Source organism: Bufo gargarizans, chromosome 3, assembly GCF_014858855.1.
Source record: "Bufo gargarizans isolate SCDJY-AF-19 chromosome 3, ASM1485885v1, whole genome shotgun sequence".
Taxonomy (NCBI): domain Eukaryota; kingdom Metazoa; phylum Chordata; class Amphibia; order Anura; family Bufonidae; genus Bufo; species Bufo gargarizans.
Genome location: NC_058082.1, coordinates 514,150,776 through 514,439,133, shown reverse-complemented (window position 1 = coordinate 514,439,133; position 288,358 = coordinate 514,150,776).

Genomic DNA, 288,358 nt, shown 5'->3' with positions numbered 1-288,358 from the left:
CGCTTTTTTCAGGAAAATTGATGGGTGATTGTACACCTCATTTTGCTGTATGAGCCGAATTACGCAGTGGTGAAATATTTTATTTCAAAGCAAACTCCGCTGCTCTGTATCTCTTGTTAAAGGGGTTGTCCGGGTTCAGAGCTGAACCCGGACATACCGTTATTTTCACCCCGGCAGCCCCCCTGAGCCTAGCATCGGAGCATCTCATGCTCCAATACGCTCCAGTGCCCTGCGCTAGATCGCGCAGGGCACGGGCTCTTTTGTTTTCAATAACACACTGCCGGGCGGTAACTTCCGCCCAGCAGTGTGTTCGGTGACGTCACCGGCTCTGAGGGGCGGGCTTTAGCTCTGCCCTAGCCGTTTTACTGGCTAGGGCAGCGCTAAATCCCGCCCATCAGTGCCGGTGATGTCACCGGGGTTCCTGTCAGCCCCATGGAGAGCCCGGTACGTCACCGGAACTCCTAATGATGCCTTTGCCCTGCGCGATTTAGCGCAGGGCAAAGGAGAGCATCGGAGCATGAACTGCTCCGATGCTCATGTCAGGGGGGTGCTGGGGTGAAAATGGAGGGCTGTCCAGGTTCAGCTCTGAACCTGGACAACCCCTTTAAGTCAAGGTCTCCAACTATGCCCTGCTCGTGATTTACAGCAAATACATTATTATCATGTAGAGATCCAAGAATTATATTGGAGGCATGTAGTGTATGCAAGCCATGTGCGATCCCTCTCATCACTCTCACGCTGTTCTGCACCTGGTTTGCCTGGGCTAACTGAGTCACACAGGGGAGGAACTGCTCCGTGTCCTTCAGCAAGAAATCAAATCCTGGTTTTCTCTGCAACAACTCAAAATTGGAACCATGGTGACCGACAACGGGAAGAACATGGTGTCGGCGCTGCGTCAAGGAGGACTGAGCCATGCGCCCTGCATGGCACAAGTGTTCAGTCTGGTTGTTAAGCAGTTCCTGAAGTCTTCCACTCATCTGCAAGATATCCTAAAAATGGCCAGGAAACTTTGCATACACTTCTGCCACTCGTACACAACAAAGCACACCCTCCTTGAGCTGCAGCGGCAAAATGGCATCCCCAACATAGGCTGATATGCAATGTTTCCACCCGTTGGAATTTCAGTCTCCATATGTTGGACCGACTGTACGAACACAGAAAAGCCATCAACGATTTCTTGATGATCCTCCTGTGTAACTTCGATGTCAGCCTGTGGCAGCTCATGTGTGATACCTGCAGTTTGCTCAGGCCCTTTGAGAAGGCCACGTTATTTGTCAGTCGCCAGGACTATGGGATGAACAATGTCATTCCACTGCTTCATGTCCTGGAACAGATGATGGTAAATCTTGCTGGTCGGGACTGGAGACATGCCGCCTACATCTCACGGCCACATGAGCCCAGTGGGGGCGGAAGTGGAAGAGGACATTGGAGCACAAGCAGGGAAATGTGTGTAGCGAAATAGGTGGTTTTTCTACACGGGTGACAGGAGAGGAGGAGCAGGAACAGCCGGAGGAGCTACAGGGCTATGAGGAAGATGAGGCAGAGGACCCAGAGTCACTGTGGCAGTATGCAGTGGAGATAGAGGTAGGGAGTCCCTCTGAGTCACTTGCGCAAATGGCCCCCTGCATGCTCACTTGCCTGCGTAGTGACAGCCGAATTGTCACCATTTGACAGAGGGATGACTTCTGGCTCTCCACCTTGTTAGACCCTTGCTACCGGTCGAAAATGGGGGCCTTTTTTACACCCGCTGAGAGGGAGCAAAAACGTAACTACTATTGAAAAATCCTATGTAGTTAGTTGGCCGCTGCCTATCTGCGCCATCATCCATCCTCTGGCAGGTCTGACCGGTGGGGCTCTGTGCGATCACGTTAAACTGCCATGGCTGCTGGGGTGGCAGGAGCAGTACCAGCTCCATCAGCAGCAGCCTGAGTCTACAGTCACTGATGAGCAGCTTTCTTCACCCACCTAGTGAAGAAACTACTCACCAGCAGCTAGACATAGAGCAGAACCTGAATACGCAGGTGGTGGCATACTTTGAGTGCACCCTGCCAGCCATCATTGAAGATATGCTGGATTACTGGACAGCCAAACTGGATTTGGGCCGCAACTGGCCGAGTTTGCCCTGGAAAATCTGTCCTGCCCAGCCAGTAGTGTGGCATCAGATCGAGTATAAATGTGGAGAGACTGACTTTTGTTAAGATGAATCAGGTGTGGATCAGCCAGGATTTCCACCCACCAATGCCTGATGCATCAGACTAGATCATTCATGGTGCCACACAAACACTTTGACAAAAGAGACTTCTGGCTACCGGCCTCAACTACTATTCTGATGCTGCCACCCGCCTGATGCCACACATATGATGCCAAGTGCTCCTTATTTTACCCATCATCTTCAGCTGGTACTGGTATTGCCACCCACCTCCACACTATGTTACCTTGCCACTCTGTGGCCTCCTGATGCTGCTGCCATCTCCACACTATATCACTTTGCCACTCTGTGGTCTCTTCATGATGCTGCCACCTCCCCACTATGTCACCTTGCCACACTGTGGCCTCCTTATGCTGCCACCACCTCCACTCTCGGTGTTGAAATTCAGATGATCACAGCACTCATTTATCACTGGTTTTCACAGGGTGCTCGTCTAGATTGGTCCCCAACGCCACCTCTAGAACTATTTTGTCCTTATATATACAAATTGACAGCACTCCAGAGTTGAAGGTGAAGTAATTGACAGCACTCCAGAGTTGAAGGTGAAGTAATTGATGATTTTATTCAGCCGGACAATCTCAGGCTTGAGATTATGTCTGGCTGAATAAAATCATCAATTACTTCACCTTCAACTCTGGAGTGCTTTTAATTTGTATATACAGTCCTGATCAAAAGTTTAAGACCACTTGAAAAATGGCAATAAATCATATTTAGCATGGCTGAATCTTAACAAGGTTCCAAGTAGAGCTTTAACATGCAACAAGAAGAAATGGGAGTGAGACAAAGCAAAGTTTTGAGAATTCAATTTAATGAAAACAACGAATAAACAGGCTGTTTTTCAGCTGATCAAAAGTTTAGGACCACAAAAAAATCCTAAACTCCCCCAAAACAGATATCCACCTTCTAAACATGAACTGAGTAATGATTAGCTCCGCTGTTATTGTTTATCACTTCAAAAATTAGTTTCGGCATGCTTGATGCAAGCGTTTCCATGAGGTGAGTGGGAACATTTCTCCAAGTGGTGAAGACGGCCGCACGAAGGCCATCTACTGTCTGGAACTGTTGTCCATTTTTGTAAACTTCCCTTGCCATCCATCCCCAAAGGTTCTCAATTGGATTTAGATCAGGGGAACACGGATGGGCCAAAAGAGTGATGTTATTCTCCTGGAAGAAGTCCCTTCTGCGGGCATTGTGTACTGTAGCGTTGTCCTGTTGAAAAACCCAGTCGTTACCACACAGACGAGGGCCCTCAGTCATGAGGAATGCTCTCTGCAACATCTGGACATAGCCAGTGGATGTTTGACGCCCCTGCACTTCCTGAAGCTCCATTATTCCACTGAAGGAAAAAGCACACCAGACCATTATGGCGCCCCCTCCACTGTGGTGCGTAGAAAACATCTCAGGTGGGATCTGCTTGTCATGCCAGTAATGTTGGAAACCATCAGAATTATCAAGGTTAACTTTTTTCTCATCAGAGAATAAAACTTTCTTCGACCTTTGAATGGTGGTGCTCTCTTACAAACGAGCAGTTCTTTGGCGTTCAAGGAGACGAGGTCTTTGAAGACGTTTTTTGTTTTTGAAGCCCTTCAGTCTCAGATGTCATCTGATGGTTATGGGGCTGCAGTCAGCACCAGTAAGGGCCTTAATTTGGGTCAAGGATCGTCCAGTGTCTTGACGGACAGCCAATTGGATCCTCCAGATCAGTGCTGATGAAATTTTTTAGGGTCTTCCACTTTACCTTTTTGTTCTATAACCCTCAGGATCATTTAAGAAATTCCAAATGACTGTCTTACTGTGTCCCACCTCAGCAGCGATGGCGCGCTGTGAGAGACCCTGCTTATCCAGTTCAACAACCCGACCACGTTCCAAAAGGGAGAGTTTTTTTGCCTTTGCCATCACAACGTGTGACTACCTGACAGAAAATGACAATGAATCCACATCTTTGCACAGATTTGGCCTTTTAAAGGCATGTGGTCCTAAAATTTGGATCAGCTGAAAAACAGCCTTGTTTCAGTTTAATCGTTATTTTCAATTAATTGAATGCTCAAAAAATGTTTGTCACGGCTGAGGATGGGGAAGATCCTCAGTCGTGCGATGCCAGAAGATGTTAATGGCAGCTCGGCCAGGACGAGAGAATTAGGGAGCAGGTCACCTCCTAACACATCCCTAATCCGTCCCTAACTCCTAGCTGCATGGGCCGATCTTGAAGGGACACAGCACACATATCATACAGGTAACCAGGACATCCATAGTTGCAATAAACAGAAAAGAAAGGAAAACATCAGGTGAACATCAGTATGAAACCTAAACTTAAACTTGTTTATGACCACAAGGGTGGCCCCCACTGGCAGGTGATAAACACAGGAGGCTACTCCAGCTAGTCATGGCTAAAGTACCCCTCAGACTGGAGATAACACAGAGGCTTTATAGGCCCAAGTAGTCACACCCACACAGACACACCCAGTGATCACACACACAGAAGGGAATTAACCCTTCCAACACCAGGAAGTGTAGTGAGACCACATAAAGGTAAATACACACAAATACTCACTGCAGCTGTTACCGATGACAACGACATGTGTGGCAAACGTGTCCTGGGAGCCGGCCCAAAAGGCCGAGACACTGCCACCACATGTACAAACACCAAACGTTGCCACGGGCAGCTACAGTGAAGGGAAAATGTCACAGTGCACACCAAACATAAAACAGAGTGCACACCAGACATACAGAGTGCATACATACACACACACACCACTCAGGTGTAACCGCATGCACTTGACAGTAAGCTGCCTAGCACCAGCTCCGGCTGCTATACTGCCAAGTACAATCACATGTTGCCAGCGGCAACCACAAGTGAGGCAACAAATTAGCGGCCCTCACCTGTGGCTGAACAACAAGACCCAAACCGCAGGCAACAGCATGCGGACACAGGAGTCACGACCATGATCATGGCCGTGACAATGTTTTGTCTCACTCTCATTTCTTCTTGTTGCATGTTGAAGCTCTACTTGGAACCTTGTTAAGATCCAACAATGTAAAATATGATTTTTTTCAAGTGGTCTAAAACTTATGATCTGGACTGTATAAGGCCACCTCCACACTCTGTCATTGTGCCACTCTGTGGCCTCCTGATACTGCCGCCACCTCCAGACTCTGTCATTGGGACACTCTGTGGTCTCCTCATGCTGCTTCCACTTCACTACTATGTCATAGGGCCACTCTGTGGACTTCTCCTGCTGTTACCACCCTCTCCACTTAATGAGTGGGCCGCTATTTAGCCTTTTTGGCTTGGCTGACATCATCATTTATTTGATCCTTCTTCTGATCTGTGAGAAGGAGGGAAAAATAAGAAGCACAACGGATCCTGTCTGTGTTGCAGCTGTAAGGCCTGTATGGTCCCATCATAACTGGGTTATGATTTGGTAGCCAAAAGCAGGAGTGGGTACAAAACACAGATATGACATGCATGACATGCAAATATTCCATTCACGTTTCATCTCTGTTTTGGATCCACTCCTGTTTTTTTTACTTTAGCAATACTGATGGATTGCTGACCAAATGCTAACCGAGTGAAGGCGGATGTTCAACAGAGAGGATCTATTTTATGGGGGTTATTGTTCTGACGGATCAGAGGAATGGCAAAATAATCTGTGACATCAACACAAACGTACTGCTGATGCCCTCACTACTCTGTCAGGGGGCTCTACTTGTTTAAGCATTTAATAGAACAGGTTCTGTAGAAATCTATACAGAATCAGCTGACGACGGTGTAAAGGTATTGCGCTCTTTCACGCTACAGTAGGATCTTGGGCCTCTGCACGGTTCTTTATACCTGGCGCTAACATCGACCTGTAAGGCTGAGTTCATACTTGCGTTATTTAGTCAGTGTTGGCCCCGTGACTGCCACGATAAGTGAAGTGTGCAGTGATTCTAAGAACGACGCCTGTCATCTGCATGTCATACGAACTCACAGTATTATTTCACTGCCAAAGCAGACTCCCTATGCGTGTTACTGCAAGGCACAGTGTTCCTTATTACTATAAAAGCTCTCTGCAGCCAGGAAATAGCAATTTTTTAACTAAATTTGCCGCAAATATATTCGGATCGAACAAAATTTTTCCAAAAATTTTTAGCGAACCTGCAAAGCAAATTTTGGGAAAATTTGCTCATCTTAGTGGCTATGTTTGTGTTTGAATGCCCACAGCTTATTCTCATCCTGCAGATCTTGCACATGGCAATGGTTTTGTTTCCTGGCCCTGTGGAGAAAAACTGCTATATGAAAGATACCCGCACAGAGCTACCAGCAGCCGAGCATGTCCTAGGTTTGTCATGTTTGGAAACTGCAACCACAGTATCAGTGGCATCACCAATTCCAAAGTCGACCACAATAGAAGCAGATCTGGCCCTGGCAGTTTTAGTTTTTTTGACTGTACATCTCTGTACTGTACTGTCTCTGGTCTTTATTGCTGGAGAAAAAAACACAATGCAACAGCACTCTGCAAACCAAATAACATACAATAATGCCATAGTTGTAGAAAATATTCAGCTGCTAATGCTACACTTGTTTTATAAAATTGAGATTCTTGGCAAATACATTTTTTACAAAATTATTTGGGCCCATCTACCAAATGTCAAGGTGATCTCTGTATGACGGGAACCTAACACTAAATCCTACCTGTTATGTGCCGTAATGGCAGTCAGGGAGTCTGCCACACCTCTAGCTCTGTAAAACTGCAAAACAAAAAATAGGCTCTTTTTGCCTTGACGTTTGGCAGATGTGTACAAAATGCATTTGCCAAGAATCTCAATAAAAAAAAAAAAAAGCGTAGCATTAGCACCTGAATATTTTCTACAACTATGGCATTATTTTACGTTATTTGGTTTGCAGAGTGCTGTTGCATTGTGTTTTTTTCTTTATGTTTCTATCCATGAAAGCGTGCACCTGTTTGTGCTGACTGACCCCCTTTTTTTGCAGTTTTACTGAGCTGGAGGTGTGGCAGACGCCAGTTAGTCTTGCACCCCTGACTAGCCTGTCTGCCCCATGGACTGATTTTAGTTAGTTTAAGTATAAAGCTGAGGGGCAGTCTGATAACAGTGCACCTAAATCTATAGACCAAGATGGGTGAGCCACTTTTTTTGCAGTTTTACTGAGCTAGAGGTGTGGCAGACTCCCTGACTAGACTGTCTGCCCCATTGGCTGATTTTAATTAGTATAAGTATAAAGCTGTAGCCTGCTCTAACTGCATTCATTGCAAGCCTTCTGGCACCAGGAGAGATATAGAGAGGGCTCGGCATGCATGTTGGTACCTGAATCCCCTGGAAGTAATGAAGGCCATTATGGCACCAAATATGGTAAAAGGCAGAGTGGACCCAGCATGCATATGGAACCAACACTCCCTAAATTTTATGGCAGCCATTATGTCGCATAACAGGTAGTATTTAGTGTTAGGTTCCCGTCTTACAGAGATCGTCTTGACATTTGGCAGATGGGCCCAAATAATTTTGTAAAAAATGTATTTGCCAAGAATCTGAATTTTATAAAACAAGCGTAGCATTAGCACCTGAATATTTTCTACAACTATGGCATTATTGTATGTTATTTGGTTTGCAGACTGCTGTTGCATTTTTTTTCTTTATGTTTTTAGCCATGGCAGCGTGTACCTGTACATTGCGATGTGCTGACTGACCGCCTTTTTTGAGATTTTTATTGCTGCCACCACCACTCTCCTCCTCTAAGCTCACCTGCTTTCCATCACCCCAATCTGGTTCCCAGGTTCTGTCCAACGCACAATCATTATCATAATCGTCACCCTCCCTGCCACTTTTATCAGACAGAGATATGTCATTATGGGCACCTTGGCCTTCCTTTTAGACAACCTCTGTGACAAAAATATATACTGCTGCCTGGTGATGCACAAAAGTAGGCTTATTTGCACACCTATTAACTGTAGAAAATTTGCTATGGGTTTTTTGGGAAAAAAAATGCTAATTGACCACTCCTGCAACCAATATACAAAGCTGTTGATGCACCAAAATACGCTTATTGCTACACTTATAAACTGTACAAGCTTTTAAAAGAAGTTGGCAAAAAAAAGCCCTGCATCTGCAGCAAAATATACGCTGCTGGCTGGTGATGCGCTAAAATACTCCTATTACACACTTATTTGGGAAATTGTGTAATCTCTGCATCTGCAGGAATATATGCTTAGTGCACACACTTAACTATTGTAGTTTTGCAATAGGTTTTTGCCAATGAAAGAAACAAAAGGATGACTCCTGCACATAAAGAGTACTGTCTCTTTAACTTCTTAGTGACCAGCCCATTTTGGGCCTTTCTTAAATCGTCCCCTTTCAAGAGCTATAACTATGAAGCCGTGTAAGGTTTTTTGGCAGGACAAATTGTAGTTTTTAATGGCGCTATTTTGGGGTACACATAACTTACTTATTAACTTTTATTAACTCTTTCTGGGAGGAGGATAGGCACAAACAGCAATATTACCACTGAGTTTTTATATTATAAATTTTGCGGCACTCATCTTTCATTTTTCATCATTCATAAATAACATAATAGCTTTATTCCCTGGGTCGGTATGATTATAGGAATACCAAATACATACTGTATATAGGGTCAGTTAGGCGCCGGCCTCTACATAACCTTGGCCAGGGATGGGCAAACTGCGGCTCTCCAGCTGTTATAAAAATACAAATCGCATCATGCCCTGCTGTAGACTGGACATACTGGGAGTTGTAGTTTTACAACAGCAGCATCCACTGCCAGCCTAAATCTAAGCCAGCTCCCTTGCTGATGTAGATTTAGATCATCTTCTAAAACAGGCATAGAAAATGATAAATGAGACAGGTTGGCCGCCCCCTTCCCTGCCCTCATCGCTGTCCCTTTTTTAGACCTGGCGAGAGTGGGAAAAAGTCCCCTTTGCGACCAAATCTGTGACAGATATATGCCAAAAATCTAATAATAAAAGACCCCCATATTGTTTTTATGTTTTACTAATTTTGTGCAGTAAAAACGCAAGCTGTGTGTGGATCGATTTTTGCGAGACACTTTTTGATTGCTTTTTATTCCATTTTATTGCTGGCAAAGAAGCAAAAAGCAGCAATTCTTTATTTATTTTTAAAGGTATTCATTGTACGGGATAAATTACATGATAATTGCATGGTGTGGGTCGTTATGGACGTGGCTATACTAAATATTTTTGATTATTATTTTAAACTTTTTTTGTAACCATTTAATAGTCCCACAAAGAAACTATGATACTATTTCTGTAGTGCATAGTATTTTGATATCCTAGAATACTATAACAAATATAAGTCATGTATAGCATATATAATGTCAATCACATAAAATAAAGCAGATTCTTATCTCTCTCCATTTTGAATACAGTTCAAGCCAATACCAAATTAGATGTATGAAGTCATTCCACTCGTATGTAATAGTTAAAGGCGCTATCCGACCCCTTAAATGCCCGCCATATGCCTGGGTGACGCGGTTCTTGGCTTATGTTCTGTAATTCCCGGACTGAGGGGTACACACTGGCCAAACCAGTTTGAATTGTGGAAGGGTGCACTGGCAATATTCCATTTCACGGTGGCAAAGACTCTATCAGCTTTAAATGTGCACAGCACCTTGCAGACTGACACCAATGCACGGCCATGCACATTCTGGACCTTCTAACCTTCCTTTTGGAGAACTTTGGATAAAGCACCTTTTCCAGCTGTAGATATCTCAGAAATGATGGTTCTGTGGGACTCAGGCCTAGTGCTTAGGAGCAAACACATGTAGGTCCTCAATCTTCCTCCATTAGCATTAGACTCTCCATAGACACTGACTAGAGGCGGACCCAGGTCCATCTCCTAGCAACCTAAAGGGGCTGAGTCAGGTTGTTAACCCTGACATATCCATACAATACTATTGAGTAGGCAAATGCAAAAAATCGGAACATTTCAATTAACTAAATAACAGTATAACAATCAACACTGTTTTGGGGTTCTGCGCAAACCAACTGATTTTAAAGCACAAGCCCATAGCTAATGTCAGAAACAGTTGTAACATCTATGTTCTTACTTTGCCTATAATATTTGTGAGTGAATTAGACTTTGACCCTTTTTGCTTAAATTATTATGGGGGTTAGGTTGCAGAGACTTATCGCACTAAGTTTTTAGATGATCTTATATATATTCATAAAGAATGCTGAGCTGTTGTGGAGAAGTGCATCTGAGCATGATTGCAGCTATTTTCAATATGTGAAGTGTTTAGTCACATTGTCTCTCACTTGGATAGAGTATGTGTTTTTCAACAAGTACAACACTGTGCAGAGGTCTATTTAGAAAGTCCCCAAAACAGCCCTTTAAAGTGAAAGCTGGTGATGGTCGAGCATGCGCACTGCCTTTCCATTCATCTCTATAGGACTGCCAAAAGGAACCCGAGTGCATCATTTGACTATCTCTGGCAGACCCATAGACATGAATGGAGTAGCATTTGAGCATGCATGCTGCTACTCCATTTTTCTCTGCTGGACTGCCAGAGGAAACCTGAGCGCAGTGCTCAGCAATCCGACAATCCCACAATGCACTGCAATGTTTTTGTACTCACTGAGAAGAATTGTGAATTTTTGTGAAAAAAGAAGACAAGGGCGGCACTCACCGATACTTGCAGAAGTGGTTTCTTTATTCCATTTCGGTATAAGGTAGGGAGCAGACAACATATATGCGGGCATCAGCAGGATAAGGCTTAAGAATTGTGAATTTTCTTTGCATGTGAACTGAGAAGAAAACATCAATTGAAGATAAAGTATAGTCAAAGTTATGTTACATTCAATGTTGATTATAATTGAGATATATTGTTTATGATGTAAATCGTAAGTCTTTTGTTCTGTGAATGCAGACTTTAGACCACATTTTATTGTACTTAAATTTCAACAATCTGTTAAATCACCTCTGGGCAAACTTTAGCCCGTATGCTGACACCTCCACTTCCAGGTGTACCGACCTGCCAACTCTCCGATGCAATTTACGAGCACTGGCAATCAAATATAAGCAACAGGACATTAGTAAACTCATGTATTCCTAGTGGAATGCATGATTTGCTTGAACACACTGCCACATATGATTTACAATTATACTTACAAGGAATCGTATTGGTGGCACAGCAGCTTGAGAAGACAGAGCTATCTCGTCTAGTCAATCAGAGGGGAGGGGAGTGTATTGAGCAATGATGGGTCTAGCATTAGTGGTGCTCCAAGAGCTACGCCAGCCCCTCGGTGCTCCAACTGGCTAATTGGCATAAAAATAAAAGTACACATTTCTCAGTAGCCATTTAAGATACAAACAAAATAAATATATTGCTTTTCTCAGCATGGTCAACTGTACTAGGCAATATGCCTAGTTTAATAGGGTTATTCATGCTAGACGCTCTTTGAGGATTTTCAAATCACAGGAAAGTATGAATTTTATATTCATTATTTATTAGAATTTGTAGATTGCTGCTGCCATAGTGGTCATATGTGCCCCCCAAGTGGCATGTCAATATATCACATGCTGCTGGGGGACATGATATCACTGTGGTCACTAACTGGCTGCAGTAGCACATGTAATCACTAGTTATTCCGGAAGTTGACAAGCAGTGACTGGAGAGCAGCAAACACAGGGATGGACTGAAGGAGCAGGAACTGAGTGACAGGGTCTAGATAAATACGCTTCTCTCCACAGGTCTGGTGGGATGAAAAACGGGGTGAACAGCAAAAAGGAAAAGGTGGAAAACCCCTTTAAATCTCAGTATGTCATTGTTAAATTTCAATGTGGCATTGCTAGGTTAACATCCGGGCCTGGGCCCCCGATGTTTTGTCCCAGGCCCCGAATGTCCTGCCTGACAGATAGACAGAACTGTATTGTTGTCTTCAGGACGGCACTAAAATTGAATCTAATGCACTGGAAGAGCTGAAGGACCTGTGATGACATCACAGGTCATGTGATCAGTAAAACAGGCAGTGGTTTGAAGGACCTGCAATGATGTCACCATCATGTGACCAGTGCAGGAGAGGATGGCATGTGAAGAGCATTCTTGGGGGAAGAAGCTGTGGTGAGGTCTGCTACATGAGGAGAGATAAGTGAAGGGAGAGGCAGAGCAATGCTGGGAGTTGGGGTTATTTAACTGGAACTGTATATCACAGCTATGGGGAGGGATGATATTTACATGGAACTGACTGTGTGTAGGAGGTGGCTGGGGAGGGGTCATGTTATTTACATGGGATTGTATGTTGATGGTGGCTGTAGGAGGAAGTGATACTATTTACATGGGGCTGTATGTTTATGACGACTGTGGGAGGGAGTGATGTTATTTACATGGGACTGTATGTTGAAGGCAGTTGTGGGAAGGAGTGATGTTATTTACATGGGGGTGTATGTTGATGACGACTGTGGGAGGGAGTGATGTTATTTACATGTAACTGTATGTTGAAGGCAGTTGTGGGAGGGAGTAATGTTATTTGCATGGGACTGCATGTTGATGGTGACAGTGTGAGGGAATGTTATTTACATGGGACTGAATGGTACAGGGGTCTGAGGGGGTGATGTTTACATGGGATTGCATGTTGAAGGTGGCTGGTGGGGGGGTGATATTATTTACTTGGGACTGTATTTTGAAGGTGTCTGGGGAGGAGGTGATGTTATTTACGTGGGACTGTATTTTGGAGGGGGCTGTAGATAGAGAGGGATGTTATTTACATGGGACTGTATATTGGAGGGGGGCTGGAGAGATGGTGTGATGCTATTTACATGGAACTATATATTAGAGGGGCTGAAGTGAGGGGTTGATATTTACATGGGACTGTATATTGGAGGGGCTGAAGGGAGGGGAGTGATGTTATTTACATAGGACTGTATTTTGGAGAGGGCAGGAGAGATGGAGTGATGCTATTTACATGGGACTGTATGGTGGAGGGAGGAATATAACTACAGGGGGCACTTCAGGGTGAGCATTATAACAGTAAGGGGCAGTATAAATACTGGAGGCTCTATAGTTGGACTTATAGATCCACCTTATTTCTACTAAGAGTACTATGGGGAGTCTTATTACCACTGAGGGGTCTTTAGAGCGCTTTATTACCACTTGGGGAACAATAGGGGCCTTATTTCTACTGGGTCTCTGTGAGGGTATTATTAATACTGGAGGCTCTTCTACTAGTAGGGGCACTCTTGAGGAGCGTTATCACTGTTGGTGGCACTGTAGGGGGCAGTATTACTAGTAAGGGCATTCTAGAAGAGAATTACTATTGGTGGGACTATGAGGAGCACTATTACTATGGGTGGCACAAATTTTTCTTCAGGATTATTTGGGGGTATTGAGCAGCACAGCGAGCAGCAGAATAACATTGTGAGGGCTCCAAGTTGGGGGATGATGATAGAAATGTGAGGAAGCTAAGATGTCTGTCTATCACACTCTGCAGAGATGAGGCACGTCTGAAAGTTGTACGGACCAAATGGAGAAGATGATGACAGAGAACATCTACTATGAGGAGACGTCACCTGGGAGGCCCTGGATGTGAGAGGTACTGTATGTGCTTCTGTATAGCAAGTACAGCAAAATGTGGTGTGTGGGGGAGAGGGGGCGACTTAGAGAACTGGGCCAAATTCATTCGGGCTTGGGCTCCGGATCTTTTGAGACCCTAGCAATATCCCTTGTCCTAGCTACCACAGCATGCCGAACACTTCCCAGATTCTTATTCCATTTTTGACACTTGCCTTTCAGCACATCTTTAATTCAACCTATTATGGGACATGCCTTTTAGATTTTTACAACTAAATATAACTTTCTTTAGTTCTTTAAGTGAATGTTCACCTTTGCTTCCAGTTAGAGAATTGCATTCACAAGAATTTCCTAATATATGCCTGATGGTCTCTTTATTACTTGAAATGGGATCAATAGATGAGTGCGAAATTAAATCCAAAGGAACGGTCTTTTTGTCAAGAGTCAAGGGAATAATAGAAAATGGGCTGTCTCTGTGCCATTCAGTGCATTACGACAGCCTCCACTGACAGAATACAGGCTCAGTAAATCGCAGCCCATATAGCAGTCTATTGAAGGGTTGCGGAAAAGCAGTTATAGGAAACTCCATTTCCTCACATTTATTACCTGAATCCTTCTCTGCTTGTAATGGGGTGATTAGTTTAATAGGTGCATAGGTTTAATAGTACATTTTAGGAAATTGTGGTATACGCAAATCTCTAATATATCATCGGAAAATAAGAAAACTTACATTTTAAAATAGTTTCTCTATGTTTCTAAGCTAAGTACCCCCTACTCAAATAAGTTATACCAAAGTATCCCCAAAGCTATAGTCATACACTGCGCTCATGCTATTTGCTCCCTAAGATACATAAAGACCTAGTCTAATGTGTATGGCCACTTCAAGTTTAAGCCTGTATTATTGTTCTAAATGACATTCGTGTTTTTGTTGAATATTATTTACTATAAATTAGTGGATCAATTTTATTTATTATAAATTACCTTTATTTCAAAAGAAGATATTTAAAGGGGTATTACCACCTCAGTGATCATAGTTTAAGTTAATAAATATGTCCCATTGAGTATTTTGGTATATCTATCTTATTTAACATTTCCAAGCGTTCCCCCTAAAATGTGTTGCCTCCCACCTCATTGTATATGTTCGGCATCCCATGGATATGACCACCTCTTGGCTGCCGCATCCATGGGCCGCGCTTCCGCAGAAGAACTAGCTCCATTCAGTGCCCGGCCTGTCCATGTCATCACGAACGAGCACGGCGCAGGGTGGCCGCGCATGCGCTGATGTTTATTTCTTAGTGCCGCGGCTAAAACACGCACACTAAATAGAGGCTCAAAAGAATATATATCTGCACATGCGTGGCCGCCCGAAGACTAACGAAACTACAGAGGAGCGTGAGGACGTGCCGGAGAAGGATCGGAGGACTAGAAGCAAGTTTAAAAGAGGTGAGTATTATTTTTAAAATACTATATGCACCACCAAATCCACCAACGATATAACAATATATGATAATAAAGGAATCAACAGGAATTGAGGAACTCCATTATGGAATATAGGAACATAGGGGGAAGACAATTATGGAGTGGATAGAACAAAGGGTCCACATTTAGGGAATAGGAGGACATTGTACATTTGAGGGGCACATGGAAAAGCAGTCTGCAAGCTGCTGATATAATCCACATGAACTAGCATGCAAGAACTGAGTTCTCAGAGTGATGTCATAAGAAGGCGTGGCGGGCCTTCACTCAAAATAACTAAGCCTGTCCAGCCTTAGCAGCAGGAAACCAGGAAGTGAATGGCAGAGCTGGCTGCAGGTGAGGATGAAATAGCAAGATGGGAATACCCCTCTAACCTCTCACGGACACAGGGCGTACAGGTACGCCCTGATGTCCGAGTCCTTAAGGACATGTACGCCCTGTGTATCTCCAATCATCGCCGCGCGGCGGGCGGTGATCGGAACAGAGTGCCTGATGAAATCATTCAGCAGGCACTCTGTGACAATGCCGAGGGGGGTGCTGCTAGTCAATTCAGACCTGCGGTTTGCTGCATTTCCGGGTCATTCGGGTCTCCGGTGACCCGATAACCAGGAATAGGATGGTGATCGGTAGTGCGATAATACAGAAGATTGCAAACACATTCCAGTCATACCTGTGTGTACTTTGTGTGTTTATTCCATGTCTAGGAAAAGCACTTTTATTCTGCTCAAAAACGACTCCCAGGTGCCCATTGCCCAAAGCAAAGCCCGCCCAAAGCAAATCCGATCTGAATATCATTGCTTGTCTTCACCAAAATTGATAAAATTCCATTTTCTCTAGTGTGCTTGCATATACCAGTGGACAATTATTTTGTCCCAAAATTTTATTGCCTTAGATTATATCTTCAAATAAGCCTTATGTGTCTTCTACCGTCACATGGTAGAGAACATAGGTTGATCCCAGGAGGCGCAATATACTGCAAAGCACAAAATTTTATGTTATGTCAATTATGCATGCACATGGTAACCACAGGCCATAATCTTAGCTACTGCTAGATGAGACTGGTGTCACCCTCTATATAAAAGAGGCCAGAACATTGTGGGGAGAGTCTAAGAGTTGAACTAAATATAGTCCAGCCTAACATGGGCTAGGAGAAGAAAGCAAATGTATGTAGCTGACAGGCCAGCTCATCCTGGTTACCACCCAGGATAGAGCCAGAACATCTCCAGAAAGCAGACCAGATGCAAGAGGTGTAGAGAAAGACCTGTAGAGATAACCAATTAAAAAAAAGACTTTGTTGACTATACAGCACCCATATTCAGAAGAAGCCTCCAATGCATGAGCACACCAAACCACAGTTTGGCCAGCTGTGGAAAACCTCCTCATCTCAAGAAGGAAGGGTGGATTAGCAACCTGTTCAAAGAATGTTTCAGAAGTGTTTGCCTGCCGTTGAGGGGATGCCCATCTTGGTTGCATGTTCTTGCCTAAATTGAAGTATTAAAACTTACATCTATATGCTAATTCACAAGATTGCTTCAGCTTTACAGAGACACTTTTTGACCTATGATTACCTGTGCAGCTGTGACAACTGTAACATCTATGGAGATTGCATTCTGTGTAACATTAGCCAGTCCATTGGATGAAAGAACTGTCCTGAACTGTTTGCTGTTTGCATTTGAATTATTCAGTAAAGTACAGTTCAGCAGCACAATTGTCTCATTATTGCTTCTTGCACCGCATTATCATTGCATGGTGTTGGCATCATGACAGGGACCCTGCCTTGCACCATAAAACCATCAACACCATGGGCACCTTGACTGCCATCAGGCATTAGGAACTCAAGAACTGGAGTGTGCCAGAAGGGGAGAGTCAGTGTGCCCTTTCTGTCACGCATGAGCCCAGGGAGTTTTAGAACCATGAGTACAACCACTACTACATCCATCTGGCTACATCTGCACTCACATACACCCCTGCAGCATGCTGCAAAAGATGGGGAGAGGAGCCATTGACTCCAGTACCTTGCCGCAGAATTCAAGTGTTGGTCCCAGGAACATTGATGAGCCCAAAATGCCCTATTATAATCAGCTATTGTCATACACTAATTTTCCGCCCAATTGGAACACATTAAATTCAGGTAAAATTCGGACCTGAATTACATTTTTTACAATAGATTTTGAGAATCACACCAAAAACTATTTTCAATAAATTTGATGATTGGTATTGTCAACCCCTTACTGGCGGGCCAATTTTTGTTTGTTTTAATTTTTTCCTCCCTGCCTTCCAAGAGCCATCTGTCACATTAGGAAGGGAACTGTCACAGGTTAAGGGGAATGGAAAACACCAAATGCACACCACAACAAAAATCTAGGCCTCAAAAGCTAAGGAAGAGGGATGGTGACCTTCTAGTAATCCCTAGGCCTTTCCCTAACTCCTGCCAGTATGAGCAGATCCTGATGGTGAAAATACTCATACACCGGATACCTAAAGCCCTGCTAAAACTGACGAGCCCTAGGATAGGTAGCAGGGGATGAGACAGATGGTTCCTTCCAGAATGACGGAACCTGCGTCTCCCTGAGGCGTAGAAACAACACACACCAGATAATAAGAAACAGTGAAGGCAACAATTACTTAGCTTAGAGATGTATGGAGAAGCAGGAGATCCAATACAAACCAGCACTAGCAACTCCAAGCAGAAACTATCAACCGCATGGTCAGCAGTGTGAGGTGGATCTAAATAGACCCTCATCACTGATAACGAGCGGCACCTGACGAGAGGTGAGATCCTGCCAAACAACAACATACATAGAGGAATACAGAGAGACCTGTCAAATAGCCTCACATGCAGCAAGTCTATCCGATCTTATCACCTCTCTCACAGGAGGGACCGTGGCAGGAACAGTGCAATGCTAAATTCCAACCACAACACTGTCCCTACTCAGTGGGATGACAGCTCCCAACATGGTTAAGTGCAGCTCTGTCTGAGGCTTGGCTTAATAGGAACTTTACAATGGCAAGCCTGGGAACCTTAACAAGGCTCCTGCAGCCATAGTAACTGAGTGGCTGATGCAGTCTTGTCACAAGGGGAGGGCACTCGGTCCAAATGACCGCTCAGATGCCATGGATAAAACTGGGTAGCAGCTGTAACCTGATTTCTCAAAAAAGCTAAAAATCCCAATTATGTATACTATGGAATACAAAAATGTAAACGGTTGTTAGTGCTTAAAGCAGTATTTTGGTTGTTAGAAGTTATCCCCTATCCACAATTTTTTTTTATATGGGATCCTCATTCTCATGATGGGTGAGGTTCCCAGCCATAGGACACCTACCGATCTAATAGTTATCTCCTATTCTGTGGATAGAGAAGTTTTAACAACTGGAATACCCCTTTAAACAATTATGGTAAGAAACATAGTTCTACTGTATATTGAATCATTCTGCCTGAAGAGCTTACTATACAGTTATGATTCTTGTTCTAAGATGTCATACTAAACTCATTCAATTAATACTAATAGAGATGTCGCGAACATAAAATTTTCAGTTCACGAACAGCGAACGTGAATTTTCGCAAATGTTCGCGAACGGGCGAACCGGGCTAACCGCCATTGACTTCAATGGGCAGGCGAATTTTAAAACCCACAGGGACTATTTCTGGCCACAATAGTGATGGAAAAGTTGTTTCAAGGGGACTAACACCTGGACTGTGGCATGCCGGAGGGGGATCCATGGCAAAACTCCCATGGAAAATTACATAGTTGACGCAGAGTTGGATTTTAATCCATAAAGGGCATACATCACCTAACAATCCAAATTTTTTGGGGACAACGTGGTTTAAAACATCCAGTGTGTGTATACGATCAGGTATGATGTTGTATCGATTAGGTAGTGTAAGGGTTACGCCCGCTTCACAGACATTAACAGACCAAACTCCTCTTTTAATGCACCGCAAACCACCGCAAACAGTCCATTTGCCCAACCGCAAACTTCCCATTTGCACAAGGTTGGATACCAAGCTAGCCATGTCTCGTTGATGTCATTGAAGGTTTCTTCCTCCACACAGCCACGTACAACACCAAGGGTCCTGGAAAGGTGAATTGAATTGATTTTTCGAATGGGGAGATGGTTAAAAAAACGCTGGCTCCCTCCCCTTTGTTTGAATCCACGGTCACTGCGTCTGTGCCGTGCAATTTACTGTCCCACCCGATATGAGTGGTATTTTCTATAGTTCTCTCTTCTCATCAGTTTAATCCCTGTTACGTCCCCAATCTGGGGTCCATTTATTAAATAGATTTTTCGAACGGGGAGATGGTTAAAAAATTGCTGGCTCCCTCCCCTTTGTTTGAATCCACGCCACGGTCACTGCGTCTGCGCCGTGCAATTTACTGTCACACCCGATATGAGTGCTATTTTCTGTAGTACTATTCTCATCAGTTTAATCCCTGTTACGTCCCATATCAGGGTGGGATTGCCTTTTGTGAAAAAAATTTAGGCCGGGTATCTTCGACTGCCTTCACAGTGACAGACCAAACTCTGATACACCAAACTGAATTGATTTTAGGAACCGGGAGATGGAAAAAGCAGCTTGGTCGGTCCTCTTACTCCCAAGTTGGGGCACTGCGCGTGCACGGAGCAATGTGCTGTGACACCCTATATGAGTGGTGTCTTAACTAGTACTATTCCTATCAGTTTAATCCCTGTTACGTCCCCTATCCGGGGACGTGTGTCGAATTGATTAACCATTGTCGAATTAACGAACATTACGACATCCTGGAATAATTTAGTTCTGAGCTTTGTACTTGATTTGTATTGGAATTGTTGGGATTTTTTAATTGTCTGCATTATTTCTAATAAACTATTAAGAGACTTTATTATGATTTTTTTATTTTATGTATTAAAACCCACCCATACAACTTAAAAAAGATAAATAATTTTTTTTTAGTTTTTTCTATGAAAAAACATCCAGCCGTCCCGATCGCTTTTGGTCTGATCATAATGAAGCAACGGCCTTATCATCTGGGGTGTGGCAACATTGCCAGCACACTCATAGAGGTGATGATCGCTTCATTGTGATACGCAAGCCCCTTCACCACAACAAGGTAACGATCACGAAAGGGGAATTGACACTTGTATGTGCCTTTTTTTAGTTTTGTTTTTGCAGCCACAGTGCAGCACCAGAGGCCAGAAAAATTAGGCATGTACACATGCCTGAAAAACAATGTTATTGTTGCAGCCGCTGTTGTAGCAGCGGCCGGAAAAATTTATGTTTTCAAGGCAGAAAGGTGACTAAAACATTGCGGCTTGAACCCTAGTTGGTGGCGGAGAATTCACGAAAGTCATCCAATATGCAGACATTAAATACAGCAGCGTGGGGACCATTTTGAGGCCAAGGCATGTCATCAGGCCTTTTGTTAGTTAAACGTATCCCCTACTGTCAGTCCCTTCGGGATCCATGCCTCATTCATCTTAATGAAGGTGAGGTAATCAACACTTTTTTGACCGAGGCGACTTCTTTTGTCAGTGACAATGCCTCCTGCTGCACTGAAGGTCCTTTCTGACAGGACACTTGAAGCGGGGAAGGCCAGAAGTTCTATCGCAAACTGGGATAGCTCAGGCCACAGGTCAAGCCTGCACACCCAGTAGTCAAGGGGTTCATCGCTCCTCAGAGTGTCGATATTTGCAGTTAAGGCAAGGTAGTCTGCCACCTGTCGGTCGAGTCGTTCTCTAAGGCTACGATCCCGAAGGGCTGTGGCGATGTGTAGGACTGAAAAATGCTCTGCATGTCCTCCATCAACAACACATTTGTAAAGCGTCCTGTCCTTGCCGCCGTGGTCGTGGTAGGAGGAGGATTACTTTGACCTCTTCCCCAGTTAGATTCCCGTTGTGCTGTGACATCCCCCTTATAAGCTGTGTAAAGCATATTTTTTAGTTTGGTTGTGAACTGCTGCATCCTTTCTGACTTCCGGTAATTTGGTAACATTTCCGCCACTTTCTGCTTATACAGGGGTCTAGTACCGTGGCCACCCAGTACAGGTCATTCTCCTTCATCCTTTTTATACGAGGGTCCCTCAACAGACATGACAGCATGAAAGACCCCATTTGCACAAGGTTGGATGCCGAGCTACTCATTTCCCGTTCCTCCTCCTCACTGATGTCATTGACGGTCTGTTCTTCCCCCCAGCCACGTATAACACCATGGGTTCCAGATAGGTGACAACAACGAGCACCCTGGGATGCCTGCTGTGGTTGGTCTTCCTCCTTCTCAAAGCCACATTCCTCCTCTGACTCCTCTTCCTCATACTCCTCTTGCAGCGTTGCCGCAGGTCCGGCAAGCGATGATGACAAGGCTGTTTCTGGTGGTGATGGTGACCACAACTCTTCCTCTTCCCGCTCATTTACAGCCTGATCCAGCACTCTTCGCAGGGCACGCTCCAGGAAGAAAACAAATGGTATGAGGTCGCTGATGGTGCCTTCGGTGCGACTGACTAGGTTTGTCACCTCCTCAAAAGGACGCATGAGCCTACAGGCATTGCGCATGAGCGTCCAGTAACGTGGCAAAAAAATTCCCAGCTCCGCAGAGGCTGTCCTAGCACCCCGGTCATACAAATATTCGTTGACGGCTTTTTATTGTTGGAGCAGGCGGTCGAACATTAGGAGTGTTGAATTCCAACGTGTCGGGCTGTCGCAAATCAAGCGCCTCACTTGTTGTTTCGGCGCTGAATGTCTGCGAAGTGCGCCATGTCCGTGTAGGAACGCCTGAAATGGCCACACACCTTCCTGGCCTGCTTGAGGACGACCTGTAAGCCTGGGTACTTAGACACAAAGCGTTGTACGATGAGATTCAACACATGTGCCATGCACGGCACATGTGACAACTTGCCCAAATTCAATGCCGCCAACAAATTGCTTCCATTGTCACACACCACTTTGCCGATCTCCAGTTGGTGCGGGGTCAGCCACTGATCCACCTGTGCGTTCAGGGCGGACAGGAGTGCTGGTCCGGTGTGGCTCTTTGCTTTCAGGCAAGTCAACCCCAAGACAGCGTGACACTGTCGTATCTGGGATGTGGAATAGCCCCTGGGGAGCTGGGGGGGTTTAGTTGATGTGCAGCCAGATGCCGCAGCAGAAGAGGACTCAGCCGAGGAGGTTATGGAAGAGGATGGTGTAGGAGGAGTAGAGGAGGTGGCAGTAGGCCTGCCTGCAAGTCGTGGCGGTGTCACCAACTCCGCTGCAGAGCCACGCATTCCATGCTTGGCAGCCGTCAGCAGGTTGACCCAATGCGCAGTGTAGGTGATATACCTGCCCTGACCGTGCTTTGCAGACCAGGTATCAGTGGTCAGATGGACCCTTGCCCCAAAACTGTATGCCAGAGATGCCATGACTTCCTTTTCAATCACCGAGTAGAGGTTTGGGATTGCCTTATTAGAAAAAAAAAATTGTCCAGGTACCTTCCACTGTGGTGTCCCAATAGCGACAAATTTTTTGAAGGCCTCAGACTCCAGCTGGTATGGTAAAAGCTGGCGGGCTAAGAGTTCCGTCAAGCCAGCTGTCAGACGCCGGGCAAGGGGGTGACTCTGTGACATTGGCTTCTTACGCTCAAACATTTCCTTAACAGACACCTGACTGTGGGCAGATGAGATGGAACTGCTCAAGGTGAGACGCGGAGTGGCGGGTGGTTGAGAGGGGGCAAGGAGGACAGCAGTGGTTGACGTGGCTGAAGATGCTGGACCAGGAGGAGGATGGTGGCTTTGAGCTTGTGTGCTGCTTCTACTCGTCATCATGTGTTGATCCCATAGGCGTTTGTGATGTGCGATCATGTGCCTTCGCAAAGCAGTTGTACCTAGGTACAGGTTGCAAATGGCATCGCTGTTGTCAGAGGCAGACACAAAAAAAATGCCACACTGCTGAGCTTTGCAATGACGGCATTCTGGTGGTGGCAACAGCATGCGTTGATTGGCGTGCTGTCTGGCTGACCCCGGGTGCCGATACATGCTGTCTGACTGTGCCACTAGCTTCTTGCGATGACCTCCCCCTGCTTCCAACTCGTATCCTCCTTCTTTCTGTCTCCCCTTCTGAACTCTCCTCCTCTTATTCTTCTCTTCGAGCAGGCACCCACGTGGCATCCACGGACACATCGTCATCATCAACCGCTTCACTTGTATCTGACACCTCAGCAAAGGAAGCAGCAGCGGGTACAACATCATCATCATCATCATCACACTGTACGTCCATGTGTGTAATGCTGCCTGACTGAGACATATCCCTGTTATCTACATGCCCTGGCAATAATGGTTGCGCATCACTAATTTCATCCAACTGATGTGTAAATAACTCCTCTGAGGGATCAAGTGAAGCGGCTGTGGTGGTAGTGGTGGTGGTGGCGGCGGGTGGGAGAGTGGTGACCAAAGCTGAGCTGGAGGAGGATGGTGCGTCAAGGTTTTTAGCGGAAGCTGTTGAAGATTGGGTGTCCTGTGTAAGCCAGTCAACTATTTTCTCAGAATATTTTGGGTTCAGGGTACGTGGCCTCTGAACACTGGGCATTATTCCAGGGCCAGTGGAAATCACAGCACCACAAACATGACGGCCCCTGCGGTGTGGCCTGCCTCTGCCTGTCATTTTTTTATTAGATAAGTGTTACTATGCATGCAAGGTACTGTGCCACTCTATATAAGTGGTGGGCAGTGGGCACAGTACAGTCTGTGTGGGCCTGACTGACACACACAGGCTTGCAAATGTGATTAGATCACAGTTAAATTTAAAATAGCATTTTTTTTTCTGAAAGGTATTTGGGTGAATGACACCCTGTAACGGTATGAGTGCAGGTCTAGCCACTAGCCAGTGGACACAATACAGTATGTGTGGGGGCCTGACACACACGGGCTTGCTGATGTGATTAGATCACAGTTACATTTTAAATAGAATATTTTTTTGTGAAAGGTATTTGGGCGAATGACACCCTGTAACGGTATGAGTGCAGGCCGAACCAGCCACTAGCCAGTGGACACAATACAGTATGTGTGGGGGCCTGACACACATGGGCTTGCAAATGTGATTAGATCACAGTTAAATTTTAAATATAATTTTTTTCCTGAAAGTTATTTGGGCGAATGACACCCTGTAACGGTATGAGTGCAGGCCGAACCAGCCACTAGCCAGTGGACACAATACAGTATGTGTGGGCGCCTGACACACACGGGCTTGCTAATGTGATTAGATCACAGTTAAATTTTAAATAGAATTTTTTTTTCTGCAAGGTATTTGACTGAATGACACCCTGTAACGGTATGAGTGCAGGTCTAGCCAGCCACTAGCCAGTGGACACAATACAGTATGTGTGGGGGCCTGACACACACGAGCTTGCAAATGTGATTAGATCACAGAAAAATATTAAATATGTTATTTTTTTTATCTGCAAGGTATTTTCTGTCACACCCTGTGTGAATGGTGTGCACTGTGCACACAGTGCTGTCTATGACTGAGCCTGCAGTCTCTCACACACGGGCAGCAAGGCAACTGCAATATATATATATGAAAAAAAATAATAATGATGTACCAGCCCTGAAAAGGGCTTTTTGGGGTGCTGTCTGGATGCTGTCCTTACAGCAGATGAGTCTGTGGACACAGAACAATGCCTTAGCTAACGCTTTCCCTATTGAATCAGCAGCAGCAGCACTCTCCCTCCTCTCACTGTGAAAGCAGATTCCGAATGAATCTAAAATGGATGCTGTCCAGGAGGTGGGAGGGTCTGGGAGGGAGGGTCTGCTGCTGATTGGCTGGAATGTGTCTGCTGACTGTGAGGTAGAGGGTCAAAGTTTACTCAAATGATGCATATGTTCGCCCGCAGCGGCGAACGCGAACAAGCTATGTTCGCCGGGAACTATTCGCCGGCGAATAGTTCGGGACATCACTAAATACTAATACGTAACCTGTTATTGAATTAACATGACGATTGCATATATATGTTAATTAGAAACAATTTGCATAGAATTTTAATGTAGTGTTACTGCACTAATAAAAATTATATATCAAGAGGTAGTATTTTTCTATAAAATAATATGCCAGCCATATCATTATGTGACATTCTGCAGAATTAGTTTTGTGGAGGCCAAATAAAAATCTACCAGTTATTTTCTTATTTTGCCTATTGTTTTTCAGGCTTTTACTTCTTGCTATGAATTACAGTATACTTGGGTTTTAAGAAAAATGACACATAATAGGGAGGATATAGGCAGTAAAAATGCCTTACGTTCTGTAAAAGCTGGCACAAAATGTAATTAAAATAAAAAGCTGACATCTTATGTGACAGAACCTGAGTAGGCAGGCTACATTTATCACCTCCTGTTCTCTTGCTTTCCTTTTTCAAATAAGCAAGATTTATCTTAAACGCCCACTCACCTGGCTTGGCATCAGCAAGTACATACCAAAAATATAGGGATTGAGTATCATCTGGGGAAGAAATTCTATAACCTGGAGAATGCTCTGGGCTTATCTTTAATGCTGAGATACTGGAAGAGACCGATCTAACATTGACACGGGTCTTCTTTTAATTTGCTGAGAAACTGCTTGATAATTAAATATTAATACACAAAGCAGAAGAAAACGTTTGCAGTAATAGGAGCACTTTTCTTATCAATGCATTGTGCGGATCATGTTAATGTTCTGTGGAGGAAAATATTATAAAAGCTACATTAACAAAATTGTATGACTTCTTAGAAACAGAGTAAGGGCAGGTTCACATCACCGTTATGGATTTCATCTTTGTTTTCCGTTAACGGAAACAGAAAATAACGGAATCCATAAGACAGAAGTCAAAACGGAAGCCTTTAAGATGCATTCCGTTTTGATCCGTCATAATAGAAGTCTATGGGAATCATATCGGATCCGTCTGGTTCTCGTTATGCAAGACGGAAAACAAAGTCCTGTTGACAGAACTTTTTTTCCGTTCTGCATGACAGAAACCAGAGGGATCTGTTATGATTGCCAATAGATTTCTACTATGACGCAAAGCAAAACAGAATGCATTTTAAAGGCTTCCGTTTTGACTTCCGTCTTATGGATTTCGTTATTTTCCGTTATAAACACAGACGGAATCCATAGCGGTGATGTGAACCCACCCTAAACTATATACCCAAAGCATTTATTCATTTATATATGAAATTGCAATGTAATAAATTAATTCAAGGGGTTGTCCCAGCATGATAACCTTTGTTTTAACATATTCCTTAATAATGAGTGGATCCACAATAATCCATCCTTTAGAATGCCCCTCGATTATCTGTTATTGACACTGAAAGATGTTGGTCATCCCAGGTACGGTGTGTGTCCATTAGCTGTGATTTGGCAAATAGAGGAGCAGGGTATCATCCTGGGCTGGGATTGAAATTTAGCCATGGGAATATAAAACATACAGGCCTAATGGCATATTTGGCTGGACTTCACATTCAACACTACCAAACATGCAGGAATATGCAGCACTACAGACCTTTTATTGTATATCCAGTGATGTCTCATGTAGGAGTTTTCTTTCCTCATCTTCTTCATTGGGAGCAGACCGCTATGACAACATCTTTCGATCATGTCTCGTCTCTGCAAAGTTGCATACAGATATCTTCGATTTCTTAATTTTCTATCACCCCCTCCTGGTGCCCTAACAATGTTATCCTGCTGCCACCCCCAATACTACCCACACTGTGCTCCCTAATGCCCTCAAATACTATACTGAAGAAATAACAATACCACACACGGCTTTCCAAATTATTATGCAAACTAAATTTAACCCATAAAGGGACCCCCCCCCCCACACACATGCACGACGCTGGTGGACATGACCAGGACCAGCACCATAATGTACGGTGGGCTGATCAGGCGGGCACAGGAACTGCTGCATATGCCGGAATCAGTGAAAACACAGATGCCGGCATGTTAACCCCTTGTATGCCGCGGTCAAAGCAGACCGCGGCATGCAGAGGGTTCGCAGATGGTACGAGTGCCCTCCGCTTCCCCATCGGGTCCCTACGTTGCAGTGGCAGGGACCCAATGGCAGAGAAGGCAAGCCCGATACATTCCATAGGCTGAGTTTCACAGGCAGGCTGTCAGCATACAAGTGGACTGTCAATGCATTATAATACAGGATGCATTGCAATACTTTGCAGAGGGGATCAGACCCCAGAAGTTGAAGTTCCAGAGTGGGGAAAAAATAAAAAGTGAAAAAATTAAAGTAAAAAAAGTGTTTTATAAAATAAAATAAAAGTTTCAAGTAAAAAAAAACTGATGTATTGAGTATTGCTGCATCCATAACGACCATCTCTATATAAATATCACATGATCCACCCCCTCACCTGAACATAGTAGAAAAAAAAAAAAAAACTGTGCTAAAACAACCATTTTTTCCCCACCTTACACCGCAAAAAGTGCAACACTAAGTGATCAAAAAGGCAAAAGCCCCCTAAAATAGTACCAATCAAACCATCACCTCATCCCACAAAAAATGAACCCCTACATAAAACAATCGGGCAAAAAAAAAAAAAAAATATGGCTTTCAGAATATGGAGACACTTAAAGGGACACTGACAGGCCCAATAACCATAATTAGCTGTACATATCCATGCACAGGTCTTCTAATGTGCATTAAAAACATATAAGTATCCCCCCTGTCCACATTATGAATACAGTTAACTCACGTTTTATAACCTGAACTAATCGCTGTTCTTTCTGCCCAAGGGGCGGGGTTTCAGCTTCTCTTGCGCCCAGCCAGCATCAGCCCAACCGGCGTTTTTGAAGCGCCGCCCAGCTCATCAATATTCACTTAGCTGGGCGGCTTCTGCAGTCCCCGACCTTCCGAGATCCGGCGCATGCCCAATAGAAAGCTATGGGTGCCGGGCGCATGCGCAGAAGCTGAAAGCTATGGGGCCGACCATGGAGATCAAGTGGCCGGCCCCACTTGCAAGCGCGAACGAGCATGGCTCTGGGCGGCCGCGCATGCGCAGATCTATATTCCTTTGTGCCGCATCTGAAACAGAGCCGCGCATGCGCGGCTCCACTCTAAACGCAGCACAAATAATTATAAATCAGTGCATTGGCATCGACCACCCGAACAGTTCGGGAGAATAGTGTAGAATTAGCGGAGGAGGAGGGTTGTTGTCCGGGCTTTCAGAGTTCAGCAGCGCAGCCTGGATCTCCTCAGTGAATGGTGAGGAGATATACACAGAAGCGCAGCCGGCCTCCCCCTCTCCCTCAATTTCAGGATGGCCGAGTATAAATAAAATTCTTGTGGCGAAATCATTGGTGGGCAGTGCGCAATCCCCCCTCCCCCCCATTATTGGTGGCAGTTCGGATCGGAGTCCCAGCAGTGTAATGCGGGGGCTCCAATAGGTTACCATGGCATCCAGGATGCTACTGAAGTCCTGGCTGCCATGGTCAGTTACTCTGCAGCAATATACTTACATGCGCTGTGGCCGCCCAGCGCTCCTTCTTGTAACTCGTCACAGGTCTGCGCGGCGCATTGCTATAAGCATAAGCAATGCGCCGCACAGACCAGTGAGTTACAAGAAGAAGGAGCATCAGGCGGCCACAGCGCATGTAAGTATATGGAGGCACTTGAGGGGCTGATGGAGGCACTTGGGGGGATGATGGAGGCATATGGGGGCTGTTGGAGGCATATGGGGGCTGATGGAGGCATATGGGGCTGATGGAGGCACATAGGGGGTTATGGAGGCACATGGGGGCTTATCGAGGCACTTGAGGGGCTATCGGAGGAATATGGGGGCTGTTGAAAGCATATGGGGGCTGTTGGAGGCATATGGGGGGCTGATGGAGGCATATGGGGGGGCTGATGGAGGCATATGGGGGGGCTGATGGAGGCATATGGGGGGGCTGATGGATGTAGCAGAGCTGAATATGCTGATGTTCAGCCACAGTTCTAATGGGGAATGGAATAGACAAGTGTAGTAGGCTGTATATGTGGTGTGTCAGCATCAATGCCTGATGGAAGAATTTTACTTTGGCTTCATTTTGACCCGTTTTTGCTTATCCTCTTGTACTGTTGTTACCTCCTGGTTCTGACTCGGCTTGTTGACAATTCTATGTTTGTCTGTCTTGTTTGTCCCTCTGCCCTTACCAAGGCTAGGGAATGCGGTCCAGTTGCGCTCCGTTACTTAGGACGGAGAGTGCAAGTAGGCAGGGACAGGGGTGTGGGTGGAGTCAGTGGTGCACCATCCCCTCCCCCTCTATGTGACACAGGGCACCTTTTTTTTTTTTTTTTATATTTTATTAATTATAATACAAAAGATTCATATCCATATTACATTTATAATATTATAAAATCCATAAGTCCGTCGATTTCTAATTTGTAAGAGTAGTTGACAATAATTTCATGTAATTATCGATGATTGTAAAGGTAAAAAAAACAGGTGGAGATCTCACTTACTGGGGAAGAAGCGGGAATCGCCCAGCATCCACAACCTAATAAAGTGGACACCCAAAGCATCTCAATTAACATAGTATTATCTATAAGTAAAGGGCAGAGTTCAAGGGCCCCCAGCCCAGACGGCCACCAGGCAGCAAGCGCGAACCCCGCGCGCCCTCCCCTAAACACGGGCGAGCACAACCGTCAGGACCGACACTCAGGTGACCAATCAACTAATACTCACATACAGTACGGAGCGGGCAACATCGCAACATTTCGTAAAGCGAACAAGGGGGTCCAGCAGTCTTCTAGCGCAATAGTGGAAAAACTACTCGCCTATTTTACTGCCTCATCCCATATAGTTAAGATAGTAATGCCCTGCTTAACCGTGCCTCACCTATACAGTATTCAGATTTATATCTCTTAGCCGCGGGACTCAATCGAGTATCACTCGACAATCGCCGGCTTTTGAAGAGGATATAAACAAGAACACAGCCAAACGCCGTCTCTGTCCCTTTAAGAAAACACCTAATAACACCCATACCACACCTATGTCGTATCCCTGCAGTCAAGCCTCATGTCTGACAGGAAGAGCCGCGCCTTGGGTCACGCCCGATGCCCGGGCCCCCCGAAGCCCCGAGTCCCAGAGCCCCGCCCATATACCATACAACTTTATAAAATAAAAAAAGAAAATTCCATTGTTTGAGGCCGGGAGATCCCGCCATCCCCCAGCATTCCTGGAGATACTCCAATATTCAAGTATAGCTTCACATTCTTCAGGCAATTACAATTCATATAGAAACGCCCGGACTAATAGGATCTTACCCCCAAAAATTTTCATTAAATGTCTATAACAGTGTGATACTTTAATTCTCGTGACAACTTTCTTACAAATTAAGTCATGTAAAAATTCCGGAGTGTCTATGAAAAAAAGGTGACTATTCAAAGTGCTAAAAAGTGCTGACCTCAATTGAAAATATGCATACCAAGCCACCTCATCCAAATTTGCCCTTTGCCTTAACTCCGCAAGGGGCAAAATTTGACCGCCACTGACCACCTGATGTAAATACTGAACATTCTTGCTCCTCCAATACTGATAGCAACTTAAATCCTTTAGGTTCAGGAGCTTTGAATTATGCCACAGTGGATTACAGATTAGTGATGCCTTTACTCCACACCAGCTCCTTATAACAAGCCAGGTCTTTGTGACCATTCTGCAGAAAAGTGTGTATCCAGTCTGTGTGTTTGATAAATAATCAGACTCCAGAACCGAAAAAAAAGTCAGAGAGACCTGAGTCTTTCACCACTTTGCTGCAGAAATGGCTATTTCCCCAGTCATTAAAAAAACAGAGTTGGGAAGCCACAAAATAGCCCCTAAAATAGGGGAGGTTAAGACCTCCCCGATTATAGGGCATAGCAAAATAGAGTACCTTCAATCTCACGCTTCCTCCCCCACAATAGATCGTTTAACATCCGTTCTATTAATCTAAAATATTTGTCTGCGATCCATACCGGCGAATTGCGCAGGACATAAAGAACCTGGGGCAGCACTACCATTTTTATTAGGGAAACTCTGTCCGCTCTAGCAGGCAGAATTTTTTGCCATATCTTAATTTTAGCCCTCAACTTTGTCAACAGGGGGATCAAGTTGAGTTGTAGATATTCCTGAGGTTTGGCAGAAACTAAAATCCCCAGGTACTTTATTGAATTAGAGATTGTTAACTGGGGATCCCAATCACCTCGCACCTCGTCTATGGGGAGGAGAACCGTCTTCTCCCAGTTGATCTCCAGGCCAGACGGAGCAGAAAAAAGATCAACCAGGTCCATTATGCAGGGAAGAGTGGTTTCTGTTTGCTGGATAAAGACCAGGATGTCATCTGCATAGAGGGATACCCGATCCTGCTTCCCCAGTATGCCAAAACCAGCCACCTGCGGGTCCTGCCTTATACTAACTGCTAACGGTTCAATGTAGATATTAAATAAAAGGGGGGAAAGAGGACAGCCTTGGCGGGTGCCTCTTCCTAGGATAAAATTCTCTGTCATCATATCGTTGATCCTAATCCTGGCAATTGGAGAGTTGTATAATAACTGAACCATCGCTATAAACCTAGGGCCAAAGCCCATTTTTTTCATCACCTCCCAGAGAAAGATCCACTCCACCCTGTCGAAGGCTTTAGTAGCATCCAACGACAGGATGGAGCGGGTGCCGCACCCCGAGGACTGAATATTCATAAATAGCCTATGCAGATTATGATGGGTGCCCCTTTTTGGCATAAAGCCATTTTGATCTGGGTGGATGATGGTGGATATGACCCGCGAAAGCCTCCTAGCCAAAACTTTTGATAACAACTTAACATCAGTATTTAATAAGGAAATTGGTCTATAGGAGCTAATTTCTACCGTGTCTTTATCCTTTTTAGGAATTAAGACAATAAGGGCCTCCATCATAGAACATGGTAAGCCCCCTCCCTGTAATGCTTGAGTAAAGACCTCTAACAACTGAGGAAGAATCACCTCACCATACTTACGATAAACCTCGTATGGGAGGCCATCCGCCCCCGGCGACGAGCTCCCCGAGATAGACCCCAAAGCCTCTTGGAGCTCTGAGAGAGATAGCTCCCCTTCCAAGTATTCTACTTGAGCTTTGTTTAAAGTAGAAAGTGGAATCCTCTCCAAGAACCGCGTCGCCAGATCGGACGACAAACCAAAGGAGGAGCCATATATCTGAGTGAAGTATTGTAGAAAGGTGTTCCTAATTCCTTCTGGATCTGTTATAATTTCCCCCCTCTGTATTACGAATCGAAGCAATGGATTGATTTTTCTTATCTTGTTGTGTAATTATCCTGGCTAAAAGCTTACCAGGGCATCCAGACTCCGAAAAATATTTTAAACCCTTAAAGAATACTCTATGATTTGCTTTCTCTATTACATACTTCTCCAAAGAAAAGCTAGCCTTCTGCAACTCTTCCCTATTGTACTCAGAGGGTTGACTAATAAATCGCTCCGTTGTAAGTGCAACAGTCTTGGCCAGTTCCTCCTCTTTTTTCTTGAATGTTCTCTTTGCTGCAGCAATCTCACTTATAAAAACCCCCCTCAAATATGCTTTCAAAGCATCCCATACTATATTGATGTTAGCAGAGGGTAGATTCACCTCCCAAAAGGAGGATATCAGTAGTTTAATGGACTGAAGGTTATTCATAATAACAAGCCAATATGGATTCAACCTGAATCCTAGCCCCCTTCTGTCCTTGTTCTCCCTGATGCCAACCTCAACCAGTAGGGGTGAGTGGTCAGACACTGTTCTTACCCCGTATCGTATTTTCCGGATGTTGCTCAGATTGCTCTCATTGGTGAATGCTAGGTCAATCCTGGACATTGCTCTACCACCCCTACTAACACAAGAGTATACTCTCTTTCCTCCGCCAAGATGTTCCCATATGTCCACCACTCCAACCTCCAAACAGAACTGTGGCAACGGGGAGTTACAAAGATTCCTCCCCCGTTCTGCATCTAGTGAAAATCTATCTTTATTAGGGTCCATGACCGCATTAAAGTCCCCCATCAGAACTAGCCGACATTCTGGTCTCTTTTCGGAAAAAAGTATTAACTGAATCAGTGGGTACATTGAGAAAGGCGGGGGTATATAAAAAAAATGCGAGGATATAGCTGTACCCGTGCAGCTTACCATGCAAAAAGATAAATCTACCCTGGTCATCTATATGAGATTCTATAAGAATAAAGTCCACTAAATTATGAATCAAAACTGAAACACCCCTCGAGGAGCTACTAAAAGTGGAGTGGTAAGATTGGGAATACCATCCCATTGTCAGACGGGACACGGTTTCTTTAGTAAGGTGAGTTTCTACTATACAAATAATTGCTGGGAGATACCTTTTTAATGCATCCATAATAGCTTGCCTTTTTACCCTTTCCCCGAGCCCTCTAACATTCCAGGATACGATTCTAGTAGTCATCAATCACAAAAAAAACAAAAACAAACAAACCTGCAAGGTGGGTTCCCTCTCACCCTTCCCTCCTATCCCCCCTCTCTGTTGATCCGCAAAGTCAGCGAACCTCTAACCTCAAGCCATTCTCCCCCTCCCCCGCTCCATCCCCCCTCCAACGCTTCAATCATAGTAGTGCACAATTTCAAATACCCCTTTGCTCCATCCAATCTAACACTTGCTGTGGTGTTTCAAAAAAAAGAGAAGTCCCGTTGTGGATCACTCTTAGTTTCGCTGGATACTGTAGGTAATATTTAATCTCCTTGGACGCCAGGCGTTTCTTTATCTCTTTGAAATTTCTTCTTTTTTCCTGAGTCTGCCGAGCAAAGTCAGGAAAAAAGAGCAACCTAGTACCCTGATATTCAATGGGAGTACATTCTCTTGCTCTTTTCAGTATCATGTCTCTATCGACGGATGATAATAATTTCATTAAAATTGCACACGGCGGCCTCCCTGGGATAGGTTTCCCTCCAGGGATTCGATGGGCTCTTTCTATTTGAAACATAGAGGAAAAGTAGTCACTACCAAGGTTATGCAAGACCACATCTTTGAGTTGTTCCTCTAAATGTCGACCTTCCGCTCCCTCTGGGAAGCCGATTATGCGAACATTGTTTCGCCTTGACCTATTTTCAAAGTCCTCTAACTTATTTTGTAGTGCTTGATTTTCTGAAGCAAGAAACACAGTTTTAGATTTTAACATATTAATATCGGTTTGCAAAGAGTCCACTGTTTTTTCCACATTAACCACCGCCCGACCGCCTAACGCACCGATGCGTCCGGGAGGTGGTTGATTTACTCCTCCTGGACGCATCGGCGCGTCATCTCGCGATACCCGAGATTTCCTGTGAACGCGCGCACGCAGGCGCGCGCGCTCACAGGAACAGAAGGTAAGCAAGTGGATCTCCAGCCTGCCAGCGGCGATCGCTCGCTGGCAGGCTGGAGATGTGATTTTTTTTAACCCCTAAAGGTATATTAGACGCTGTTTTGATAACAGCGTCTAATATACCTGCTACCTGGTCCTCTGGTGGTCCCTTTTGTTTGGATCATCCACCAGAGGACACAGGTAGCTCAGTAAAGTCGCACCAAACACCACACTACACTACACCCCCCCCGTCACTTATTAACCCCTTATGAACCACTGATCACCCATGATCACCCCATATAAACTCCCTGATCCCCCCCCCTGTCATTGATCAGCCCCCTGTCATTGATCACCCCCCTGTAAGGCTCCATTCAGACGTCCGAATGATTTTTACGGATCCATGGATACATGGATCGGATCCGCAAAACACATGCGGACGTCTGAATGGAGCCTTACAGGGGGGTGATCAATGACAGGGGGGTGATCAATGACAGGGGGTGATCAGGGAGTGTATATGGGTGATCACCCGCCTGTCATTGATCACCCCCCTTGTAAGGCTCCATTCAGACGTCTGATTGATTTTTCCGGATCCATGGATACATGGATCGGATCCGCAAAACACATACGGACGTCTGAATGGAGCCTTACAAGGGGGGTGATCAATGACAGGGGGGTGATCAGGGAGTCTATATAGGTGATCACCCCCCTGTCATTGATCACCCCCCTGTAAGGCTCCATTCAGACATTTTTTTGGCCCAAGTTAGCGGAAATATATATATTTTTTTGTTTGTTTTTTCTTACAAAGTCTCATATTCCACTAACTTGTGTCAAAAAATAAAATCTCACATGAACTCACCATACCCCTCACGGAATCCAAATGCGTAAACATTTTTAGACATTTATATTCCAGACTTCTTCTCACGCTTTAGGGCCCCTAAAAAGCCAGGGCAGTATAAATACCCCACATGTGACCCTATTTCGGAAAGAAGACACCCCAAGGTATTCCGTGAGGGGCATATTGAGTCCATGAAAGATTGAAATTTTTGTCCTAAGTTAGCGGAAAGTGAGACTTTGTGAGAAAAAAAAAAAAAAACAATTTCCGCTAACTTATGCAAAAAAAAAAAATTCTATGAACTCGCTAGGCCCCTCATTGAATACCTTGGGGTGTCTTCTTTCCAAAGTGGGGTCACATGTGGGGTATTTATACTGCTCTGGCTTTTTAGGGGCCCGAAAGTGTGAGAAGAAGTCTGGGATCCAAATGTCTAAAAATGCCCTCCTAAAAGGAATTTGGGCACCTTTGCGCATCTAGGCTGCAAAAAAGTGTCACACATCTGGTATTGCCGTACTCAGGAGAAGTTGGGGAATGTGTTTTGGGGTGTCATTTTACATATACCCATGCTGGGTGAGATAAATATCTTGGTCAAATGCCAACTTTGTATAAAAAAAATGGGAAAAGTTGTCTTTTGCCAAGATATTTCTCTCACCCAGCATGGGTATATGTAAAATGACACCCCAAAACACATTCCCCAACTTCTCCTGAGTACGGCGATACCAGATGTGTCAAACCTTTTTGCTGCCAAGATGGGCAAAGGGGCCCACATTCCAAAGTGCACCCTTCAGATTTCGTAGGCCATTTTCTACACATTTTGATTGCAAAGTACTTCTCACACATTTGGGCCCCTAAATTGCCAGGGCAGTATAACTACGCCACAAGTGACCCCATTTTGGAAAGAAGACACCCCAAGGTATTCCGTGAGGGGCACGGCGAGTTCCTAGAATTTTTTATTTTTTGTCGCAAGTTAGTGGAATATGAGACTTTGTAAGAAAAAAAAATTAAAATAAAAATCATCATTTTCCGCTAACTTGTGACGAAAAATAAAAAGTTCTATGAACTCACTATGCCCATCAGCGAATACCTTAGGGTGTCTACTTTCCGAAATGGGGTCATTTGTGGGGTTTTTCTACTGTCTGGGCATTGTAGAACCTCAGGAAACATGACAGGTGCTCAGAAAGTCAGAGCTGCTTCAAAAAGCGGAAAATCACATTTTTGTACCATAGTTTGTAAACGCTATAACTTTTACCCAAACCAGTTTTTTTTTGCCCAAACATTTTTTTTTTATCAAAGGCATGTAGAACAATAAATTTAGCGAAAAATTTATATATGGATGTCGTTTTTTTTGCAAAATTTTACAGCTGAAAGTGAAAAATGTCATTTTTTTGCAAAAAAATCGTTAAATTTCGATTAATAACAAAAAAGTAAAAATGTCAGCAGCAATGAAATACCACCAAATGAAAGCTCTATTAGTGAGAAGAAAAGGAGGTAAAATTCATTTGGGTGGTAAGTTGCATGACCGAGCGATAAACGGTGAAAGTAGTGTAGTGCAGAAGTGTAAAAAGTGGCCTGGTCATGAAGGGGGTTTTAGCTAGCGGGGTTGAAGTGGTTAAGGACTCGATCGCGGATCTTTACCAGGTTCTCTCTAATTAGAGAAATGTCGCTCTGCACAGACCCCACTTGAGTAGACATCTCTTGCACTAAAGTGCCGCTGTTCTCCACGGCAGAGAGAATTTTATCCAAAACGGAGGGGTCGTATTCAGTTCGCATCTGTGCAGAGAGACCTTCCCCCCCTACCTTCTGATCTACCTCTGCTAAACCGTCCTCGGAAAGTTCATCAGTTTGGGGAGTTTTAATAGTTTTTTTCAGATTAGCAGAGAGTTTTGTTTTAGCTGAGTTCTTTTCATTTAAAAAGGGCGACTTCAAAAACGTATCAATTTTATTCTCTGGGGTCTTGGAACCCAACTTTGTTACAGAGGAGTCAATCGACCGTCGTTTTGGGGCCATTCTTTTTCCTTTTTTCTTCCCCGTCTCTCCTTTCCCCCTCTTTCTTTACCTTTTTTTATTTTAATTTATACTCTTCTTTATATCCCCCTTTGCTTCTTTCTCTTCTTCTCCTCTTCCTCCCTTTTTACTTTATTTTTATTTTTTTCCAGCCCTTTTCTCTCCTCTCTTTCCCCTCTATTCACCCCTCTATCCCTCCCTCTCCAACACCGCAGAGGGAAGGGGGGCAGCCAAATTCGCCTCTATACAACCTGAGAAACTTTAGCCGAATAGCAGTAACGTCACAATTAATTATTTTCTCACGTGGCCCAACGAAAGGGGGCGAGGGTCCTCGCTGATCTTCAGGATGGCAAAGGTCCGGATGGCAAGTAAAGCAGATGGTCCAGTGGCCGCTTCAGGAAAAGGAGACTGCAGGTGAACAGCTGAGCAGAGCAGAGCGACGGAGTCCGGGCACACGCCACACACCAGAGAGGAGAGGAACCACCCGAGGAGGGAGACAGAAGGTCCAGGCGAATCAGAACCCTGGAACAGAGAGGAGCACGCCAGCAGCAGGAACCATGAGCCAAGAGGAGGCGGAGGAAGCCACCAGCCAGCAGCCAGACCGGTTAGCAGATCACAGGAACCCCGACACTCCAGGGCAGCTGAAGAGAGTGGTTAGAGCACCACAGCGTTGCAGCATGCAGAGGCGGTAAGCGCTCAGTCAGCGCTCAGGATCTCAGGATCGGACGGAGCCGGGAGCATGGAGGGGGGAGGAGGCCAGCGGGGGAGAGCGGGGGAGGGCACTTTTAATGGGGAATTTACTTTTAGATTCTGCATTTCATCTGACAGTTTATTTTCCTCAGTGAATACAGTGGAGAATTTTTTTTTAATAGCTTTGCTTTCTCCTCATCGCTTTCTGCAACTCTCCCTTATCACTCTGTAGAGGGCCGACACCTTCAGATTTATACTTTTTACCAATTATATAATTGAAGAAAATTTTAGGGTTAGTTTTGCTCTCTTTGGCAATTAATCTCTCGGTCTCTAGTTTGCCTGCTTTTATTTGTCTTTTACATATTCTATTTTTTCAGTGCTTCCTCCCTTAACCTTTTATTCCCATAAGGTATGTACCTCTCACAATTAGATTTTAGGATGCTTTTAAAAATATCCAATTTTGTGGCTGTATTTTAATTTTTGAGGACTTTGTCCTAGTTAGTTAGGCCTATAGCCTCTTAGTTGGCTAAATTTAGCTTTTTTAAAGTTTGGTATTTTTGTTTCTCCCTGAAGAAACGCTCTTTTGAATGATAATTTGAAGGCTATTACTTTATGGTCACTATTTGACAGGTGTCCCCAAACCTGCATATCTGTTATTCTTTCAGGTCTATTGGTTAATACTAAGTCCAGTATGGCTGTTCCTCTATCGGGTCCTGAACCAGTTGGGAAAGGTAATTGTCTCTTGGTTATTGCCAAGAACCTGTTTCCTTTATGAGATATACAAGTTTCAGTTTCCCAGTCTATATTTGGGTAGTTGAAATCCCCCATAATAACCACCTCATTATGATTTGCCGCCTCGTCTATCTCTTTTAGTAGTAGATTTTCTGTGGAATCTGGTATATTAGGTGATTTATAATAAACTCCTATTAGCATTTTATTATTGTTTTTGCCTCCATGCATTTCTACCCACAGTGACTCCACATGTTCACGTCCCTCCTTATATTTTCTCAGACTGTGGGCTTTAGACAGGACTTTACATAAAGGCAGACCCCTCCTCCTCTCCGGTTTTGGTGATCCTTGCTGAACAGACTGTAACCCTGTACATTAACCGCCCAGTCATAGCTATCATTTAGCCATGTCTCAGTTATTCCCACTATGTCATAGTCCTCCTCACACATCACAAATTCCAGTTCCCCAGTTTTATTAGTCAGGCTTCTGGCATTAGTATACACGTGCATACATTTAAGAGGTTTATGTATATTTTTTACCCTACACCTTTCCTTCTGAACTGTTCTAGTCCCTCCATCCATTCTTTCCCAAGTCCCATTACCTTGCCCCCGGTCTCTATCTGCACTATCTTCCTATCCTATAATGTAATTAGTATATTACCCCCCCCCCCAGTCCCTAGTTTAAACACTCCTATAACCTTCTAGCCATCTTCTCTCCCAACACAGCGGCCCCTTCCCCATTGAGGTGCAGCCCATCCCTACGATAGAGCCTCTAACAAAGAGAGAAGTCTGCCCAGTTCTCCAGTTACCTAAACCCCTCCTTCCCTTCCTATACCAGTTCTTGAGCCATTTGTTAACCTCCCTAATCTCCTGCTGTCTTCCTTGTGTGGCTTGTGGTACTGGTAGCATTTTGGAAAATACTACCTTTGAGGTCCTTGACCTAAGCTTTTGACCTAAATCCCTAAAATCATTTTTAAGGACGCTCCACCTGCCTCTAACTTCATCATTGATTCCAATATGGACCATGACCGCTGGATTTTCTCCAGCCCCTCCCAGTAATCTGTCAACCCAATCCACGATGTGTCGAACTAGAGCGCCAGGAAGACAGCACACCGTTCGACGATCCCAGTCTTTGTGACAGATTGCCCTATCTGTACCCCTAATAATTGAGTCTCCCACTACAAGCACCTGTCTGGACTGCCCTGCTCTCCTGGCCCCCTGCTTACTGGAGCTGACATTCCCCTGACTGGCAGAGGAAGTGTCTGGCTATAGCAGTGCTCTCCCTGAACTGAGACCGCCCTTATCTGCCAACCTCACAAACTTGTTGGGGTATGTCAGATCAGGGCTAGCCTCCCTGCCACTCTTCCCTCCACCCCGCTTTCTAACTGTCACCCAGCTAGCTACTAGTGTTCGGCGAAAATATTTGAATAGCGAATATTAATCACGAATATCAGCACTTTGAGAATTCACGAATATTTTGAATATAGTGATATATTTGTAATTTTGAATATTCTAGATTTTCTTTCCATCAGTAACCTGCAATGTCTCTGTCATGGCTTAGCAACATCCCTAGCAACCCATAGGAAAGTTACCTACCCATTACTATACAAGAACCTCCCCAACAGCCCTTGTATGCTGTATTTTGCAGATCTGAGCGAGACAGCAGTGTTATTGCTCTCTGCTTTCCTGTGTCATTACATTAGATACATTAGTTAGTTAGTTAGCATATATATATATATATATATATATATATATATATATCCATAGAAAGATTCAGGCAGCACTCCCTTCAGTGCAAATATAATAGTGCAGGTGCCCGCGGTGGTCCCTCGATATGGGACAAATTCAGTAGAAAAGGAAAGTCCGCAGCACTCCTTTAAGTAAAAAAGTGAAATTTATTCACACTAGTCTGACATGTGTGAATAAATTTCACTTTTTTACTTAAAGGAGTGCTGCGGACTTTCCTTTTCTTATATATATATATATATATATATATATATATATATATATATATAATTCAGAGAGTTAGTGGGAGATAGTCAGTGTAGGTTAGATAGTGATATAGTGTAGCTGATAGGTTCTGCTGTCCAAACATACATGCTACATACATAGTGCTGTGATGTCACAAGTTCACAACAATACTTAGTTACCAATCACTAATAAGTAGTCAGACCTGTTAAAATGTGAAGTTGCACGTATTGCGCCAAATGATTCACATCATTAGTGCCGATTTTGCAATCGCAAATATATTGGAGCACTCTATCTGCATATAAAGCTATTGTAATGATCTGCTGTGCCAACCATTTTTTCCAGTCTCAATAAACTTCAAGCAGCTTGAAAAATGTAGCTATAGTGACCCATGCCTGTATTTTGCACGTATTATGCGAATATTACATAGCCGATTTTTTGCGATCAAGAAAAAAATCTCGAATTCTATATATAATATAATATATGACGAATATTCTACCAAATATTTGCGAAATGTCGCAAATTCGAATATTGCCCCTGCCACACATCTCTACTAGCTACCTCACTTTCCTGAGCCTTCTCGCTACCACCCTCTCCCACATCTACCCCATAGAGTGCTTGCTCAGTGAGCAGCAAACTCTTTTCCAAATTGTCAAAGCTTCTCAGTGTTGAAATTCGGCCAGTTAGTTACTAGATGTGTGATTCCAAATGGGCAATTTGCTCACATTTTGAACAAAGATATGCACCTTCAAACGACTGTTCCAGGACTGCATACATTAGACAAGATATGCACGGGACTGCGCTGTCAATAATGGAACTAAATGGGGATTATGCAAGAAAAGAGAAAAATACAATATAGTGCAATGATAAGAATCTAACTTACTGTAGTCACCTCCTAAAGTCCTTGAATCTCAAGTCACACACTTAATACAAACACACACTCAAACACGCAAATGCTCAAGAACTCACATGATTTGCTTGCTGATATAAATGCAGATCTCAAGCCAGCCTGCTTTTTTCCCTCTGGATTCAAAGGGGTAGATTAAATTTCAGAATTTCACTTTTTTGGCAGATTTTCCATTTTAATCCATTTTTTCCTGTAACAAAGCAAAGGTTAACAGCCAAAAAAACACAATATTTATTGCACTGATTCTGTCGTTTACAGAAACACCCCATATGTGGTCGTAAACTGCTGTACGGGCACACGGAATTGCGCAGAAGGAAAGAAACGCCATATTGTTTTTGGAAAGCAGATTTCACAGGGATAATTTTAAGCTGCCATATCACATTTGAAAACCCCTTGATGCACCCCTAGAGTAGAAACTCCCAAAAAGTGACCACATTTTAGAAACTACATCCCTCAAAGTATACAAAACTGATTTTACAAACTTTGTTAACCCTTTAGGTGTTCCACAAGAATTAATGGAAAATGGAGATGAAATTTCAGAATTTCACTTTTTTGGCCTACTTTCCATGTTAATCAATTTTTTCCAGTTACAAAGCGAGTGTTAACAGCCAAACAAAGCTCAATATTTATGGCCCTGATTCTGTAGTTTACAGAAACACCACACATGTGGTTGTAAACTGCTGTACGGGCACACGGCATTGCGCAGAAGGAAAGGAACGCCATATGGTTTTTGGAAGGCAAATTTTGCTGGACTGGTTTTTTGACACTGTGTCCCATTTGAAGACCCCTAGAGTAGAAACTCCCAAAAAATTGACCCCATTTTGTAAACTACAGGATAAGGTGACAGTTTTTTGGGTAATATTTTAGGGTACATTTGATTGTTGGTTGCTCTATATTACACTTTTTGTGAGGCAAGGTAACAAAAAATAGCTGTTTTGGCACCGTTTTAATTTTTTATTTACAACATTCATCTGACAGGTTAGATCATGTGGTATTTTTATAGAGCAGGTTGTTATGGACGCGACAATACCAAATATTACTATTTTTTGGGTTGTTTGTTTTAATTTTAAGTTTTTTTGGGCGACTGTCTTGTGTAGGGGGATTTTTTTCGGTATGAGATGACAGTTTGATTGGTACTATTTTAGGGTGCATATGACTTATTGATCGCTTGGTATTACACTTTTTGTGATGTAAGGTGACAAAAAATGTCTTTTTTTACTGTGTTCATCTGAGGGGATAGAGCATGTGATATTTTTATAAAGGAGGTTCTTATGGACGCGGCGATACCTAATATGTTGACTAATATACCTAATATATATTTTTTTATTTATGTAAGTTTTACACAATGATATAATAAAAAAAAAATGGGCGTTTGTCCTGTTTTTTAGCACAGTTTTTAATTTACATTTTTTGACAGTGTTCACCTGAGGGGTTAGTTCATGTGATATTTTTATAGAGCCGGTCATTACGGACGTCTGAGTGGTTAGGTCATGTGGTATTTTTGTAGAGCAGGTTTGGATGCGGCAATACCTAATATGTATACTTTTTTTTATTTATTTAAGTTTTAAACAATAATAGCATTTTTTAAACAAAATAAACAATGTTTTAGTGTCTCCATATTCTGAGAGCCATATTTTTTTTTATTTTTTGGGCGATTGTCTTAGGTAGGAGCTAATTTTTTGTGGGATGAAGTTTGAGTTAAATTTGTACTATTTTGGGGGGTATACGTCTTTTTCATCGCTTGGTGTTGCACTTTTAGTTATGTAAGGTGACAAAAAATTGTTTATTTAGCACAGTTTACAATTTTTTTGACGGTGTTCATCTGAGGGATTAGGTCGTGTGATATTTTAATATAGCCGGTGGATACGGATTTGGAGATACCTACTATGTCTACTTTTCTTTTTTTCCCTATTTTTTTACAATTTGTTTCCCTTTATTTTGGCAAAAGGATATTTTTATATTTTTTTTTTTACTTGAAACTTAATTGTTTTGGGGTAAAAATGTCTTGTTGTAACTTTTCTTTACACTTTATTTTTTGTCCCACTCTGGGACTTCAACTTTTGGGGGTCTGATCCCATTTACAATGCATCACAATACTCATGTACTGTGATGCATTGGCTGTATTTCACAGGCTAGATTTCACAGGCTCTCCCGGAAGGGAGGTGTAATGCAAGGCACCAACAAACAGACCAGTGATGAAAGCAAAAAGGTGTTTATTCACCAGAAACATAAACGTCCAGGACACTTGCTGGTAACAAGGAATAATAACAAAAAACCAGACAAGGAGATTCCAGGAATAGTCCCAACCAGTGCTGAATGATGCTGTGCACTTGGCAGTCGAGTCACTCCAGATCTTGGGTCCGCTGTAAGGACAAAGTTCCTGGCAGTCTTCAGTCACTAGGAGTTGTGACCTATACCTGGTTGAGGGAAAATAACAGTGGGCACTGATCACCCTGAGAGACCTCCTTTTAAATGCCTGCTGACCAATCCCAGGGTGCCAAGTGTCCACTACCATAGGTGAACAAATTGCCCTGCACCTGAGTACAAGGCCTAAGGCAATCACAAGTTGATTAACCCATGGCTGGCTCCCTAATCCACTTTGCTCTTGTGAGTCAGTATAATATGCGCCACTGGTCGACGAAGTGCATAAGAAGCGCGTACTCGCGACCGTGTATCCCTTTGCGAACCTGCCCTCGTGCGTACGCACGGACGCATGATTGACTCAGCGCGAGTATGCGAGCGCGTGGACCCAGATGCGGAAACGGAAGTCGCAGGAGACACCAGAGACAACCCTGTGAGTCCATGGAGCCTGGGGAATAGGCAGTTGGAGTAAAGTCCCAGAAGGGGCAGACCGAGACGGTTTACATCTGGCGCAAACAGTACATGCCTGGATATAGGCCTTAACATCCACGGACATGTTGGGCCACCACACGTGACGTTTAACAAGGGCAAGTGTTTTTTTAACACCCAAATGCCCGGCAGACTTTGAGTCATGAAGCTGTCGGATGACCTCCAATCGAAGGTTAATGGGTACGAACCATCGACCCTCGGGTTTGTCAGGTGGACTCTCTGCCTGTGAGGGCTCAAGAAGAGAGGACAAGTCCTCCATTACTTCTGCGGCCCCCAGGGCAGCAAGAAAACATTTAGTTGGGAGAATGGTTTCTGGCTCAGAGTCCAGGACGGAAGCAGCCTCAGGGAAGCAGCGGGACAGGGCATCTGCCTTCACGTTTTTGGAACCTGGTTTATAAGTGAGGCGGAAATTGAAGCGGGTGAAAAACAATGCCCACCTGGCTTGTCGGGAGTTGAGTCTTTTGGCACTCTCTAGATACTCCAAATTTTTGTGGTCAGTGTAAACCGTGATGGGATGTTCTGCACCCTCTAGCCAATGTCTCCACTCTTGAAAAGCCAATCTTACTCCCAGAAGCTCTCTATTGCCGATATCATAATTACACTCGGCTGGAGAGAGCTTCCGAGAGAAGAAGGCACAGGGATGTAACCTCTTGGGGTCCCCAGAATACTGTGAGAGAACTGCCCCTACACCGACCTCTGAGGCATCGACCTCGAGAACAAAAGGTCTGGAGGTGTCTGGATGAGTAAGAATTGGTGCCGTGCAAAAGGCCTGTTTCAGCGTCTCAAAGGCTCTGACTGCCTCTCTCGTCCACTTAGAAGGATTAGCTCCCTTCTTAGTGAGGTTGGTGAGAGGTACTACTATCGCAGAAAAATTCTTAATAAACTTGCGGTAGAAGTTGGCAAAGCCTAAGAAACGCTGCAACCCCTTAAGATCCTTAGGTTGAGGCCAATCCAAGACAGCAGAAAGTTTGGATGGGTCCATAGCCAATCCCTTTTCTGAGATAATGTACCCCAGGAAAGGCAACTCCTTCACCTCAAACAGACACTTCTCAAGTTTGGCATAGAGGCGGTTCTCCCTCAGCTTCTGGAAAACCTGACACACGTGTCTCCGATGAGAGACCAGATCCGAGGAGTAGATTAGTATGTCATCTAGATAGACAACAACACATCTATCCAAGAAATCTCTGAGAACATCGTTGATGAACTCCTGGAAGACCGCGGGAGCATTACAGAGACCGAAAGGCATCACGAGATACTCGTAATGCCCGTCTCTGGTATTAAATGCGGTCTTCCATTCGTCACCCTCTCTAATGCGAACTAAATTATAAGCACCCCTTAAATCGAGTTTGGTGAAGACTCGGGCCCCTGCCACCTGAGAAAACAGATCATCAATCAGAGGCAGTGGATACCGATTCTTCACCGTAATCCGATTAAGGGCACGATAATCGATGCAAGGTCTCAAGCCTCCATCCTTCTTCTCCACAAAGAAGAATCCAGCTCCAGCAGGGGAAGTGGATGGACGAATGAAATTCTTCTCAAGGTTCTCTTTAATATACTCCCGCTGAGCCTGAACCTCAGGCCCAGTGAGATTATAAAGATGCCCTCGTGGTGGCATGGTGCCTGGCAACAGGTCTATAGGACAATCATATGACCTGTGGGGAGGTAATACATCAGCCCCCTGAGGACTGAGCACATCTCGGAAATTATGATACTGCTGTGGTAAAGTACTTAATACTTCCATGGAGGCTAGTGACAGGTCGGGACGAATGCACTTAGTAAGGCATTCCGTACTCCACTGACAGATAAGACCCGAGCGCCAGTCCACTACTGGATTATGGAGCCTTAACCAAGGGAGACCCAAAATCACGGGAGTGGATGGCATGTCAAGGACAAAAAGGCTTAAGGTCTCCCGATGATCAGCCCCCACCGTTACCTGTATTCCCGGAGTCATCCACACTGCACGACCATCTTGAAGAGGGGAACCATCAATCGCGGTCACTGACATGGTGGTTTTCGGCTGGATCAACGGGATGCCAAGTCGACGAACCAAGGTTGAGTCCACAAAATTCCCAGCGGCCCCAGAATCGATTAGTGCTGACAACTCATGGACCTTGTCTTGCCACCGTAAGGATATGGATACCATCACCCGGCTTGGAGGAGGGATAATAGCACCTAGGGGGTTCTCCTCTATGCCCCCTAGGTTCATTCGTTTCCCGCCGGCAGGAGGGGACAGGTTTTAACGAGGTGTCCAGACTTCCCGCAAAATAGGCACAGGCCTTTCTGTTGGCGACGAGCTCGTTCTGCCTGTGTGAGATGGGAGGATCCAACCTCCATTGGCTCTTCGGCCGATTTTAGAGGCCCTGGATGTGGTCGAGAGGATGAAAACCGAGACGACCGTTCCACTCGCCTCTCACGGATTCGCCTGTCGGCATCGATTGCCTGAGAGATAGCCATTTCCAACGAGAAGGGGGTAGGCAAGGCCAAAAGAAGATCCCGGACCGCATCCGAAAGTCCCAAACGGAAGCGATGGCGTAGGGCTGCGTCGCCCCAGGTGGTGAAAGCTGCCCATCGCCTGAATTCTGCAGCGTATTCTTCAGCTGGGCGGCGGCCTTGTTGAATATGCTCAAGATTGGTCTCTGCGGTGCGAGTACGATCCGGGTCATCGTAAATCACAGCCATAGCCTCGAAGAAGGCATCCACTGACGAAAAAGCTGTATGGTCTTGAGGCAAGTTAAATGCCCAACGTTGGGGGTCTCCACGTAGCAGTGACATTACAATCCCAATTCTCTGCCTGAGAGTGCCAGAAGCCATCGGTCGTAACTGGAAATAAAGGAGACAGGAGTCCCTGAAGTTTAAGAACTCCTGTCGCTCTCCTGTGAAGGGGTCAGGCAGAGGTATCTTAGGTTCTGTTTGATGCCTTGCGATAGTGACGGGTAGTGCTGAGGTTCCCTGGATAAGCTGCTGAACCTCCTCCATCACAGTTGTCAGTTGCTCTTGGATTTGCGCTGCAGCGGCTGCTGGTATATTTGGGCGTCGTTGGAACAGCAGGTTAACGGCTCCCGTTAATTCATTCAGCTGCTGCTGGATCTTGTCCATGGCAACTGTTAGTTGGGCCCACTGTTCTGTAATGCAAGGCACCAACAAACAGACCAGTGATGAAAGCAAAAAGGTGTTTATTCACCAGAAACATAAACGTCCAGGACACTTGCTGGTAACAAGGAATAATAACAAAAAAACAGGCAAGGAGATTCCAGGAATAGTCCCAACCAGTGCTGAATGATGCTGTGCACTTGGCAGTCGAGTCACTCCAGATCTTGGGTCCGCTGTAAGGACAAAGTTCCTGGCAGTCTTCAGTCACTAGGAGTTGTGACCTATACCTGGTTGAGGGAAAATAACAGTGGGCACTGATCACCCTGAGAGACCTCCTTTTAAATGCCTGCTGACCAATCCCAGGGTGCCAAGTGTCCACTACCATAGGTGAACAAATTGCCCTGCACCTGAGTACAAGGCCTAAGGCAATCACAAGTTGATTAACCCATGGCTGGCTCCCTAATCCACTTTGCTCTTGTGAGTCAGTATAATATGCGCCACTGGTCGACGAAGTGCATAAGAAGCGTGTACTCGCGACCGCGTATCCCTTTGTGAACCTGCCCTCGTGCGTACGCACGGACGCATGATTGACTCAGCGCGAGTATGCGAGCGCGTGGACCCAGATGCGGAAACGGAAGTCGCAGGAGACACCGGAGACAACCCTGGCCGCGGTGTCTTGTCACTCGCCTGGCCACTCTGTCCCCGGGACTCCGACGGTCCTCCCCTCCAATGTCCACGCGAACGCATCTCCGCACTGGCTCGCAAAGGGGTCAGCGCTGGTGCATCAGAGACACGCATAACCTGTCCCGCAACTCCACAAGGACCCCTCTTGGTTCCCCTGGAGTGCAAAGCAGGTGAGGATCTTACAGGAGGGCTGGATTTCACAGGCTCTCCCGGAAGGCATCCACAATGCCTAAGGATAGCATTGGGCTGCCTTCCCTGCCATCGGGTGCCCGGCACAGCAGCGCGGGGACCCGATGGCCACCCCGCACATGTCTGAAGAGTGCACGTGCCGCAGTCAGCGCTGACTGTGGCCGTACAGGGGTTAATGCGCTGGCATCTGTGATTTCACTGATGCTGGCTCATGCAGCAGGGGCCCGGCTATCAGTGACTGCCGGACCCCTGCTGCTGATCAGGTGGGCCCAGCTTCTGCACCCGCCCGATCACCATGCAGTACATGTACGTCACTGGTCCTTAAGTCACGACCAGATATGACGTACATGTACTTCATGGGTCCTTAATGGGTTAGGGGTTAATATCATGGATGGTATCGTTTTTCAGGGCTCTTTGGAAAGCAATCTCAAACACCTGTGATAATTAATTTGCCAGGTGAGCCCAACTTAAGAAGAATGTTCCACATTATTAAGCAGGCCACAGTTTGTGAGCAATATGGGAAAGAAAAAGGATCTCTCTGCTGCTGAAAAGCGTCAAATAGTGCAATGCCTTGGACAATGTATGAAAACATTAGATATTTGATGAAAACTTAAGTGTGATCATTGTATTGTGAAGAGATGATTCAGGGGACTGACAGGTTTGTGCAGATAAAGACAAAATGAGGAAGGTTTCTGCCAGACAAATTCATCGGATTAGGAAAGCAGCTCCTAAAATGCTATTACAAAGCAGCAAACAGGTATTTGAAACTGCTGTGCCTCAGGAGTAGTGGATGGTTGTTGGATGGCCACCATGTCCCAAAAAGGCTGCAACATCAGCAAAGAGGTAGTGAGTCATGTTTTGGGCCCCTTTATGGTCTGAAGGTGTGAAAATGACTTTGGCAAAGTATATAGAGTTTTTGACTGACTATTTTATTCCATGGTACAAAAAGAATAACCATGCCTTCCATAGCAAATTAATCTTCATGCATGACAATGCACCATCTCATGCTGCAAAGAATACTGAGTCATTGGCTACTATGGACAAAAAAGAAGAGAAACTCCTGGTGTGGCCACCATCCTTCCCTAACCTCAACCCTATTGAGAACATTTGGAGTATCCTCATGCAAAATATCTATGCGGGTGGGAGGCGGTTCACATCAAAACAGCAGCTCCGGGAGGCTATTCTGACATCCTGCAAAGAAATTCAAGTAGAAACTCTCCAAAAACTCACAAGTTCAATGGATGCAAGAATTGTGAAACTGATATCAAAGGAGGGGTCCTATGTTAACATGTAACTTAGCCTGTTAAGATGTTTTTGATTGATATAACTTTTGCTGTTAGTAAATGTGACCCCTTAAAGCTGCAAATTCTACAAGTGACCATTTTCAGTTCTTTACAACCTATAAAATATTTTCAAACAGTGCATTTTGAGTTTTTTTAATTTGTAAAAATACTGTTATCTTTGAGAGGTTTGTTCAATAAAATTAGATTAATACTCTAATGGTTGAAGATTGGAAAATTATACTGATTGCCATTTGTATCCATCATTTAGTAAAATCTGAGAAAAATATAATTTGCATAATAATTTAGTGTACAGATAGTTCCCCCCCCCATACTACTAGTGCTCCCCAAAATCCCACCAAGTGAAATTCTCTCCCAGAGTGTCCTTGTTACTAATAGTGCCCTCTACAGTAATAATGCTCCCCAAGAATGCCCCAGTTGATAATAGAATGCTTGAAATTGTGCCCAATAATAATAATAATGCCCTCCCACAGTAACACCAATAGTAATAATGCCCCATAGTGCCCTTAGTAGTGATAAAGCTTCCCAAAGTGCTCATAGTAGTTAATAAGGCCCCCTAAAATGCCCCAGTAGTAATGAGGCCCCCTAAAGTTACCCAGTAGTAATGAGGCCACCTAAAATGCCCCATATAGTAATGACCTCTCAAAGTGTCCTTAGTAATAATAAGGTCCATTAAAGTGCCCCTAATGTGACCCCAGCAGTAATAAGGCCCCTAAATTAGGTCTCCTGTAGAGTCCCCAGTAGTAATAAGGCTCTTCTATAGTGCTTCCAGTAGGTATAATGCCCACTATAGTGCCCCAGTTGTTGTAATTTTCCCCATTGTAGTGCCCCCAGTAGTTACATTGACACCTTGTAGTAACTCCAGTAAAAAAAAGCGAAAGAAACTTGTGAAAGAAACCCCTGAAGAAGCCTTGGTGTCACACAGGGTAGTGAACAGTGCAGTCCTGGCAATGCTCCTTGACTTAAATAAGTCCAGGGGCCTAAACCTAGTGAAGTAAGAGTAATCAGACAGAAAGAGGTCAAAACTAGGGATGAGCGAACTCGAACTGTATAGTTCGGGTTCGTACCGAATTTTGGGGTGTCCGTGACACGGACCCGAACCCGGACATTTTCGTAAAAGTCCGGGTTCGGGTTCGGTGTTCGTCGCTTTCTTCGCGCTTTTGTGACGCTTTCTTGGCGCTTTTTGAAAGGCTGCAAAGCAGCCAATCAACAAGCGTCATACTACTTGCCCCAAGAGGCCATCACAGCCATGCCTACTATTGGCATGGCTGTGATTGGCCAGAGCACCATGTGACCCAGCCTCTATTTAAGCTGGAGTCACATAGCGCCGCCCGTCACTCTGCTCTGATTAGCGTAGGGAGAGGTTGCGGCTGCGACAGTAGGGCGAGATTAGGCAGATTAACTCCTCCAAAGGACTTGATTAACTGATCGATCTGCAGCTGTGGATCATTGAGCTGCTGATCCTCAATTGCTCACTGTTTTTAGGCTGCACAGACCGTTTGTCAGTCTCATTTTTCTGGGGTGATCGGCGGCCATTTTGTGTCTTGTGGTGCGCCAGCACAAGCTGCGACCAAGTGCATTTAACCCTCAATGGTGTGGTTGTTTTTTGGCTAAAGCCTACATCAGGGTGAAGCTGTCACACCAAGTGCATTTAACCAGCAATAGTCTGTTCATTTTTTGGCCATATACAAAATCAGGGGCAAGCTGCGCCTGTCACCAAGTGCATTTAACCCTCAATGGTGTGGTTGTTTTTTGGCTAAAGCCTACATCAGGGTGAAGCTGTCACACCAAGTGCATTTAACCAGCAATAGTCTGTTCATTTTTTGGCCATATACAAAATCAGGGGCAAGCTGCGCCTGTCACCAAGTGCATTTAACCCTCAATGGTGTGGTTGTTTTTTGGCTAAAGCCTACATCAGGGTGAAGCTGTCACACCAAGTGCATTTAACCAGCAATAGTCTGTTCATTTTTTGGCCATATACAAAATCAGGGGCAAGCTGCGCCTGTCACCAAGTGCATTTAACCCTCAATGGTGTGGTTGTTTTTTGGCTAAAGCCTACATCAGGGTGAAGCTGTCACACCAAGTGCATTTAACCAGCAATAGTCTGTTCATTTTTTGGCCATATCCCAGTCTAATTCTGTCACTAAATCCATACCGGTCACCCAGCGCCTAAATACTAGGCCTCAAATTTATATCCAGCTAAATCTGTCCCTAGTGCTGTAGCTGGGCGAGTTATTTAGTGTCCGTTCAAGCACATTTCTTGTTCTGGGTTGAAATACAATTCCCAATTTAGCAATTTCATAATTTAGTGGTTCCTGCTATATCAGAGCTATTTGAAATCTATCCCAAAAAGGGTATATAATATTGAAGGTGCACATTGGGTCATTCAGAATAACTTCACACACACCCGCTACTGTGTATTTCCAAGTCTAATTCTGTCACTAAACCCATACCTGTCACCCAGCGCCTAAATACTAGGCCTCAAATTTAAATCCCTCTAAATCTCTCGTTACCCACCGCTGTACTGTTGTTGCTGGGCAAGATATTTAGTGTCCGTCAAAGCACATTTTTTGTTCTGGGTTGAAGTACAATTCCCAATTTAGCAATTTCATAATTTAGTGGTTTCTGCTATATCAGAGCTATTTGAAATCTATCCCTAAAAGGGTATATAATATTGAAGGTGCACATAGGGTCATTCAGAATAACTTCACACACACGCTTCTGTGCATTTCCAAGTCTAATTCTGTCACTAAATCCATACCGGTGACCCAGCGCCTAAATACTAGGCCTCAAATTTAAATCCCTCTAAATCTCTCGTTACCCACCGCTGTACTGTTGTTGCTGGGCAAGATATTTAGTGTCCGTCAAAGCACATTTTTTGTTCTGGGTTGAAGTACAATTCCCAATTTAGCAATTTCATAATTTAGTGGTTTCTGCTATATCAGAGCTATTTGAAATCTATCCCTAAAAGGGTATATAATATTGAAGGTGCACATAGGGTCATTCAGAATAACTTCACACACACGCTTCTGTGCATTTCCAAGTCTAATTCTGTCACTAAATCCATACCGGTGACCCAGCGCCTAAATACTAGGCCTCAAATTTAAATCCCTCTAAATCTCTCGTTACCCACCGCTGTACTGTTGTTGCTGGGCAAGATATTTAGTGTCCGTCAAAGCACATTTTTTGTTCTGGGTTGAAGTACAATTCCCAATTTAGCAATTTCATAATTTAGTGGTTCCTGCTATATCAGAGCTATTTGAAATCTATCCCAAAAAGGGTATATAATATTGAAGGTGCACATTGGGTCATTCAGAATAACTTCACACACACCCGCTACTGTGTATTTCCAAGTCTAATTCTGTCACTAAACCCATACCTGTCACCCAGCGCCTAAATACTAGGCCTCAAATTTAAATCCCTCTAAATCTCTCGTTACCCACCGCTGTACTGTTGTTGCTGGGCAAGATATTTAGTGTCCGTCAAAGCACATTTTTTGTTCTGGGTTGAAGTACAATTCCCAATTTAGCAATTTCATAATTTAGTGGTTTCTGCTATATCAGAGCTATTTGAAATCTATCCCTAAAAGGGTATATAATATTGAAGGTGCACATAGGGTCATTCAGAATAACTTCACACACACGCTTCTGTGCATTTCCAAGTCTAATTCTGTCACTAAATCCATACCGGTGACCCAGCGCCTAAATACTAGGCCTCAAATTTAAATCCCTCTAAATCTCTCGTTACCCACCGCTGTACTGTTGTTGCTGGGCAAGATATTTAGTGTCCGTCAAAGCACATTTTTTGTTCTGGGTTGAAGTACAATTCCCAATTTAGCAATTTCATAATTTAGTGGTTTCTGCTATATCAGAGCTATTTGAAATCTATCCCTAAAAGGGTATATAATATTGAAGGTGCACATAGGGTCATTCAGAATAACTTCACACACACGCTTCTGTGCATTTCCAAGTCTAATTCTGTCACTAAATCCATACCGGTGACCCAGCGCCTAAATACTAGGCCTCAAATTTAAATCCCTCTAAATCTCTCGTTACCCACCACTGTACTGTTGTTGCTGGGCAAGATATTTAGTGTCCGTCAAAGCACATTTTTTGTTCTGGGTTGAAGTACAATTCCCAATTTAGCAATTTCATAATTTAGTGGTTCCTGCTATTTCAGAGCTATTTGAAATCTATCCCAAAAAGGGTATATAATATTGAAGGTGCACATTGGGTCATTCAGAATAACTTCACACACACCCGCTACTGTGTATTTCCAAGTCTAATTCTGTCACTAAACCCATACCTGTCACCCAGCGCCTAAATACTAGGCCTCAAATTTAAATCCCTCTAAATCTCTCGTTACCCACCGCTGTACTGTTGTTGCTGGGCAAGATATTTAGTGTCCGTCAAAGCACATTTTTTGTTCTGGGTTGAAGTACAATTCCCAATTTAGCAATTTCATAATTTAGTGGTTTCTGCTATATCAGAGCTATTTGAAATCTATCCCTAAAAGGGTATATAATATTGAAGGTGCACATAGGGTCATTCAGAATAACTTCACACACACGCTTCTGTGCATTTCCAAGTCTAATTCTGTCACTAAATCCATACCGGTGACCCAGCGCCTAAATACTAGGCCTCAAATTTAAATCCCTCTAAATCTCTCGTTACCCACCGCTGTACTGTTGTTGCTGGGCAAGATATTTAGTGTCCGTCAAAGCACATTTTTTGTTCTGGGTTGAAGTACAATTCCCAATTTAGCAATTTCATAATTTAGTGGTTCCTGCTATATCAGAGCTATTTGAAATCTATCCCAAAAAGGGTATATAATATTGAAGGTGCACATTGGGTCATTCAGAATAACTTCACACACACCCGCTACTGTGTATTTCCAAGTCTAATTCTGTCACTAAACCCATACCTGTCACCCAGCGCCTAAATACTAGGCCTCAAATTTAAATCCCTCTAAATCTCTCGTTACCGCTGTACTGTTGTAGCTGGGAAAGTTATTTAGTGCCCGTCAAAGCACATTTTTTGTTCTGGGTTGAAGTACAATTCCCAATTTAGCAATTTCATAATTTAGTGGTTCCTGCTATATCAGAGCTATTTGAAATCTATCCCAAAAAGGGTATATAATATTCAAGGTGCACATTGGGTCATTCAGAATAACTTCACACACACGCTTCTGTGCATTTCCAAGTCTAATTCTGTCACTAAATCCATACCGGTCACCCAGCGCCTAAATACTAGGCCTCAAATTTATATCCCGCTGAATTTGAATACAATACATTGGGCCAAATAATATATTTGTTGTTGTGGTGAACCATAACAATGAGAAAAACATCTAGTAAGGGACGCGGACGTGGACATGGTCGTGGTGGTGTTAGTGGACCCTCTGGTGCTGGGAGAGGACGTGGCCGTTCTGCCACATCCACACGTCCTAGTGTACCAACTACCTCAGGTCCCAGTAGCCGCCAGAATTTACAGCGATATATGGTGGGGCCCAATGCCGTTCTAAGGATGGTAAGGCCTGAGCAGGTACAGGCATTAGTCAATTGGGTGGCCGACAGTGGATCCAGCACGTTCACATTATCTCCCACCCAGTCTTCTGCAGAAAGCGCACAGATGGCGCCTGAAAACCAACCCCATCAGTCTGTCACATCACCCCCATGCATACCAGGGAAACTGTCTCAGCCTCAAGTTATGCAGCAGTCTCTTATGCTGTTTGAAGACTCCGCTGGCAGGGTTTCCCAAGGGCATCCACCTAGCCCTTCCCCAGCGGTGAAAGACATAGAATGCACTGACGCACAACCACTTATGTTTCCTGATGATGAGGACATGGGAATACCACCTCAGCATGTCTCTGATGATGACGAAACACAGGTGCCAACTGCTGCGTCTTTCTGCAGTGTGCAGACTGAACAGGAGGTCAGGGATCAAGACTGGGTGGAAGACGATGCAGGGGACGATGAGGTCCTAGACCCCACATGGAATGAAGGTCGTGCCACTGACTTTCACAGTTCGGAGGAAGAGGCAGTGGTGAGACCGAGCCAACAGCGTAGCAAAAGAGGGAGCAGTGGGCAAAAGCAGAACACCCGCCGCCAAGAGACTCCGCCTGCTACTGACCGCCGCCATCTGGGACCGAGCACCCCAAAGGCAGCTTCAAGGAGTTCCCTGGCATGGCACTTCTTCAAACAATGTGCTGACGACAAGACCCGAGTGGTTTGCACGCTGTGCCATCAGAGCCTGAAGCGAGGCATTAACGTTCTGAACCTGAGCACAACCTGCATGACCAGGCACCTGCATGCAAAGCATGAACTGCAGTGGAGTAAACACCTTAAAACCAAGGAAGTCACTCAGGCTCCCCCTGCTACCTCTTCTGCTGCTGCCGCCTCGGCCTATTCTGCTGCTGCCGCCTCGGCCTCTTCCTCCGCCTCTGGAGGAACGTTGGCACCTGCCGCCCAGCAAACAGGGGATGTACCACCAACACCACCACCACCACCTCCGTCACCAAGCGTCTCAACCATGTCACACGCCAGCGTTCAGCTCTCCATCTCACAAACATTTGATAGAAAGCGTAAATTCCCACCTAGCCACCCTCGATCCCTGGCCCTGAATGCCAGCATTTCTAAACTACTGGCCTATGAAATGCTGTCATTTAGGCTGGTGGACACAGACAGCTTCAAACAGCTCATGTCGCTTGCTGTCCCACAGTATGTTGTTCCCAGCCGGCACTACTTCTCCAAGAGAGCCGTGCCTTCCCTGCACAACCAAGTATCCGATAAAATCAAGTGTGCACTGTGCAACGCCATCTGTAGCAAGGTCCACCTAACCACAGATACGTGGACCAGTAAGCACGGCCAGGGACGCTATATCTCCCTAACTGCACACTGGGTAAATGTAGTGGCAGCTGGGCCCCAGGCGGAGAGCTGTTTGGCGCACGTCCTGCCGCCGCCAAGGATCGCAGGGCAACATTCTTTGCCTCCTGTTGCCACCTCCTCCTTCTCGGCTTCCTCCTCCTCTTCTTCCACCTGCTCATCCAGTCAGCCACACACCTTCACCACCAACTTCAGCACAGCCCGGGGTAAACGTCAGCAGGCCATTCTGAAACTCATATGTTTGGGGGACAGGCCCCACACCGCACAGGAGTTGTGGCGGGGTATTGAACAACAGACCGACGAGTGGTTGCTGCCGGTGAGCCTCAAGCCCGGCCTGGTGGTGTGTGATAATGGGCGAAATCTCGTTGCAGCTCTGGGACTAGCCAATTTGACGCACATCCCTTGCTTGGCGCATGTGCTGAATTTGGTGGTGCAGAAGTTCATTCACAACTACCCCGACATGTCAGAGCTGCTGCATAAAGTGCGGGCCGTCTGTTCGCGCTTCCGGCGTTCACATCCTGCCGCTGCTCGCCTGTCTGCGCTACAGCGTAACTTCGGCCTTCCCGCTCACCGCCTCATATGCGACGTGCCCACCAGGTGGAACTCCACCTTGCACATGCTGGACAGACTGTGCGAGCAGCAGCAGGCCATAGTGGAGTTTCAGCTGCAGCACGCACGGGTCAGTCGCACTACAGAACAGCACCACTTCACCACCAATGACTGGGCCTCCATGCGAGACCTGTGTGCCCTGTTGCGCTGTTTCGAGTACTCCACCAACATGGCCAGTGGCGATGACACCGTTATCAGCGTTACAATACCACTTCTATGTCTCCTTGAGAAAACACTTAGGGCGATGATGGAACAGGAGGTGGCCCAGGAGGAGGAGGAGGAGGATGAGGAAGAGGGGTCATTTTTAGCACTTTCAGGCCAGTCTCTTCGAAGTGACTCAGAGGGAGGTTTTTTGCAACAGCAGAGGCCAGGTACAAATGTGGCCAGCCAGGGCCCACTACTGGAGGACGAGGAGGACGAGGATGAGGAGGAGGTGGAGGAGGATGAGGATGAAGCATGGTCACAGCGGGGTGGCACCCAACGCAGCTCGGGTCCATCACTGGTGCGTGGCTGGGGGGAAAGGCAGGACGATGACGATACGCCTCCCACAGAGGACAGCTTGTCCTTACCCCTGGGCAGCCTGGCACACATGAGCGACTACATGCTGCAGTGCCTGCGCAACGACAGCAGAGTTGCCCACATTTTAACCTGTGCGGACTACTGGGTTGCCACCCTGCTGGATCCACGCTACAAAGACAATGTGCCCACCTTACTTCCTGCACTGGAGCGTGATAGGAAGATGCGCGAGTACAAGCGCACGTTGGTAGACGCGCTACTGAGAGCATTCCCAAATGTCACAGGGGAACAAGTGGAAGCCCAAGGCCAAGGCAGAGGAGGAGCAAGAGGTCGCCAAGGCAGCTGTGTCACGGCCAGCTCCTCTGAGGGCAGGGTTAGCATGGCAGAGATGTGGAAAACTTTTGTCAACACGCCACAGCTAACTGCACCACCACCTGATACGCAACGTGTTAGCAGGAGGCAACATTTCACTAACATGGTGGAACAGTACGTGTGCACACCCCTCCACGTACTGACTGATGGTTCGGCCCCATTCAACTTCTGGGTCTCTAAATTGTCCACGTGGCCAGAGCTAGCCTTTTATGCCTTGGAGGTGCTGGCCTGCCCGGCAGCCAGCGTTTTGTCTGAACGTGTATTCAGCACGGCAGGGGGCGTCATTACAGACAAACGCAGCCGCCTGTCTACAGCCAATGTGGACAAGCTGACGTTCATAAAAATGAACCAGGCATGGATCCCACAGGACCTGTCCGTCCCTTGTCCAGATTAGACATTAACTACCTCCCCATAACCATATATTATTGGACTCCAGGGCACTTCCTCATTCAATCCTATTTTTATTTTCATTTTACCATTATATTGCGATGCTACCCAAAGTTGAATGAACCTCTCCTCTGCCTGTGTGCTAGGCCTAAATATATGCCAATGGACTGTTGCAGTGGTGGCTGACATGAAGCCTGATTCTCTGCTATGACATGCAGACTAATTCTCTGCTGACATGAAGCCAGATTCTCTGTTACGGGACCTCTCTCCTCTGCCTGTGTGTGTGCTGGGCCTAAATATATGCCAATGGACTGTTGCAGTGGTGGCTGACGTGAAGCCTCATTCTCTGCTATGACATGCAGACTGATTCTCTGCTGACATGAAGCCAGATTCTCTGTTACGGGACCTCTCTCCTCTGCCTGTGTGTGTGCTGGGCCTAAATATATGCCAATGGACTGTTGCAGTGGTGGCTGACGTGAAGCCTCATTCTCTGCTATGACATGCAGACTGATTCTCTGCTGACATGAAGCCAGATTCTCTGTTACGGGACCTCTCTCCTCTGCCTGTGTGTGTGCTGGGCCTAAATATATGCCAATGGACTGTTGCAGTGGTGGCTGACGTGAAGCCTCATTCTCTGCTATGACATGCAGACTAATTCTCTGCTGACATGAAGACAGATTCTCTGTTACGGGACCTCCCTCCTCTGCCTGGGTGCTGGGCCTAAATATATGCCAATGGACTGTTGCAGTGGTGGCTGACGTGAAGCCTCATTCTCTGCTATGACATGCAGACTGATTCTCTGCTGACATGAAGACAGATTCTCTGTTACGGGACCTCTCTCCTCTGCCTGTGTGCTAGGCCTAAATATATGCCAATGGACTGTTGCAGTGGTGGGTGACGTGAAGCCTCATTCTCTGCTATGACATGCAGACTGATTCTCTGCTGTCATGAAGCCAGATTGTCTGTTACGGGACCTCTCTGCTCTGCCTGTGTGCTAGGCCTAAATATATGCCAATGGACTGTTGCAGTGGTGGCTGACGTGAAGCCTCATTCTCTGCTATGACATGCAGACTAATTCTCTGCTGACATGAAGACAGATTGTCTGTTACGGGACCTCTCTCCTCTGCCTGGGTGCCGGGGCCTAAATATCTGAGAATGGACTGTTCCAGTGGTGGGTGACGGGAAGCCAGATTCTCTGCTATGGAACCTCTCTCCAATTGATTTTGGTTAATTTTTATTTATTTAATTTTTATTTTAATTAATTTCCCTATCCACATTTGTTTGCAGGGGATTTACCTACATGTTGCTGCCTTTTGCAGCCCTCTAGCCCTTTCCTGGGCTGTTTTACAGCCGTTTTAGTGCCGAAAAGTTCGGGTCCCCATTGACTTCAATGGGGTTCGGGTTCGGGACGAAGTTCGGATCGGGTTCGGATCCCGAACCCGAACATTTCCGGGATGTTCGGCCGAACTTCTCGAACCCGAACATCCAGGTGTTCGCTCAACTCTAGTCAAAACCAGAGGTCAAAACCAGACTATGCAAATTAGTTTTTACATGACAAAACTGTATAGAAAGGTTAATAAATATTATGTTAGGACAATCAGAAAACGTTTTGTCACTCTAATGATATTGATCTAGGTGTGCAGGTCCACCCAAGCCATCCAACAGATGCAAAATAACTTTGAAGTTTACTGGTTCTCAAGGCTGCCATTGTAAGGTATGCTGGTGGTTATCTGTCTCATGGATAGAATGATGGCTTGCACATACCTGGCTTTTGGCATATAGCCTTTGTGTGGTTGTCTATTGTATGTCGTACATAATAGGTGTCTAAGACGCACCCTCTTAATGCTGTTGCCAAACCATTTTGATGGGGTTTCCATCAATTTCTAACCTTTTTTTATGAACCAGACAGCCTCTCCTCTTCTGAGAAGGAGGTGCCTGGGGTTCTCCCATTGACTTCCATTGTGCTCAGGTGCTTGGTAGAACACACAAGCATAACTTTTCAAATGTATACTAGTGGTGTACTTAGATTTTTGAGGTTCACTGGTTGCACTCCAGGTCATTTCTTGGTTTATAGTTATTTTATGTTCTTTTTGCAGAGAGGAATGAGACATGTTTGAGCAGGTTGTTTGCGCTCTGTTTTATTGTGCAGAAAATGTGGCTGTGAGCTGATCAATCTCAGTGAAGAACATGGTAATTCTTCTATGTTCCAAGGTAGAAAACCCAGTAGCTAATCAGAGAAAGATAGAAGGATGCATCAGAATGTGTTTCATTCCATCAGCATTCTATTTTGTGACCAGGCACAAAACTGCTGCAAGCTGCGTTTTTGTTTCCGGTCATAAAAATGGAAAAAAATTGATCCATCACTAAAAACAATGTAAGTCAATGGTGACGGATCTGTTTTTATTGGAGCCTAAAAAACTGGATCTGTATCACATTGACTTTAAATGTATTTAGTGACGGATCCGGTATTAAGATCATCTGCTGGATCCGGCCCCCTAAATTTCTTCCTTGACCCCGGGGACCAACGATCCCAGCAAAGGCCAGGGATTAACAGCCACCCTCTGCTAAAGATTATAGAAAACTACAATGCTACATTGCTCTTAGCTTCTGACTGAGCCAACAACCTCCCGCCCCCGCATCTACTGGGAGCTTTAAGTTGAAAATATGGTCAGCCAAAAAGTAGGAGTAAGGGTTTCAGGAGTGGTGAGGACCTGTTGTCCATTCCCCCCAGAACTTTGGGAGGAGCAGCCATAAGAACATCAAATCATGAAAAATACTAAGTTTCATAAACAACATGTAAAACTGAACCCAGTGAAATTAAATAAGTGTATAAAAATTTTGAAGAAAACAATGTCAGCCTCTAAACAATACATGAAAACAATTCCTTAGTTCTAAATGTCTAAAAATGGAATGTTAAACATGAGCCACACAGGAAGAGGCACTTATGTGATCTTGAGTTATTTTATAAACTTCTGCTGGTTAATATGCAAATGTGCTTTTGACATTGCCAATCACCAATTCACCTTTTAACAGAAATAAATGTCAAAACATTTATATAGTTGCTCGGTGTAATCAAGCAGTATAAAAATACAGAGTGGAAATGTACAAATCAGCATAATCATTCTTCCTGCCATTTTGTGTAAATATGTTATGAACAACAGCTCAGTAACACTGTAGAAAAATTAAAAGAATAAAAAAATGAATCTGTAGAAAACTACACAGATTATTATTATACAGGTTATCATTTGGTCAATAATTTCATTGCAGTAAATGAATGCCCCTTAGAGACCAAATACATAACGGGGGACCCTTTCTATTTTTTTTTCTCCCCACTTTCAAAGAATCATATAATTTTTTATTTTTCTACCGACATAGCCCTTGTGGGGACTCGCTCTGGTAGACAGGATTAGCGGACGCAGTATAGAGGCAACAACAAGTTCTTTGGATCAAACAGTTCAGTGTTTTATTCACATTTTAGCCAAGTGACAAAACAAGCAAAAAGTCACCTTGCGGTGTTGGTGGTAATTCACACCATGCAGCAATTCTGCCTCTAAGATTCCTTGCTGATAGCAGCATCAACCTGTTTTTACGCCAAACAGGTAGCAAGCCTTATATCCCAACACAGAGACATGGTTTCTGAGCCCAGCTGCCTATTTAAGGACAACCAGGTGCTGCCAAAACCCAGACCGGCATTTAAAATCCTGTCCAGTATTTGAGCTCACCTGGCTGTAAATCAGCCTAGCAGCACATGCTGGGGGGAAAATACCTGTTTTCCCAGACCAAACCTCTCACTGTGTGACACTCTATAAGGGCTTCTCAGGTTTTATATAATGTATTGAGAAACTCTAAAAAATTATTTATGGTGTTAAAGTGGTGGAAAAAAAACACAATATCAAAATAGAACAACAGTTAGCTCCAACCTCTCAATTTTCTGTGGGGTAAGCTGTAGTTACTCTTTTATTCAAATTGTTTGTTTAAAAGGCAAGATGACCAAGAAGGACAAATGTGTCAAATGTGGCATTGGAGATTGTGATAGATGTGATATTTTAACATTTTTTGATAGATCAATACCAATTAGGTTGCTTATATCCTACAAGGGGGATATAAGCAACTACTGCACCTCCACAATTCATGTTGACTCTAATTGTAAGGAAGTATGAGAGGGAATATAGCAATGCCTCACCCTAGTTGCCCCCATTATGTCCATATGGTACTGGGATAAGCAGGGCAACTGCTTTGATTAGGATAATCCTTCCTTGCCATTGCACTCAGTGACCTCCTGATGCATTTTTCTAGCATATAACAGAGTCACCAGGGGAAAGGAAGTTGGGTCGATTTGCTAACTAAAACAGTGGGGAGAGATGGCAGGACAAGGAAGCAGTGGCGCTTCTTAGATGGAACTTTTAAATGGCCAGGTTTTAATAAAAACTTCACTCAACAGTTTTTAACTTTTCTTTCTTTAAAGGACTTGAAACTGCAAATAATTTGATTGCTTGTACTATTTACTGCAATACTTCTGTATCGCTATGAATAGCAATATTACAGGCATTCTATTACTCAATGTAATAGTAACATGTAGCCTTCAGAAAGCCTTCGGCTCCCAAAACAACCGATAAGCACCCAATCATTGCATTGTGGGAGGAGGGTGAACTAATCGGATTACAGAGAAAGCCCACTCACTCTGTCTAACAATTCAGATGCAGTATTTTACCAGTAAAATGTCAACTTTTATACACCCACTGTGCTGATTTTTAACCACTTCCAGACTATAGACTATAAACATCCTGGCGGTACATATTTACCTATGCAACAATGTTCTTGTAGAATTAGTAGCTACATGCTAATCATTCTACTGCAGAAGCGGGGTCAATGACAACGGGCCTCCCCATAGAGAAAGCAGGGATGGGTTTTTTACTACCAATGATTTCCTTGTATAGAGATCAAGAAGTGGCAGTGCTGAGGCTGGGTATCTGCTGGAGCTGATGGGTCTTATAATTACAACCCCAGTAGGCCCACAGTAGCTGTGGCTAATATGGCAGCTCTAGTTACAGGAGAAATCAACAAAATAAAAATTGTAAGGTAAATGCCCACAAAGACCTTGCATGGCCTTTTTGAGGGCACAAAGTGTGAAAAAAAAAATTTATAAAAAAGTCACAGCACACCACAGCATACCACAGCATCTAGCCAAGGCAACCATAACCCATACCATACCTTATATCAAAATGGCTGTTACGGAAAGGGGATATGAAAGTATTTTGGCTAAAGTTTGTGCTATTATACAAAAATAAAAAAATGGAAAAACACTAGTTTCCCCTTTTGTTTAAATATTTTCTTGGGTATAAAAAAAGAAAAAGAAAGTGTACTAAAATAAAAAATACCAAAATTAAACCTCATGTATTACTGGCACAAAAATTATTTGCCTAACCTCATGGGGAAAAAAAAAGTTAGAAACATAGAAACAAAGAATGTGTCGGCAGATAAGAACTATTTGGCCCATCTAGTCTGCCCAATAGTAGGGATGAGCGAACTCGAACTGTATAGTTCGGGTTCGTACCGAATTTTGGGGTGTCCGTGACACGGACCCGAACCCGGACATTTTCGTAAAAGTCCGGGTTCGGGTTCGGTGTTCGTCGCTTTCTTGGCGCTTTTGTGACGCTTTCTTGGCGCTTTTTGAAAGGCTGCAAAGCAGCCAATCAACAAGCGTCATACTACTTGCCCCAAGAGGCCATCACAGCCATGCCTACTATTGGCATGGCTGTGATTGGCCAGAGCACCATGTGACCCAGCCTCTATTTAAGCTGGAGTCACATAGCGCCGCCCGTCACTCTGCTCTGATTAGCGTAGGGAGAGGTTGCGGCTGCGACAGTAGGGCGAGATTAGGCAGATTAACTCCTCCAAAGGACTTGATTAACTGATCGATCTGCAGCTGTGGATCATTGAGCTGCTGATCCTCAATTGCTCACTGTTTTTAGGCTGCACAGACCGTTTGTCAGTCTCATTTTTCTGGGGTGATCGGCGGCCATTTTGTGTCTTGTGGTGCGCCAGCACAAGCTGCGACCAAGTGCATTTAACCCTCAATGGTGTGGTTGTTTTTTGGCTAAAGCCTACATCAGGGTGAAGCTGTCACACCAAGTGCATTTAACCAGCAATAGTCTGTTCATTTTTTGGCCATATACAAAATCAGGGGCAAGCTGCGCCTGTCACCAAGTGCATTTAACCCTCAATGGTGTGGTTGTTTTTTGGCTAAAGCCTACATCAGGGTGAAGCTGTGACACCAAGTGCATTTAACCAGCAATAGTCTGTTCATTTTTTGGCCATATACAAAATCAGGGGCAAGCTGCGCCTGTCACCAAGTGCATTTAACCCTCAATGGTGTGGTTGTTTTTTGGCTAAAGCCTACATCAGGGTGAAGCTGTCACACCAAGTGCATTTAACCAGCAATAGTCTGTTCATTTTTTGTCCATATACAAAATCAGGGGCAAGCTGCGCCTGTCACCAAGTGCATTTAACCCTCAATGGTGTGGTTGTTTTTTGGCTAAAGCCTACATCAGGGTGAAGCTGTCACACCAAGTGCATTTAACCAGCAATAGTCTGTTTATTTTTTGGCCATATCCCAGTCTAATTCTGTCACTAAATCCATACCGGTCACCCAGCGCCTAAATACTAGGCCTCAAATTTATATCCAGCTAAATCTGTCCCTAGTGCTGTAGCTGGGCGAGTTATTTAGTGTCCGTTCAAGCACATTTCTTGTTCTGGGTTGAAATACAATTCCCAATTTAGCAATTTCATAATTTAGTGGTTCCTGCTATATCAGAGCTATTTGAAATCTATCCCAAAAAGGGTATATAATATTGAAGGTGCACATTGGGTCATTCAGAATAACTTCACACACACCCGCTACTGTGTATTTCCAAGTCTAATTCTGTCACTAAACCCATACCTGTCACCCAGCGCCTAAATACTAGGCCTCAAATTTAAATCCCTCTAAATCTCTCGTTACCGCTGTACTGTTGTTGCTGGGCAAGATATTTAGTGTCCGTCAAAGCACATTTTTTGTTCTGGGTTGAAGTACAATTCCCAATTTAGCAATTTCATAATTTAGTGGTTCCTGCTATATCAGAGCTATTTGGAATCTATCCCTAAAAGGGTATATAATATTGAAGGTGCACATTGGGTCATTCAGAATAACTTCACACACACCCGCTACTGTGTATTTCCAAGTCTAATTCTGTCACTAAACCCATACCTGTCACCCAGCGCCTAAATACTAGGCCTCAAATTTAAATCCCTCTAAATCTCTCGTTACCGCTGTACTGTTGTTGCTGGGCAAGATATTTAGTGTCCGTCAAAGCACATTTTTTGTTCTGGGTTGAAGTACAATTCCCAATTTAGCAATTTCATAATTTAGTGGTTTCTGCTATATCAGAGCTATTTGAAATCTATCCCTAAAAGGGTATATAATATTGAAGGTGCACATTGGGTCATTCAGAATAACTTCACACACACGCTTCTGTGCATTTCCAAGTCTAATTCTGTCACTAAATCCATACCGGTGACCCAGCGCCTAAATACTAGGCCTCAAATTTAAATCCCTCTAAATCTCTCGTTACCCACCGCTGTACTGTTGTTGCTGGGCAAGATATTTAGTGTCCGTCAAAGCACATTTTTTGTTCTGGGTTGAAGTACAATTCCCAATTTAGCAATTTCATAATTTAGTGGTTTCTGCTATATCAGAGCTATTTGAAATCTATCCCTAAAAGGGTATATAATATTGAAGGTGCACATAGGGTCATTCAGAATAACTTCACACACACGCTTCTGTGCATTTCCAAGTCTAATTCTGTCACTAAATCCATACCGGTGACCCAGCGCCTAAATACTAGGCCTCAAATTTAAATCCCTCTAAATCTCTCGTTACCCACCGCTGTACTGTTGTTGCTGGGCAAGATATTTAGTGTCCGTCAAAGCACATTTTTTGTTCTGGGTTGAAGTACAATTCCCAATTTAGCAATTTCATAATTTAGTGGTTTCTGCTATATCAGAGCTATTTGAAATCTATCCCTAAAAGGGTATATAATATTGAAGGTGCACATAGGGTCATTCAGAATAACTTCACACACACGCTTCTGTGCATTTCCAAGTCTAATTCTGTCACTAAATCCATACCGGTGACCCAGCGCCTAAATACTAGGCCTCAAATTTATATCCCGCTAAATCTCTCGTTACCGCTGTACTGTTGTTGCTGGGCAAGATATTTAGTGTCCGTCAAAGCACATTTTTTGTTCTGGGTTGAAGTACAATTCCCAATTTAGCAATTTCATAATTTAGTGGTTCCTGCTATATCAGAGCTATTTGAAATCTATCCCAAAAAGGGTATATAATATTGAAGGTGCACATTGGGTCATTCAGAATAACTTCACACACACCCGCTACTGTGTATTTCCAAGTCTAATTCTGTCACTAAACCCATACCTGTCACCCAGCGCCTAAATACTAGGCCTCAAATTTAAATCCCTCTAAATCTCTCGTTACCGCTGTACTGTTGTTGCTGGGCAAGATATTTAGTGTCCGTCAAAGCACATTTTTTGTTCTGGGTTGAAGTACAATTCCCAATTTAGCAATTTCATAATTTAGTGGTTTCTGCTATATCAGAGCTATTTGAAATCTATCCCTAAAAGGGTATATAATATTGAAGGTGCACATTGGGTCATTCAGAATAACTTCACACACACGCTTCTGTGCATTTCCAAGTCTAATTCTGTCACTAAACTTATACCTGTCACCCAGCGCCTAAATACTAGGCCTCAAATTTAAATCCCTCTAAATCTCTCGTTACCGCTGTACTGTTGTTGCTGGGCAAGATATTTAGTGTCCGTCAAAGCACATTTTTTGTTCTGGGTTGAAGTACAATTCCCAATTTAGCAATTTCATAATTTAGTGGTTTCTGCTATATCAGAGCTATTTGAAATCTATCCCTAAAAGGGTATATAATATTGAAGGTGCACATTGGGTCATTCAGAATAACTTCACACACACGCTTCTGTGCATTTCCAAGTCTAATTCTGTCACTAAATCCATACCGGTGACCCAGCGCCTAAATACTAGGCCTCAAATTTAAATCCCTCTAAATCTCTCGTTACCCACCGCTGTACTGTTGTTGCTGGGCAAGATATTTAGTGTCCGTCAAAGCACATTTTTTGTTCTGGGTTGAAGTACAATTCCCAATTTAGCAATTTCATAATTTAGTGGTTTCTGCTATATCAGAGCTATTTGAAATCTATCCCTAAAAGGGTATATAATATTGAAGGTGCACATTGGGTCATTCAGAATAACTTCACACACACGCTTCTGTGCATTTCCAAGTCTAATTCTGTCACTAAACCCATACCTGTCACCCAGCGCCTAAATACTAGGCCTCAAATTTAAATCCCTCTAAATCTCTCGTTACCGCTGTACTGTTGTTGCTGGGCAAGATATTTAGTGTCCGTCAAAGCACATTTTTTGTTCTGGGTTGAAGTACAATTCCCAATTTAGCAATTTCATAATTTAGTGGTTTCTGCTATATCAGAGCTATTTGAAATCTATCCCTAAAAGGGTATATAATATTGAAGGTGCACATTGGGTCATTCAGAATAACTTCACACACACGCTTCTGTGCATTTCCAAGTCTAATTCTGTCACTAAATCCATACCGGTGACCCAGCGCCTAAATACTAGGCCTCAAATTTAAATCCCTCTAAATCTCTCGTTACCCACCGCTGTACTGTTGTTGCTGGGCAAGATATTTAGTGTCCGTCAAAGCACATTTTTTGTTCTGGGTTGAAGTACAATTCCCAATTTAGCAATTTCATAATTTAGTGGTTTCTGCTATATCAGAGCTATTTGAAATCTATCCCTAAAAGGGTATATAATATTGAAGGTGCACATAGGGTCATTCAGAATAACTTCACACACACGCTTCTGTGCATTTCCAAGTCTAATTCTGTCACTAAATCCATACCGGTGACCCAGCGCCTAAATACTAGGCCTCAAATTTAAATCCCTCTAAATCTCTCGTTACCGCTGTCCTGTTGTAGCTGGGAAAGTTATTTAGTGCCCGTCAAAGCACATTTTTTGTTCTAGGTTGAAGTACAATTCCCAATTTAGCAATTTCATAATTTAGTGGTTCCTGCTATATCAGAGCTATTTGAAATCTATCCCAAAAAGGGTATATAATATTCAAGGTGCACATTGGGTCATTCAGAATAACTTCACACACACGCTTCTGTGCATTTCCAAGTCTAATTCTGTCACTAAATCCATACCGGTGACCCAGCGCCTAAATACTAGGCCTCAAATTTAAATCCCTCTAAATCTCTCGTTACCCACCGCTGTACTGTTGTTGCTGGGCAAGATATTTAGTGTCCGTCAAAGCACATTTTTTGTTCTGGGTTGAAGTACAATTCCCAATTTAGCAATTTCATAATTTAGTGGTTTCTGCTATATCAGAGCTATTTGAAATCTATCCCTAAAAGGGTATATAATATTGAAGGTGCACATAGGGTCATTCAGAATAACTTCACACACACGCTTCTGTGCATTTCCAAGTCTAATTCTGTCACTAAATCCATACCGGTGACCCAGCGCCTAAATACTAGGCCTCAAATTTAAATCCCTCTAAATCTCTCGTTACCGCTGTCCTGTTGTAGCTGGGAAAGTTATTTAGTGCCCGTCAAAGCACATTTTTTGTTCTGGGTTGAAGTACAATTCCCAATTTAGCAATTTCATAATTTAGTGGTTCCTGCTATATCAGAGCTATTTGAAATCTATCCCAAAAAGGGTATATAATATTCAAGGTGCACATTGGGTCATTCAGAATAACTTCACACACACGCTTCTGTGCATTTCCAAGTCTAATTCTGTCACTAAATCCATACCGGTCACCCAGCGCCTAAATACTAGGCCTCAAATTTATATCCCGCTGAATTTGAATACAATACATTGGGCCAAATAATATATTTGTTGTTGTGGTGAACCATAACAATGAGAAAAACATCTAGTAAGGGACGCGGACGTGGACATGGTCGTGGTGGTGTTAGTGGACCCTCTGGTGCTGGGAGAGGACGTGGCCGTTCTGCCACATCCACACGTCCTAGTGTACCAACTACCTCAGGTCCCAGTAGCCGCCAGAATTTACAGCGATATATGGTGGGGCCCAATGCCGTTCTAAGGATGGTAAGGCCTGAGCAGGTACAGGCATTAGTCAATTGGGTGGCCGACAGTGGATCCAGCACGTTCACATTATCTCCCACCCAGTCTTCTGCAGAAAGCGCACAGATGGCGCCTGAAAACCAACCCCATCAGTCTGTCACATCACCCCCATGCATACCAGGGAAACTGTCTCAGCCTCAAGTTATGCAGCAGTCTCTTATGCTGTTTGAAGACTCCGCTGGCAGGGTTTCCCAAGGGCATCCACCTAGCCCTTCCCCAGCGGTGAAAGACATAGAATGCACTGACGCACAACCACTTATGTTTCCTGATGATGAGGACATGGGAATACCACCTCAGCATGTCTCTGATGATGACGAAACACAGGTGCCAACTGCTGCGTCTTTCTGCAGTGTGCAGACTGAACAGGAGGTCAGGGATCAAGACTGGGTGGAAGACGATGCAGGGGACGATGAGGTCCTAGACCCCACATGGAATGAAGGTCGTGCCACTGACTTTCACAGTTCGGAGGAAGAGGCAGTGGTGAGACCGAGCCAACAGCGTAGCAAAAGAGGGAGCAGTGGGCAAAAGCAGAACACCCGCCGCCAAGAGACTCCGCCTGCTACTGACCGCCGCCATCTGGGACCGAGCACCCCAAAGGCAGCTTCAAGGAGTTCCCTGGCATGGCACTTCTTCAAACAATGTGCTGACGACAAGACCCGAGTGGTTTGCACGCTGTGCCATCAGAGCCTGAAGCGAGGCATTAACGTTCTGAACCTGAGCACAACCTGCATGACCAGGCACCTGCATGCAAAGCATGAACTGCAGTGGAGTAAACACCTTAAAACCAAGGAAGTCACTCAGGCTCCCCCTGCTACCTCTTCTGCTGCTGCCGCCTCGGCCTATTCTGCTGCTGCCGCCTCGGCCTCTTCCTCCGCCTCTGGAGGAACGTTGGCACCTGCCGCCCAGCAAACAGGGGATGTACCACCAACACCACCACCACCACCTCCGTCACCAAGCGTCTCAACCATGTCACACGCCAGCGTTCAGCTCTCCATCTCACAAACATTTGATAGAAAGCGTAAATTCCCACCTAGCCACCCTCGATCCCTGGCCCTGAATGCCAGCATTTCTAAACTACTGGCCTATGAAATGCTGTCATTTAGGCTGGTGGACACAGACAGCTTCAAACAGCTCATGTCGCTTGCTGTCCCACAGTATGTTGTTCCCAGCCGGCACTACTTCTCCAAGAGAGCCGTGCCTTCCCTGCACAACCAAGTATCCGATAAAATCAAGTGTGCACTGCGCAACGCCATCTGTAGCAAGGTCCACCTAACCACAGATACGTGGACCAGTAAGCACGGCCAGGGACGCTATATCTCCCTAACTGCACACTGGGTAAATGTAGTGGCAGCTGGGCCCCAGGCGGAGAGCTGTTTGGCGCACGTCCTGCCGCCGCCAAGGATCGCAGGGCAACATTCTTTGCCTCCTGTTGCCACCTCCTCCTTCTCGGCTTCCTCCTCCTCTTCTTCCACCTGCTCATCCAGTCAGCCACACACCTTCACCACCAACTTCAGCACAGCCCGGGGTAAACGTCAGCAGGCCATTCTGAAACTCATATGTTTGGGGGACAGGCCCCACACCGCACAGGAGTTGTGGCGGGGTATTGAACAACAGACCGACGAGTGGTTGCTGCCGGTGAGCCTCAAGCCCGGCCTGGTGGTGTGTGATAATGGGCGAAATCTCGTTGCAGCTCTGGGACTAGCCAATTTGACGCACATCCCTTGCTTGGCGCATGTGCTGAATTTGGTGGTGCAGAAGTTCATTCACAACTACCCCGACATGTCAGAGCTGCTGCATAAAGTGCGGGCCGTCTGTTCGCGCTTCCGGCGTTCACATCCTGCCGCTGCTCGCCTGTCTGCGCTACAGCGTAACTTCGGCCTTCCCGCTCACCGCCTCATATGCGACGTGCCCACCAGGTGGAACTCCACCTTGCACATGCTGGACAGACTGTGCGAGCAGCAGCAGGCCATAGTGGAGTTTCAGCTGCAGCACGCACGGGTCAGTCGCACTACAGAACAGCACCACTTCACCACCAATGACTGGGCCTCCATGCGAGACCTGTGTGCCCTGTTGCGCTGTTTCGAGTACTCCACCAACATGGCCAGTGGCGATGACACCGTTATCAGCGTTACAATACCACTTCTATGTCTCCTTGAGAAAACACTTAGGGCGATGATGGAACAGGAGGTGGCCCAGGAGGAGGAGGAGGAGGATGAGGAAGAGGGGTCATTTTTAGCACTTTCAGGCCAGTCTCTTCGAAGTGACTCAGAGGGAGGTTTTTTGCAACAGCAGAGGCCAGGTACAAATGTGGCCAGCCAGGGCCCACTACTGGAGGACGAGGAGGACGAGGATGAGGAGGAGGTGGAGGAGGATGAGGATGAAGCATGGTCACAGCGGGGTGGCACCCAACGCAGCTCGGGTCCATCACTGGTGCGTGGCTGGGGGGAAAGGCAGGACGATGACGATACGCCTCCCACAGAGGACAGCTTGTCCTTACCCCTGGGCAGCCTGGCACACATGAGCGACTACATGCTGCAGTGCCTGCGCAACGACAGCAGAGTTGCCCACATTTTAACCTGTGCGGACTACTGGGTTGCCACCCTGCTGGATCCACGCTACAAAGACAATGTGCCCACCTTACTTCCTGCACTGGAGCGTGATAGGAAGATGCGCGAGTACAAGCGCACGTTGGTAGACGCGCTGCTGAGAGCATTCCCAAATGTCACAGGGGAACAAGTGGAAGCCCAAGGCCAAGGCAGAGGAGGAGCAAGAGGTCGCCAAGGCAGCTGTGTCACGGCCAGCTCCTCTGAGGGCAGGGTTAGCATGGCAGAGATGTGGAAAACTTTTGTCAACACGCCACAGCTAACTGCACCACCACCTGATACGCAACGTGTTAGCAGGAGGCAACATTTCACTAACATGGTGGAACAGTACGTGTGCACACCCCTCCACGTACTGACTGATGGTTCGGCCCCATTCAACTTCTGGGTCTCTAAATTGTCCACGTGGCCAGAGCTAGCCTTTTATGCCTTGGAGGTGCTGGCCTGCCCGGCAGCCAGCGTTTTGTCTGAACGTGTATTCAGCACGGCAGGGGGCGTCATTACAGACAAACGCAGCCGCCTGTCTACAGCCAATGTGGACAAGCTGACGTTCATAAAAATGAACCAGGCATGGATCCCACAGGACCTGTCCGTCCCTTGTCCAGATTAGACATTAACTACCTCCCCATAACCATATATTATTGGACTCCAGGGCACTTCCTCATTCAATCCTATTTTTATTTTCATTTTACCATTATATTGCGATGCTACCCAAAGTTGAATGAACCTCTCCTCTGCCTGTGTGCTAGGCCTAAATATATGCCAATGGACTGTTGCAGTGGTGGCTGACATGAAGCCTGATTCTCTGCTATGACATGCAGACTAATTCTCTGCTGACATGAAGCCAGATTGTCTGTTACGGGACCTCTCTCCTCTGCCTGGGTGCTGGGCCTAAATTTATGACAATGGACTGTTGCAGTGGTGGCTGACGTGAAGCCTGATTCTCTGCTATGACATGCAGACTGATTCTCTGCTGACATGAAGCCAGATCCTCTGTTACGGGACCTCTCTCCTCTGCCTGGGTGCTGGGCCTAAATTTATGACAATGGACTGTTGCAGTGGTGGCTGACGTGAAGCCTGATTCTCTGCTATGACATGCAGACTGATTCTCTGCTGACATGAAGCCAGATCCTCTGTTACGGGACCTCTCTCCTCTGCCTGGGTGCTGGGCCTAAATTTATGACAATGGACTGTTGCAGTGGTGGCTGACGTGAAGCCTGATTCTCTGCTATGACATGCAGACTGATTCTCTGCTGACATGAAGCCAGATCCTCTGTTACGGGACCTCTCTCCTCTGCCTGGGTGCTGGGCCTAAATTTATGACAATGGACTGTTGCAGTGGTGGCTGACGTGAAGCCTGATTCTCTGCTATGACATGCAGACTGATTCTCTGCTGACATGAAGCCAGATCCTCTTTTACGGGACCTCTCTCCTCTGCCTGGGTGCTGGGCCTAAATTTATGACAATGGACTGTTGCAGTGGTGGCTGACGTGAAGCCTCATTCTCTGCTATGACATGCAGACTGATTCTCTGCTGACATGAAGCCAGATCCTCTGTTACGGGACCTCTCTCCTCTGCCTGGGTGCTGGGCCTGAATATATGCCAATGGACTGTTGCAGTGGTGGGTGACGTGAAGCCTCATTCTCTGCTATGACATGCAGACTAATTCTCTGCTGACATGAAGCCAGATTGTCTGTTACGGGACCTCTCTCCTCTGCCTGTGTGTGTGCTGGGCCTAAATATATGCCAATGGACTGTTGCAGTGGTGGCTGACGTGAAGCCTCATTCTCTGCTATGACATGCAGACTGATTCTCTGCTGACATGAAGCCAGATCCTCTGTTACGGGACCTCTCTCCTCTGCCTGGGTGCTGGGCCTAAATTTATGACAATGGACTGTTGCAGTGGTGGCTGACGTGAAGCCTGATTCTCTGCTATGACATGCAGACTGATTCTCTGCTGTCATGAAGCCAGATTGTCTGTTACGGGACCTTTCTCCTCTACCTGGGTTCTGGGCCTAAATTTATGAAAATTGACTCTTACAGTGGTGGGTGACGTGAAGCCTGATTCTCTGCTATGATATGAAGACTGATTCTCTGCTGACATGAAGCCAGATTGTCTGTTACGGGACCTTTCTCCTCTGCCTGGGTTCTGGGCCTAAATTTATGAAAATTGACTCTTACAGTGGTGGGTGACGTGAAGCCTGATTCTCTGCTATGATATGAAGACTGATTCTCTGCTGACATGAAGCCAGATTGTCTGTTACGGGACCTTTCTCCTCTGCCTGGGTTCTGGGCCTAAATTTATGAAAATTGACTCTTACAGTGGTGGGTGACGTGAAGCCTGATTCTCTGCTATGATATGAAGACTGATTCTCTGCTGACATGAAGCCAGATTGTCTGTTACGGGACCTTTCTCCTCTGCCTGGGTTCTGGGCCTAAATTTATGAAAATTGACTCTTACAGTGGTGGGTGACGTGAAGCCTGATTCTCTGCTATGATATGAAGACTGATTCTCTGCTGACATGAAGCCAGATTGTCTGTTACGGGACCTTTCTCCTCTGCCTGGGTTCTGGGCCTAAATTTATGAAAATTGACTCTTACAGTGGTGGGTGACGTGAAGCCTGATTCTCTGCTATGATATGAAGACTGATTCTCTGCTGACATGAAGCCAGATTGTCTGTTACGGGACCTTTCTCCTCTGCCTGGGTTCTGGGCCTAAATTTATGAAAATTGACTCTTACAGTGGTGGGTGACGTGAAGCCTGATTCTCTGCTATGATATGAAGACTGATTCTCTGCTGACATGAAGCCAGATTCTCTGTTACGGGACCTCTCTCCTCTGCCTGGGTGCTGGGCCTAAATTTATGACAATGGACTGTTGCAGTGGTGGCTGACGTGAAGCCTGATTCTCTGCTATGACATGCAGACTGATTCTCTGCTGACATGAAGCCAGATTCTCTGTTACGGGACCTCTCTCCTCTGCCTGTGTGTGTGCTGGGCCTAAATATATGCCAATGGACTGTTGCAGTGGTGGCTGACGTGAAGCCTCATTCTCTGCTATGACATGCAGACTAATTCTCTGCTGACATGAAGACAGATTCTCTGTTACGGGACCTCTCTCCTCTGCCTGGGTGCCGGGGCCTAAATATCTGAGAATGGACTGTTCCAGTGGTGGGTGACGGGAAGCCAGATTCTCTGCTATGGAACCTCTCTCCAATTGATTTTGGTTAATTTTTATTTATTTAATTTTTATTTTAATTCATTTCCCTATCCACATTTGTTTGCAGGGGATTTACCTACATGTTGCTGCCTTTTGCAGCCCTCTAGCTCTTTCCTGGGCTGTTTTACAGCCTTTTTAGTGCCGAAAAGTTCGGGTCCCCATTGACTTCAATGGGGTTCGGGTTCGGGACGAAGTTCGGATCGGGTTCGGATCCCGAACCCGAACATTTCCGGGATGTTCGGCCGAACTTCTCGAACCCGAACATCCAGGTGTTCGCTCAACTCTACCCAATAGTTATACATTTTAAAGATCCATGTGCTGAAAAAAGAGAACATATGCCTGGTCAGGAATGGGGAATAAATGGCCTGGTCCTGAACTGGTTAAAGGTATTCTGGTTTCATGAAATTAATGACGTATTCTCAGGCTAATTCATCAATTTCAGATTGGTGGATGTCCAACTCTCACCACCCCTGTTGATCAGCTGTTTGAAGGCCCTGCCGTGCTAGAGTGAGAGCCCAGTTCTCTTCAGTGATTACCTGCACCCCATTTACATTTGCATTGTAGTGGCGGTGCAGGGTAATTATAATTGTTCATCCCATTCAGGGGCATTGCTAGGTTAAAACATTTGGGGCCTGGGATCCTGATGTTTTGTCCCAGGCCCCGAATGTACTGCCTGCCAAACAGATGCAACTGTATTGCCATCCTTAGGACGGTGTTCTGAGATAGTTTCCTACCCGGCAAACTAAGCATGCTCAGTACAAGTGAAGTCCCCACCCACATGTAAAGTTCCCGCCCATTCTCCCCATCCTCAACACCCATTATATTTTGTAGGGAAATAGCATAGCTATACATGTGGTAAATTGCTGCCTATGATATTTTCCTACCCTTACTATATTGAAAGTAAATTAATAATCTGAACTTCTTCAGTAACCTTTTTAATAATGATCTCTACTTTTTTCATTCACTGCTGTATGTTATTTACTATTTTGAATGTATAGTAATGATAACATTTTTATTCACTGCTGCGCCGTGCGACTGATTTGTGATCACAAATCGGTCCGTCGGATCACAAAATGTTGTTTGCGATTTTGTGATCCGATACGATTCCATTACATGGGTTCCTATTACGATCGCACCGAGATTTACCAACCGGTCTGATCTCCACAATGAATCCAGCAGATCGGGAACAGAAGCAGTAGGAAAATATAATGGGTGGGGAGGTTGGGGAGAATGGGCGGGAACTTTACATGTGGGTGGGGACTTCACTTGTACGGAGAATGCTCAGTTTGCCGGGTAAGAAAATATCTGAGGTAGGAAAATATCTCAGAACAACGGCAATACAATTGAATTAATGCTCTGCAAGAGCTGAAGGACCTGTGATGACATCACAGTCCATGTGATCAGTTCTAAGTGCAGTAGCTGAAAAGGATCTGCGATGATATCACCATCATGTGACCAGTGGAGGAGAGAACGGCTCAGCAGTGGAGAGAAGTCCTGGGAAGAAGCTGTGGTAAGGTCTGCTACATGAGGAGAGGTAAGTGAAGGGAGAGGTAGAGCAATGCTGGGAGTTGTAGTTATTTAACTGGGACTGTATGTTAGGGCTAAAGGGAGGGAAGTTATTTACATTGGATAGTGGGGTGGAGTGATATTATTTAGATGGGACTGAAAGTTTCGAGGTGGCTGGGGCAGGGTGATGTTATTAACATGTGACTATATGTTGAAGGCGTCTGTGGGAGGGATAAATATTATTTACATGGGACTGAATGTTGAGGGGTAATGTTATTTACATGGGACTGCGTCTTGGAGGTGGCTCGGGGGGGGTGATTTTATTTACATGGGACTGCATTAGGGATCGACCGATATAGATTTTTTAGGGCCGATACCGATAATTTGTGAACTTTCAGGCCGATAGCCGATAATTTATACCGATATTCTGGGAATTTTCATTTTTGAAAAAAATCCCACAAATCTGCTGAAAATTAATGTTTATGTGTATTTTTTTTTTGTAAATCTTTCTTTTTAATTTATAATTAATATTTTGGTGTTTTTATTTTTGTAACTTTTTTTTTTTTTTAACTAACTTTTAGCCCCCTTAGGGACTAGAACCCTTGTCCTATTCACCCTGAGAGAGATCTATCAGGGTGAATAGGAGCTCACACTGTCCCTGCTGCTCTGTGCTTTGTGCACACAGCAGCATGGAGCTTATCATGGCAGCCAGGGCTTCAATAGCGTCCTGGCTGCCATGGTAACCGATCGGAGCCCCAGCATTACACTGCTGGGGCTCCGATCGGAGGAGCAGGGGAGAGGGGATCCTGTGGGGGGGTGCACTGCGACTGGGGTGGGGGGGCCCTATGCGCCACCACTGCTTAATACTGGGGGGGGAGGGGGGGCGCACTGCGCCACCAATGTCTAATACTGGGGGGCTTGGGGGGGCGCACTGCGCCACCAATGAAGCTTAATCTCTAATTTATTCATATACAGGAGGTGGGAGCTGGCTGCAGGATAACATAGCCGGCTCCCGACCTCTATGAGCAGTAGCTGCGATCCGCGGCACCTGAGGAGTTAACTACCGCAGATCGCAGCTACAGCTCATAGAGGCCGGGAGCCGGCTATGTGATCCTGCAGCTCCCGCCTCCTGTATATGAATAAATTCGAGATTAAGCTTCATTGGTGGCGCAGTGGCCATAGCTCCTCCCCTCCTCTTGTCCCCTGTCCTTTCATTGGAGGCAGCAGCACAGGGGGAGGAGACACTGCTTCCTTCTCCCCTGTGCTGCTGCTGAGGGAACACGGAGAGCGCTGTCAGCAGTGCGATCTGTGTTCCCCATACGCTATCGGAATATCGGCAAAATAAATGCCGATACCGATAGCGTTCAAAATCCTGAATATCGGCCCATAATATCGGTAAATCCGATAATCGGTCGATCCCTAGACTGCATTGAAGGTGTCTTGGGGAGGGAGTAATGTTATTTACATGAGACTGAATATTCAGGGGGTGTTGTTATTTATATGGGACTGTATGTTGAAGGCGGCTGGGGAGGGGGTGATATTATTTACGTGGGACTGTATATTGGAGGGGGCAGGAAAGATGGTGTGATGTTATTTACATGGGACTGTATATTGGAGGGGGCTGTAGATAGAGAGGGATGTTATTTACATGGCACTGTATATTGGAGGGGGCTGGAGAGATGGTGTGATGGTATTTACATGGGACTCTATGGCGGACGGAGGGAAATAATATTATTTACATGGGACGGTATGGTGGATGGGCTGAGGAATTATAATTTCTGAGGACACTAAACTGAGGAATATAACTACAGGGGGCACTGTAGGGGGCATTATAAATACTGGGGGCACTTCAGGCCAAGCATTATAACAGTAGAAGGTGATATAAATACTGGGGCACTTCAGGGTGAGCATTATTACAGTAGGGGGCAATATAAATACTGGGGACACTGTGGGGGAATTTTCTGGTCGATTTAGAGAATTCGGCCATATGCATTGGGGCTTGGGCCCCAAATCTTTTGAGACTCTAGCAACGCCCCTGATCCCATTTGTTTTATAATTGTTCATCCAATATTTAGTCTGTTGGCTGATCGCCAAGCATGTTTACACATGACAATGATCGGAAATGAGCATTTGAAAGTGCAATAGTTTGCCTAATTATTGCCTTTAGGGCACGACCACACATTCAGGTTTCCTGATGCGGCTTTGAAAGCCAAAATCAGGAATGGATCATAAAAACAGAGTTAATACCAAGGACAGATACAACGTCTCCTCTTTTTTATGAATTGACTTCTGGTTTTGGCTTTCAAAACTCCATCAGGGAACCTGAACGTGTGGCCTTACCCTCAACAACACAAGAGCAAATTGCTCCATTTATTAAATAAGTCAAATATAGGTTAAGGTCCAGAGATCTTCCTTTGTATAACAACTGCTTTAACAAACAATAACCCTCTTGTTGGCTATTCTCAGTTGTTTGAATTATCCTTGAGTCACACATGCCACTCCACAATTTCCGATTGGTATAAACAAAAGGCACTGTTCTTTCGTATGTAAAACGGTGAGTTTCCCAGAGGACTAAAATGGCAAGTATTTCTACCGCACAGCTAAAGAGCTTGCTCTGTATACCTCCATGCTGTGCCACTCAGCCACAGGTCCTATTGTGTTAACACCTGCTTCTCTTTCCCTGGACAAGTTTTCTTTAGAATTTTGGGTAAGGTGTGATGTTTGCGTTGGTGTAGTGATGAATTTTTATATAGTATGAAACTTACCGTACTTTGAAATGTTTTCATTCTTTATCTCTTTGAAAGTTAAATTATAGTTGTAAATTACATTAACTATTTAACACCTCCTGTATAACTCCTTGATTTGTCCTCTTCTTTCAAGTTTTTAAAGTACTCTGTTATGGATCAGTGAGTGTGAATTCAATGTGCCAATGAAGCAGTTTTGCATAGGGCTAACCCTAAGGGCACTATTCTGGTGCCTCTCCAGTATTCACCCTTTAACTCCTCTACAGGAATCTGGACTTTGTTGTAGGTTAGCAACCAGACCATTACCTGCTGGGATAGTCCCGTTGTAGTTGGCAGCTGACCATTTGGGGTTAGGTACTTCCGGTGCATGCACCAGGAGATCTGGATATAGAAAAACACAAACAATGCAGAAAAACCACAAGTACAGTCTTAACAAGCACCAAGGCTTAAATGTTGATTTTAGAGATCAGGCAGCACACAGTTAATGCAGACACAGGAAAAACTTGCGGACAAGTGATGGCGGTGAGACACAAGCTAGTCAGGCAAGAAACTTGACTGGAGCACAGACAGAAAATACAGAAAGGGTTAACTTAAACATGAACTGAACGGAACTTGGGCTTGAAAGTGTAGGAGCAAGCAGGCAGGATGGAAACAAAACTTGGAGCATGGCAGGAACACGGCCAGGAAATAACCTGCAGGTAAATATCAATAGCACTAGAGTATCAAACACCATTGCTAGTCACCAAGAAATCTAAGGCACAGCAACCCTCTGCCTGATGAGGGTGCCTTAAATATCCAGGGATCTTCAGTCATTGGCTGGGTAAAATTTCGGGAGCCAGCACAATAGCCCTTTAAGTGGTTGGAAGTGACCATTTGCACCCTAAGGGAGCATGAGGCAGAAGCATGGAGGCAGCAGCATGGAGAGGACGCCAGCAACCAGGATACTGGATGGCATGGTAACTGGCATGGCATGCGCACCTGCAGGGGGCAGCAGCAGGGTGGTGGGCTCAAACGCCAGACCTAACACTCTTTAGTTTTAATTACTATGGTGCATTCATTTAATGTTTTCCTTTTTTTTTTTTTATAACCCACCAAAACACTCATAAACCTCCAATTTACAAATAATTAGTACTTTATTGAATATGATACATACACATATAAAAAATTCATAAAAAAGAATAGCAGCAAATATCAATCCAAAGGAGGATATGGAGGGGGCAGTAAAGTCCATCCTCCGCACTCAATAAGCACCCAAGGCAATGGCTCTCATCATAATGATACAGGATAACTGGTATTAGGGGTCCAAAAACAAGGCCATACAACCTTACCCTCAACAACACAAGAGCAAATTGCTCCATTTATAAAATAAGTCAAATATAGGTTAAAGGGGTTCTCCGGGCAAAAACTTTTTTTTACAAAAAAAAAATAACCCGTGGAGGAAAGATTATTACTCACATACTTACCTTCCACAGTGCAGCCGTTCTTGAGATCTGGCTCCTGGTCACGTGGTCCATCCAGTTGGCTTTTCAGTTCTTCTGGCCGAAGTCCGTCTTCTAATCTTCCTCTCTTCTCTTCCTGCCTTTAGCAGGAGACGGATCGTCACTAATGACGTCACCGCCTCCTGCAAGGAGAAGCGCCGGCCTCCGTCTTCTTCTTCCGACGCAGGCGCAGTAGGCACAATCACAGTGAGCATTTGCCGGTATCTCTGCCGCTTCAGCTCAGAGCAGGAGAAGGATGCTGCCTCCGCCCGGGACAAAAGCGGCTCCCCGGCCCAGTCTGCAGCCTAGGAGTCCCCGCACCTGCCGCAGCCTTGAGCAGGGCCTAGTGCTCTTCCTGGGCCTAGAGCAGTACAAGGAGATCAAGGCCTCGGGAATCCCCCTACTCAGCCCAGGGGCGCAGGATCGGGGGGACATGACCAAGTAGCTGGCCAAGCTCCTGCTGTCCCTTGAGTACACGCCGCAGTACAGCCGTCAGTTCAAGGTTACAGGCCATGTGTGTGCTACTACCCCCAGTGTGCCTTACCCTCAGGGGACTACGAGCCCCAACATTGCCTTCCTGTGGTACTGCAAGTCCCAGCTCCTTCTGAGTTGCAGAACTGTAACTCTCATCATGTCTTCTGCTGGTGGTACTGCAGATCCTAACACATCCTATGTATCATGCAGAGTCCCTGTGTGCCCCATCCCTTTTGGACTCCTTCAGACAACAGGGCCTCTGTTAACCATATTGCTGTACCCTGGGATAGGGAGATGTCATAGTATACAGGGGGCTATGCCAGAATCTATAGAGGTCATTGTTGTGGGGGTCACTGTGGATGTCACTATTATGGGGGCACTGTGGATGTCACTGTTATGAGGGTACTGTGGATGTCACTGTTATGAGGGCACTGTGGATGTCACTGTTATGGGGGCACTGTGGATGTCACTGTTATGGGGGCGTTGTGGACGTCACTGTTATGGGGCGCTGTGGATGTCACTGTTATGGGGGCACTGTGGACGTCACTGTTATGGGAGTAATGTGGATGTCACTGTTATGGGGGGCACTGTGGACGTCACTGTTATGGGGGGCACTGGGGACATCACTGTTATGGGGGGCACTGTGGACGTCACTGTTATTAGGGGCACTGTGGACGTCACTGTTATGGGGCACTGTGGATGTCACTGTTATGGGGGGCACTGTGGACATCTTTGTTATGGGCGCTGAGTATAAGTGATAGGGCTTGTGCACAGAACCGTATCTGTTTTGCGGTCTGCAAGTCGTGGATCCACTAAATAAGGTTACTGTCCGTGTGCGATTAAGATTTTTTTGCAGTCCCATTGAGTTCTATGGGTTTTAGATCTGCATTATGAGGAGCAGAATAGGATATGTTCTATCTTTCGCAGAACGGGCATACGGATGTGGAATACACATGGACGTCATCAGTGTGTTTTTTACATCCGTATGTCAGTTCCAGTAAAGACAGAACATGTCCTATCCTGGTCCTCAAATTCATAGAACTCAATGGGACTGCGAAAAATGTGGTTCGCAAAATGGATATGGTTGTGTGCATAAAGGTTTAGATACACAGCTCAGCAGGTTGTATGATACAAAATGGATTTAGATACACAGCTCACCAGACTGTATCATAGAAGATGGGATTAGATACACAGTTTAGCAGGCTGTATCATAGAAGATGGGATTAGATACACACTTCAGCAGGCAGTATCACACAGAACATGCTCTGTATCAGGCACACATACATGTTAGGATTAGATACAGATGCGTTTTGACATGCTTGCTGATTCCAGCTGTTTATCACACTCTGGAGATGGTGAGGGAAGAGCCCGTGGACGGTCAGTGATAAGTTTAGATACACAGCTCAGCAGGCTGTATCACACAGGATAGGATTAGATACACATGTGTTTGGGTTTGCTTGTTGCTTCCAGCTGTTTATTACACTTTGGAGATGGTGATGTAAGAGCCTGTGGACGGTCAGTGATGAGATTAGATACAGCTCAGCAGGTTGTATCACACAGGATAGGATTGGATACATATGAGGGCAGAGCCTGTGGACAGTCAGTGATGGGATTTAAACACTGAGTGAGAAGTAGATTAATTCTGGGTGTAGAAAGATGGACACAAGAGTTATAGATGGAGTAGCTGCTGCAGGCAGAGCAGTATGGGGGGCGTGACCAGCCTGTGACTCATCACTGTGCAGTGCAGCCAGGCTTGTGTATCAATAAAGTTAGGTATTCAACAAAACAAGAAGGGAAGAACGTAAACAGATCTGCCAGGATAATGTGATGTCTTCTAGGGGGGAAGGAAAGCTCGAACATGAAAAACAGGTATTGGGGGCATATGTAGGCATTGTGAGGGGTGTTAGGAGCACATAAAAATAATTTTGATTTTGGGACCGAACAACCTCTTTAAGGTCCAGAGATCTTCTTTTGTATAACAAATGCTTTAACCAACAATAACCCTCTTGTTGCTATTCTCAGTTGTTTGAATTATCCTTAAACTATCCTTGAGTTACTTAACTGTAATTCACAGCAATGTAAAAACACATTGCACTACAGTACATACCAATACAGTAGCGTGTATCATGAATAACTATCAAGCCATACCGAATGTGGGAACGTGACTCTGCAGCTGCCTCCACCCAATGCCGTTTCGCCAACCAGGCTTCTTCCAGGGATACAAGGACATATGAAACGCCTCCTTTTATACCTCAACATAGCTGTTAATAATAGTCAGGTGAGGTGAGTCATCTGATGGAGAAACTCACTGATACATTGTGCACGCCGGGCCAGGACTTCCACTTCACATCCGACTAAGAGAGGAAGCGGCGATGTGCACCACGCTGGAGCGCACATCCGGCCAACCGGAACAAAGTGCGCTCCAGCGTGAAACGCACAGATCACCACCCACTCTCAAGCAGGGGAATGGCAATGCGCTCCACTCTGGAACGCACCACCGGCAGGACCGGAAGTTACGAGCGCCCCACAATGGAACACAAGAAATCACTGCTCCTCAGATCGGGACACTTCAAAAACCACAAAACCACATATATTAATATGTCTAATATTAAGGATTTAGAGAACATGATTAGATAAAAAATATACAACACTCAACATGATTATACATAGAATGGAATGTACAAAAGATGAACCATAATTATATGTGTAATACAAAATATATATAGCCTTTGGCATGATTACATAAAATTTATCAGAACATATAAACCAATCTAAAAAAAAGTGATATAAATATTGTCAACAAATAAATAAATATATTAGATACACATATACCCATAACTATTGGGCTCAAAGCACAAGATGACAAATATCTATTGCAGTAATATGTCAATATTAGGGTTTGAGCGAACCCGAACTGAAAAAGTTTGGGTTCGTAATGAATTTTAGGATTTTTGGACCCCAGACCAGAACCCGAACTTTTCAGTATCCCTACCCTATCCCTACACTGTTCTGAGTAGTGTAGGGATAGGGTGCTGCTGCTGTGAGGGAGAGAATAGAACAGAATCTTTAATCTGTCTTTCTGACAGTCAAATAGAAGCTTGAAATACTGCAATTATATTCTGGGTTTAAAAAAAATCACCCATTTTTGGCAAGACCCTACATCTGTTGCCTTTGCAGCATTTGTCTGTGTGCAATTTAAGATTGAAATACTGCAATAATTTTCTGGGTTTTAAAAATTACCCAATTTTGGCAATACCCTCCATCTGGGGCCTATGCCGCATTAGTCAGTGTGCAATTTAAGCAAGAAATACAGTAATAATTTTCTGGGTTTTAAAAAACACCCAATTTTGCCAATACCCTCCATCTGGGGCCTATGCCACATTATTCAGTGTGCAATTTAAGCTAGAAATACAGTAATAATTTTCTGGGTTTTAAAAAACACCCTTTTTGGGCAAAATACTCAATTTTACAGTCCTTGCTGCATCTGTCAGTGTGAAATTAAATCGCTATATACTGCTGTCATATTCTGTTATTAAAAAAACACCTATTTATTGCAAAATCCTAATTTTGCGGCGTTTGTGCATCTGTCATTGTTAGGGATGAGCGAACTCGAACTGTATAGTTCGGGTTCGTACCGAATTTTGGGGTGTCCGTGACACAGACCCGAACCCGGACATTTTCGTAAAAGTCCGGGTTCGGGTTCGGTGTTCGTCGCTTTCTTGGCGCTTTTGTGACGCTTTCTTGGCGCTTTTTGAAAGGCTGCAAAGCAGCCAATCAACAAGCGTCATACTACTTGCCCCAAGAGGCCGTCACAGCCATGCCTACTATTGGCATGGCTGTGATTGGCCAGAGCACCATGTGACCCAGCCTCTATTTAAGCTGGAGTCACATAGCGCCGCCCGTCACTCTGCTCTGATTAGCGTAGGGAGAGGTTGCGGCTGCGACAGTAGGGCGAGATTAGGCAGATTAACTCCTCCAAAGGACTTCACTTGATTAATCGATCGATCTGCAGCTGTGCATCATTGAGCTGCTGAAATTCAAATGCTCACTCACTGTTTTTAGGCTGCCCAGACCGTTTGTCAGTCACTTTTTTCTGGGGTGATCGGCAGCCATTTTGTGTCTTGTGCGGTGCTGCGACCAAGTGCATCCAAGCTGCGACCAAGTACATTTAACCCTCAATGGTGTGGTTGTTTTTTGGCTAAAGCCTACATCAGGGTGAAGCTGTCACACCAAGTGCATTTAACCAGCAATAGTCTGTTCATTTTTTGGCCATATACTAAATCAGGGGCAAGCTGCGCCTGTCACCAAGTGCATTTAACCCTCAATGGTGTGGTTGTTTTTTGGCTAAAGCCTACATCAGGGTGAAGCTGTCACACCAAGTGCATTTAACCAGCAATAGTCTGTTTATTTTTTGGCCATATACTACATCAGGGGCAAGCTGCGCCCGTCACCAAGTGCATTTAACCCTCAGTAGTGTGGTTCGTCAAGCTGTGACACCAAGTGCATTTAACCAGCAATAGTCTGTTCATTTTTTGGCCATATACTACATCAGGGGCAAGCTGCGCCCGTCACCAAGTGCATTTAACCCTCAGTAGTGTGGTTGGTCAAGCTATCACACCAAGTGCATTTAACCAGCAATAGTCTGTTCATTTTTTGGCCATATACTAAATCAGGGGCAAGCTGCGCCCGTCACCAAGTGCATTTAACCAGCAATAGTCTGTTCATTTTTTGGCCATATACTACATCAGGGGCAAGCTGCGCCCGTCACCAAGTGCATTTATCCCTCAGTAGTGTGGTTGGTCAAGCTATCACACCAAGTGCATTTAACCAGCAATAGTCTGTTCATTTTTTGGCCATATACTAAATCAGGGGCAAGCTGCGCCCGTCACCAAGTGCATTTAACCAGCAATAGTCTGTTCATTTTTTGGCCATATACTACATCAGGGGCAAGCTGCGCCCGTCACCAAGTGCATTTAACCCTCAGTAGTGTGGTTCGTCAAGCTGTGACACCAAGTGCATTTAACCAGCAATAGTCTGTTCATTTTTTGGCCATATACTACATCAGGGGCAAGCTGCGCCCGTCACCAAGTGCATTTAACCAGCAATAGTGTGGTTATTTTTTGGCCATATCCCAGTCTAATTCTGTCACTAAATCCATACCGGTCACCCAGCGCCTAAATACTAGGCCTCAAATTTATATCCCGCTAAATCTCTCGTTACCGCTGTCCTGTTGTGGCTGGGAAAGTTATTTAGTGTCCGTCAAAGCACATTTTTTGTTCTGGGTTGAAGTACAATTCCCAATTTAGCAATTTCATAATTTTGTGGTTCCTGCTATATCAGAGCTATTTGAAATCTATCCCTAAAAGGGTATATAATATTCAAGGTGCACATAGGGTCATTCAGAATAACTTCACACACACCCGCTACTGTGTATTTCCAAGTCTAATTCTGTCGCTAAATCCATACCGGTCACCCAGCGCCTAAATACTAGGCCTCAAATTTATATCCCGCTAAATCTCTCGTTACCGCTGTACTGTTGTGGCTGGGAAAGTTATTTAGTGTCCGTCAAAGCACATTTTTTGTTCTGGGTTGAAGTACAATTCCCAATTTAGCAATTTCATAATTTAGTGGTTCCTGCTATATCAGAGCTATTTGAAATCTATCCCTAAAAGGGTATATAACATTCAAGGTGCACATAGCGTCATTCAGAATAACTTCACACACACGCTACTATGCATTTCCAAGTCTAATTCTGTTAGTAAATCCATACCGGTCACCCAGCGCCTAAATACTAGGCCTCAAATTTATATCCCGCTGAATTTGAATACAATACATTGGGCCAAATAATATTTTTGTTGTTGTGGTGAACCATAACAATGAGAAAAACATCTAGTAAGGGACGCGGACGTGGACATGGTCGTGGTGGTGTTAGTGGACCCTCTGGTGCTGGGAGAGGACGTGGCCGTTCTGCCACATCCACACGTCCTAGTGTACCAACTACCTCAGGTCCCAGTAGCCGCCAGAATTTACAGCGATATATGGTGGGGCCCAATGCCGTTCTAAGGATGGTAAGGCCTGAGCAGGTACAGGCATTAGTCAATTGGGTGGCCGACAGTGGATCCAGCACGTTCACATTATCTCCCACCCAGTCTTCTGCAGAAAGCGCACAGATGGCGCCTGAAAACCAACCCCATCAGTCTGTCACATCACCCCCATGCATACCAGGGAAACTGTCTCAAGCCTCAAGTTATGCAGCAGTCTCTTATGCTGTTTGAAGACTCCGCTGGCAGGGTTTCCCAAGGGCATCCACCTAGCCCTTCCCCAGCGGTGAAAGATATAGAATGCACTGACGCACAACCACTTATGTTTCCTGATGATGAGGACATGGGAATACCACCTCAGCATGTCTCTGATGATGACGAAACACAGGTGCCAACTGCTGCGTCTTTCTGCAGTGTGCAGACTGAACAGGAGGTCAGGGATCAAGACTGGGTGGAAGACGATGCAGGGGATGATGAGGTCCTAGACCCCACATGGAATGAAGGTCGTGCCACTGACTTTCACAGTTCGGAGGAAGAGGCAGTGGTGAGACCGAGCCAACAGCGTAGCAAAAGAGGGAGCAGTGGGCAAAAGCAGAACACCCGCCGCCAAGAGACTCCGCCTGCTACTGCCCGCCGCCATCTGGGACCGAGCACCCCAAAGGCAGCTTCAAGGAGTTCCCTGGCATGGCACTTCTTCAAACAATGTGCTGACGACAAGACCCGAGTGGTTTGCACGCTGTGCCATCAGAGCCTTAAGCGAGGCATTAACGTTCTGAACCTGAGCACAACCTGCATGACCAGGCACCTGCATGCAAAGCATGAACTGCAGTGGAGTAAACACCTTGAAACCAAGGAAGTCACTCAGGCTCCCCCTGCTACCTCTTCTGCTGCTGCCGCCTCGGCCTCTTCTGCTGCTGCCGCCTCGGCCTCTTCCTCCGCCTCTGGAGGAACGTTGGCACCTGCCGCCCAGCAAACAGGGGATGTACCACCAACACCACCACCACCACCTCCGTCACCAAGCGTCTCAACCATGTCACACGGCAGCGTTCAGCTCTCCATCTCACAAACATTTGAGAGAAAGCGTAAATTCCCACCTAGCCACCCTCGATCCCTGGCCCTGAATGCCAGCATTTCTAAACTACTGGCCTATGAAATGCTGTCATTTAGGCTGGTGGACACAGACAGCTTCAAACAGCTCATGTCGCTTGCTGTCCCAGAGTATGTTGTTCCCAGCCGCCACTACTTCTCCAAGAGAGCCGTGCCTTCCCTGCACAACCAAGTATCCGATAAAATCAAGTGTGCACTGCGCAACGCCATCTGTGGCAAGGTCCACCTAACCACAGATACGTGGACCAGTAAGCACGGCCAGGGACGCTATATCTCCCTAACTGCACACTGGGTAAATATAGTGGCAGCTGGGCCCCAGGCGGAGAGCTGTTTGGCGCACGTCCTTCCGCCGCCAAGGATCGCAGGGCAACATTCTTTGCCTCCTGTTGCCACCTCCTCCTTCTCGGCTTCCTCCTCCTCTTCTTCCACCTGCTCATCCAGTCAGCCACACACCTTCACCACCAACTTCAGCACAGCCCGGGGTAAACGTCAGCAGGCCATTCTGAAACTCATATGTTTGGGGGACAGGCCCCACACCGCACAGGAGTTGTGGCGGGGTATAGAACAACAGACCGACGAGTGGTTGCTGCCGGTGAGCCTCAAGCCCGGCCTGGTGGTGTGCGATAATGGGCGAAATCTCGTTGCAGCTCTGGGACTAGCCAATTTGACGCACATCCCTTGCTTGGCGCATGTGCTGAATTTGGTGGTGCAGAAGTTCATTCACAACTACCCCGACATGTCAGAGATGCTGCATAAAGTGCGGGCCGTCTGTTCGCGCTTCCGGCGTTCACATCCTGCTGCTGCTCGCCTGTCTGCGCTACAGCGTAACTTCGGCCTTCCCGCTCACCGCCTCATATGCGACGTGCCCACCAGGTGGAACTCCACCTTGCACATGCTGGACAGACTGTGCGAGCAGCAGCAGGCCATAGTGGAGTTTCAGCTGCAGCACGCACGGGTCAGTCGCACTACAGAACAGCACCACTTCACCACCAATGACTGGGCCTCCATGCGAGACCTGTGTGCCCTGTTGCGCTGTTTCGAGTACTCCACCAACATGGCCAGTGGCGATGACGCCGTTATCAGCGTTACAATACCACTTCTATGTCTCCTTGAGAAAACACTTAGGGCGATGATGGAAGAGGAGGTGGCCCAGGAGGAGGAGGAGGAGGAGGAGGAAGAGGGGTCATTTTTAGCACTTTCAGGCCAGTCTCTTCGAAGTGACTCAGAGGGAGGTTTTTGGCAACAGCAGAGGCCAGGTACAAATGTGGCCAGCCAGGGCCCACTACTGGAGGACGAGGAGGACGAGGATGAGGAGGAGGTGGAGGAGGATGAGGATGAAGCATGGTCACAGCGGGGTGGCACCCAACGCAGCTCGGGTCCATCACTGGTGCGTGGCTGGGGGGAAAGGCAGGACGATGACGATACGCCTCCCACAGAGGACAGCTTGTCCTTACCCCTGGGCAGCCTGGCACACATGAGCGACTACATGCTGCAGTGCCTGCGCAACGACAGCAGAGTTGCCCACATTTTAACCTGTGCGGACTACTGGGTTGCCACCCTGCTGGATCCACGCTACAAAGACAATGTGCCCACCTTACTTCCTGCACTGGAGCGTGATAGGAAGATGCGCGAGTACAAGCGCACGTTGGTAGACGCGCTACTGAGAGCATTCCCAAATGTCACAGGGGAACAAGTGGAAGCCCAAGGCCAAGGCAGAGGAGGAGCAAGAGGTCGCCAAGGCAGCTGTGTCAATGCCAGCTCCTTTGAGGGCAGGGTTAGCATGGCAGAGATGTGGAAAACTTTTGTCAACACGCCACAGCTAACTGCACCACCACCTGATACGCAACGTGTTAGCAGGAGGCAACATTTCACTAACATGGTGGAACAGTACGTGTGCACACCCCTCCACGTACTGACTGATGGTTCGGCCCCATTCAACTTCTGGGTCTCTAAATTGTCCACGTGGCCAGAGCTAGCCTTTTATGCCTTGGAGGTGCTGGCCTGCCCGGCGGCCAGCGTTTTGTCTGAACGTGTATTCAGCACGGCAGGGGGCGTCATTACAGACAAACGCAGCCGCCTGTCTACAGCCAATGTGGACAAGCTGACGTTCATAAAAATGAACCAGGCATGGATCCCACAGGATCTGTCCGTCCCTTGTCCAGATTAGACATTAACTACCTCCCCTTAACCATATATTATTGGACTCCAGGGCACTTCCTCATTCAATCCTATTTTTATTTTCATTTTACCATTATATTGCGAGGCTACCCAAAGTTGAATGAACCTCTCCTGTGTCTGGGTGCCGGGGCCTAAATATATGCCAATGGACTGTTCCAATGTTGGGTGACGTGAAGCCTGATTCTCTGCTATTAATAAATAGAAGTGATGGCTGGCACTCCACTAAATGGTATCTTCGGTGCTCAGTGATGGAGATTACCTCCGATAATATCATAGAATAATTCACGGCACTCGAATTGAAATGAATGAAATAATAATATTTATTATATAGAATTTGCCACCAATAGACGTCAGTTATATGGGCCAACGTTTCGGTCCTCCCGGACCTTGGTCACGGCCTATTAATTATAATAGCATACAATCAGTACAATATGGAAATAATTTTTAAAAAAATATAATATTAGAAAATTTTGACTAAAGAGAAAATATATATATACATCTAGGGGCAAGTCTTACGTATATCTATATGCATAGTATAATACAATACTGATATAATAATCAAAGCTGCAACTGCATATAAAGAATCTATCGATCAATGAACTGATAGTGGGATAGTACTCACAGAAATTAATCAATGAATAGTCTATTTCAAAAACATTAAGGACCATCAAAGTGGTAAAAGCAAGTACATGAAACCACAGAAATTAACATCAGAGATATTCACAATAAAGATATAGTATGGTTATGGGTGTATTGAATATAGTATCAGGTATAGAAGCTCCATGGAACAATCACAATCTAAACATTTGTATATAAGGAAAACAGAGAAGCTGCAAATTAAATCATTACGTCTATATGGGTGTCAGTACAACAATAGTATAACCTGCTAGATGAAAACTGATTCAGTAATTGATTTATGAAGGAAAAAGTACTGAACCCACATAGAGAATAATTCACAAAATAAACTGCATACGTACATATCACTTACATACCTTGAGATAAACTGGTTAGAGGAGAGTGGCATTGCGCTGGGTGGCCTGCGCATGTCCGGTATTTGTACTGTGTCTGGTCTCGCGATACTGGGAGGACGTCATAGAACCGGAAGTCCGCATTCGCGATCAGAATAACGGAAGTCCGGTTATCGGAAAAAATTCGCAAAAAAAATCGCAACTGCATAAAATTCGCAACTGCATAAAATTCGCAGGTAAGAAAAAATCGCAATTGGTAAAAATTCGCAAATAGTGAAAAATCGCAATATGTGAAAAAATCGCAAATATATAGAATTTTTTGAAACATCCAAAAAAAGGAAGAGGTCGGGTCAAAAAAACAGGACCATCGACTCCTAATGCGAGAATTACACAAAGTTCATTTAGAATACTCGGTCAAAATATATATAATTAGATATCAACCCAGTATCGGAGGGCAGACTACAGACATAATCAGTAAATCAATAGACAAATAATAATAATTACAGACATATAGTTATATTGGTATATTAGTATATTAGATGTTCATATTTGAAATATATTAATTGACATTAATATTAATAGATTAGTTAATTAAATCAAACGAGCATGATCAAGAAACTGTAGTTCCATAAAAAATAATAGATAATAATCCTACCTTCGGACATTATCATTTAGTCTGCAATAGTCATATAGAAAAGAAAGAAAAGAAAATGTTATAATTCATTGTATATAAAATTCAAAATCACGATTTAAACCTAAGGGAGCTAGTGTCTTTAATTCATGAATCCAATATGATTCACGATTTTGAAGTGTCAGTTTGCGATTTCCGCCTCGACGTGATAAGGGAATATGTTCGATAATTTGGAATCTGAGTTGACTTATGTGATGACCGGCCTGAATAAAATGATGAGGTATCGGAAGTTCTGTTTTCCTACAGCGAATATCAGATTTATGTTTACTGATGCGATCTCTCGCACATTGGGATGTCTCCCCAACGTAAGCGAGGCCGCATGGGCATTTGATGAGATAAATAACAAAGGATGTAGCACATGTGAAAAAGCCTGTTATCTTATATGTCTTGCCCGTGTGTGGATGCGTGAAGGTACTCCCCTTCATGACATGTGTACACTGTGCACAATTTAAACAGGGAAAAGTGCCCATTTTTGGACTGGACAACATAGTCTGTCTTAATAGCTTCTTCTCAGGGCCAATATCCGCTTTAATAAGAGTATCGCGTAAGTTTTTTGGACGCTTGTAACACATTCTAAATGGATTATTGAATTTATATGCAGTTGCAGCTTTGATTATTATATCAGTATTGTATTATACTATGCATATAGATATACGTAAGACTTGCCCCTAGATGTATATATATATTTTCTCTTTAGTCAAAATTTTCTAATATTATATTTATATTTCCATATTGTACTGATTGTATGCTACTATAATTAATAGGCCGTGACCAAGGTCCGGGAGGACCGAAACGTTGGCCCATATAACTGACGTCTATTGGTGGCAAATTCTATATAATAAATATTATTATTTCATTCATTTCAATTCGAGTGCCGTGAATTATTCTATGATTCTCTGCTATGACATGCAGAATGATTCTCTGCTGACATGAAGCCAGATTGTCTGTTACGGGACCTCTCTCCTCTGCCTGTGTGCTGGGCCTAAATATATGCCAATGGACTGTTGCAGTGGTGGCTGACGTGAAGCCTCATTCTCTGCTATGACATGCAGACTGATTCTCTGCTGACATGAAGACAGATTCTCTGTTACGGGACCTCCCTCCTCTGCCTGGGTGCTGGGCCTAAATATATGCCAATGGACTGTTGCAGTGGTGGCTGACGTGAAGCCTCATTCTCTGCTATGACATGCAGACTGATTCTCTGCTGACATGAAGCCAGATTCTCTGTTACGGGACCTCCCTCCTCTGCCTGGGTGCTGGGCCTAAATATATGCCAATGGACTGTTGCAGTGGTGGCTGACGTGAAGCCTCATTCTCTGCTATGACATGCAGACTAATTCTCTGCTGACATGAAGACAGATTGTCTGTTACGGGACCTCTCTCCTCTGCCTGTGTGTGTGCTGGGCCTAAATATATGCCAATGGACTGTTGCAGTGGTGGCTGACGTGAAGCCTCATTCTCTGCTATGACATGCAGACTGATTCTCTGCTGACATGAAGCCAGATTCTCTGTTACGGGACCTCTCTCCTCTGCCTGTGTGTGTGCTGGGCCTAAATATATGCCAATGGACTGTTGCAGTGGTGGCTGACGTGAAGCCTCATTCTCTGCTATGACATGCAGACTAATTCTCTGCTGACATGAAGACAGATTCTCTGTTACGGGACCTCTCTCCTCTGCCTGTGTGTGTGCTGGGCCTAAATATATGCCAATGGACTGTTGCAGTGGTGGCTGACGTGAAGCCTCATTCTCTGCTATGACATGCAGACTGATTCTCTGCTGACATGAAGCCAGATTCTCTGTTACGGGACCTCCCTCCTCTGCCTGGGTGCTGGGCCTAAATTTATGACAATGGACTGTTGCAGTGGTGGCTGACGTGAAGCCTGATTCTCTGCTATGACATGCAGACTGATTCTCTGCTGACATGAAGCCAGATTGTCTGTTACGGGACCTCTCTCCTCTGCCTGGGTGCTGGGCCTAAATATATGCCAATGGACTGTTGCAGTGGTGGCTGACGTGAAGCCTCATTCTCTGCTATGACATGCAGACTGATTCTCTGCTGACATGAAGACAGATTCTCTGTTACGGGACCTCCCTCCTCTGCCTGGGTGCTGGGCCTAAATATATGACAATGGACTGTTGCAGTGGTGGCTGACGTGAAGCCTCATTCTCTGCTATGACATGCAGACTAATTCTCTGCTGACATGAAGACAGATTCTCTGTTACGGGACCTCTCTCCTCTGCCTGTGTGTGTGCTGGGCCTAAATATATGCCAATGGACTGTTGCAGTGGTGGCTGACGTGAAGCCTCATTCTCTGCTATGACATGCAGACTAATTCTCTGCTGACATGAAGCCAGATTCTCTGTTACGGGACCTCTCTCCTCTGCCTGTGTGTGTGCTGGGCCTAAATATATGCCAATGGACTGTTGCAGTGGTGGCTGACGTGAAGCCTCATTCTCTGCTATGACATGCAGACTAATTCTCTGCTGACATGAAGACAGATTCTCTGTTACGGGACCTCTCTCCTCTGCCTGTGTGTGTGCTGGGCCTAAATATATGCCAATGGACTGTTGCAGTGGTGGCTGACGTGAAGCCTCATTCTCTGCTATGACATGCAGACTGATTCTCTGCTGACATGAAGCCAGATTCTCTGTTACGGGACCTCCCTCCTCTGCCTGGGTGCTGGGCCTAAATTTATGACAATGGACTGTTGCAGTGGTGGCTGACGTGAAGCCTGATTCTCTGCTATGACATGCAGACTGATTCTCTGCTGACATGAAGCCAGATTGTCTGTTACGGGACCTCTCTCCTCTGCCTGGGTGCTGGGCCTAAATATATGCCAATGGACTGTTGCAGTGGTGGCTGACGTGAAGCCTCATTCTCTGCTATGACATGCAGACTGATTCTCTGCTGACATGAAGACAGATTCTCTGTTACGGGACCTCCCTCCTCTGCCTGGGTGCTGGGCCTAAATATATGACAATGGACTGTTGCAGTGGTGGCTGACGTGAAGCCTCATTCTCTGCTATGACATGCAGACTGATTCTCTGCTGACATGAAGACAGATTCTCTGTTACGGGACCTCCCTCCTCTGCCTGGGTGCTGGGCCTAAATATATGCCAATGGACTGTTGCAGTGGTGGCTGACGTGAAGCCTCATTCTCTGCTATGACATGCAGACTAATTCTCTGCTGACATGAAGCCAGATTCTCTGTTACGGGACCTCTCTCCTCTGCCTGGGTGCTGGGCCTAAATTTATGAAAATGGACTCTTACAGTGGTGGGTGACGTGAAGCCAGATTCTCTGCTATGGGACCTCTCTCCAATTGATTTTGGTTAATTTTTATTTATTTAATTTTTATTTTAATTCATTTCCCTATCCACATTTGTTTGCAGGGGATTTACCTACATGTTGCTGCCTTTTGCAGCCCTCTAGCTCTTTCCTGGGCTGTTTTACAGCCTTTTTAGTGCCGAAAAGTTCGGGTCCCCATTGACTCCAATGGGGTTCGGGTTCGGGACGAAGTTCGGATCGGGTTCGGATCCCGAACCCGAACATTTCCGGGATGTTCGGCCGAACTTCTCGAACCCGAACATCCAGGTGTTCGCTCAACTCTAGTCATTGTTAAATACAAGCTTGAAATACTTCAATAATTTTCTGGTTTTAAAAAACACCCATTTTTGGCAATACCCTCCATCTGGGGCCTATGCCGCATTAGTCAGTGTGCAATTTAAGCTAGAAATACAGCAATAATTTTCTGGGTTTTAAAAAACACCCTTTTTGGGCAAAATACTAAATTTTACAGCCCTTACTGCATCTGTCAGTGTGAAATACAATCGTTAGATACTGCTGTCATATTCTGTAATTAAAAAACACAAATTTTGGGCAAAGTAGTGAATTTTGTAGCCTTTGCTGCATCTGTCATTGTAAGATACACGCGTTAGATACTGGTGTTCTATTCTGTTATTTAAAAAAGCACCCATTTTGGGCAATAAACTAATTTTGCTGCCTTTGCTGCTTCTGTCATTGTGAGATACATGCATTAGATACTGCTGTTCTATTCTGTAATTAAAAAAACACCCATTTTGGGCAAAATACAGAATTTTGCAGCTTTTTCCGCCATCTGTCATTGTAAGATACACGGGTTAGATACTGGTGTTCTATTCTGTTATTAAAAAAACACCCATTTTGGGCAAAAAACTAAATTTGCAGCCTTTGCTGCATCTGTTAGTGTAAGATACACGAGTTAGATACTGGTGTTCTATTCGGTTATTAAAAAAACACCCATTTTGGGCCAAATACTAAATTTGCGGCCTTGTCTGCATCTGTCAGTGTGAGATGCAAGCTTGAAATACAGCAATAATATTCAGGATTTAAAAAAATTACTTTTTGGGCAAAGTACTTAATACTGCAGCATTTGCTGTATCTGTCATTGTGAGATACACCTGTTAGATACCGTTGTTCTATTTTGTTATAAAAAAAAGACCCCACCTATTTTAGGCAAAAAAGTAATTTTGCAGCCTTTGCTGCATCTGTCAATGTGAGATACATGGTAGAAATACAGCAATAATATTCTAAGTTTAAAAAAACACCCAATTTGGGCCAAATACAAAATTTGCAGCCTTGTCTGCATCTGTCAGTGTGAGATACAAGTTTGAAATACAGCAATAATATTCAGGGTTTAAAAAAACACCAATTTTGGACAAAGTACTTAATATTGCAGCCTTTACTGCATCTGTCATTGTGAGATACACCTGTTAGATACTGCTGTTCTATTTTGTTATAAAAAAACACCTATTTTGGGCAAAAAAGTAATTTTGCAGCCTTTGCTGCATCTGTCAATGTGAGATACATGGTAGAAATACAGCAATAATATTATATGTTTAAAAAAACACACATTTTGGGCCAAATACAAAATTTGCGGCCTTGTCTGCATCTGTCAGTGTGAGATACAAGCTTGAAATACAGCAATCATTTTCAGGGTTTAAAAAAACACCCTTTTTAGGCAAGAAATTAATCTTGCAGCCTTTGCTGCATCTGTCTTTGTGAGATACATGCATTAGATACTGTTGTTCTATTTTGTTATTAAAAACACCCATTTTGGGCAAAGTACTTAATATTGCAGCCTTTGCTGCATCTGTCATTGTGAGATACACATGTTAGATACTGATGTTCTCTTCTGTTATTAAAAAAAACACCCATTTTGGGCCAAATGCTAAATTTGCGGCCTTGTCTGTATCTGTCAGTGTGAGATACAAGCTTGAAATACAGCAATAATATTCAGGGTTTAAAAAACCACCCATTTTGGGCAAAGTACTTAATTTTGCTGCATTTGTCAGCGTGAGATACATGCATTAGATACTGCTGTTCTATTTTGTTATTAAAAAACACTTATTTTGGGTAAAAAAAATATATTTTGCAGCCTTTGCTGCATCTGTCAGTGTGAGATACACACATTAGATACTGGTATTCTATTCTGTTATTAAAAAAACACCCATTTTGGGTCAAATACAAAATTTGAGAAATATGAGGAGAGCGTCAAACAAGGGACGTGGCCACGGTCGTGGTTCTGCTGGTGGAGCTCCTGTTGCAGGGAGAGGACATGGTCGATCTGTGCCAGCTACACTCACAAGTCAAACACCTTCCTCAAGTGCTAATAGGCTACAGAACCTTCAGCAGTATTTGGCTGGGCCTTTTGGTGAGGCCAAAACAAGTACAGGTGATAGTAGATTGGGTTGCTGATAGTGCCTCCAGTTCCTTTACATTGTCTCCCACCCAGTCTCCCGCTGAAAGATCAGAGTTGGCACCTGCATCCAATGTCCATCAGTCTTTCACCTCAACCCATTGCAAATCAGTCAAGCAGTCTGAACCCCATGTCATGCAGCAGTCTCTTCTGCTTTTTGATGACTCTGCTAGCAGGGTTTCCCAGGGCCATCCAGGGCCATCCACCTAGCCCTGCCCCAGAAGTGGAATGCCCAACCACTTATGTTTCAAAATGAGTACAAGGCATGACCACTGCAGCACATCTCGGATGATGACGAAACACAGGTGCCAACTGCTGTGGCTTTCTGCAGTGTGCAGATCGACAAGGAGGGCTGGGTAGAAGATGATATGGAGGACGATGAGGTCCTTGACCACATATGGAATCAAAGTCTTGCGAGTGACCTGTGTAGTTCGGAGGAAAAGGCGGTGGTCACATACAGCTACCAGCACAGCAGAAGAGGCATCAGGGTGCAAAAGCAGAGCAGCCGTCCGCTAGACAGTACTCCTGCTACTGCCCACCACAGCAATTGACCGAGCACACCAAAGCCAGCTCTACAGAGTTCCCTGGCGTGGCAGTTCTTCAGACAATGTGCTCACGACAAGACACGAGTGGTTGGCACGCTGTGCAATCAGAGCCTGTAGCGAGGCATAAACGTTCTCATCCTGAGCACAACCTGCATGACCGGGCATCTAAGTACAAAGCACGAGCTGCAGTGGAGTAGACACCTAAAAAAAAATTAAAGGTCTCTGGCTCCTCCTGCTTTCTCTTCTGCTGCAGTCTCGGCCTATTCATGCACCTCTGGAGTGACAATGCCAAATGCCACCCCGCAAACAGGATCTGCCAACAACACTGCCACCTGGGTGACCAAGCATCTCCACAATGTCCCACAGAAGTGTTCAGCTCTCCATCTCCCAAACACTGGAACGGAAGAAAAAGTACTCCCCTACCCACCCACGATCCCTGGCCCTGAACGCCAGCATTTCAAAATTACTGTCCTTTAAAATGCTGTCATTCCGTCTGCTGCAGGGTGGCACCCAAACCAGCTCATGGCCATCACTGGTGTGTGGCTGGGGGATACAGAGGACACAGACGATACACCTCCCACAGAGGACAGCTTTTCGTTGCCTCTGGGCAGCCTGGCACACATGAGCGATTACATACTGCAGTGTCTCCGCAAAGACCGCCAAGTTGCCCACATTCTAACTTGTGCTAAATACTGGATGGCCACGCTGCTGGATCTCCGTTAAAAGGACAATGTACCGTCCTTAATTCCATCACTGGAGCGTGATCGTAAGATGAGCGAGTACAAGTGCACGCTGGTAGACATGCTGCTAGGTGGCATTCCCACCTGACAGCAGGGGGCACAGTGGAAGCACAAGGTGATGGCAGAAGGGGAGGAAGATGTCGCCAACGCAGCTGGGGCACCACCAGCACCTCAGAAGGTAGGGTTAGCATGGCCAAAATGTGGAAAATCTTCATCATCACACCACAACAACCAGCACCACCAGCTGATATGGAGCGTCTTAGCAGGAGGCAGCATTTCACCAACATGGTGGAGCAGTATGTGTGCACACGCCTACACGTACTGAATGACGGGTCTGCCCCCTTCAACTTCTGGGTCTCCAAATTGGGCACATGGCTTGAGATTGCCCTTTACGCCTTTGAGGTGCTGGCCTGCCCTGCAGCCAGTGTATTGTCTGAACTTATGTTTAGCACGGCAGTGGGCGTTATCACCAACAAGCGCAGCCGCCTGTCCACAGCCAATGTGGTCAAGCTCACGGTTATTAAAATGAACCAGCCATGGATCCAACAGGACTTGTCCATACCTTGTACGGAATAGACATGTATACCGGCCTTACCCAGCCATTGGTATACTACAGCGCAATTGCTCATTGTTGTATTTTGGATATTTCCCACTCTTTTGGAGTGTACCCTAATAAAAAAATTAAAAATTCTAAACCAGTGTTGGTTACCTCGTCCTCCTCCACCGCAGCTTCCACCTACACCGCTATGTCCACCACCTCCTACATATTTCTATTTATTTGATTTTACGTCATTCCACTAATTTGTCTGTTACACATTCGGGTGAAATTAACCGAGTTTTTGGGTGTGATATACATCAGCTCTACCTAGTAGACAGTTAAAAAAAATCACAAATTTGTCTCTTACATTCTTGGGTGACATTTGACCATTTTTGCCGTGATTAAACTCCTGCTCTGCATAGTTGACAGGGACATACATTTCAAAAAAATCGTCTGTTACATTGTCAGTTGACATTTTACAATGTTTGCCATATACAAACCTCTGCTCTGCATAGGTGACAGGGAATTAAATTTTCAAACATTCTTCTTTAATTGACGTGTGCCCCCTCCTTTCATTCAATGCTTAAACTTTAACAACTTGTCCCACATTTGCACTTTAATAATTTGTCCCACTTTTCCGTTCGATCATATTTAATTTCAAACAATTAACCTCCCTTGGATGTGGTATCCCTTTCTCACACTCCCTCTCCGGATTGGAACCCTGATTCGCCGCTAACCGTGATCAACATGGTAGTTGCAGAAAAGAACATTGAAAGTTGATAGAGCAGATATCCAATTGGATCGTGGACATCACAGGGACGTGCGACATGGTGGAGCAGTATGTGTGCACAGGGCCGTCTTTAATATTGATTGGACCCTGGGCAAAAATTTACTTGGGCCCCCTGGATCCTGCCTTCCCACACCTTAGCAGGCAATCACGCCCTCCACCACAACACTCACACAAAAAATCCACACATCTGGTAGAGTACAGTGAATGACTGTAAATACTTCCAGTTCTGAAGACTCCAGCGGCTCAGGATCAGTGTTCTGGGTAGCTGGGCTCAGGCTGGAAGTGGGCACCGCTCTGCAGGAAGGAGACCAGGGCTCGGCTCACCCTAGTGTTACAGTGCACCCCAGCACCCCACAGTATGCAGTATAGCACCCTATAGTATACAGCACCAAACAGTATGCAGTATAGCACCTGACACTATACAGTACCCCACAGTATATAGTAGAGCAGTATAGCAGCCCACAGTATACAGCACCCCACAGTATACAACACCTCACTGTATACAGCACCCCAAACTATACACGATACAGCCCCCCACTCTATACAGTACGGCAGTATAGCACTCCACACTATACAGCACCCACAGTATACAGTATACAGACCCCCACAGTATACAGTACAGCAGTATAGCACTCCACAATATACATCCCCCACACTATACAGGCCCCCCCACACTATACAGGCCCCCCCACACTATACAGCCCCCCCCCCACACACACTATACAGGCCCCCCCAAAGTATACAGCCCCCACAGTATACAGGCCCCCACAGTATACAGCCCCCCCAAACAGTATACAGCCCACCACACAGTATACAGTCCACCACACAGTATAAGGCCCCCCCACAGTATACAGCCCACCACACAGTATACAGGCCCCCACAGTATACAGGCCCCCACAGTATACAGCCCCACACAGTATACAGCCCACCACACAGTATACAGCCCACCACACAGTATAAGGCCCCCCCACAGTATACAGCCCCCCACACACTATACAGGCCCCCCAAAGTATACAGCCCCCCACAGTATACAGGCCCCCACAGTATACAACCCCCCACACAGTATACAGCCCACCACACAGTATACAGTCCACCACACAGTATAAGGCCCCCCCCACAGTATACAGCCCACCACACAGTATACAGCCCCCACAGTATACAGGCCCCCACAGTATACAGCCCCACACAGTATACAGCCCACCACACAGTATACAGCCCCCACAGTATACAGGCCCCCACAGTATACAGCCCCACACAGTATACAGCCCACCACACAGTATACAGCCCACCACACAGTATACAGCCCCCACAGTATACAGCCCCACACAGTATACAGCCCACCACACAGTATACAGTCCCACACAATATGCAGCCCCCCACAGTATACACGCCCCCACACAACATACAGCACCCCACTATACAGTAGTTTACAGTATATTAACATAACAGCCCCTGTCACCTTTTTCTGATGTAATCTTCACACAAAAAAGCTGTGAAAGGATTTGTTGCAGTAGTGATCAATAATCAATCTTGAGAAGGTAGAGTTTTTTGGTAGAATTGCTGAATGCTTCACTCTGCTAGGTAACGATGCATTTTCCAGTCTCCCTCCCACCTTCAGTATACCATCCTGCATACCAAGATTAAGCTTGTACAATGGGTGTGATTTCCTTTTCCCAAAGGAACTCTGGGTCGGTGAACCAGTCAGAATTTTTCAATTCTGTTACATTCAGACCTCTTAAAGCATGATCTGCTGGAATATGCTTTGTGTCAATGTGATGCCAATGTTCCGGATTTGTTTCTTGAATTTTCTCAACTCTATTGGCGGCAAAGATATATAATTTTTGAGCTTCGTTGTTTGTATCCTAGGAAAACTGGTGAGTCTGTCCAAAAATATTTTTAATCTATTTTCAATTCTAATTTTTCTTTCAGAAACATGCTTACTGATGCTGAAACTACGGCTGCTGACAGTTCAAGTCTTGGCATTGTCTGAATATTGGTAGGTGCAACACTGGCCTTCCCCATAACCAGGGCACACGGTATCTTTTCTTTTCCTATTACTCTGATATCGGAGCACTGACCATAACCATAACTACTTGCATCTGAAAAATGATGAAGTTCTATTTTCTTGCATTTTACGAAATCATGAGTTACAAAATATCTGGGTATCCGAACTCATGTTTTGCAAGTCTCTTATCCAACTCTCCCACCTTGGCCTCAAATTTTCAGATTTTCTCGTCCAATCCCAACTTCTGTCTGCATAATTCTTGTATTATTTATTTTGCTCTGAGGATTACTGGGGCCAAGAATCCCAATGGATCAAGTATAGAAGCCACTGCGCAAAGAATAGTTTGTTTAGTTGCAACTTTCTCTTCAATAGATACTTAAAAGAAGAACTTGTCATTCTCTACATTCCATCCCAATCCAAGTACGTTTTGAACTAGAAGATGATCATAATTGAGACTTACATTCTTCATTGTTGATGCACGTTCAGAGTCACTGATGGATTCCAGTACCTCTCTGTTGTTTGAGATGAATTTATGAAGGTGCATAACTCTTGGCTTTCTTTCACTAGTTTCATTGCAGATTCTGTGCACTCTAGACTTATGAGACCATCATCTACATAAAAGTTTTTCTTCAGAAAATTTGCTGCTGATGGGCAATCCTTCATTCTAATTGGCCAGGTACTTCATACCATAATTGGCGCAACCTGGATGCTGCTCCAAACAAGTGTACTTTCATTCTGTATTCTGCTGGCTCTGAATCTGTATCTCCGTCCTCCCACCATAGAAACCTCAGAAAGTCTCTATCTTCATTCTTCACATGAAACTGGTGGGACATCTTTTCAACATCACACATGACCGCTATGGGATACTTTATAAAACTACAGAGTACTCCAGGCAGAGTGTTTGTAAGATTTGGTCCTTTAAGTAGATGATCATTCAATGCAACACCATTGCACGGTACTTTGCTGAGCAATCAAATACTACTCTAATTAGGGATGAGCGAACTCGAACTGTATAGTTCGGGTTCGTACCGAATTTTGGGGTGTCCGTGACACGGACCCGAACCCGGACATTTTCGTAAAAGTCCGGGTTCGGGTTCGGTGTTCGTCGCTTTCTTGGCGCTTTTGTGACGCTTTCTTGGCGCTTTTTGAAAGGCTGCAAAGCAGCCAATCAACAAGCGTCATACTACTTGCCCCAAGAGGCCATCACAGCCATGCCTACTATTGGCATGGCTGTGATTGGCCAGAGCACCATGTGACCCAGCCTCTATTTAAGCTGGAGTCACATAGCGCCGCCCGTCACTCTGCTCTGATTAGCGTAGGGAGAGGTTGCGGCTGCGACAGTAGGGCGAGATTAGGCAGATTAACTCCTCCAAAGGACTTGATTAACTGATCGATCTGCAGCTGTGGATCATTGAGCTGCTGATCCTCAATTGCTCACTGTTTTTAGGCTGCACAGACCGTTTGTCAGTCTCATTTTTCTGGGGTGATCGGCGGCCATTTTGTGTCTTGTGGTGCGCCAGCACAAGCTGCGACCAAGTGCATTTAACCCTCAATGGTGTGGTTGTTTTTTGGCTAAAGCCTACATCAGGGTGAAGCTGTCACACCAAGTGCATTTAACCAGCAATAGTCTGTTCATTTTTTGGCCATATACAAAATCAGGGGCAAGCTGCGCCTGTCACCAAGTGCATTTAACCCTCAATGGTGTGGTTGTTTTTTGGCTAAAGCCTACATCAGGGTGAAGCTGTCACACCAAGTGCATTTAACCAGCAATAGTCTGTTCATTTTTTGGCCATATACAAAATCAGGGGCAAGCTGCGCCTGTCACCAAGTGCATTTAACCCTCAATGGTGTGGTTGTTTTTTGGCTAAAGCCTACATCAGGGTGAAGCTGTCACACCAAGTGCATTTAACCAGCAATAGTCTGTTCATTTTTTGGCCATATACAAAATCAGGGGCAAGCTGCGCCTGTCACCAAGTGCATTTAACCCTCAATGGTGTGGTTGTTTTTTGGCTAAAGCCTACATCAGGGTGAAGCTGTCACACCAAGTGCATTTAACCAGCAATAGTCTGTTCATTTTTTGGCCATATCCCAGTCTAATTCTGTCACTAAATCCATACCGGTCACCCAGCGCCTAAATACTAGGCCTCAAATTTATATCCAGCTAAATCTGTCCCTAGTGCTGTAGCTGGGCGAGTTATTTAGTGTCCGTTCAAGCACATTTCTTGTTCTGGGTTGAAATACAATTCCCAATTTAGCAATTTCATAATTTAGTGGTTCCTGCTATATCAGAGCTATTTGAAATCTATCCCAAAAAGGGTATATAATATTGAAGGTGCACATTGGGTCATTCAGAATAACTTCACACACACCCGCTACTGTGTATTTCCAAGTCTAATTCTGTCACTAAACCCATACCTGTCACCCAGCGCCTAAATACTAGGCCTCAAATTTAAATCCCTCTAAATCTCTCGTTACCCACCGCTGTACTGTTGTTGCTGGGCAAGATATTTAGTGTCCGTCAAAGCACATTTTTTGTTCTGGGTTGAAGTACAATTCCCAATTTAGCAATTTCATAATTTAGTGGTTTCTGCTATATCAGAGCTATTTGAAATCTATCCCTAAAAGGGTATATAATATTGAAGGTGCACATAGGGTCATTCAGAATAACTTCACACACACGCTTCTGTGCATTTCCAAGTCTAATTCTGTCACTAAATCCATACCGGTGACCCAGCGCCTAAATACTAGGCCTCAAATTTAAATCCCTCTAAATCTCTCGTTACCCACCGCTGTACTGTTGTTGCTGGGCAAGATATTTAGTGTCCGTCAAAGCACATTTTTTGTTCTGGGTTGAAGTACAATTCCCAATTTAGCAATTTCATAATTTAGTGGTTTCTGCTATATCAGAGCTATTTGAAATCTATCCCTAAAAGGGTATATAATATTGAAGGTGCACATAGGGTCATTCAGAATAACTTCACACACACGCTTCTGTGCATTTCCAAGTCTAATTCTGTCACTAAATCCATACCGGTGACCCAGCGCCTAAATACTAGGCCTCAAATTTAAATCCCTCTAAATCTCTCGTTACCCACCGCTGTACTGTTGTTGCTGGGCAAGATATTTAGTGTCCGTCAAAGCACATTTTTTGTTCTGGGTTGAAGTACAATTCCCAATTTAGCAATTTCATAATTTAGTGGTTCCTGCTATATCAGAGCTATTTGAAATCTATCCCAAAAAGGGTATATAATATTGAAGGTGCACATTGGGTCATTCAGAATAACTTCACACACACCCGCTACTGTGTATTTCCAAGTCTAATTCTGTCACTAAACCCATACCTGTCACCCAGCGCCTAAATACTAGGCCTCAAATTTAAATCCCTCTAAATCTCTCGTTACCCACCGCTGTACTGTTGTTGCTGGGCAAGATATTTAGTGTCCGTCAAAGCACATTTTTTGTTCTGGGTTGAAGTACAATTCCCAATTTAGCAATTTCATAATTTAGTGGTTTCTGCTATATCAGAGCTATTTGAAATCTATCCCTAAAAGGGTATATAATATTGAAGGTGCACATAGGGTCATTCAGAATAACTTCACACACACGCTTCTGTGCATTTCCAAGTCTAATTCTGTCACTAAATCCATACCGGTGACCCAGCGCCTAAATACTAGGCCTCAAATTTAAATCCCTCTAAATCTCTCGTTACCCACCGCTGTACTGTTGTTGCTGGGCAAGATATTTAGTGTCCGTCAAAGCACATTTTTTGTTCTGGGTTGAAGTACAATTCCCAATTTAGCAATTTCATAATTTAGTGGTTTCTGCTATATCAGAGCTATTTGAAATCTATCCCTAAAAGGGTATATAATATTGAAGGTGCACATAGGGTCATTCAGAATAACTTCACACACACGCTTCTGTGCATTTCCAAGTCTAATTCTGTCACTAAATCCATACCGGTGACCCAGCGCCTAAATACTAGGCCTCAAATTTAAATCCCTCTAAATCTCTCGTTACCCACCGCTGTACTGTTGTTGCTGGGCAAGATATTTAGTGTCCGTCAAAGCACATTTTTTGTTCTGGGTTGAAGTACAATTCCCAATTTAGCAATTTCATAATTTAGTGGTTCCTGCTATATCAGAGCTATTTGAAATCTATCCCAAAAAGGGTATATAATATTGAAGGTGCACATTGGGTCATTCAGAATAACTTCACACACACCCGCTACTGTGTATTTCCAAGTCTAATTCTGTCACTAAACCCATACCTGTCACCCAGCGCCTAAATACTAGGCCTCAAATTTAAATCCCTCTAAATCTCTCGTTACCCACCGCTGTACTGTTGTTGCTGGGCAAGATATTTAGTGTCCGTCAAAGCACATTTTTTGTTCTGGGTTGAAGTACAATTCCCAATTTAGCAATTTCATAATTTAGTGGTTTCTGCTATATCAGAGCTATTTGAAATCTATCCCTAAAAGGGTATATAATATTGAAGGTGCACATAGGGTCATTCAGAATAACTTCACACACACGCTTCTGTGCATTTCCAAGTCTAATTCTGTCACTAAATCCATACCGGTGACCCAGCGCCTAAATACTAGGCCTCAAATTTAAATCCCTCTAAATCTCTCGTTACCCACCGCTGTACTGTTGTTGCTGGGCAAGATATTTAGTGTCCGTCAAAGCACATTTTTTGTTCTGGGTTGAAGTACAATTCCCAATTTAGCAATTTCATAATTTAGTGGTTTCTGCTATATCAGAGCTATTTGAAATCTATCCCTAAAAGGGTATATAATATTGAAGGTGCACATAGGGTCATTCAGAATAACTTCACACACACGCTTCTGTGCATTTCCAAGTCTAATTCTGTCACTAAATCCATACCGGTGACCCAGCGCCTAAATACTAGGCCTCAAATTTAAATCCCTCTAAATCTCTCGTTACCCACCGCTGTACTGTTGTTGCTGGGCAAGATATTTAGTGTCCGTCAAAGCACATTTTTTGTTCTGGGTTGAAGTACAATTCCCAATTTAGCAATTTCATAATTTAGTGGTTCCTGCTATATCAGAGCTATTTGAAATCTATCCCAAAAAGGGTATATAATATTGAAGGTGCACATTGGGTCATTCAGAATAACTTCACACACACCCGCTACTGTGTATTTCCAAGTCTAATTCTGTCACTAAACCCATACCTGTCACCCAGCGCCTAAATACTAGGCCTCAAATTTAAATCCCTCTAAATCTCTCGTTACCGCTGTACTGTTGTAGCTGGGAAAGTTATTTAGTGCCCGTCAAAGCACATTTTTTGTTCTGGGTTGAAGTACAATTCCCAATTTAGCAATTTCATAATTTAGTGGTTCCTGCTATATCAGAGCTATTTGAAATCTATCCCAAAAAGGGTATATAATATTCAAGGTGCACATTGGGTCATTCAGAATAACTTCACACACACGCTTCTGTGCATTTCCAAGTCTAATTCTGTCACTAAATCCATACCGGTCACCCAGCGCCTAAATACTAGGCCTCAAATTTATATCCCGCTGAATTTGAATACAATACATTGGGCCAAATAATATATTTGTTGTTGTGGTGAACCATAACAATGAGAAAAACATCTAGTAAGGGACGCGGACGTGGACATGGTCGTGGTGGTGTTAGTGGACCCTCTGGTGCTGGGAGAGGACGTGGCCGTTCTGCCACATCCACACGTCCTAGTGTACCAACTACCTCAGGTCCCAGTAGCCGCCAGAATTTACAGCGATATATGGTGGGGCCCAATGCCGTTCTAAGGATGGTAAGGCCTGAGCAGGTACAGGCATTAGTCAATTGGGTGGCCGACAGTGGATCCAGCACGTTCACATTATCTCCCACCCAGTCTTCTGCAGAAAGCGCACAGATGGCGCCTGAAAACCAACCCCATCAGTCTGTCACATCACCCCCATGCATACCAGGGAAACTGTCTCAGCCTCAAGTTATGCAGCAGTCTCTTATGCTGTTTGAAGACTCCGCTGGCAGGGTTTCCCAAGGGCATCCACCTAGCCCTTCCCCAGCGGTGAAAGACATAGAATGCACTGACGCACAACCACTTATGTTTCCTGATGATGAGGACATGGGAATACCACCTCAGCATGTCTCTGATGATGACGAAACACAGGTGCCAACTGCTGCGTCTTTCTGCAGTGTGCAGACTGAACAGGAGGTCAGGGATCAAGACTGGGTGGAAGACGATGCAGGGGACGATGAGGTCCTAGACCCCACATGGAATGAAGGTCGTGCCACTGACTTTCACAGTTCGGAGGAAGAGGCAGTGGTGAGACCGAGCCAACAGCGTAGCAAAAGAGGGAGCAGTGGGCAAAAGCAGAACACCCGCCGCCAAGAGACTCCGCCTGCTACTGACCGCCGCCATCTGGGACCGAGCACCCCAAAGGCAGCTTCAAGGAGTTCCCTGGCATGGCACTTCTTCAAACAATGTGCTGACGACAAGACCCGAGTGGTTTGCACGCTGTGCCATCAGAGCCTGAAGCGAGGCATTAACGTTCTGAACCTGAGCACAACCTGCATGACCAGGCACCTGCATGCAAAGCATGAACTGCAGTGGAGTAAACACCTTAAAACCAAGGAAGTCACTCAGGCTCCCCCTGCTACCTCTTCTGCTGCTGCCGCCTCGGCCTATTCTGCTGCTGCCGCCTCGGCCTCTTCCTCCGCCTCTGGAGGAACGTTGGCACCTGCCGCCCAGCAAACAGGGGATGTACCACCAACACCACCACCACCACCTCCGTCACCAAGCGTCTCAACCATGTCACACGCCAGCGTTCAGCTCTCCATCTCACAAACATTTGATAGAAAGCGTAAATTCCCACCTAGCCACCCTCGATCCCTGGCCCTGAATGCCAGCATTTCTAAACTACTGGCCTATGAAATGCTGTCATTTAGGCTGGTGGACACAGACAGCTTCAAACAGCTCATGTCGCTTGCTGTCCCACAGTATGTTGTTCCCAGCCGGCACTACTTCTCCAAGAGAGCCGTGCCTTCCCTGCACAACCAAGTATCCGATAAAAGGTCCACCTAACCACAGATACGTGGACCAGTAAGCACGGCCAGGGACGCTATATCTCCCTAACTGCACACTGGGTAAATGTAGTGGCAGCTGGGCCCCAGGCGGAGAGCTGTTTGGCGCACGTCCTGCCGCCGCCAAGGATCGCAGGGCAACATTCTTTGCCTCCTGTTGCCACCTCCTCCTTCTCGGCTTCCTCCTCCTCTTCTTCCACCTGCTCATCCAGTCAGCCACACACCTTCACCACCAACTTCAGCACAGCCCGGGGTAAACGTCAGCAGGCCATTCTGAAACTCATATGTTTGGGGGACAGGCCCCACACCGCACAGGAGTTGTGGCGGGGTATTGAACAACAGACCGACGAGTGGTTGCTGCCGGTGAGCCTCAAGCCCGGCCTGGTGGTGTGTGATAATGGGCGAAATCTCGTTGCAGCTCTGGGACTAGCCAATTTGACGCACATCCCTTGCTTGGCGCATGTGCTGAATTTGGTGGTGCAGAAGTTCATTCACAACTACCCCGACATGTCAGAGCTGCTGCATAAAGTGCGGGCCGTCTGTTCGCGCTTCCGGCGTTCACATCCTGCCGCTGCTCGCCTGTCTGCGCTACAGCGTAACTTCGGCCTTCCCGCTCACCGCCTCATATGCGACGTGCCCACCAGGTGGAACTCCACCTTGCACATGCTGGACAGACTGTGCGAGCAGCAGCAGGCCATAGTGGAGTTTCAGCTGCAGCACGCACGGGTCAGTCGCACTACAGAACAGCACCACTTCACCACCAATGACTGGGCCTCCATGCGAGACCTGTGTGCCCTGTTGCGCTGTTTCGAGTACTCCACCAACATGGCCAGTGGCGATGACACCGTTATCAGCGTTACAATACCACTTCTATGTCTCCTTGAGAAAACACTTAGGGCGATGATGGAACAGGAGGTGGCCCAGGAGGAGGAGGAGGAGGATGAGGAAGAGGGGTCATTTTTAGCACTTTCAGGCCAGTCTCTTCGAAGTGACTCAGAGGGAGGTTTTTTGCAACAGCAGAGGCCAGGTACAAATGTGGCCAGCCAGGGCCCACTACTGGAGGACGAGGAGGACGAGGATGAGGAGGAGGTGGAGGAGGATGAGGATGAAGCATGGTCACAGCGGGGTGGCACCCAACGCAGCTCGGGTCCATCACTGGTGCGTGGCTGGGGGGAAAGGCAGGACGATGACGATACGCCTCCCACAGAGGACAGCTTGTCCTTACCCCTGGGCAGCCTGGCACACATGAGCGACTACATGCTGCAGTGCCTGCGCAACGACAGCAGAGTTGCCCACATTTTAACCTGTGCGGACTACTGGGTTGCCACCCTGCTGGATCCACGCTACAAAGACAATGTGCCCACCTTACTTCCTGCACTGGAGCGTGATAGGAAGATGCGCGAGTACAAGCGCACGTTGGTAGACGCGCTACTGAGAGCATTCCCAAATGTCACAGGGGAACAAGTGGAAGCCCAAGGCCAAGGCAGAGGAGGAGCAAGAGGTCGCCAAGGCAGCTGTGTCACGGCCAGCTCCTCTGAGGGCAGGGTTAGCATGGCAGAGATGTGGAAAACTTTTGTCAACACGCCACAGCTAACTGCACCACCACCTGATACGCAACGTGTTAGCAGGAGGCAACATTTCACTAACATGGTGGAACAGTACGTGTGCACACCCCTCCACGTACTGACTGATGGTTCGGCCCCATTCAACTTCTGGGTCTCTAAATTGTCCACGTGGCCAGAGCTAGCCTTTTATGCCTTGGAGGTGCTGGCCTGCCCGGCAGCCAGCGTTTTGTCTGAACGTGTATTCAGCACGGCAGGGGGCGTCATTACAGACAAACGCAGCCGCCTGTCTACAGCCAATGTGGACAAGCTGACGTTCATAAAAATGAACCAGGCATGGATCCCACAGGACCTGTCCGTCCCTTGTCCAGATTAGACATTAACTACCTCCCCATAACCATATATTATTGGACTCCAGGGCACTTCCTCATTCAATCCTATTTTTATTTTCATTTTACCATTATATTGCGATGCTACCCAAAGTTGAATGAACCTCTCCTCTGCCTGTGTGCTAGGCCTAAATATATGCCAATGGACTGTTGCAGTGGTGGCTGACATGAAGCCTGATTCTCTGCTATGACATGCAGACTAATTCTCTGCTGACATGAAGCCAGATTGTCTGTTACGGGACCTCTCTCCTCTGCCTGGGTGCTGGGCCTAAATTTATGACAATGGACTGTTGCAGTGGTGGCTGACGTGAAGCCTGATTCTCTGCTATGACATGCAGACTGATTCTCTGCTGACATGAAGCCAGATTCTCTGTTACGGGACCTCTCTCCTCTGCCTGTGTGTGTGCTGGGCCTAAATATATGCCAATGGACTGTTGCAGTGGTGGCTGACGTGAAGCCTCATTCTCTGCTATGACATGCAGACTGATTCTCTGCTGACATGAAGCCAGATTCTCTGTTACGGGACCTCTCTCCTCTGCCTGTGTGCTAGGCCTAAATATATGCCAATGGACTGTTGCAGTGGTGGCTGACGTGAAGCCTCATTCTCTGCTATGACATGCAGACTAATTCTCTGCTGACATGAAGACAGATTCTCTGTTACGGGACCTCTCTCCTCTGCCTGGGTGCCGGGGCCTAAATATCTGAGAATGGACTGTTCCAGTGGTGGGTGACGGGAAGCCAGATTCTCTGCTATGGAACCTCTCTCCAATTGATTTTGGTTAATTTTTATTTATTTAATTTTTATTTTAATTAATTTCCCTATCCACATTTGTTTGCAGGGGATTTACCTACATGTTGCTGCCTTTTGCAGCCCTCTAGCCCTTTCCTGGGCTGTTTTACAGCCGTTTTAGTGCCGAAAAGTTCGGGTCCCCATTGACTTCAATGGGGTTCGGGTTCGGGACGAAGTTCGGATCGGGTTCGGATCCCGAACCCGAACATTTCCGGGATGTTCGGCCGAACTTCTCGAACCCGAACATCCAGGTGTTCGCTCAACTCTAACTCTAATCTTATCTGGATTCTTTGAGTGGTAAAAACCTTGATGTGGGATGTACCCCCACTTCTTCTTTAAGTTGGTTATTAACTTTCTCTGCATGTCCTTCTTCAAGGATGCTTTCCATTAATTTCAAATATCATTCTTGAGTTTGAGATCTCTTCCCATCCTTTTCTTCAAACATTTCAATCTTGCTAGGGCAAGATTTCTGTTATTTGGAAGACTAAGTCGTTCTTTAAAAGGTATGGGCATTTCAAGATGACCTTGTTGATTCTGCTGAATACTTTCTTCTAGAGTGTGTACGAACTTTGTCTTCTTGGGATACGCTCTTTTCTTTAGAACTTATATGTGCAAAGTCAGATTCAAGGATCTTGATTATTTTTGCTGGACTTATAGTTGGTAACTTTTGGACAGATATTCGATGACACAATCCTATCACCTGTCTTGAGTTTGCGATCGGCTGTTTTCCTCCAACAAAACCCCATCCTAGATCAGTTTGAACAGTGTAGGGTTCACCCTTTCCTCCTGTAATTACCTTTCGTGGTACCAATGCTTCGGGACAATCGTAGCTAATCAACAGTCCAACACCAAACTCCTTCAGTGGGGACATTTCATGTGATATGACAAATAGGTGCTCCCATTTATTGGCTGTTTCATAGGTAGGAATGCGATCTTGATCTAGACGTATATTGTCTTTTGTATAAGCTGGAGGTAGATCTAATGTGCAGTTTGAATGAAGTCCTCTAACTCTCAGTGCTTTGACCCTTTGACTGTTCACTAATGTGTCTCTTCCCGTCATTGTGGGGAGTTTGAGCTTCACTGGTTCTGTAGCCACTTGTAATTTTTTGCAGATTTCTTTATCAATGAAGGTGACGTCACTCTGGGCATCCAGTAGCGCATAGGCGCATACCTTCTTGTTCCTCCTTTTAGGATTTGAAATGCAAACTGGTACAACCATTGATGTGCTGTTGCTTTCTCCTTCCCTCACTTTGCAAGACAATACCGATACTTTCTTTTCTTCCTCAGTATCGTTAGTTATTGAGGATTTATTTTTCTTTAGACGTTCTTCATGTAGTGGTGTAGGATGGTGTCCTTTACAAACACTGCATGTAGCCTTTTTCTTACACTCCTTAGTAACATGGACTTTTCTTAGACATTCAAAACATAGTTGGTTCTCAAGTACAAACCTTTTCTTTTCATCTGGAGACTTCTCTTTTAATTGTTGGCTCTTGTGTATGGAGTTGCTCTCTCCACAGAACATACATTTAAAGGTAGTCTGAAGATTTGTTGGTTCTGTCTCTCTACTGATCCCAGTAGTGACTTTGAACTTGCTTTCGTAGGTATCTGGACCTTTTAGCTGCTGCGTTGGTTGTAAAGCTAGTTGCTCTTGCAAGTCTTGTCTCTCTTGCAGGCTTTTCTTTTAGGGATTTTAAGACATAAGATGATGTTACTGGATTACATGCTATCCGTGCTTCCTTATTGACAAACTCAGAGAACTCTTTAAAACTTGGGAAGTTCTTGCCTAGATCTAACTGTTCAGTCTCATAGCGATTCCATCTAGAAGCCACTTCTTCAGGTAGCTTGATTAGCATCCTGTGGTTTTCTAGATAGTCAGTACTTCTAGACCTTGAACATGTGACTTAAAAAGATTAAAATAGACAAATCGCCAGGACCGGATGACATGCACCCCCGTTTCCTAAAGGAATTAAGTAATGTCATAGCCAGACCCTTATTTCTGATATTTGCAGACTCTATACTGACAGGGATTGTCCCACAGGATTGGCGCATGGCATATGTGGGGCCAATATTCAAAAAGGGGCCAAAAACAGAGCCTGGAAACTATAGGCTGGTAAGTTTAACATCTGTTGTGGGTAAACTGTTTGAAGGTTTTCTGAGAGATGCTATATTAGAGCATCTCAACGGAAATAAGCAAATAACGCCATATCAGCATGGCTTCATGAGGAATCGGTCATGTCAGACTAATTTAATCAGTTTCTATGAGGAGGTAAGTTCTAGACTTGACAGCGGCGAATCAATGGATGTCGTATATCTGGACTTCTCCAAAGCATTTGACACTGTACCACATAAAAGGTTAGTATATAAAATGAGAATGCTCGGACTGGGAGAAAACATCTGTATGTGGGTAAGTAACTGGCTCAGTGATAGAAAACAGAGGGTGGTTATTAACGGTACACACTCAGATTGGGTCACTGTCACTAGTGGGGTACCTCAGGGGTCAGTATTGGGCCCTATTCTCTTCAATATATTTATTAATGATCTTGTAGAAGGCTTGCATAGTAAAGTATCAATTTTCGCAGATTACACTAAACTGTGTAAAGTAATTTACACTGATTAGAACAGTATACTACTACAGAGGGATCTGGATAGATTGGAGGCTTGGGCAGAGAAGTGGCAGAGGAGGTTTAACACTGATAAATGTAAAGTTATGCACATGGGAAGGAAAAATGCAAGTCACCCGTACATACTAAATGGTAAAACACTCGGTAACACTGACATGGAAAAGGATCTAGGAATTTTAATAAACAGCAAACTAAGCTGCAAAAACCAGTGGGTTGCATCAGAAGGGGCATAGATTCCCGTGATAAGAACATAGTCCTACCACTTTACAAATCGCTAGTCAGACCACACATGGAGTACTGTGTACAGTTCTGGGCTCCTGTAAACAAGGCAGACATAGCAGAGCTGGAGAAGGTCCAGAGGAGGGCATCTAAAGTAATAACTGGAATGGGGCAACTACAGTACCCTGAAAGATTATCAAAATTAGGGTTATTCACTTTAGATAAAAGACAACTGAGGGGAGATCTAATTTATATGTATAAATATATCAGGGGTCAGTACAGAGATCTATCCCATCAGCTATTTATCCCCAGAACTGTGACTGTGACGAGGGGACATCCTCTGCGTCTGGAGGAAAGAAGGTTTGTACACAAACATAGAAAATGATTCCTTACGGTAAGAGCAGTGTGACTCTGGAACTCTCTGCCTGAGGAGGTGGTGATGGTGAGTACAATAAAGGAATTCAAGAGGGGCCTGGACGTATTTCTGGAGCTTAATAATATTACAGGCTATAGCTACTAGAGAGGGGTCGTTGATCCAGGGAGTTATTCTGATTGCCTGATTGGAGTCGGGAAGGAATTTTTTATTCCCCTAAAGTGGAGAAAATTGGCTTCTACCTCACAGGGTTTTTTTTTTTGCCTTCCTCTGGATCAACATTGCAGGATAACAGGCCGAACTAGATGGATAAATGTCTTTTTTCGTCCTTATGTACTATGTTACTATGTTACTATGTGGGATGGCATTACTACATCTTGGAGTCTGAAGTTTCCTTTAGGACCTATTTTAGGCCAGTTATTCAATTTCTCTCTAAAAGCTCTTTGTACTAAAAAAGGATGACCATATCTTGCATTACTTTTTTCACAAGCTTGTTTGTAGGTTTCTTCGTCTTTTCTATAGAAGTTACCTTCAAGAACTTCTTTTGCTTCCCCACCAACATATCTCTGAAAGTAGAATAACTTGTCGACTGGACTAAATCAACGATGCTCAAGTATTGATCGTGAATAATCTAATTGCAAATTTTTATCACGAATATTGGCACTTCGATAATTTGCGAATATCTAGAATATAGTGGTATATCTTTGTAATCGCGAATATTCTAGATTTTTTTTCATCAGTACCTATTATCCCCCACTGCTTCTTGCTTTGGGCCAATGAGAAGGCTGAACTGAAATATCTTTGACTTTAGGAGTAGTGCTGATCTCAAATTTTTGTAACGTGAATTTTCCAATTGTTGATTTTCTTAATCAAAAAAATAATGACTGGAGATCACGAATTCTCAAATTCATGAATATATGATGAATATTCCCCTTGCTGCTCATCACTGATACTCAATGATCATTTCAAAACTTGCCTTCCACTCTATGAACTTCAGTAAGTCTCCTGAAAATACAGTAGGTCCCAGAATGGGAAGTCTAGCTAGGACTGTTCTCTGTGGTCTTACTAGGACAATGGTTGTAACATTCTCCTGAGCATTGCCATGGCATGTAGGAATAGAATCATCAGATTTGAACCTATGACTATGCTGATTCATATCCTCTTTGTGTACTCTGAGTCTGGCTTCTATGATCTTAACTTCTTTTTGCCTTTCCAGACTTTTCAATTCAACTTCCATTTGATGGCGCTTTGCCTCCATTTCAGCTTCCATTTGACAGCGCTGTGCCTCGATGGCAGTTTTTATTTAAATTTTTGCTCTCTTGACAGCAAGTTGTTCAACTAATTTGTTTCTTTTGGCTGAAGTATTTGAGGACTCTGATACATGGGTGGCACTTCTGCTAGCGAAGGAAGTCATACTTGAGATTGTGGTTCCCCCTAAGGATCTAGCATAGTCTTTCATAAAAAGTTCCTTCATTCTACTTCTTGTTTTAACTTCATCATAATTAGCTGCAGATGAAATTTCTCTCATGAGCTTTACTAAATCTTTAGTGACTGCAGTACATGTGTCCATGTTCCTTACAATATCTTGGGACCGCAGGTTGACATATGCTGCCATAAGCACTGATTCAGATTCTTCTACAGTCTCTACCATATCACTTTTATACTTTCTTTCTTTAGCTTTTTACAAATGTCTTTAACGTATAATTTCCACTTGTCATACATTCTGGCAAACCTTTTTCCTTTCAGTGCTGCTTCTTGCTCCAAATTTTCCAGCGTCTTTAGGGTCGGTTTTCTGGCACATGATGAACGTCTTGGTTCATCTGCTTGGGCTATATTTGTTTGAGGCAAGACTAATGCTGCATCAGACTCTTCTACCTCAGACAGGTTGCCTTGCTCTTCAACTTCTACTCTATCTATCTTTGCGTCCTCTAACAGTGGCATGGTAACACTAGGCTCCGACATTTTACTTTCAATGCTATCACAATCGATACAAATAATAAGATGCCTTTTACTTTAAATGCAATACTGAAAAATGCAGAAATAAATGACTTTCACTTTAAATGTAACAGTGATAAATACAGGCAATAAATTACTTTTACTTTAAATACGTTAGAGTCCATATACTACAAAACTGTCTTTTGTTTTACTTTAAAGTCTTTTATTCCTGGACATGAAAATGTCTCTTTATGCCAAAACTTATGTGCAATGAGAAGTAATAAAAGGAAAGATCTGATCTTATTCTGAAGAGCAGGAACAAATGTCAGTCTTAAAGGAGATGTGTCTTTTCTTATTATGATGTTGTCACAGGGTGCCAAAGGCGCACTCGGTCTCCCATCAGCCGCAAACCTGCTGCTTAGCTTCGGGAGCGAGGATCTGTGTGTGGCCTCATTCCCAGGGTGGCTTTGCTAGCTGGGAGGCACCCTGCTTCTAGGTCAACCTTGAGCGCTGAGCTGATCACTCGGTTCTCGACTTGTCTGTCTGACGGTCATGTGATGCTGGCCATGTCACATGACCCTCAGACCCCACTATAAATACAGGCAGCCTGCTGGCCACAGGTTGACTGTTAATTCAAGGTTCCTGGCTATTTGTTGGACTACTGAATACTCACCTAATCCTGTTCCCTGACGATCCTTTGCCTGCTCCTCCTGTACTGCTCATCCTTCCTGGTATTGTGACCTCGGCTCCCACCTGACTACTCTTTGCGGACTCCTCTGGTACTTCTCTACTCTCCTGGTATTTTACCCCGGCTTCTCCTGACCACTCTTTGCTCAACCCTTTGTACTGCGTAGCTCTCTTGGTTCTGACCAGGTCCGTTTATGTTCCGTATTTTGTCTTGTCTGTCTTCCCTGCACATATCCTAAGTAAGGGACTGTCGTCCAGTTGTCCCCTGTCATCAGGACTCAGTGAGGCAAGTAGGCAGGGCCAGGTGTGAGGGTGGAGCGCAGTGGTCACTATCCTTCCCCCTGTGTGTGTGTGTGGATGTGACCATTACAGATGTGATGCTCTGCACTGACTGGATACGCTGCTTGCGATGTTCTGTGCTGACTTACAATTCTTTGTGCTGACTTGCTGATTCCCTGGCTTGGATACGCTGCTGCAGACCTTGGGCCTAGTGGCGGGAAACTAGCTTGCTGCATTACGTGGTCTCTCTGTGGATAGCGGTGCGGGCACTCTAGCTCTGGACTTTGGCCTCCCACCATGCGTCTCTTTTTCTCTCTAGGGATCACAGGAGGGTTGGCGCTCTCTCTCTGACTATCTTGCTTTTCTGCCACTTTAAGAGTCGGCTGCAGTTTGACTAATGCACACGTTCTATGGCCTCTATGGTAGCTCCGCTGAGGTGTCTTTGTTTGCTCACTCAGTAAACAGTTGCTGCGCAGCGGTATATGCTGGCGCTCCGCTGCTCTAATGCGCTCTTTAATGTGCAAGTTGAGCAGCACTACCACTTCGCCCTCTAAGGGTAATAGTTCCACTGTGGCAGGCGCAGCACTATAGAGTGCCTTTTGCCCTGTGGCATTAGAAGAATTTTGATATCTCTGACTTTTAGTCTAACCAGACTGTCTATTGCTCTGTAATTCCTCTAGCGCCTTTCTATGGAAGCAGTAGGTTTAAAGAGCACACCAAATGCTTGAAATAACTTCTTTATTAACTTCAACTTTTCTTCATATAACACTGCCGCCTCTGCAGAGGATAATCCATGTGCAAAACACGTGTTGAATAAAGTATCACAAAATGGCGGTATGTATAACATGGTGATTCAACTGTTATATTGTCATTCAACATAAAATGGTGGATATATTTCTCTATTATCTGTACTCTCACTTTAAGTTATTTAAGCACTTTATGATCTCTCTGAGAGGTACATTTGAGGTCTAACTAATAGTTCTACTTGCTGAATTTAGTCACAATTTGCAGTATGCAGTTAGCTGTAACTATTTGCAGATTGGTTGAGTATGGTTGTATGCAATTTGGATTGAAATTTTTATTTTGTATGTGAACTTTGTAGTTTGCAACTGGTGGAACTGTAAGTAAACACACATATAACTGTTTCAGTATACAGTTCTAATCCCTATATCAACAGTATGAACATTATATAACCGTTTTAAATACCTATTTTGGCCTCTCTGCTTCCATAAAACACAGCTCTTAGTGAAGTAACTGTCTGTTCAGCTTCTCTCCTGGTGAATAATGATTCCAGCAGCTACTTCTAGTGGAATTTCCCACACAAGCTGTGTGTGAGGCTGGCTGTAATTGGTCAAAACTCCTGGGCTGTGTGAGGCTAGCTAGGATTGGTCAAGACTTCTGCTTAGCAACAACAGTTTAACTATATGCTTTATGATGTGTCTGCTGTGTCATTGAGCTTACCTAACATTATATAATGAATCTTAAAGGCATATTATCTCTTCTGCTTCTATGAACACAATATATAACACTTTTATGACATCCAAACATATAGTCACTGTAAATATCTCTGCTTTTGTTATTAACACAAAAACATAGGAACTGTATTAAGGTTATTGGCAGGTTTAGCTGTATAAACATATAAGCTATATTAGCAACCTAGGACAGGTCATAGCTGGCCAGCTAAACGATTACTAATATCATAATTTCTCTCAGTAACAGAGAACTTAAGAGAAACTAAGAGAAACTAAGAGAAACTTAAGAGAACTTAAGAGAAACTAACTTAAGTTAGTGAGAGTTGATGAGCCCTGGGAGAGTACTGCCCCAACTCCATCCTCGGAGGCATCAACCTCCACCACAAAAGGCCTATCTAGGTCTGGTTGAATTACCACTGGGCCGTTACTAAACACATCTTGAGGGTTTCAAAAGCCCCTATGGCCTCTGACAACCAGTTCACTAGATCCGCTCCCTTCTTGGTTAGGTCGGTGAGAGGCTTAGAAAAAGAGAGGAAGGTCTCACCCACTCCAAAATAGCTTGTACCTTCCCCGGACCCATCTTAAAGGATTGGGGAGTGAGAATATATCCTATAAATGAAATCTCCTGTACTCCAAATATACATTTCTCCCCCTTAGCGAATAATCGGTTCTCCCGAAGAACCTCCAGTACCTGTCTAGTGTGACTAACGTGAGAATCCCAGTCCGATGAATAAATCAGAATGTAATTTAAATAAACAATCATGAATTTTCCAATAAATTTTCTCAAAATGTAATTGACAACATTTGGGAAAACCGCCGGAGCATTACTTAAACCAACCAGTGATCAGTATCTCCGCAATAAAAGCAGGCACCACTCAGACATCTCTGATCCTTCATGGTCACTCCGAGCTGCATGGGTTCTTTTAGCAGATTCTCCAATTTGACTCTCACGGGTGAGGAGTCGGGCTTAACCACCACCTGTGGAAACATCAGTAACTCTCTTTGTCTTTCCCTTATACGTCGGTCCAGTCTAACAGCTAACGTCATATTCTGCTCTAAGGTGTCGGGGAGGGGGTAACTGACCAACATATCCTTCAATTCCTCAGAGAGCCGTGCCCTGAACTGACACTTAAGCGCTGGGTCGTTCCAACCAGAGGAAACGCAGCATTTCTGGAATTTGGTGCATTATTCCTCCACAGGTTTGTTTCCCTGAGTAAGAGACTTTAGTTGTAACTCTGCCACCGCCGATCTATCGGGTTCATCGTAGAGTAAACTTAAAGCCTGAAAAAAACAAAATGCTTCAACAGTATCTAGGCAAGGGGAGTTAGTGGTAAGAGAGAAGGCTCATTCTTGTGGGTCTTCCTGCAACAAAGAGATAATAATGCCTACCCTTTGTTGTTCGGAACCTGAAGAATGAGGACATAAACGAAAATAAAGCTTACAGCTCTCCCTCAATGTCAAAAAATGTTTGCGGTTTCCTGAATATTGATCAGATAACTTAACATGTGGTTCAAGATTCTGTCCAGAGGAGGCCGCTATAGGTAGAGGCTGAAGCAACTCCTGCTGCTGTAGCCTCTCTACCATTTCCTGCACCATTTGGGCAAGATTATGGACTTGATCCGTAAGCACTCTCATAGGGTCCATGGTATAGGTATGGGTATGGCCTGTGGTTCTGTCACAGTGGGGGTGGGGATGCGTGCAGCCCTCAACTCCACCCACACCTCTGTCCCTGCCTTCTTGCACGGCCCGTTCTAACCGATGGCGTACAACTGGGCGGCAGTCCCTAGCTTGCGTAAGTGCAGGGGCCAAAAGAACAATAAAAGAAGTGACAGGCAGGCACACAAACACTGGAGGAGTAACCCATAGGCAGAAGATAACACTGGCACAAAGAGGATAAGCAAAGCAAGTTCGATACAAACCGGGTCAAAAGCCAAGAAGTCAAGATGGTACAAGGGGGGAAAATACCAAGTGGAGGTCAAAAACAGAAGTCCAAAGTACATAGAACGCTAGTAACGGTTAATAGACCAATCAAAGGCAATGTGTGGCCAGCAGGTTACCTGTTTAAAGGGAATCTGTCACCTGCTTTTAGCATTTTAAGCTTTCAACATTGCCATGTTCAATAAAGTACCTTATTTTCTGCAGTGGTCTTCTTACTTCATTTCTTTTTCTGATATGCTAATGAAGCTCCAAGGTGCCCAAAGTTTTTTTTTTTCCTCTCTGGAGCCCAGTGATGCCACCTGCAGTGCCCAGCCCGCCTTAATTTGAAGACCAAGAACGCCTCCTGATCCTGAAATAACCTCCCACAGCCCCTGCAAAAGATTCCGCCCCCTCGCCACATCATATTCTACCTTCAAGAAAAGCCCCGTTCTTCTTCCTGTCGGCCGCCAGAAATGTCGCGCAGGTGCAGTACCGCCTGCAGCCTGCCCCCCTTATTTTAATACTGCTTTTCAGATCCCTTTGTGTTGTGCTGCCTGTAGGACGATAAGGAAAGCCTACATTTGCTTACTGAAACGTATTTTTCCTTGAGACCAAAGGCAGCATAAATATCACTCCCATTGCTTGGAAAAAAACAATCTACCTAGTGGGTGTGCACTCTTTTATAGGGGGGTTAATTAGTCTGATTTACTAATAATTTATCTCATGTCCTAGATGGGAGGAGCAAGACATTAACCCTTTGTGTTGTGCTGCCTTTGGACTCAAGGAAAGATAAATTACGGTAAGCAAATTTAACTATTAATACACCACATAAATGGCTGTAGTACAAAGTAACTTCACCGCTGAATGCTAATTATGACATATATTTTCTCCTTTTTCTCCTATTTCTACACCCCAACAAAGAAATATAACAATCACAATTCACCGCAGAACGGGTGATGGGACGTACGTATATTTCCTTTTTCTACACCACGTAAATGGCTGTAGTACAATGCAACTTCACAGCCGAACGGCACTTATGATATCGGTACAGGGGTAATGTAGCGGGGCTTTATAAATACTTGGGCCATATTACTACTGTGGGCTCTATAAGGGTAACTTATAAATCTGCTTTATTAGTACTGTGGTTTGTAAAGGTATGCCTGATAGAGTGGCCTTGTTACTGCTGGGGAAACTATAGGTAGACCTCATTTCTACTGGGATCACTAGGGGGGTATTTTTACTACTGGGGGCATTATTATTATAGGGAGCAATATTTAGGGTATTACTACTGAAGAGAGCAGTCCTGGGGAGCATTCTTGCTATTAGGGCACGTCAGGAGGCACTATTACTATTTAGGGCACTTTGGGACAAAATTATTACCATTGGTGGGACTTTAAGGAGCATTTACTATGGGGGTACCATCTGTATGGCACTATTATTTTTGCAGTACAGTATTTAGGGGCATTGGGAGCACAGTATTGGGGTTAGCAGCAGAATAACAGATTTGGGACACAAGGAGGATAGAAAAGTGATGAATCTAATATGTCTGCATGGTAAACTCTGCAGATGCAAGATGTGGGTGAAACAAAGGACGTCCAGCTGGTCTAGTCCGAAGGGAAGAGAAAAAGGACCTTAGAAGAGACATCACTGGATGTGCCCATAACATACACAGCTCTACTCCGTGCTCATTACACATAGAAAGCTCTACTATATACACATTACATGCGCATCTCTACTAGTGATGGACAAACATCTGCCGGGACGGTTTGTTGCGCAAACGCGATCAAATGTTCGCGAACCGCAAGTTCGCGGTGGGTCCCATTCATTTTAATGGCAGGTGAACCTGAAAAACCTTCAGCTCATATTTGCAGACAAGAAATAATTACTAGAAGTGAACAAATAGTCCCACAACATAGAAAGTGACATACCAGATGTATTAGTTGAATTTGCAATCTCCATTCATTATTTTTTCAATGCGAAATATCGGCAATATCATTTTCGCGTACGCGCATGCGCAAAAGCACTATACGGTACCCAAATGCACTATAAAGAAAGGAAATTGGTATATAAAAACCCTCTTCAATCAGTTTTTTGGGGGGATGACTGGTAGGGATGTCCCGATACAATTTTTTTAAGACTGAGTACGAGTACCGATACTTTTATTTAAGTACTCACCAATACCAATTACCGATACCAATTTTAACAATAAAATACACACGCATGTATTTTGTGACCACTGACCAACCAAAAAGCCCAAAAACAGAACTATAACATTGTTTAAGTACAAGAGGCAGTGTATCAACTATTTATGTAATATAAGTGGAAGTTGTTTTTTTTAAGCGGCGCAGCTGCTGATAGAAATGTTTACTTTTCCTTTGTACAAGGGTTAATAAATTAATAAATGGGCATATAACCATGTTTCCCAACCAATGTGCCTCCAGCAGTTGCAAAACTACATCTCCCAGAATGCCTTGACAGCCTTTGCATGCTGGGAGGTGTAGTTTTGCAACTGCTGGAGGCACACTGGTTGGGAAACACTGTTATATGCCCATTTCCTCCCCCCTCCACCTTATTTTATATTCTCTTTTTACTGAATTTCTCCTAAGCTTTATTACTATTTACTAGGGTCGGTTCCTCTACCTTTGGAAACTCCTGGCAGGCAAACTCTGTGTGAGGAGGGTGTCTGGACTCTGGAGAGGCTTTTCCCGTGGCTGGATTGCTCCTGTGCTCCGATTCGGAGATCAGATGTCTGTGGACAAAGTCGTGGGCAACATGAATAAAAAAAAAAACACTTGAGGTTCCAAGGAGAGTTAGGAGACATTACACTGAATGGGGGCCACAAAGAGACATTATACTGTATGGGGGCCACAAAGAGACATTATACTGTATGGGGGCCACAAAGAGACCTTATACTGTATGGGGGCCACAAGGAGATGTTATACTGTATGGGGGCAGCCACAAGGAGACGTTATACTGTATGGGGGCAGCCACAAGGAGACGTTATACTGTATGGGGGCAGCCACAAGGAGACATACTGTAAGGAGTCAGGACAACAATTTTTGAAGCCCCTCCCTCCTCAGTATAATAGTCTTGTGGCCATCATACAGTAATGTATATTTCTTCTTGCCCTAATGCCTGCTTTTAGAGATCAATGTGCAGCTTGCATGCAGGAAGGGAAGGACCAGGGCCACAGAAAGACACAACACCTTTATTTCTTTCTGTCTGTGACCACTTGGGCTGGTTATAATCTTCTAACTAAGCTTTATACACTTACTAGGGTCGGTTCCTATAACTTTTAAAACTACTAGCAGGCGAACTCTGTTTGAGGAGGCCGGAGGGTGTCTGGACTCTGGAGAGGCTTTTCCCGCAGCTGGCTTGCTTCTGTGCTCCGATTTGGAGATTAGATGTATGTGGGTGGAGACGGAGTCATCGGAAACATGGGGGGAGGAGCCAGGGACGGTGGCGGACCCTGCGGAAAGTGTGAATCAGAGCAGCCATGGGAAAAGTCTCTTTCCAGACAACCTCCTAACACCACATGCAGAACTGGTCACGTCGGATGGCTGTAGGCGGAGTCTTAAACATGCGAGGAGTCGGGGACAGCGGAGGCCGCTGGTAATCAGGGCAAGGGGCGGAGACTGGGAGCAAGAAGAATCTGTTTTTGCTGTGCGAGATGCAGGGGCAGGCCGCGGACGGACACAGACACATTTAGAAGCGGCGCACAGGTATCGGCAGTGGTATCGGGGACATTTGCACGAGTACAAGTACTCGTGCAAATGTCCGGCATTGGTCCCGATACCGATACTGGTATCGGTATCGGGACATCCCTAATGACTGGTGTATTACACCAGTAGAAATTATTTGTTCCAATAACGCTTGTCCCTCTATATACCTGCAGTATCGCAGCAGAACCGCACACAACTGCCGCACAATACAAATGCACTATAATATACTTTCTAACATAGAAAGTATATTGTAACATTGTACAAGAAAGGCAATCCATTAGAATATACATAAAGATAAAACGTAACCTTTAATAATTTTACTATGAGGGTCCATTCACCCGTCCGTAAGTGTTTTGCGGATCCGTAAAAAAACAATTTTTGGACCGCACATCGCCGACACTATAATAGAAAATGCCTATTCTTGTCTGCAATTGTGGACAAGAATAGGATGGATGCGAACCCATTTTGCAGACATGTGAATGGAAAAGATATCCCTCAAAATGAAAATAAATTTAATTATTAAAGTTAAGCAAAAAGCAGAGATGTGGTAGGCAATAACAAGTGCTATATATAGAAAGTGTGGTGGCTCACTCCGCTTATAGCTGTGGATGGGTGCTACCAAGCCTGATGACTCACCCAGTCAAAAGAAAATATATGATATATAGAGAGGCTGAGCACTCTCCACCTGGACCACACAGAGGCTGACTCAATAATTACCGATGATAATATTTATTATACCTAAATGCAGATCAATTATTAAAATACAATAGAACAATAAAACAAAGTAAATAATATATTCAGAATAAAAATTGCATCATAAATAGCATCATAAATGGCTGACCATACAATAAAGTACAATGGGTGCTTTGTAAAACTCGGAATGATAAATGTATCCTGAATGAATGACTATAAAATCGATAGCAGTTCGATATTAAATAATCGAGAGTGTGAAAAAAATCGAGAGGTATTTTATGTCGGATAACTATTCGAATATTCAAGTAAATGTCCGGACTAAATTCGATAAGTTCCTTTCGATTATTTCATTCGATCATTACAATATATTCGACAAATATCCCCTGTATGGCAGAACAATAATCACACTTGCGATTGCCGTCTGACTAAAGCTCACAGTGGCGTCCCACGTGGCTGATGATGTCAGATTCGGCAGTACCTGGTTATGGTAGTTCAGCTGGAGCGATGCAGGCGAATTGGCAGCCCTCGGTATAAAAGTTCCCCAGTAGTCTTCTCGACTTTTTCAATATTCCGAGCAGCCAATTTAGATGTCTGTATTCCTGTGGGCCACAGGGTACAAGCTCGGACTGGCCCACAGGAATACAGACGTCTAAATTGGCTGCTCGGAATATTGAAAAAGTCGAGGAGACTACTGGGGAACTTTTATGCCGAGGGCTGCCAATTCGCCTGCATCGCTCCAGCTGAATTACCATAACCAGGTTCTGCCGAATCTGACATCATCAGCCACGTGGGACGCCACTGTGAGCTTTAGTCAGACGGCAATTGCAAGTGTGGTTATTGTTCTGCCATACAGGGGATATTTGTTGAATATATTGCAATGATCGAATGAAATAATCAAAAGGAACTTATCGAATTTAGTCCGGACATTTACTTGAATATTCGAATAGTTATCCGACATAAAATACCTCTCGATTTTTTTCACACTCTCCATTATTAAATATCGAACTGATCGATTTTATATTCATTCATTCAGGATACATTTATCATTCCGAGTTTTACAAAGCACCCATTGTACTTTATTGTATGGTCAGCCATTTATGATGCTATTTTTATTCAGAATATTTTATTTACTTTGTTTTATTGTTCAATTGTATTTTAATAATTGATCTGCATTTAGGTGTAATAAATATTATCATCGGTAATTTTTGAGTCAGCCTCTGTGTGGTCCCGGTGGAGAGTGCTCAGCCTCTCTATATATCTAATGACAAGTGCTCGGCGGCATTAAATCAGGTGCTCAGCGGCACCAAATCAGAAACCATATGTCCTACCACAATCCGGGGGGTTCTAGTGCACATCAATGAATCCAGGACGGAAAGCAAAAAACATCTATCCCTGGGCTAGATGATGATGTGGTATTGAAGGACAGGGTAGGCAAAAAACTGTCCCTGATAATGCCCTACAGGGAGTGCTATTCTGGCCCTGATAGCCTAACCACAGACCACCCGCTGTAATGACCGGCAACACGCACAGGGAGGAAAACAGGGAAAGCCCTGCCCAAGGGAGAGGGAAAGGTGGTGACCCCTAACTCACCTTGCAGCTGGCACCTGACTGCCCTGACGTCCCTAGACGGGTTCCTCACCCATGCGGCGATCACGTGCCTAAACCCTGGCTTTCCCTGAAATGAGCCCTAGATAATGAACGGGCCGGTGGGATCGCTAGTCCTCACCACTGCACTAAGAGGGAAACACCAGGGAGAGGACAGACAAACACAGACAAATACAAACACCCAGGTGGACGGCAACAATTGTCCACAAAGGTCCAACAGGGATCCGGAGGGTAGCGTTCTAAGGCAACACTCAGAGAACGCAGCAACACAGCTCCAGTGGGTCAGAATAGATGTCCAGGCAGGAAGCTCTATATCTGGCAACCAGAGAAGTGTGAGAGGGGAATATAAGGAGGATTGGGAGTGCTGGACAAGGAACAGCTGAGAGAAGGAGCTACGGATCCCTGAGTGAGCCAAAAGGGTTTGTAAAGCAAACCCAGAAAGCTACAATAAGGAAACTTCCCTATCTGACATAGAGCGTGCAGCCAACCGCTGCGACCTCCTGACCCCGGGTACAACGGAGTCAGGCGTGGCTCTTGACACCCTCGTGACAGTACCCCCCTCTCTATGAGGGGCCTCCGGACACTCAGGACCAGGTCTCTCAGGATGAGAGGCATGAAAAATCTGAACTAGCCTGTTGGCGTTTACCTCAGACGCAGGAACCCACATTCTTTCCTCGGGACCGTAACCTCTCCAGTGCACCAGATATTGGGGAGAGCGGCGGACCCGACGAGAATTAACAATTTTGGATATCTGAAATTCCAAACTTCCATCCACGACAACAGGAGGGGGTGGCAGCGGTGACGGTTCTAGAGGTGGAATATATTTTTTGAGTAACGACTTATGAAAGACATTATGGATTTTAAAAGTCTGAGGTAACTCCAGGCGAAAAGCCACGGGGTTGATGATGGCTACAATCTTGTAAGGACCAATAAACCTAGGACCCAGTTTCCAAGAGGGAACCTGCAACTTGATATTCCTAGTAGACAACCACACATAGTCATTCACTCCTAGGTCCGGACCTGGCGACCGTCTCTTATCAGCCATGCATTTGTATTTACCTCCCATATTTTTCAAGTTAGCTTGCACCTTCTGCCATACTGATGAAAGAGATGACGAAAACCGTTCCTCTTCGGGAACCCCAGAAGACCCCCCCTCTTTGAAAGTACAGAATTGGGGATGAAAACCATATGCACCAAGAAATGGTGACTTGCCAGTGGATTCCTGACGGCGATTATTTATGGCAAACTCAGCTAACGGTAAATATGACGACCACAACTCTTGGTTTTCAGACACAAAACATCTTAGATATGTCTCCAGGTTTTGGTTGGTACGCTCAGTCTGTCCATTCGACTGAGGATGGAAAGCTGAGGAAAAGGACAAGTGAACCCCCAAACGGGAACAAAAAGCTTTCCAAAATTTAGAAATAAACTGGGTTCCCCGATCCGAAACAACATCGGAGGGGACCCCGTGAAGCTTCACGATCTCACTGACGAATACCTGAGCAAGAGTTTTAGCATTAGGTAGTGCGGGTAACGCAATAAAGTGTGCCATTTTGCTAAACCTGTCCACTACTACCAAAATCACTGTTTTACCCGCGGACAAAGGTAAGTCAGTGATAAAATCCATAGACAGATGTGTCCATGGTCTATTGGGAATGACGAGTGGTAATAGAGACCCTGCAGGACGTGTATGTGAAACTTTTGCGCGCGCACAGGTAGAACAAGAAGACACAAAATCCAATACATCCTGACGCAACCTTGGCCACCAAAAACGACGAGACAATAGCTCTAAGGTTGCTTTACTACCCGGGTGCCCAGCAAGTGCCGAATTATGATGTTCCTTTAATAATTCGAGACGTAGGTTCAACGGTACAAACAATTTCTCTGAGGGGCAAGAGACCGGGGCGTCCCCCTGGGCCTCTAACACCTTCCCCTCCAAAGCAGAGTGTACCGCAGAGACAACCACTCCTCTTTGTAGAATGGGTACCGGATCACTCACATTACCCCCTCCAGGGAAACAACGAGATAGTGCATCAGCCTTGGTATTCTTTACCCCAGGACGATAGGTAATCACAAAGTTAAACCTGGTAAAAAATAGCGACCACCTAGCCTGTCTAGGGGTGAGACGCTTAGCTGATTCGAGGTACAGCAGATTTTTGTGGTCCGTAAACACAGTGACGGGGTGGACTGCCCCCTCTAAAAAGTGACGCCACTCCTCAAACGCAAGTTTAATAGCTAACAGTTCCCTATTGCCAATATCGTAGTTCTGTTCTGCTGCAGATAGTTTTTTAGAAAAGAAAGCACAAGGACGCCATTTGCCAGGAGACGGACCCTGAGACAGTACAGCCCCCACTCCCACCTCTGATGCATCGACTTCAACAATAAAAGGCTGAGAGACATCAGGTTGGACTAGTACAGGTGCTGAGGTAAACCTCTCTTTTAGAGAGGAAAAAGCTACTTTAGCGGCGTCAGACCATTTAGAAAAATCAGTCCCCTTCCTAGTCATGTCAGTAAGGGGTTTTACGATCACCGAATAATTTTTAATGAATTTCCTATAGAAATTCGCGAAGCCCAAGAACCGTTGTAGTGCTGTGAGGTTCTCAGGAAGATCCCAATCCAAAATTGCCTGGACCTTCCTAGGATCCATACGGAAACCTGACGCAGATAAATAATAACCTAGGAATTGTATCTCCTGAACGGCAAAAACACATTTTTCAATTTTAGCATATAATTCATTCGTCCGTAGGACCTGTAGTACTTGTCTGACATGCTCCTCATGTGTTCTCAGATCAGACGAATAAATTAAGATATCATCTAGGTATATTACCACAAACCTGCCGATTAGATGACTAAAAATGTCATTAACGAAATGTTGAAAGACGGCAGGAGCATTGGTCAGGCCGAAAGGCATAACTAGATTTTCATAATGCCCCTCAGGGGTGTTAAAAGCTGTTTTCCACTCATCCCCCTCTTTAATACGAATCAGATTGTAGGCCCCCCTAAGATTGAGTTTGGAGAACCACCTAGCACCCGCAATCTGGTTAAACAGGTCAGGAATGAGAGGAAGAGGGTATGGGTCTCGGATGGTTATCCGATTTAATTCACGAAAATCTAGGCAAGGACGCAGGCCCCCATCTTTCTTTTTAACAAAGAAAAACCCTGCAGCCACGGGTGAAGAAGAGGGTCTGATGTGTCCCTTAGCCAAACTCTCGGAGATATAATCCTTCATGGCTTGTCTCTCTGGACCTGAAAGATTATATAACCTGGTCTTGGGTAATTTTGCGCCGGGAATAAGGTTAACCGGGCAATCATAAGGACAATGAGGTGGTAACTTCTGACAACCCTTTTCAGAAAAAACGTCCTCAAAGTCCGAAACAAATGTAGGTAGGGTAGTTATGGAGGCGACTAAGCAATTGCTATTTAAGCAATTTTCTCTGCACGGCTCACTCCACTCCAATATCTCCCTGGCCTGCCAATCCACCACTGGATTGTGCGCTACCAACCAGGGAAGGCCCAGCACCACCGGAGTGGGAAGCCCCTCCAGAACATAACATGAGAGCATCTGGTGGTCCCCTACCCGAAGGTGTAAATTATGAACGATGTGGGTGAGGTTTCTCTGAGACAGAGGAGCAGAATCTATAGCAAATATGGGAATAGGTCTCTGTAGTGTACAGAGAGACAAACCCATAGTGCGGGCAAAATGGGCATCTATCAAATTTACCCCTGCTCCACTGTCTAGAAAGAAAGAAATAGTCTCTGTCTTAACACCAAAAACAATAACCGCTGGCAACACAAATTGCGATGTTCGTATGGAGGAAACGTATACCCCCCGGCTGACATCCTCCGCACAGCCTGGGGTTAGTAGTTTTCCGACGGTTTTTTGTTTCTGAGGAAAGAAGGACAGACATTAATGAAATGACCCCTCTCCCCACAAAAAAAACAACCCCCACGCCTACGGCGAACCTCAGGAGGACGGACCTGACGAGTAGTTTCTCCTAGCTGCATAGGCTCGTCTAAGTCCGTACAGACTAACTGCTGCTTGGGAGGGGTTACCAATGGCTCCGGTTTTTTCAACCTGTCCCTAAGGCGTCTATCTATACGGATAGAAAGGGACATAACTGCATCAAGGGAAAAGGGGGTCTCATACAATGCAAGCGCATCCTTAACCCTTTTGGATAACCCAGAACAGAACTGACTCCTGAGAGCCGGGTCGTTCCATTGGGTATCCGTAGCCCACCTACGGAAGTCAGAGCAATACTCCTCTACCGGCCGCTCTCCTTGTAGGAGTCTCCGTAATTTTGATTCAGCCAGTGCGACTCGTTCAGGGTCGTCATATATGAGACCCAAGGCCCCGAAAAACTCATCCACTGACCGAAGAGCCTGGGAATCAGTAGGTAAAGAGAACGCCCAGGACTGCGGGTCCCCCTGCAGCAGGGAAATAACAACACCCACCCGCTGTTCTTCATTACCAGAGGAGTAAGGACGCAGTTTAAAGTATAGTTTACAGGCCTCACGAAAAGTCAAAAACTTGTCCCTTCCCCCAGAAAATCTATCAGGGAGAGGGACCTTGGGTTCCGCAACAACCTGGTTACCAGTAGCAACCGCTGGGCTTGCGGTCTGTTGTAATTGCTGCTGTTGCTGGAGGACCGACGCCTTCAATCCTGCCTCCTCCAAAGACAGGCCATGAAATTGTTCGGACAGAGCAGCAATACTGGATTCTAAGTAGATAAAAAAAAATATTTTTTTTTTTTTTTTTTTAACCTACACAAAAATAAGGGCCAGATATAATGTAATGACCGGCAACACGCACAGGGAGGAAAACAGGGAAAGCCCTGCCCAAGGGAGAGGGAAAGGTTGTGAACCCTAACTCACCTTGCAGCTGGCACCTGACTGCCCTGACGTCCCTAGACGGGTTCCTCACCCGTGCGGCGATCACGTGCCTAAACCCTGGCTTTCCCTGAAATGAGCCCTAGATAATGAACGGGCCGGTGGGATCGCTAGTCCTCACCACTGCACTAAGAGGGAAACACCAGGAAGAGGACAGACAAACACAGACAAATACAAACACCCAGGTGGACGGCAACAATTGTCCACAAAGGTCCAACAGGGATCCGGAGGGTAGCGTTCTAAGGCAACACTCAGAGAACGCAGCAACACAGCTCCAGTGGGTCAGAATAGATGTCCAGGCAGGAAGCTCTATATCTGGCAACCAGAGAAGTGTGAGAGGGGAATATAAGGAGGATTGGGAGTGCTGGACAAGGAACAGCTGAGAGAAGGAGCTACGGATCCCTGAGTGAGCCAAAAGGGTTTGTAAAGCAAACCCAGAAAGCTACAATAAGGAAACTTCCCTATCTGACATAGAGCGTGCAGCCAACCGCTGCGACCTCCTGACCCCGGGTACAAAGGAGTCAGGCGTGGCTCTTGACACCCTCGTGACACCCGCCCTGAAAAGAGCGACCCCATCCGGAACCTTACCCTATATAAAAATGGCCCTAGTAAGCCCCTAGGCCCCTGACTTCCAGGTGATCACTATATAGATCTATGTGTTTTTGACTCATTATAAAAGTATATTATAAGTATATTGCACCCCTCTGTGTATCACACCTATCGATAGCACACCTATACCAGTCCTTAAAATGACTTTTGTGGCCCTATTAGCTAGTGTTTGGTGTCCCTAACAGCCTGTCCCTGCTCCACACAGCAACCTCTCCCTACACTGGCAAAACACTGAATGTAAAATGGCGGCCAGATCTGATTTATTTATAAGGTAGGGGGTATGTCCATGTGCTGAAATGTCTCAATTGGCTGTCCTGTACCACCTGATGGATGTGTCATGGGTCAAAGTTCTTCATAATGTAAAAGAATATGGCAGGGCGTGAATTTCTCCATATGTTCGCATGTTCGGCGAATCGCGAACACGCAAAGTTTGCGCGGAACGACCGCCGGACGAACCGCTAGGCCATCTCTACTACATGCCCATTACACAGATAGCTCTACTATATGCACATTACACATGGGTTATTTACATTAATAGAGTGCTGTTATATGTTATATTCTGTTTTCCCTTTTATTGTTTCCCATTATGGTCATGTGCACCCTCGTATTTACCTAATCTTGCAGGATGTGCTGATTAATTCTGTTTTTGACATCTAATATAATTGTCTATTAAAAGATTAGAAAGAAGACGGAATCATTGTAACTGTGGATGAGAAAACATCCTTCTGTTGCTCCTTCCACAGCCTAGTGACATCCAAAAAGGTCAGAATCTTTTCAAAAACTTTTGGAGTGCGGGAGCCGGAGCCGGGATCGCTCAGTGACACGGAGCGCACCGCGTATGCGCGAGACTTGCACGATCCCAGCCTCACAGCAGGATTTCAATCACAGGTAAGGGGTGGGCTTAGCTTGACTTGAAGCAAGGAGGTCACTGCCCCCTTGATTTCACTTGATTTACCTGTCTTTGAGAAGATATTAGAAAGAAGATGTTGCTGGAGACAGAACCCTCCTGTTGCTCCTACCATGGCTTGGTGATGTCGGGACCTTTTTAAATACCTTCCCAGACACCAGATTTACCTATGTGCCATATTTAGGGTGTTTATTGAGAAGATATTAGAAGGAAGATGGAGACCTTGTAACATTTTTTTTTCAAATTCTAATAAATCTTTAAAACAAGTTACCATACTATACTGAAGCATTCTTGTTTTTCCAGATACTGCACCTTTATCAAGTGGACTAAGACCTTTTTCAGCTGGTGTTTCTGTTAACAGTTCCCAATCAGAGATGATATTCTGTTTGTGTCACTAAGTGTTGAATCTTCCAGCCTTTTGTAATGTGTTGCATTATTGTCAAGGGAAATGCTCACAGCAAAGTGAGTTATGAGGTAGAAAATGTACTGATTTTTTATTTATTTTTTAAAAAGCAAACACACTAGATAAAATATTGGTTAACATCAGACAAAAAATACTTGTTTTATTCTTTAATTAAACAGGGACTTTTATTCTTTTATCAAAACCAGTTTGTGGTAAGCATGAACTTAGCAAGCAGGCACATAAAAGTATATTTTACATACATATACTGTGTGTATACAAGACTGTAATCAAAAGAAAAATAATCTATTATGTTGCAGAGATAATGATGATGTTATGTCAACAGCCTGTGTCTGACGCTGCCCCACTACTTCAGTTGGGCTGCTCCACTCCCCCTGAGTCTTTTACAGTTCCAGTGCTCCAGCAGCAGGCCAGGGTGTTTGTGTCCTATGTCTTTTAGATATACTCTTCATTGAAGTTCACCTCATTCTACAGTATTGCAAAAGTTAACCCTCCTTTGGTTCTGTGTGCAGCTGCTTGTAATCTGTTGACCAGCTCTGCTCTATATATGCTGTGCTGTTTCTCTCACTTACTCCCTGAGTGAGAGGTTTACTAGTTTGCTAAATCCTGCAAAGGTGCTATAATCTGCTTGTCTACCCATGTACCAACTTCCTCTGCCTCCTGACCTGATTCATGCCTGATCACTGTAATGATTCTAAACTAGCTGCCCTGACCTTTGAACTTGTTATATATTCACCTGTGTGATATCTTTTCACTGGTTCTGTGTTCTGCTGAAGCAAGTACTTCGGATATTGTCTGCTGACTTTGGATCTGTTTTCACTGCAGCTGCAGCTCCTTCAGTTAAGTGTTCAGACATTGTGTATTTCTGTTTCTTTGCTGACTGGATCCGAGGCGACCCCGGTTCCGTCCATATAACTGAGCAGGGCATATAAGGAGCATCATTATACTGTTCTTGCTGGTCACCCCGGGAGTAGAGCCACGGTAGATCTCATTGCTCTGAGATTTTGGTGGCTGGCTCTTCATAAGTCGGTGGAGGGTTTTGTGGCTGCTTGTGAGACGTGCGCTCACGCTAAGGTCCCTCGTTCACAGCCTTCAGGTCCCCTTCTCCCGTTACCCATACCTTCCCGTCCTTGGACACACCTCTCCATGGACTTTATCACGGATCTTCCTCGTTCCTCAGGGAAGTCGGTGATCCTGGTGGTGGTGGACCGTTTTAGCAAGATGGCTCATTTCGTACCCTTCCCTGGTTTACCCAGTGCTAAAACGTTGGCGCAAGCTTTTGTCAACCATATTGTTAAATTGCATGGCATTCCCTCGGATATTGTTTCCGATAGAGGCACGCAGTTTGTGTCCAGATTCTGGAAGGCTTTCTGTTCTCACCTGGGGGGTTCGGCTGTCCTTCTCTTCTGCTTTTCACCCGCAGTCGAATGGTCAGACTGAACGCGTCAACCAGAATCTGGAGACATATTTGCGCTGTTTTGTGGCAGAGAACCAGGAGGATTGGTGTTCATTTCTCCCTCTTGCTGAGTTTGCTCTGAACAACGGTCATCAGGAATCTTCTGATAAGTCACCATTCTTTGGTGCATATGGGTTCCATCCGCAGTTTGGGACATTCTCGGGAGGGGCTCCTCTGGTTTGCCTGAGGAGGAGAGATTTTCCTCGTCTTTGTCTACCATTTGGCAAAATATTCAGAGTAATCTTAGAAAGATGAGTGAGAAATATAAGCGTGTGGCTGATAAGAGACGTATGCCTGGTCCAGGCCTGAATGTGGGTGATCTGGTGTGGTTGTCTACAAGAAATATTAAACTGAAGGTTCCCTCCTGGAAATTGGGTCCCAAGTTTATTGGGCCTTATAAAATCTTGTCAGTCATCAATCCTGTTGCCTTCCGTCTTGATCTTCCACGGGTTTGGAAGATACATAATGTATTTCACAGGGCTCTTTTAAAACCATATGTCCAGCCCACGGTACCCTCCTCTTTGCCTCCTCCTCCGATTTTGGTTGATGGCAATCTGGAGTTTGAGGTTTCCAGAATTGTGGACTCTCGCATTGTCCGCGGTTCTCTTCAGTACCTCGTTCATTCGAAGGGTTATGGTCCTGAGAAGAGGATGTGGGTTCCGGTGTCGGACATTAAAGCCACTCGCCTCATCAGGGCATTTCATAGGGCTCATCCTGAGAAGGTGGGTCCTGGGTGTCCGGAGTCCACCCGTAGAGGGGGGGTACTGTCACTACCAGAGCTTGGAGGAGTTCCCTCTGCCCTGTTTCTCCGCCCCTGTGATGAGGTCTTTACTTTCTGTTTCCTTCCTCCCAGCTGTCCCTCCTGTGTTTGATTTCACTGCCTTTAAATCACCCCTCCTCCTTTGTAGAGGTGCGGATTATACTTTTCATTTGAGCTGTATCTCTCGCTTGAGTATCTTCACCTGTGTGATATCTTTTCACTGGATCTGTGTTCTGCTGAAGCAAGTACTTCGGATATTGTCTGCTGACTTTGGATCTGTTTTCACTGCAGCTGCAGCTCCTTCAGTTAAGTGTTCAGACATTGTGTGTTTCTGTTTCTTTGCTGACTGGATCAGAGGCGACCCCGGTTCCGTCCATATAACTGAGCAGGGCACCGGTGGCCGTGCCCCTTCCACTATTGTAGGGGTTTCAGTGGTCATCAGCCTTAGGTACGCGGGCATGTCTCGATCCACCATCTGGATCTGGACATGTGCTTAGCAGCTTAGGGAGAGATTTTAGGGTCTGACAGGGGTCACCCTTTATCCTCCCTAGTTTGGGTCCGGTAAGTTGCTATTCACTGTGTAGGCTCTTGTTGCTCACTTACAGCCGTGACAAATGTACTGCATCCCCACATTATGACAGGTAGCTGCTAGGAAAAGCAGTGAGGGGTACATAAAAAGGTAGATTGGTTAAAATAGGTTAATGTGCAATGGTCTACATGCAGGGCTTACATAGAAATCATTGGGCACCATAGCAAGAATCTGAATTGGGCCCCCTTACTCTGCCACTACCCACACTGGCCCATCCCACCACCTGTCCTGGTTCCTCCCTGCCACACACCCTTTGTATTCCTACTGACCCAGAGAATGAAGGGCACAGGTCAGTTTTGCCACAAAGAGAACACCATAATAACAAAACCTGTAAAACAGTAGAGGAATTGGGCTTTCTTTTTCAATTCCACCCCATTTGGAATTTTTTGCCTGCTTCCCACTACATAGTATGCCATATTAAAGTACAACTTGTACCGGAAATGTAAGCCCTCATATGGATATGTGAACGGAAAAAATCAAAAAGTTATGGCTCAAGGAAGATAGGGAAGAAAAAGGAAATTGAAAAAATTTAAACAACCTCCAGTATCTTAATGGTTAAAAGGGTTATGGCCCCAGAATACGCCACATGCCTCCTCCCCTCACAGCAAGGAGTTCCCCTCACTCACGGCACCTTAGAGTGTTAAAAACCAGAAGCGTGGGATTCCTCTTCAGGTGCGCTTTCCCCCAGTGGAGATCGGGGAAAGCACCCTGTTCTAAAACTAAGCCACAGCCTGTACTAGGCTTCCAGGCTCATTGTTGGTATATCCCAGTTTAGGCCACTAGGTGGCAGCACTGAACTGTGATATAGTGATTTCTATACAGACTAATGGAGCAATTTATATCTGATGATTGTGAGTTGTGATCCACTTGGGGGACCTAACAAAAAGTAAAAAAAATGTAAAAAAAATGTTTTGAAAATATAATAAAAAACTTAAAAATTAAAATCACTCCCATTCCCCAAAATAAAAAAATAAAAATATAGAATTATGGGCATCGCTGCATGCAAAAACACCCATACTATTAAAATATTTCAAAAAGTTAGCCCATATAGTGAATGATGTAACAGAATTTATTTATTTTTTAAAGGCCGATTCGTGTTGTTTTTATCACTTTATCTCCCAAGAAAATTAAAAGTGATCATGTCATACACACCCCAAAATGGTATTGTCAAAAACAACAGATCGTCCCGTAAAAAATTAGCCCCCATACATCGCCGCATACATAACTATAAAAAGTTATGAGGGTCAGAATATCGCGATGAAAAGAGAAAAATACATTTTTATGAAGTGAGTCCTGTGTATTTAAGTTGCATTTAGACTCTACTTTTTAAATGTTTCTGTGGGGATTTGAACTCACAACCATCTACATTAAAGGGAACCTGTCACTTCCAAAACACATTTTAAACCGACATCATTACCTTACAGTAGCACCCAGTGTGTTCCTAATTATGTTTTTCATTCCTCCACTAGTTGTTGTATACTTTATAAACGCTGTTTTAATTTGTGTTTTCGCTATCCTCAGAGTCAGCTTGAAGTCAAGGGGGCAGTGACCTCCTTGCTTCAAGTCAAGCTAAGCCCACTCCTTACCCATCATTGAACTCCTGCTGTGAGGCTGGGATCGTGCAAGTCTCGCGCATGTGCGGTGCGCTCCTTGTCACTTAGCGATCCCGTCTCCGGCTCCCGCACTCAGCTGGCCGCTTCCCTCTCTCTGCGCATGTGATGGGCGCGCACGCACAATAGAAGAGCCCGGAGCATGCACATTGAGAGGGGAAAGCAGCCGGCTGAGTGCGGGAGCCACTGCCTTCAAGCTGACTCTGAGGATAGCGAAAACACAGATTAAACAGCATTTTTATAAAGTATACAACAACCAGTGGAGGAATGAAAAACATGATTAGGAACACAAAACCCAATATACGCCCCAACCAGGGAATCTATTGCTACTCAAAGAGTAAATAACCAGCATAAGCCTATGGCAAAACACCATCATACAAAACCTACAAATACAAATGACTATAAATTAATGTCATTTTATTACATGATTACACATATTACACAAACATGATTAAAAGGGCATGGGTGCAGGGAAAGAAACAACATCATCTGGAGGATAAACACAGAGCATAATACATCCATAGATCAGTCCATCTATATAATATGATAGAGGATAAATTGCAAGTACAAAAACATGTTCATTCACAATCAAAAGGACATTGAACGGTTACCCATGCTGTGCCTCCTCCAGGATGGCGAATCATGACTGCTGATGACACAAAGATTTGTAACAGGGTTGATGTTCCTGGAGGGATACACCAAATGGAAAAGAATTTAGGAAAACTAGAGGAATGGTCAAAAATCTGACAACTAAAATTTAATGTTGATAAGTGCAAGATAATGCACCCGGGGCGTAAAAACCCAAGAGCAGAATATAAAATCAGTGACTCAGTCCTAACCTCAGTATCTAAGGAAAGGGATTTAGGGGTCATTGTTTCAGAAGACTTAAAGGTAGGCAAACAATCTCATAGAGCAGCAGGAAATACTAGCAGAATGCTTGGGTGTATAGGGAGAGAAATTACCAGTAGAAAGAGGGAGGTGCTCATGATGCTCTACAGAGCACTAGTGAGACCTCATTTGGAGTATTGTGCTCAGTACTGGAGATCATATCTCCAGAAGGATATTGATACTTTGGAGAGAGTTCAGAGAAGAGCTACTAAACTAGTACATGGATCGCAGGATAAAACTTACCAGGAAAGATTAAAGGACCTTAACATGTATATGTAGCTTGACAGAGGGGATATGATAGAAACTTTTAAATACATAAAGGGAATCAACAAGGTAAAAGAGGAGAGAATTTTTAAAAGAAGAAAACTGCTACAAGAAGACATAGTTTTAAATTAGAGGGGCAAAGGTTTAAAAGTAATATCAGGAAGTATTACTTTACTGAGAGAGTAGTGGATGCATGGAATAGCCTTCCTGCAAAAGTGGTAGCTGCAAATACAGTGAAGGAGTTTAAGCATGCATGGGATAGGCATAAGGCCATCCTTCATGGTATTCAGTATATTGGGCAGACTAGAATATATTGAATATAGTGCTATATATTAGGTTTTTAGAATACTCATAATTTTTTTCCATTTGAAGTCATGATTCCTCCCTGCTTGAGTTGCTTGTGGGCCAATGACTCATTGGCCCACAAGCAAGAGGCAGGGAGGAATCATGTGTTCAGATGGAAAAAATGACCAATATTCGACATAACGAATATATAGCACTATAGTCTAAATATTCTTGAAGTGGCGATATTCAAGATAAAAATTAGCTTTTCGAATATTCGTGCTCAACACTAATTCCAGCCAGGTGAGGTCAAATACCGGACTAGAGTTTAAGTGCCGGTCCGGGTTTTGGCAGCACCTGGCTGTCCTTAAATAGGCAGCTGGGCTCAGCAGAGATGTCTTTGTTTTTGGGATCTGAGGCTTTGTGCCGTGCTGGAGGGCTGAGAGCCGCATGCTGGGGAAACAGGCCCCCCAAAACCTGCTGTGGACTACTGGAGGCAGAACTGCCAGCAAGGTGACTTGTGTTATATGAACTACCCATTGTGTGTGAATTATCACCAAGACTGCAAAGTTACCGTATGTGCTGTTTTGTGCAATTGCCTCAAGTGTGAATAAACACTGAAGTTTTGAGTAAAGAACTTGTATTTTGCCTCTGTACTGCGCCCGCTTACCCCATCTACCAGAGCGAAATCCTCAAAGTGGGTATAGCCATTCAGATACTAGTCAATATACAGTAGGTGGAGGAAACAGGGTTCAGTTCCATTGCACTAAAGTAAATAAGTTGTTGGGGAAGTTAAGTGACCTGGGAGGGGGTAGTGGAGACGGATTGGAGTGGTAGTTATGGCTCAGAGGCTGGTTTTAGTACTCATAGGTCACAATGGCGATCTTGCCTCTGGTGCTCCCGGAGGTCATGCAATGACAGTAGGGTGCACTTCTTCCCTTGGGTCACTCCCTGGAGTTGGGGCTGCTGCCTGTTAGTAGTTGTAGTGTCTGTCATGTTAGGTGTTGGTCTGGATGCAAGGCAGAAGGGCAGGTACAATGGCCAAGCAATGGTGAAGTTAGTAACTGTCCAGTTAGTATCATAATAAGTCTCCCTTTACTAACGTGAAGAATAGGAGTAGTAGTCCACTGGCAAAAATAAGGCGCAGTTCCAAAGTAGGTAACAGTGCAATCCTTCACCAATAGCAACATATGGACAACTGCAATGCTGGGGGTTATAGTACTTGAGGTTCTTGTTAAATATTGATGCAAATTCCTGGACTGAAGGGTGCAGATTTAAGATACGGCTAGCCAAACCATGTCAAAGTGTGGAAGGGTGCATTTGCAATGCGGCCTCTAATAGCAATAAGGTCTCTCTGCCATAACTATGCACTTGCTGACTTAATCCAATACCTTGCTGACTGAATCCAATGCATGGTCTTGTAGATTATAGACCTTCTAAACTTCCTTTTCTCTGGAAAACTTTTGATAATGAATTAGTTTCCTTGGCTGTTGAAGTCTCAGAGATGATGTCTCTTTGAGCTGGGCCTTGTGCTGGAGGAGCTCTTACATATAGGTCCTCACTGTAGCACAACTAAAAAGAGACTTAATAACTCACCAGAGGGTGGGCCCCAGTCCATCTCCTGGGAATGTAATGGATAAACCAAGGATTATAACTAGAGTTGAGCGGACACCTAGATGTTCTGGTTCAATGGGTTCGGCCGAACTTGTCCTGAACTTGACCCTGAACCCCATTGAAGTCAATGGGGACCTGAACTTTGGAGCACTAAAATGGCTCTAAAAAAGTAATAGAAAGGGCTAGAGGGCCGCAAATGGCATCAACATGTGGTTAAGAGCATGGCAAGTGCTCTGCAAACAAATGTGAATAGGGATATTACTTGAAATAACATAAAATACGGCAAAAAAAATCTTAATCTAGGAGGACGAGGTCCATATAGAGTAGGAGGTTTAGGAGGCGGTGGAGGATGAGGAGGTAGGCAACACTGTTTTTTGGTTTTTATTTGTATTTTTTTGTTTAAATTAGGGTACACCCCAAAACATTACAAAACATTGGGAAATATAACATGTGATAACCACCTCCAGCCGTGCTAAACAAACGTTCAGACAATACACTGGTTGCAGGGCATGCCAGCACCTCCAAGGCGTAAAGGGCAAGCTCAGGCCATATGCCCAATTTGGAGACCCAGAAGTTGAAGGGGGCAGACCCATCAGTCAGTATGTGTAGGCGCTTGCACACATACTGCTCCACCATGTCGCACGTCCCCGTGATGTCCACGATCCAATTGGATATCTGCTCTATCAACTTTCAATGTTCTTTTCTGCGCCTACCATGTTGATCACAGTTAGCGGCGAATCAGGGTTCCACGCCGGACAGGAAGCAAGAAAAAGGGAGACCACATGCAAGTAAGGTCAATGGCTGCAATGTGATCAAACTAAAATGTGTGACAAATTATTGAAGCCGAAGCTTCCAAGTAAAGGTGGGGGCACGCGGCAATTACCCACTTCCGACTCGGGGAGGTAGTGACGATAAATAACAATACAGGACTCTTAAGATGACCTGTTATTGGAATGATTAATAAAAAATTATAGGGAATGTCACTGGTGTATTGGATTTGTAAACATTAGACAGGAGAGGCCCTGCTGCCGCTTTGTTGACGTTCTTTTCTGCGCCTACCATGTTGATCAAGGTTAACGGCGAATCAGGGTTCCACGCCGGAGAGGGAGCATGAAAAAAATATACCCCATCCAAGGAAGGTCAATGTGATCGAGCGGAAATGTGGGACAAGTTGTTAAAGTTGAAGCATCGAATGAAAGGAGGAAGCGCTTGTCAATTAAAGACGAATTTTTGAAATTGAATTCCCTGTCACCTATGCTGAGCAGGGGTTTTTCATCACCAAAAATTGGTTAATGTCACTCACCAATGGAACAGACAATTTTTAAAAAATGTCGGTCCTTGTCACCTATGCAAAGCATGGGTTTATTCAGGGCAAAAATGGTAAAATGTCACCCAAGAATGTAGCAGACGAATTAGTGAAATGTATTACCTTCTCCACTAGGTAGAGCAGAGGTATATCACAGCCAAAAACTGGTGTATGTCACCCGACAATGAAACAGAAAAATTTGTGAATTTTATTAACCTGCCCTCTAGGTAGAGCAGGGGTATATAACAGCCAAAAATTTGTGAATTTCACCCGAAAATGTAAGAAAAAAATTATTAAATTGACATAAAATACATACAAATAAAAATAATAATCTTGATGTATGAGGTGGAGGTCCATATAGAGTAGGAGGTTGAGGAGGTGGTGGACATAGCGGTGTAGGTGGAAGCGGCAGTGGAGGAGGACAAGGTAGTTTTTGGTTTAAATTGTTTTTATTTATATATATTTTTTAAATTAGGGTACACCCCAAAAGAGTAGGAAATGTCAAAACTACAACAATGAGCAATTGCGCTGTAGTATAGCAATGGCTGGGTAAGGCCGGTATACATGTCTATTCTGCACAAGGTACGGACAAGTCCTGTGGGATCCATGCCTGGTTCATTTTAATCAACGTATGCTTGTCCACATTGGCTGTGGACAGACGGCTGCGCTTGTCTGTGATAACGCCCCTTGCCGTGCTAAACACATGTTTAGACAATACACTGTCTGCAGGGAAGGCCAGCACCTCCAAGGCGTAAAGGGCAAGCTTAGGCCATGTGCCCAATTTGGAGACCCAGAAGTTGAAGGGGGCACACTCATCAGTCAGTACGTGTAGGCGTGTGCACACATACTGCTCCACCAAGTTGCTGAAATGCTGCCTCCTGCTAAGACGTTCCATATCAGCTGGTGGTTCTGGTTGTTGTGGCATGCTGAAAAATCTTTTCCACATTTTGGCCATGCTAACCCTGCCTTCTGAGGTGCTGGTGGTGCCCCAGCTGCTTTGGCGACCTTTTCCTCCTCCTCTGCCTTCACCTTGTGCTTACACTGTGCCCCTGCTGTCAGGTGGGAAAGCCACCAGCAGCGTGTCTACCAGTGTGCGCTTGTACTCGCGCATCTTACGCTCACGCTCCAGTGACGGAATTAAGGACGGTATGTCCTTGTAACGGGGATCCAGCAGCATGGCCACTCAGTAATCAGGCCAACTCGGCGGTCGTTGCAGAGACACGGCAGCATGTAAATCGCTCATGTGTGCCAGGCTGCCCAGAGGCAATGACAAGCTGTCCTCTGTGGGAGGTGTATCATCTGTGTCCTCTGTATCCCCCCAGCCACGCACCAGTGATAGCCATGAGCTGGTTTGGGTGCCACCCTGCTGTGAACACGGTTCCTCCTCCTCATCCTCTAACTCGTAATCCTCCAGAACTGTGCCCTGGCTGGGCAATTGTGTACCTGGCATTTCTGGGTGCAGGAACCCACCCTCGGAGCCACTTGTGAATGACTGGCCGGAGACCCTATGAAATGATCCCTCTTCCTCCTCCTCCTGTGTCACATCCTCTTCCATTATCGCCAGCAGCATTTTTTCAAGGAGGCATAGAAGTGGGATAATAACGCTGAGAACAGCATTATCGGCACTGGCCATGTTGGTGGAGTACTCAAAACAGCGCAACAAGGAACACAGGTCTCGCATGGAGGCCCAGTCATTGGTGGTGAAGTGGTGCTGTTCCGCAGAGCGACTCACCGGTGCATGCTGCAGCTGAAACTCCACTATCGCCTACTGCTGCTCACACAGTGTGGCCAGCATGTTCAAGGTGGAGTTCCACCTTGTGGGCACGTCGCATATGAGGAGGTGAGCAGGAAGGCCGAAGTTACGCTGCAGCACTGACAGAAGAGCAGCAGCAGGATGAGAACGCCGAAAGCGCGCACAGACGGCCCCACTTTCTGCAGCAGCTCTGACATATCGGGTTAATTTTTAAGGAACCTCTGAACCACCAAATTCAGCACATGCGCCAGGCAAGGGATGTGCGTCAAACCTGCTAGTCCCAGAGCTGCTACGAGATTTCGTCCATTATCACACTCCACCAGGCCGGGCTTGAGGACTCACTGGCACAAACCACTCATCGGTCTGTTGTTCCATGCCCGTCCACAGCTCCTGTGCGGTGTGGGGTTGTCCCCTAAACAGATAAGTTTTAAAACTGCCTGCTGTCATTTACCCCTGGCTGTGCTGAAGTTGGTGGTGAAGGTGTTACACTGACCGGCTGAGGAGGCGGTAGAGGATGAGGAAGCAGAGTAGGAGGAGGAAGCAACAGGAGGCAAAGAGAAGCGCCCTGCAATCCTCAGTGGTGGAAGGACATGCGCCAAACTGCTATCTGCCTCAGGCCCAGCCACCACTGCATTTACCCAATGTGCTGTTAGGGAGATATAATGTCCCAGACCGTGCCTACTGGTCCACGTATCCGTAGTTCGGTGGACTTGGGGCTCAGACTGCTTGGCTGAGGGGTGAGGGGAAAGACTAATGGGCATCGGCTGCAGGTGCCAACTCTGATCTTTCTGCAGGAGACTGGGTGGGAGACAATGTGAAGGAACGGAAGGCGCAGTCAGCAACCCAATCTACTATTGCCTGTACTTGTTCTGGCCTCACAATTCGTAGAGCCGAATTAGGCCTGACCAAATAATGCTGAAGGTTCTGTCTCCTACTCGCACCTGAGGAAGGTGTTTTACTTATGCGTGTAGCGGGCACAGATCGACCACGTCCTCTCCCTGCAAGTTCCACCAGCAGCACCACGACCGGGGCCACGTCCCTTATTTGACGCTCTCTTTAGGATCTTGCCCAAAATGGGTGTTTTTAAAATAACAGAATATAACAGCAGTATCTAACGCCTGTATTTCACACTGACAGATGCAGCCAACGCTGCAAATTTAGTATTTTTTATAACAGATTATTGCATTATTTCAAGCTTGTATTTCACACTGACAGATGCAGCAAAGGCCACAGATGTAGGGTATTGCCAAAAATGGGTGATTTTTTTTCAAACCCAGAATATAATTGCAGTGTTTCAAGCTTGTATTTGACTGTCACAAATGCACATATGCTGTGCTGGTGCACTGAACTTGCATAAAATGGCTGCCGACACCCACCTAACAGATGGATAAAAGTTTTTTTTCTGTGTCACTGGGCTCAGGGCAGGGTAAAAAGATTGTGCACTGCACCCACAAAACTAAATCTAGGTAGATCGCTGAGTTAACAAGCACTTCTGATAATTGATTCTTTCCTATTCTCTGCCTCACAGCAGCAGAATCCTATTCCTACACTAATAAGATCAGAGTGACGTGCAGCGCTACATGACTCCAGCTTATATAGAGGCTGGATCACATGCTGCACTGGCCAATCACAGCCATGCAGAGGCATAGCTAGTAATGACTGGGCCCCATAGCAAAAAAATTATGGCCCCCCCCCCTCCCGGATCTCCCACCCCCACATACCTCTCGGACCTCTCACCCCTTCCCGAGCTCCCACCCAAACACTCCTCCTAGACCTCCCACCCCCATCCTAAATCTCCCACCGTCATGAGCATAGAAAAGTCAGAGGAAAAACCAAATAAGTATATAAACATTTTTAGTCAAAATTGAAAACCATTCAGTAACTGATAAAGTGGCAAATCTAATAAACATGAAGAATTGAAAACTAATAATTAGAAATTGTATTTTAAAGTAAAGTGTGTGTGTGTGGTGGAGGGGCGGGGGAAATTAGACTTACTTGTAAGACCTGTATGTTCACTAGCTGCTTTTTCTTTTTCCTTTTTTTTTTTTTGCTTCCTGCTTCCTGACGTGTCATCATTAAACGTTACCTTTAAAGGAGAGGGGAAAGCTTTAAGATTTAATCTAAACACACAATACTACCCATCTGTTCTTTTACAAGAACTGTATCCAAATATCTGTGTATAATACCATGACATATAATAGCATCATATACTATATAACCCCCTGATGGCACAGATATCCCCTCTTCATCAAGTGTCCTGCTCCCCCCTCCTGCCTATATAATGGTCCAGACCTCCAGGATCCTACTCCCCCCTAAATATAATGGTCCAGACATCCAGGGTCCTGCTTCCCCCTCCTCCCTAAATATAATGGTCCAGACCTCCAGGGTCCTGCTCCCCCCTAAATAGAATAGTCTAGACCTCCAGGGTCCTGCTCCTTCCTTCTTAAATACAGTGGCGGAAATAATTATTTGACCCCTCACTGATTTTGTAAGTTTGTCCAATGACAAAGAAATGAAAAGTCTCAGAACAGTATCATTTCAATGGTAGGTTTATTGTAACAGTGGCAGATAGCACATCAAAAGGAAAATCGAAAAAATAACTTTAAATAAAAGATAGCAACTGATTTGCATTTCATTGAGTGAAATAAGTATTTGAACCCCTACCAACCATTAAGAGTTCTGGCTCCCACAGAGTGGTTAGACACTTCTACTCAATTAGTCACCCTCATTAAGGACACCTGTCTTAACTAGTCACCTGTATAAAAGACACCTGTCCACAGAATCAATCAATCAAGCAGACTCCAAACTCTCCAACATGGGAAAGACCAAAGAGCTGTCCAAGGATGTCAGAGACAAAATTGTAGACCTGCACAAGGCTGGAATGGGCTACAAAACCATTAGCAAGAAGCTGGGAGAGAAGGTGACAACTGTTGGTGCGATTGTTCGAAAATGGAAGGAGCACAAAATGACCATCAATCGACCTCGCTCTGGGGCTCCACGCAAGATCTCACCTCGTGGGGTGTCAATGGTTCTGAGAAAGGTGAAAAAGCATCCTAGAACTACACGGGAGGAGTTAGTTAATGACCTCAAATTAGCAGGGACCACAGTCACCAAGAAAACCATTGGAAACACATTACACCGCAATGGATTAAAATCCTGCAGGGCTCGCAAGGTCCCCCTGCTCAGGAAGGCACATGTGCAGGCCCGTCTGAAGTTTGCCAATGAACACCTGAATGATTCAGAGAGTGACTGGGAGAAGGTGCTGTGGTCTGATGAGACCAAAATAGAGCTCTTTGGCATTAACTCAACTCGCTGTGTTTGGAGGAAGAAAAATGCTGCCTATGACCCCCAAAACACCGTCCCCACCGTCAAGCATGGGGGTGGAAACATTTTGCTTTGGGGGTGTTTTTCTGCTAAGGGCACAGGACAACTTATTCGCATAAACGGGAAAATGGACGGAGCCATGTATCGTGAAATCCTGAGCGACAACCTCCTTCCCTCTGCCAGGAAACTGAAAATGGGTCGTGGATGGGTGTTCCAGCACGACAATGACCCAAAACATACAGCAAAGGCAACAAAGGAGTGGCTCAAGAAGAAGCACATTAAGGTCATGGAGTGGCCTAGTCAGTCTCCGGACCTTAATCCAATCGAAAACCTATGGAGGGAGCTCAAGCTCAGAGTTGCACAGAGACAGCCTCGAAACCTTAGGGATTTAGAGATGATCTGCAAAGAGGAGTGGACCAACATTCCTCCTAAAATGTGCGCAAACTTGGTCATCAATTACAAGAAACGTTTGACCTCTGTGCTTGCAAACAAGGGTTTTTCCACCAAGTATTAAGTCTTTTTTTGTTAGAGGGTTCAAATACTTATTTCACTCAATGAAATGCAAATCAGTTGCTATCTTTTATTTAAAGTTATTTTTTCGATTTTCCTTTTGATGTGCTATCTGCCACTGTTACAATAAACCTACCATTGAAATGATACTGTTCTGAGACTTTTCATTTCTTTGTCATTGGACAAACTTACAAAATCAGTGAGGGGTCAAATAATTATTTCCTCCACTGTATAATGGTCCAGACCTCCAGGGTCCTGCTCCCCCCTCTTCCCCAGATATAATGGTCCAAACCTCCAGAGTCCTGCTCCCCCCTCAATATAACGGTCCAGACCTTGGAGATCCTGCTGCTCTCCCCTCAATAAATTGGTCCAGACCTCCAGGGTCCTGCTCCCCCTAAATATAATGGTCCAGACCTCCAGGGTCTTATTCCCCCTCCTCCCCAGATATAATGGTCCAGCCCTGCAGTGTCCTGTCCCCCCCTATATAATGGTCCAGACCAGACCTCCAGGGTCCTGCTCCCCCTTCTCCTTAAATGTACTGGTCCAGACCTCCAGGGTGATTCTACCCCCTCCTCCCCAGATATAATGGTCCAGGACTCCAGGAGTAAGTTTTACCAGTCCCAGAGTCAGCCAGCCCTCACCACACTGCCACTTGAACGTCTGCGTGCCTACACTCCAGCAGCACGCAGCTTCGCTGTATGCTCCGCCTCCTCCACTTCTAGCCAGTAGGACTGCCGCCCAGACTGGGAGCGGGACCACTCCCTCTCCTCACTGCAAGTACGCCTCTCTGCCTCCGGCCGCCCCCTATCTGTCAGATTATTTATGCTTTCTCCGATTGACAGTCTATATTATTTATGTGAATAATTAAAATCTGTAATAAAGGAGATTCTAATATATTATCATAAATATCAAGCTAAAACAAGCTCGTGATCTGCGTTGAATTGAAGACAAAACCCAGTTACAGACAAAATATATATGTAATTTATTAATACAATTTATAGTGCAAAATAATATACATAATAAAATTGGCGATAATAAAATTCAATCAATGATATGCAAAATAGTGATAAAGTAAAAAATAATTGAGAATATATATATACACAATTATGCCTTCTTATAATGATACCCCTCTCTTATATTTAAAATCAATTTAATACTTGATTTCTCTCAGCCGACAAATGTCAGATTAAACCCAAATCTGGTTTATCTTTTATCTATACAAATATATATATATATATATATAATATAATCAACCATACTGGTCTAGAACTGAATTCAATTCCTTAGAGATAATACCGTGTTTTCACTAGTATATTTTCAATCTCCCTGTATTGGATTAATTTTCAGGATGATGGTGCAGGTACACCCCAATCTTATTCCAAAACAGATACTGTACACAAAGTATGGTTAATTGAATATATATAGATATGTAGTATATTAATTAATTATCCTATAAAATGTCAGCTAGCAGAAATCAGTTTCAATGGTTCTAAGATGGCTGCCTCCAATGACTGAAAAGATGGTCAGGGCTGGATCTGGTCTTTTGAAGATGGTCAGAGAGAGAGCTAGAGAGCTCTAGAGATCGATCCTTTCTGTCAGCCCATACCATCTTTTTATCCTATCTTAGAAAGGGCTTGGCCAAGTTTTATCATTAACTAGTGACCTCACTTTATAATCAATATAACCTCCCTCTGGTATTTTACCCTAACACTAGATGGCACTAGTATTCCATACAAAAATCGAACCACTCGCTTATTTCTCTTATTTTATACTAGCAATGAATGTTATCTAAGGTTTCAGACAAAACCTTGAGAAGATCTTGAATAGACAATGACTTTTATACTTAGTCAACCACCTTGTTTATCCGTAAATCTTTTGACCAGACCTCATTAAATCAAGATAAACAAGGCTATCTCAATTCATTGTTCTTGGAAGAGACAGGGTTTGTTCATGATCACCTGTGTCCACATTTCTCCATTCAATAAAACCTCAAGGAAAGAAATAATTAATTTGTGTGTTACACTGAGAAAGATTCTAAAAATGACAGAGGAATTTGTACCTCGTTTCTAATCTTAAAACTGAATATAGCTATAAGGACCATACTCTTATATATATACTATATATTCGGTACGCCTATTAAAATTGATAATATAAAATCAATCTACTCCTACATTGATTAATATAAAAATCACAAAGAAAGATTAGAGTCTTTCTATTCACTGAAAATCATCAGAACTCAGCATTTTTCTAATACATTGTCTTATCTAGGCAATTACATTTCATTAGACCTTGGGACATCTCCTTCTCACAGAACAGACTTAGGTAAACACTTTGGTATATATTGTAAACCTTAGGTTAGCAATTTCAGAGTAAAAAAAAAAATCCTTAATTCATTCTGCCTTTTAAAATAAGACAAAATGGCTGTCCCTTAGGCTCATGTCCATACCCTTATATAGGCCTTATACTTATGGACTTTATTCATACCCAATAGTTCTGACATATCGCATCGCCCACAGCCTGCAGATAGCGCTTTCTCTGTCTGTACTGGAGGAGCCTGCAACCCCTGTAGCTACACCACATGAATAAAAATAAAAATCAGCCAGCAGCCCGGGCCCCCAGTGGCGTAGGGCCCCATAGCCATTGCTATGGCTGCTATGGTGATCCCTACGCCCATGCAGCCATGCCATTAGTAGGCATGGCTTCTAAGGGCATACGAATTAAACGCTTGTTGATTGACTGCTCTGCAGCCTTTCAAAAAGCGCCATTAACTCGCCGAACACTAAACTCCAACCCGAACTTTTACTGAAAAGTTTGGGTCCAGGGTCCAAAAATCCTAAAGCTCGGTCCGAACCCAAACTTTACAGTTCGGAGTCACTCAACCCTAATTATAACCCTTAACTGTCAATGCAATGCTATTAAGTATTCAAATACAATAAATCAGAATCTTTTACTTCGCAATATAACATTACAGCATTACCCTTTTGTAGTGACTCTCTTCTGGGGTACTGCAGAAGGAAAAATACCTTTAAGAGGCATTGAACAAATACTCAGTCTTATCAAACAGTTCTTCTTATTCTAAATAAGAAATATTAATGATTGGTTTGGAGGAAGGGTTGGATAGTAATTGATTAAATAAAATTAAAAAGATTTTTTAATTTCAAACTGTATTGAAAATGTTGAACCTTGTTTCAAACTATAAGAGTATATGAAATGGGCTTAACCCCTTAAGGACGTAGGGCGTACCGGTATGCCCTATTTCCAGAGTCCTTAAGGACTCAGGTCGTACCGGTACGTCCTAACTTTAAATAGAGATTCCGGCGCCGCTGGGGTTAATCGGAACGGGATGCCGGCTGAAATCATTCAGCCAGCATCCTGTCACAACAACAGGGGGGGTTGTGGGTGGTGGGGGCAGTGCGGGAGGCGGGCGGTGCTGCAGGCGGCATCGTGATCCTCCGCCCGCCTCCTCTTGAAAATTCGTTGGCGTCTAGTGGTTATACCAGGGTGTCAGCACATTGCTGACACTCTGGTATAAACGGCTGACATCTGTGCAGATGTCAGCTGTTTAACCCTTTCCATACCACGGTCCGTACGGACCGCTATATGGTAAAGGTTAACTGTCAGGGTCAGGAAGCTCCCTCCCTCTCCCATCGGGGGGCTGCTGTGCCTTTGCAGCCCCCCGATGGAGAGGGAGAGAGCCCCCTGACAGCCCCCCGCCAGCCCCGTGCTCACCCTTCCCCGTCTGCCACAACTTCGCAGACGGTTCCCATGGCAACAGCACGCCTTCTCAGGCCTCCTGCTGTCCATGGTGCTGAACAGATCTATGCTAAAAAGCCAGATCTATGCTAAAAGTTCAGACAAAGTGTAAAGTAAAATACAGTACAATACCCTATATAGAGTACTGTACTGTATTATACAGACATCAGACCCACTGGATCCTCAAGAACCAAGTGGGTCTGGGTCAAAAAAATGTAAAGAAAGGTGAAAAAAGTTAAGATAAAAAAAACATATTTATCACTGAATAAAAATTAAAAAAATAAAATACACTACACATATTAGGTATCGCCACGTCCGTAACGACCTGATCTATAAAATGGTTATGTTAATTTCCCCGCACGGTGAACGCCATAAAAATAAAAAAATAAAAACTATGAGAAAATTTTAATTTTGCCCACCTTACTTCCCAAAAAAGTAATAAAAGTGATAAAAAAAGTCTCATGTACGCCAAAATAGTACTAATTAAACCGTCATCTCATCCCGCAAAAATCATACCCTACCCAAGATAATCGCTGAAAAACTGAAAAAACTATTGCTCTTAGACTATGGAAACACTAAAACATGATTTTTTTTGTTTCAAAAATGAAATCATTGTGTAAAACGTACATAAATAAAAATAAAGTATACATATTAGGTATCGCCGTGTCTGTATCGACCGGCTCTATAAAAATATCACATGACCTAACCCCTCGGGTGACCACCGTAAAAAAAAAAAAAAAACGGTGTAACAAAAAGTGTAATAGCAAGCGATCAAAAAGTCATATGCACCCCAAAATAGTGCCAATCAGCTATGAACACTGACAGCAGAGGAAAGGGGGCAGTATGAAAATAAAAAATAGTAATCTGGACTCCTCCTTCCTGCAGTACTACTCATTTATTAGTGCAGATAATAGTTTAACATTGTTGGCTGCTTCGGGATGCACAGAATAGATTTCTTTCTTTCTCTAAGCTCCAGCCTTACATCCTATGCGGTATTCAGCTGCTCTGAGGACCTATCTATGCCCTTAGGTGTTGTGTGCTTATTACTACTATCAATCACCTCCACTGCTAGCTAGCTACATGAAGAATTAATGCCAGCTGTGTTCCTAGCAGCAGCTTCCCAGCTCTATTTAAGACACTCCTGCTTCTATAAGGCCTCTTTCACACAGGCGTCATGTTTTTGGCCCGGATAAGATGTGGGTGCGTTGCGGTAAAATGCGAGATTTTTCCGCGCGAGTGCAAAACACTGTAATGCATTTTGCACACGCGTGAAAAAACTCGGCATGTTTGGTACCCAGACCCGAACCAGGACTTCTTAACAGAAGTTTGGGTTTGGGTTAGGTGTTTTGTAGATTTTATTATTTTCCCTTATAACATGGTTATAAGGGAAAATAATAGCATTCGTAATACAGAATGCATGATACAATAGGGCTAGAGGGGTTAAAAAAATAAAATAAAAAAAATTTAACTCACCTTAATCCACTTCGCCCCCGACGAAGCATCATGGCGAAACCCGGGTCGGGCACTGTGTACTTGTTTTAACTTACTCCAAAACTTGCGTTCTTTGTGAGTATAATAAATCTTTTTTATTCAACACTGTGGTACGTACTTCACTATTGGTTGACATCTTTTCTCCGAGACCTTGAAGAGTGTGGAGTTCGGTGATATCCTGCCAAAGTGGTGCTCGTTTGGGGATCCTGCTTGTGCTTGTGCAAGATTTCACATAAGCAGTAAAGCACCCTGTCCGTCTGTGTGGTCTAGTGAACGACATCCAAGGTGTGCAGTTCCTGGGTGGATGACAGCGCTGAGCCTGCTTTTTACGCCTAATACCATCTGAGTCTTGTGAGTATAACCTGTTATCGGGTGACACTCCTTTTGAGAAGTTACTACACCATAGTGCGGTTTTTATTTTATTTCAGATTTCCACACCACAGCTGTGTTTGAGGTGCATGGATGAACCTATTTGACTGAAGATTTCCATAGACAATAGAACACATATATAATTTTTGGACTTTTAAACATACTCTCCTGCAGCGCAATCCTTTTTTTCCTATCTTATTTTCATTTTGAATAGTTCCCATCATTGGGAGAATATACTATATTAGCGAGTTGTTATTGACATCTGCTATATTTACTCATTTGAGACTTACCATTTCCAGTTTTGTTCTATAAACTGGAAATATCCTACTGGTTTACTTTAAGTGTTTTCAGATCTATGTCTTGACCTGATCCCTGATGAGCCCAACTATGTATGGGTGAAACGTGCCGGGAGGATGATGTGATAAATTAAGACGGCATGTGTTTGCTATAATATCAGTTTTAGGCCCCATGCACACGGCCGTGTTTCACGGCCGTGTGCGGGCCGTGGAACCGCGGCCTGGATCCCTCCTGAGAGCAGGAGCGCACGGCGTCACTGGTTGCTATGACGCCGTGCGCTCCCTGCTGCCGCCGCAATACAGTAACACACTGGTATGATCTATACCAGTGTATTACTGTACTGTGCCGGCAGCAGGGAGCGCACGGCGTCATAGCAACCAGTGACGCCGTGTGCTCCTGCTCTCAGGAGGGATCCAGGCCGCGGTTCCACGGCCCGCACACGGCCGTGAAACACGGCCGTGTGCATGGGGCCTTACAGCTATCTATAATCAGGATCAGTTTACGGTAGTGATTTACAAACTTTGACTCTTATTTATTTCATCAATTTATTATTTTCTGTGTATTTTTCATTTTTATTTTAGAGTATATTGAGCTACTAATCGTGATAGTGACATTTTTTTCAGTTAGCATATACTAGCTGTTAGCTTTTCCCCTATTTAGGGCCATCCTAGGGTGCTCAGGAGGTTCCTGATACGAGATCGCCCCTATTGGGGCCATTATGTTCTTTGGCAGGGCATTATAGAGTTAGGGCCAGTTTGAGGGTCAGAGCCCGTAGGATATGATATTTGGCCCGCACCTGCCTATCCGTGTCCCTCATTTAAATCAATATTTTTTTTTCTTTCATTGTTTTATTTACAAACCGGATTCCAAAAAAGTTGGGACACTAAACAAATTGTGAATAAAAACTGAATGCAATGATGTGGAGATGGCAAATGTCAATATTTTATTTGTAATAGAACGTAGATGACAGATCAAACGTTTAATTTGAGTAAATGTATAATTTTAAAGGAAAAATACGTTGATTCAAATTTCCACGGTGTCAACAAATCCCAAAAAAGTTGGGACAAGTAGCAATAAGAGGCTGGAAAAAGTAAATTTGAGCATAACGAAGAGCTGGAAGACCAATTAACACTAATTAGGTCAATTGGCAACATGATTGGGTATAAAAAGAGCTTCTCAGAGTGGCAGTGTCTCTCAGAAGCCAAGATGGGTAGAGGATCACCAATTCCCACAATGTTGCGCAGAAAGATAGTGGAGCAATATCAGAAAGGTGTTACCCAGCGAAAAATTGCAAAGACTTTGCATCTATCATCATCAACTGTGCATAACATCATCCGAAGATTCAGAGAATCTGGAACAATCTCTGTGCGTAAGGGTCAAGGCCGTAAAACCATACTGGATGCCCGTGATCTCTGGGCCCTTAAACGACACTGCACCACAAACAGGAATGCTACTGTAAAGGAAATCACAGAATGGGCTCAGGAATACTTCCAGAAACCATTGTCGGTGAACACAATCCACCATGCCATCCGCCATTGCCAGCTGAAACTCTACAGTGCAAAGAAGAAGCCATTTCTAAGCAAGATCCACAAGCTCAGGTGTTTTCACTGGGCCAGGGATCATTTAAAATGGAGTGTGGCAAAATGGAAGACTGTTCTGTGGTCAGACGAGTGACGATTCGAAGTTCTTTTTGGAAATCTGGGACGCCATGTCATCCGGACCAAAGAGGACAAGGACAACCCAAGTTGTTATCAACGCTCAGTTCAGAAGCTTGCATCTCTGATGGTATGGGGTTGCATGAGTGCGTGTGGCATGGGCAGCTTGCACGTCTGGAAAGGCACCAGCAATGCAGAAAAATATATTCAGGTTCTAGAACAACAAATGCTCCCATCCAGACGTCATCTCTTTCAGGGAAGACCCTTCATTTTTCAACAAGATAATGCCAGACCACATTCTGCATCAATCACAACATCATGGCTGCATAGGAGAAGGATCCGGGTACTGAAATGGCCAGTCTGCAGTCCAGATCTTTCACCTATAGAGAACATTTGGCGCATCATAAAGAGGAAGGTGCAACAAAGAAGGCCCAAGACGATTGAACAGTTAGAGGCCTGTATTAGACAAGAATGGGAGAGCATTCCTATTTCTAAACTTGAGAAACTGGTCTCCTCGGTCCCCAGACGTCTGTTGAGTGTTGTAAGAAGAAGGGGAGATGCCACACAGTGGTGAAAATGGCCTTGTCCCAACTCTTTGGGGATTTGTTGAAACCATGAAATTCTGATTCAACATATTTTTCCCTTAAAATGGTACATTTTCTCAGTTTAAACTTTTGTTCCGTGATTATGATCTATTCTGAATAAAATATTAGAAGTTGGCACCTCCACATCATTGCATTCAGTTTTTATTCATGATTTGTATAGTGTCCCAACTTTTTGGGAATCCGGTTTGTATGTAATCACTAGGGTTATTTTTTTATTTTAATGATATATAATAGAGGTGATGTTTTAGGGGTGGTAGTCTGTGACTGCTGATAATAATTATATATACCTCCTGTCATAATGGGTTTCTGTCTGAACTGCGAGTCTTGTTCTTTTAGGGGCCAGGTGTTTCATTCCGCAAAACACGGAATGCACACTGGCGTCATCCAAATTTTGGGCGGACTGCAAAATACATATACGGTCGTGTGCATGAGCCCTAAGTATGTTTATGTTAATTGATTTTATCTTGTCCTGTCCAATAAAGCTTTACAATTTAGATTTTTGTTTTTTTATAGATAGTACATAGTTTTATGGCATGTATTCCTTTTTATTTTTGAGATTATCTTATTTGGTAGTGCATGGAGATAGCACTGATATAACATTCTGCATATTTGCAGTACCTATCCCTATATTTGTGGCAGCCTATGTCTCTGCTTACTGTACATCTTATATAAGATGAACCTGCAGCGGTAGCGATTATAACTAATGTAAAACACTTAAAAAAGACATATAACATGTTGCATTCTGTTTACATATATCTGCAGCCAAAGAAAAACAGAAACATACTACTTACCTCTGTGTAGTTGAGTGTGACCTCAGTCCATTCCTTGCCTGGGTACCACTAGCAACATTTGACACTGGCTATTTCCAGACCTACAGTAACATATTTTACAATAACATATTCTACATATTCGTACACATCATGTTGATTTAAGTAATTGTTAGTTAATATTACACATTGATTGTCAGGTTATGTTTTTGAACTTTCAAAAAGCTCAATGATTCATGTTTATTTTAGAACATCATTTTCGGGGCCTGTTCTATTTCAGGTTTAGTGATTAAATTATCTTGACAAGATGATCGTCGGTGTCAAGCTTAAAGTATGTAGCAGCGACAGCTTAAGTAAAGGATGAATGTGAAATTGACATCCCCATCCAGAGGATACCCACTGATGATATTGCAAATGTCATCTCATTACATTACTGACATTGAAAATATCATTAGGCTGCGTATAATTGTTATGAAATTTTCTAAACAAATATTCAACCAAAATACTTCTGATTAGAGAAAAAAATATCACATTTTAATAAAACATATTTTAACAAAACAAATTTCCTTGTATTTAACTTCCCTGCTTTACATTTCTAGTGGTTATCAAATATATGAATGAGATTTATATGTAGGGCTTTATGTTCCTATCATCCACTCTTCTTCACTTCACTGTTTTACTGACTCTTTGCAGAACTGTGAAAATATTGATACATAGGTTGGTGCCTACAATTAAGTAAGGATAGCAAAAAAGTGTTTCAAATATTCCACTCTGAAATTGAGTACCCAGGGCAGGCCTTAGGTTGAATGGCACCCTGTGTAAGAAATTTATTTTTTGCACTCCTCTCATCACACACACACACACACACACATACCTCCAAAACCATTAAAAGGTATAAAATACATTAAATTAGTAGCATTCATTTTAAAATGTAACTTCAATTTATGGAGAAAATAATGCACAGGAAATCCTTAAAGGGATTTTCCTGGATTTTTATACTGATGACCTAACCTCTGGATAGGTCATCGGTATCTGATGGGGGGGGCTCCGACACCCAGAACCCCTGGTGTAGCTGCTTGAGAAGGCACCGGCGCTCCTCTCAGTGCCATAGCCTTCTCCGTGCTGACCAATCACAGTGACGTACATAGTATAGCGGCTGTGCTTGGTATCAGGCTCATCTCCATTTACTTCAATGGGGCTGAGTGCGATACCAAGCACAGCCACTATACAACGTACGGCACTGTGCTTGGTAAGCTGCGAGAAGGCCACAGTGCTCACAGTAGCGCCAGTGCCTTCTCAAAAAGCTGATGAGCAGGGTTTCGGATGTCAGACCCCCACCAATCAGATACTGGTGACCTAGCAAGAGGTTAGGTCATAGGCATCAAAATCAAGGAAAACCCCTTCAGTACCCCTTCCTGAACCAGGAATGGTACATGAATATAGCACCAGAACCAAGCTCATTACATAAATATAGCACGAGAACCAAGTACAGGTAAAAAATACAGCAATAGGACTAATCACAGTACGTAAACGGAGCATCAGAATCAACCCCAGTAAATAAATATAGCACCAGACCAATGCTAATTACGTAAGTACAGCGCCATAACCAAGCACGGTACATATACAGACAGCACTAGCTCAAAAGCAACTCAATACCTATATCATTTGCATCGTCAAGTTAGCCCTTGCCATATAAGTACTGTCACACACATAGGGGTGAGGTAGTGACCACTGAACTCCACCATCACCTCTGTCCCTGCCTACTTGCCTCGCAAGTCCTAGCGACAAGGGACAACTGGTCTACAAACCCTTAGCTAGGATAGTGCAGGGAAGACAAACAACACATAAACAGAAAGGTCAAACAAGCCGTGTCAAAACCAAGAGACCAGATAAGGTACCGGAGGAGCAAGCAGAGAATCGTCAGGACAAGCCAAAGTCAAACCAGGAGAGCACGCCAAGACCAGAGGATGAGACGGACGGGAAATCAGAAGCCAAGCAGGAAAAAACTAACCAGGTGAGTATCATTCAGTAAGGAACTCAATAACAGGCAATCTGTGGCCAGCAGATTGCCTGTTTAAATAGAGCACTGGTGGAGTCATGTGACAGGGCCAGCTTCACATGACTCCTGAGTTCTGATGCAGCCGAGCTCAGCCCTATTGCGGTTGTCATGGGAACGGGCGACGCCGGGCGCGCCGAAGATGCGAGCGTGCCCCGGCCGTCCCCTCTTCCCAGAACACCGCATTGTGAGAGTACCACCTCCTTCACGCAGGCCACCGGACCAAAGGCCCCAGGCAACAGCTGCTCACGATGTTCCAAATGAAATTTTTTAACAAGTCTGGCATGAACATCCTTAGCTGGCACCCAGGACCTTTCCCTCCGGTCCATAGCCTTTCCAGTGTACCAGCTACTGTAAGGAGTTGCGGACCCTCCTCACGTCCAAAATTTTTGAAATCACAAATTCCTCAGAATCATTAATCAGTACTGGTGGCGGAGCAGGCTGTGAAGGAAAACAGGCGTAACATGTTTTTTCAGTAGAGATTTATGGAAGACAGGTAACCTTAATCTAAACGACACTGGATTGATTACCTCCATAATCTCGTATGGACCTATAAACTGAGGTGCAAACTTTTTGGAGGTCACCTTAAGAGGCACATTCTTAGAGGACAGCCACATCTGATCCCCAACCTGAAAATCCATCCCCCTAGAAGGTCTCTTATAAGCTTAGATTTTTAGATTATTTTGAGCCTTCTCTAGGTTCGACTGAACCCGGGTCCAAAATGTGCACAGTTCAGATGAGACCTTATCCGCCTCATGGTTAGACAAGGAGACAGATGAACCATAATAAAAACGAGGATGGAAACCATAGATACAAAAGAATGGGGAGACACCAGCGAAGGAATTAAGATGGTTATTAATCACAAATTCTGCCAAAGGAAGGTCTTTAACCCACAACTGTTGATCACCAGAGACATATGACCTAAGAAATTGTTCCACAGACTGATTAAGTCGCTCTGTCTGCCCGTGACTCTCAGGATGATAGGCAGACGAGAAGGACAATGAGATTTGGCACCTCTGACAGAAGGCTCTTCAAAATCTCGACACAACGGGACACCCCTATCAGACACAATGTTCTCGGGTACACCGTGCAAACTTACAATTTGTTCCACAAAAACAGAGGCCAGAGTCTTAGCATTCGGAAGTTTAGCAAGACGAACAAAATGTACCATCTTACTGAATCTGTCCACCACTACCCAAACCATAGTCTTACCCTCAGCAGCTGGCAGATCCATGATGAAGTCCATAGAAATATGGGACCAGGGTCTACTGGGAATGGGTAGGGGTCGCAGTTCACCAGCAGAAGGAGTTCTAGGGGTTTTGGACTTGGCACACACCTCGCAGGCCAACACATAGGACTTGATATCCTTAAACAGGGTGGGCCACCAATAGGACCTAGATACCAACTCTTTAGTACACTTGATACCAGGATGTCCACACAAAACAGAGTCATGACACTCACCCAACAGCCGGAGATGGAATTGTTCAGGAACAAACAACTTATCTGTTGGTGTGAGTGCCGGGGCTGGATGTTGTTCTGCCTCAATAAGAGCTGTAAGGTCTTGAGACACGGCTGCTTAAAAGACACTAGCTGGCAATATGGTTTCAGGCGATGCGTCCGTGGGCTAAAACGCACAGAAACTCCAGGATAGGGCATCTGCCTTCACATTCTTACTTCCTGGCCTGAAAGTGAAAGCGAAAGAGAAATTAAAGCATGTGAAAAACAATGCCCATCTGGCTTGATGGGGATTCAACCTCTTAGCAGACTCAAGAAACATCAGATTTTTGTGATCAGTAACACAATGCTTAGCCCCCTCAAGAAAATGTCTCCACTCCTCAAATGCCCATTTAATGGCCAGCCATTTACAATTCCCCACATCATAACTTCTCTCGGTTGGATAATTTTTTTTGAAAAAGAAGGCACAAGGCCTTAAATTGGTAAGACTAGCGGGACCTTGATAGAGGACCGCCCCCACTCCGTCTTCAGAGGCATCCACCTCCACAATAAAAGGTCTCTCTTGACCCAGCTGAATCAAAACTGGGGCGCAGCTTAAAGCCTTCTTAAGTGTCTCAAAAGCTTCAGTAGCCTCAACAGACCAGTTCTCCAGGTCCGTCCCCTTTTTGGTGAGGTCGGTCAAGGGCCTAGCAATTACCGAAAAATTATTTATAAATCTACGGTAATAATTTGCAAATCCTAAAAAACAGTAGGTCACACCTACACTTGGTTACACATGGAGATTTGTATATTGACTATGTATATTTATTGCACGTAAAAACTTGATATAAAACAATTCATTTAAAACAGTATAAAATGCTATAATAAAACATACAGTATAAAATCACTGTAGACCTTTAGTAATTGCACATAGGTTACAGTCTTGATATACAGTACAGACCAAAAGTTTGGACACACCTTCTCATTTAAAGAGTTTTCTTTATTTTCATGACTATGAAAATTGTAGATTCACACTGAAGGCATCAAAACTATGAATTAACACATGTGGAATTATATACATAACAAAAGTGTGAAACAACTGAAAATATGTAATATTCTAGGTTCTTCAAAGTAGCCACCTTTTGCTTTGATTACTGCTTTGCACACTCTTGGCATTCTCTTGATGAGCTTCAAGAGGTAGTCACCTGAAATGGTTTTCACTTCACAGGTGTGCCCTGACAGGCTTAATAAATGGGATTTATTGCCTTATAAATAGGGTTGGGACCATCAGTTGCGTTGAGGAGAAGTCAGGTGGATACACAGCTGATAGTTCTACTGAATAGACTGTTAAAATTTGTATTATGGCAGGAAAAAAGCAGCTAAGTAAAGAAAAACGAGTGGCCATCATTACTTTAAGAAATTAAGGTCAGTCAGTCAGTCCGAAAAATTGGGAAAACTTTGAAAATAAGGGCTATTTGACCATGAAGGAGATTGATGGGGTGCTGCGCCAGATGACCTGGCCTCCACAGTGACCGGACCTGAACCCAATCGAGATGGTTTGGGGTGAGCTGGACCGCAGAGTGAAGGCAAAAGGGCCAACAAGTGCTAAGCATCTCTGGGAACTCTTTCAAGACTGTTGGAAGACCATTTCAGGTGACTACCTCTTGAAGCTCATCAAGAGAATGCCAAGAGTGTGCAAAGCAGTAATCAAAGCAAAAGGTGGCTACTTTGAAGAACCTAGAATATGACATATTTTCAGTTGTTTCAAACTTTTTTGTTATGTATATAATTCCACATGTGTTATTTCATAGTTTTGATGCCTTCATAGTCATGAAAATAAAGAAAAATCTTTGAATGAGAAGGTGTGTCCAAACTTTTGGTCTGTACTGTATATGGCTGGATGTCAGCAGTAATATTGCTTAGTGACTTCACCAACTTGGCTGGTATCGAGGTGAAAAATACAATTTTCCTTGTGTATAGTAATCTTATTAGTGTCTAATTGTTTCAATTGCATACACTGTTAAAGAAAGTACGTTAGCTGATGGATAAAGTATGTTACTTTCACTGTGAATTAATGTTGCATTTCTCTCTGAGTACGCAGTTTGTGGATTACTATTTCATAATCCTCCTCATTTTAAATAGTCTATGATGTTTATAATTACTCAGTTATTGCTGTCTGCATATGTGTTCCGCATTGTTTTTACTCACTGTTTTGCAGGATTTTTCGGGCTTGCTACATATACCGTGGCGTCCCATGTGTTACTTGCTTGTAATCAGTGGTCCGAGCTCCAGAGGTATTTTCAGTGAGTATATCACGTATCGGGCTTGGGGATCCTCGGTGAATTAATGCGGGTTTGACGGTACAGTAGGTCCCTGGTGATGATCTTGTAGGTGCGATCAATTTAGCACAGGACCAAGCTTCACTAGAAATGTGTTTTTTCAGCATTCCACATGTCAATAGCGTCACCAATCCCTTTCCCTGGTGATTTTCTAAAAGCGCTTCAGTTTTAATATTTTCAAATAATGTCTGATGCGGTTTCTTGCTTGCTTCATGAGAATTCTTAGACGGTTACCATACGTGTTCCGGAGTTAACTACGACTCCTTCCTCAGTGGTCATCTTTCTCATGAATGTGGCCAGTTTAAATACCCTCCCAGGTATGGTTCAATTTGGACTCTTTGTGTTATACCGAATGTATGGGATGGATTCCTTTTTGATGCTCAATGGGATTTTAGTATGCTGAATAGAATCGTCTTCTTTTGTTTTGTGTATAAATAATTGTTAGCGTGTCATTAGATTATGTATAATACAGAGCAGGAAGATACATAGTATAACATTTATGTAAATCACCCACATTAGCATTGTTATTCCACCAAAAGATATATATTCTTAGTGTTTCTTATTTATATTTATTATCGCTGCTTGGTAGATGCGGTTTTGCGGCACTGAGACATTTTCATTGGCATTGAGACTTTCTGTTTATAGTCTCATGTGTTGAGATGATATATTTTGTATTTCATTCCAATGTTAGTCAGGGAAAATATATTTACAAAATGTGGTTCTAAAATTCCTCTTTGTAATAGTACTTTATATGCAATATCCTTTCTTTAAAAAAAAGAAATGTGTTGTATCTTAATACCTAAATCTTTTTATGATGACAGTAGGGGGCCTTCATCTGGCTGTTCTCGGAACTGCCTGCTCCTGGTGACCGCATGTGTTTCAGAGTGGCTCGCGGCGCAGGCACAGGTAAGGACTTACCTCTGCATTGCCAGGCTTGGGAATAAAGATGGCAGATCGCATGTGTTCATCGGCGAACACTGCAAACTGGCCATCACTACCCATAGTATGTTAACAATACGTTTCTTTCATATGATGTATTCCTATTTTTAATAAGGTACTTTAAATTTGCTTGCGTTTTTCTTGCGATAGTGTTGCGTTTTTCAGTATTATTGCGTTTTTCTTGTTAATTACTAGATCTTTATGTTCTAAATATATCAATGTAAGCTCATTATTGCATGGGTCTGCTTTACTTGTTTTTATTCTATTTATTCCTTTTGAAGAGGGCAAAAATATCAGAGAGACCAGAGCAGACTGACGAACTCCAGAGGGGACCGACATCCCACACCTCCTAGCATTGCCACAAATGTAAGTGATTTGTGATTTGTAAAAATCCACATCAAGAATATTTTTGTTAAAAGTAGTGAAGGTGATGAGAGTAATTTGAGTGATGACAATGGGTAGGAGGGAGGGCCCTTCACCCAGGGGGGACCTGGACAAGTACACTAGCACTTTAAAATATATATTTTTTTCTTTTTGGTTTATAAACTAATAATAAGCTGCTGTTTATTCACTTTTATGTATATGGATATTGATCATTAAAATTAATGTATTAATACCAATGTACTCTTATGCACTTTTGCACATTATCCTGCTTTGGTCAGCCCGCTTTTTTATTATGTATCAATAGTAGGGATGAGCGAACTCGAACTGTATAGTTCGGGTTCGTACCGAATTTTGGGGTGTCCGTGACACGGACCCGAACCCGGACATTTTCGTAAAAGTCCGGGTTCGGGTTCGGTGTTCGTCGCTTTCTTCGCGCTTTTGTGACGCTTTCTTGGCGCTTTTTGAAAGGCTGCAAAGCAGCCAATCAACAAGCGTCATACTACTTGCCCCAAGAGGCCATCACAGCCATGCCTACTATTGGCATGGCTGTGATTGGCCAGAGCACCATGTGACCCAGCCTCTATTTAAGCTGGAGTCACATAGCGCCGCCCGTCACTCTGCTCTGATTAGCGTAGGGAGAGGTTGCGGCTGCGACAGTAGGGCGAGATTAGGCAGATTAACTCCTCCAAAGGACTTGATTAACTGATCGATCTGCAGCTGTGGATCATTGAGCTGCTGATCCTCAATTGCTCACTGTTTTTAGGCTGCCCAGACCGTTTGTCAGTCACATTTTTCTGGGGTGATCGGCGGCCATTTTGTGTCTTGTGGTGCGCCAGCACAAGCTGCGACCAAGTGCATTTAACCCTCAATGGTGTGGTTGTTTTTTGGCTAAAGCCTACATCAGGGTGAAGCTGTCACACCAAGTGCATTTAACCAGCAATAGTCTGTTTATTTTTTGGCCATATACTACATCAGGGGCAAGCTGCGCCTGTCACCAAGTGCATTTAACCCTCAATGGTGCGTTTGTTTTTTGGCTAAAGCCTACATCAGGGTGAAGCTGTCACACCAAGTGCATTTAACCAGCAATAGTCTGTTTATTTTTTGGCCATATACTACATCAGGGGCAAGCTGCGCCCGTCACCAAGTGCATTTAACCCTCAGTAGTGTGGTTGGTCAAGCTATCACACCAAGTGCATTTAACCAGCAATAGTCTGTTCATTTTTTGGCCATATACTAAATCAGGGGCAAGCTGCGCCCGTCACCAAGTGCATTTAACCAGCAATAGTCTGTTCATTTTTTGGCCATATACTACATCAGGGGCAAGCTGCGCCCATCACCAAGTGCATTTAACCAGCAATAGTGTGGTTATTTTTTGGCCATATCCCAGTCTAATTCTGTCACTAAATCCATACCGGTCACCCAGCGCCTAAATACTAGGCCTCAAATTTATATCCCGCTAAATCTCTCGTTACCGCTGTCCTGTTGTGGCTGGGAAAGTTATTTAGTGTCCGTCAAAGCACATTTTTTGTTCTGGGTTGAAATACAATTCCCAATTTAGCAATTTAAAAATTTAGTGGTTTCTGCTGTATCAGAGCTATTTGAAATCTATCCCTAAAAGGGTATATAATATTCAAGGTGCACATAGGGTCATTCAGAATAACTTCACACACCCGCTACTGTGCATTTCCAAGTCTAATTCTGTCACTAAACCCATACCTGTCACCCAGCGCCTAAATACTAGGCCTCAAATTCATATCCAGCTAAATCTGTCGTTAGTGCTGTAGCTGGGCGAGTTATTTAGTGTCCGTTCAAGCACATTTCTTGTTCTGGGTTGAAATACAATTCCCAATTTAGCAATTTCATAATTTAGTGGTTTCTGCTATATCAGAGCTATTTGAAATCTATCCCTAAAAGGGTAGATCATATTGAAGGTGCACATAGGGACATTCAGAATAACTTCACACACCCGCTACTGTGCATTTCCAAGTCTAATTCTGTCACTAAACCCATACCTGTCACCCAGCGCCTAAATACTAGGCCTCAAATTTATATCCAGCTAAATCTGTCCTTAGTGCTGTAGCTGGGCGAGTTATTTAGTGTCCGTTCAAGCACATTTCTTGTTCTGGGTTGAAATACAATTCCCAATTTAGCAATTTCATAATTTAGTGGTTTCTGCTATATCAGAGCTATTTGAAATCTATCCCTAAAAGGGTAGATCATATTGAAGGTGCACATAGGGACATTCAGAATAACTTCACACACCCGCTACTGTGCATTTCCAAGTCTAATTCTGTCACTAAACCCATACCTGTCACCCAGCGCCTAAATACTAGGCCTCAAATTGATATCCTGCTAAATCTCTCGTTAACGCTGTCCTGTTGTGGCTGGGAAAGTTATTTAGTGTCCGTCAAAGCACATTTTTTGTTCTGGGTTGAAATACAATTCCCAATTTAGCAATTTCATAATTTAGTGGTTTCTGCTATATCAGAGCTATTTGAAATCTATCCCTAAAAGGGTATATAATATTCAAGGTGCACATTGGGTCATTCAGAATAACTTCACACACACCCGCTACTGTGTATTTCTAAGTCTAATTCTGTCACTAAACCCATACCTGTCACCCAGCGCCTAAATACTAGGCCTCAAATTTATATCCTGCTAAATCTCTCGTTAACGCTGTCCTGTTGTGGCTGGGAAAGTTATTTAGTGTCCGTCAAAGCACATTTTTTGTTCTGGGTTGAAATACAATTCCCAATTTAGCAATTTCATAATTTAGTGGTTTCTGCTATATCAGAGCTATTTGAAATCTATCCCTAAAAGGGTATATAATATTCAAGGTGCACATTGGGTCATTCAGAATAACTTCACACACACACGCTTCTGTGCATTTCCAAGTCTAATTCTGTCACTAAATCCATACCGGTCACCCAGCGCCTAAATACTAGGCCTCAAATTTATATCCTGCTAAATCTCTCGTTAACGCTGTCCTGTTGTGGCTGGGAAAGTTATTTAGTGTCCGTCAAAGCACATTTTTTGTTCTGGGTTGAAATACAATTCCCAATTTAGCAATTTCATAATTTAGTGGTTTCTGCTATATCAGAGCTATTTGAAATCTATCCCTAAAAGGGTATATAATATTCAAGGTGCACATTGGGTCATTCAGAATAACTTCACACACACACGCTTCTGTGCATTTCCAAGTCTAATTCTGTCACTAAATCCATACCGGTCACCCAGCGCCTAAATACTAGGCCTCAAATTTATATCCCGCTGAATTTGAATACAATACATTGGGCCAAATAATATATTTGTTGTTGTGGTGAACCATAACAATGAGAAAAACATCTAGTAAGGGACGCGGACGTGGACATGGTCGTGGTGGTGTTAGTGGACCCTCTGGTGCTGGGAGAGGACGTGGCCGTTCTGCCACATCCACACGTCCTAGTGTACCAACTACCTCAGGTCCCAGTAGCCGCCAGAATTTACAGCGATATATGGTGGGGCCCAATGCCGTTCTAAGGATGGTAAGGCCTGAGCAGGTACAGGCATTAGTCAATTGGGTGGCCGACAGTGGATCCAGCACGTTCACATTATCTCCCACCCAGTCTTCTGCAGAAAGCGCACAGATGGCGCCTGAAAACCAACCCCATCAGTCTGTCACATCACCCCCATGCATACCAGGGAAACTGTCTCAGCCTCAAGTTATGCAGCAGTCTCTTATGCTGTTTGAAGACTCCGCTGGCAGGGTTTCCCAAGGGCATCCACCTAGCCCTTCCCCAGCGGTGAAAGACATAGAATGCACTGACGCACAACCACTTATGTTTCCTGATGATGAGGACATGGGAATACCACCTCAGCATGTCTCTGATGATGACGAAACACAGGTGCCAACTGCTGCGTCTTTCTGCAGTGTGCAGACTGAACAGGAGGTCAGGGATCAAGACTGGGTGGAAGACGATGCAGGGGACGATGAGGTCCTAGACCCCACATGGAATGAAGGTCGTGCCACTGACTTTCACAGTTCGGAGGAAGAGGCAGTGGTGAGACCGAGCCAACAGCGTAGCAAAAGAGGGAGCAGTGGGCAAAAGCAGAACACCCGCCGCCAAGAGACTCCGCCTGCTACTGACCGCCGCCATCTGGGACCGAGCACCCCAAAGGCAGCTTCAAGGAGTTCCCTGGCATGGCACTTCTTCAAACAATGTGCTGACGACAAGACCCGAGTGGTTTGCACGCTGTGCCATCAGAGCCTGAAGCGAGGCATTAACGTTCTGAACCTGAGCACAACCTGCATGACCAGGCACCTGCATGCAAAGCATGAACTGCAGTGGAGTAAACACCTTAAAACCAAGGAAGTCACTCAGGCTCCCCCTGCTACCTCTTCTGCTGCTGCCGCCTCGGCCTATTCTGCTGCTGCCGCCTCGGCCTCTTCCTCCGCCTCTGGAGGAACGTTGGCACCTGCCGCCCAGCAAACAGGGGATGTACCACCAACACCACCACCACCACCTCCGTCACCAAGCGTCTCAACCATGTCACACGCCAGCGTTCAGCTCTCCATCTCACAAACATTTGATAGAAAGCGTAAATTCCCACCTAGCCACCCTCGATCCCTGGCCCTGAATGCCAGCATTTCTAAACTACTGGCCTATGAAATGCTGTCATTTAGGCTGGTGGACACAGACAGCTTCAAACAGCTCATGTCGCTTGCTGTCCCACAGTATGTTGTTCCCAGCCGGCACTACTTCTCCAAGAGAGCCGTGCCTTCCCTGCACAACCAAGTATCCGATAAAATCAAGTGTGCACTGCGCAACGCCATCTGTAGCAAGGTCCACCTAACCACAGATACGTGGACCAGTAAGCACGGCCAGGGACGCTATATCTCCCTAACTGCACACTGGGTAAATGTAGTGGCAGCATGGGCCCCAGGCGGAGAGCTGTTTGGCGCACGTCCTTCCGCCGCCAAGGATCGCAGGGCAACATTCTTTGCCTCCTGTTGCCACCTCCTCCTTCTCGGCTTCCTCCTCCTCTTCTTCCACCTGCTCATCCAGTCAGCCACACACCTTCACCACCAACTTCAGCACAGCCCGGGGTAAACGTCAGCAGGCCATTCTGAAACTCATATGTTTGGGGGACAGGCCCCACACCGCACAGGAGTTGTGGCGGGGTATTGAACAACAGACCGACGAGTGGTTGCTGCCGGTGAGCCTCAAGCCCGGCCTGGTGGTGTGTGATAATGGGCGAAATCTCGTTGCAGCTCTGGGACTAGCCAATTTGACGCACATCCCTTGCTTGGCGCATGTGCTGAATTTGGTGGTGCAGAAGTTCATTCACAACTACCCCGACATGTCAGAGCTGCTGCATAAAGTGCGGGCCGTCTGTTCGCGCTTCCGGCGTTCACATCCTGCTGCTGCTCGCCTGTCTGCGCTACAGCGTAACTTCGGCCTTCCCGCTCACCGCCTCATATGCGACGTGCCCACCAGGTGGAACTCCACCTTGCACATGCTGGACAGACTGTGCGAGCAGCAGCAGGCCATAGTGGAGTTTCAGCTGCAGCACGCACGGGTCAGTCGCACTACAGAACAGCACCACTTCACCACCAATGACTGGGCCTCCATGCGAGACCTGTGTGCCCTGTTGCGCTGTTTCGAGTACTCCACCAACATGGCCAGTGGCGATGACACCGTTATCAGCGTTACAATACCACTTCTATGTCTCCTTGAGAAAACACTTAGGGCGATGATGGAAGAGGAGGTGGCCCAGGAGGAGGAGGAGGAGGAGGAGGAAGAGGGGTCATTTTTAGCACTTTCAGGCCAGTCTCTTCGAAGTGACTCAGAGGGAGGTTTTTGGCAACAGCAGAGGCCAGGTACAAATGTGGCCAGCCAGGGCCCACTACTGGAGGACGAGGAGGACGAGGATGAGGAGGAGGTGGAGGAGGATGAGGATGAAGCATGGTCACAGCGGGGTGGCACCCAACGCAGCTCGGGTCCATCACTGGTGCGTGGCTGGGGGGAAAGGCAGGACGATGACGATACGCCTCCCACAGAGGACAGCTTGTCCTTACCCCTGGGCAGCCTGGCACACATGAGCGACTACATGCTGCAGTGCCTGCGCAACGACAGCAGAGTTGCCCACATTTTAACCTGTGCGGACTACTGGGTTGCCACCCTGCTGGATCCACGCTACAAAGACAATGTGCCCACCTTACTTCCTGCACTGGAGCGTGATAGGAAGATGCGCGAGTACAAGCGCACGTTGGTAGACGCGCTACTGAGAGCATTCCCAAATGTCACAGGGGAACAAGTGGAAGCCCAAGGCCAAGGCAGAGGAGGAGCAAGAGGTCGCCAAGGCAGCTGTGTCACGGCCAGCTCCTCTGAGGGCAGGGTTAGCATGGCAGAGATGTGGAAAACTTTTGTCAACACGCCACAGCTAACTGCACCACCACCTGATACGCAACGTGTTAGCAGGAGGCAACATTTTACTAACATGGTGGAACAGTACGTGTGCACACCCCTCCACGTACTGACTGATGGTTCGGCCCCATTCAACTTCTGGGTCTCTAAATTGTCCACGTGGCCAGAGCTAGCCTTTTATGCCTTGGAGGTGCTGGCCTGCCCGGCAGCCAGCGTTTTGTCTGAACGTGTATTCAGCACGGCAGGGGGCGTCATTACAGACAAACGCAGCCGCCTGTCTACAGCCAATGTGGACAAGCTGACGTTCATAAAAATGAACCAGGCATGGATCCCACAGGACCTGTCCGTCCCTTGTCCAGATTAGACATTAACTACCTCCCCATAACCATATATTATTGGACTCCAGGGCACTTCCTCATTCAATCCTATTTTTATTTTCATTTTACCATTATATTGCGAGGCTACCCAAAGTTGAATGAACCTCTCCTCTGCCTGTGTGCTAGGCCTAAATATATGCCAATGGACTGTTGCAGTGGTGGCTGACATGAAGCCTGATTCTCTGCTATGACATGCAGACTAATTCTCTGCTGACATGAAGCCAGAGCTAGCCTTTTATGCCTTGGAGGTGCTGGCCTTTTATGCCTTGGAGGTGCTGGCCTGCCCGGCAGCCAGCGTTTTGTCTGAACGTGTATTCAGCACGGCAGGGGGCGTCATTACAGACAAACGCAGCCGCCTGTCTACAGCCAATGTGGACAAGCTGACGTTCATAAAAATGAACCAGGCATGGATCCCACAGGACCTGTCCGTCCCTTGTCCAGATTAGACATTAACTACCTCCCCATAACCATATATTATTGGACTCCAGGGCACTTCCTCATTCAATCCTATTTTTATTTTCATTTTACCATTATATTGCGAGGCTACCCAAAGTTGAATGAACCTCTCCTCTGCCTGTGTGCTAGGCCTAAATATATGCCAATGGACTGTTGCAGTGGTGGCTGACATGAAGCCTGATTCTCTGCTATGACATGCAGACTAATTCTCTGCTGACATGAAGCCAGATTGTCTGTTACGGGACCTCTCTCCTCTGCCTGGGTGCTGGGCCTAAATTTATGACAATGGACTGTTGCAGTGGTGGCTGACGTGAAGCCTGATTCTCTGCTATGACATGCAGACTGATTCTCTGCTGACATGAAGCCAGATTGTCTGTTACGGGACCTCTCTGCTCTGCCTGTGTGCTAGGCCTAAATATATGCCAATGGACTGTTGCAGTGGTGGGTGACGTGAAGCCTCATTCTCTGCTATGACATGCAGACTGATTCTCTGCTGACATGAAGCCAGATCGTCTGTTACGGGACCTCTCTGCTCTGCCTGTGTGCTAGGCCTAAATATATGCCAATGGACTGTTGCAGTGGTGGGTGACGTGAAGCCTCATTCTCTGCTATGACATGCAGACTGATTCTCTGCTGTCATGAAGCCAGATTGTCTGTTACGGGACCTCTCTGCTCTGCCTGTGTGCTATGCCTAAATATATGCCAATGGACTGTTGCAGTGGTGGGTGACGTGAAGCCTCATTCTCTGCTATGACATGCAGACTGATTCTCTGCTGACATGAAGCCAGATTGTCTGTTACGGGACCTCTCTCCTCTGCCTGTGTGCTAGGCCTAAATATATGCCAATGGACTGTTGCAGTGGTGGCTGACGTGAAGCCTCATTCTCTGCTATGACATGCAGACTGATTCTCTGCTGACATGAAGCCAGATTCTCTGTTACGGGACCTCTCTCCTCTGCCTGTGTGTGTGCTGGGCCTAAATATATGCCAATGGACTGTTGCAGTGGTGGCTGACGTGAAGCCTCATTCTCTGCTATGACATGCAGACTAATTCTCTGCTGACATGAAGACAGATTCTCTGTTACGGGACCTCCCTCCTCTGCCTGGGTGCTGGGCCTAAATATATGCCAATGGACTGTTGCAGTGGTGGCTGACGTGAAGCCTCATTCTCTGCTATGACATGCAGACTAATTCTCTGCTGACATGAAGACAGATTCTCTGTTACGGGACCTCCCTCCTCTGCCTGGGTGCTGGGCCTAAATATATGCCAATGGACTGTTGCAGTGGTGGCTGACGTGAAGCCTCATTCTCTGCTATGACATGCAGACTGATTCTCTGCTGACATGAAGACAGATTCTCTGTTACGGGACCTCTCTCCTCTGCCTGTGTGTGTGCTGGGCCTAAATATATGCCAATGGACTGTTGCAGTGGTGGCTGACGTGAAGCCTCATTCTCTGCTATGACATGCAGACTGATTCTCTGCTGACATGAAGCCAGATTCTCTGTTACGGGACCTCTCTCCTCTGCCTGTGTGTGTGCTGGGCCTAAATATATGCCAATGGACTGTTGCAGTGGTGGCTGACGTGAAGCCTCATTCTCTGCTATGACATGCAGACTGATTCTCTGCTGACATGAAGCCAGATTCTCTGTTACGGGACCTCTCTCCTCTGCCTGTGTGTGTGCTGGGCCTAAATATATGCCAATGGACTGTTGCAGTGGTGGCTGACGTGAAGCCTCATTCTCTGCTATGACATGCAGACTAATTCTCTGCTGACATGAAGACAGATTCTCTGTTACGGGACCTCTCTCCTCTGCCTGTGTGTGTGCTGGGCCTAAATATATGCCAATGGACTGTTGCAGTGGTGGCTGACGTGAAGCCTCATTCTCTGCTATGACATGCAGACTGATTCTCTGCTGACATGAAGCCAGATTCTCTGTTACGGGACCTCTCTCCTCTGCCTGTGTGTGTGCTGGGCCTAAATATATGCCAATGGACTGTTGCAGTGGTGGCTGACGTGAAGCCTCATTCTCTGCTATGACATGCAGACTGATTCTCTGCTGACATGAAGCCAGATTCTCTGTTACGGGACCTCTCTCCTCTGCCTGTGTGTGTGCTGGGCCTAAATATATGCCAATGGACTGTTGCAGTGGTGGCTGACGTGAAGCCTCATTCTCTGCTATGACATGCAGACTAATTCTCTGCTGACATGAAGACAGATTCTCTGTTACGGGACCTCCCTCCTCTGCCTGGGTGCTGGGCCTAAATATATGCCAATGGACTGTTGCAGTGGTGGCTGACGTGAAGCCTCATTCTCTGCTATGACATGCAGACTAATTCTCTGCTGACATGAAGACAGATTCTCTGTTACGGGACCTCTCTCCTCTGCCTGGGTGCCGGGGCCTAAATATCTGAGAATGGACTGTTCCAGTGGTGGGTGACGGGAAGCCAGATTCTCTGCTATGGAACCTCTCTCCAATTGATTTTGGTTAATTTTTATTTATTTAATTTTTATTTTAATTCATTTCCCTATCCACATTTGTTTGCAGGGGATTTACCTACATGTTGCTGCCTTTTGCAGCCCTCTAGCTCTTTCCTGGGCTGTTTTACAGCCTTTTTAGTGCCGAAAAGTTCGGGTCCCCATTGACTTCAATGGGGTTCGGGACGAAGTTCGGATCGGGTTCGGATCCCGAACCCGAACATTTCCGGGATGTTCGGCCGAACTTCTCGAACCCGAACATCCAGGTGTTCGCTCAACTCTAATCAATAGTTAGATTTATTTTACATACATTTTTAAAAGTATTTATTTAATGATCAATTTATGATTATTGATGTTTGCTGATAGTGTAAATACTTTTGGTCACGAATACAAGGGAATTTATTGGTGTATAATGTATCCTGATTGTTAATCATGATATTATGCTTATGCTGGTTTTGTCCTTTTTGTAATTATATCCTTATGTGGATACTCATGTATACATGTGGACGCCGCTGGTTAATATATGTGCTGTTCTGTGGTGGGAACGTCATGTTGCTGATATCCTGGGGTTTCCATGGGGAGACAAACGAGCAGTTGTATGCGGCAGTGTGTACTCTTGCACGATTTGATCTCTATGAGAATAACTTTGTTATCTACCATGTGACATGTGATGTCACCCTGGTGAGATCTCGCGAGACTACGCTCAGCATGCAGCTATTGGTCCCCGCACAGATGTCCTTTAATTTCTAATCAATATCTGGGGTATTTATGATGGTGGGGTGATGCAGTCAGATACGCCCCTTGAGAAAGCGGAGCGAAACGTGCATCGGGGTGCGCTTACAGCTGACCAGATGTCCGATCACTTCACTGGCTGACTACCAAGGTATTCTAACATTTCTCTTTTCTTTAGTCGTTTGTTATTTGTATATCCACAGTTAGTTACCCTGATTGGGCCTGATGGTGGATAATTATATATATATGACAGTTGTTATGTTTGTTGGAGTAACCTTGGGTCCATTTTACATTGCTCTTTCATCTAGAGCATTGTGATTTGTGAGGATCTGGTACCTTGTGGTTCAGCAGGGGAGCTGCTTGTCGCAGCGCTAGCCTGCACTGCTGCTATATTTTAATAATTTATTTTGGATTAATGAGATTTATTACTTAAAAAAGATTTGATATTCTATGTGTGTCCCTTATGGTTTATTTGGTGATTTATTTGTTGTCATGCATTTTTCCCATCTAATAGATGGTTAAGTAGGTTGTATTAATATATTTCCTGTATTTTTACAGAGGAATTGTTACTAAAGGATTTTCGGTCACGTGACTCAGCCTGGATATCCCAGGTCGATGCAGTTTTTGCAGGTGGTGCAGTCGTCGGTGAGGATCCGGGCCGCAGGAGCAGTAATGAATTGAAGGCACAGATTAATGTACCCCACAGGCGTATGAAACTGTGGTGGAATAAAGCCACTTTAGATAAGTACGGGAATAAGGGGCTCATCCCCAGGGGGTTACGTGTACAGATATTCATATGGCCAAGAGGATGCTGATTTTTGTGCCAAGTGGGAGTCGATTTGTGGATCCGGCTCATCAGCCCTTATGCGCCTTATTACTGAATCCAATGTTAAGGCCATAACACAGCTTGAATTGGAAGTAGCTATTCTTGAAGAACAGCTATCCCCAAAATCAACTGCTGTAGAATAGGAGAGTTTCAAGAAGGAAGTTGATGATGCATTTTCAGTATGGGAAAAACAGACTAAAACAGTAAAAATTAGGAAGTTTCAACGGGACTTACAGGATATGGAGACTAATAGAATCTATCAGTGGAAATGCAAGTCACAGGAAGGGAGGTCACGTACCACATCTGTATCTTCACATACTTCCACGAGTGTAGATGGGAGTATGTCTGGACAGGAAACACATCGGTATCCAAGGAGATATAACAAGCGTAAGATTGGTGCGACTATACAGCTGGGCAGTAAGAGGCGCCAGGAGGGCGTTTACAAGTTACAGGTAATTAACCTATCAGATAGGGTCCTTACTGAGGACCAATTGTCAATATTAGGAAAAGATATTGAGATAAGTTATCGTGGATAGCTCACCACCCTCCTCCGTATGGCAAGGGTGCTCTAGTCGAAAACTGATCAAACGTTCAGACAATGCACTGGCTGAAGGGCAGGCCAGCACCTCCAAGGCGCAAAGGGCAAGTTCAGGCCATGTGCCCAATTTGGAGACCCAGAAGTTGAAGGGGGCAGACCCATCAGTCTGTACATGTAGGCGTGTGCACACCATGTCGCACATCCCCGTGATGTCCACGATCCAATTGGATATCTGCTCTATTAACTTTCGATGTTCTTTTCTGCGCCTACCATGTTGATCATGGTTAGCAGCGAATCAGGGTTCCAAGCCGGAGAGGGAGCGCGATAAAAGGATACCACATCCAAGGGAGGTCAATGGCTGCAATGTGATCAAGCTGAAATGTGGGACAAGTTATTAAAGCGGAAGGATCGAATGAAAGGGCCAATTAATGACAAATTTTAGAAATTTAAGTCCCTGTCACCTATGCAGAGCAGGGGTTTTTCATTGGCAAAAATTGGTAAATGTCACCCACCAAAGGAACAGACGATTTTTAAAAATTTCAGGCCCTGTAAACTATGCAGAGCAGGGGTTTATTCACGGCAAAACTATGTTTATGTCACCCACCAATTGAACAGACAATTTTATAAAAATTAGGTTTGTATACGGCAAAATTGGTAAAATGTAACAAACTGTTTTTTTAAATTTAGATCCCTGTTACCTATGCAGAGCAAGGGTTTATTCGGAGGAAAAATGAAAAAAATGTCACCCAAGAATGTAACAGACGTATTAGTGAAATGTATTTCCTTGTCCACTAGGAGCAGGGGTATATCACAGACAAAAATTGGCGAATATCACCTAACTATGTAACAGAAATTAGTGACATTTATTAACCTGTCTACTAGGTAGAGCAGGGGTATATCACAGCCAAAAATTAGTGAATTTTACCTGACAATGTAACAGTTTTTAAGAGATAGAGAGTTGAACGCTTCCATGGGACATTGTGGAGATGTTTGGTGACCCAGGTGGTGGCGTTGCTGGCAGATCCTCTGTTTGTGGGGTGGCACGTGCCACTGTCAATCCAGAGATGGATGAAGAGGCCGAGATTGCAGCAGAAGTGGAAGCAGGAGGAGCCAGAGACCTTTCTTTGTTTTTGAGGTGTCTACTCCACTGCAGCTTGTGCATTGCAGCTCGTGCTGGTTATGCAGGGTGTGCTCAGGTTGAGAACATTTATGCCTCACTTCAAGCTCTGATTGCACAGCACGCAAACCACTTGTGTCTTGTCAGCAAATAGTCTGAAGAACTGCCACGCCAGGGAACTCCTTGGAGATGGCTTTGGTGTGCTTGGTCCCTTGCTGCATTGGGCAGTAGCAGGCGTACTGTCTAGAGGACGGCCGCTCCGGTTTTGCACCCTGCTCCCTCTTCTGCTGTGCTGGTGGCGTTGTGTGACCACCGCCTCTTCGTCCGAACTACACAGGTCACTCGCATGACCTTGATTCCATGTGGGGTCGAGGGCCACATCGTCCTCCACATCATCTTCCACCCAGTCTTCACCCCTGCCCTCCTTGTCGGTCTGCACACTGCAGAAAGCCACAGCAGTTGGCACCTGTGTTTCGTCATCATCCGGGACGTGCTGCCGTAGTCCTCCCATGTACTCATCCTGAAACATTGTGGTTGGGCATCGGTGCACTCAATCTCTTTCACTTCTGGGGCAGGGTTAGGTGGTTAGCCGTGGAAAACCCTGCTAACAGAGTCATCAAAAAGCAAAAGAGACTGCTCCATTACTTGGGGCTCAGACTGCTTGGCTTATTTGCAAGGGGGTGAGGTGAAGGACTGATGGACATGGGCTGCAGGTGCCAACTCTGATCTTTCAGCAGGAGACTGGGTGGGAGACAATGTGAAGGAACTGGAGGCCACCCAAACTACTATCGCCTGTACTTGTTCTGGCCTCACAATTCGTAGAGCCGCATTCGGCCTTATCAAATAATGCTGAAGGTTCTGTCGCCTTCCTGCACGTGAGGAAGGTGTTTCACTCGTGAGTGTAGCTTGCACAGATCGACCACGTCCTCTCCCTGTAACAGGAGCTCCACCAGCAGCACCACGACCGGGGCCACGTTCCTTATTTGACACTCTCCTCATTCTTTGCGTTCACCCACCAAACTAACAGATGTAACCGCCAATAGTCAACAATTAAGTTCACTGAGAGTAAGGCAGTGCCGGTGTCATAAAGAGAAGAAATTTCTTGAGGTCACACAACAGTGTGACAGGCGAATTTTATACAATTACTTCACGGTCACAAAAAATGTTAATTTGTCAACCAACAATATAACTGCAGTATTGACTGGTTGTATTCGACTGTGACAAATGCAGCAAAGGCCCCAAATGTACGGTATTGCAAAAAATTTGTGTTTTTTTATAACCCAGAATACAATTGAAGTATGTCAAACTTGAATTTCTCTATGATAAATGCAGCAAAGGCACCAGATGTAGGGTATTGCAAAAAATGGGTGTTTTTTTAAAAAAAAACCTGAATATAATTGCAGTATTTCAAGCTTGTATTTCATTGTGACAAATGCAGCAAAGGCACCAGAAGTGGGGTATTGCAAAAAATGTGATGTGGGGTATTGCAAAAAATGTGTGTTTTTTTAACACCAGAATATAATTGCAGTATTTCAAGCTTGTATTTCATTATGACAAATGCAGCAAAGGCACCAGATGTAGGGTATTGCAAAAAATTTGTATTTTTTTTTAAATCAGAATATAATTGCAGTATTTCAAGCTTGTATTTCACTGTGACAAATGCAGCAAAGGCACCAGATGTAAAGTATTGCAAAAAATGGGTGTTTTAAAAAAAACTAAATATAATTGCAGTATTTTAAGCTTGTATTTCACTGTGACAAATGCAACAAAGGTCTCAAATGTATTATCTTGCCCAAAATGGGTGTTTTTTAAAACCAGAATATAACAGTAGTATCTAACGCTAATTTTGGACTGTCAGAAATGCAGCAAAGACTGCAAATTTATTATCTTACCCAAAATGGGAGTTTAAAAACAAACAAAATATAAACAGCACTCTCTGACGCTTGTATTTCATTGTGACAAATGCAGCAAAGGCCCCAGATGTAGGGTATTGCAAAAAATGGGTGTTTTTTTTTAAACCAGAATATAATTGCAGTATTTCAAGCTTGTATTTCACTCTGAAAAATGCAGCAAAGGCACCAGATGTAGGGTATTGCAAAAAATGTTGTTGTTTTTTAAACCAGAATATAATTGCAGTATTTCAAGCTTGTATTTCACTGTGACAAATGCAGCAAAGGCACCAGAACTAGGGTATTGCAAAAAATGGGTGTTTTTTTTAAAGCAGAATATAATTGCAGTATTTCAAGCTTGTATTTCACTGTGACAAATGCAGCAAAGGCACCAGATGTAGGGTATTGCAAAAAAATAGTGTTTTTTTTAAAACCCAGAATATAATTGCAGCATTTCAAGCTTGTATTTCACTGTGAAAAATGCGGCAAAGGCCCCAAATGTATTATCTTGCCCAAAATGGGTGTTTTTTTTAAAACCAGAATATAACAGCAGTATCTAACGCTTGTATTGGACTGTCAGAAATGCAGCAAAGGCTGCAAATGTATTATCTTTCCCAAAATGGGTGTTTTTTTAATACCAGACTATAACATCACTATGTAACGCTTGTATTTCACTGTGACAAATGCAGCAAAGGCACCAGATGAGTATTGCAAAAAATGGGTGTTTTTGTTAAAACCTGAATTTAATTGCAGTATTTCAAGCTTGTATTTCACTGAGACAAATGCAGCAACGGCACCAGATGTAGGTTATTGCAAAAAAAATTGTTTCTTTTTTTAAAACCAGAATTTAATTGCAGTATTTCAAGCTTGTATTTCACCATGACAAATGCAGCAAAGGCACCAGATGAGTATTGCAAAAAATGGGTGTTTTTGTTAAAACCTGAATTTAATTGCAGTATTTCAAGATTGTATTTCACTGAGACAAATGCAGCAAAGGCACCAGATGTAGGTTATTGCAAAAAAAATTGTTTCTTTTTTTAAAACCAGAATTTAATTGCAGTATTTCAAGCTTGTATTTCACCGTGACAAATGCAGCAAAGGCACCAGATGTAGGGTATTGCAAAAAAATAGTGTTTTTTTTAAAACCCAGAATATAATTGCAGCATTTCAAGCTTGTATTTCACTGTGAAAAATGCGGCAAAGGCCCCAAATGTATTATCTTGCCCAAAATGGGTGTTTTTTTTAAAACCAGAATATAACAGCAGTATCTAACGCTTGTATTGGACTGTCAGAAATGCAGCAAAGGCTGCAAATGTATTATCTTTCCCAAAATGGGTGTTTTTTTAATACCAGACTATAACATCACTATGTAACGCTTGTATTTCACTGTGACAAATGCAGCAAAGGCACCAGATGAGTATTGCAAAAAATGGGTGTTTTTGTTAAAACCTGAATTTAATTGCAGTATTTCAAGCTTGTATTTCACTGAGACAAATGCAGCAACGGCACCAGATGTAGGTTATTGCAAAAAAAATTGTTTCTTTTTTTAAAACCAGAATTTAATTGCAGTATTTCAAGCTTGTATTTCACCATGACAAATGCAGCAAAGGCACCAGATGAGTATTGCAAAAAATTGGTGTTTTTGTTAAAACCTGAATTTAATTGCAGTATTTCAAGATTGTATTTCACTGAGACAAATGCAGCAAAGGCACCAGATGTAGGTTATTGCAAAAAAACATTGTTTATTTTTTTAAAACCAGAATATAATTGCAGTATTTCAAGCTTGTAATTCACTGTGATAAATGCAGCAAAGGCCCCAGATGTAGGGTCTTGCAAAAAATGGGTGTTTTTTTTTTTAAACTCTGAATATAATTGCAGTATGTCAAGCTTGTATTTCACTGTCACAAATGCAAATATACTTTGCTGGTGCACAGAACTTGCATAAAATGGCCGCCGATTCTCACCTAACTAACAGGGGGATAAATGTTATTTTTCAGTGTCACTGGGCTCAGAGCAAGGTAAAACAATTGTGCACTGCACCCACAAAACTAAATCACTGTAGATCACTGAGTTAACAAGCACTTCTGATAACTGATTGTTTCCTATTCTCTCCCTCACAGCAGCAACATCCTATCCCTACACTAATAAGAGCAGAGTGACAAGCAGCGCTACGTGACTCCAGCTTATATAGATGCTGGGTCACATGCTGCACTGGCCAATCACAGCCATGCCATTAGTATGCATGGCTGTGATGGCTTCTAAGGGCACACGAGTTAAACACTTGTTGATTGGCTGCAGCCTTTCAAAAGCGCCATTAACTCACTAAACACCGAACTCTAACCCAAACTTTTACTGAAATGTTCGGGTCTGGGGTCAAAAAATCCTAAAGTTTGGAACTTTACAGTTCATGTTCGCTCAACCCTAGTCACAACCACTGTAGAGAGCCTTGCTGGTAATTATAGTTTGCCGACCAGAACACCGGCTTGTACCAGGCTGCAGCCGCGGTCAGTGGAAGTATCAAAAGGAAAACTGGTAAAAACCGTATTTTGACCGCTTTTTCCGGCGCTTGCATGGAAGGATTCAGACCCAAGTCATCGGACAGATAAGGGGTTAACTTTTATTTTATTTGCAGGGTATTCAACGCAATTCTCTGGAAAAAGGAGGCCAGTTCCCAGGCTGTGTGGGGTGTATCTCTCTGTCTGTGGACTCTTCTCTAGATACTCCAATCGTTGCAAAATCTTCTCCGATCAAGTTAGGAGTGAAAGTTGATTGGTTAGTGCAGAGGCTGCATCTGGAACATGAGCTTGGGCAGCACCTTCTATGAACTATTTTTGCTGAATTTTGTCTCTGTTTTCTACTTCACAGAGGTGTACATGGACAACAGCTCTCATGGCTTGGCAGTCTTTCTCAGACCGTGGTCAGAATTTGACATCTCTTAGTGCCAACAAGTAGAGATGAGTGAACCACTCCAGATTCGTTTCAGGTCTGGTTCGTCAAATTTTTGAAATGGTTCGGTTCAGACCCAAATAGATTTGGACCCTGGGGGGCCAAGTATCCAAAAATTATGCCTTGACAGGCTAATAAGCCTGCTCGTATGACACGCACAAGTGTTGATTGTCAGAAGAAAACGTGTCTCTTTGTGAATAAGCCTAAAACAATGATTCTCTTTTGATTGGGAGCAGCAGTGCAGTGTGGATGTGGAAGGTACAGGTATCCTGCCATACGGCTGCAATAATAGTGGCAGCAGAAGCAGCATAGGATGTCTATAGTTTATGATTTAGGCCTGATGCTCAAATTCACATTAGCACTTACAGGTAAATTGCTGCCCTAAGCTGTGTATTGCTATACTGATCACCTACATGCTGGATTAATTACAGTCAATGCCCCCCCCCCCCCCCCTCATAAAAAATTGGATGGTGTGTGTGGAGATAATTAACAGATTCAGCCCTGATATTTCATTGTCAATCACTGTTGTTTAGGTTTTTTATACTAAAACAGAAAAAAATGAAATATGTGAGATGACCTGACACAGAGTTCTCACTAGTTTTTTATGCTATTCTAGATTCTGGAACGTGCTTTACAGTTTTCACTTATTCCATTATTCCACCCCCTCCCAAAAAAAAGATTTATGTGAAAATGGGGACAAAAAAATATAAAAGGATCTCCTTGCAGGTAGCTGCTTTTGAGGTTTGCTGCAGCTGCAGTTCTTCTAGGATGCACAGCCAGCCACAGCTCCTCTCTTTTCACTCCCTGGCTGACAGCTTCTTTGCTTATCCCTATTCTACATACACACACACACACATACAATCCTTCTTCTTCGTAATTCTGGCCTTTCCCTTCACTGTCTCTGGCAGCAGAATACAAGCTTGATTGATTTCTGACTGTCTGATTGCTTCTTCACTCTCCCTGACTCCCTAAGATCGTTTATGTGGCAGACACTTTAAGACCCAACCACCTTCATTCAAAGCCCAGCACAGCATAATGTTCTGCTCGTTCTGCAAGGCACCTCCATGCCTGCTGCAGCACTAATTGGTTCATGCAGGGAGTCTGTCAGCCTGGGAACCAATAAGGCCAAGCCCTCCCCTCACTTCCTCTCAGGGTCATATGAGAACACTTCTTCCTCCCTAGTACTTTTTTTCTGACAATATGTGCACTAAAATGGCCCTATGTGCAGTTTTAGTGGACTCATCCAAAACAAACCTGAAAATATTTGTGTTCACCTGCAGTCCAAAATATAGCAAAGTTTGGACCGAACCCAGTTTGGTCCAAAATGGTTCACCCATACCAACAAGTATTTCCAATTTTTGCTTTGTGGACACAGGATATGGCTTAATCATGGCAAGCATTTTCTCCATCAAGAGTTTTTTGGTCCTTACTGACCAAGATTTTTTTATTTTTATTTCTTCATTGCCGCCTTCCAAGAGCTATAACTATGTAGGACAAGTTGTAGTTTTTAATGGTGCCTTTTTTTATGGTACACATAATGTATAAACATTTTTAGCAATACTGCCACGGAGTTTACGTTATAAATTTTGTGACGTTAATTTTTCAGCATAAATAACATGATAAGTACCATATATTCTTTGGGTCAGTAAAAAACAGCTATACCAAATATATAAAGGGAAAAAAAAAAAAAAGAAGAAGAAAATGTTTTTATATTGCTGCCGACCAAGGCCCATAACTTTTTTTTCTTTCTACGGAGGGTTTGATTTTTGTAGTTTTCATTGGTATTATTTTGGGGGTTCATAACACTTTTTGATCGCTTTTTCTTCTGTCTTTTATGGCGAATAAGCAAAAAGCAGCAATTCTGGCTGTGGCGAAACCAACCTAGGTTTTGGAGAGGCCTGTTTAAAAGCCTCTTGCCTCAGGATTATGGCCCTGTGGCAAACCCAGCCACTATATACGGTAATTTCTGTACGTATGATGTTAGGGCATATGGATATACCACTTTAAAGAACCAAGCGTATATATGTTTGTGTAACTTGTCAGCTTGGGAGACAGTTGGGTGGATAGACAGAGGGGAGGAAAATGTTGGGTGTGTTCCATTGACCCATTGTGCCCTTGTCCCATTGTGTGTTTAAATGTCTCCACATGTGTATTGGCGATTTCCCTTTGTCCTGAGAGATAATTGGATTGCTCTTCGGTTGTCTCCAGGACAGAGAGGAGGAAACCATGATGCATTGTGGGAATGTGTTGTATCTGTTCTGTGTTGCAGTCTCCCTTCTGGTCCCCTAGGGGGCGTGAACGATTGGTTGCTGTACTTGCATTGTGTGTGTTGTAAGATATTGATTGGTTGGATTTCAAGACCCTGTGGGCAGTACTATGTTTTTTTTTATGAATAAAAGAGGCTGTACTTGAAGTACAGTCAGACCACTGCTTGACCCTCAACACGGAGCCTTGTCTCGTCATTGGGGGGATTCCCTGTATGCTGTTAGAGACTGATTGCAAGGAGTGTAAGCTGATTGTATGCTTTTCCTGTTCGTCTGCTAGCAGCTATTCGCGAGGTTCCAGTTTGGAGTGCTATTTTGTATCCAGTTAGGGAGTTTGGTGTTCTGCAGTAGCTGTGCCTGTCTCTCAGAAAGGGGCATATCGCCTAAACGGATTTGAACCCCTTTTCTGTTGAAACGATCCGTTACACTGGCATTTGTTGTTTATCACTGTACATGATAAATTACATGATCATTTTGAAATAAAAGTCATTACAGACGCTGCAGTACCAAATATGCATAGAAGATTTTATTTTTGCAATTTTTTCTACCGGAAAGCTTTTTTTTTCAATGAAAAAAAGTCATATTTTTTTATACTTGGAATGTTTTTATTTTTTGCATAAAAAAAAACTTTTTTATTTCTCAGGCAGTCTGAGAAGCAGTTTGGCCTCTTTGGATGGAAAAAGAGGATTCCAGAAATTGATGAACATGTAAGCATTCTATTAGTTCCCACATTAATCTTTTTTTCTTGAACTGGAGGATTGCTTTAATAATGGATTGTGTTCTCTTACTATTAAATGACAGCAAGATGGTCAAATGGTCTATAGCAGGCATGTCCAAACTGTGGCCCTCCAGCTATTGCAAAACTACAACTCCCAGCATGCCTGGATAGCTTACAGCTTTTAGGGCATGCTGGGAGTTGTAGTTTTGCAACAGCTGGAGGGCCACAGTTTGGACATGCCTGGTCTATAGAGTCTAAATCTAACAATGCTAACGAGTCACTTAAAGGGATTGCCCAGATTATAAAAAAAAGTCAGATTTTTCCATAAACAGCATCAGTCCTATTCAGAGGCTTTATCCAATACTGTAGACCAGTCTTAGGGCTCATTCACACGACCGTATGAATGGGTCCGCATCCGTTCAGCAATTCGGACCAATTCATTTAAATGGGACTGCAAAAGGTGTGTAGAGCACACAGTGTGCTGTCCATGGTCGTCTGAATCCGCCCTATTCATATGAATGAGGATAAGCTGCAATATCTGACACTGTCCATGAACAAGAATGGTGGGTCCTGGAGAACCCACGTAAACAGGAATTTCTTTAGACCCAAAGGGGCTGTGAGGTTTGCGTGTTGTCTTGACAACCAGATGGATGGTGCATTATTAGATGAATCATGATAAGCGAGTGGGCAAATGTAGACAGAAACAAAGCTATTCAAGATATGATTCATAGGTGAAGGCCATGGTACTAAATATGACTCCCATAAGCCCATTCTAAGAATTTGAATAGATAGTTTTTTTGATATGACAGTCACAGTAAAATCTGATTATGTTCAGTACGGGAATGAGTCAGACTTTTATCCTACTATGAAACACATTTTTTGTACATTGCCTATGACTTTGCTTTTAGATTTTTTTTTTTTTTTACTTTTTGTCACAGCACTTGCAAAAACTTGACACATCAAAATCCATAATGCACAATGGGATAATTTCATCATTACTGTCTTTTATAGCATTATTTTTATTAGAGGGGACTATGAGGGCAAGTGAATACATTGTATTCAGTTGCAAGAATACCATGGAATCATTACTGTCCATGTCAAGTAGTGTTTAAAGTTTCTTAAGAATTATCTGATTTCCTTAATTCCCTGTCTGCTATACGTTATCTTGAGAAGAACAACAAATAAGGTTTCAACTCCCCTGACATACTGTTACTTTTCTACATTTTGAATAGTTTATCAATTATAAAATGACCACAATTAAGGCTACATTCACACTCGCGTTTTGGCTTTTAGTTTGTGAGATCCGTCATGGGCTCTCACAAGCGGTCCAAACCGGATCAGTTTTTCCCTAATGTATTTGGAATGGAAAAGGATCCGCTCAGAATGCATCAGTTTCCCTCCAATCTGACTCCATTCCGCTCTGGAGGCGGACACCAAAACGCTGCCGACGGATCCGTTTTCCATTGTGCCAGATTGTGTCAGAGAAAACTGATCCGTCCCCATTGGCTTACATTGTGTGCCAGGACAGATCCGTTTTCTCTGACACAATCTGGCACAATGGAAAACTGATCCGTCTCCCATTGACTTTCAGTGGAGTTCATAATAGATCCGTCTTGGCTATGTTACAGATAATACAAATTAATCCGTTCATGACGGTTGCATGCGGTTGTAATATTGTAACGGATCCATTTTTGCAGATCGTTGATGTATCCGCCCAAAATGCGATTTTGAAAGTAGCCTAAATGGAAACTTTATACTACTTAGAATGTGAAATGACACAATATGATGCCAAAAACAGGACTGGGAAAATATATGTAGTTAAATATTCTGAGGCGTAACGTAAAGCTCCGTGGCCCCAATGCAAAATCGGTGTCATTTATATTACTATTTTCTGTCATGTAGCAGAGACGCCTCAGGCCCTCTTCAAACACTGAGGGTCCATTCACACGTCAGTGAATGTGTCTGCACCCGTTCCGCAATTCTGGGGAACGGGTGCGGACCCATTCATTTTCTATGGGGCAGGAATGGATGCGGACAGCACACAGTGTGCTATCCGCATCTGCATTTCCGGAGCACGCCCCCGAACTTCTGGTCCGCGGCTGTGGAAAAAAATAGAACATGTCCTATTTTTGTCAGCAATTGCGGACAAGAATAGGCAGTTCTATGCCGGGTGTATTGCGGATAGAATACACTACGGGCATGTGAATGGACCCTAAGGCCTCATTCACACAGTCAGTGTTCGGTCAGTGATTTCCAACAGTGATTTTGAGCCAAAACCAGGTGCGGCTGTAAACACAGAACAGGAGCAGATCTTTCCCTTACCCTGGGTTCACACCTGAGCGTTTTACAGAGCGTTCCTACGTGCTGTAAAACGCTCAACAAGGAGAAACCAATGCTTCCCTATGGGAATGGTTCTCACCTGGGCGTTTTACAGCGCATACGATCGCGCTGTAAAACGCCCGACGCTCAAAAAAGTTCTTGAGCTTCTTTGGGGCGTTTTGTCGTGCGTTCCCGTACAACAGTGGTTCTCAACCTAGGGGTCGCGACCCCTTTGGGGGTCGATCGGCCCTTTCTGAGGGGTCGCCTGAGGCTTCCTATTGTGGGTTGCCCGCACAACGGCAGCGGCCCCTTATCCTCGTGCACAGGAAGTGATGTCCTATCACTGCCTGTGCTTGAAGGAGCCTGACGTCTGGACGGGTAAGTCGGGCCGCCTGTCTGCTGAGGTCCGAGTTTTTTCGTTAATGACACCGCCGCTGAGCACCACTGCCACCAATGATTTAATTGAGCCTGGCTAATTTTATTTTAATTATTTGGCTGAGCAAGGCTTAATTTATTTGGGGGGACATGAAGCACCGCTGATTTATTTATTTGGGGGACCCTGAGCACTTCTGATTTATTTATTTGGGGGACCCTGAGCACTTCTGATTTATTTATTTGGGGGACCCTGAGCACCGCTGATTTATTTATTTGGGGGAGACCTGAAGCCCTGCTGATTTATTTATTTGGGGGGGGGGACTTGAAGCACCACTGATTTATTTATTTGAGGGGTACCCAACATTTTGTCTTTGTGATTAATTAGGCTACTTTCACACTAGCGCTTGATCGGATCCGTTCTGAACGGATCCGATCATATTAATGCAGACGGTTCTCCGTTCAGTACGGATCCGTCTGCATTAATAACTTAGAAAATTTTCTAAGTGCGCAAGATGCCTGAGCGGATCCGTTCAGACTTTTAATGTAAAGTCAATGGGGGACGGATCCGCTTGAAGATTGAGCCATATGGTGACCTCTTCAAGCGGATCCGTTCCCATTGACTTACATTGTAAGTCTGAACGGATCCACTCGCCTCCGCACGGCCAGGCGGACAGCTGAACGCTGCAAGCAGCGTTCAGCTGTCCGCCTGTCCGTGCGGAGGCGAGCGGAGCGGAGGCTGAACGCCACCAGACTGATGCAGTCTGAGCGGATCCGCTCCATTCAGACTGCATCAGGGCTGGACGGAGGCGTTCGGGTCCGCTCGTGAGCTCCTTCAAACGGAGCTCACGAGCGGACCGACGAACGCTAGTGTGAAACTAGCCTAACTCTGCTTTATGTTCAATTTGTAGCAATAAAAATACATCCTGCATATCAGATATTTACATTACAATTCATAACAGTAGCAAAATTAGTTATGATGTAGCAAGGAAAAAAATGTAATGGTTAAGGGTCACCACAACATGAGGAACTGTATTAAGGGGTCACGGCTTTAGAAAGGTTGAGAACCACTGCCGTACATAGACTTTCGGGAATGCGCGACAATGGGCGTTCGCTTGTCTCTGTATGCGCGATTGTAAACGCCGGTACAATCGCGCATACAGAGCGCTCCATCGCGAACGCTCAGGTGTGAACCCAGGGTTATACCTTATCTCCATGGAGGCTCCAATCCTGATTTCAGCTCACAATCACTGATGGAAATCACTGACTGAACACTGATGTGTGAATAAGGCATAAGGCATGGGTGCAACTTCTGCAATATATACAACATAGACCATTTAGTAGTGTCTTATTTAATAAAAGTTGCAGTTAAAAGCTTGAGTAAAATAACAATTGTAGACCTTAAAAAAGCAGGGCCACAAAGGTCTAGCAGAAGGCAATCCAATTTGGAGCTGACTTTAGGACTAATAACGGGTGTGTTGTCTGCATCTTTTGCACCCCTATTGAGATGAAGGAGTCTGCATCTGATCTGCAAAAAATGCGTCCCGGATGCAGACCAAAACTGCGGCCATGTGCATAAGCCCTAACTGTTATATAACTGTGGGCCTTAAATACTATTCTTACACAGATGCCCTTTGCAGTCGACAGTATGTCTGCTTGTTAATCAGATAAAAATCATGCATGTGCAATGATAAAAATGATTTATAAACTAACGTGCTAGTGTCCTGCTTACATAAGAGGTTGAGTTCTCAGAATAATTTTCTCTGGTGGACCCAAGAAACTTCACTTCAGTCTGACACTGAAAGCAGGTCCTTCAATTTATAGGACAAAGATTAAATGACTATTTAACATAGTGAAAGCCCAATAGATATATAAGGCAACAGAGGACAGGTGAGAAGGGGATATGATATGTGCACCGATAGATCATTAAAGATGTACGGTTGTCCTTCCTCCTCAGTTTTGGTGAACAGTAAAGAAACAAGGTCGTACATTACTTTACTAACTCCACTGCCACTTTGATTTTGCGGTTGTTGTGGGCCTCTGTGGTTGATCCACTCACAATCAAACATTGATGATATATCCTATCGTATACCATCCATATTCCTCCTGACACAAACTCTTTTTTTTGTTTTTCATCATTTAGCCTAATTTCCCCAATATGATCCAATTTCTGCTTTGTTTTTCCAGGTATGTAAATAATACCATAATGAGAATCTGCTCTCCAATGACATCACACTTCTGTCCCAGTAGAGGAGATCTGTCAAATATGTTTTATTCTGGATATTCTGGAAGAAAAGTTTTGTGAAGACTGGGGGCACCATAGCTGTCTATGGTGCATCTTGGTTCCCGCTGTGAGTGGTACTGCTATGAGGTATTGATTCTAAGGAATGTGTTGCATCATATTATCAACATCACATCTACATTGCATTGTCTCAACCTTTGGTGGGCTCACATGTTACCATCATTTGGCTATTGAGGCAACAGAAGAGAATAATTGAGCTCTGATCTAAAGAATGTTCTCCACCTCTGAACTATCCTCCCTGTCCAGCCAAAAGTATTGCAAAGGCTCATTACTACCATCTCCCACGTAAAATAAGTTTATGGGGCAGGGAAGAAGCTGCAGGTCAGTGCTCTTCACATATCTGCAGGCTCATAGGGCTCAGTGAGCAGTGGAAAGTTCCATTTACATGTGGCTTACATATTGTAATTGAAAGGGATCTATCCTGTTGACAGATTTATTTTAATGTCAACTGAACATTTAGTGTATGTCTATAAATAAGCAGACGATCTCCATTATGTAATGAGACATCACAGGTAATGTAAACTCCAATTTATTTTAATAGTTATCCACAAGGGATTTTATTTTATACATTATAATTTATCATTGCTGGGTAAGGATGATTAGATACACAAGATAAATTATACTTGTACTGCTCATTTTGTGATGACTTTTAGGATGAATTGCAAAAAAAATTTAATAAGATCTGAACTGCTGATTGTATGTGATATTATGCACGTTTATCCAATATCAGATGTAAAAGAAGGGGGCTCTGAGAGAAAAGAAACACTTTTGAGTTTTATGACTCACAATAAGACAGTCAGTACTATTAGAAAATAAGGTTTCCCATTACCCAACTATAAACTACAATGTAGGTGTTATCTAAATATATATATATTCTAAATATCTTGTACCCTGGTGGGTAAACTAGACTGTCCTCTTTTCAATTTCATTCTATTCCTTGATAAATGGATTAATAATGCTGCATATTTTCATATATGACCTATAGTATATACAGTTAGGGGCAGTCAAGCACCAATATCAATACTGCATTCAGGGATACTGTAATTTTCTGGAATTCTACTCTACTTTTTAGAGAGATGTTTTGTACTGTATCTGTATCCTACTATGTGTACAGCAATCTTCCAAATATGGATGGCCTACATCAAGAACAAGAAAAAAAAAAAGAAATAGGCAAATATTGTAATATCAGGCTACCAAACCCCATCTAAACAGATTTTCTGTTGGTGAATTATACTAATTACATTACTGGGCTGAATAAATACTATATTTTTCGCTTTCTAAGATGCACCAATGTTTTAGAGGTTTTAGAGGAGGAAAATCTGAAAAAAAATATTTTTCATCATACCTCAGATCACACCCCCAATCTTTATCAGATCTCAGATCAGACCCCCAATATTTATTAGACCTCAGACCACACCCCCCTAGCAGAACCAAAATCTTTATTAGACCTCGGATCAGACCAGATCAGACCCCCCCCCAATCAGAACTCTGATCAAACCTCTTAATAATCATCAGACTACAGATCAGACATAAAGAAAACTTCAGCTTGCGTTCATGGAGTTTGTTCTGAGCCTAAGATCTCGCTCCCGGATACGTTCTCCGGGGGTAGTGAGAATTTTGTGCGTTTTAGAGAGGCTTGCAAACTCCATTTTCGCCTTCTTCCCCATTCCTCTGGTGATGAGGAACGGAGGGTGGGGATCATTATATCGCTGCTCAGGGATAACGCTCAGTCCTGGGCCTTCTCGCTGCCGGTGGGGGCACGGCCCCTCCGTTTAGTGGATGAATTCTTTTTAGCCCTGGGTCAGATATATGATGATCCGGATCGTATTGCTTTGGCTGAGTCTAGACTACGTCTGTTATGCCAGGGTAAACAATCCGCAAAGATATACTGCTCAGAATTTCGGAGATGGGCAACTGATACTGGTTGGAATGATGCTGCACTCCGAAGTCAATTTTGCCATGGTCTTTCAGAGGGATTGAAAGATGCATTTGCCTTTCATGAGAGGCCTACCTCCTTGGACTCTGCCATGTCTCGGGCCGTTCGTATTGACAGGCGTCTTAGAGAGAGAGGAGAGATCACTCCTTCCTGTCATACTCAATCCCAGGACAGTGCAGCGGTCTCATTCTGTGCGCAGGGGTCTCAGTCGCTGTCAATCCCTTCTGAGCAGGAGCCCATGCAGCTGGGGTTGATTGCCTCTGACAATAGAAGATTCAGCCCGCATGGGAAGGTTTGTTTTAGGAGATTCAGGCAGTTTTTTGGGAGTAATAAAGAAACAAAAAGGAAAAAATCCTTTAAAGATGTTCCATCTGTTAACATTGGCAGGGTTGAGGCGGAAATTGAAGGTTTTCCGTTTGCTTGTAGTTCCCGTTTTATCCTGCCAGCGCTAGAGAGCAAGAACATTTTTTGTGAGATTTTTGTAAATAGTGGAGCAGCTGTCAATCTCATTGATAATCAATTTGCGATAACTCATGGTTTCCAGGTATGCACTTTGGGAAAGGATATTCCTGTTTTTGCTAATGATTCCGCTCCACTTTCTCAGAAATCATTAAAGGGCATAGTTCACAATATCCGTTTAATTGCGAGTGATGCTCATGTTGAGGATGTGTCATGTTTCGTCCTTAGTGGATTGCCTACTCCTTTAGTGTTGGGGCTACCCTGGCTTACTAAACATAACCCCACCATTGATTGGCAAGCGAGGCAAATAAATGGTTGGAGTGACTTTTGCAGAGAGAATTGCCTCACGACATCTGTTTCTGAGGTTTCTACTAAGACTGTACCATCTTTTCTCTCAGGAATTTTCAGATGTCTTCTCTGAGAGTGGAGTTCAGGATTTGCCCCCGCACAGGGAGTACGATTGCCCTATTAATCTCATCCCAGGCGCCAAGCTGCCTAAATCCCGTTTATACAATCTCTCCCAACCTGAAAGGGTCGCTATGCATGCTTATATCTCTGAGAGTGAGAAAAGGACACATACGACCCTCGAAGTCACCTGTTGCCGCTGTTTTTTTCTTTGTTAAGAAAAAAGATGGTTCTTTAAGACCTTGTCTGGATTTCAGGGAGCTGAACAGTATCACAATTCGTGACCCTTATCCGCTTCCTCTGATCCCGGACCTGTTTAACCAGAGTGTTGGGGTTAAAGTTTTTTCCAAATTAGATCTAAGAGGGGCATACAACCTGGTCAGGGTCAGAGAAGGAGACGAATGGAAGATGGCCTTCAATACCCCTGAGGGCCATTTTGAGAATTTGGTTATGCCTTTTGGTTTGATGAATGCTCCAGCCGTTTTTCAGCATTTCGTGAACAGCATTTTTTTATCATTTAATGGGGAAATTTGTATTAGTGTATTTAGATGACATTTTGATTTTTTTCTCCTGATTTCAAAACTCATAAGGAACACTTACGTCAGGTTTTGCTCATCCTGCGGGAGAATAAATTATACGCGAAACTGGAAAAATGTGTGTTTGCGGTTCCAGAAATTCAATTTCTGGGGTTTCTTCTCTCTGCTTCTGGTTTTCGCATGGACCCCAAGAAGGTCCGCGCTGTGCTTGAGTGGGAGCTTCCTGAGAATCAGAAGGCGCTGATGCGTTTTTTGGGCTTTGCCAATTATTACAGGAAGTTTATTTTGAATTATTCCTCTGTTGTTAAACCACTCACTGATATGACCAGAAAGGGGGTAAATTTTTCTTTCTGGTCGCTAGAGGCGCGTAAGGCCTTTTCTAATATCAAGGAGAGTTTTGCTTCCGCTCCCATCTTGGTACAACCTGATATTTCTCTACCTTTCATAGTTGAGGTTGATGCTTCTGAGGTGGGTGTGGGTGCGGTCTTGTCTCAGGGTTCCTCTCCTGCCAAATGGCGACCGTGTGCCTTTTTCTCGAAGAAACTCTCCTCTGCAGAGAGAAATTACGATGTGGGAGATAGGGAGTTGTTGGCCATCAAGTTGGCTTTTGAGGAATGGCGCCATTGGCTAGAGGGAACCAGACACCCTATTACCGTGTTTACTGACCATAAAAATCTAGCCTACTTGGAGTCAGCCAAGCGTCTGAACCCGAGACAGGCCAGATGGTCTTTGTTCTTTTCAAGGTTTAATTTTGTTGTCACGTTCCGCCCTGGGGTTAAGAATGTGAAGGCAGATGCCCTGTCACGTTGTTTTCCGGGAGGTGGGAATTTTGAAGACCCGGGTCCCATTTTGGCTGAAGGTGTGGTAGTCTCTGCTCTTTATCCTGAATTGGAGGCAGAGGTGCAGGTAGCCCACTCAGAGGCTCCTGATCTTTGTCCTCCTGGGAGGTTGTTTGTGCCTCTCGCTTTAAGACACAAGATTTTTAAGGAACACCACGATACGGTCCTTGCTGGGCACCCGGGGGCAAGAGCCACAGTGGATCTCATCGCTCTGAGATTCTGGTGGCCGGCGCTTCGTAAGTCGGTTAAGGGTTTTGTGGCAGCCTGCGAGACCTGCGCTCGTGCCAAAGTCCCTCATTCACGGCCATCAGGTCCTCTCCTTCCCTTACCCATTCCTTCCCGTCCTTGGACACATCTGTCCATGGACTTCATAACGGACCTGCCTCGTTCCTCGGCGAAGACTGTGATTCTGGTGGTGGTGGACCGTTTTAGCAAAATGGTGCATTTCATCCCTTTTCCTGGCTTGCCCAATGCTAAGACACTGGCGCAGGCATTTATTGATCACATTGTCAAGTTGCATGGTATTCCTTCAGACATAGTCTCTGATAGGGGCACGCAGTTTGTTTCCAGATTCTGGAAGGCTTTCCGTTCTCGCTTGGGGGTTTGGTTGTCATTCTCTTCTGCTTTCCACCCGCAGTCGAATGGCCAGACAGAGCGCGTCAATCAGAATCTGGAGACATATCTGCGCTGTTTTATGGCGGAGAATCAGGAGGATTGGTGTTCTTTTTTGTCCCTTGCTGAGTTTGCTTTAAATAACCGTCGTCAGGAGTCCTCTGATAAGTCACCATTTTTTGGTGCATATGGGTTTCATCCGCAGTTTGAGACATTCTCAGGAGAGGGGTCTTCTGGTTTACCTGATGAGGACAGATACTCCTTGTCTTTGTCATCTATTTGGCATTCAGGATAATCTAAAGAGCATGAGTGAGAGATATAAGCGTGTGGCGGATAAGAGACGTGTGCCTGGTCCGGACCTGAATGTTGGTGATCTGGTGTGGTTGTCTACTAAGAATATCAAATTGAAGGTTCCCTCCTGGAAGTTGGGTCCTAAGTTTATTGGGCCTTACAAAATCTTGTCTGTCATTAATCCTGTTGCCTACCGTCTTGATCTTCCTCAGACTTGGAAGATCCATAATGTTTTTCATAAGTCCTTATTAAAACCTTATGTCCAACCCATTGTACCCTCGCCTTTGCCTCCACCTCCGATTATGGTTGATGGTAATCTTGAATTTCAGGTCTCTAGGATTGTGGATTCTTGTGTTGTCCGCGGTTCTCTCCAGTACCTCGTTCATTGGGAGGGTTATGGTCCTGAGGAAAGGATGTGGGTCCCAGTGACGGACATTAAGGCCACTCGTCTCATCAGGGCTTTCCATAGGTCCCATCCTGAGAAGGTGGGCTCTGAGTGTCCGGAGTCCACTCGTAGAAGGAGGGGTACTGTCACCACCAGACATCTTAGAAGCTCTGACAGATGCCTTTCAGAACCTCCTTCTTGAGCTTCCTTTGTTTTGCTTTCAGTTCCTCATCTCGTTAGCCTCTCTCAGCTGTCATGTAGTTGTACTGATTGTATCCCTTTAAATTCCTCCCCATAGTGCATTAGTGTGCGGTTTATATTACTTCCTGGAGTGTATGTGCATGATGATCCTACTTCCCAGTCTTTAATAAGATAAATGTTGTGAATTCATTTGTGTTTTTCTGTTTGCTGGATCCCAGGTGACCCTGACTCCCTCCGTATCTAGTGTAGGGAGCCGGTGGTCGTGTCCCCTCACTATTATAGGGTGTTCAGGTGTTATACAGTCGAGGTACGAGGATATGCGATCATCTACCATTGGGATTTTCGCATAGGCTGAGCAGTCAGGGAGAGTGCCAGGTCTGATGCAGGGGTCTCCCTTTTTGTTCCATAGTTTTGGATGCAGTGAGTCGTATATTCATTTTGTGTTGTTTTGTTTCCTGTACACCTTCCGTTACACTACTACTATGGCAACCAGGACTTTAATAGCGTCCAGGCTGCCATAGTAACACTGAACGCATTTTGAAGACTGATCCGTCTTCAAATGCTTTCAATTCACTTGCGTTTTTCCAGATCCGGCGTGTAATTCCGGCAAATAGAGTACACAACGGATCCGGACAACGCAAGTGTGAAAGAGCCCTAAACGGCAGCTCTTCTGGTTTCCATTACAGTTCCATATTACTTATGTTCCTTTGCTAGTAGATCTGAGAAACGTTTTTTACATTTAGTTTTTGCTCATTAGAAAGCACTAAGCATCTTCTTTCATGCCTAAGCGCCATTCCAAATGTCACCTCTGTGATTGTACTGATTCGTTGAACAAAAGGCTGTAGAAGAAAAGATTGGCTTCATAAAGAGCACAGATACATGTCAGTATGACTTAGCTGATGTGATTTATATTCTGCAATCTTTATGAGATATGAGATTTCACATAGTAATACATTTATTTTGTTTATATGTCGATGTAGAATAAGTGCCACTTATTACAGAGGTTTCAACTCATTTCTGAAAAAAATCTAGTATATTTTCCTTTCTGTGAGAATCATTGTAAGCTTGGTAAGTTGGCTTTAACAGTTGACTTTTGTTTTCCTTAGCAGTGTCCTATGGGACTGTATAATAATTTTTCTAAAAAACAGATAAGTAAAAATTGTCCATTCATAAAACAGAAAATAACAGGTACCAATAATAAACATAAACAATGGTATCTTCAGATTCATTCTTCTGTTTTATGAGTTACAATCCAATTTCATTGCACAGTTCAGAATATTCAAATTAATTTTAAGCAATGATGGGCTCCTCGTATACGTTACACTTACCTGCTCTCGTCTCCTACGTCGCTCCGGATCCCTGCGCGGCCGCCACTGCATCGCGGATCAAAACATCCAACGACGGGGAAGAGCAGCCAATAGCAGGCCACGACGGGAACGAGCCTCCATAGCATCACCGGTGATGCTAGGGAGGCTCATCCCCATTGTGGCCTTCTATTGCGTGCTTCACCACTGTCGCCCGAAGGTTTTTATCTGCACAATGGGGAGATGCATCGGCGGCCGCACAGGGATCCGAAGTGATGCGGGTGCCAGGGAACAGTGAAGTATAATGTATATGAGAGGCTGGTCATTGGGGGGGTCATTATAGGGGGTTTGATAACCCCTTTAAAGGGGTTTTTCAAGTGTTTTTTACTGATGCCCTATCCTCTGGGTAGGTTATCATTATCTAATCGGTGAGGGTCTGACACCCGGGGCCCCCTCCAATCAGTCCTAGCAATGGCCTTCTCACAGCTTTCCCTAGGCCAGTGTTGTCACATTCATTGGTCACGTGGCCTAGGCACAGCTCAGTCCCATTGAAGTGAATAGGGCTGAGCTGTGATACCAAGGACAGAGACTACACAATGTATGGCGCTGTGTTTGGTGAGCAGCAAAAAGGCTGCAGTGCTCACAGGTGAACTGATACCTTCTCAAACAGCTTATTGAAGGGGGTCCCGAGTGTCAGATCCACAACGATTAGATATTGATGGCCCATCCAGAGGATAGGCCATCAGTAAAAAAAACTTTGAAAACCCCTTGTCACGGAAGGTGTACAGGAAACAAGACAACACAAAATGAATATACGACTCACTGGATCCAAAACTAAGGAACAAAAAGGGAGACCCCTGCATCAGACCTGGCACTCTCCCTGACTGCTCAGCCTATGCGAAAATCCCAATGGTAGATGATCGCATATCCTCGTACCTCAACTGTATAACACCTGAACACCCTATAATAGTGAGGGGACACGACCACCGGCTCCCTACACTAGATACGGAGGGAGTCAGGGTCACCTGGGATCCAGCAAACAGAAAAACACAAATGAATGCACAACAATTATCTTGTAGAAGACTGGGAAGTAGGATCAGCATGCACACACACTCCAGGAAGAAATATAAACCGCAAAGTGATGCACTATGGGGAGGAATTTAAAGGGATGCAATCAGTACAACTACATGACAGCTGAGAGAGGCTAACGAGATGAGGAACTGAAAGCAAAACAAAGGAAGCTCAAGGAGGAGGTTCTGAAAGGCATCTGTCAGAGCTTCTCAGATGTCTGGTGGTGACAGTACCCCTCCTTCTACGAGTGGACTCCGGACACTCAGAGCCCACCTTCTCAGGATGGGACCTATGGAAAGCACTGATGAGACGAGTGGCCTTAATGTCCGTCACTGGGACCCACATCCTCTCCTCAGGACCATAACCCTCCCAATGAACTAGGTACTGAAGAGAAACGCGGACAACACGAGAATCCACAATCCTAGAGACCTGAAATTCAAGATTACCATCAACCATAATCGGAGGAGGAGGCAAAGACGAGGGTACAATGGGTTGGACATAAGGTTTTAATAAGGACTTATGAAAAACATTATGGATCTTCCAAGTCTGAGGAAGATCAAGACAGTAGGCAACAGGATTGATGACAGACAATATTTTGTAAAGCCCAATAAACCTAGGACCCAACTTCCAGGAGGGAACCTTCAATTTGATATTCTTAGTAGACAACCACACCAGATCACCAACATTCAGGTCCGGACCAGGCACACGTCTCTTATCCGCCACACGCTTATATCTCTCACTCATGCTCTTTAGATTATCCTGAATCTTTTGCCAAATAGATGACAAAGACGAGGAGAATCTGTCCTCATCAGGTAAACCAGAAGACCCCTCTCCCAAGAATGTCCCAAACTGCGGATGAAACCCATATGCACCAAAAAATGGTGACTTATCAGAGGACTCCTGACGACGGTTATTTAAAGCAAACTCAGCAAGGGACAAAAAAGAACACTAATCCTCCTGATTCTCCGCCACAAAACAGCGCAGATATTTCTCCAGATTCTGATTGACGCGCTCTGTCTGGCCATTCGACTGCAGGTGGAAAGCAGAAGAGAATGACAACCGAACCCCCAAGCGAGAAGAGAAAGCCTTCCAGAATCTGGAAACAAACTGCGTGCCCCTATGTCTGAAGGAATACCATGCAATTTGACAATGTGATCAATAAATGCCTGCGCCAGCGTCTTAGCATTGGGCAAGCCAGGAAAAGGGATGAAATGCACCATTTTGCTAAAACCACCACCACCAGAATCACAGTCTTCCCCGAGGAACTAGGCAGGTCCGTTATGAAGTCCATTGACAGATGTGTCCAAGGACGGGAAGGAATGGGTAAGGGAAGGAGAGGACCTGATGGCCGTGAATGAGGGACTTTGGCACGAGCGCAGGTCTCGCAGGCTGCCACAAAACCCTCAACCGACTTACGAAGCGCCGGCCACCAGAATCTCAGAGCGATGAGATCCACTGTGGCTCTTGCCCCCGGGTGCCCAGCAAGGACCGTATAGTGGTGTTCATTAAAAATCTTGTGTCTTAAAGCGAGAGGCACAAACAACCTCCCAGGAGGACAAAGATCAGGAGCCTCTGAGTGGGCTACCTGCACCTCTGCCTCCAATTCAGGATAAAGAGCAGAGACTACCACACCTTCAGCCAAAATGGGACCCGGGTCTTCAAAATTCCCACCTCCCGGAAAACAACGTGACAGGGCATCTGCTTTCACATTCTTAACCCCAGGGCGGAACGTGACAACAAAATTAAACCTTGAAAAGAACAAAGACCATCTGGCCTGTCTCGGGTTCAGACGCTTGGCTGACTCCAAGTAGGCTAGATTTTTATGGTCAGTAAACACGGTAATATGGTTTCTGGCTCCCTCTAGCCAATGGCGCCATTCCTCAAAAGCCAACTTGATGGCCAACAACTCCCTATCTCCCACATCGTAATTTCTCTCTGCGGAGGAGAGTTTCTTTGAGAAAAAGGCACACGGTCGCCATTTGGCAGCAGAGGAACCCTGAGACAAGACCGCACCCACACCCACCTCAGAAGCATCAACCTCAACTATGAAGGGTAGAGAAATATCAGGTTGTACCAAGATAGGGGCGGAAGCAAAACTCTCCTTGATATTAGAAAGGGCCTTATGCGCCTCTACCGACCAGGAAGAAAAATCTACCCCCTTTCTGGTCATATCAGTGAGTGGTTTAACAACAGAGGAATAATTCAAAATAAACTTCCTGTAATAATTGGCAAAGCCCAAAAAACGCATCAGCGCCTTCTGATTCTCAGGAAGCTCCCACTCAAGCACAATGCGGACCTTCTCGGGGTCCATGCGAAAACCAGAAGCAGAGAGAAGAAACCCCAGAAATTGAATTTCTGGAACCGCAAACACACATTTTTCTAGTTTCGCGTATAATTTATTCTCCCGCTGGATGAGCAAGACCTGACGTAAGTGTTCCTTATGAGTTTTGAAATCAGGAGAAAAAAATCAAAATGTCATCCAAATACACTAATACAAATTTCCCCATTAAATAATAAAAAATGCTTTTCACGAAATGCTGAAAAACGGCTGGAGCATTCATCAAACCAAAAGGCATAACCAAATTCTCAAAATGGCCCTCAGGGGTATTGAAGGCCATCTTCCATTCGTCTCCTACTCTGACCCTGACCAGGTTGTATGCCCCTCTTAGATCTAATTTGGAAAAAACTTTAGCCCCAACAATCTGGTTAAACAGGTCCGGGATCAGAGGAAGCGGATAAGGGTTACGAATTGTGATACTGTTCAGCTCCCTGAAATCCAGACAAGGTCTTAAAGAACCATCTTTTTTCTTAACAAAGAAAAAACCAGCAGCAACAGGTGACTTCGAGGGTCGTATGTGTCCTTCTCTCAGAGATATAAGCACGCATAGCGACCCTTTCAGGTTGGGAGAGATTGTATAAACGGATTTAGGCAGCTTGGCGCCTGGGATGAGATTAATAGGGCAATCGTGCGGGGGCAAATCCTGAACTCCACTCTCAGAGAAAACATCCGAAAATTCAGAGAGAAAAGATGGTACAGTCTTAGTAGAAACCTTAGAAACAGATGTAGTGAGGCAATTCTCTCTGCAAAAGTCACTCCAACCATTTATTTGCCTCGCTTGCCAATCAATGGTGGGGTTATGTTTAGTGAGCCAGGGTAGCCCCAACACTAGAGGAGTAGGCAATCCGCTAAGGACGAAACATGACACATCATCAACATGAGCATCACTCACAATTAAACGGATATTGTGAACTATGCCCTTTAATGATTTCTGAGAAAGTGGGGCGGAATCATTAGCAAAAACAGGAATATCCTTTCCCAAAGTGCATACCTGGAAACCATGAGTTATCGCAAATTGATTATCAATGAGATTGACAGCTGCTCCACTATCTACAAAAATCTCACAACAAATGTTCTTGCTCTCTAGCGCCACCCTGGCAGGCAGGACAAAACGGGAACTACAAGCAAACGGAAAACCTTCAATTTCCGCCTCAACCCTGCCAATGTTAACAGATGGAACATTTTTAAAGGATTTTTTCCTTTTTGTTTCTTTATTACTCCCAAAAAACTGCCTGAATCTCCTAGAGGGACAAACATTTGCCAAATGATTTATACCTACACAACAAAAACAAACCTTCCCATGCGGGCTGAATCTTCTATTGTCAGAGGCAATCAACCCCAGCTGCATGGGCTCCTGCTCAGAAGGGGTTGACAGCGACTGAGACCCCTGCGCACAGAATGAGACCGCTGCACTGTCCTGGGATTGAGTATGACAGGAAGGAGTGATCTCTCCTCTCTCTCTAAGACGCCTGTCAATACGAACGGCCCGAGACATGGCAGAGTCCAAGGAGGTAGGCCTCTCATGAAAGGCAAATGCATCTTTCAATCCCTCTGAAAGACCATGGCAAAATTGACTTCGGAGTGCAGCATCATTCCAACCAGTATCAGCTGCCCATCTCCGAAATTCTGAGCAGTATATCTCTGCGGATTGTTTACCCTGGCATAACAGACGTAGTCTAGACTCAGCCAAAGCAATACGATCCGGATCATCATATATCTGACCCAGGGCTAAAAATAATTCATCCACTGAACCGAGGGGGCGTGCCCCCACCGGCATCGAAAAGGCCCAGGACTGACCGTTATCCATGAGCAGCGATATAATGATCCCTACCCTCCGTTCCTCATCACCAGAGGAATGGGGAAGTAGACGAAAATGGAGTTTGCAAGCCTCTCTAAAAATTCTCACTACCCCCGGAGAACGTATCCGGAAGCGAGATTTTAGGCTCAGAACAAACTCCATGAACGTAAGCAGAAACGGTCACCTCAAACTGAGAGACAGTTTTCCGGAGATCTTCTACCTCCAGTGAAAGACCCTGCATGCGGTCAATCAAGGTTTAAACCGGATTCATGCTTAAGACGGTTTTGGCGGTTTATAATGTCACGGAAGGTGTACAGGAAACAAGACAACACAAAATGAATATACGACTCACTGGATCCAAAACTAAGGAACAAAAAGGGAGACCCCTGCATCAGACCTGGCACTCTCCCAGACTGCTCAGCCTATGCAATAATCCCAATGGTAGATGATCGCATATCCTCGTACCTCGACTGTATAACACCTGAACACCCTATAATAGTGAGGGGACACGACCACCGGCTCCCTACACTAGATACGGAGGGAGTCAGGGTCACCTGGGATCCAGCAAACAGAAAAACACAAATGAATGCACAACACTTATCTTGTAGAAGACTGGGAAGTAGGATCAGCATGCACACACACTCCAGGAAGAAATATAAACCGCAAAGTGATGCACTATGGGGAGGAATTTAAAGAGATGCAATCAGTACAGCTACATGACAGCTGAGAGAGGCTAACGAGATGAGGAACTGAAAGCAAAACAAAGGAAGCTCAAGGAGGAGGTTCTGAAAGGCATCTGTCTGAGCTTCTCAGATGTCTGCTTGTGACACCCCTCTAAAGGGGTTGTCCAGGATTAGAAAATGATGGCTACATTCTTCCATAAGCATTACCCACCCTATCCATTGGTTAGGGGTGGTATTGCTCACTGCTGGAAAATCCCTCTAATTCTGAACAAATCTATTGGCCAGAACATGCAGACTTTTTCAGAAAAGGCTATGAGCAGTCATATTCACTATTATTGTGAAGTCATTGTGACAGGCCATTTAGCTATTGCAGATGTTTCCACCCTGTGAGTAAATTTTATTTACCCATTTCTGACCGCCATACGCATATATATGTCGGCAGTCAGGACTTTAAAAATCGCATCCGCTTGTGAGTGTGGTGGGCGCCATAGCCGTGGGTGGCTGTTATTTTAAACAGCAGGCACCCAGGGCTAATGTATGCGATCAACAATAGCATTGATTGCACAAATTTAACCCCACAGATGTCATGGCCCAGTGTGACCACAGCATCTGTGAGGATGAAAACCAGGAGCGTGCATTTTCGGCCATGCACCCCTAGCAAGGACCGTGGGAGCAAGATGGTGTGTGTGGCAGCCTTGGTCCTTCTGAATGATCCGAGAATATTTAAAAGCCACGATTGTTACAATCCCAAAACCAGACAAACCTAGCACCTCTCCAGCAAACTTCAGACCCATCTCCTTATTAAATATAGACCTAAAAATGTTCTAAAATAACCGCCAACAGTCTGATAGACGTTCTTCCAAAATTGATCAAAAATGATCAAGTGGGGTACATCAGATGAATGCAGGCTTCAGACGGAGTCAGGAGATTTATTAATATCTAATTTTAAGTACTACAACTCAGTGGCACTGGACCAAATAAAGTATTGGTGGTGCAACCATGCCAACAAATGTCAATATGGAAAGTACTGAATGTGTACCCCCCCCCCCCCCCCCCACACACACACACACACACACACCAATTAGATTATTGTGTCCATTAATAATATACACTACTCACAAAAAGTATGAGATATTTGATATTTGTTTTCGGGTGAAGTTTATGGAAAACGTTAAAAGTAGGGCAATTACGTAGAAGCATGCAATGGTAATTTCCTCATCTCAAACAATTTATTGAAGCAAAAGCCAACAGTGTTGGGTATACCTCCACAAAAAATTTCAACATCTCAATAACTTGTCTTGTGGCCTTGAGCATCAATTACAGCTCGGCAATGAAGTTTCATTCTGTTCACAAGTCGACTTATTGTCTACTGAGGCATGGCATCCCACTCTTCTTGAAGGGCAGCCTTTAGTCATTAAGGTTCTGGGATACAGAGTTACAAGCCTCTACATGGTGACTCAGCTGATCACATAGGTTTTCAATGGGATTCAGGTCTGGAGAAAGTGCAGGCCACTCCATTTGAGGTATCCTAATCTCCAGCAGCCATTCCCTAATGATAAAACATCAATATACTGGCGCATTGTCATCCATGAAGATGAAATTAGGCCTGTTTTGTTCATGCAGAGTCACAATGACTGGATTAATGATGTTATTCAAGTAGTATAGGTTTGTCACTGTACCATTCTCAAAGTGTAGGGCAGTTCTGTATTGACTAGACACACCTGCCTACACTGTAACACTACCACTATCAAAGGTGACAACAGTGGCTGATGCATAGCACTCTACTTGACGTCTCCAACATTGTTGGCAGCCATCATTTCTGCTTAGCGTGAATCGACTTTCATCAGTGAACAGCACGGAGGCCCACTGGTCCCTCGTCCAGTGTAGATACTCCCTGGCCCATGCAAGACAATGACGCCTGTTCCTGGGCATGCGGTCAGGTAGCCTTGCAGGTCGTCTAGCACGTAGACCACACAGAAGTAAATGGTTTTGAATGGTTTGACATGACAGTTGGGAGTACTTAGAGTTGTGTGGCATTCATCATCCGGTTCCACAGGGCATTGTTCACAATAAAGAGGTCATCAGTGTGGGATGTGGCCAAAAGACGTCCACTTCTATGCCTTTTTGTGACTTCAGTCTCTCTGTATCTATGTTGTCCACCTACTGATGACACTCTGTGACACTTTAAGCTCAGTGGGCACTTCCGTCTGAGAACATCTTGCTTGAAGCCTCGCATTGGCGAGGTACTGGTGATCAATTGTTAGGTGTCGTCTTGGTCTCATGATGTCAAAATGTCAACAGCTCGATGAGGAGGACTGTTTAAATACCAATTCTAATTGAATCATGGATCAAACAACTGTTGTAAATTTTGCCGTTAAGCTCCTTGTTAGAGAACAGCAAGTTGTGCAAAAAGTACTGAAACATTCAACAGTTGGACATGTGCATTCAAAAGTTTAGATTAACTGTATAGGTTAGAGTAGATTTTAGGTTGATCCCGAAATTTCACCCACAAGCCAAATATCCCTAACATTTTTGTGAGCAGTGTAGAACACATGTACTACACAATGGTTTATTGCTATGAAGACCTCCTTCAACATCTGGAAGAGGTTCTCACTCTCTACAACCAGTTCAGCATACACCTCTCTTGCAGACATCCCTATTAAGTTTTTAAATCTTTGCATCCCTGATGTAACCTTCGATGCTTTGCAATCCTGTAAGTTATCATCTATACCCCAATTTTTTTATGATAAATCACCGAAATCCTATAATGATCTTGTTGTCACCTATAAGGTTCCGAATGGGGACCGAGATAAATATCTAACTGTTGTAGAACAATTATCCTTGACTGATATTTGGTCACACAAATGGTGTAAGAAAGAAAGAAACATTTTTAACTCACATTTAAGAAGGTGTAAAGGAATTACTTTCTTCTATGAGGACATCCTTCTTACAATAGGATCATCTTAGGGAACCAAAAATAATCTACCAACTCCAATGGGAACAATTGTTTGGCAAGCCATTTTCCCATCTAAACTGAGCACAAGCTCATGTACCACTTAAGAAAATTTCCAAGAATACTTCTCACTGGGAACAGGGCGGGCACCCCCTGTAAGGCGACCTAGGCAGCCGCCTAGGGCGCAATTTAGCAGGGTCGCCGAAACGTGCGGTTTAAAAAATAAAAACGTTGGTTAAGTGGCCGGCGGCGCCCCTCATGCTGCACCACCGCTGTAGTAAGCAGGGCCGACACTTGCATAGAGTCCTTAGGGGCTCCCCCACTCTGGCCCAGAACTAACTATAGGCAGGACACGTGTCACACGGAGATGAGCGCTTCCATTGTGGAAGCGCTCATCTCCAGTCATCTGTATCGATGTCCTCAGGACAGTGATACAGATGGCTGTGCAGCAGGGCAGGGGAGGGAGAGGTGTGTCCCTTCCCCTTACTCTGATAGGCTGCCGGCCTAGTGCCTGCAGCCTATCAGAGGCCAGCGCAGGCGGCGCTATGACGTCATCGTGCCGCCTGAGCCCTGAGCCTGGCAGCATGGGACACAGGCCGGAAGAGGCCTGCATCGCATCGCTGACATGGAGGTAAGTATGTGTTTTTTTTTGTTGTTGTTGCTGTCAATACTGGTGGCTACTGGGCTGGCACATAATGGGGGGCTCTGGATACTGGCACATGATCGGGAGGCCTATGGCTACTGGGACATGAGTGATAGGGGGCCCTTTGGCTACTGGGACATGATAGGGGGGCCCTATGGCTATACATGATGGGGGGGACTAAGGCTACTGGCACATGATAGGGGGGCCCTATGGCTACTGGCACATGATAGGGGGCCTATGGCTACTGGCACATGATATAGAGGGAGTTCTGGCTACTGGCACATGATATAGGGGGGGCTCTGGCTACTGGCACATAATATAGGGGGGGCTCTGGCTACTGGCACATGATATAGAGGGAGCTCTGGCTACTGGCACATGATATGGGGGGGCTCTTGTTACTGACACATGATGGTGGGGGGCTCTTATTACTGGCACATGATTGGGGGCATCTATAAGGGTAGGGTACATTTTACTGGCACATTATTGGGGGACATCTATGGGGCACTTATTACTGGCACATTGGGGGCGCTTTTTACTGGCACATTATTGGTGGGCACTATAGGGGCATCTACTGAGGCCCATTATAAAATGTATAGGGGCATTTTATAATGGGACACATTATGGTGGGTACTATGGGGAAGGTGGGAGAGGAGTACTATGGGGTCATCTATGGGGCACTGAGAAGGGGTATTTTATACTTACAAATTATGGGGGACACTGAGGGCATCTACTGGGGCACTATTTATGGGGAATTTTATACTGGTACATTATAGGGGGCACTAGGAGGGAGGGGGGAGGGGAGCACTATGGGGGCATTTACTGGGGGCACTATATAGGAGTATTTTATACTGGCACATTATGGGGGCACTATGGGGACATTAGCTCAACTGGGGGCATTACAAGGGGGTATTTTTTGCACTGTCACATTATAAGGAGAATTATTTCTACTTGGGGGGGGGCATTATGGCAGGCTTTATTACTCCCACATGGTATGATCCCCTAGTAGCAGCACCAGCCTCTCCCTGCTCTGCTATCCCTCTGCCGCTTCTCCAAATCCTTATTATGAAATGTTTCTCGTTAGGATAAAACACATCAGTTCCACTGAGCCCCTCAGCTAAATTGTTGAAGTGGTGTCCGAGATCCCCAAGGGTGAAGCCAAGTAACTGTAAGTTTTCATATGAAATATGTTTGTTATACACATATAGCATACACCGTGCCCCGCAATATACAGTTTCTTCTGTAAAAGTCATCAAGTGTCATGGGGGGGGGGTGTCTTATTGTTTTTCGCCCCAGGCTTGTTTCTTTAGCTATGGCTTAAGTTATGGTAGTTATTCTCCACCATTCTTAATAGGGGGTTTTATTGCAACATATAACTCTCTTTTAATTTAAATGCTGAGAAAGGGGTGGAACATATGTGAAGTCATGATATGGGCAGATCATCTGATAAGGGGGGGTGGCAATTTTTATCTTGCCTAGGGTTGCAAAATCCTTGCACCGGCCCTGACTGGGAAACAGCTATGAATATTGTTCTAAAGTGGTATCTATCACCAGATACACTTGCCAAAATTTACCCTTCCTATCCTCATAAATGCTGGAAGATGTGCTGTAACATTGGAACAACCTTTCATTTGTGATTGGAATATCTACTAATACAGTCTTTCTGGAGTGATGTATTTAACCTTATAAAAAGGATTACGGAAACCCCTGTTGTCACTTTGTTTTATTGGTCTAAATCAAATTTCTGGTGATATTTGTACAGTTGCTGGGCACATTATACTAGCAGTCCGTGCTGCTATTGCCAGAAAGTGGAAAAATCTAATACCCCCAACAATGGCGGAGATTAAAAACATAATCTCTTAATAATTACACAATGGAATTCAAATTTTTCAGCTTTCCAAATCAACAGCATGTCAATTATATTTGAGGTTTGAACTGTGGATTTTACCATTTTCAAAATAAGTGTGAGATCTATAGCAAAACCGCATGAAATAAGCACCAAAAACTGCAATTAGAAATTGGTTCTGTTGTTGTATCTATGCACATACACTTGGTTCTGTTACTTTATCTATGCACACAGCTTGGTTCTGTTACTGTATCTATACACAGAGCTTGGTTCTGTTACTGAATCTCTGCACACAGCTTGGTTCTGTTACTGTAGCTATACATCCAGCTTGGTTCTGTTACTGTATCTATGCACACCACTTGGTTCTGTTACTGTATCTATATGTACAGCTTGGTTCTGTTACTGAATCTCTGCACACAGCTTGGTTCTGTTACTGTAGCTATACATACAGCTTGGTTCTGTTACTGTATCTATACACACAACTTGGCTCTGTTACTGTATCTATACACACGTCTTGGTTAGAGTTGAGCGGACACCTGGATGTTCGGGTTCGGTAGGTTTGGCCGAACTTGAAAAAAAAAAATCGGCTTCAGGACTTGACCCCGAATCTGAACCCCATTAAAGTCAATGGAAACCCGAAATTTTGAGCACTAAAATGGCTGTAAAAATGTAATGGAAAGAGCTAGAGGGCTGCAAAGGGCAGCAAAATGTGCTTAAGAGCTTAGCAAATGCTCTGCAAACAAATGTGGATAGGGAAATGAATTAAAAAAACATAAGACCTTAAAAAAAATTAGGAATGATGTAGGAGGAAGAGGTTAAGGAGGCAGTGAATGGGTGGATGTGGCCGTGTAGGCTCACGTGGCAGTCTAGTTGGAAGCAGTTGCGAAGGAGGAATAGGTAGCCAACACAGATGTGTGTTATTTTGCATTTTTACATAGGGGTAGCCCCCCCAAAAAAGGAATAAGTGCACTTGAGTAGAAGGATGGATGGTTGAGGCTGTTAGAACTGTCTATTCTGCACAAGGTACAGACAAGTCCTGAGGGATCCAAGCCTCATTCATTTTAATGAACGTGAGCTTGTCCACGTTGACTGTGGACAGACGGCTGCGTCTGTCTGTAATTAGGCCTCCTGCTGTGCTAAATACACGTTCAGAGAGTAAACTGGGTGCAGGGCAGGCCAGCACCTCCAAGGCATACAGGGCAAGCTCTGGCCATGTGGAAAATTTGGAAACCCAGAAGTTGAATGGGGCAGAACCATCAGTCAGTACGTGTAGTCATGTGCACAGGTACTGTTCCACTATGTTGTTCAAATGCTGCCTCCTGCTAACACGCTCCATATCAGCAGTTGGGGCCGGTTAATTCGGCAAGGTGACAAAGCTTTTCCACATGTCGGCCAGGCTAACCCTACCTTCTGAGGTGCTGGCGCTGACACAGCTGCATTGGCGACCTCTTCCTCCTCCCCTGCCTTCGCCTTGTGCTTCCACTTGTCCCCCGGCATCAGTTGGGAATGCTCTCAGGAGCGCATCTACTATCGTGCGCCTGTAGTCGCGCATCTTCCGATCATGCTCCAGTGAGGGAATTAAGGACGGCACATTGTCTTTGTAACGGGGATCCAGCAGGGTGGCCACCCAGTAGTCAGCACAAGTTAAAATGTGGGCAACTCGGCAGTCGTTACACAGGCACTGCAGCATGTAGTCGCTCATGTGTGCCAGGCTGTCCAGAGGTAAGAAGAAGCTGTCCTCTGTGGGAGGCGTATCGTCTGCGTCCTCCGTATCTCCCCAGTGTCACGGCTGAGGATGGGGAAAACCCTCAGCCGTGCGATGACGAGGATGGTAATCATGACTCGTCCAAGAAGACATAACTAGGGAGCAGGTCACCTCCTATTGCTTCCCTAATCTGACCCTAACTCCTAGAGACATGAGCCGACCTTGAAGGTAGTTGAAGGTAGGAGGACTCATGCTCTGGAACCTTGGGTCCCTACCAACCCTCCGCAGGTCCCTAAGCTAGGAGCTGGGAAGACTACCTGTTCCTCCTAGACATGGAGAAATAGGAGTCTAAGAATGGCCAAACTATAAAGAAAGGGGAACAGGAATAGTCGTATGGCAATGGCAGGTAAGTGCAACTAGTACTAACACCTACCTGCCACAGACACAGAGCCTGGGACCTAAGTATCAGTGCTGCTGTCCACAAACACAATAGACAGAGCACACACACCACACAGGACGCCAGGAAACCACACACTGCAATCAATAGACATGACACACAAACACATCCTCATAACATCGTGTATAAACAATACATAACAATTTACAACAATATATTATTTATAACAACTATTTGTTTATGACCACAAGGGTGGCCCCCACTGGCAGATGGAAATACCAGGAGGGTGTCTCCAGCAAAGCATGGCTGAAGAACCCCTCAGCTACTGATCTCCAAAGCGGCTTTATAGCCCAAAGTGGCCACACCCACACAGACACACAAGGAGAGGGAATTAACCCTTCCAACACTAACCAGGGAGTGAAACCACTTAAAGGGGAAGTGTCCAAATGAGGATCACACTGCAGCTGTTACCGCAGGCAACGACATGGGTGGCAACCATGTCCTGGGAGTCAGCCAGAAGGCCAAGACACTGCCACCACATGTACACATACCAAACGTTGCCACGGGCAGCCACAGTGAAGGGAAGTGTCACAGTGCACACCTAACATAACACCTAGTGCACACCAGACATACAAAGTGCATAACATACACACACACCTAACAGAGAGGTTGCTAGGTGCAACCGCATGAATATTGCCGCAAGCTGCCTAGCTCCAGCTCCGGCTGCTATACTGCAACAATACCAAACGACTTGTTGCCCACGGCAACCACAAGTGAAGCAACTTACTAGCGGCCCTCACCTGTGGTTGAACAACCAAACAACCGCAGGCAACAGCATGCGGTTCAGGAGTCACGACCATGACCGTGGCCATGACACCCAGCCACACACCAGTGATGGGCTCGAGCTGCGTTGGATGCCACCCTGCTTCATCCCCATCCTCCTCCTCATCATCCTCCTCCTCTTCGTCCTCCAGTGGTGGGCCCTGGCTGGCCAAATTTGGACCTGGCCTCTGCTGTTGCAAAAATCCTTTTTCTGAGCCACTTCTAAAAGACTGGCCTGAAAGTGTTAATGACCCCTCTTCCTCGTCCTGGGCCACATGCTGTTCCATCATCGCCCTATGTGTTTTCTCAAGGAGACATAGAAGTGGTATTGTAATGCTGATAACGGCGTCATCGCCACTGGCCATGTTGGTGGAGTACTCGAAACAGCGCAACAGGGCACACAGGTCTCGCATGGAGGCCCAGTCATTGGTGGTGAAGTGGTGCTGTTCCGCAGTGCGACTCACCTGTGCGTGCTGCAGCCGAAACTCCACTATTGCCTGCTGCTGCTCGCACAGTCTCTCCAGCATGTGCAAGGTGGAGTTCCACCTGGTGGGCACGTCGCATATGAGGCGGTGAGCGGGAATTCCGAAGTTACGCTGTAGAGCAGACAGCCGAGCGGTGGCAGGATGAGAACGCCGAAAGCGCGCACAGACGGCCCGCACTTTATGCAGCAGCTCAGACATGTCGGGGTAGTTGTGAATGAATTTCTGCACCACTAAATTCAGCACATGCTAACCGGCTAGTCCAGAGCTGCAATGAGATTTCACCCATTATCGCACACCACCAGGCCGGGCTTGTGGCTCACTGGCAGCAACCACTCGTCGGTCTGTTGTTCTATACCCCGCCACAACTTCTGCGCGGTGTGGCGCCTGTCCCCCAAACACATCAGTTTCAGAATGACCTGCTGACATTTACCCCTGGCTGTGCTGAAGTTGGTGATGAAGGTCTGTCGCTGACTGGATGAGGAGGTGGTAGAAGAGGAGGAGGAAGCCGAGTAGGAAGAGGAGGCAACAGGAGACAAAGAATGATGCCCTGCGATCCTTGGTGGCGGAAGGACGTTTGCCAAACAGCTCTCCGCCTCGGCCCAGCCGCCACTACATTTACTCAGGGTGCAGTTAGGGAGATATAGCATATGTGGCACGACCTTCATTCCATGTGGGGTCTAGGACCTCATCATCGCCTGCATCGTCTTCCACCCAGTCTTCCTCCCTGACCTCCTTTTCGGTCTGCACACTGCAGAAAGATGCAGCAGTTGGCACCTGTGTTTCATCATCATCAGAGACGTGCTGAGGTGGTATTCCCATGTCCTCATCAGGAAACATAAGTGGTTGTGCGTCAGTGCATTCTATGTCTTCCACCCCTGGGGAAGGGCTAGGTGGATGCCCTTGGGAGACCCTGCCAGCAGAGTCTTCAAACAGCATAAGAGACTGCTGCATGACTTGAGGCTCAGACAGGTTCCCCGATATGCACGGGGGTGATGTGACAGACTGATGGGCATGGGTTTCAGGCGCCACCTGTGTGCTTTCTGCAGAAGACTGGTCGGGAGATAATGTGAACGTGATCCACTGTCGGCCACCCAATTGACTAGCGCCTGTACTTGCTCAGGCCTTAATATCCTTAGAACGGCATTAGGCCAGACCAAATATCCCTGTCGATTCTGGCGGCTACTGGGACCTTTTTTAAACAAAAATTTGTTTTTGCAAACAGTCGGTTGCTGCTGTGTATAGGGTTCCCACCCCGGGTAATATATTTACAAAGATCACCGCAGATAAGTAGGATATTCTTTCTGTTTCTCTTTTTATTTTTTTGTTTCAAAAATAAAGTATAATAACATACGGCAGTACGTGTGTAAGCCTTCCTCAGACACTGAAAGATTACAAAAAATGACAATCAAGCCCTATGTAGATACTATATTGGGTTAACAGCATATAGTTCTAGCAAATAATATATAAATAATATAAATAAATAATATACGAAAATAGAATATGAAAATAATACAAATGATAGTAATAATGATATAATACAAGATACAGTGGCTGACTATGCGATCTAGTAAAACAAGCTTGTCCGGATCTCGAGGTCATCTCTGGTCAGAAGTCACTTTTCTATATGAAGTGGACACTGCGTCGGCCTATACCATGTTGCTGGAACGTCATATCAACTTGAAAAATGCATTTAAGGAAGAAATGTCCAGTGTCAAATCCCAAAATTTAGCTCTAATACATATTTTGCTCCTAATGGAATATTGCTGTATTAACTGAGGTTCCGTAACCTCATAGTGACCCCTATAATCTGACTTTATTTCATCACAACGTATATACCACATATCTCTCTCTCCTAAGGATCTAAGAGACCTAACTGCATTGTTAAAGAGCATAAAAAAAGTCAAGAAACATGAGAAAACATGGAAAAAACATAGAAAAACATAGAAAACCAGGGCCTTCCATCCTTACCTGTGCTGCAGTGTGATGTGGATATGATGGTGAAGAGAGGGTAATGGTTGTGCCAATGGAAATGGAGCTATGCTCCAAATACACCAAATTGGGTGTCATAAGTGCTCTCAATCCTGACTTTTTATATTAAGGCACAGAATCACGCCCAAATCAGTGGGCGGAATCTATTCTAACCATGTGGAGCGGCGTGCGTTCCACCCGCCGGAAGTGTATCGGCCGGTGGAACGCATCCGGACCGGAAGTTGCGTTCCAAAGGCCGGAAGTGCCCGGCCGTGGAATACAGTGTTAATAGGCAATACAGGGCTCTACTGGGGACAGAACAAAACAGATATCTATATAGATAATATAGTGTATAGTAAAATTTGGTTAGTAACATGCTAAATATGGTTATAATTTGCAGAAAAATAGAGTGGAAAATAGATAAGAAGGGTATGAATGGAAACAGATTGAATAGAAGGAATATGAATGGGAAAAGAATGAATGGGAAAAAATAGAGGAAAGAATATGCGGCAGAAATTCCACCCACTTCCGGCAGGTGGAACGCACGCCGCTCCACATGGTTAGAATAGATTCCGCCCACTGATTTGGGCATGATTCTGTGCCTTAATATAAAAAGTCAGAATTGAGAGCACTTATGACACCCAATTTGGTGTATTTGGAGCATAGCTCCGTTTCCATTGGCACAACCATTACCCTCTCTTCACCATCATATCCACATCACACTGCGGCACAGGTAAGGATGGAAGGCCCTGGTTTTCTATGTTTTTCTATGTTTTTTCCATGTTTTCTCATGTTTCTTGACGATTTTTTATGCTCTTTAACAATGCAGTTAGGTCTCTTAGATCCTTAGGAGAGAGAGATATGTGGTATATACGTTGTGTTGAAATGAAGTCAGATTATAGGGGTCACTATGAGGTTACGGAACCTCAGTTAATACAGCAATATTCCATTAGGAGCAAAATATGTATTAGAGCTAAATTTAGGGATTTGAAACTGGACATTTCTTCCTTAAATGCATTTTTCAAGTTGATATGACGTCCCAGCAACATGGTATAGGCCGACGCAGTGTCCACTTCATATAGAAAAGTGACTTCTGACCAGAGATGACCTCGAGATCCGGACAAGCTTGTTTTACTAGATCGCATAGTCAGCCACTGTATCTTGTATTATATCATTATTACTATCATTTGTATTATTTTCATATTCTATTTTCGTATATTATTTATTTATATTATTTATATATTATTTGCTAGAACGATATGCTGTTAACCCAATATAGTATCTACATAGGGCTTGATTGTCATTTTTTGTAATCTTTCAGTGTCTGAGGAAGGCTTTGCATAGCCGAAAACGTTTACACACGTACTGCCGTATGTTATTATACTTTATTTTTGAAACAAAAAAATAAAAAGAGAAACAGAAAGAATATCCTACTTATCTGCGGTGATCTTTGTAAATAGGCTACTGGGGCCTGAGGTAGTAGGTTCAGTAGGACGTGTTGATATGAAAGCACAATGAAATTCCAGCACTCACGATTTTGGTAGCTAAAATCTTCGTCTTTTATTCAGGCAGTAGACATATAGACAGGACATCCACCCACAAGTGCAGCAACCTTGACGCGTTTCGAACAGTAGTTCTTAATCATAACAATGAAAAGTGTCTCCTCTGGCACCTTTATACCAGTCTAAACTAAAAAATAATTACTTTCCCCTCACCTGAGGGGTGGGGGAGTGTAGGAGGCAGGGAACACTTTAACCTCTTGTTTTCCAGGTGAGGCACTGCTCATGTGTTTCACAATAGAAAATTCATGCATCTATATAAAGTCACTGATTATTACATAAATTTGCATTGAAAAATAACCATTAGATAAAAGCAGTGAACATATAAAAATTATCAAAGAATATCAATTGTCAGGATAGCATCAGAACACCACATTGATTATACATAACCAGCTTATTTGCATGGATCCATGTATGTTAGTGCTGTGTTGCTAGTTCTGACATAGATCCTTTTTCTCTATTACTGCTCTTAATTAGATTGAAAAAATAACTATGATGAAAAGAGTGAAAAAATATAAATAGAAGAGTCACGAGTTAATAGAAATACATAAGTTCGTTTTTCTTATTAAGGCCATTTGGGTGTCTAGTGTTCAACTTAAAAATCCCAAAAGCCTCTCTAAGTCTCACTAGGCGTTTAAAATCTCCTCCTCTTCTAGGTAATTTCACCTGTTCAATTACAAAGGCTTTGAAATTGCGCACCTGGCTTTCGTGTTTGCAAATAAAATGTTTAGCCGCATTGGATATATTCACACTGTGCGGATTTTTTATGTAGTTGAGGTGCTCCAAAATTCGGACCTTGAATTTTCTAGTGGTACATCCCACATATAACATGTCACAGGCTATACATTTTATGATATATACCACCCCTATAGAATTACAATTAATATAAGATTTGATTGGATATGTATGTGAGTTATTCGCATCGTGAAAAGTTTTAGTATTCACTGCGTATGTACAAGTGCGGCAGCGCAAACTTCCCCATCTAGTGAAACCCTTGTATATGAGCCAGGGATCCCGCCTATATTTGTTTCGATGTATATACATGGAGGGTGATAAATCATTTCCTATAGTTCTTGGTCGTCTTGAGAACAATTCTACGACCTTGTTTTAGCATACAGTGCAGTATTTCGTCATCATGAAGAATGGGTAAATATTTTTTAATAATTTGTTGAATTTTTTCAAATTGCTTACTGTACGTACAGGTATCTGGTGTATCAATGGGTGCGAAGTACTCACCCTCCCTGGCCAATTTAACAATGTCCTATTGGGAGGAGGCATATGTATATAATATTAAAAATCCATTTGCGGAACATGTGGTTTGGTATGGCAGGTACATCGATGATATGCTCCTTATTTGGAGTGGCGATGTACCTGCCATACAACACTTCATGCAATATCTTGAAAATAATACATATAATTTAAAATTCACATATACGGAACATCCGCAAAGTATCACTTTTCTTGATCTTACACTTTCAGGAAAACCTAACCAGACTATACAAACTAAAACCTATCGTAAGGAAATAACAGGAAATACACTATTACGTGCAAATAGCCATCACCCCCTACACACAATAAAATCAATTCCTGTGGGAGAATTCACACGTGCCTACAGAAACTGCAGTACTGCAGCGGCTTTTGAAATGGAGGCTCAAATTATTAAAAATAGATAAAAACAAAGAGCATATCCAAATTGGATGATATCCAGAGGTCTAGCTATAACTAAAAAGAAAAATAGGGAAGATTTACTCTTTTCAACCCCTAAAAATATTTCTAAACAGATATCAAAAATTGAGAGTTCAGATAAAAATGAAAAGAAAAAAGAAAAAGATAATTTACCTACACTTGTTTTGACGTACAGTAAGCAATTTGAAAAAATTCAACAAATTATTAAAAAATATTTACCCATTCTTCATGATGACGAAATACTGCACTGTACGCTAAAACAAGGTTGTAGAATTGTGTCAAGAAGACCAAGAACTATAGGAAATGATTTATCACCCTCCATGTATATACATCGAAACAAATATAGGCGGGATCCCTGGCTCATATACAAGGGTTTCACTAGATGCGGAAGTTTGCGCTGCCGCACTTGTACATACGCAGTGAATACTAAAACTTTTCACGATGCGAATAACTCACATACATATCCAATCAAATCTTATATTAATTGTAATTCTATAGGGGTGGTATATATCATAAAATGTATAGCCTGTGACATGTTATATGTGGGATGTACCACTAGAAAATTCAAGGTCCGAATTTTGGAGCACCTCAACTACATAAAAAATCCGCACAGTGTGAATATATCCAATGCGGCTAAACATTTTATTTGCAAACACGAAAGCCAGGTGCGCAATTTCAAAGCCTTTGCAATTGAACAGGTGAAATTACCTAGAAGAGGAGGAGATTTTAAACGCCTAGTGAGACTTAGAGAGGCTTTTGGGATTTTTAAGTTGAACACTAGACACCCAAATGGCCTTAATAAGAAAAACGAACTTATGTATTTCTATTAACTCGTGAGTCGTGACTCTTCTATTTATATTTTTTCACTCTTTTCATCATAGTTATTTTTCCAATCTAATTAAGAGCAGTAATAGAGAAAAGGATCTATGTCAGAACTAGCAACACAGCACTAACATACATGGATCCATGCAAATAAGCTGGTTATATATAATCAATGTGGTGTTCTGATGCTATCCTGACAATTGATATTCTTTGATAATTTTAATATGTTCACTGCTTTTATCTAATGGTTATTTTTCAATGCAAATTTATGTAATAATCAGTGACTTTATATAGATGCATGAATTTTCTATTGTGAAACACATGAGCAGTGCCTCACCTGGAAAACAAGAGGTTAAAGTGTTCCCTGCCTCCTACACTCCCCCACCCCTCAGGTGAGGGGAAAGTAATTATTTTTTAGTTTAGACTGGTATAAAGGTGCCAGAGGAGACACTGCTCATTGTTACGATTAAGAACTACTGTTCGAAACGCGTCAAGGTTGCTGCACTTGTGGGTGGATGTCCTGTCTATATGTCTACTGCCTGAATAAAAGACGAAGATTTTAGCTACCAAAATCGTGAGTGCTGGAATTTCATTGTGCTTTCATATCAAGAATATACGGGCTTGCCGGCCTTTTCCGTGCACGCAGGTGTTTGAATAATTGGGTGAGCTGGACTTTTCTTTGTGCATATTCACATCAGTAGGACGTGTAGCTGTGGCAGAACGGCCACGTCCTCTCCCTGCACCAGAGGCTCCACCAACACCACCACCACGACCATGACCACGTCCCTTATTAAATGTTTGCCTCATAGTTAGCGTTTACAAAGCAAAGTAAAAAGTGGTTAAGTCTGTTAAAAAAAATTAACCGCCAATAAAAACCCAGATTTTTTTAAACTCTATATGACAGCGGTATTTGTGGCTTAAATGTGACACTCACTTATGCAAGTGTAATCAGAGATGTGCAGTATATCAGAGGTTTTTTTCACCCCAGTAAGAAAAAAGGTGCATTTTTGGCCTTAATGTGACAATCACTTATGCACGTATAATCATAGATATGCAGTATATCAGAGGTTTTTTTTTACCCCAGTAAGCCAAAGCTGTATTTCTGGCCATAATGTGACAATCACTTATGCATGTGTAATCACAGATGTGCAGTATATCAAAAGTTTTCACCCCAGTAAGAAAAAAGCTGTATTTCTTTCCTAAATTTGACAGTCACTTATGCACGTGTAATCCCAAATGTGCAGTATATGAGAGGCTTTTTTTCACCCCAGTATGCCAAAGCCATATTTATGGCCTAAATTTGACAGACACATGCATGTGTAATCCCCGATGTGCAGTATATTAGAGGGTTTTTTCACCCTAACCAAAAAGCTGTATTTCTGTCCTAAATGTGACAGTCACTTATGCTTGTCTAATCCCAGATGTGCAGTATATTAGAGGGTTTTGTCACCCTAACCAAAAAGCTGTATTTCTGTCCTAAATGTGACAGTTACTTATGCATGTGTAATCCCAGATGTGCAGTATATGAGAGGCTTTTTTCACCCCAGTATGCCAAAGCAGTATTTATGGCCTAAATTTGACAGTCACTTATGCACCTGTAATCCCAGATGTGCAGAATATTAGAGGTTTTTTTTCACCCTAACCAAAAAGCTGTATTTCTGTCCTAAATGTGACAGTCACTTATGGACATGTGATCGCAGATGTGCAAGATATTAGAGGCTTTTTTCAACCCAGTAACCAAAAAGCCGTATTTTGGGCCTAAATTTGACAGTCACTTATGCACGTGTAATCCCAGATATGCAGTATATGAGAGGCTTTTTTCACCCCAGTATGCCAAAGCCGTATTTATGGCCTAAATGTGACAGTCACTTATGCTTGTCTAATCCCAGATGTGCAGTATATTAGAGGGTTTTTTCACCCCAGTATGCCAAAGCTGTATTTCTGGACTTGCAGATAGTCTATGCTGGTGCACTATCGTTGCATAAAATGGCTGCCGATCAGGTATTGATATTGATGAAATTAAGAAAAAAAAATTTGTTTTCAGCAGTAGTTGGCTCAGGGCAGGCTTAAAAAATTGTGCACTGCACCCACAAAACACTTTTCTGTAGAACGCTGAGTACATAAACCAGTTCTTGATAAGGTCGCTCTCTGATCTCTCCCTCACAGCAGCTGCAGCCTCTCCCTACACTAATCCGAGCAGAGTGACGGGTGGCGCTAAGTGACTCGAGCTTAAATAGAGGCTGGGTCACATGCTTCAGTTGGCCAATCACAGCCATGCCAATAGTAAGCATGGCTGTGATGGCCTTTTCGGGCAAGTAGTATGAGGCTTGTTGATTGGCTGCTTTGCAGCCTTTCAAAAAGCGCCATAAAAATCGCCAAACATCGAACCTGAACCCAAACTTTTACGTAAATATTCGGGTTCGGGTCCGGGTGGCGAAAAACCTAAAGTTCGGTACGAACCCGAACTTTACATTTGCTTTCTTGGGTGAAATTAACTAATTTTGGGGTGTATAGGACCACTGCTATACCTAGTAGGCCGGTTAAAAAAAAAGAATTGTCATTTACATTTTAGGGTGTAATATACCCCTCCTCTACCTAGTTGACAGCTTAATAATAAATTTTAGTAATTTTTCTGTTACATTCTTGGGTTGACATTATACAATTTTTGGACGTGAATAAACACCTGCTATGCATAGGTGACAGGGAATAAATAATAAATTATTCAGTAAGTAATGCACACCACATCCTTTCAATTAATGCTTAAACTTTGAAAAGTTGTCGCACTTTTATGCTTTAATAATTTCTCCCATATTTCAACTCTATAGTTTTAAATTTGAAAAAATGAATCCTCCCTTGAATGTGGTCTCTCTTTCTCACACTCCCTCTCTGGCCTGGAACCCTGATTCCCCGCCACCTGTGATCACCATGGTAGGCGCATAAAAGAACATCGAAAGTTGATAGATCAGATATCAAATTGGATCGCGAACATCATGAGGACGTGCGACATGGTGGGGCAGTAAGTGTGCACATGCCTACACGAACTGACTGACAGGGGTCAGCCCCTGCAACTTCTGGGTCTCCAAATTGGGCACATGGCCTGAGCTTACCCCTTGGAGGTGCTGGCCTGCCCTGCAGCCAGTGTATTGTCTGAACATGTGTTTAGCATGACTGGAGGGGGTTATCACAGGTTATATTTCTAAATGTTTTGGGGTGTACCGCAAAACATGGACACCGGCAATATGAATTCCGCAATTTGTGGACCACACATCGCCGGCACTATAAAAGAAAATGCCTAATCTTGTCTGCAATTGTGGACAAGAATAGGACATGTTAAATTTTTTTGCGGAAACGGAAGCATGGATGCAGAAGTGCGTATCCGCAAATGCGGACAGCACATTCCGGCCCCATTAAAAATAAATGGGTCTGCACCCGTTCGGCAAAATTGCAGAACGGATGTGGATACCTTTTGCGGACGTGTGAATGGAAAAGATATCCCTCAAAATGAAAATAAATTAAATTATTAAAGTTAAGCAAAAAGCATTGATGTGGTAGGCAATAACAAGTGCTCGGCGGCACTAAATCAGGTGCTCGGCAGCACCAAATCAGAAACCATATGTCCTACCACAATCCGGGGGGTTCCAGTGCACATCCATGAATCCTAAAGGGAAAGCAAAAAACATCTATCCCTGGGCTAGATGATGATGTGGTATTGAAGGACAGGGTGGGCAAAGAACTGTCCCTGATATTGCCCTACAGGGGGGTGCTATTCTGGCCCTGATAGCCTGACCACAGACCACCCACCCTGATAAGAGCAACCCTGTCTGGAACCTTACCCTTTATAAAAATGGCTCTAGTAAGCCCCTAGCCCCTAGGCCCCTGACTTCCAGGTGATCACTATATAGATCTATGTGTTTTTGACTCATTATAAAAGTATATTATAAGTATATCGCACCTCTCTGTGTATCACACCTATCGATGGCTAACACTGAATGTAAAATGGCAGCCAGATCAGGTTTATTTATAAGGTAGGGGGTATGTCCATGTGCTGTAATGTCTCAATTGGCTGTCCTGTACCACCTGATGGATGTGTCATGGATCAAAGTTCTTCACAATGTAAAATAATATGGCGGTTTAGGACTGTATCACTGATTTTATATTCTTATCTTGGGTTTTTACACCCCAGGTGCATTATCTTGCACTTATCAACATCAAATTTTAGTTGCCAGATTTTTGACCATTCCTCTAGTTTTCCTAAATCCTTTTTGATTTGGTGTATCCCTCCAGGAACATCGACCCTGGCCGCAAAGGCCGCATATGTTGGGTTTTGCCGAAAATTTGTGTTTTTTAATACCAGAATATTATTGCAGTATTTCAAGCTTGTATTTCACACTGACAGATCCAGCAAAGGCCACAGATGTAGGGTAATGCCAAAAATGGGTGTTTTTTTTTATAACAGAATATTATTGCGGTATTTCAAGCTTGTATTTCACACTGACAGATGCAGCAAAGGCCCTAGATTTAGGGTATTGCCCAAAATGGGTGTTTTTTTAATAACAGAATATAACAGCAGTATCTAACACTTGTATTTCACACTGACAAATCAGCAAAGGCCGCTAATTTAGTATTTTGCCCAAAATAGGTGTTTTTTGAATAGCAGAATATTATTGCAGTATTTCAAGCTTGTATTTTACACTGACAGATTTTTTTTTTAAACTCTGAATATTTTTGCAGTATTTCAAGCTTGTAGTTCACATTGAAAAATGTGACAAAGGCCCCAGATGTAGGGTATTGCCAAAAATTGATATTTTTTTAAACCCAGAATATTATGACAGTATTTCAAGCTTGTATTTCACACTGACAAATGCAGCAAAGGCCCCAGATGTAGGGTATTGCCAAAAATGGGTGCTTTTTTTTTAAACCCGGAATATAATTGCAGTATTTCAAGCTTGTATTTGTCACAAAATCACATATGCTGTGTCGGTGCACTGAACTTGCATAAAATGGCTGCCAATGCCCACCTAACTAACAGACAGATAAAAGTTATTTTTCTGTGTTACTGGGCTCAGGGAAGAGTTAATTGCTTGTTTATTGGCTGCAGTTTCGCTTTCGCTCAACCCTAGTTAGTACCTTTTCCTATAGTGTCCATGCACAGCCACCACTGATGAACTGCAGGGTGACTATACCCCCTGAATAGGAGCAGTGTATAATCTGATAGAAAAATGAAGCCAGCAAAAGAAGGCAACAAGGACAATCACAATACATTAGTAAGTGCCTTGTATTAACTTTCTCTACATTGCTGAAATGAGACAACCCCTTTAACCCCTTCAGGACTGAGCCAGTTTTCACCATAAAGACTAGGACTCATTTTGCAAATCTGACATGTTTCACTTTATGTGGTAAAAACTTTGGAAATCTTTTACTTGTCCAAACAATTCTGAGAATGTTTTCTCATGACATATTGTACTTTATGCTAGTGGTAAATTTGTGTCAATATGTTTTACCCTTATTTATAAAACAAAAGAGTTCACTATATTCTAAATATGAATTTCTTTGCTTTTAAGATGGATAGTGATACCTCATAAAATAGTTATTACATAACATTCCCCATATGTCTACTTTATGCTGGCATCATTTTGTAAATTTAATTAAATTTTTTAGGATGTTAGAATGCTTAGAATTTTAGAAGCAATTTTGAATTTTTTTTTTTTTTTTTTACAGAGTTTGCCTGACAAGATAGATCATGTGTTATTTTTATAGAGCAGGCTAATATTGATGCGACAATACCATATGTGCATTTTTTTTAATATTTTTGTTTCAGTTTTTCATAATTAAACATTTAAAAAAAATAAAAGTGTTTTTGTGTCTTCACTTTCTGAAAGCTACCTTTCTTTTAATTTTGACTTGTGTAGGGACTCATTTTTTGCAGGAAGATTTGACTATTTTATAGGTACCATTTTTGGGTACATATGATTTTTTTCACTCAATATTGCACTTAATGGGGCAAAATGACCATAAACACAGTTTTTTTTTTTAACGGAATTCACGTTAGGGGGTAGATCATGTGATATTTTTATAGAGTAGGTTATTACAGATGCGGCAATATCTAATATGTCTACTTTTTAAAATGTATTTCAGTTTTACACAATAAAAGCATTTTTGAAAAAAAAAATGTTTTAGCCATATTTTTTTATTTTTTGGCATATTGTATCATGTAGGGGCTCTTTTTTGTGGTAAGATATGACAGTTTGATTGACGCTATTTTTGAGTAAATATGTCTTTTTGATAGCTTGGTATTACACTTTTCGTGATGTAAGGTGAAAAATTAGCATTTTTTACACCGTTTTTATTTTAAAAAATTACGGTGTTCACCTGAGGGTGTAGATCATGTGATATTTGTATAGAGCAGGTAGTTACGGACGCGGCAATACCCAATATGTCTACTTTAACCTTTTTTTTCAGTTTTACACTATAAAAGCATTTATTTTTTTTTAAACTCATTTTTTGCAGGATCAGATGACAGTTTGATTAATACTATTTTGGGGTACATATGTCTTTTTGATCACTTGGTATTACACTTTTGTTATGTAAGTGGACAAAAAAAAACAAACGCATTTTTGGCACAGTTTTTATTTTTAAGTAGCTCACCTGCGGGAGGCAAGAGACCGCATTCCCTCACGTACATGTACGTGATTATGGGGTAAGGAGTTAAGCTTCATGTTTGATTACCAATGCCTTGGTGATCATCAAATGTTAAATCTACATCTTTGTCATTATATGTTTGTGTTGTTTTTTTTATCCCTTCTCTTTTATTTTTAGTGTGTTTACTCACTGTTCAATGTAGAAAAATATCTAGTTATCTGGAAATCTTCCAGAGCAGGCTGCCTTCTGCTGATGGATCTTATATTATTATGATAGTTTAGAATCTTACTTTGCGCAGTGTATCCAGCAGCTGAGATTATTAACACATGAACACCCAAATTTGATCATCATATAAATACCTAATGTCCACAGGTATTGATACAATGGGGGAGATTTAAAAGTGTTTTCTTAGATTTTAAAGGCTATGTACGCCTTTGGGGCAATGTTTTTTTTTATGGAGCCCTGTTTCTGTACACAGCTGAGATGCTCTAGTACTGTAGCAGCCTCTGGATTTTCTCTCTTTTCCATTAGTTGGTGAGCTGACGGACTCCTCATCTCTGCTCTCTCACATTATAAACACTCATCATAGCTCAGTTCTTATCTTACTGATAAGAATGTGACTTAAATTAGTGTTTATGACCTCTGCGTAGTTTAGAGATAAGGTTCATTAGATGGCCAGCACAAAGTAAAAGGGAAAGTACCAATCACACAGTTAGAAAAACAGTTAACCCTTTGTGACAGAACAGCTCAATATTTTTAATAAATGCCAATTGAAAATATGATTTTTAGCTAACAATGAGTAAAATGCAATCATAAATAAAAACTGAATAGTAAATGAAAAGGGGCACAATCAGACTCAGATGGGGGCACTAAATCAGCAGAATTAGTACAATTTATTAAAATATATACATAGAAAAAAATGTCAAATCCCCTAAAAATGGTGACCATACATAAAATAAAATGGCCCTAACAGAAATAACCCCTATATATCCTGTACTGGCTATATACCACTTGAGGAGCAAGTGTTCCGTCTCATGCACCAGTGTATAGCTGCTCCTCTGACTGTGTCTCATCAGTCCAGTAGAGACAATATCTTTATATATAAAGAAAGAAAGTCGAGAACATTCGGATCCGGTGAAAGCCGCCCCTCACTAGTCTCCAGAGTAACCAGGTCACGTGGGATGCCACGCTGAGGTTTAGCACACCACGTGGGATGCCGCTGGTGTGCGGCCGCCTGGAACCAGCGCTGCAGAGTCGCAGTGAATAAGGGTAAGACCCGGCTCCTGTCAGGAGTTTGTTTGATAGCTGTGCATACACTGAGCACTGTTGCTGAAGCTAATTTCGAGCTGCTACAAGTGACTGATTATGAATATAGCACGTGTACAAACTGGACTACATTTGGAGTTTGTGCCTATGCAGCTGGCTAGCCATTGATGTCAGTGGATGAATTTTACCACATGACAGGAGGCTTCGTATTTTGCATTAAACTCTCTTTACTTACTCCACATAGCAGTAAAGAAACAGTTAAAACAGTAACCAATCAAAATGCAATAGGAGGTAATATATTCTGAGCCGTGAGACTCCTCCTCCTCTTTCTTTACTGCTCCATCAGACAGACAGGTCAGAGTTTCTGCTCTCCGAGTTATAAGGCTTTTGGGGTTACGTATTTCCATTTGAATGTTTTTCTATCTATCCTTGTGGTAATATTTAATGTCTACTACTACATTTTTGGGGGTTTGTGGCTCAAGCAAAAAATTTTCTCCTCAGTTTGGTCTCCCGTCCCTGTCTGGCCTTCTCACTCGGACGTGGAGGATAAGCTTTACTAGCCAATTTATTTATTTATTTCTTTATTTACTAGCACCCCCCCTCTCCCCCCCCCCAAAGGATTATGGTGAGGGGTAACGTTCACCCCATCTGCGAATATTGCGTCGCGATTTTTTCGCCGCAAAATTTCGGCAAACATTTTCGCCGCGCATTTTTCGCCGAAAATTTTCGCCGCGCATTTTCGCTCGCGGCAACGGCGGGAATTATACTCGCATCTCGCGAGAACTGTGGCCGCCATTTTGGATAGAGACTCCATGTCCTCAGTGCTCGGTTTTTGCGGTAAGTCCATTACAACCATTTCCTCTTACTATTTGATATTGTGCTCCGTGTCAGAGCCCTCACTGTGTCTCTCCTCCTTCACAGCTCGGATTGCATAAGCCTGTCAGACGACCAGGCAGGGCTCTCAAATCTGTGGCCGTTTGTCCAGGCCTCACCACTGCAGGGTTCATTCCCTGGGCTTTGGGGTGTCGCCCCGAAATTGCTGCTGCTACAGAGGTGTCAGACATACATCCTTTATTCCTGGGTGCAGCCCAGTGTAAAAATCCCAATTTACCCTGCTGGGGTTATAGGTACTGCTGGTACCATCTCTATATACTTTATACTACCCTGTGCCAGGGGGTTGTTGGACAATGGACCAGAACGCTGCTCAGCTTCAGGCCATGATTAATGAGGCAGTTGCTGCCTCGATGGAGAAGGCTTTCTCCAGAATTATGACGGCGGCTGATGGGCCAGATAACCTCGCTGAGGTACCGCAACAGGACTACGATTCCGAGGCTTCGGAGTCACAGGTTCGTGCCGACTCTCGGCCACAAAAACGCCATTGGAAAGGAGAGAAGGGCTCTGCTAATCCGGACAGGGGCAAGGCCCCCGCCAAGCGCGATAAACCGTCTCCTCTCGCTCCCTCGCCTGCACATCAATACTCCTCAGACGAGGAGGATAAGCTTTCTCCCTCCATGAATATTCTGGACTCGTGGCAGGCCGCGGACTCCGACGTTCCGGAGGACGCCTGGGGCTCGGATGAGGGCGCGTTTTCCGGTGACCAAAAGGGCACCTTTCTCGACACCGCCCAGCTACCCGACGACTCGGCGCCACCGCTGGAGGATGAGGAAACCATCCTGGACCTCTCCGGCCAACGTCTCTTCGATCCGAGAAACATCCGTCATCCACGTTCTGGAGACTGGACGCCTCCGGATCACCTCGCAAAGTTTATGCACCTATGGCTACGCAAACCTATGGACAAAACGGTTCGCAACCGTTTACGATCCGAATGCCCTCGCCCTCTGTTACCCGACTTCGTGGCGCAAACTCCGGAGTTCGACCAGATCATGACCACCTTTATGTCTAGGGGTGGTCGGGACCCTCACAAAGGGGTTGAGAAGGCATTCCACGGCGTGCAGGATAAGCTGTTGGACTCCATTGGTCCACTTTCCCGCATTTTGTATTTGGCGGATGATGCCCTAGCGCGATCAGAGGAGTTCGTGGTGAACTTCTTGAAGTCGGAGTTGTCCCCGACTCAGACTGTCCAGTTTCTGGGATTCGAGATAGACTCCAGGTCCAGCACACTACGCTTACCAGCAACGAAGATCGCGGCTATCAAGAAGGAATTGCGCAGAGTCATCCGCTGCTTCTCCATTCCACTCCGTACTCTGGCTCGGATCGTAGGTCTACTATCCGCTTCCATTCAGGCCATTTTCCCGGGACCGCTCCACTACAGGGCGATGCAACGTCTGAAGACCTATTTTCTCCATCGGAATCCTTCCTACGATCAATCGATCCCGATAACGGAAGAGGTCAGGGAGGAATTCAGATGGTGGCTAGACAGCATGGAGGCTTGGAACGGCCGAGCCATCTTCGGGAGCTCTCCCGACGTCGTTTTGGAGTCGGACGCCAGCCTTTGGGGCTGGGGCGCGACGGGCGGAGGCAGATCAACAGGAGGCGCCTGGACCGCTCAAGAGAGTCTTCTCCACATCAACTGCCTGGAACTGTTGGCGGGGTCGTTCGCTATCCGCAGTCTGGCGAAGGACAAGTCACATTGCTGTATTCTCTTGCGGATGGACAACATCTCGGCGGTCCGCTATATCAACCGCCTGGGCGGAGCCCGTTCCCGTCTACTGTCGGAGGTGACGAAGGAGATCTTCGACTTCTGCCTTCCCCGCAACATTTCACTCAAGGCGGAATACCTTCCGGGGGAGACGAATCAGACGGCAGACTGGTTCTCACGTCACTGGAGGGACAGCAGCGACTGGAGATTGGATCCTCAGGTCTTTCAACGACTCTCGGTCAGGAGGGGCCCCTTCCGACTGGACCTATTCGCTTCCCGCAACAACAGGCAGACTCCGGCCTACTTCAGCTGGCTACCGGATCCGGAGAGTTTAGCGGTGGACGCGTTTCTCCAACAGTGGCCAGCCAAGGGAGCGTACGCCTTTCCCCCTTTCAGCATGATCGCACGGACAATTCAATTCCTGAGGAATCAACGCATTTCTCTCCTGCTCGTCGCTCCGCTTTGGCGGAGTCAACCGTGGTTCCCGGACCTTCTGGAGCTCTCCTACATCGATCCGTTGCTTCTACCGTCTTTCCCGATGCTCCTCACAGACCCGAAAGGGAATCCGCATTCCCTGGTACTCGAGGGCCGTCTCCTTCTGGTGGCTTGGGCTCTTTCTGGGGAGCCTGGCAGACCAGCGATTTATCGCAGGCAGCTAGAGACCTCATATGGGACTCCTGGGCTCCTGGAACTAGAAGATGTTACTTATCAGCTTGGGATTTCTTGTCCTCTTGGTGCTGTGAACGGGACTTCGATCCATTTATGGCACCTGTGACCGCCATATTGAATTTTCTGTCACATTTGTTCTCTTTGGGCCGCTCCTATCGTTCTCTCAACGTGTTGCGCTCCGCTATTTCGGCGGCGCACGTTCCCTCTCTTGGTATCCCAATCGGTAGGGATCCACTTGTTTGCCGTTTACTTAGGGGTATAAGGTTGCAGAGACCTCCGGGCCCCAGATATTCTCGTCTCTGGGATGTGGCCTTGGTTCTTCAGTTTCTGAGAGATTGGCCGACTAATACCTCCCTCTCTCTAAGACAGCTGTCGGCCAAGTTGACCTTGTTACTTTGCCTCGTTTCCTTTCGTCGAGTTTCGGACGTACGGGCTTTCGACGTCGACGCCTTTTCGGTCTCTCCGGAGGGAGTTACCTTTCGGGTGTCTAGACGTACCAAGTCCAACTCTACGTCAGTCTTTTATCCCTTCTTTGCCTCAGAACCGCAACTTTGTGTCGTTTCTACCCTTACTCGGTACGTTGAGGTCACTTCCGCGCTTCGAACTTCTGCCTCGGGACAGCTTTTGGTGTCCTACGTTCGGCCTCACGTTCCCGTCTCAACTACTACACTCGCCAGGTGGATACGGTGGCTTCTGTCTCTGGCGGGCGTGGACCCCTGTTTTGGGGCACATTCAGTTCGTGGGGCGGCTGCTTCCTCGGCCTTCTCGGCAGGCGCTTCTCTGACAGACATCCTACATTCGGCGGACTGGTCGAGGGAGTCTACCTTCAGGACATTCTACTTTCGTCCAAGCACGGGGGCGGCTATGTGTCTTGTGAATCAGCGTTAAAAAATGCAAAATACGAAGCCTCCTGTCATGTGGTAAAATTGAAGATTATGCTAGCGCTAGTGTACTTATAATCTTAATTTTAGTAATGACAGGAGGCGAGTATTTTCCCACCTCTTTCCCACCCTTGGTAAGTGTTCGTGGGTAAGTATATGGTTTCATTCCCTTTTGCGTTTTAGCAGCCAAGATCCTTTTAAGTGATGTCATTTACTGTCATTTTATGTGGGTCATGCCTGCATGCAGGTTCAGTTTCGGTTCCTAACCCATTTCATATTGTTTTTCAGTATAAATGCTTGAAGTTTCCGGTCCAACTTCAGGGAGTTTCTTCATGTCGATCGGACTTCGTCTCACGGAGATCTGAATGCGGACAGAAGGTCTTTTGATTCCGGTTACAGTTCATTCCGGATTTTCTTCATGCCTTACAGTTACAGGACAAGGAGTTCGTTCGGTGGTTCGTGGTTTAAGAGACATTGACTTTAGTTTATCCAGTTTTTTCTGATGTCGCATGCGAAAGAGGAGGAGGAGTCTCACGGCTCAGAATATATTACCTCCTATTGCATTTTGATTGGTTACTGTTTTAACTGTTTCTTTACTGCTATGTGGAGTAAGTAAAGAGAGTTTAATGCAAAATACTCGCCTCCTGTCATTACTAAAATTAAGATTATAAGTACACTAGCGCTAGCATAATCTTCAATTGTTACACGTTTCTCTACAGCGCAACGGCTATTTACATTATAGTGTGTTGGCACATGGGACTCACCATCAAGCTGATATAAATTTTATGCTGGGCAGTCAGAGGAGCAGCTATGCACTGGTGCATGAGACGGAACACTTGCTCCTCAATTGGTATATAGCCAGTACAGGATATATAGGGGTTATTTCAGTTAGGGCCATTTTATTTTACGTATGGTCGCCATTTTTAGGGGATTTGCCATTTTTTTATATGTATATGTTTTAATAAATTGTACTAATTCTGCTGATTTAGTGCCCACATCTGAGTCTGAGTGTGCCCCTTTTCATTTACCATTCACGTTCTTTTTTGGGCCTGAGGTTGGGCCATTTAGGTGAGCACCTTATCCATCTAAGGTGAGAGGTTGAGCCGCTGGGATTTTCTATTCATAAATAAAAACTGCCTCCAAAAAGGTGTACATAGCTTTTAATACTGATGACCTGTCCTCTGGATAGGTCATCGGTATCTGATCAGTGGGGGGTCTAATGTAATATCCCGGAGTGGTGTTACAATTCCTGCTCCCTGCTACTGTCTCTAATAGGCTAACATAAATATCATCTTTGTATTTCTGTCAAGGTCCTCTACATTGTTCAATGCTATGATTATTATGCACTTGTTTGTTACAGGTAATATGCCTGGTTCACCAGCAGGTGGCAGTGTAAATGGCAAAGCTATAGTTAGATAGAATGAAACTTACCATTCAATTTTCCCCCTCTGGGCAGAAGTGGGCCAGTCCTGCTTACTACCAGTAGGGAGGGGCAGCAGTTTCCAGTGAGTTCTAGTTCTGGTCTAGTCTGGACAGGAGAGAAGTAAGGGGGGGGGCACTATGTCAGTCAGAGCAGCCTAAGCGCTGCTGACTATAGAAGCAGATGTCTGGAAGCCATAGGGACCAGAGGAAATCATTATTCGGTCGTCATCAGAGATATCAGCAAGAGGAATAGTTCTTCGGCTAAAGATACGTTTTTACTGATTGTCAGGAGGGGAATTACCGTCGATGGCACCCCATCCAAGGATAGTAGAGTAGACCTAAAGTACAGAAAGCAGACGTAAGCAGAGTTTAGTGCAGCAAAGAGAAAGAAAGCAAAGTATTTTAGCAAGCCTGTCAGCCCAGCAGAAAAAGAGAGAAAGTAGAGTTATTAAGTTTGCCTGCCAGTTTATGCCAAAGCCTACTGGAACCAAGACAAAGCCTGCAAATCGTTTGGATGAAAGTTTATCCAAGTAAAACTGCCGTTGAATTTCACATCAAGGTCTGGACTCAAGTTATTTTTCCTTCATCCCTCAATTATTCCCCTTTTTAATGCTACGGAGCCAAAGCCTGGGGTCCCGCTGTATCCAGGTAGGAGCACCGTGACACATGTAGGCCGCACCACATCACTCGGCATTCAGCTAGACCTGGGACGCGATAGGGTCCTGGGGGCTGCGCGTTGCACTAACACCCAGGACCCCAGCAGATCAGTTGTTTAAGAAGGCATCTGCACTTCTGTGAGCTCCGCGGCCTTCTCCCTGCTCACCAAGCACAGTACCATACATTGTATAGCGGCTGTGCTTGGTATCGCTCTCAGCCCCATTTTTTCTATGAGGCTGAGCTGCTCCTCGGCTACGTGACTGATGAACGTGTCGTCACTGGCCTAGGAAAAGCTGGGAGAAGGCTGCCTTCTGAAACAGCTGATCGGGAGAGGTCCCAGGTGTCGGACCCCCAGCAATCAGATACTAATGACTTATCCAGAGGATAGGACATGAATATTAAAGCCTTGAAAAACCTCTTTAACAATGCTCTAATGCCACTTTGTGGCATTAGGAAGTCACAAATTTTTGGCACACAACATACTTCAGGCATGATTTGTGACTTTTTGTGCTTCTCCCTATTTTTCTAAAGTGTTGATAATTAAAAATAAATTAGGCACATCTCACTTCGGCATTCATATGGGAATGCCAGCCTTGATAAATCTCCCCCAGTATGTTTTCAGGCTGCAAGAGGTATCAAGTTTACTGTGCATCAGTCATTACCAATGTCTTTTCACTGCAGCACATCCTTGTACCAAACTGTCAAAATTAGGGTCAAACAAAAGTGGATTATTACTAGTGATGATCGAGCATGCTGGGGCCGAACACAAGTTCGGCTCGAGCATCTCGATGCTCGGCACATGGCGGTACTCAGTCGAGTACCGCAAGTGCTTGAGCGTCATGCTCGATTCTCCTCCCCACACGTTTCTTGCCTGCTACGCAGCCAATAAACGTGCAGGTAAGTACTGCCCTCACTGTAATGCCAGTAGCCATGTTGGCTACTGGCATTACAGTGATTGACTGGCCGGAACGCATCATTGGGTGCTATATAGCACCCGATGACGCGTGTTCGGCTCATTCGAAGTCAGGGAGAGCTGAGTATAGGAAGGGACAGAGTGTAGGGAGTGTAATAAAATATTTTTTTTGCACAAAAACGTTTCAGAGACCCAAAAGTCTTTGTAAGGACTATTGTGTGTGACAGCAGCAATATATGTTTGTAGAGCAACCTGCGCTAAATTGCTTAGTGCTAGGGAGAGCTGTGCATAGGAAGGGACAGACTGTGTAGAGAGTGTAATAGGAAGATTTTTATACAAAAAACTTTTCAGAGACCCAAAAGTCCTTTTAAGGACTATTGTGTGTGTGACAGCAGCAATATATATATTTTTAGAGGGACATGAGATCTTGTGCCCTGATTCCCAACCTCTTGAGCATCCACAGTCACAAGAACATGACAGTGGGGAACCGCAATTAGTGTTTACTGAGGTGGAAGATAATAAGACACCACAATTGAGTCAACCGCAATTACTATCTCAAGAGGTTGATGAAGAGGATGAGGCACAGTTGTCAATCACTGAGGTTGTGATCAGAGTGAGGAAGTTGAACGATGGTGGACGATGAGGTCACTGACCCAACCTGGGAAGGTGGAAAGCCGAGCGAGGACAGCAGTACAGAGGGGAAGAGATCTGCAGCACCACCACAGGCTGGAAGAGGAAGTGGGGTGCCAAAAGGGAGAAGGTGGGCCACACCAAAAAGGCCCACAACTGTTCCACGGAGCACCCACTTGCGGAAATCTCCCTTCACCAACTTCACCACCACCAGCATGATCCGCCACATGGCATCCAAGCACCGTAATAAGTAGGTGCTGGCCAATCCTCTGTCGAAGGCGCGGGCCCGGATGCCTACCGCCCTGCACCTGGACCTTCGCAAGCACCATCAGCGACCACATCCACTTTCGTGTCCCAGCACAGCATCCAAATGTCCTTACCCCAGGCCTTTGAACGCAAGCAAAAATACCAAGCCACCCATCCACAAGCCATAGCACTAAATGCACAGCTTTCCAATTTACTGGCCCTGGAAATGTTGCCATTTAGTCTTGTGTACACTGAGGCCTTCCTGAGTCTGATGTCGGCGGCCGTCTGGTGTTACGCAGTCCCCAGCGGCCACTATTTTACAAGGAGTGCCGTGCCCGCCTTACATCAACATGTGTCCCGACCAACGCGGTTACTGGGAAGGTCCACTTAACCACGAACACATGGACAAGTGCATTTGGCCAGGGATGCTACATTTCCCTGACGGCACAGTGGGTAAATATTGTGGAGGCCGGGAGCGAGTCATACCCTGGGATGGCACAGGTGCTACCGACGCCAAGGATTGCGGGCCCTACGTCGATTAGGGTTTCCGCCAGCACCTAAGTTAGTGGCTCCAACCCCCACATCTCCTCCTCCGCCTCCTCCAGTTCCAACTCCAAATTATTCACACACAGCACCAGACAGTCATCAGTCGGTAGCTGGAAGCAGTGTGGCACTGCAGTGGCGAAGCGGCAACAGGCTGTGTTGAAGCTGATATGCTTAGGGGACAAACAGCACACCGCCGCAGAGCTGTGGCAGGGGATAAGAAACCAGACTGAGCTGTGGCTCTTGTCACTCAACCTACAACCAGGCATGGTTGTGTCTAATAATGGCCGTAACTTGGTGGCGGCTCTGGAGCTCGGCAAGATCAGACACATCACATGCCTAGCCCATGTGTGTAACCTTGTGGTTTAGCGGTTTCTCAAAACCTACCCCAATTTGCCTGAGCTACTGGTGAAGGTGGGCCGCGTGTGTGCACATTTCCGCAAGTCATCGACAGCTTCTGCCGGTCTGTCATTGCTGCAGCAGCGCTTGAAATTGCCAGCTCACTTGCTGTTGTGCGACGTGAGCCCGCGCTAGAACTCCACGTTCCACATGTTGGCTATGCTTTGTGAGCAGCAGAGGGCCGTAGTGGAATACCAGCTGCAACATGGTCGTCGCCTTTCCAGTCAGCTTCCACTATTCACAAGCAAGGAGTGGGCATGGATGTCTGACCTCTGTGAGGTTTTAAGAAGCATTGAGGAATCAACACAGATGGTGAGCGGCGATAATGCTATTATAAGCGTAACCATCCCACTTCTGTGTCTACTCAAACGCTCGATGCTCACAACACAATTAAGGACGACACTTTGCATGTGAAAGAGGCGGAAATGGGGGAAGACATTACACAGGGTGATATCCAGACCACCCTCAGTTCATGTTCTCAGTGCAAATTGGATGATTAAGAGGAGGAGGGGCAGGAGACGGTTGCCTCCGTTACAGTGGGTAGTACCCATGGAAGTTTAATTCCATCTGTTCAGCGTGGGTGGGCAGAAGAGGATAAAGAGATTGAGAGTGATCCTCCTGAGGACGACAGCAAATTATTGCCTGTTGGGACACTAGCACACATGGCTGACTTCATGTTAGGCTGCCTTTCCCGTGACCCGCGCATTTTAGACAACACGGATTACTGGTTGTTCACCCTTCTCGACCCCCGCTACAAAGAAAACTTCTCATCTCTCATTTCTCTGGTGGAGAGGATGAGCAAAACGGTTCAAAACCAGAATATCCTTGTTGAAAAATTGCTCCAAAACTTTCCATCTGACAACCCTGGCGGCAGAGTACGTAGTTTCTTCGCCAACCGAGGAGGGGAGACGAGGGGAACAGACAGCAGTTCTAACAGAGGCAGGGCAACACTCTGCAAAGCCTGGGACAGTTTCATGACACCCCTCCAGCACCCTCACACTGATGCGCGGCCTAGTATCACAAGGAGGGAAACATTTTGGAAGATAGTGAGGGAGTACATAGCAGACCGTGTCAGTGTCCTCAATGATCCCTCGGTGCCTTACAACTACTGGATGTCCAAGCTGGACACATGGCACAAACTGTCGCTTTATGCCTTGGAGGTACTGGCCTGCCCTGCCGCCAGCGTTTTGTCTGAGCGGGTATTTAGTGCTGCTGGTGGCATTATAACAGATAAGCGTATCCACCTGTCAACTGAAAATGCTGACAGGTTGACTCTTATAAAAATGAACAAGGCCTGACTTCTCGAGTCCACCAGAGGAAAGCTGATAAACATAAAGGCACTTTAAATGTGTTGTTTATAATGTACTAAATACACTGTATTCCCATGCACCCCTTCCACCACAAACAAGGGTATATTGTTGAATCTTCCTTTTCTCATCCTCCTTCTCCTCTTCCATCATATCAACACATGCTTATTCATCGCACATAATGCCCTCGCATTTGTTTGTTTTTTAGAGGGTCAGCTCACCAGCAGGCCCTCACCTACAATGTTTTACAGGGTCAGCTCACCAGCAGGCCCTCGCATATAATTTTTTAAAGGGTCAGCTCACCAGCAGGCCCTCGCATATAATTTTACAGGGTCAGCTCAACAGCAGGGCCTAGCATAAAATGTTTTAGAAGGTTAGCTCACCAGCAGGCCCTCGCATATAATGTTTTACAGGGTCAGCTCACCAGCAGGCCCTCGCATATAATTTTTTACAGTGTCAGCTAACCAGCAGGCCCGCACCTCAAATCTTTTACAGGGTCAGCTCACCAGAAGGCCTTCACCTACAATCTTTTACAGAGTCAGCTCATCTGCAGGCCCGCACCTAAAATCTTTTACAGGGTCAGCTTTCCCTTTCCTAATTATACCTAATAGGTAATTTGCGCTCATGCTGCCTTGCTTGGATGTGGTAGCCGTAGCTGTTTCTCAGGCTCCCTCTCCAGAAACAAACCATGATTCGCCTGTTACGAATGGTCTACATGGTTTGGGCTGAAAAAAACATTGAAAGTTGATAGGGAAGACATCCGAATGGATTGTCGCTGTCACGGGGAGGTGCGATCGGCCCCAGGTTATCTAGAGTCACCAAAGCGGCAGCAGGCCCTCGCCCATAATGTTTTAGATGGTCAGATCAGCAGGCCCTTAATCCAAATGTTTTTGAGGGTCACCAGCAGGCCATCAATCATAATTTTTCAAGGCTGTGTATGATGCCTCCTTTATGTGTAACAAAGGGTGTATTGTAGTGCCGGTTCCTTGTAATTTTTGGAAGCCCTTTCACTTAGTGCATAGGGTTTATGAGCGTAGGAGTTTCACTACCTAGACAATTGTACCACAATACCTCCATTATGTGATATACAGTTTGTATTAGAGTGCCTCTTCCTTGTAATTTTTCTCAGAACTTGCACTTTATATACAAGTAAATATACAGGAAAGAATGTTACCTAACAATTTTCCCTCTAAAATCGATTTTATCTTTGGTTTCGTGCGTATTATTGTCAGTCTGTAAAAGTGGCATACTACTCAGACAACATCATTCCCAGCAACGACCTGGGAGTCCAAGATGCATCCAGACATCTTCCCCATGCTGTTCCCAAACCATTTCGTTAGTGTTTCCATCAATTTCTGACTTTTTCCTATGAACCAGGCACCCTCCCCTCTTCAGAGCAGGGGGTGCCTGGTTTAATGCTCGGGTTCTCCTATTGACTTCCTTTATACTCAGGTGCTCGATAGAGCACCCGAGCATCCCGATGTGTTCAGCTCGAGCCCCCGAGCACTATGGTGCATGCTTTATTTGTACTATTTCTGATATCTTTCTCCATAAGAAGGATATCAGTTCAGTCAACAACAGCTTGTTGGCAGTTTCCAGTAAGCATCAGGAGTTTTTTTTGTTTTTCATTCTTTTCTACCAACCACATAGCAATATATGAAAAAAAAATTGAAAACTACAAAAAAGCTTAGAAAGATGTATTACAAATATCCTATATTTTAACAACATTGACAACATTAATAAAAGGCGGAGCACAACTTTAAATATCCCGTCAGTATATTTTGCAGCTGTATTAAAGAAACTATATTTATATGAATTGAAGTCTGATCTTTGTGACTGCTAGCCCATACAATATAGTAATTTAGCCAAGGTCACACAAGAATAACAGGTTGTATGAAATATAGATCTTTATTGAATATCCCAGTTATTTTTTACAGTCAGTGCACACAGCCCCTGAACCACATCTTACTCTTTCACATTGTAGGATGGCACTTCCCTCAAACCTAGTAAAAGCACAGTAATTTATTACAGTAAAAACACACAATTTATATGTTGATGAGATAAAACTCAGGACCTCAAGCCAAAATTGCAAACCGGCCTATTGCTGTTTATAATCTGTCTCACAGCCACTCAACCAAGCTGATGTTCTTCACTACCAGAGAGATCAGCTAAAGCTGCCATTAAATGAGTCTCCTTGATACTATAAGGGAATACAGATACAATACCAGAAAAAGCAGAACTTGCGCTGTCATTTGATTTTTGCTTCTTACAAATTACAGCTTTAATAAGCTTCAGAATGTCTTTTCATACATCATTAGATTCTTGTAACCAATCTTCAGAAATTCCAAGAATGTGGTCTTTATGCTATTGGACTTTTAAAGAAAATTATTACAAGATGAAGCAGATTTTAATAATGCTATTTAGTGTATTTTTTTATATCTCCTTCTGGTAAAGCTGGAAAACAAACAAAAGGTGGCAAGTGTGTTGCAGAAATTCTACATAGGGAGCTTGTAAAAATTCATATAAAACGGGTATACAGTAGCAGAAATGTCTGCACCAAATCTGCAGGGTGTGAATTTATCCTTAGTTTATTTTTATTTTTACCTAGCTTTCCGAGAAATAGTCCTGGCTATCAAAAGATCTGGATATAATTTTACTAAATGGATAAGAAACTAAATATCAAGTCATGGCTGATATTTAGGGGAACATTGGTTAACGTTACCTTAAATGTCTATTGGACATTGAATCTGTTATACCGCAGGTCTATGCTTGCCAGAATGTCACCTGACCCGAAGTGCACGGTCACCAGATGGGGCAGTCTTCTGTCAGGCTTCTTCTGCTTCTTCTCACATTGCTCAGTTTCAAAGGCCAAAAAAAAAAAAAAAAGTATCAATCAGCACTAGTTTGCATTGGTTTATTACACAGGTCAAGGCAAAGTGAATAGGAAGGAATGATCACTACCACAGTCAATCCTCCCTCATGCAGTTCTATTGATTGTCAGCAGAACATCAGTGATTATAGTGCGTTGTATTAACTATAATCGTGCATCTTTCCATCCTGATCACTATTCACTGCATAGTACGCATCAAGCAATATGCACCTACAGACGTGGACAAAATTGTTGGTACCCTTTGGTCAATGAAAGAAAAAGTCACAATGGTCACAGAAATAACTTTAATCTGACAAAAGTAATAATAAATTAAAATTCTATAAATGTTAACCAATGAAAGTCAGACATTGTTTTTCAACCATGCTTCAACAGAATTATGTAAAAAAATAAACTCATGAAACAGGCATGGACAAAAATGATGGTACCCCTAACTTAATATTTTGTTGCGCAACCTTTTGAGGCAATCACTGCAATCAAACGCTTCCTGTAACTGTCAATGAGACATCTGCACCTCTCAGCAGGTATTTTGGCCCACTCCTCATGAGCAAACTGCTCCAGTTGTGTCCGGTTTGAAGGGTGCCTTTTCCAGACTGCATGTTTCAGCTCCTTCCAAAGATGCTCAATAGGATTGAGGTCAGGGCTCATAGAAGGCCACTTTAGAATAGTCCAATTTTTTCCTCTTAGCCATTCTTGGGTGTTTTTAGCGGTGTGTTTTGGGTCATTGTCCTGTTGCAAGACCCATGACCTGCGACTGAGACCAAGCTTTCTGACACTGGCTAGTACATTTCTCTCTAGAATTCCTTGATAGTCTTGAGATTTCATTGTACCCTGCACAGATTCAAGACACCCTGTGCCAGACGCAGCAAAGCAGCCCCAGAACATAACAGAGCCTCCTCCATGTTTCACAGTAGGGACAGTGTTCTTTTCTTGATATGCTTCATTTTTTCGTCTGTGAACATACAGCTGATGTGCCTTGGCAAAAACTTCGATTTTTGTCTCATCTGTCCACAGGACATTCTCCCAGAAGCTTTGTGGCTTGTCAACATGTAGTTTGGCATATTCCAGTCTTGCTTTTTTATGATTCGTTTTCAACAATGGTGTCCTCCTTGGTCGTCTCCCATGTAGTCCACTTTGGCTCAAACAACGACGGATGGTGCGATCTGACACTGATGTTCCTTGAGCATGAAGTTCACCTTGAATCTCTTTAGAAGTCTTTCTAGGCTCTTTTGTTACCATTCGGATTATCCGTCTCTTAGATTTGTCATCAATTTTCCTCCTGCGGCCACGTCCAGGGAGGTTGGCTACAGTCCCATGGATCTTAAACTTATGAATAATATGTGCAACTGTACTCACAGGAACATCTAGTTGCTTGGAGATGGTCTTATAGCCTTTACCTTTAACATGCTTGTCTATAATTTTCTTTCTGATCTCTTGAGACAGCTCTTTCCTTTGCTTCCTCTGGTCCATGTCGAGTGTGGTACACACCATATCACCAAACAACACAGTGATTACCTGGAGCCATATATATAGGCCCAATGGCTGATTACAAGGTTGTAGACACCTGTGATGCTAATTAGTGGACACACCTTGAATTAACATGTCCCTTTGGTCACATTATGTTCTGTGTTTTCTAGGGGTACCATCATTTTTGTCCATGCCTGTTTCATGAGTTTATTTTTTTACATAATTCTGTTGAAGCATGGTTGAAAAACAATGTCTGACTTTCATTGGTTAACATTTATAGAATTTTAATTTATTATTACTTTTGTCAGATTAAAGTTATTTCTGTGACCATTGTGACTTTTTCTTTCATTGACCAAAGGGTACCAACAATTTTGTCCACGTCTGTATCTGAGCAGAAGGCAGAAGCCATAATAAACCAATTCTGTCTTTTCCTCGGGTTCCCCATTGTCACTGACAGCGGGGGACCCAATCTGCTCCTGCTAATCCAGCGCTGTATGGCGCTCCAATCAGAAGCACAGCTGATCACATTATCAGCTGTGTTTCTGTCCAGCAGGACAGGGGCCACAAACTGTGGCTCTGCAGGCTGTATGTGGCCCTACAGTTGTGCTGTAGATTGTCCCCTTGGTGCTAGGAAATGGTTTCTCTCAACCCATCTGGTACTTCTGTCACTAATGAAGGACTTCTTCAAGAACAAGTGGCCTGGTAGTTCCCCTGTACTGGGGTTAATAGGGTGATAATCAGGGGGGCCACTTAGATGACACATTTAGAAGTAACCCCAAGCCAAATCTGTTCAGTGACACAAAGGGTCCACACCTTTCTGTGTGGGTCCTGTGACAGAATCCTTTCTACAAAGACAGTGGACTGATTCTTCAGAACTATTTTGTTTTCCTAGGTGAGCTAAACCTGGGAAAAATATACTCCAGTAAACCTCAATCTACTTCTTCCCCATGTAACTAAAAAATGCTGTTTTTTATAGGGCTACCACCTGCTTCTTTTCATTTCTTTTCATTTCTAATTTCTTTCCTTATCATTCCTTTACATAGAACCAAGGCCTAAGTCAAACCACGTATGCAGTGCATGGTCAATGTATGCACGGAAAAAACCTCCTGACATACAAACCGGATTCCAAAAAAGTTGGGACACTATACAAATCGTGAATAAAAACTGAATGCAATGATGTGGAGGTGCCAACTTCTAATATTTTATTCAGAATAGAACATAAATCACGGAACAAAAGTTTAAACTGAGAAAATGTACCATTTTAAGGGAAAAATATGTTGAATCAGAATTTCATGGTGTCAACAAATCCCAAAAAAGTTGGGACAAGGCCATTTTCACCACTGTGTGGCATCTCCCCTTCTTCTTACAACACTCAACAGACGTCTGGGGACCGAGGAGACCAGTTTCTCAAGTTTAGAAATAGGAATGCTCTCCCATTCTTGTCTAATACAGGCCTCTAACTGTTCAATCGTCTTGGGCCTTCTTTGTTGCACCTTCCTCTTTATGATGCGCCAAATGTTCTCAATAGGTGAAAGATCTGGACTGCAGACTGGCCATTTCAGTACCCGGATCCTTCTCCTACGCAGCCATGATGTTGTGATTGATGCAGAATGTGGTCTGGCATTATCTTGTTGAAAAATGCAGGGTCTTGCCTGAAAGAGATGACATCTGGATGGGAGCATATGTTCTAGAACCTGAATATATTTTTCTGCATTGATGGTGCCTTTCCAGACATGCAAGTTGCCCATGCCACACGCACTCATGCAACCCCAAACCATCAGAGAAACAGGCTTCTGAACTGAGCGTTGATAACAACTTGGGTTGTCCTTGTCCTCTTTGGTCCGGATGACATGGCGTCCCAGATTTCCAAAAAGAACTTCGAATCGTGACTCGTCTGACCACAGAACAGTCTTCCATTTTGCCACACTCCATTTTAAATGATCCCTGGCCCAGTGAAAACGCCTGAGCTTGTGGATCTTGCTTAGAAATTGCTTCTTCTTTGCACTGTAGAGTTTCAGCTGGCAACGGCGGATGGCACGGTGGATTGTGTTCACTGACAATGGTTTCTGGAAGTATTCCTGAGCCCATTCTGTGATTTCCTTTACAGTAGCATTCCTGTTTGTGGTGCAGTGTCGTTTAAGGGCCCGGAGATCATGGGCATCCAGTATGGTTTTACGGCGTTGACCCTTACGCACAGAGATTGTTCCAGATTCTCTGAATCTTCGGATGATGTTATGCACAGTTGATGATGATAGATGCAAAGTCTTTGCAATTTTTCGCTGGGTAACACCTTTCTGATATTGCTCCACTATCTTTCTGCGCAACATTGTGGGAATTGGTGATCCTCTACCCATCTTGGCTTCTGAGACACTGCCACTCTGAGAAGCTCTTTTTATACCCAATCATGTTGCCAATTGACCTAATTAGTGTTAATTAGTCTTCCAGCTCTTCGTTATGCTCAAATTTACTTTTTCCAGCCTCTTATTGCTACTTGTCCCAACTTTTTTGGGATTTGTTGACACCGTGAAAATTTGAATCAACTTATTTTTTCCTTTAAAATGATACATTTACTCGGATTAAACGTTTGATCTGTCATCTACGTTCTATTACAAATAAAATATTGACATTTGCCATCTCCACATCATTGCATTCAGTTTTTATTCACAATTTGTTTAGTGTCCCAACTTTTTTGGAATCCAGTTTGTATATGCGTATCAATGACTTTAATGGCCAAATATTTGGCAAGTAAATGATAGGATTTCCCATTGAGTAGAGAAGACATTTACTTTTTTATACTACAACTGTAAAACAGCAAAAAAGTTTAATATTTTATAAAGTAAATTAATTCACAATAAATTTTAAGTGGTTGTCTAACCAAGACAAACCCTTCATATATGCTCTCAAAAGATGTAATAAAGGTGGTACTCAAGTTACTGTATGTCCCAGAGTGGACATTCCAGTTGTCCGGGTATGCGGTTGTGGACAACCACTGAGGGTGATGGTGCTGACTTGAGGAGACAGGGACAGACTCTGCAGCAGTATGGCCCCAGTAACAAGTTGCGGCCCAAGGGACATGAGGAACAGATTTGAACTGTTACCTGAAAACAGTTAATCAGAAGAAAGAAACCATAACTATGTGCTGTCTGAAGTGTAACTACCATGTTTTATTTCAAGAAACGCGAGTTGAACCTGCTCTCTCCCTGACTTTCTATTTTGTTTCCTGGGTGTTATTCATGGGTTGAATAACACCAAACTATAACTGGGAACCTCCATCATTTACACTGTGGTAAGTACTGGAAGGCAGGAAAATCCAACCACTGTAAAGAACATTATTGAGAGGAAGCCACCAACTTTTCCTCTGACATCTTCTGTCTCCAGTTCCCAAACACTACACATGGATTTTCATTCTGTTGAATGTCCTCTGCATAAGGGAAATGTAAGGCTGCCCCCAGTCTCCGTCCCACCCTCCATGACAACAGCTGAATATCTTTAATTCCTTCTTTTTTTTTTTTAAATAGCTATTTTACATACCATACCATGAAAAAAAAAGAACAAATTATTACCGTATATACAAGTTTTTTGGCACATATTTTTGTGCTCAAAAAGCCCCCTCGTCTTATACTCGAGTCTCGATTTGGCCGACCCAAAAATGCCACTGCAGCGAGCGGCCCGGCCGGCACGTGACTGACGTCACTTAGTAACGCTCCTGCTTCCTGAAGTGGGAGGAGCGTTACTAAGTGATGTCAGTCACGCGCCGGCCAGCCAGCTCCCGCTCGCTGCAGTGCATTCATCGTGACAGTGAGTACAGAGGCCGGACCTGTTATAAATAGGAGAGAGATTGTTTTAAACACTAGTAAATTACTTTACACACAAAGCCAGTTATGTGCGCAGTTTAGGACACATGAGGGGACACATAGGGCCATGAGGGGGACCAGCATAAGATGCTATATGTCTTATGCTGCCCCCCCCCCTCATGGCCCTATGTGTCATAGAACATATCCCCTATAACAGCATCCTCCAAAGATCCACCCCAAAACAGCGTCCTCCACAGATCCACCCCATAACAGTGCCATCCACAGGTCCCCATAAGTGTCCTCCACAGATCCCCCATAACACTGTCCTCCACAGATCCTCCACAGATCTCCCACATATGTTGCATTTCCCACCCTAGTCTTATACTTGAGTCAAAAATTTTCCCATTTTTTGGGGGTAAAATTAGGTTTCGGCTTATATTCGGGTCGGCTTATACTCGAGTGTATACGGTATATAGCAAAATGTTGGACTGTGTATTTAAAATATACAAAATATTAATTAACTTTAATTTTAGTGATTAAGTGCACTCCACAAAAATCCATGCATTTATGCTTTCTATCAAGGAGCACACTACAGGCAAAATATATACTCTTGTTGCATATAATATTACAGTAGCTTTCCTATGTGATTTGGATAAGAGAAAAGAACAGAAAAACAGAATCAGACATTTGCATAAAAGAAGAAATAATAATAAAAAGGTTTCTTTGTCTAATTTAAAACATGTTAAATGAATCCTGTTTAGCATTTCAAAGGCACAGAACTGTCTCCCAGGTAATCCCTTTGGCTTGATGTGGACTTCAGTCAATGCTACAGAACATAATCGTTGTCTTTCTATTTTGCCTTGATCTCCATTTAATCTTCAGGTCCAGGTCATGATAAAAAATACATATATGCATTGTCCTTTAAGAGCCATTTGTTGATGTGTGTGCATATATAAATGATATTATTGTTATTAAACATTTTAGGCAAACTAGAAAGGTTCACACACATGAATACAAATATACATTGTTAAAATATTCAAACCATTTGGAGAAATTCTGTAAAGATTAATCCCTTCTACCCTGGGCCAGTTTTCGCCCTCCTGCCCAGGCCATTTTTTTGCAAATCTGACATGTGTCACTTTATGTGGTAAAACCTTTGGAACACGTTTAGTTATCCAAGCCATTATTTACCAGGAATTTTGAAAAATTTGCTATTTTCAGAATTTCTATTTCTCTGCTTTTAAAACAGAAAGTGATACCTCATAAAATGTTTAATACTTAACATTCCCCAAAAATTTCCAAAACCCACTTTTTAAGGACCAGTTCAGGTCTGAAATCACTTTGTGGGGCTTACATAATGGAAACCCCCATAAATGACCCCATTGTAGATACTACACCACTCAAGTTACTCAAAAGTCATTTTAGGGCTGGTCTGAGTTTTTTTGTTATCTCATAGAACCCCAGTAATCAATAATACAAAACAAGCTGTCCCTTGCTTTAAGAATTAGCATTCGCAATTAGCAATAATTTTAACGTATTGTTCCAAATGGGCAATTCTCTTTAAAATACAGCTCCATTGAAGATGAAATGGTCACTTCTGCTGAAATCCATGATAGTCAGCTCATATACTGTATGTGGACTAACATAGCCAGTGGGAATGTCATATTACATAGCACTCATTTATATATATGCGCCAAGTCCTCCATAGTGAAAAATTCTTTTTACAGCAGTTCTCTACTTTGGCTCAGCAAGTGGAATCCTTACCTACTACTGTATATGCTCTAATGAGACATGTGGGCTAGGGTTGACCATTTGGGACTATCCTTTTAAAGAAGCTAATTCAGCATTATCTACCCTAGCCTTGTCAATCAAGAAGTGGGGGTAGGGTGCAGAGCACAGAGTTGTTAGAAAGCAGTGCTCCAAGGATTCAGCCCTGCCTCCTGGTTCACTAGCCCTATGAGGGCTCAAAAGGCAGTTATGTTGATTGCTACCCATTGTGTCCAGAAACAGTTTATGAACAGTGTTTGCAACAACTAGACAGAGGAGAACTAAATGGCATGTCATTTATACCTTGTTCTCAGGTTAGTACTATGCCTTCCAGTGTCAGAATCATCTTCATATAGTCTGGTTGTTCACTTCTCGAAGCAAAAGACATTAATAAAGGGACCATTTTCACCCAAAATATCTCCGTCCAGAATGGGCTTCTGCCTTCCTGTTTTGGATCATTACATAGTTGCTAACAATCCCCATAAAGGGGTAGATTTTATGATAATTTTTTCCTAAGAGGGGCCTTTTGGGGTTGTCTCTGGCCTGGACAAGTGAGAATTAAAGGGAATCTGTCACCAGTTTTTCTGGTGTCCTAAATAAGGGGAACATAAACTAGTGATAGATGCCCTTAGCAAAATATACTGGCTCACTTTCTTTAATTGACCCAGCCATTTTGCTAAAATCTGGTATTGAACATCCCCAGTGCATGGCAATGAGTCCTGAATATTCATGAGCTCCTGATTATCTCCACCCTTGCTTCTAATCCAGTTGGGTAAAAACTGTCAGTGACAGGAGGGTGGAGACAGCCAAAAGCTTATGAATATCATGACTCATTAGCATGTGCTTAGAGCTGTTAGAACCTACCAGCATAACATTGGTGACAGGTTCCCTTCAATTGTAACACTATTTGGTGTCCATATGCTAGTAAGTTTGTATTTATTTGTAGTTGGTCCTCTGTACTCAACAGAAAACAAAAAGAAAAGAAAATTACCAAAGGTAGAACAGAAAAAAAAAAACATTCATTATGCTACTTTATATTACAAAGGCACTAGAATTTACTGTACATTTGATTACTACATACAGTAACATTGTGTATTGGTTTCTGTGACATACAGTGCCTTGCAAAAGTATTCACCTACCTCATCTGAATTTTATGTGATGAATCAGAACACAATAGTTTAAGTTGGCGAAGTGAAATGAGAAAAATATATAAATAAAACTATTGTTTAGAAATAGAAAACAGAAGATTTGCATGTGCGTATGTATTCATCCCCTTTGTTATGAAGCCCATAAAATGCTGTGGTGCGACCAATTACCTTCAGAAGTCACATAATTAGTGAAATGATGTCCACCTGTGTGCAATCTAAGTATCACATGATCTGTCATTACATATACACACCCTATTTGAAAGGCTGCAACACCTAAGCAAGAGGCATCACTAACCAAACACTGCGATGAAGACCAAGGAACTCTCCAAACAAGTAAGGGACAATGTTGTTGAGAAGTACAAGTCAGGGTTAGGTTATAAAAAAATATCCAAATGATCCCCAGGAGCACCATCAAATCTATCATAACCAAATGGAAAGAACAAGAGACGGCCGCCCACCAAAACTCACAGACCTAGCAAGGAGGCCATTAATCAGAGAGGCAGCACAGAGACCTAAGGCAACCCTGGAGGAGCTTTAGAGTTCCAAAGCAGAGACTTGAGTATCTGTACATAGGACAACAATAAGCCGTACGCTCCATAGAGTTGGGCTTTATGGCAGAGTGATCGGAAGAAAGCCATTACTTTCATCAAAAAAATAAATAAAAAGGCACGTTGTGAGTTTGTGAAAAGGCATGTAGGAGACTCTCAAAATGTATGGAGGAAGGTGCTCTGGTCTGACGAGACTAAAATTTGACTTTTCGGCCATCAAACAAAACGCTATGTCTGGCGCAAACCCAACACATCGCGTCACCCAAAGAACACCATCCCCACAGTGAAACGGTGGTGGCAGCATCATGCTGTTGGGATGTTTTTCAGCAGCCGGGACTGGGAAACTGGTTAGAGTTGAGGGAAAGATCGAAGGTGCTAAATACAGGGATATTCCTGAGCAAAACCTGTACCACTGTGTGTGATCTGAGTCTAGGATGGAGGTTCACCTTTCAGCAGGACAATAACCCCAAACACACTGCTAAAGCAACTCTTGAGTGGTTTAAGGGTATACATGTAAATGTGTTGGAATGGCCTAGTCAAAGCCCAGATCTCAATCCAATAGAAAATCTGTGGTCAGACTTAAAGATTGCTGTTCACAAGCGTAAAGCATCCAACTTGAAGGAGCTCGAGCAGTTTTGCAAGGAGGAATGGGCAAAAATCCCAGTCGTAAGATGTGGCAAGCTCATAGATACTTATCCAAAGCGACTTGGAGCTGTGATTGCTGCAAAAGGTGGCTCTACAAAGTATTGACGTTTGGAGGGTGAATAGTTATGCACATTGACTTTTTCTGTTATTTGTCCTATTTGTTTGCTTCACAATAAAAAAAATAACATATTCAAAGTTGTGGGCATGTTCTGTAAATTGCATGATGCAAATCCTCAAACAATCCACGTTAATTCCTGGTTGTGAGGCAACAAAATAAGAAAAAAGTTAAGGGGGGTAAATACTTTTGCAAGGCACTGTATATACCACTATACCATAAGTACATACATATCTGAGTTTCTGATAAACATTTTTTAGCGCCTGACACTATTATGATAGTTACATATTATCTAGTTACATATTATCTATGATGTTATAATTCTACCATTAACGGCACTCTGTAATTCATAATGCATTTTCATGCCTTGTTTACTCTGTTATAATGGATTTGCACCCACCTGAATAGGTGTCTGATTCCTTACAAATCCAGTAAGTGCGCATTGTTGTTGGTTATTACTTGGATTAATGGAAGTTATTGCAGAGTTTATTGTACATCTGATGTAATCTTTATTGTTAATACATTGAGTGCCATTTCATTCTGAGGATTAAAGGAGCACAGTGACTATGTGAAACTTTTGACCTCACTCAATTTAAAGTAAAATTGTTGCAATTATTTAGAAGAATACCTTGAGTCACAATGTTAAAGGGAATGTGTCATATGCTTAATTTTAGCTTCAATAGTGAATTGAAGTCTGTAGAACAAACATATATGTATAAAAAGTCACAATATAACCATTAGGCTATGGCTCTACAGGGTCATGAAAAGTGTTGTTAGACAGGATTTATACTGCATTTGATAACGGAGGCCAAGTCTTCATTTGTTCCTGATTTACACCTGTGTATTTCTATGCAGCTGTTTCAGTTCATCAAGGTCTGATGCAGTATAAGAACCCAGCCAGTTCCTTCTCTCAGAGCCTGAGGGTCAGTGTACAGTTCACAGAACAGTTCCTGATACTGTTCCATAAACCTGCTGTTCTTTTGGACCCTTTCTCAAGCCTACTTGTTCCTGGTTTGTCCGATGTTCCTGGTGACTGAGTGTCAACCACTGCACAGTACAATTTATGATATGGTTCCCTCCATCTGCTGTTCCTGACAGTAAAGCTTGTTCCTTGTGACTGGATTCCTAGACTACTTATAGTACTGCACCTGAACCTGACACTCTCCTCAATATTTTCCTGACTAGACTCTTGGACACTACTGTGTACCTGGTCATGATTCCTTCCTGCCTAGACCCTTGGGTAATATGTCTGGTACCTACTGGTTCCAATAAAAAAAAATAAACTGACATTTACAAAATTATGCCAACATAAAGTAGACATATGGTAAATGATAATTAATAACTTATTTTTAGGTATCACTTAAAACCAAAGAAATTTAAATTTAGAAAATTGCTTTTCCAAATGTTCTGTAAATGTTTGGATTTGATCTTTAAATAAAGTTAAAACATATTGACCCCATTTTACCACTAACATAAAGTACAATGTGTCACAAAAAAACTTTCTGAGAATTGCTTGGAAAAGTTAAAGCATTCCTAAGTTTATTACCTCATAAATTAACTCATTTCAGATTTTCAAAAATAGGCTGTGTCCGGAAGGTAAGAAATGACCGTGCCTTGAAAAGGTTAATAAATCTGCCCTACCACATCAATGTAGCAATTACATCAGGCTAATACACCTTTCTTATCAATAGCACTGCAACATTTCTAAATGTTTTTGATTTATTTTAACCATATTTTCCAATAAAGTCAAGATACCAATTCTTAATTGTGCCAGCTTCTTGTTCCCATCTCTTGATATTATCCCTTATCACAAGGTCATAATACATGCATAATCCATGGCCTAAACTACAAACACTGTATGTTTAGTTTCGGTAAGTGATCTGAAAGTTTACTCAACATTGTATTCAGATCAGCTATTATTTCTCTCCCATCCATCATTCCAATCTCCATAAAGTTCTAAATTACAACCCAATCAATAAAGCTTTTCAAATAGTATAGATCAGTGTTGGCGAACCTATGGCACGGGTGCCAGAGGTGGCACTCAGAGCCCTCTCTGTGGGCACCCGCGCCCACGAAAAAGTCTATGGTGTACCAATATGCCTTAGACTTTTCCTGCCATTCATCAGCACAGGGCGCACTATGAACAGCACAGGCAGCGCACTGAATGTAGGCAGTCTATTATAGCTAAATGATAAAGTACATGGAAGATATACTATACTGGACTGTAGTATTCAGGTTAAACTGCCGTGTTGGCACTTTGCAATAAATAAGTGGGTTTTGGGTTACAGTTTGGGCACTCAGTCTGTAAAAGGTTCGCCATCAGTGTTATAGATAAACTGTTATTAGGTAGACAGCAAACCATTATCTAAATCAATATATTGTATCAAGTAATTATTCTACATGTAAACTGATATAAACTTTAAGATCTAATAATGACCAGATTTTAATGTGATGATAGAAGAAATCATTTGAAAATTAGGATTATAAATCACATGTATAAATGAAATCCACTTATACTTCAATTACTATGTAGATATTAAAGAAATGCTTTTTATGAGTTTTAAATGAACTGTACCCTAATGTGCAATATTCATTATTTTAGAGATGACTGGGCGGAGAGAGAATTTTAGTGGAATAACCTATTAAATGAATTTATTTCAATCTTAAACGCTGTTAGTTACAGCCTAGAAGCATGCAGAAGAAGATTACTCAGACTTAAACATGTGTGACTATGAATAATTACAGAGTATAAAAACACACAAGAGAGCCAATTAATATGTTATATGACTATAGCTTGGTTTCGTTATAATCATTACTTCCTTGGCTGATGCAAATAATATGAAGGCAAGAGAGTATTCTTGAGTGTTTTCATATGCAATGGACACATATATTTTGGCTCATAAAACATGCCCCTATAGTTGTCTCCAAATACTCACTTGACCTATTATTATTATTTTTTTATCTATCTATGGTAAAAATACTAACAATTTTGCCTAATGTAAAGATTGATGAATTATATAAATTTACCAGTTTCTGTAGTTCTAGACCTGATGAACCTAATGGTTTCCAACACCCATCATAAACAACCCTCATCAAATTGGTGCCTCCACACCTTCTGGTACTGTACCCTGGCAGACATCTGATATCTCAGAGGAAAGCCTTGTCTGGCCAGACATTTTTCTAGATGAATGGCATTCAGAATAAATGCAGTTTTAGTCCGCCAGAAAGGATGGCACTAACAGTGTTACTCTCTGTTACTCTCCATTCTCATAGAGCATGAGACCATCTATAATGTTCATATGCCCTGTTGGGGCATATGGACAGAGGTTGTATTTGAGAGACAACCCCTTTTGAAATTACACTTTGCTGCTCTGGTATCACTGATGTTGTGTCATGTGTGCAGCGCAACAGCAGGCATGCAAAGTCTGAAGAGGCCTTGGAGAGGGGGAATCGGGATGTACAGCTTGTATAAATGGACAATGCTGGTATAACCTGGGCATGTTTTGTACAGTATAGAATTACATACTGTATGTAAAGCTGTTATACATCTTCTTGTATATAACAAAATATAGACCATGCTGCTATAACCTGGGCATCTCCTGTATGTAATTATATATGTACAGCTGGTATAAGTTATTGTATATAGTGATATAGTGATATGGAGCATGCTGGTATAACCTGGGCATCTCCTGTATATACTTATATATGATGTGCAGCTGGTATAAATTATATATTCTATTGTATATTATATAGTGATATGGACCATCCTGGTATAACCTGGGCATCTTCTGTATATAATTATATATGTGCAGCTGGTATAAGTTATACATCTTCTTATATATAGTGATATGGACCATGCTGGTATAACCTGGGCATCCTCTGTATATATTTAAATATGTACAGCTAGTATAAGTTATACATCTTGTATATAGTGATATGGACCATGCTGGTATAATCTGGGCATCTTCTGTATATAATTATATATGTACAGCTGGAATAACTTATACATCTTCTTGTATGTAGTCATATAAAGCATGCTGGTATAACCTGGGCATCTTCTGTATATATTTATATATGTACAGCTAGTATCTTCTTATCTTAAAGGGAACCTGTCACCGGGATTTTGGGTATAGAGCTGTGGACATGGGTTGCTAGATGGCCGCTAGCACATCCGCAATACCCAGTCCCCATAGCTCTGTGTGCTTTTATTGTGTAAAAGAAACAATTTGATACATATGCAAATTAACATACAAGAGTCATATCTTACTTGTGTGACCAGAGAAGAGTCATATTTTCAAGCTCTGACTCATCTCAGGTTAATTTGCATATGTATCAAATCAGTTTTTATACACAATAAAAGCACACAGAGCTATGGGGACTGGGTATTGAGGATGTGCTAGCGGCCATCTAGCAACCCATGTCCTCAACTCTATACCCAAAATCCAGATGGCAGGTTCCCTTTAAAGGAAATATGTCACCTGCGTCATTGCTATTTAAGTAAAGGAATTGCATAGTAGCACATGTCACCTTATTAACAAATGTACCTTCTTTTAGCCATTGGTGGTTTATTTGAAATGCGAATGAGCCTGCAAAGTGCCGAGCGGGGTGTTACACTCGGCAGAAGGAGCCCAGGCACGCCTCTTACCGGTGCCTAAGCCTGCCTTCATGTACAGCCCTAGCCCATCTCCTTTCAGCTTTAAATAACTCCCCCTGCTTCTATATGTACGCCCCCTCTGCCGCCACGTCACATTCCAGCCCTATCTCCAACTGACTGTTTGTTGCTGCATCTCATCTAAATCCCAAGCATGCGCAGTGCAGAACAGGTGGTTGGAGATGTTATTTGTCATATGGCAAATTTCTTTGTGAAATTTGGCTAAGCAGCCGAATCAAATTTTTGTAAACTTCATTCATCACTAGCGTCCACCCTAATCTCTAACAGCATAGTCCTGCTGTTTTTTCTTCACAATTTTAGGTAGAAGTAACCTTCATCCAGGGTGACAATGAACACACATGTAATAATGATGGTGACAATGACACTGAGGCCGGTGGTGCAATTATCAGTTCTTTAGTGATGAACAGCATAACACAACAAATCACGTGACAGATTAAAACTTGTTGTTTAAAGTGTACCTAAACTTTTGAATAAACTTTATTAAAACCTATTCTAAATGTCTGACCAGTTTTTTACCACAATAATCAAATAAAAAAAAAATAATAATATCAAGTGAGGATTGTAAATTAAGTTAAAAAGTAACATTTAATCAATTATTTAAAATATGAATGTAAGACGGAACAACATATGTAACCGTTGTGCCAGTATAATAACATACCTATACCACAGCAAAGCACTCCCACCAGTTTGGTAGGGATTAATAAATTCCCAATCAATAATCAGTGGATGGTGTTGCATGAGACCGTATACTGTACAACAACAAGCATAAAGGTAAAAAGGCACGACCACCCGGTCAGCTGTGCTACATCAAGGTTCCAGGAGGGCCACAGTGGTCACATCCAATAGTTTACTGGATTGAGAGGATGTACCAAGAGCATGATATTCCAGCCACGGTTTCAATTCCTGGGATGGTTTCTATCCTTGGTAAACCCTGCTGGGGTCCTGTAATACCCTAAACCTCAACTTGGGGCCTCCGTCAAGAAATTGCGAGGCTCTAGTTTCAAGGCTGAAATATTGCATTTATGTGGATAAATAAATACTTCTACTCAGTATTCCTAGAGTTTCCAGATTCCTTCCATGTAGATGATTGGATAGATAGATAGACGGACAGACAGATAGATAGATATTAGATAGATAGAGCTGTCTTTTGACGGTAATTAGAAATACTCAACCTCCTTGCTATTATTCTCCTTTGATGTGCCTGAATGGATTTTAGAGGATCTTTCATTTCTTGATTATGATTAGAATACTTGTCATGATTGGTAGTAAAAAATGAAAAATCTCTGCAGAAAAATCACAGTCCACAGATGCAGCTCTATCCGGCTTAAAAAAAATAAAACATTTTTAATAAATATTACGTTCACAAAATGTGCACATAAGAAATATACATTAATGGTAAAGTAAACTCCTAGTTGAATTGATTTCCGCTGGACCACAGGTGTACTCTATTTTTAGGGGTACGTTATTGTGTCAGAGCCTGGACCCACCCACCGGATACTCTGTAAGAGCTCATGCACACAAACAAATTTTTTGTCCATGTCCGTTTAGTTTTTTTGTGGCCCATATGCGGAACCATTCACTTAAATGGGGCTGCAAAGAAACTGAAATCTTTGTGCATTAAGTTTCTGTATGGCCGTTCTGCAAAAAATAGAACATGTCCTCTTATTGTCCGCATTACAGACAAGGATAGGACTGTTCTATTAGGAGCCGTCCATTCCGTTCCACAAAAATGCGGAATGCACACAACCGGTATCTGTTTTTTGCAGGTCCGCAATTTGAGGACCGCAAAACAACAATAGTCATGTGCCCTTATTCTGGTGGGCTGATGTGTCATAAACTACTTTTTAATCTAAAGTTTATTTTCATCAAGTACTGTAGCTCCCATTCTTCCTTGGATTTTGTTGCAAGATTTTTTTTCAGATTAGAAGTTTTCTCTTATCCCCCATGCTTGAATCCTACTTCCTGGTTTGTCATGTGACTGCTGTCTCATCATGCCTTAGGGCAGTGAGCTGTGTCCTCACATCAGCAGGACATATGACACTAGTCAGTTCAGACACAACTTGCGGTAATGTCCATCATTCAAAATTCATCCTTGTTTATCTGTCTGTCTATTATCTATCTGCCTGTCCATTCATCCATCCATCATTGACATTGTAACTGACACTGCACATAGAGTAGTGGTTATTGAAGGGAAGGAAAAGAAGCGCTGTGAGCATGTGCGTCCCAACTCCACTACTGGACGTAACCAACAGGAACTGAAATCAAATTTGCCGCAGGGAGCAATGGTAGGCTAATAACTTTAGAATTAGGCAGTTTTCATAAATGGTGGTATTTGGGCAAAGTGATATAACTGCGAAATCTGTTGGGCAGGATACATTTATACCCCTTTAACTAAAATCTAACAAATGGTCTGTTGATTATGAGTCTGTGTTTGCACATGCACTGCTACTGTATATATTACATCTGAATATATTCGGACAAATCAATCTGATCAATACTGAACAGCATGCTTCTAAAAATAGCCAGAAGGTAACCTATTTAGTCTATTTTGGTCACTTGTTCACAAAGAGCTGGAAAATAAGGCAGAGCCTTATTATTTCACACTGAAGAACTATCGTACCAGTATTAGATTTGTAGCGATATATCTCAGGCATATCATTATTATTATTATGGAACGTTGCAGGTTTGCTCATTCTGTTTAAAATGTTGACAGAGTGATTTTATTCTAAGGATGGGTCTAAGTCAGTGATGGCTAACCTTGGCACTCCAGCTGTGGTAAAACTACAACTCCCAAGATGCCCCCCTTGCTTGGCTGCTCCCAGAACTCTATAGAAATAAATGGAGCAAGCTGGGAGTCGTAGTTTCACCACAGCTGGAGTGCCAAGGTTAGCCATCACTGGTCTAAGTTATCCCATGCGGAATGATAAATTTGGTGCACAGCTAGACACTTTTCTCTAAATGGGTTGTTGAACACTTGGGACCTTTTCTACAGTCTCCTCAGCGTGGCTAAACCTGTGGTGGTGATCATACTTACCTGATCCCTCTTGCTGGTGTCTGGCTCCATCTCTGACCCACTGGCCCTGCAGGTTTGACGTGGGTCACATTACATCTGCAGCCAATGACTGACCACAGCAGTGGCATGTCATCCATGCGTCATATAACCCCAGTGACATGACGCATGGGTGACACGTCACCAGTGCTGCCACGTATTGGCTGCAGCAGTCACATGACCTGCGCCAAATCAGATAAAAAAAAAATAATCTAAATAAGAATCAGGTTTTGGCACCAGGGAGATGAAAAAAAAAAAACATTATCATTTCCTTTGTGTATGTTTCCCCTCTCCCCTCATGTACTAAGATATGATCCACCATTTGATTTAAAAAGATTTATGGGAGATGAAAAGGGAAAAAAGGGGTTTTCCAGGATTTTTACATTGCCCTAAACAGCTGATCGTTGGAGATGCCTACTGATTGCCTATTATTTTATGACTATTTGAGGTGGATCCAGATCTGAACTTTATCCTAAGAGACCTCAGAGTATAATACAGAAACTTTCAGGCAAACTGGTTCACTTTCCATTCAGGTAGAATCGATTTGGACCCATCTTTTGAGCAATTTACTCATCTCTAGCCAGCAATATAAAAATAACAGATTTCTAAATTCAAAGGTGCGTGTGGTACTTTCTGGGACACTTCCTAGTTCTAAGCCCAAGTGCTTTCCACTGGTGTAATTATACAAGTTAGTGCAAGATACATAGAAATAACATAATCCAGACTTCAAGATATTGAGGATAGAGCAGAGAAGTGCGTTCATTATGGATAGCATGATCACAGATACTACCAAGTGCCTATGATACTACCAAGTCCCAGCTCGAAATAGGAAGAGCAGCTCTGGAGCATAAGCCTCTGCTCTAGCACATGAAATACTATGTATACTAGCATAAAAGGAACAAGCAAAAGCACATTTATTGATCTGAGTGGCTATGCTCTTTAGGCTAGGTCTACACGACGACATTTGTCACGCGACAATTTTTATAATGGTAGTCTATGGTGCCACACTGCAAAATGCGACATGCTGCGACTGTTGCAGCATGTCGCAGTGCGACACCATAGACAACCATTATAAAAATTGTTGCGCGACATTAGACCAAGCCTAAATGTATTATGCCATTCTGTGCTTTGTCCATCATATTACCAGCCTAGTGTAATCATTTCTTGTGAAAAAACACGATATGATGCAAATGATAAAACAATTAGACAGGTGCATAAAGTACTCTGATAAAATACAGTATTTGTGAACATTTCCTATATTTCATTAGTAGTCAAATAATACAATCTGATACCTCAGTTTTAAAGATCAACATTATAATACTGAACATTTACTGAAATAAATACAATCTGATACCTCAGTTCTGTTTTTGACAAATGGAAAGTTGTCTTAAAAAATTTAATGGCATTTTTTGATTGTATAGCAAGACAGAATGTATATATATTAAAATATCCAGATGTACCCAGATGAAGGGGCAAGACCAACATTATGATACTGAACATTTACTGAAATAAATACAATCACTTGAATGGAACAATCACTTGTAATTACACTGCATTGCTGCTGCCAGCGAGACAACGCACAGTGTAATCTTGAAGAGGAAGCAGTGCTCGTATGAACGCCGCCTCCTCTTCAAACAGCTGATCAGCAGGGGTGACAGGTGGTGGACCCCCACGGTCACATATTGATGACCTATGCTGAGGTTAGGTCATCAATATTGCTGGCTGCACAACCCCTTTAAAGTCATAATTTTAATCTGAAATCTGCTGTTTTGTTCACAGGAGTCCAGAAAACTGGGATTGAGTTTTATTTGTTGGCAGAGGTATTTTCCAAAACTTTTCCTCTGGATGGGTCATCAGTATATGATTAGTGGAGGTCCAATACCCGGTATCCCCTTCAGCTGTTTGAGAAGGCACTGGTGCTTGCATTAGCGCTGTGGCCTTCTCACAGTTTGCCTAGGCCATGTGATGTCACGTTCATTGGTCACATGGCCTAGGCACAGCCCAGCCCCATCAAAGTGAATGGGCCTGAGCTACGATACCAAACACAGCTGCTGTACAATGTACAGTACAGACCAAAAGTTTGGACACACCTTCTCATTCAAAGAGTTTTCTTTATTTTCATGACTATGAAAATTGTAGATTCACACTGAAGGCATCAAAACTATAAATTAACACATGTGAAATTATATACATAACAAAAAAGTGTGAAACAACTGAAAATATGTAATATTCTAGGTTCTTCAAAGTAGCCACCTTTTGCTTTGATTACTGCTTTGCACACTCTTGGCATTCTCTTGATGAGCTTCAAGAGGTAGTCACCTGAAATGGTTTTCACATCACAGGTGTTCCCTGTCAGGTTTAATAAGTGGGATTTCTTGCCTTATAAATGGGGTTGGGACCATCAGTTGCGTTTTGGAGAAGTCAGGTGGATACACAGCTGATAGTCCTACTGAATAGACTGTTAAAATTTGTATTATGGCAAGAAAAAAGCAGCTAAGTAAAGAAAAACGAGTGGCCATCATTACTTTAAGAAATGAAGGTCAGTCAGTCTGAAAAATTGGGAAAACTTTAAAAGTGTTCCCAAGTGCAGTCACAAAAACCATCAAGCGCTACAAAGAAACTGTCTCACATGCGGACTGCCCCAGGAAAGAAAGACCAAAAGTCACCTCTGCTGCGGAGGATAAGTTCATCCGAGTCACCAGCCTTAGAAATCGCAGGTTAACAGCAGTTCAGATTAGAGACCAGGTCAATGCCACACAGAGTTCTAGCAGCAGACACATCTCTAGAACAACTGTTAAGAGTGTGAATCAGGCCTTTATGGTAGAATATCTGCTAGGAAACCACTGCTAAGGACAGGCAACAAGCAGAAGAGACTTGTTTGGGCTAAAGAACACAAGGAATGGACATTACACCAGTGGAAATCTGTGCTTTGGTCTGATGAGTCCAAATTTGAGATCTTTGGTTCCAACCACCGTGTCTTTGTGCGACGCAGAAAAGGTGAACGGATGGACTCTACATGCCTGGTTCCCACTGTGAAGCATGGAGGAGGAGGTGTGATGGTGTGGGGGGGCTTTGCTGGTGACACTGTTGGGGATTTATTCAAAATTGAAGGCATACTGAACCAGCATGGCTACCACAGCATCTTGCAGCGGCATGCTATTCCATCCGGTTTGCGTTTAGTTGGACCATAATTTATTTTTCAACAGGACAATGACCCCAAACACACCTCCAGGCTGTTTAAGGGCTATTTGACCATGAAGGAGAGTGATGGGGTGCTGCGCCAGATGACCTGGCCTCCACAGTCACCGGACCTGAACCCAATCGAGATGGTTTGGGGTGACCTGGACCGCAGAGTGAAGGCAAAAGGGCCAACAAGTGCTAAGCATCTCTGGGAACTCCTTCAAGACTGTTGGAAGACCATTTCAGGTGACTACCTCTTGAAGCTCATTAAGAGATTGTTAGAGTGTGCAAAGCAGTAATCAAAGCAAAAGGTGGCTACTTTGAAGAACCTAGAATATGACATATTTTCAGTTGTTTCACACTTTTTTGTTATGTATATAATTCCACATGTGTTAATTCATAGTTTTGATGCCTTCAGTGTGAATCTACAATTTTCATAGTCATGAAAATAAAGAAAACTTTGAATGAGAAGGTGTGTCCAAACCTTTGGTCTGTACTGTACATAGCTGTGCTTGGTTAGCTGAGAGAAGCCCACTGTGCTACTGTGAGTGCCATTGCTAAACAGCTGATGTGTGGGGGTCCTGGGTGTTAGACTCCATGATCAGATACTGATGACCTATCCAGAGGAAAGGTCATCAGTATAAAAGTCTTGGAAAACCCCCTTAAAAATGGAAAGTTGGCTCTCGTGCCCCCGACTGCAGAAATAACAAGGAGGAATTCTTGGATTCTATTTTCCTGAGTGAAAAAACAATACCACTGCAGAAGCAAGGAGTCACTGCAACCTGACTTTTTTTTTTTTTTATGTCATGGAATTGATTGAATAGCAAAAAAGAATATACATTAAAATATCCAAATGTACCCAAGTTCAGGTGCAAGACCAACATTATAATACTGAACATTATTGATCTATTTTATTCTAATAACATGAAACAAATGGCAAGTTAAAGAAATCTTGTGCAACTGTTTAAGGCCTCTCTACAGGGTCCGATGTGGCAAGAGATTGTTGAGAAGGAAGCATTCCTTCCTGACAATTGCTTGCTCGTCAGTGGAGGAAAAAGCTGCATTTACATGCAATGATCTCCTCCACAGTATGATGCCAGAAGAAGAGAAGTGTTTAGACAGCTTGATTTGCTGATGGCAAAAGATGATTTAGGTGTCACACGTACGAACATCTGACAGTGTAAGGCTACTTTCACCTGCAAAAATGGATCTGTTACAATAATACAACCGCATGCATCCAACATGAACGGATCCGTTTGTATTATCTGTAACATAGCCAAGACGGCTCCGTCATAAACTCCATTGAAAGTCAATGGGAGACGGATATGTTTTCGATTGTGTCAGAGAAAACGGATCTGTCCCCATTGACTTACATTGTGTGCCAGGACAGATCAGTTTGACACCGTTTCGTCAAGCAGACAGCAAAACGCTGCAGGCAGCGTTTTGGTGTCCGCCTCCAGAGTGGAATGGAGACTGAACGGAGGCAAACTGATGGATTCTGAGTGGATCCTTTTCCATTCAGAATGCATTAGGGCAAAACGGATCCGTTTTGGACCGCTTGTCAGAGCCCATGATGGATCTCACAAATGGAAAGCCAAAATGCGAGGTCCCTTTACAGTGCTACTTCTACATAGCCTAGACATAATCAAAGTATAGATTTCCTGATGTCATTGATAAACAGTAACAGCCTGGCCCCATACCAATGGCTGTCAAATCCAGAAAAAAGGGCAACTATATCTGAGACTATTGTGTTTTTCAATAACCCTAATCCTGTGATGGCTAACCTCCGGCATTCCAGCTGTGGTAAAACTACAACTCCCAATATGCACACTTGCTTGGCTGTTCTCAGAACTCCACAGAAAGTAATGGAACATGCTGGGAGTTGTAGTTTCACCACAGCTGGAGTGCCATGATTGTTAACCCTGGCTATGTGATCCATACAGAGTTATTATGGGTGCAACACATGGGAATACTGTAAGATCCTCACCAGTCTCTGATTAAAAATGGTCCTCGTGTAGCTATGGGACATGTTACGCGTGTCTCCATTGATACACCAGCTCTGACCCATTTGCGAACCGACGCGGGGATGCGTTCTCATGTGTGCCGGAGGGGAAGACCGCATGGCTTTCGGGGACAGCTTGGCCGGACTAGTGGCAGTACGCTGTGGCCGAGTTTGTCTCCGCTGCCTATTGCGGATTCCATTCCGGTGTCCATGTTGACGCGCTCGCGCACTCTCGCAGGGCCTGTTGTGAATCCGCATTTATGTTCGAAAACGGGTTCGCAAGGGCGTACGCGCTTCTTATGTGCTTCGCCTACCAGCGAAGGGAATAGCACTTGGCTAATGACTGACCAAAGCCTTGTACACAGGTGTAGGGCAGGATCATGACCTATGGGGAGTGGACACTTGGAGTCTTGGGATTTGTTTTGTTAGTAGGCACATAAAAGGTGGCCTCCTAGGTCGGTCAGTGCCCACTGTTATCCTTCCTTATCCAGGTGCAGGTCAGTACTACTAGCTACTGACTGAAGTTTGCTGGGAATCCATCCATTCCAGTGGGACCCAGGACCCGGGACTTTCCGTGATGCATCCGTTTACCTGGCAAGTTGCACAGAGACTTATGTACGGATCGGGACTACTCCTGGCTTTCCTTTGTTTTTTTTTTGCCTGATATTTGCCCAGTGAAGTTTACCTGGACTTTGTTTATTTTGTTAATAAACCCCTTTGACTTCATCCTCACTAGTCTGTTTCGTTGGTGCCTTGCATCACAAATACATTGCATAACAAACCATTTGCAGATACCCCCTGTTCTGGGGTGCTGCACCAGTCTTCTCTGAGTAGTTTCAGAAGGTTCCTTCGGTACATCATTTATTTGTATATAAACCAATGGGAAAATGGTGCTTTCTACAAAACCCTTTTGATCCTAGAAAGAGATATTTGGTCTGAATTTTTCTTTGAGTTCCTCTTACAGCCACTTGTTCTTCCTGGGACTGATTCAACTAATAGCCTATGAGAACTGGTCCGATGTATACAAGGCAAATAAATATGGAAGATTTTGATGGGGCTGAGCTTTAGACAGTTCAGAAAGAGAATCATTCAAGATAAATAATTTTGGAAACGTATAAAGCAACATCTGAAGAGGACCCAGACTGTGTGGCTTAGGCTACTTTCACACTAGCGTTCGGCTGTCCGCTTGTGAGCTCCGTTTGAAGGGGCTCACAAGCGGACCCGAACGCTTCCGTCCAGCCCTAATGCATTCTGAGTGGACGCGGATCCGCTCAGAATGCATCAGTCTGGCGGCGTTCAGCCTCCGCTCCACTCAGCAGGCGGACACCTGAACGCTGCTTGCAGCGTTCGGGTGTCCGCCTGGCCGTGCGGAGGCGTGCGGATCCGTCCAGACTTACAATGTAAGTCAATGGGGACGGATCCGTTTGAAGATGACACACTATGGCTCAATCTTCAAACGGATCCGTCCACCATTGACTTTCAATGTAAAAGTCTGGACGGATCCGCTCAGGCTACTTTCACACTTAGAAAATTTTATACAATATAATGCAGACGGATCCGTTCTGAACTGAGCCACCGTCTGCATTATATGAGCGGATCCGCTCTGAACGCTAGTGTGAAAGTAGCCTAATGCAGCTTTGTGTTCAATGGTAGCACAGAATTGTGCTTAGCTCTGGAAAGTTGAATACAAACTATTATTGAATTTATAGTCAACAATGACAGAGAACAAGAGGTGATATCATTTGTACTTACAAGAACATCTTATCTATAAGACATTGTCCATGTTTATAAAAATGAGGTTATAAGGTTGACATGGTTGTCAAAATGTGCAAATGTTTGTTAGTACTGTATTGTAAAGGCCCAACAAGTCTTGAGAAAACAATACAAGAGCTGTACTTAAATGTATTTTTGGTCCTTTTATATTGATGATCTATCCTCAGGACACTCCAACACCCGCAGCCCTGCCTATCTGCTGTTCTGCAGAAGATCTGCTACTGGAAGTCAGCACCTGAGCTACAGATGTAGCCAGCATTAAAGTCAAACCTGCTGCATTATCCCACTAGCTCATCTCACTAAGGCCTCTTTCACACTTGCGTTGTCCGGATCCGGCGTGTACTCCACTTGCCGGAATTACACGCCGGATCCGGAAAAACGCAAGTGTACTGAAAGCATTTGAAGACGGATCCGTCTTCAAAATGCTTTCAGTGTTACTATGGCACCCAGGACGCTATTAAAGTCCTGGTTGCCATAGTAGGAGCGGGGGAGCGGCATACTTACCATCCGTGCGGCTCCCGGGGCGCTCCAGAGTGACGTCAGAGCGCCCCATGCGCATGGATCATGTGATCCATGCGATCACGTCATCCATGCGCCTGGGGCGCCCTGACGTCACTCTGGAGCGCCCCGGGAGCCGCACGGATGGTAAGTATGCTGCTCCCCGCTCCCCACTACACTTTACCATGGCTGCCAGGACTTTAGCGTCCCGGCAGCCATGGTAACCATTTAGAAAAAGCTAAACGTCGCATCCGGCAATGCGCCGAAACAACGTTTAGCAATGCCTTTCAATGGGCATTCATTCCGGATCTGGCCATGCGGCAAGTGTTCCGGATTTTTGGCCGGAGCAAAAAGCGCAGCATGCTGCGCTATTTGCTGCGGCCAAAAAACGTTCCGTTCCGGAACGGAAGACATCCTGATGCATCCTGAAGGACGAACTGTCCATTCAGAATGCATTAGGATAATCCTGATCAGTATTCTTCCGGCATAGAGCCCCGACGACGGAACTCTATGCCGGAAGACTATAACGCAGGTGTGAAAGAGCCCTGACTTAGTGCAAAGCTTCAGTGTTGCGTTACACTGCTGAGATGGTGCGCTATCCCACTGATTTTGCTGATGGCTACATCTGTACTACAGCTGGAGTTCTGGTGCTGACTTCTGGTGCTACTTTATAATCAGTGAGGTTGCAGGGTGTTGGCCCCCGGCAGATCAGATATTGATGGAGTGTTCCGAGTATAGAACATTAATATATAAGAACTGGAAATTCCCTTTGAAGGAAACCTGGTTCCAGGCAGTGCCCTTATATAATGAGTATCTACTGTATTTACAGCTCACAGTAAGGTGATTCAATAGGTGTACAGTAATTATACTCCTTAGGCTACTTTCACATATACTGTACATATGCATGCAGCTTCCGGCATAGAATGCTGAGAATCGGCCAGACAAAAACTGCTGCATGCAGTGTTTCTTTCCGGATGATTCCCAACATATTTACTGGGTAATGGATAGCTATGCTCCAGACCTCATGATAGTTAGTGGGGCTGGAGAGCATTGCGGTACCATCTGGCAATGCTGGATCCAGAGAGCTCCGGCAAGCTGTTCCCTGCCGTAACAGCTGGCCGGATCTGTTACTGCATATGTGAAAATACTTGTAACAAGGGTATCTTGTAAATAAAGCTTGCCATACACTTATAGATAACTCCCCCATACGCATGCACACTTGACTAAGCCTGCATGGAAATGTGTTCTTAGTTGAGAGAGGGGAGTAAGCCCTTCCTTAAAGACATTGGCTGTTGATGGAGAGTCTGAAAAGCATCATACCCATTAGAAGCTCGGTCATCCCACCAACCAGTTTTCCCTGAAATGTAAGCATTACTTAACAATATTTTCTAGTTGTACATTATGATATCCCAGTGATGTAATAACACAAGATTGTGTAATTGCCATCATGTTGACATTACATCATGTGGTCATATATGGCTGATAAAGAAAATCACCAGTGAACCCTTCAGAATGGCTGGGCAATAACAATGGAATCAATAAAGAAAAGTCCCTTAATGTTTAAATATGATGCAAATCCACTCCAAGACAATGGGAACAAGGTGGAACAGACTGAATAAACAAGGGACCTTTACTGACATCAAACTGGAAGCGCTGGAATACCAAGGTGCATGAATAGGTGCTACCAATAGCATACATGAGAGAGAGACAGAGAGAGATAGATATTGTAGACCAGGCAATTCCCCTACTATGCCAGGTAGCTGAGTATGTGCGCGCAGAATTTTAGGCCAGCTGATGCCCCTCTGGGTAGCTGGGAAAGATATTTAAATTAGCTTTTCTAAACCTATATGACATGGGCAGATGTTAGACATGGTAATTTGCATATATTTTACCCAGAAACCCGGTGGAGAATTGTCGAGCTTACAATAGTTAACCACCCAGAGATTCCCTCTAAGGCCTTGCATCTAGAAATGTTGTTCTTTTTTCAGGTTACCGTATTTTTCGCCGTATAAGACGCACTTTTTCTCCCCCCAAAATGGGGGAAAAATGCCCCTGCGTCTTATACAGCAAATGCTGTCAGTTTTACATCGCAAGAGCAAGCGGGGACTCGGGGAGGGACTGGGAGGAGGAGCTGGGGGCCGGCAATAGCAGCGTGCGGTGCAGTCACTGTACTATAGCCCTGCCCCGCCGCTCCGGTATACTAATATAATATGTCTTATTCAATTAATAGTTATTAAATATGCCCCTTTATTCCTAATAGTACCTTAAATCCTAAGCGCTTCAGTACAATGCAGGCCGGGCGGGCGGCAGCGTAACTCCCTGATGTCACGTGCCTGCGCCGCCTACTTTATGAATGAAGCAGGCGGCGCAGGCAAGTCACGTCAGTGAGTGACACGCCGGCCGGCCGCCCGGCCTGCCTGCCGGCATTGTACTGAAGCGGTTAGGATTTAAGGTACTATTAGGAATAAAGGGGCATATTTAATAACTATTAATTGAATAAGACATATTATATTAGTATACTGGAGCGGCGGGGGATCTGTGGATGGCACAGTTATGGGCTGGGAGGGTCTGTGGATGACACATGTATAACAGTGCCATCCACAGATCCCCCCCTGTAACAGTGCCAGCCACAGATCCCCCTGTAACAGTGCAAGCCACAGATCCCCCCATAACAGTGTCCGTCATCCACAGATCCCCCCCATAACAGTGTCCGTCATCCACAGATCCCCCCATAACAGTGTCCGTCATCCACAGATCCCCCATAACAGTGTCCGTCATCCACAGATCCCCCCATAACAGTGTCCGTCATCCACAGATCCCCCCATAACAGTGTCCGTCATCCACAGATCCCCCATAACAGTGTCCGTCTTCCACAGATCCCCCCCATAACAGTGTCCGTCATCCACAGATCCCCAGTAATAGTGCCATTCACAGACCACCATTAGTTCCAAACCCACCAAACACACAGCACACCTTTTGGTTAAAAATATTTTTTTCTTATTTTCCTCCCCAAAAACCTAGGTGCGTCTTATAGGCCGGTGCGTCTTATAGAGCGAAAAATACAGTACATCTTATTTGCGTTCTGTGGTGCAGTTACTTTGTACTACAGCCTTTTTTGGGGTGTACGAGTGTAAAAAAAGTACATCCTATTTGCTGTTCTGCGGTGTAGTTACTTTGTACTACACATTTTTTTGGGGTGTATATGTGTAAAAAAAAAAAGTAAGTCTTATTTGCCGTTCTGCAGTGCAGTTACATTGTACTATAGCCTTTTTTGGGGTGTATAAGTGTAAAAAAAGTACATCTTATTTGCCGCTCTGTGGTGCAGTTACATTGTACTACAGCCTTTTTTGGTGTGTATAGGTGTAAAAAAAAAAGTTTATATTATTTGCTGTTCTGTGGTGCAGTTACATTGTACTATACCCTTTTTTGGGGTGTATAAGTGTAAAAAAAGTACTTCTTATTTGACTTTCTGCGGTGCATTTACATTGTTCTACATCTTTTTTGGGGGTATACAAGTGTAAAAAAAAGTACATCTTATTTGCGTTCTGTGGTGCAGTTACTTTGTACTACAGCCTTTTTGGGGTGTATAAATGTAAAAAGAAGTACGTCTTATTTGCCGTCCTGCAATGCAGTTACTTTGTACTACAGCCTTTTTGGGGAGTGTAAGTGTAAAAAAAATACATTTTATTTGTTGTTCTGCGGTGCAGTTAGTTTGTGCTTCAGCCTTTTTTGGGGTGTATAAGTGTAAAAAAAGTACGTGTTATTTGCAGTTCCGCAGTGCAGTTACTTTGTACTGCAGCCTTTTTTGGGGTGTATAAGTGTAAAAAGAAAAGGACATCTTAATTGACATTCTGTGGTGCAGTTACTTTGTACTACAGCCTATTTTGGGGAGTACAAGTGTAAAAAAAAGGACATCTTATTTGACATTCTGCGGTGCAGTTACTTTGTGTATTAGTGGAAAAAACAAGTATGTTTTATTTGCCACTCTGTGGTCAAGTTATATTGCTCTACAGCTTTTGCTGCGGTGTATTAATTTCCTTTTAATTTATTTTATCTAACAGTATGTCAGATAGACAAGTGTCAAGCCCTTCAAAGGGAACAGGCAGTGGGCAAAATGTTTCTGTCGCATGCAGCAAAAGAAGGGGGGGTGGCAGCAGGAGTCGCAACGAGAGGCCTGAGCTTCCGGTGTCATCTAGCGGTCAAGTCTTGACCAGCAGCGCTTGAATGGTTGACTCTGTCTTCTACTCCCAGCCAAGAGTCAGTGGGTTCTTCAGACATAACGCTTAGTTGGCATGGACCGGGAGCAGGCCCTGTGCCCTCACCTGTCCTCAACCTGCCTTTGTACTTTTCTTTTCCCCCTGCTAAAGAGGTATTATATGCCATAGGCTCCACTCCACTTTTCAGTGAGGACAAGCTACTAGAGGAAATTCAGCAGCTACTGCCCAGCCAAGATCTGGAGGAGATATCCGCGGCTTCTTCCAGTAGGCGGGCAAGTAGTGATGATGAGATTCAAGTGGGAGCTGATGTTGCGAGCTGTCAGGCTCCTGGCCTTGAGACCATTGAGGGGGACATCAGTGATGTGTAGATAGTAGTGGATGATGATGAAGCCGATCGCATTTGGGAGCAGGGTGAAGAAGAGGCTTCATCATCATCAGACGAAGAGGTGGTAGCGTGGCCGGGAGTCAGCAGGGTGGCAGCAGTAGGAGATCGGGAGCCAAACATGCCCGGGGTAGACCACCCGCTTTGCAGGAGACTACCTGTCCGGGAAGTAGCAGTGCAGGGGTTCACGGAGGCAGCGGTAGCAGGCAGTCAGTACAGAGTGTTGGCGGAACAATGCCATATGCAGCGGTGTGGCAATATTTTGCTAGGCCGCTGGAGGAGGTAAGCATGGCCATTTGCCAAATTTGTGGGCAGAAGGTGAAGGGTGAGCAGGGTGCCAATGTTGGCACAACCACCCTGCGTCAACACATGCAGCATCACCATAAAGTGGCCTGGGAGAACCGTGGCTCCGATGTAGTGGTCCAGCCTGCTGCAGCAACCGCTGCATCAACCAGTGACACGCACCCAATTTCATGCAGTCAAGGCTCCACCACCTCAGCCGAAGGGAGCTGTCTGTCCTTCCCATCATCTGCTGGTCCTGATCCTCCTGCTCCTCCTCCTGGTCAGTCATTCCGTCAGCAATCGATCACCGAAGTGATTGCCAAGTGACAACAGTATGCGTGCACTCATCCAACAGCGCAGAAGCTGAACGTGCTCCTGTCCAAGTTGCTGGTGCTGCAATCCCTCCCTTTCCAAGTGGTGGACTCTGCACCTTTCAGAGAACTAATGGCTTGTGAGGAGCCAAGGTGGAAAATCCCAAGCCGTCATTTCTTTGCCAAAAAGGCAGTACCAGCCCTACACACATATGTAAAACAGAAGGTGGGCCAGTCCTTGAGCCTGTGGGTGTCTGCCAAAGTGCACGGCAGTGTTGACATGTGGAGCTGTAACTACGGTCAAGGACAATATATGTCCTTTACGGCCCACTGCATAAATGTGGTTCCTGCCCAGCTACACCAGCAACTTGGCCAGGTGACGCTGCTTCCGCCTCCAAGTTCTCACGCCATTGTTCCTGCAACAATGTCCACCTCTGCCTCCTCATACTCCACTGTGTCCTCAGCCTCCACTGCAGGGACAATTCACAGTGCCCCACCAGCATACCACATGTGCAGGGCATGGCGGTGTCATGCTGTTCTGCACCTAGTTTGCCTGGGTGAACAGAGTCACACAGGGGAGGAACTGCTCTGTGTCCTTCATCAATAAATCGAATCCTGGCTTTCTCCTCGACAAAGTATAATCGGAACCAACTTATAATGCGTCCTACATGGCGCTTGTGCAGTACGCCGCCCTGCAGGGTATTGCGATGGTGAGGTCACGGTTAATAGGCAAACGAGGGTAGCTCTTGGTTACTCACAGTTTATGGGAGACCCTGGGCAAGCATACAGCAGTGATGGAGAGGCTGGCACAGGGGACCTCTGGGGCACTCTCGGTGTATAGGGACCAGGCCTGATGGTAGATGAGGTGCCCTGGATGTTGCAGGTGTTTAATGTGCCGGTGGCAAGATCCCTTTAAGATTTGTGACGCCAGTGTCGGTAACAGTGGCACACCGACTTGATAATAGTAATAAGTGAGGAACACGATGTTGTGGTGAACCAAACTTCCTTTTACTGGAAACAGTTAACTTTGTACAGTCTAGGTTCAGTTCCACATGGCAGCAGCAATCATAAGCAGGCTTTTACATAAATGGCAGGTACAATGTTCTTTGCAAGATACTCAGAGGGTTAAAACACTTACAGAACAGGCTGCACTTTTCATCAGAAATCCTGTGCACTATTCCTCAGAACTCCTGTCTGTCTTTATCCCAAGGCCCGTATGCCCTAATGCTGGCTTTAGCCTTGGTAGAAAACTTCCTCAGGTATATATCCTTACATTTAGTAGATCCTCTCCCCTTCAGCCCTCAGATTGGCTGGTTACTCTTCTGCTCTGCTCTGCACTTTGCTTTGTGGAAACTGTAGGTTTCTCAGGAGGTAAACTCTTCCCCTGGTGATCAGCTAGAAGCCTGGGCTGTCTAGCTGCATGTCAGACTCTACACCTCAGCTTCTCTCTGGCTAAAGTGTCCTTTTGCTTCTGACTCTGCACACAGACTGCCCCTTCCCTGTCTGGGCCTAACTATATGTATTAGGGGTTCCCTAGCTCCCTCTAGTGTCTAGGAGGAGAAATTACACCCTAACAGGCCTGATACAGAGATAAAAGACATAAAAACATATAAAAATACATTAAAATGGACTGTTAAATACAATGCCACTGTTCCACAGGATGTGGAGAACAACGTGGCTCGATTGACCCTTGTGTAGTGCCCACATTTTCCTAGTGGGACACTACACTTGTATTCAATCTGATTGTAAAGCGGCTCCTGAAGTCTTCCGCCCATCTGCAAGACATCCTTAAAATGGCCAGGAAACTTTGCATGCACTTTAGCTACTCATACACAGCAAAGCACATCCTCCTTGAGCTGCAGCGGAAGAATGGCATCCCCCAACATAGGTTGATATGCAACATTTCCACCCGTTGGAATTCCACTCTCCATATGTTGGACTGATTATATGAACAGAGAAAGGCCATAAACGATTTCTTGATGATGCAGGCGGACAGAGGTACTCCCCTGTGTAACTTCGATGTTAACCAGTGGCAGCTCATTCGTGACATCTGCTGTTTGCTTGGGCTATTTGAGGAGGCCACTTTATTTGTCAGTCGCCAGGACTATAGGATGAACAACATCATTCCACTGATTCATGTCCTGGAACAGATGGTGCTAAATCTGGCTGGCCAGGGAACATAAGAAGTGGCGACTACATCTCATGTCCACATGAGTCAGCTATGGGGGCTGAACTAGAGGAGGAGGACATTCGGGCACAAGCAATGTGTAGAGACAACAAAGATAAAGGGAGCAGTGCACAAACATGCAGAACAACACATTGCCCCAGGCAACTGCATGCATGGCAGACATGTCAGGGCGAACTACAACAACCGACACACCACCGTGATACATACCTGATACCAGGTGCTCCTACTGCCAGCCACCATCTTCAGCTGGTACTAGTATTGTCCACCACCTCTCCACTATGTCACTGGGCCACTCTGTGGCCTCCTCATGATGTTGCCACCTCCACACTCTGTCACTGGGCCACTCTGTGGTCTCCTCAAACTGCTGTCACCACCCCATTCTGTCACTAGGCCACTCTGGGGTCTCCATATGCTGCTGCCACATCACTACTCTGTGGTCTCCTCATGCTTCTGCCACCTCCTCACTCTGTCACTGGGCCACTCTGTGGTCTCCTCATGCTGCTGCCACCTCAATACTATGTTACTGAGCCACTTTGTGGTTTCCTCATGCTGCTGCCACCTCCCCACTCTGTCACTGGGCCACTCTGTGGTCTCCTTATGCTGCTGCCACCTCACCACTATGTCATTGGGCCACTCTGTGGACTTCTCATGCTGTTCCCACTTCATGACTGGGCCACTATTTTGCCTTTTTGGCCTGGTTGTCACCATCATTTATTTGACCTTTCTTCTTATCTGTCAGAAGAAAGGAAAAATGAGACGCACAATGGATCCTGTCTATGTAGCAGCTGTAAGGCCTGTATGACATGGTCCCTATTTTGTTATTTTGGTAGAAAAACGCAGGAGTAGGCACAAAACACGGAATGCAGGCAAATATTACATTCACGTGTCATCTCTGTTTTGGATCCACTCTTTTTTTTCTTTTTTTGGTTTTAGCTATACTGATGGATTACTTAACAAACGCTGACCAAGTGAAGGCTGATGCTCAACAGACAGGATCCGTTTTTTGGGGGGTTATTGTTCTGACGGATCAGAGTAAGGACAAAATAATCAGCGACGTCAACATAAACTTACTGCTGACACCCTCTCCACTCTGCCGGGGCCCTACTTGTATAAACGTATAATAGAACAGGTTCTGTAGACATCTATGTGGAATCAGCTGGCGAAGGTGTAAAAGGAGTGTTCTTATGCTTGGCGTTAACATTGACCTGTAAGGCTGAGTTCACACTTGAGTTAGTTGGTCAGTTTTGGCCCCGTAAATGCACAAATCAGTGAAGTGTGCAGTGATTCTAAGAGCGACACCTGTCATCTGCGTGTCATACTGACTCACAGTATTGTTTCACTACCACAGCAGACTCCCTATGCGTGTTAGTGCAAGGCACAGTGTTCTACACCTCTATACAGGCTCTCTGAAGCCAGGAAATAGCTGTTTTTACCGTGATTTGCCACAAATAAATTCGGATCAAATCAAATCTGTTCGGAAAATTCAGCCAACCAATTCGGAGAAATTCATTCATTTCGACATATAATGTCCTCCCTTAGCTATTGATGCAGACAAGACACAGTGTTCTACACCGCTATATAGTCTCTCTGCAGCCAGGAAATAGCAGTTTTTTTTAAGTGATTCGCCACTAATAAATTTGGATCGAAACAAATCTTTTCGATCCAAACATATCACTGATAGCCTAATATTAACAGCCCATGTTACCAGTATACCGTATATCATCCATATACCATAAATTTTCATCTCATTTCACTGTGCACAATATAACGTAGCTTGTCATACCATTGTTCCTGTCAAAATGACAGACATTACAACAGAACACCCAAACAACCACATTATGCGTCCGCAGGGTTTGTCTCACATCATTGGTGTCCGTCATGTTACAGATCCAGAGGTTTTCAGCTCCTATAATAAAAATAACAATGTGCTTGTGAACTTGGCTTTAATAAACTATTCAGCACAAAATTCTAAACTTATTTAAATTAAAAAAGAAGTGGACACATTCTAGTAATACATGCACAGACACCTAGGGCTCTTGAGTTGTCGTAAGCTCACAGCATGCCCAGCTGGAGCACCACAGCTTGTATGTCTAAAAAGATCTCAGAGGACAGACCAGCCTGGAAACACATAGTATGGCAATTAAACGGAATTCTTTAATATGCTCCTTGTGATTTTAGTTCAATCCCATTCTAGCTTAATAGTGACAGCCATGATCCTGCACTCGTAACCAGCCTGTATGCCCCACAGTCTGGTTTTTATTAGTGCAAGGATAAAGCTGCAGCCTGCTCTTTCTGTATCCAATGGAAGCCTTTTGGCACCAGGAGAGGTATAGAGTGGGCTCAGCATGCTTGTTGGACCTGTATTTCCTGGATTTAATGGAGGCCATTATAGTACTAAAATCTGCAAAAGGCAGAGTGGACCCAGCATGCATGTGGAACCTGCATTCCCTATATTTTATGGTGACCAGGCCAGTATAGCACATAACAGGTAGTATTTAGTGTTAGGAATAGGTTCCTGTCCTCTAGAGGTCGCCTTGATGTATGTGGACAGGCCCAAATAATTTTGTGCAAAATGTATTTGCCAAGAATCTCAAAGCTATAAAATAAGCAAAGCGTTAACACCAGTATATTTTCTATAATTATGGCATTATTGTACTTTATTTGTGTCTGCAGAGTGCTGTTGCATTGTTTTTTTGTCTCTGTGTTTCCAGCCATGGTGACATGCACCTGAGCATTGGGATGTGCTGGCTGACCCCCTTTTTCCCTGCATTGTTTCTACCACATTTTTCCTGTAACCTAGCATTGTATTACACATTTCAGTTCCTTTTTGTTGCAGGCTATGTGTTGTATATGGGGTTACAATACACATTAATAATGACTATTTTAAGGCAAAATGGATTTAATTATGATTTGCCTTTAGTTGCTGTGAACACAGTGGCAATCAGTGTAGATACTTTATCAAAGAAGGCAACATCTGGGCTATTGTGTTAATGGACACTTAATTGATTCTATTTGCATGAAAGAGCAGAATTCTGTTAATGTAACTCGTTCAGCAAGTTTCTTCCCTTTGTGACTGATATTCCAGAGAATGGAATCTGTTATACAGTAAAACAGAACACTAGACACCTATGTGTTATGAATTATTAATATGATCTTGTGGCTTTGATGCCTACCTGTTTATGCAGTAATACAGTGGATGTGCACAAATCAATGCCTTACCCTCACCCGAAAATAAAGAGATATTCTTAACATTAGACCAATTCCATTTGCTTTTTTTAACTGGAACCGTTTTGCTATATAATTTTATATATTTATTTATATATTGATTTATTGATTTATATAGTAGTGATTTATTTATATAATTATATACAGTATTATCACGATCCCTACTCAATAGGTCACATCACTGGGGGGAATTATACTAGTGAGCTCATCAAGTTACCACATAAATTCCCACCCAGCTATTCTAGATGATGGAATTATGCTAACTTACTCCCCTAGATTCTAACACCCCAATATTTTCTATCACAATAGCTGCCACCACCTATACTATAATGCAATAGGGGCCTATTTTCTCAAATTTAACACAATAATACAGGTTATCTGCATGTGACATAAAATCCTCTGAAACACTACTGGTAACGTTATTCCCTCCGAAAGAGCAAGTTCTATAAGACCACAAGGAAGGGACTTATTAATATTTAAATTTAATACACAATAGTGCAGTTCAATACAAAAAGAAAGTGTCAGATAAAAGATAAAAACAAAATATACATACAATACCAATGCAGTGAACAGATAAAATAAACCGGATAAAATACGGAATATTGGCTTACTGAGATGCAGCAGTTAAATTCCGGCTGTGGGGACAGCTGAAGATATAGGCAGTCACTCCAAATGATGTGGATCCCCAAAATGGCTGACCATTACCTGTTCCCAAACACCCATTTTTATCCCCCCTCAGCCGAGGGGTGGGCTGTGAGGGAACCTCCCACCTTTCGGTCCGGCCTTCTGGGACGTCTGATATTATTCAGGTTTCTGCCCCACCTTCCCAGAAGACTGACTGAGGTGGCAATATGAATCACAGCGATTCCTCGCTGTATGACAGGGACTGCAGGTACAGGTATGATCCCATAATCTGAGTTGCTTAGTCCCGGTCATACAGACACCAAATATGATTGAGTTATGATTTCCAGAAGGCCAGATCCTGAATACCGAGAAATGCCTTCTGTCCGGTATGGCGCGCATATACTCCGCCCGAAGCCCATGTCAGGCTGAACACAATTATTAGGGTTCTGAGGCTGTGGGTGCCATAAGGTTGGAGTTATGGCTTCTGATATTATTTCATTCATCTACTGAATGGCTTAGACCACCCACTGGTCTAGCAGCCAACATGTCTAGGGTGGCTGTGCATTTTAAGTAACCAGCTCCCAGGTGTTCATTAGGATGCCCAAATGGTTTTCAATTAGCAGGCCTGTGCTAAATGGGGCTTTCCCTGATAATGTGGAGTTTCTCTCCTAGTCTTCAGGCGCTGGCATCGAGAGGCACCATGTGCATTTGCTTATTAGATCAATTAGCCACTGCTATATAATCAGCTATTAATACTGTAAGTCTAGGAGAATATGAGATCTATCTATATATCTATCTATCTATATATCATTTTACCTCGGATTTCGTTACAAGTATATATATAGTATATATATATATATATATATATATATATAGTATATTTATAAATTGTATTTATAAGTCAAACCAATGTATGTTCACTTGTTTTGTGACCCTGAAATTTGTGTGAGACATCAGGTCGTAGATGTAACAAATTTACATCCCCTTAGCTTTGCCTTTGGGTGAAGACAGGTGACAATCAATATATGTAGCTGTCATTACAGGTCTCACAGAGTTGTCACCAAACTGTCCAGGTTTCTGAACTGACAGTGTTCGGAGTTTAGCTCCAAGGATAAAACCAAGAAGTTGTAAGTAGACAGATTTTCAGTTCAGTAGTCCTGCCATACTGGTCGTTACACAGCTTTAAATGAAATAGCTAAGTAATGACTGTAAATATTGCTACAAAAATACAAAATCAGAGAATTTGGTTTATATTCACAAGTAATAGTTGAAGAATACTTTGCTTCAAGTATTTTTTTTTGCCACCAAATATGAAGTACCAGTCGGAACTGAAGCCCAGTTGGGTTTCAAGTTTTAAAGTGGTTTTCGACTTTAAAAATCAATTACCGTATTTTTTGCCGTATAAGACGCACTTTTTCTCCCCCCAAAATGGGGGGAAAATGCCACTGCGTCCTATACGGCGAATGCTGTCAGTTTTACATCGCAAGCTGCGATGCAAAGCGAGCGGGGAGCGACTGGGAGGAGGAGCTAGGGCCGGCAATAGGGGCGGGGCGGTGCAGTCACTGTACTATAGCCCCGCCCCGCCGCTCCGGTTTACTAATATAATATGTCATATTCAATTAATAGTTCTTAAATATGCCCCTTTATGCCTAATAGTACCTTAAATCCTAAGCGCTTCAGTACAATGCAGGCAGGGCGGGCGGCAGCGTAACTCCCTGATGTCACGTGCCTGCACCGCCTACTTTATGAATTAAGCATGCGGCGCAGGCAAGTGACGTCAGTGAGTGACGCGCCGGCCGCCCGGCCTGCCTGCCGGCATTGTACTGAAGCGGTTAGGATTTAAGGTACTATTAGGAATAAAGGGGCATATTTAATAACTATTAATTGAATAAGACATATTATATTCGTATACTGGAGCAGCGGGGGATCTGTGGATAGCACAGTTATGGGCTGGGCGGGTCTGTGGATGACACATGTATAACAGTGCCATCCACAGATCCCCCCCTGTAACAGTGCCAGCCACAGATCCCCCTGTAACAGTGCAAGCCACAGATCCCCCCATAACAGTGTCAGTCATCCACAGATCCCCCATAACAGTGTCAGTCATCCACAGATCCCCCCATAACAGTGTCCGTCATCCACAGATCCCCCCATAACAGTGTCCGTCATCCACAGATCCCCCCATAACAGTGTCAGTCATCCACAAATCCCCCCATAACAGTGTCCGTCATCCACAGATCCCCCATAACAGTATCCGTCATCCACAGATCCCCCCATAACAGTGTCCGTCATCCACAGATCCCCCCATAACAGTGTCCGTCATCCACAGATCCCCCCCATAACAGTGTTCGTCATCCACAGATCCCCAGTAATAGTGCCATCCACAGACCACCATTAGTTCCAAACCCACCAAACACACAGCACACCTTTTTGGTAAAAAAAAAATTTTTTCTTATTTTCCTCCCCAAAAACCTAGGTGCGTCTTATACGGCGAAAAATACGGTACTAAGTTATTCAAAAAAGTCACGTGCGACTTTGCGAATAACTAACTTCGGCTCATCAGAGCCCATACATTCTAATACTGTACATACAGTATTAATACAAAGTTATGAACAAAGCGACTTCAGATGTAACATCCAAAGGTAGTTTCACTCATCTCTATTAGTGACCCCTGCTACTTTCTTGATTTGCATAACTTCAAGGCTTGTCCTTCTTGGTGTCGTGGCTAATGTGGTGAATTACAGCCTGGGTTTTGCTAACATATTGTGATATTGTAATAAATTTGTTTTGTGAGTCCTTCAAGAAGACCTGTCACCTCTCTGGACGTATCTGTTTAAGCAACTAGTTGCATTCCCCATGTACTGTAATAATAACTCTGAAGCATTGTTTCATGTTGTGTCATTTCTCGATTATCCCTTTGTGAAGTTTCGAATGAATCATAAGTATCATAAGAAAAGATGATCCATATCAAATTGTTATATTATGGAAAATGCAGCTAGTTACTAAAACAGTGATGTCCCATTAACCAAGTTTGAGAAGATGCAACATGTAAGTTCCTATTAGTAGAGATGAAGCTGTGGAGAGACAAAAGTCTTGTATTATCAGGTCACTGTGTTTGGAGTAGTCTTTGGTACAGCTATGGAATTATTTTATGGATACAACTAGGTTGCCTTCACATTTTTATAGGTAATTCTCTCCATAAAGCAGGTACTGTATAATTTTTTGTTGGGCTGTGGTTTCAAGGTTTTGGGTCAAATATAACCTTTTTAAGCCTACAAAGCAAACCAAGTTGCATGACCTAACCAAAAGCATGGATCAAATACAATAAATAGCCTACAGCATCGCTTCACATGATTTATATGAGAATACAGTAAAGCAATACAGCCCAATAGAATAGAATCATATAACTATATCTTCAGTAAGTGGTTATCCGGGTTCAAAGCTGAACCCGGACATACCCAAAATTTCACCCAGGCAGCCCCCCTGACAAGAGTATCGGAGCAATTCATGCTCCTGATGCTCTCCTTTGCCATGCGCTAAATCGCACAGGGCAAAGGCATTTTGTGGCGTTCTGGTGATGAACCAGGCTCTCCTTCGGGCTGCCAGGTGGAGGCATCAGCGCAGCAGTGAGCCCAGTGACATCACCAGCACTGATGCGCGGGCTTTAGCACTGCACTAGCCTACAAAACAGCTAGGGCAGCGCTAAAGCCCACCCATCAGAGCCAGTGGGTTACCAAACACACTGCTGGGCAGAAGCCTCCTCCCGGCAGTGTGTTATAGTAAATAAAAAAAGCCCTTGCCCTGCGCAATCCTGCGCAGGGCAAGGGAGAGCATCGGAGCATGAACTGCTCCGATGCTCAAGTCGGGGGGGCTGCCTGGGTGAAATTACGGATATGTCCGGGTTCAGCTCTGAACTTGCACAACCCCTTTAAACACAATCACAAGAAGACAGCTGAAAAGGTTCATCAAAAACACCTATTAAAAACAACCAGCGTTGGACAGTGCAGGTTATAAGATCAGGAACAAACAAACAAAAACACACAGGGTCCTAGGTATGTAACCCGGGTGAAAAGTACTATCTAGGGGGATGTCTGGTACCGTTAGGACTCCAGGTATCACTCCTAACAGTGAGTGTCGGATTACCCTGACATTTCCCTTGATGGTCAATGCTCAACGCATTTCCATGCATTCAACATGCATTTCATCAGGAGCAATGTGCACCATGAATCACACAGCCCAAAGCCTCTGACTTCGATGTTAGACTGAGGCTGTGAACAGTAAGCAGCAGTAGGGTGACCTGCCTAACACCGAATTCCTCTAGTGTGAGGTACCGTGTTGTCACTGATAAACTACTTTCCTGCCTAAGCTGACCACCTCTAGGTTGAGGCGCAGCGTGCTGGTGTGCATACAAATCGAGATTTACACGGTGAAACCCTGTCCTGCTAGACACGCCCCCCACCTGACAGCCAATTCGGCCAGGAGGCTCGGTCCAGGATTAACCAATGGCTGAACAGCAGGAGGAACTACGTGGGTCCCAGGGAAAGCGCAATGTGCCGCATTATACATAGGAAAAATCAAAAGCGGCTCTGAATAACATCACCGCAGCATCAAAACCTATTTATCGGTATACAGTGGAATGAGATCACAATCGAGGGACCTAAGAAGGAGCGACAACACTCAGTTATATGCATATAGAAGTTCACATATATCTCATAGTACCCCCCATATTGAATTCATAAATGGACAAGATCAAATAAAAGCCAATGTATAATAATATAAAGGGAACAAACGAGATGGCATCATTGAGGCCAGATGGTTTGATGGTATTTAATGAAAAAATCCATCTCGCCTCTTTTTGCAACAAAATGCAATCACAATCACCACCCCTGGATGACATCTTCACAGAATCAATCACTTGAAATTTGACCGATGATGTATTACCTCTGTCAAGATCTGATACATGGCGTGCAATCGGGGTATCTTTGAGGTTCGTGATATCCAGAATGTGTTCCCCAATATGTCGTCTTAGCTCTCTAATGGTTTTGCCAACATATTTGATGCCGCAAACGCATGTAATCAAATAAATAATACCAACCGACTTGCAGTTGTAGAAAGACTTGGTGAAAAAAGTCTTGTCTGAGGTGCTGCTGGTAAAACCTTTTGACTAGGGATGAGCGAACTCGAACTGTATAGTTCGGGTTCGTACCGAATTTTGGGGTGTCCGTGACACGGACCCGAACCCGGACATTTTCGTAAAAGTCCGGGTTCGGGTTCGGTGTTCGTCGCTTTCTTGGCGCTTTTGTGACGCTTTCTTGGCGCTTTTTGAAAGGCTGCAAAGCAGCCAATCAACAAGCGTCATACTACTTGCCCCAAGAGGCCGTCACAGCCATGCCTACTATTGGCATGGCTGTGATTGGCCAGAGCACCATGTGACCCAGCCTCTATTTAAGCTGGAGTCACATAGCGCCGCCCGTCACTCTGCTCTGATTAGCGTAGGGAGAGGTTGCGGATGCGACAGTAGGGCGAGATTAGTCAGATTAACTCCTCCAAAGGACTTCACTTGATTAATCGATCGATCTGCAGCTGTGCATCATTGAGCTGCTGAAATTCAAATGCTCACTCACTGTTTTTAGGCTGCCCAGACCGTTTGTCAGTCACTTTTTTCTGGGGTGATCGGCGGCCATTTTGTGTCTTGTGCGGTGCTGCGACCAAGTGCATCCAAGCTGCGACCAAGTGCATTTAACCCTCAATGGTGTGGTTGTTTTTTGGCTAAAGCCTACATCAGGGTGAAGCTGTCACACCAAGTGCATTTAACCAGCAATAGTCTGTTCATTTTTTGGCCATATACTAAATCAGGGGCAAGCTGCGCCTGTCACCAAGTGCATTTAACCCTCAATGGTGTGGTTGTTTTTTGGCTAAAGCCTACATCAGGGTGAAGCTGTCACACCAAGTGCATTTAACCAGCAATAGTCTGTTTATTTTTTGGCCATATACTACATCAGGGGCAAGCTGCGCCCGTCACCAAGTGCATTTAACCCTCAGTAGTGTGGTTCGTCAAGCTGTGACACCAAGTGCATTTAACCAGCAATAGTCTGTTCATTTTTTGGCCATATACTACATCAGGGGCAAGCTGCGCCCGTCACCAAGTGCATTTAACCCTCAGTAGTGTGGTTGGTCAAGCTATCACACCAAGTGCATTTAACCAGCAATAGTCTGTTCATTTTTTGGCCATATACTAAATCAGGGGCAAGCTGCGCCCGTCACCAAGTGCATTTAACCAGCAATAGTCTGTTCATTTTTTGGCCATATACTACATCAGGGGCAAGCTGCGCCCGTCACCAAGTGCATTTAACCCTCAGTAGTGTGGTTGGTCAAGCTATCACACCAAGTGCATTTAACCAGCAATAGTCTGTTCATTTTTTGGCCATATACTAAATCAGGGGCAAGCTGCGCCCGTCACCAAGTGCATTTAACCAGCAATAGTCTGTTCATTTTTTGGCCATATACTACATCAGGGGCAAGCTGCGCCCGTCACCAAGTGCATTTAACCCTCAGTAGTGTGGTTGGTCAAGCTATCACACCAAGTGCATTTAACCAGCAATAGTCTGTTCATTTTTTGGCCATATACTAAATCAGGGGCAAGCTGCGCCCGTCACCAAGTGCATTTAACCAGCAATAGTCTGTTCATTTTTTGGCCATATACTACATCAGGGGCAAGCTGCGCCCGTCACCAAGTGCATTTAACCCTCAGTAGTGTGGTTCGTCAAGCTGTGACACCAAGTGCATTTAACCAGCAATAGTCTGTTCATTTTTTGGCCATATACTACATCAGGGGCAAGCTGCGCCCGTCACCAAGTGCATTTAACCAGCAATAGTGTGGTTATTTTTTGGCCATATCCCAGTCTAATTCTGTCACTAAATCATATACTATATCAGAGCTATTTGAAATCTATCCCTAAAAGGGTATATAATATTCAAGGTGCACATAGGGTCATTCAGAATAACTTCACACACCCGCTACTGTGCATTTCCAAGTCTAATTCTGTCAGTAAATCCATACCGGTCACCCAGCGCCTAAATACTAGGCCTCAAATTTATATCCCGCTAAATCTCTCGTTACCGCTGTCCTGTTGTGGCTGGGAAAGTTATTTAGTGTCCGTCAAAGCACATTTTTTGTTCTGGGTTGAAGTACAATTCCCAATTTAGCAATTTCATAATTTAGTGGTTTCTGCTATATCAGAGCTATTTGAAATCTATCCCTAAAAGGGTATATAATATTCAAGGTGCACATAGGGTCATTCAGAATAACTTCACACACACGCTACTGTGCATTTCCAAGTCTAATTCTGTCACTAAATCCATACCGGTCACCCAGCGCCTAAATACTAGGCCTCAAATTTATATCCCGCTAAATCTCTCGTTACCGCTGTCCTGTTGTGGCTGGGAAAGTTATTTAGTGTCCGTCAAAGCACATTTTTTGTTCTGGGTTGAAATACAATTCCCAATTTAGCAATTTCATAATTTAGTGGTTTCTGCTATATCAGAGCTATTTGAAATCTATCCCTAAAAGGGTATATAATATTCAAGGTGCACATAGGGTCATTCAGAATAACTTCACACACATGCTACTGTGCATTTCCAAGTCTAATTCTGTCACTAAATCCATACCGGTCACCCAGCGCCTAAATACTAGGCCTCAAATTTATATCCCGCTAAATCTCTCGTTACCGCTGTCCTGTTGTGGCTGGGAAAGTTATTTAGTGTCCGTCAAAGCACATTTTTTGTTCTGGGTTGAAGTACAATTCCCAATTTAGCAATTTAAAAATTTAGTGGTTCCTGCTATATCAGAGCTATTTGAAATCTATCCCTAAAAGGGTATATAATATTCAAGGTGCACATAGGGTCATTCAGAATAACTTCACACACACGCTACTGTGCATTTCCAAGTCTAATTCTGTCGCTAAATCCATACCGGTCACCCAGCGCCTAAATACTAGGCCTCAAATTTATATCCCGCTAAATCTCTCGTTACCGCTGTACTGTTGTGGCTGGGAAAGTTATTTAGTGTCCGTCAAAGCACTTTTGTTCTGGGTTGAAGTACAATTCCCAATTTAGCAATTTCATAATTTAGTGGTTCCTGCTATATCAGAGCTATTTGAAATCTATCCCTAAAAGGGTATATAATATTCAAGGTGCACATAGGGTCATTCAGAATAACTTCACACACCCGCTACTGTGCATTTCCAAGTCTAATTCTGTCAGTAAATCCATACCGGTCACCCAGCGCCTAAATACTAGGCCTCAAATTTATATCCCGCTGAATTTGAATACAATACATTGGGCCAAATAATATTTTTGTTGTTGTGGTGAACCATAACAATGAGGAAAACATCTAGTAAGGGACGCGGACGTGGACATGGTCGTGGTGGTGTTAGTGGACCCTCTGGTGCTGGGAGAGGACGTGGCCGTTCTGCCACATCCACACGTCCTAGTGTACCAACTACCTCAGGTCCCAGTAGCCGCCAGAATTTACAGCGATATATGGTGGGGCCCAATGCCGTTCTAAGGATGGTAAGGCCTGAGCAAGTACAGGCATTAGTCAATTGGGTGGCCGACAGTGGATCCAGCACGTTCACATTATCTCCCACCCAGTCTTCTGCAGAAAGCGCACAGATGGCGCCTGAAAACCAACCCCATCAGTCTGTCACATCACCCCCATGCATACCAGGGAAACTGTCTCAGCCTCAAGTTATGCAGCAGTCTCTTATGCTGTTTGAAGACTCCGCTGGCAGGGTTTCCCAAGGGCATCCACCTAGCCCTTCCCCAGCGGTGAAAGACATAGAATGCACTGACGCACAACCACTTATGTTTCCTGATGATGAGGACATGGAAATACCACCTCAGCATGTCTCTGATGATGACGAAACACAGGTGCCAACTGCTGCGTCTTTCTGCAGTGTGCAGACTGAACAGGAGGTCAGGGATCAAGACTGGGTGGAAGACGATGCAGGGGACGATGAGGTCCTAGACCCCACATGGAATGAAGGTCGTGCCACTGACTTTCACAGTTCGGAGGAAGAGGCAGTGGTGAGACCGAGCCAACAGCGTAGCAAAAGAGGGAGCAGTGGGCAAAAGCAGAACACCCGCCGCCAAGAGACTCCGCCTGCTACTGACCGCCGCCATCTGGGACCGAGCACCCCAAAGGCAGCTTCAAGGAGTTCCCTGGCATGGCACTTCTTCAAACAATGTGCTGACGACAAGACCTGAGTGGTTTGCACGCTGTGCCATCAGAGCCTGAAGCGAGGCATTAACGTTCTGAACCTGAGCACAACCTGCATGACCAGGCACCTGCATGCAAAGCATGAACTGCAGTGGAGTAAACACCTTAAAACCAAGGAAGTCACTCAGGCTCCCCCTGCTACCTCTTCTGCTGCTGCCGCCTCGGCCTCTTCTGCTGCTGCCGCCTCGGCCTCTTCCTCCGCCTCTGGAGGAACGTTGGCACCTGCCGCCCAGCAAACAGGGGATGTACCACCAACACCACCACCACCACCTCCGTCACCAAGCGTCTCAACCATGTCACACGGCAGCATTCAGCTCTCCATCTCACAAACATTTAAGAGAAAGCGTAAATTCCCACCTAGCCACCCTCGATCCCTGGCCCTGAATGCCAGCATTTCTAAACTACTGGCCTATGAAATGCTGTCATTTAGGCTGGTGGACACAGACAGCTTCAAACAGCTCATGTCGCTTGCTGTCCCACAGTATGTTGTTCCCAGCCGCCACTACTTCTCCAAGAGAGCCGTGCCTTCCCTGCACAACCAAGTATCCGATAAAATCAAGTGTGCACTGCGCAACGCCATCTGTAGCAAGGTCCACCTAACCACAGATACGTGGACCAGTAAGCACGGCCAGGGACGCTATATCTCCCTAACTGCACACTGGGTAAATGTAGTGGCAGCTGGGCCCCAGGCGGAGAGCTGTTTGGCGCACGTCCTTCCGCCGCCAAGGATCGCAGGGCAACATTCTTTGCCTCCTGTTGCCACCTCCTCCTTCTCGGCTTCCTCCTCCTCTTCTTCCACCTGCTCATCCAGTCAGCCACACACCTTCACCACCAACTTCAGCACAGCCCGGGGTAAACGTCAGCAGGCCATTCTGAAACTCATATGTTTGGGGGACAGGCCCCACACCGCACAGGAGTTGTGGCGGGGTATAGAACAACAGACCGACGAGTGGTTGCTGCCGGTGAGCCTCAAGCCCGGCCTGGTGGTGTGTGTAATAATGGGCGAAATCTCGTTGCAGCTCTGGGACTAGCCAATTTGACGCACATCCCTTGCTTGGCGCATGTGCTGAATTTGGTGGTGCAGAAGTTCATACACAACTACCCCGACATGTCAGAGCTGCTGCATAAAGTGCGGGCCGTCTGTTCGCGCTTCCGGCGTTCACATCCTGCTGCTGCTCGCCTGTCTGCGCTACAGCGTAACTTCGGCCTTCCCGCTCACCGCCTCATATGCGACGTGCCCACCAGGTGGAACTCCACCTTGCACATGCTGGACAGACTGTGCGAGCAGCAGCAGGCCATAGTGGAGTTTCAGCTGCAGCACTGCACGGGTCAGTCGCACTACAGAACAGCACCACTTCACCACCAATGACTGGGCCTCCATGCGAGACCTGTGTGCCCTGTTGCGCTGTTTCGAGTACTCCACCAACATGGCCAGTGGCGATGACGCCGTTATCAGCGTTACAATACCACTTCTATGTCTCCTTGAGAAAACACTTAGGGCGATGATGCAAGAGGAGGTGGCCCAGGAGGAGGAGGAGGAGGAGGAAGAGGGGTCATTTTTAGCACTTTCAGGCCAGTCTCTTCGAAAGTGACTCAGAAGGAGGTTTTTGGCAACAGCAGAGGCCAGGTACAAATGTGGCCAGACAGGGCCCACTACTGGAGGACGAGGAGGACGAGGATGAGGAGGAGGTGGAGGAGGATGAGGATGAAGCATGGTCACAGCGGGGTGGCACCCAACGCAGCTCGGGTCCATCACTGGTGCGTGGCTGGGGGGAAAGGCAGGACGATGACGATACGCCTCCCACAGAGGACAGCTTGTCCTTACCCCTGGGCAGCCTGGCACACATGAGCGACTACATGCTGCAGTGCCTGCGCAACGACAGCAGAGTTGCCCACATTTTAACCTGTGCGGACTACTGGGTTGCCACCCTGCTGGATCCACGCTACAAAGACAATGTGCCCACCTTACTTCCTGCACTGGAGCGTGATAGGAAGATGCGCGAGTACAAGCGCACGTTGGTAGACGCGCTACTGAGAGCATTCCCAAATGTCACAGGGGAACAAGTGGAAGCCCAAGGCCAAGGCAGAGGAGGAGCAAGAGGTCGCCAAGGCAGCTGTGTCAATGCCAGCTCCTTTGAGGGCAGGGTTAGCATGGCAGAGATGTGGAAAACTTTTGTCAACACGCCACAGCTAACTGCACCACCACCTGATACGCAACGTGTTAGCAGGAGGCAACATTTCACTAACATGGTGGAACAGTACATGTGCACACCCCTCCACGTACTGACTGATGGTTCGGCCCCATTCAACTTCTGGGTCTCTAAATTGTCCACGTGGCCAGAGCTAGCCTTTTATGCCTTGGAGGTGCTGGCCTGCCCGGCGGCCAGCGTTTTGTCTGAACGTGTATTCAGCACGGCAGGGGGCGTCATTACAGACAAACGCAGCCGCCTGTCTACAGCCAATGTGGACAAGCTGACGTTCATAAAAATGAACCAGGCATGGATCCCACAGGATCTGTCCGTCCCTTGTCCAGATTAGACATTAACTACCTCCCCTTAACCATATATTATTGGACTCCAGGGCCCTTCCTCATTCAATCCTATTTTTATTTTCATTTTACCATTATATTGCGAGGCTACACAAAGTTGAATGAACCTCTCCTCTGTCTGGGTGCCGGGGCCTAGATATATATGCCAATGGACTGTTCCAATGTTGGGTGACATGAAGCCTGATTCTCTGCTATGACATGCAAACTGATTCTCTGCTGACATGAAGCCAGATTGTCTGTTACGGGACCTCTCTCCTCTGCCTGTGTGCTGGGCCTAAATATATGCCAATGGACTGTTGCAGTGGTGGCTGACGTGAAGCCTCATTCTCTGCTATGACATGCAGACTAATTCTCTGCTGACATGAAGCCAGATTGTCTGTTACGGGACCTCTCTCCTCTG